At 35.9% G+C, this 288,358-nt stretch overlaps 5 protein-coding genes and 2 long non-coding RNA genes across 18 annotated transcripts; 4 read left to right on the top strand and 3 right to left on the bottom strand.

The window, feature by feature from the left end:
• The first annotated feature begins 8,112 nt into the window (after nucleotides 1-8,112).
• Nucleotides 8,113-85,105, top strand: LOC123548537 (septin-7-like). 6 transcript variants are annotated; one of them, XM_053546214.1, is made up of 13 exons: nucleotides 8,113-8,240; nucleotides 21,555-21,577; nucleotides 56,137-56,434; nucleotides 67,799-67,905; nucleotides 68,900-69,000; nucleotides 69,280-69,414; nucleotides 72,102-72,219; nucleotides 73,090-73,182; nucleotides 76,065-76,213; nucleotides 78,356-78,472; nucleotides 79,310-79,445; nucleotides 79,842-79,984; nucleotides 84,785-85,105. In XM_053546214.1, exons 1-13 carry the CDS (start codon nucleotides 8,237-8,239, stop codon nucleotides 84,816-84,818), a joined length of 1,458 nt encoding a protein of 485 aa, XP_053402189.1. In that variant the 5' UTR covers nucleotides 8,113-8,236; the 3' UTR covers nucleotides 84,819-85,105. The 6 variants fall into 6 exon arrangements, with proteins under 6 accessions (XP_053402189.1, XP_045191798.2, XP_053402187.1 ...); XM_045335863.2 differs by lacking the exons at nucleotides 8,113-8,240; nucleotides 21,555-21,577 and adding an exon at nucleotides 35,123-36,159; XM_053546212.1 differs by lacking the exons at nucleotides 8,113-8,240; nucleotides 21,555-21,577 and adding an exon at nucleotides 47,587-47,706.
• An 814-nt stretch (nucleotides 85,106-85,919) lies between these two features.
• LOC128557822 (uncharacterized) lies at nucleotides 85,920-90,247 on the top strand. The gene is made up of 2 exons (XR_008371422.1): nucleotides 85,920-86,461; nucleotides 86,752-90,247. It is a non-coding gene; the product is annotated as an uncharacterized LOC128557822 (long non-coding RNA).
• Nucleotides 90,248-99,992: 9,745 nt separating this feature from the next.
• Nucleotides 99,993-118,457, top strand: LOC123548538 (coiled-coil domain-containing protein 113-like). 2 transcript variants are annotated; one of them, XM_045335874.2, is made up of 9 exons: nucleotides 99,993-100,134; nucleotides 108,778-109,078; nucleotides 109,681-109,836; nucleotides 110,207-110,287; nucleotides 110,621-110,776; nucleotides 111,630-111,737; nucleotides 112,882-113,037; nucleotides 113,414-113,570; nucleotides 116,967-118,457. In XM_045335874.2, the coding sequence occupies exons 1-9, from the start codon at nucleotides 100,025-100,027 to the stop codon at nucleotides 117,017-117,019; spliced, it is 1,278 nt and encodes a 425-aa protein (XP_045191809.1). In that variant the 5' UTR covers nucleotides 99,993-100,024; the 3' UTR covers nucleotides 117,020-118,457. The 2 variants fall into 2 exon arrangements, with proteins under 2 accessions (XP_045191809.1, XP_045191810.1); XM_045335875.2 differs by lacking the exon at nucleotides 113,414-113,570.
• An 8,801-nt stretch (nucleotides 118,458-127,258) lies between these two features.
• Nucleotides 127,259-179,501, bottom strand: LOC123548539 (sodium- and chloride-dependent transporter XTRP3A-like). Its single transcript, XM_045335877.2, has 10 exons — nucleotides 178,511-179,501; nucleotides 172,247-172,719; nucleotides 159,359-159,469; nucleotides 151,509-151,750; nucleotides 148,169-148,346; nucleotides 145,108-145,318; nucleotides 142,542-142,701; nucleotides 141,532-141,694; nucleotides 133,861-140,176; nucleotides 127,259-133,073 (listed from the first exon to the last, which is right to left on the bottom strand). The coding sequence occupies exons 1-9, from the start codon at nucleotides 178,707-178,709 to the stop codon at nucleotides 139,853-139,855; spliced, it is 2,061 nt and encodes a 686-aa protein (XP_045191812.1). The 5' UTR covers nucleotides 178,710-179,501; the 3' UTR covers nucleotides 127,259-133,073; nucleotides 133,861-139,852.
• A 1,221-nt stretch (nucleotides 179,502-180,722) lies between these two features.
• LOC128558140 (uncharacterized) lies at nucleotides 180,723-182,088 on the bottom strand. The gene is made up of 2 exons (XR_008371541.1): nucleotides 181,383-182,088; nucleotides 180,723-180,776 (listed from the first exon to the last, which is right to left on the bottom strand). It is a non-coding gene; the product is annotated as an uncharacterized LOC128558140 (long non-coding RNA).
• Nucleotides 182,089-189,297: 7,209 nt separating this feature from the next.
• Nucleotides 189,298-257,861, bottom strand: LOC123548541 (cholesterol transporter ABCA5-like). Of its 5 annotated transcripts, XR_008371419.1 has the most exons (33): nucleotides 255,814-255,888; nucleotides 248,608-248,752; nucleotides 246,519-247,291; nucleotides 244,662-244,848; nucleotides 243,479-243,655; nucleotides 239,307-239,451; nucleotides 238,464-238,659; nucleotides 237,599-237,669; nucleotides 236,365-236,498; nucleotides 235,635-235,787; nucleotides 234,241-234,360; nucleotides 232,844-232,982; nucleotides 230,388-230,478; nucleotides 229,216-229,355; nucleotides 227,775-227,876; nucleotides 226,291-226,734; nucleotides 225,315-225,475; nucleotides 224,116-224,239; nucleotides 223,452-223,612; nucleotides 219,838-219,969; nucleotides 218,227-218,379; nucleotides 217,686-217,823; nucleotides 217,001-217,096; nucleotides 214,068-214,277; nucleotides 212,642-212,869; nucleotides 209,077-209,249; nucleotides 204,601-204,676; nucleotides 203,620-203,714; nucleotides 203,065-203,184; nucleotides 202,370-202,617; nucleotides 201,461-201,516; nucleotides 194,181-201,106; nucleotides 189,298-190,911 (listed from the first exon to the last, which is right to left on the bottom strand). XR_008371419.1 is itself a non-coding variant. In XM_053546208.1 (32 exons), exons 2-32 carry the CDS (start codon nucleotides 248,692-248,694, stop codon nucleotides 200,969-200,971), a joined length of 5,268 nt encoding a protein of 1,755 aa, XP_053402183.1. In that variant the 5' UTR covers nucleotides 248,695-248,752; nucleotides 257,473-257,861; the 3' UTR covers nucleotides 189,298-200,968. The 5 variants fall into 5 exon arrangements, 4 of the variants coding, with proteins under 4 accessions (XP_053402183.1, XP_053402184.1, XP_053402182.1 ...); XM_053546208.1 differs by lacking the exon at nucleotides 255,814-255,888 and adding an exon at nucleotides 257,473-257,861 and having other exon boundaries at nucleotides 189,298-201,106; XM_053546209.1 differs by having other exon boundaries at nucleotides 189,298-201,106; nucleotides 255,862-255,908.
• Nucleotides 257,862-260,512: 2,651 nt separating this feature from the next.
• Nucleotides 260,513-286,824, top strand: LOC123548542 (transmembrane protein 180-like). Of its 2 annotated transcripts, none has more exons than XM_045335880.2 (5): nucleotides 260,513-260,546; nucleotides 270,748-271,849; nucleotides 274,418-274,572; nucleotides 283,178-283,261; nucleotides 286,389-286,824. In XM_045335880.2, the coding sequence occupies exons 2-5, from the start codon at nucleotides 270,962-270,964 to the stop codon at nucleotides 286,684-286,686; spliced, it is 1,425 nt and encodes a 474-aa protein (XP_045191815.2). In that variant the 5' UTR covers nucleotides 260,513-260,546; nucleotides 270,748-270,961; the 3' UTR covers nucleotides 286,687-286,824. The 2 variants fall into 2 exon arrangements, with proteins under 2 accessions (XP_045191815.2, XP_053402181.1); XM_053546206.1 differs by lacking the exon at nucleotides 260,513-260,546 and adding an exon at nucleotides 265,124-265,248.
• The last annotated feature ends 1,534 nt before the right edge of the window (nucleotides 286,825-288,358 follow it).

Below are 288,358 nucleotides of genomic sequence, written 5' to 3'. Positions count from 1 at the left end.
CTACATTTGGACATAAACAGAGTTAAAAAGGGTCACTGCGTACTGCCAGCCTTTTTTAATTATCGTATTTACTCAACTGAAAGTGGTAACGGATTTACTTTGTTGTTGGATTTAACAACTTATGTTAGCATAAATACTGCGGAAATAGTGGATTTGACGGGTTTTTAGGCAATGGAAAACAACACAGTTCTTTTTCCAAATTTCAGTGTTTTTTTTTTTTTTGTATTTTGGTGCAGAAATAAACGTCCACTTGGTGCAATATGTAATGACCTCCGGGGGCGCTTAAACTGGGGGAGATGGTAAATCAATCCCTAATTGAGAACCTTTATTTGACTTTGACCTTGTTTGGGTCCTAATTTGGTGAACATCCTTTTAGCAGTTCATTAAAGTTACATGTATATAAGGTTTCTCAATAATTTTCCGCTGACATTGCAAAAAATATGCCACCATTTGTACAAACTTCAGAGATTGATGATGACCAGTAAAAACATTAGAAGTCATTCAAACAAATTTGGGCCAATTGTGGGTAGACCAGATAGTGAGCCCAAGTCATGTAGTTCAGAAGGAGTGATTTAAAGGTTTCTATACATTTAGTTGTAGTGACCCCCTAGGAGTCAAGTCTCCATCTGAACCTACCTAGTATTTGGGAGAGAACCACAAAGTGGTGCTAGAGCTAAAGAGGACATATCCACTTACAGCATCAGTCTGTGGTGACATTATACTAACTACATTGTAATGAAATGCTTTTTTTCCAAAATAGGTATTTACTGCTTATAATTTCCCAATTACTCCAGCTGCTTCTACCTTTCTTTCTGAATGTACTGATATGCACAACTAAGCCATAGTGCTCATTTCCACCACAATAAAATTGATAGTATCTTTTGTGCCTAGCTTGAACGTAAATATTACATATTTTCAGGAACATCCTGCAAATGCTTGTGGTTAGTTGAAGGTTGAATATACAATTTAAATATATATGTTAAACTATTTAAATCACATCCTGATGTCTCCGCACTGTTAAATTTATTCCATGCATCATATGAAAAAATAAACACCTGAAATAAACACATGAATCAGAATGTTGTTAACTTTATGTCATGCTCAAAATGCTGTTACCACCTGAAGAAACAAACGCTGCAGAATTTAAAACATAACAAGAAACACAATATAAAGGAAATCCCGGCTGCACAACTTCCCATGCTAAAAACATTCCTATGAAATTTCACGACTCCAGGTGAAATATTTGACACAAACTTTTCGGCCCCTAATGAATTTTTTTACTAAGCCAAGGGTCATAACTCTTGCAGAGTAAAATCGAAACAAAACCCAATATGATAATGTATATGCAACAAACTTTTTGTTAATACCTAAAAGCTGTTTTTCAATTCAAAATTAAATCATGAATCAAAATTGATGCTATTTGAAAAGACAGTGCTATGCATCTTGGACTAGTTTTCATCATCACTAATTATACATAAAATGTAAACAATCAAGACAAAGCATGCTAAGATACACGCAGATACATACTATATATTTTGTCACCAGTTTACAGTTTTACTAAAGCAAAGTAATTGTTTTAAGTAAAGAAACCCGATTTGATCTGTGCCTTTCTTTAGCTGTTGCTGACACAAAGGGCTTTTCTTCATGCTTTGTCAATGTATTTATTACTAATTATGATCGCTGCCTTTTTTATTTCCTCAGTTCTAAGATATTTCCATTGAAAAAAGACAAACAACTCAGATTTATATTTAATCCGTATTCTCTCTCAACAAATGAATGAGCATTATATCATTCTATGTATTGTAACACCTTTAAAGGGACTAACCTACACATTTTAGGTAAAAAAAATGATTTCTCTGAAAAAATCCATAAAAAGTGAGTAATCTGAAAATGACTAATGGTACAAACTTATTGACATACGATTTGTGCATGATATTCTTACATATAACTCAACATATTGTGGAGAAGGTAGTAAACCATTGCAACGCTTTTGAAATAATGCAGAAAATTTACATTCTTTTTGCATTTTTACCAATATCTAACACTTTATCATTTTTTCACTGTCGAATATACATTCTATGCCAAACTTGATGGAAATGAACATGTTAAAAACCGGCATGGTTGGCTTAGGCGAAGGTGCCATATTCTTGGGGTTCTGGGAGTGTGCGTACACTGCGCTCCGCTGCGGACGAATGTCCGTAAGATCGCACATTTCATACTATCTCACATATTATCTCACGAACTGACTTAATCAAACCCATTCTGTTTTTTATTACTTGTTGCGTTCTGTGCTTTCAAATCTATCTTTATATATTTTACTTAAGTGTCAACAGTTAGTACGAGTTTTGATGAAATATACTTAGTAGCTTGTTTCAGCCTGTGATGGTCATAAAAATGACAAACCAGCCTTTTTTAAAAAATAAGTTAGCCTAAAAATGGAAGTTTTAGAATAATAGTCTTGGTAGATCTATATTAACAACATGTCATTTGGCTCATTAAATAGGAATAACTCTAGTCTTTTTTGAATTTTGTCAGTCTCACATTTAATAAATCTACACGACGTTATTTGTTTTACTTCTCAAATTCATAATCATCACCGAAAGAATGGAAGTTTATATTGACGTTTATAAAACAAATGCTCCTATTTGACATTTGACGTTGTGCTGTGACCTTTCTAAAACCATAAGGAGGCAACTCTCCATCCTCCTCCCCCACTTCCTATGATTTTTTTCCCACTTTTTATAACGAACACTGAACATGACTGCCGAGCATCAACAAAGAATGCCAACATAGGCAATGGCTAGGCCTATATTGGCACACTACAAGATTCATATTCAAATGTTGTTTCTGTCCGTGAAAAATTTTAATTCTAGAGTTTACCTTTTTAACAATGTTATTACTGTATGCATCAGATAAATTATTATCTAATATAGCTCCTAGATAATAAACAGAAGATTTAGAATGTATAGTATGACCATTTCAATGTAACTTTTGATCACTTCCGTTTTGATCCAAATAAAATACATTCGGTTTTACCGAGATGTAAAGGCAATTTATTATCAGCTGTAACCATTCACTACAGCTTTCAAGATCTTTACCCAAAAAACATTACTCAAACGGGAAAACCGAAGAAGAAAATTGCAAGTTTGCTATTATGCACGAACACTGCCACGTCGTAATGTTGCGCTGACATCATCAAATACGCTGACGTAGTGTGACGTTACGTGGGCTAAATGTGTATAATGTTGTTATAACCACTAAAAAAATGAAATGAAAGGAAACTTTGCAGGCTCAGATCCAGAATTTTTTATTAGGGACACATATTGACGGCAAATGTGTAAGCGTAGAGGAGCGTAGCCTTATATGAGCTATGTACGGAGACGGTAACTCCTACTGCAATGGAAGTTAGAGAGTTTCCCCATGAATAGGGTTTTTTTAATATAGGTATGTTGGCTTTTGGTGATCTAGATTCTAAGCAACCAAAATACCACTAATATTAATAATATTTTGCATTATTATTCTCCAATGACACAATTGCATGATTATATGTGCATTTGTATTAAATTTTGAAAGTTGCGACTTTATTCCTAATTTATTTTAACAACAGGAGCTAAAACGTCATGCTTACTGAAAATCAGGGTAGCCAACCCACGTGACATTTTTGTATCGTTCACACGGGGAAATCGCTCTATCTTTTAACACTTTTGCTTATATTTTCCTTATTTCTTGACTGATTTTAATAGTATAAACAGGAAAACGTGTGTTTTCCTTGAAACAAATGCGTTTCTAAAAAAAGTCGCCCAAATGTTTTTTTTTTTTCTTTTTCACGGACCATTAATGTATAAAGAACGACACACTAAGCTAAGCCTTTGGAGAAGGTATTTATAATGTGTTACAGACGCTTTGTGCCGAGGGAAGCACTCTTTTTTTCCAATCTTCGAGGCTGTTTACCCCCATCAAAACTATCAAGTAATTAAAGGAATATTAACAAATATGTTACCTGAATCGTGTTATTCTGAGCGCGTATGCAATACCAAAAGTCACGTGGGTTGGCCACCCTGAAAATATTGGAAACAAAAATTTACAAAATGTATGAAAGAACCAACCTATAGTAGGCCCTACATGACTTGATTTTCACGTTTGATAGGCAGCGCCTAATTTTATATTAATATTTGGGTATTTACAAAAGAATACCATTACCATCTGCATACAAATGAGATTAAATTTTTCACTTACGCTGATGCTCATTTCATTTACGTCAAACAGAAACAGTAGAGGTCTTAACATACTGCCTTGAACATAGATGAAATTATCTCCCAGACTGAAAGGTGCGGAGAGTAGTATTCAAAAAAGTATGGTGTGTATTATTCATCTCCATTATAGCTTTTCCAAACAAGGCTTTTTTACAGCACTACAGGGACTCAGCTGCAAAAAAAATAAAGATTTGCCTTCTCAATAATTTTCATAACAATAACAAAAGACGTGACGCTTACTGACAAAAAATAGGAAGAGACCATTCATGAAGAAAGCATCTCCTTCCGGTGTCCGATACTGCGATAGTATACACAGTTTCACATTTAACAGCTTCGGGATAAGTACAATGAACGTGTTTTACCCGCTATCTGGGTCCAGTATCTCTACAGACTTTTCATTCGTCGAATGTTTTCAGCCCACTACACACAAGTAGTCCCTGAAGCAAGGGCAATGTAAGTTCTACATCTAGACTCTGCCAAGAGTAGACTTCAAAGAAGTGATTATAAACTTTCAAAGAAATTTTATCTTAGAACGTTAAATTGTTGCAGCGTGAAAGAGCATAAACAAGATTTTTTAGCTGTTCTAGACTATATTAAACCAGATATAATATGAGGTAGGTGTTATAAAACAAAGACAAATATCAAACAGGGAATGCCAAGTACCAAAAACGCAGCCTCCCCAAAACGAAACCCACAGCACGCAGACGACATGCACACCACAAACACACACACACACACGCACGCACACACAAAGCCAACACACGAGGACAAAACGAACAAACAAGGGAACACAGTGGGGCACCACCTTGGAACGGTCAGTGGCAAAAATACCACTGGGGAGCTTAAACTGGTGCATGGTGCGCACCCAACCTCACTCTTTCCCCCACAATGTTCCAAAGACATGGGACAGTGTAAATAAAAGTAATCCCCTCCAGGTGAATCTCTAACACACGTAATGTAAACAAAAAAGCATGGCATGTAAAACACAAAAATGCTCGTGTACAAGTATAAAAACGCAAACCTTAAGAACCAAAAACGTATGTACTCAATGCCTTTTCAGAAGACAGAGCAACAAGAGAAACACCATTATGGGCCCGACGAAACAGGCCAAAAGACAGATATCAAAACAGTTCAGTCCTGGTAGGATTTAAAAACTGCTTATCATAGAGTCCTCCCCCTCTTCCGTCAGACACAGTCAAAGAGGGAAGCGTAGTGTCAAACTGTAAACGGGTTGAACACTAAACATGCGGTATGTCTCAAAACAGTTGGGTCGTAACCGCTTTTAATAAAACGTGTTATAATTTTACCAAATACAGTTGGAAAATTACCATGACCCAAGATCTTACGAAGTTAAACCTAGTTAAACCTAAACCTGGGAAAGAACCAAAACGTAGCGCAATCAAAACAAGTGAAATATTTCCTGAAGACTTTACAATATAAAGGAATGAGTGGCCCGAGGCGGTGCCGTGTTTACTTGTGTTAGGAAAACATGGTAGCCGTGAAACACAGATTGTGAAATTGAATGGACTAAGGTCAAAATGAAAACCGAGAAGGACTTATTCTTGTGCTGTTTCTATATGCCCCACAGGAACATTAATGATTTGGTAAATCTGAAAAAGTTAAATGAACAGAAAAGAAGCAAACATGTTCTCATATCTGGAGATTTTAACTGCCCGGACATTAACTGTCAAACCAAATGTTAGCGATAGACAAATCCATCAAAAGTTGATACATATTTCCATTGACTACGGTCTTTCACAAATACACACTGAACCAACTCGTGGAGGGAACATATTAGATCTTGTGTTCACAAACAATCCATCTCTAGTGAAATCATCATGTAGTGTTCCTGGCATTAGTGACCATGTCATGGTTGTAACTGATTCGGATGTTAAGCCCCAAGTGCTACAACATAAAAAACAAGGATTTACATGTATTCTAAAGCTAACTGGAAATCCATCTAGGAAGAGTGTGAGAGATTATCGACCTCAATAGTTAATATGTTCAATGGGAATAAGTTGTATTTTCCAACAGTCGGCAGATACAGGTATGTTGCCAGATGACTGGTTAAACGCAGACGTGTCTTCTGTTTTCAAAAAAGGCGATGTGCACTTAGCTGGAAATTACACTAACTTCTGTGCTACGCAAGTCATTAGAACACATTATCTGCAAGCATCTTCTGAACCATCTGGAACGGAACAAAATACAAATTTGAACCATGGATTTTGCAGTGGTTTTTAATTGTAGTAACTCTTAATAATTTCCTAACATTTAATGATAAAGATCATGAAACAGACATAATAATCATTTTAGACTTTTCTAAAGCCTTTGATACAGTGCCACACAAAGAATTGTTGTGCAGATTAAACAGCTACGGCATAAAAGGACCTGTTCACTCACAGTTAAAGTCATTTGTAACAGAAAGACATATGCAAGTAGTCGTAGAATGTGAAACTTCCTAGAAATGTACAGTTGACTCTAGAGTTCCGCAGTCACGGTCCTTGGACCTTTGCTCTTCTTGCGTCACATAAACGACCTTCTGATATCCGTCGAATCACAGGTATGCTTATTTGCAAGCGATTGCTTGTTATACAGGAAAATAAGTAACCAGAAAGATTACAACATCCTACAGAAGGATTTAATAGAATTAGAAAAATGGGCCAATATCTGGGGCGTGAAATTTATGCTAAGAAATGTTACGTACTGAGTGTTTACAGCAAAAACCCACACGTCTATTCGCTATGTGGACAAATTCTCCATCAAGTTTCAGAAAAACTATACTTGTGAAGATCTACGTTGGTCATGACGTATATAAGTAAAGTTACAAAAAGGTAAACTCTACAATGGCTCTTCTTAGAAGAAATCTGCGTCACTGTCCACTTGAATGTCGGACAATCGCTTACTTTTCACTTGTACGATCAATATTGGACTGTGGATCAATTATCTGGGATCCGTGGGAAAAGTATAATGTAGACAAATTTGAAAGCGTAAGGCGGCTAGATTCATAACTGGCGGCTACAAATCAAGAGATGTGGGCTTAGTAACAAGGATGCTGAGTAGACTGGAACTTTCAACACTACAGCAGCTGTTGATCAGTCAAACCGGTTGGTCTTCTTGTTCAAGGTGGCTGAGATTCTGGTGCCAGCACTACCTCCATCGGAATACCTGCATCCGGTGAAGCAGAGGAGGCACATTTAAATCAGGAAACTCATAGACTGTGAGATGACAAACGTTCTCGAAAATCAAGTGGTTAATAATTCACGTGGTTTATTAGTAAGACATATTAAAACTGAGCAATAAAGAAACTCTTTCTTTGTGAAAACGCCTCAGGATTGGAACCATCTGGAAGATCACATAGTGTGCGCAAAGGCAGTTCTGGGCTTTAAGTCGGCCCTCCAATATTACTAGCGCCTCCCCCGGGGTTCGATACCGTAAATTGTCCTACACCTTACACATACAGATACACAATGGATCAACATTGCCCGTCGAATAGGCAGGGCCTATAATATATTATTTAATTTTTGTTTCACTTTTGGACCAGTCTATAGAAAGGTTTAAAGTGGGGCTTGAAACCATGTATTGGATTTATATTATGTCGAGTTTTCTTCGAACAGTTTCAGCCATTTATGTTTTTAAAATAAAAACAGCTTTTTAACGACAAGATTTATTTGATTTGCGCCTCACTTGCAGTACCTACTTTGATTTCATCCTTTGGGTTCGTTCATTGTAAGTTTTTCTCCTTGAGTACTCTTTCAGATAAAATTTTGTTTTTACTTGTTTGTCCAGGGTGTCATTTTAAAATACTACTTCGATTTAATTCAGTAGTGAATATTGTAGCAATCAATGATTCCAACAATAACATTTACATGTGTTAAAGCAAAATTTCACGCATAACCGGTGTAATTTGGAGATACAAAAAGTGGTACGAATGCTGCGCATGCGTGCTGACTCACTGTGGCGGTGATTTGTAATTTTGGAAAAATATGGGTATGAATATTTTGCACAGGTTTATGCATATTTACAAACCTCCTCGATCAGTTTCCACGAAACGAATTCAAAACTATTTGTTAATGGTTTCAAGTTTTTGGATTAAAATTAATTATCAAAATTATTCATAATCAGCTTGCATTTTTATTATTGATTTACAACACTCGCTCAGTAAAATTATAATTTCCGGGTTTGGTAACCCCTTTCTACTATTTCAGTACGTAACATGTATTTACAGAATGATGCTTCAACTATGACATGGCTACTCAGTAATTTCTGCAAGGCAACTTTTGTGTTTAGTAATAAAAATGATATGAAAGTGTGGCGCCAGACTCTTAGCAGTGATTTTTCCCTATATTTATGCCCTTTTCTCGTTATAATTCCGAGCCCTTTAACCAGAATTTCATTTCTTGTCAGTAACAGTTTTAAGTTTCAAAAGAGTTTTTGCTATTGTTTGATACTCCAACATCTAAACTTAAAAAATCCCCATGAAGAAAAATTATAAGGATTGTTGTCAATGAATAATCCAGGCATTCACATGATGACCCTCACCCTCTGAAACAGCCAGATGCTTTCTCGTTGAACTGAGACTTGTGATCATTTGTACTAGCTCTCAAAAACCAAGGCTGTTTTTGAAAAAGTTATTTTTTAAAATTAAGAACAGATATATAATTGTGTTTGCAGACAAAAAAGTTTTACAATAAGTGGTTTCTGTTCTCTATAAGAAGGTTATATATTACCCCAGTGATTTTAGATAAGCAAATTTTGTGCCAAAATTTTCTGTTGTGTATATTTCTATTTTAATGTGAGTAATACTATTTTCTTTATATTTTTGTTTAACTGTCATATGATTTGTCACAACATACATAAAATTTAGAAACAGGAAATAGCTGCAAGTGCAAATTTTCCAAAGGCTCGGATCAATGAGAAGGCTTGGAATTACGAGAAAGAGGCATATATATAAATTATTATTTTGCTGCTGATTATCGGCTGTTTCTCCTAGCAAAAAAAAACCAAAACACAGGGTTCGAATTTAGCCAGATTTTCTACTTGCATTTTTTCGCAAGTGGTATTTTTTTTAACTTGCTAAATGAAAAAACAACTTGCATTTTCCGCGACTTATCACTTTATTACAACATTAACACAAACATCCACGTGACGAGTCAAGCCAATCGTATCTGCACTATGTAAATAGTAACTTATTATAGATTACCAAAAAACCCACCGGATGCGGTAAACGTCATCAAAATTAGCGCAGGTACTTGTCAGCAGTTGAAAAGACATGCGCACGGGACATGTATCGAGTGTAAACTTCCGTTTACGACGAAAGATGAAAGAGTGCTTCGAAATTCGTTCTGCAAATGACAATGCGCTGCAATGACCGCGAGTTGTTAAAGAAAGAACAGTGAAAGATCGAGACGACCGTTAGAAATGCACATTATTCAGCCAAAATTTTTCACTCGCAAAAAACTGCTGGTGTCTGAAATCTCACCTCGCAGTTTGAAATTTGCACTCGCATTTCACGAGTATGCGAGCTTAAATTCGAACCCTGAAACATTTCCCCCTAAAATCGTTACATTTCACTTAGAACAGGGCTTTTTTCCCTATAAATCTACCTCCGGGTAAAAGGAGGTAATCCCAATGCCAAAAAGTATGGTTTTTTTTTCCCAAAGTTGAGTTTAAAATTCCCAAATGATTATACCTTTTAGGGTTTTTGCTGTTTTAAGATAGTTTTGCTAATTTGTATGTATATTTAGGTAAATTATAATGCTGTTGAACAATTACTGAAATGCAATTCATTAATATTTCACACAAAACCACATTTATGTATATTTTGGTAATTTGCAAATTGTCCCAATTAAGATAAATTCCGAGAGCATTTTCCCAATTTCACCGGTGTCGATGGCATTCCCAAATTGATGAAAAAAGGTCTGTAGAAAAAGGTTGTATTTTCTCTTTTCCCCATGGAAGTTTTTAAAAGAAAATATTCGGTAATATTCAATGCAAATAACTTTACAAAAATCGATGTTTAAATACATCTACATCTTTCACCCAACCGTCGATTTCCGACTATCACTGGCCGGCGCTGTCAGAGGAACAGTTGTTAAAGAAATTATATGTTACAATGTTAAAAGAATAAAAGCTAAAAAAGACAATATGCTACAGTTAAAATGGGACAGAGGCAATAGAATTACATACTGACTACTGCCAGCCTCTATCTAAAGATACTGAGACTGGGGCTAGATTTAACGTAAGTTGGTAGGGAGTTCCAGAGTCGGATGGTCCTTGGGAAGTAGGAGTTAGAAAAGTTCTGAGTGTGAGACATGGGGATTAAGTAATTTAGGTTTCTAGTTGGAATAAGATGAGATTGGTCAACTGCAACTGTCTGGGTCCTTATTTTATAAAAATTTACTAATGAATTGTGTAACCTTCTATATTGGAGTGTATTCCATTCTAAAGTTTTCAGCATTTGTGCAACACTACTGGTGTAACTGAAGTCGTACATGACGTACCTAGCAGCTGACCTTTGGACATTTTCAACTTTGCTAGTGAGGGTTTTTTGCCAAGGATGCCAGACGCTTGAACGGTACTCAAGTTGAGGGCGGACATAGGTGTTATAGGCAGCAATTTTGACCTTTTTATTCAGTTTTGACATTTTGTTGTATGAAGCGAAGAGTGGAAGTTGCTTTGGAAGTGATATTGTCAATGTGTTTGGACCAGTTTAGATCTTTGAAAATGGTTATGCCTAGGTATTTAGCTGCCTCACAAGTTTTTAATTCTATGTTGTGAAGTTTGTAGGGTTAGACCACAGGATTTTTCTTTCTAAAGATTCTAAGGACTTCACACTTGTCGGGATGAAGTCCATGGACCATGTCTTCTCCCAGGGCTAATGAGGTCTTGTTGCAGAGATATACTATCCAACAAAGTTTTAGTCCCAATTACCGACCATGTAAGTTGTTTCGGAAAATATGGCTGGAGTCGGTGGTATTATCGATCGATAATTACGTCGCGCTGTTTATTTCTGAATCTGACAGGTGTCACTGCTATACACAGTCATTTCACGGGTTAATTGATCCTTGTATTCTTTAGCGAGTGGGTAATGTCCATTGTTGATAATCAATGATAAATACGTCACACTGTTTATTCCTAACAGATGTCCCTGCGATACACAGCCGATTAATGCTTTTAATTACAATGAAACATGGAAAACATTATGAGTCAGATTTTAATAAAATTTCCTTTACAGTACTTATAAGGACAGCTAGAACAATTCTAAGATTGTCAACATAATTATGTGAAATTTTATAGAATCATAATGTAATCTCAAAGTAATCTTGATGTCTGATGTTTTTCTGATTTAATCAATTACATGAAAATTACTTGAACAAATGTAATCCATTACATAGGGTTCTCCAAAATGCCAAATTTGGCGTTCACGTCCTGCGCAGACCCAGCCTTTTTAGCTCACCTGAGCACGAAGTGCTCAAAGGTGAGCTTTAGTGATCGTCCTGTGTCCGTCATCGTCCGTCCCTCGTCAACAATTTGACTGTTAACACTCTAGAGGTCACATTTTTGGCCCGATCTTAATGAAACTTGGTCAGAATGTTACCCTCAATAAAATCTTGGACGAGTTCGATATTGGGTCATCTGGGATCAAAAACTAGGACACCAGGTCAAATCAAAGGAAAAGCTTGTTAACACTCTAGAGGTAACATTTTTGGCCCAATCTTAATGAAACTTGGTCAGAATGTTACCCTCAATAAAATCTTGGACGAGTTCGATATTGGGTCATCTGGGATCAAAAACTAGGACACCAGGTCAAATCAAAGGAAAAGCTTGTTAACACTCTAGAGGTAACATTTTTGGCCCAATCTTAATGAAACTTGGTCAGAATGTTACCCTTAATAAAATTTTGGACGAGTTCGATATTGGGTCATCTGGGATCAAAAACTAGGACACCAGGTCAAATCAAAGGAAAAGCTTGTTAACACTCTAGAGGTCACAATTTTGGTCCAATCTTAATGAAACTTGATCTGAATATTATCCTCAATAAAGTCTTGGATAGTTCGATATTGGGTCATCTGGGGTCAAAAACTAGGTCACCAGGTCAAATCAAAGGAAAAGCTTGTTAACACTGTAGAGGCCGCATTTATGACTGTATCTTCATGAAACTTGGTCAGAATGTTAATATTGATGATCTTAAGGTCCGGTTTGAATCTGGGTCATGTAGGATCAAAAACTAGGTCACCCGGTCAAATCAAAGGAATAACTAGTTTACACTGTAGAGGCCACATTTATGACCATATCTTAATGAAACTTGGTCAAAATGTTAATCTTGATGATCTATAGCTAGGGTCAAATCTGGGTTAAGTGGGGTCAAAAACTAGGTCACCAGGTCAAATCAAAGGAAAAGCTTGTTAACACTCTAGAGGCCATATTTATGACTGTATCTTCATGAAACTTAGTCAGAATGTTAAACTTGATGATCTTTAGGACAAGTTCAAATCTGGGTCATGTCGGGTCAAAAACTAGGTCACCAGGTCATGACCATATCTTAATGAAACTTGGTCAGAATGTTAATCTTTATGATCTTTAGGTCAATAGGTCAGGTGAGCGATACAGAGCCTTCATGGCCATCTTGTTTGTTAAAGGGGTCCCGCAGGTACAGGTTGTCAATAAGTTTTTGTTGAACAGGCTGAAATACAAAAGTAGCTGACCAGCTTCATTTCCTGCATTCTTGGGCATTTTAGGAGCATTTAAGAACACCTTTTCCACTGCATATACAATAATATACAATATACACCGAAGGGAGGTATATTCATAATATTGTTATACCCCAGGTGTCTGTCAGTCCGTTAGCAATTTTTTGTTCGCTCTGTAACTCTTGAACGCCTTGAAGGATTTCGAAGAAACTTGACACAAATGTTCACCACATCAAGATGACTTGCAGAGCGCATGTTCTGGATGGCACGCTTCAAGGTCAATGTCACACTTAGGGGTCAAAGGTCATATGACTTTGTTTCGCTCTGTAACTGTTGAACTGCTTTAAGGATTTCAAAGGAACTTGGCACAAATGTTCACCACATCAAGAGGGCATGCAGAGCGCATGTTTCAGATGGCTCGCTTCAAGGTCAAGGTCACACTTAGGGGTCAAAGGTTATATAACTTTGTTTTGTGTGTAGATTGCTCTACATTGCTGCGCTCTTGTTTTTATTTGGCTGACCCCTTTTTTGTTACAATACACTTACAATATATATATTTTTTTAATAACTTACCTTTTATGTTACTATAAATAGCTTATTTTGTAACTTTATTATTATTGGCCGTAGGGAAAAACCAAGACCACTTTTCTGTGGTACAACATGGATGGTACCTCCAATTTTTAGGTGTATTTTGAAATACCTTTACCTGGTAAGGATTATTTTGTGATGTCAAAGGTCATACATGTACCTTCGAGCGTATATTGCTCCGCATTGCGGTGCTTGTGTTTTCACATTTTTATGAGCTCACCTGTTAAATTTGGGAAAAATAATAAAATTAAGTTTTCTTAAAGGAAAAATTCTTTGTTTCTTTGAGATAATTAACATAAATATGAATTATAGTGATGAATGGAGAGAGATTTAGAAGGGCGGAGCGCCCCGACCTTTTTTCTTGCGCCATCCTGCCCGTATTACAGGTGGGCCGGTGGTCTAGTGGTAACACGCTTGACTGCCAATCCAGAGGTCTAGGGTATGAATCCCCGTCCAGGAACTGGAAATTTCTGAGATGCTCTTGAGTGTCTCCCACCTGACTAAGAGGCCTGTACTGGTTCTTCCCAGGAAAGACGGCTTCGCGTGTATCGGTGCTATACACCAAAGTACCAAGTACAACGGAGGCTAGTAGAACATGCTGAACCGTTGATACCGACTTTTCCATATCCAGCAAGTAGTAGCTTGGCTATTTCAATCAAAAAATTAAAACTGCTATGTGCAAAAATCAGTAAAAAATCATACCAGAAACAGTAGGGTATCTCGGACAACACACATTCGGATAAGTCAATACATAGTGTCAGAGAAGGTTGAAAGGTTTAAAAGATGTAAAGATTGTGTAAGGACACTTTAAGGATCAAATTGATTGATACTGTTTCCTCACAAAATGGCATGTTTCAATAAAAACCTAATAAATGCAAGAAAAACTCAAAACAGAGCTGCAGATAAGCTGCGTATTTAGGCAATTAATGTTGCAGAAAACCCAATTGAATTCATACAAATGTGCGTACTGAAAAGCAATTAGAATTCCTAATACCCAACTCATTAAATTTTAAAAATCGCTTGCGTATCGCATTTTCCATATTATAGAACGGGTATGAGACTTTAACACTAGACGACCAAATGGTTATACATTGCAGCAGAACAGGTAGCTATTTATCAGAAAAAGCACAGGACCATTCAGTCTGATAGGTGTTATTTGGATGCTTTGTAAACAAAAAATTACGCAGATAAAATGACCACTTCAAGTACTAAAAGAGGTCACAGAAAAACATTGTTGCAGCACAAACAAACAAAATAGAAGGATATTTTGTTGTTCAACAAAGACAGTTTATCTATTTGTGATAATATTTTGCCAATGATACTGGTTGACAATTTATGGGAGAGCACATGTTGCGGTGAATACATCTTTTGGGATATTATGGATGAATTGATCTCTGACTGCATTTAAAGTGCAAAATATACGCTGGAACGAAAGTATCCCAGAAAACTTTAAACGATTGGAGAAAAAAATATCGTTGGTTAAAGTTACACATAATTAGAACTGTTAATTAAAATACACATATTTACCTTGCTTTCAGGCATGTAGAAAAATAGTCAAACCTGGTTAATGATATATACTATAACAGTAAGCAGGTTTCATCCAGTACACTTTAGCCACACAAAAAAAATATGTTTGATATATTTCATTCACTGTTGTAAAAAACAGAAACTAGGTAAAGAGTTACAAGATACCGTCCAGGAATAAAAAAATATCTCAGTTCAGTTCAGCTGGGAGGGTGCAGAAAAAGAGAGGGGAAAAGAGAAAATGCAGGGAGGATGAGAAATCGGAGACAGAGGGGGAGAGAGAGAGCATTTGAAGTGCAAAAAAAATCAAGTCATAAGTTCCAGACAAGTATTCAGTACTAAGTCTTGTTGATATTGTACCGTGAAGTGTATTGCAGACCCCAGACAAACTCCCTAGACAATAGATTATTGATTCTGCTACTGGTCTGGCAATATGTTTTCTGTCTGTTTCATTGTATTTAATGTATTTTGATGATTAGATGGAATAATTATTCTGCATGTTTGCAAAATTATTATATTTCAAAGTTTAAGCCTGCAATTAAAGCAGCATGCCTCCAGATTTGGCTAAAAAGTAATCTTTCTTTCAAATTGAAGTTTGGTCATATTATGAACATTAGAATATGAATTATTGTTTCTAAAATATTTTAAAAGTTCCAAATCAAGAAATAAAGCTGACCGTGTTGGGAATCGAACCCCGGACCGCCGCGGCAATAAAGACATTTTCTCCTCGTCGTAACCAATAGTGCTATAGCTGAAGTAGTGAGTAATGACTTCAAAATATAGATATTTATAATCAAGACAGTTTACCTGGAATAAACTTGACAAACGCTTTTCGATTTTCATCGTAAAAACAGCAAATTCTAATGTGTGTCCATAACATAAAGTTTGTCAGTAATTAAGTTTTAAAGCCTTCTTAAGAAATATAGCATTTATTTCAAGATATCTAAAAAAATTAATTTTTAGCTCGACTATTCGAAGAATAATTAGAGCTATCCTACTCACCACGGCGTCTGCATCGGTGTCGGCGTCGGCGTCACACCTTGGTTAAGTTTTTCGTACCAGTCCACATTTTGACAAAGTCTTTTGAGATAAAGCTTTGAAACTTTCAACACTTGTTTACCATCATCATGGCCAGTTATAGGCAAGAGCACATAACTCCATCAAGGATTTTGGCTGAATTATGGCCCCTTTCGACTTAGAAATCATGGTTAAGTTTTTCGTACCAGTTCATATTTTGACAAAGTCTTTTAAGATAAAGCTTTGAAACTTCCAACACTTGTTTACCATCACCATGGCCAGTTATAGGCAAGAGTACATAACTCCATCAAGGATTTTGGCTGAATTATGGCCCCTTTTGACTTAGAAATCATGGTTAAGTTTTTCGTACCAGTTCATATTTTGACAAAGTCTTTTAAGATAAAGCTTTGAAACTTTCAACACTTGTTTACCATCATCATGGCCAGTTATAGGCAAGAGCACATAACTCCATCAAGGATTTTGGCTGAATTATGGCCCCTTTCGACTTAGAAATCATGGTTAAGTTTTTCGTACCAGTTCATATTTTGACAAAGTCTTTTAAGATAAAGCTTTGAAACTTTCAACACATGTTAATCATCACCATGGCCAGTTATAGGCAAGAGGACATAACTCCATCAAGGATTTTGGCTGAATTATGGCCCCTTTTGACTTAGAAATCTTGGTTAAGTTTTTCGTACCAGTTCAATTTTTTTGTAAAGTGTTTGACATATGGCTTTGAAACTTTTATCAGTTGTTTAGTATAATAGTCTCTATCTGTAGGAAAGAGAAAATAACTCTGTCATCTATTTTGGCTGAATTATGGCCCTTTTTGGACTTTGAAATTGGTTCTGTTTTCATACAAGCCCATGTTTTGTCAAAACTATTTGACATATAGCTTTTAAACTTTGAACACTTGTTTATCATTATGATTTCCATCTGTAGGCAAGAGTACATAACTATTTTGACTGAATTTAATATGGCCCTTTTTTGACTTTGAAATTGCCTCATATCTTGCTGTTTAGTGCAAGACTTATCGAAATCAAAGTAATATAGGAACATTGTTTGTCTAATCTATTTATTTCTTTTGTCTGAATATCCGTGGAAATATTTTGACCCCATTCTTCAATCAATTCTTCGAATAGTCGAGCGCGCTGTCATCAGACAGCTCTTGTTTTGTTATTGAACGATCTGGAGGCATGCCGCTTTAAAATTATAGCCTGACTCTTTGGTTTCATTTTTAGCTTGACTATTCAAAGAATAAGTAGAGCTATCCTACATGTACTTACCACGGCATTGGTGTCGGCAACACACCTTGGTTAGGTTTTTCTTACCAGTACACATTTTGAGAAAACCTTTTGAAATAAAACTTTGAAACTTTCAGTGCTTGTGTACCATCATCATGTCCAGTTTTAGGCAAGAGTACAAAACTCTACCAAGGATTTTGTCTGAATTATGACCACTTTTAACTTACAAATCTTTGTTAAGTTTTTCATACCGGCTCATATTTTGTGGAAATTGTTTGACATATGGCTTTGAAACTTTTATCCTTTGTTCATTATAACAGTCTTTATCTGTAGGCAAGAGCACATAACTCTGTCAACTATTTTGGCTGAATTATGGCCACATTTGGACTTGGAAATTGGTTCAGTTTTTGTACAAGTTCAAATTTTGTCAAAACTATTTTACATGTGACTTTGACCATTTATTTCCCATCAAAGTCTACATACAAGTCCATGTTCTCCTGTTTTGTCAAAACAATTTGACCTGTGGCTTTGAAACTTAAAACGCTTATTTATCATTATGATCTCCATCTGTAGGCATGAGTACATAACTCTGTCGAGTATTTTGGCTGAATTATGGCCTTTTTTTTTACTTGGAAATCAGTTCACTTTTCATACAAGTCCAAATTTTGTCAAAACTATTTTTTACATGTGGCTTTGAAACTTTGAACATTTATTTCCCATCAAAGTCTACATTATTATGTAGGCAAGACAGGATAAATAACTAGAACAATGACTTTGGCTCAGTTATGGCCCATTTTTTGACATAGAAATTAGTTCAGTTTCACATATCATTCCATAATTTGTCTAAACTGTTGGATATGTGGCTTTGAAAATCATGGTCACACATTGCCATATAGTGCAATACTTATCCAATTCCACAAATACAGGTACATTGTCTTACCTTTTTTATTTCTTTTGTCTGAAAATTTCTGGTAATATTTTGACCTCATAGTTACATCAATAAAATTCAATTCTTCGAATAGTCGAGCCTGCTGTCAACAGACAACTCTTGTAATGTTTACATTCATTTAGTAGCTAAGAATATTCTATTCCATGCTTTTCAGTGATTTACTGAAATTGATTTTATTAGGATGTATTATCTGCTAATAAAATCAGTTGTTTCAAACAGATTTCGTAGAACTGTTTGTTATACATAATAACTTCTTTACAACATGTACATTGTGTCATCAAGAAATAGTATGGCATTGCACATTGCAAGTGGCCTTGTATAAGTATAATTATTATACGCAGTTGGGTTTAAAAACAATTGAAAATACATGTGTGTAAAATAAAAGATGTTTTTATCTTTTACATGTAAAATAGATGTTCCACTAGCATTAGGGGCATGGCACACTTTACCTCTTAGACTGAATTAAACGAAATCTGCTGTTATTTTCTGTGCTACCAAAGTACTTTTTTTATAGATTTTATTATTCATTACAATCTGAGCATTTTCCTTATTAAGCCTCTTAAACAGCTGTGTGTTGTTATTCAAGAGGATGTTTCAGCCTCAATATGGACATGTTACCGGGCACTTTACAACTTGAGAAATATTGAAAGTGGTATTCACTCCTTTCTTTCATATAAGTCAAGTAGCTGTAAAGATGTGATAGAGATGTTAGGTTTCTCATACTATGTCATGGTTGAGAGTTTGATATCCTGTTATACAGTAGACAAACTTTGGTCCGTCCTGGCTCAGATTTTGTCAGAGCAAAATGTCTTTTAAAGTCATTTTCCTTAAACAATACTTTCAATTCAAACCTTAAAAAATGAAAAGAAGTATAAACAATGTTAAATGAAAAAAAATTAAAACAAGAAAACAATGTTTAAATGCAAACCTTGTTCAATTGAGATAACTCTCGAGGCTATTCAAATTTTGTATATAATTATATCCCTTTTCTTGATAATCAGCGCCAAGAAAGATCAAGTCAGAATATATAAGAGATTATTAAAAAAAATTTAAAAAAAATTATTTATGTAGCCGGTAGCCAGACTAATGCAGACCATAAAAAGTTCTAGTTTTTTTTAAGAAAGAAGACAAAAGAATGTGTACTTTATATAAATTTAGGTTTTTTTAATTTGACAGAAATTTAAATACTTCTGTTTAGTATATAATATTATATTATAGAAGACAAAAAGGATTCTCATGCAAAATTTCTGATTTTCAGTGTGGATGTCCACAATACAAAAGTTTTGCATGTATGCAAGTTTGTCAAAAATTATTTGGCAAAATACACTCAAGCTTCACACATGTCTTTGGCATACAGGACAAAATGCATAACTATAGCTTTTACTTTGTAAAAATTGTGTTGCTTTTAACAAAGTATTGCATGTATGCAAGTCTCTCAGAAACTACTAACTGAACCAGGTTCCAGATCAGTGTACAGAATTATACCCCTTTTTCATTGCAACTAAGGTGATTTTGGTAAAGCTTTTGTATATTATTCTTTCGTTCAGGGTCACTTAGAATGAAGTTTTACAATGAATTTTTGAAAGACCCTGTTTTGTTTGAACCACTTTTTACTGTGCAAAGTTTTTCCTTGATTTTGATTTCTCCTTAAAAGTAAATAAAAGTAATTACATTGCGTAGTGAAATGACCTAACATTGGGATTACTTCTGAATTTTGTTAAAAAAACAGTGTTAGCCTAAACCAGATGCTGACACAAAGTCTTGCCATGGGCTAGACTGGAAATAAGTTTTTTTTATCTATTTAGGGGACTTCTGTCGACTGTCTAGTACTCACATAGATATTAAATATTAAGAAATCTTTTTTTAGGAAATACATAAAATACAGTCATGTTCTTGATCAGAAAAGCATGATGATGATGTTCAGCTTAAAGATGGTCAATCACATTTAAACAACATTTAATGACATTTTTTACTTTTTGTATATTCTGGTAGAGAATTATTTAAGGAACAAAAAGACCGATTACATAGAGTTAGATTCCTATTTGAAATGTATATTTTATTAATTTTATAAAATTTTGTAATTACTCCCCTTTAATATGAAAGTATATAAAAAGCTGGGTATTTCTTTTTATTTCGATACAATGTCTAGTTTTACATTTGCATTTGATAGACATATCAACTATTGAACAATCTGAACCAAAATGCAAGTTTTAAAGCTGTGTGAGCTTCTGAATTCATTTATTTCCAATCTATCTTGGTTGCGCAACCAAGATAGGCAAAGGGAGGTAATAATAATTTTTCAAACTTGCGTTTCTAATGAATTCCATCTAAATACATAATTATTAATGCAAATATTTTACAATATGTCTAATATTTATACATTTCCTTAGGCAAAGTATGTTTATCAAATTTATACTTATGATAAAATAACTCTATCTTGGTTGGGCAACCAGGATAGGAAAATGAAATTTTAAAAATACCTCCAGTGAAAATCTAATTTGTATTAAGTGTTAAGTGAACATAAATGAGTGTAAATGATCAGATGCTAAAGTTTCGAACAAATCCGTTACATGGCCAAAATCTGATTATCCACCTTTAAGCTATACAGTTTGAAAACACATAGAGTGCAATTGTAATAGATAGAAAAATTCTATATTGTCTGAGTGCAGGGTCAACAATGTGTCTGTTGTATGAATAAGATCTTGATTACAGTTCAAGTATATACAAAGTATCTTATACAGCCTATATTGATGCAAGAAAGTCAAAAAAGCTTTTGAAATGTTTAACTTCTTTTTAACTCGTTTTCACCTAAATCACACTTAATTTTTTTTTTCTGAACTGCTCAGACATGGAGACTATTTGCAGTGTACTCCAGATGGCTAAACAATTAAGTCTTTTACTTGTATATATCCCTTTCAAAAGCACATCTTGTAAGTGATTTTCCCATCAGTTTAGAAGAACAGAACATGAAAATGAGGCAAAATGTATACAATAGTATCTGTTTTTTGTACACCATGTTCATTGGGTTAAAGAAAGTAAGAAAAAAAATCAAACAAAAGTCTGTGAAAATGAGTTCGAAGAGCAGAGGTAAATGAATATATGAAAATGCTTGTTTGAGAGTATGATCACAAGTTTATAAATTTGAACAAGGGACATCACTCTTTTATTCCTCAGTGCTCTGTAATATAATGTGTTACTGGACATGCGCTATGTTTGACTAGGAATCTGAAACAAATTTACTGAGATGATTAAGCAGAAGTTTATTGATGAATATTCTTTATATTTTCAGCATCACACAATATTGGCGGCTCGGTAAGTGTCTTTATAGAATAATATTTTAGATTAGTTTGAAGCAAATGCATTCTGTATTACCTTTATATATCAGTTATTTTTTTTAAAAAAGTAAATGAAATATTTATCATTTAAATGTTGCTGACAGTGGGGACCACCTTCATTTTGTGGGAACCACTTTATTGTAAAAACTGTCCCGTGTGTCACTAGGAAAAATTTGTGTCTATAGATCACTATAATAGGTTTAGGGTGTAGGATGTGTAGAATAAGTCATTTGTAAGTAATAGATAATTAATCTTGCCACAACATGGACATATTTGTTTTAGATAAGAAAAAGATACTTAATAGATTTTAATGTTTCTTGGAAACCTGTCTACAAATTTTTGCCATTTTGCACAGAAAAACATTTTTCTGGCTGAAGCCGCCAATAGATTCTATACATGTCCTGTCCATACAGGTTCAATATTAAAATGAATATAAGTAATTGAGTGGTCTTGTAATGAATTGAGTGGTCTTGTGAAATTGAGTGGCCTTGTTATGAATGTAGTGGCCTTGTAATGAACACGGAAACTTGGTTGTACAGAAACATGGTGATAAAAACCTGTCTCAAGATGAGTAGGAAATACTTGTTCAGACCCTTGTTGTCAGTCATGTACTTGACACCAGTGCCGGTACTTGACACCAGTGCATGCTATGTTGCTGTTTATTGTTGTTAATTGGATATATTAAAGAAACTTAGGATTGAAATAAAATTGAATTTTTGTTTGTGCAGAAGGAAGGAATGATTATTATATCATATTCTGGTCAATGATCTTCATTTTTAACTGAGATAAATATTTTTACAGTTCATTTAATTGTGGAGGTAAAGGACGTCCCATGTTTGTTGATTTACATACAGTAGGTCACATTAGTTGGTCAGCGTAAGTTTGTGGTTGAATTCTTAGTATGATATGTTTCAGCGTGCTTAAAAATATTTTTTGCAAAGTTTGTTTTAATTGTATGCCTGACTTATGTAGGTACTCCAGGTATGGAAAAGTGGCCGGGGGAGATACAGTTGAGGATTAATTCACAAATCAGTATTTGAAGGTTCCAATGCCCATGTTCAGTTATGAGATCAATGTAAATCCATTGAGTTTTGATTTCAAGGGAGAGGGATCTATTTAACCTTTAGCCTGCTGCTGGCAAGTGTGCCTTTGTGACCAGTGCAGACCAGGATCAGGCTGCACATCATTCTGTTCAGGCTGATCACGGTCTGCACTGTTTGCTGTTCAGTCAGGGTTTTTTTTTATTCTATAGCAGAGGCCGAATATCGGCCTCGTCCCCCAGCCGAGGATTTCCCCCACAGCCAAGTATTTCCCCTACCGCAGTTGAAATTCCCCTACGTCCGAAATTCCCCTCTCCAAAATCGTAAACAAAGCAATGGAGATTACTCCCAGCGATTTTCCCGACCGAATATCGGACCCGTTCACAATTGCAGACGGTCTTCACAATTTTCAATGGGTGTGAAAACCTTTAGAAATAGTATAAAAATGTTAGAAGAGCGTTCAGTGGACCCGAGGTTCCGGTTTTGACCAGCGAAAATCGATAAAAACTCGTATCTCACCCGCACATAATATGCCGTTGGCGTCTGCTTGTCTTGCGGTAATACTCTTTGATGCGTAACAAGTTCGAAAGCTCTGCCCCTTGTCAGTCAAAATCCCAGTAAACTTCATACTGTTTGTCGACACCAGCATAAGTATGACAGTAGGCGGAGCGTCGTATGTTAATTAGCTACTGACAGATGTCAATCACGCCACGCGCCGGCTGACACGTGGTTATCATCAGTATGTAATATAGATGATTGATAAACAATGCAGCGTCAGATTATCGTGTTTGTACCTCTTGTTAATTAGCGGTAACAGCTTATGCTGTATTGTGTAATATGTGTTGTTAATTTAAAGTAATTATTTTATGTGCTTGATTCGATTAAATAAGCCGGTCGGCCGTTACGCAAATTTATTATCTTTGCCGAGAGATTTTGCTAGAGCAAAATAAAATATAAATGTTTTAAGTAATCAGATATTATAAGTATGGAATAGTTCTGGTGAAAAGGTGAAATTTAAAACGGGTATTTTATCAAGAATTTTTAATGTTTGCTTTCGTTTTTTCATATTTGTCACACGTTTTCGCGATCGTGATTTTCGGACTTTTTTATCCTTTCTTACAAGATTTTCTAGTACAATTGAAATAAAAAGCCAACAAAAGTATGCATTTAATAATAATATGATGACTCTTGCAAAAGCAACTCTTATTTTAAAGCATTTTTTGTGAATAAAAGCATGTGACCTTCAAATATTCAATGATTTGAGCATTTCAACTCTCCCCACCCACCTTGTTACAATGATAAGTGAACATGAGTGCAAGTCCATCTATTGCTAAGTGACAGTGTGTATAGTTGCTAAAAGTTGCAAGAATATGTAATAAAAACATAGTTTAAAGTGTTTATTATGCATAATTGTAAATTCCCCCCTGAGTGAAAAAATCCCCCAAAACTGCTCGTTGCGCGCTATTTTCTTCCCCCAATGACAGGCTGGGGCCTCTTCCCCCAGTCGTAAAAAAAAACCCTGTCAGTACATGAATTTTCAGTGAACACCCCTTCGAATAATAAATGGTATAGATTAAATTGAATGATGGACCAGTCCATTTTAGAAGTTAAGAAGGCTAAATACTAAGTGCATGACTAGGTGAAGGTCAGCAAAAATGTAGAGATTAACAGGCAACATTCATGAAGTGTTATTCTTCATTTTTGTTGTGACATGTTAAACAATGATACCTGTTTTTTTTTCATAAGTGCACATTGTGTTTCAGTGGTTAAAGATATGAAAAGATTTTTTTAAACTTTTTTCATGGAGAAGTTGTCATTTAAAAAGGGAATATAGCTATAAATCAAACTTCTTATCAACACATTTTAACAAAATTTAATGTTACCAAAGTCCTTTCAAATGTTCGTTTTTTTTCCAAAAGGAGGGTTGGCCAGGTACTAATCCTCAACACAGGTATATTTCCTGGCCTAAGGATGTGTTCTTATAAACTGTCATTTAAGCGTTGCAGGGTTTTTTTTCGGCCGTTTTTATAGCCGTTATTTGGCTATATTCCCAATGCCAAAAAGTATGTATTTTTCCCAAAATGAGTGCAAAAATTCCCAATCTACATTCTGAAAAAAAAATCACCAGAATTGCACAAATATTGACCAAATTATGGACAATTTTGTAATGGAAGTATGTTAAAAAGTTGTACAATGTGAAACAAGTGTATGAGAAAGACCTTATTATAACACATCCGTACTATATCCTGTGGGGCTAAATATTTCCCAATTTGGAACATTTACGAGTCGAAATTCCCAATTTTGGGGGTATAGGCTATGTTCCCAGATTAGCTAGAAAAAAACCTGCATTGCAACAGAAAGGCGGTTAGTTTCGATGTTAGATGGAAATATCTTTCTCCAAGTGAACACCAAAAATAAATGCAATATTTGTAATGCCTCAAGTAAATACCCGGTAACTACGATATGGTGTTCACAAGTGAAAGATATTTTGGTGAATCAACAAATTCAAACTAAATTTTCTAGCTCGACTATTCGAAAAATAAGTAGAGCTATCCTACCGTACTCACCACAGCGTCGGCTTCGGTGTCAGTGTCGGCGTCACACCTTGGTTAAGTATTTCGTACCAGTCCATATTTTGACGAAGGCTTTTGAGATAAAGCTTTGAATCGTTCATCACTTGTTTACCATCACCATGTCCAGTTTTAGGCAAGAGTACATAACTCCATCTAGGATTTTGGCTGAATTATGGCCCCTTTTAATAAGTTTTAACTTACAAAACTTGGTTAAGGTTTTGTACCAGTTCATATTTTGTGTAAAGTGTTTGACATAAGGCTTTGAAACTTTTATCACTTGTTTATTATAACAGTCTCTGTTTTGGCTGAATTATGGCTCTTTTTGGACATGGAAATTGGTACAATTTTCGTACAAGTCAGCATTTTGTCAAAACTGTTAGACATGTGGCTTTGAAACTTTGAACACTTGTTTATTATAATAGTCTCTATTTGTAGGTGAGTGAGTACAATTAACTCTGTCAACTATTTTGGCTGAATTATGGCCCTTTTTGTACTTTGAAATTGGTTCAGTTTTCGTACAAGTCCGTGTTTTGTCAAAACTATTTGACATGTGGCTTTTAAACTTTGAACACTTGTTTATCATCATGATTTCCATCTGTAGGCAAGAGTACATAACTCTTTCAATTATTTTGACTGAATTATGGCCCTTTTTGGACTTGGAAATTGGTTCAGTTTTCGTATAACTCCATGTTTTGTCAAAACTATTTGACATGTGGCTTTTAAACTTTGAACACTTGTTTATTGTCATGATTTCCATCTGAAAGCAAGAGTGCATAACTCTTTCAACTATTTTGGCTGAATTATGGCCCTTTTTGGACATGGAAATCAGTTAAATTTTTCATACCAGTCCATATTTTGCCTAACCTGTTCGTCAATTTGCTTTATAACTTTGACCACTTGTTTACTGTCATAGCTAGTCTACATATATAGGCAAGACTACATAATTAGGACAAGGAATTGAGCTCAGTTATGGCCCTTTTTGACATAAAAATTAGTTAAGTTTTGCATACCATTCCGTATTTTGTCTTAACTGTTTGATACATGGCTTTGAAACTTTGAACACTTGCTTACCATCATGGTCACACATTGCCATATAGTGCAAGACTTATTCAAATCCACAAATACAGGTACATTGTCTTACAATAATTTTTCTCCTGTCTAAAAATCTCTGGTAATATTCTGACCCCATACTTCCATCAGTTCTTCAAATAGTCAAGGGCGCTGTCACCAGACAGCTCTTGTTATATTTGATACTTTTCCCAGCAAAAATATTAGATATATTTCACTTTCATTCCATTGATGTTGTAGCTATTTTGTTATTTTCAGTGAATATGATATAGAAGGTTCTTTATAACTAAGGTGAGTCTTTTGACTGATTTAAGGTACTTCCGCAAATTGAAATTAGAAATTCATGTGAAAAATCAGAATCCTCGAAACAGCTTTCGAAATGCAAGGACACAAAAAATATGTGATAAAAGTTGAAAAGATATATCTGTAGGTAAACTTGCGAGCATGAAAGCTACGCTGAACACTATCTCCACAATGCTTTGGAAGAAAATGAGTGAACATTTTTGGTGCAAAATTTCGGTATCGTATGCAACCTAAATTGCTATAAAACATTTATTTTCAAATCAAAGAAATGCCAAAATAGTGCACACGAGCGTTACTTTTTTCAAAAAAATGTTGTTAAACATTCTAATGCGCAAAACACGTGCACAGTTTTTCTAAAATATTTCGCCGCCATGTTTATTTCAAGAAATTAAAAATATGATTGTTCTTTTACCTCAGATTTCCTTAATGAAATATATAGGCCTCCTTATTCATGGTTAGAGATATCCATTTAGTATATTTTAGCACTGCACGATCTCCTTAATCTGTTACCGATCCTTCACATTTAAAGAATAAACGCAATGTGTAATGATAGTTTTTCACTTGACACACCACCTTTGGACAAGAAAGCCGTTTCACTTAAAATTTGTAAGCATCCGCTGGCAAAATATTATTGAAAGATCGGAACTTTTTCTAAAATAAAGTTCAATTTCAATCATTTTCGAAAACTGGAAATATTGCACATTGTGTTGAATACATAAATAAAACAAAAAAACCCAAAATAAACCATTTTAGAACTTTTCCGGGAACTATATGTTTCAGCCGAACAACGCATTTCAAGATGACACAAAACTGATTCCTCTTTGTAAACAGTGTCAAAGTTCACCTGAGGGACATTGCTGAAAAAGTAAAAGTGCTTACTTGTTTTAGTTTTACGTCCTGTGGAAAACAATTAACTTTCAATTTTAAATGCATATAATGTTCTAAAATTATTCCAGTATCAAAAACCGTCCGATCTTTTCCGTGAGAAATAAAACGAAGCAAATTTAAGTATTTGTTTACACTTCAACCATGTGAAATTAAAGGCATGTACTATCACGAGACTCCCGTGCATTTTGAACCTCGTGGTGAATAAACTCAATTTACTTTAAAGTATGGTGTCTCAGTTGAGCCAGTTATTTGTTAATTTCAGAGAACATACATTAAAGAAGTGCTTATGAAATTATATATGTGTGCGCATATTTTCTACTTTATATTAACGACGATAGAAAACAAGTGTGCACTTGGCAAATAGCAAAGCTATTATTTTCAGGTGTATAGTGAACGTTTGTACTCGTTATCCTTGGTTTCGTAGACAGTCTTTGTACTGGACCTCTGCTTCCGCTGTCAACACCGCAGTAATGTAAAGTCAGTGTCCATTTCTATGCCGGAATTTCAGTACACATTTGTTATCATTTTAAATCTATGGAAGTGTGAAAAAATATTATTGTTTAACGAAGAACAGTTACTTTTGAGATATTTCTGATTTTAATCATCAGGTTTTCGTGTGAAAAGTTCAACTGATTGCATTTTGTTTGTTTTGTAGTTATCTACAGTTGTATACAAATTGTATTACCTCCTAACATATTTGGCTGTACATTTTTTCTGCGATTTATTCTCACTGCGTTTTTAAAAACATACTGCATAAATTCTCATATTGTATAATAAGTCGATAGATCAAAACTGGTTAGTTTACGACGCATGAAACATCTAATAAGGAATCACTATACACATCGAACTTGTCCCGGACCGGTCCAGTATGTGGAAATACTGTGGACAAATGTTTCAAGATTGTCTAACAATGTTTGCATATATCATATAAAGCAAATATTTCGATTGTTTTTATAATTAATAAATATAAAATCACGTATGTGTGAGAAAGTTACATTAAGTAATTTCGGTAGTTACTGCAGGAAGTTTCGAAAATTCTATTTGCTCCAAATTTCCTGTGAGATATGCAGCGCGTAAGTACATAAATTCCACTGTAATAAATTAAACCTTTCTTATACTTGCACAATCCTTGAAACGAATTTTTGATCGTTGTCAATCTTGTTCACATTAATTCGGAGACTTTTTTTTTACAATTTTAGGCAGTTTGGTACACCATATATAGAAAAATCATTGTCCGCACATTGCAGTACTTTTATGTATGCTGAAAATAGCAGTATGTACAAATATATTTTCATTTTGATACATGAAGTGGTCAGATTTGAAAGGAGATTTTGTAATAAGTTAAGTTCTATTCAGTAAGACAATTCTCCTATGCACTAATTGAAACTTTGAACTAACTTTTGCCATTCATGAATTTTTAATAAAGCATTTTGAAAGAATTTATAAATCTAACCAAAAATTTGGAAAAATACAGGTAAAATACCTGCTTTGTTTATTTCCAAATTTTAGTATCACTTTTTATACAGCTACTTTTAGTTCAGGTCTTGCAAACTGAGCTGTTTCTGTGCCACGGAACAGCTGCATTTGAAAGCTTTGGTTCACTGTATTTTCACACCTGAAATAAAGGTCACTCAAGATGGCGGAAGTACCTTAACTGGACTTAAATTTAATCGTCTTCTCTTGTCTTTCAAATTCATTACATTATTTGATGTTCTCTAACAAATTTATAGCATACTTTACTGGAACAATATAAGCAATATTATGCTATAACATTCAAACTGATTAGAATTTTTTCATGGAGAAACACCAAATTGTCTTCAGAATGAAATAACTACCAATATACTTCTCAAAACATACTGGTTCTTTATTACTCAGACAGAATAATATACGAGGTGTGCATTTTGGAAAAACTTCATATCTTCAGATCCTTATTCCTCGAAATTTGATGAAATGGATTGATACAACTACAAAATTACACAAAAATCAGTCCCTTTCTCCACTACCCTATCCCCACTGATATTTACAATTTCAGAGTATATGTTTGATGTATTAAGTTATGAGAAGTTTGCATCAGTTCATTTCAAAGACATTGCCAAAATCTTTTGCAAAAATATGGTGTTTTATCCCTGTGACAACATTTTAACCTTTACCCTGCTAAATTTCTAAAATGGACTGGTCCATCATTGAATTTGGACAATACCATTTGTTATTTTAAGGGGCGTTTACTGAAAATTTACTGACTGAATAGCGAACAGTGCAGACCATGGATGTGCAGGCTGATCTTGGTCTGCACTGGTCGCAAAGCTGCCAGCAGGCTAAAGGTTAAATAAGATATATCATAATTATGTATCATTAAATTTACAGCACAATATTGCATCCTGCGTTTTGTTATAAATTTAGTATAAATATATTTTAAGTGCAGCATGCATAAACAAAAAACATGTATGAAATTTAGCTCTTATAATTCTCTTGTGTAGGATATGTAACTCTTGTTGGTCTTACTAAGATTTACTATATAAAGTGTTACCTCCCTTATAATGTATTATACTCTCTATTGGAGATGTCAAAATTGAGAAATTAAATAGAACATGTGTAGATTATTATCATTGATTAAATTGATTAGATAATTTTTATAAAATGCTTATAAAATATAATTATATTAGGTTTGGAAACATGTACACGTATTGTTACATAGAAGAACTGAAATTGCAGCCTTCATGATAAATTATAATGAAACAACTTGTGACCCATGAAAATAAAAAGTTGCAGCTGATATTTTTGGTTCTTACTAAAATGACGCAATGTAAAAATGTGGTTAGGAAATATGTGAACGAAACAGTAACAATTAGTGGCTGGTTCTTTTTGATATTGTGTATGGCAGTAAAAACAGTCATTAAAATCTGGAGAGAAGACAAGAAAATAGTTAATGAAGACATAATTTGTATAAGTTAATTATATTTTATGATGCGCTCTTCAGTTATGCTGGAGAAGTGCTCTGATTTTGGCATCTTGTGCATTTTTACATGCCTTTGATATCTGAGGAGTGCGCAGCTGGTGAGGTAAAATATCTGTAGATTCACGGGAAAGCTGATGCTGACATCTTGATTGACATCATACTGTAGCAACATCTGCTAACATGTCTGCGATATGGTCTACAGAATTTTCAGTTTTTAGAAAGAAGTTTTTTCATTACCTTCAGTGTAGCATCTGTTGGTGAAAATGATTTAAATTGTAGTTTTAACTTCCTCATCAATGTCTAAAAACCACATTTATTCCAGTAAAATAGGAAGCTCATGATAAATTAAGAAGAAAGACATAATGATATTTCTAAGCATGTTCAAGCTTTTAAGAGCTCATACAAATTTATTAGTAACCTTAAGTTTGGATTGGCTTCCATTATGAAAAGCTCATTAATTTCCTGTAATATGAAAGGGTTTCAAAAAGAGTATAGGGGAAAACATCAGTGTGTACTCTAGTGTCAACAACTATGATACAGTCTTGTTTTTGTTGCATATGAATGTTGATAAAATCGTTCAAGATAATATTTTATAAGGCTATAAATTTTTAATGGACACCTGCTAAGTGGTTTTTTACTTTCTACCTTACATTTAGGTATGTTAAGGCATAGTTAAGAAAAAAATCACTAACAGCTTGTAACCTTTTTATAACTTTTAGAATAATACATTATGCTGCTGAACTTGCTGGCAGAATCCATCCTGGTAGACTTTTCGAGGTGGGAAAAGGTCATTAGATTTTCACCAGAATGAGTACTGGTTTTCTACTCTGACAAATTTTCTTTGGTAGGTATTGCTTTGGGGTAACTGGGTCCCCTGCAGCCATGGTCACTAACTTTAAAACTCTTGTCCTGGATGTGCAGAATGTCTGTGATTGTGCAGGTACCTGCCTATGCCTGAAATAATGCCAACAGTGCACGTGCAGTCTTAACCTGATAGAAAAATCTTCAAAATTTTAGTTTTTGCACATTGTTTTAAATTGACATGGAAGGCATGTTAAGGATTGCTTCTTAAATTGAGCAGTACTGATTATAAAATAATTTTGACTGCCAGTGTGATTATGTAATGCAATCTAAGTTACATGCCTAATATTAAAGTAAACCCCACATTCCCCACCCCCTCCCACCCACTTAGGTCATTTTGCTCATTTGGAATTGTACTACTCTGTGTTGATGAAACTTTAGAATAAGCAGTCAAATATGCTGTTTTGTGTGTGTGTGTGCGTGTGTGTGTGTGTGTGTGTGTGTGTGTGTTCAAGTTTAACGAGGGTTTTTTTTCGACATTTTTTTCAGTCAATTAAATGACGGTGTCTACTCGTAGCAGTGAGCACGTGCCAAATTTATAGTGCTGCCACACTAGAATATCACGCCGTTGACACATGACATGATACCCCACGCAGTCACATTATACTGACACCAGGGCTGACCAATTCTAGCATTGTCCTTTTAATGCTGGGCGCCAAGCGAGGAAGCAACTAGTACCATTTTTTAACATCTTCGGTATGACGCGGCAAGGAATCGAACCCATGACCTCCCGCACTTAAAGCGAGCACTCTACCACTAGGCTACAGAGGCTGTGTGTGTTAATGCTGCTTTGTGTATGAGTTATATGTTTGTAATATCATTGTTGAGTCCTAATATTAAGGTATATACCCAATATTAAGGTGGATCAGAGGTGGCAGAAGCCCGCCCGCTTAGCTCAGTAGGTAAGAGCGTTGGTCTACGGATCGCGGGGTCGCGAGTTCGATCCTCGGGCGGGGCGTATGTTCTCCGTGACTATTTGATAAACGACATTGTGTCTGAAATCATTAGTCCTCCACCTCTGATAATTCATGTGGGGAAGTTGGCAGTTACTTGCGGAGAACAGGTTTGTACTGGTACAGAACCCAGGAACACTGGTTAGGTTAACTGCCCGCCGTTACATGACTGAAATACTGTTGAAAAACGGCGTTAAACCCAAAACAAACAAACAAAAGAGGTGGCAGATTAAGGTTGAAAAAAAACATATTATTATTCATTTATATTAGAATACTGGTTAACACCATGATTTAGTATAAAGCTTCATACAGGAACCCCCATTCATAAAAGGTTTCTTCTACAGTAGGAAGTTGTTGAAAGATCAGCTGCAGCCATTCATGGAAAGTTCAAGTGCATTATTTATTGCCAAATATGGCTGTGAATGTTTGGCCTATACAAGGATTGGTGGAGAGCGACAAGGATTTCCTTCTCAGTATGGCAGGTTATGATTATTGGACATGTTTTGCTAATACTGTAAACTGGGATATTTTCACAGGGATCATATCTTTGCATGTATTAGTGCACACATATAACATGTTACAGTACACATGTTACAATGTACATTTGTTCCATAGCACATGTTACAGTAAAAAGATATCACATGTTACACTGCAACCATAGCACATGTTACAGTGCACACATGTTACACTGCAGCCATAGAACATGTTACAGTTAGAACATGTTACAGTACAATGATAGCACATGTTACACTGAAACCATAGCACATGTTACAGTTCAACCATAGCACATGTTATAGTGCACATATGGTACAGTACAATGATAGTACATGTTACACTGCAACCATAGCACATGTTACAGTGCACGCATGTTACAGTAAAACCATAGCACATGTTACAGTGCACGCATGTTACAGTAAAACCATAGCACATGTTACAGTACAATGATAGCACATGTTACACTGAAACCATAGCGCATGCTACAGTGCAACCATAGCACATGTTACACTGCAACCATAGCACATGTTACAGTACAATGATAGCACATGTTAACAGTGCAACCATAGTACTTGTTACAGTATAACCCATGCATATGTTACAGTAAAACCATAGCACATGTTTCATATGATACAGTTCAACTATAGCAGATGTTTCACTTCAACCAAAGCATATCATTGCATATGTTACACTGCAACTATAGCACATGTAACAGCACAACCATAGCACATACTACAGCGCAACAATGGCACATCCTACTGTACAACCATAGTACATGTTACAGTATAACCATAGCACATGTTACAGTGCACACATCTTACAGTACAACCATAGTACATGTTACAGTACAACCATAGCATATGACATTACAGCAAAACCATAGCATATGTTACAGTACAACCATAGCACATGTTACTGTGCACACATGTTACAGTACAACCATAACACATAGTACAGTATAACCATAGCATATGTTACAGTACAACCATAGCTTCTGTTACAGTGCAACCTAGCATATATTACAGTACATATAGCACCTGATGCAGTACTCACAGTATTGTGCTATGGTACAGTTTTCACATATAGTATATGTTATAGAACACATATGATATAATAGAGTTATTATTACCTTTGGCCTGGAGGCCGCAGGTATATTGGAATGCAACAAGTAGTGTAGTACATGGAGACTGGGCGATTACACGCGACTTTTTACAGACATATGATTGGCTAATCGCATTTATGGAGCGCCGTTTATGCAATATAAACTTGCATAGATAATTTTTTACGTAAAACTTACTAATAGTAAAAAATCACATTTAGATACTGTTTTATTTAGCATATTTTGTTTATGAACAGCAATAAACTATGTATTTTATTTTTTGATGAAATTAATTTTGATTTCGTCAATCTCCGTAATTTTTCGGAAAGGAAACCTGCGATACCACGAGATTTTTTACAGAAAATCACATTTATGGAACGCCGTTTATGCAATATAACTTGCATAGATAATTTTTTACGTAAAATTATTTAATAATAGTAAAAAAAATCAGGTTTAGATACTATTCCATTTAGTATATTTTGTCTATGAACAGCAATAAATTATGTATTTTATTTTTTGTTGAAATTAATTTGGATTTCGTCAATCTCCGTAATTTTTCGGAAAAGAAGCGTGTCTGATCTTTATAAATTTTGGCCGCAGGAAACTTTTCGACTTGTAACAGTAGCTTGATCTTGGATGCTGTATTCAGCTCGAGTGGATATTGCCAGGTCGGATCATATGAGGCATGTAAGTGCCCTGTGGTGATACGTCCTGGCAAAATCCATGAGAGTCAAATACAAAATCCCAGATCTTGCTCCTTTTATTGTATTCCTCAACCTGTTTGTTGTTTTGTTATCAGACAAAATCTTCACTGCATGTTTATCAGTGTAATAATAGAACTGATTGTAGTTTGTTGTGTGCACTATTTAGAGATGCATATTAAATGACAGGAGTCTGGCAACATACAAATATGGATTTTTTTCTGCCTGTTGGTATTTGCTGCCCTATTTTGACAGTATTTATATAGGTATACATATAATGAAATATTTGAAATATGTTCATGAATGGTTCTGGAATCTGTTTGAAATACATTTTCCCAGTTTTGACATGAGTGAGACAGAATATGTTATATACTGTTCTTAGCACATATTTTTCCTATTCTACAGCATTTATGAATGACCACTTTGGCAAATATTTCTTAATGTAAACATCATAAATGCATAATGTGTTTTTTATTGACATTATCCATGAAAACAGTGAAACTCCTTTATGAGTCATGTAACAGAAAGATTAGTTACATTATCAGTAAAATCTTTGTTCACCATTAGTTATCAGTTTTCTCAGTATTGTTGATATAATGGAAGAAAATTGGGTTTTGTCGTCAAGGCTTGATGGAGTCAGGATAGTTACCATGCCACATCCCATCTGCTGTTAATTAGTGATTCATTGATAATGCTGGAAATAAACTGACAAAAGTGCACATGCAGATAATTCTGTGTTTGGGTTTTTTTGTGTGTAACTGTCTGTGTTTCCCTTCAGAACTCAGGAGTTTGTAATCAAAATTTCTTTGTTGTTAGGGAATAGGATTTACACTGTAGAGACTGACGTTGAAATGGTTAAGTCACAAAATTTGCTTCATGGATTGAAACATGTGATGTTAATAATGGGACTTTATGAGTTAGGGTTTATCTCAGAAATTTGCTGACTGATAACCATCAACCCTCATCAGGAGTATGGAGAAGCTTGGAAAATATGTGTGTAAAAATTGCAGTTAATATAACACACTGAGATATATCTGTTTATAAAATCTCTGCCCAGGAGTAGTAATTGTACAGAGAGCCAGTCCATATGTGCGTGAACTACACGCCAGTGCTGTATACAGTGAATGTTTGTGGTTGACTCACTTTAAACCAAGCAACAGGCTTCCTGTGTGTTGGAAAGTGTTTCGTACTGTATTTCATTACTCATATAGGATCATATTTATGCATTGAACAAAATGGCTGCCACAAATACAAGTGTTACTGGAGTAGCACAGCCGGTTGGTTCACGAGGTCCAGCTCCACCGCTACCGGAGAAACCACCATCAGTGGCGGAAAGAACACGATTGTTACGTTCAAGTTTTCGTAAAGATGAGGTGGAGAAGCCACGTATGGACTTAAACAGATCCAGCCCTCTGTCAGAGGTAACAAGGTCAGCAGGATCATCAGTCTCAAGTTTAAATTCTCACACAAACGGAGATCGTGAAGAATCTCCACCAACTTTTGTTAATGGAGTTTCGCCAAATAATGTGCCTGTTAAACCGACAGTGCCACAAACAGTGTCAGCAACAGTGCCTACCATGGATAATAGAGACGCAGAAAAAGAGGCAGAAAAACAAGCTGCTGTAAGTTGTAACTTCACAGAGTTCTTTATTTCTTGTTGTCGGGATAGATGTGTATAGAGAGCTTGTTTTGCAAAGAAATTTTGTGTGTAATTGTTGTAAAATTTGGCTTATCCAGAAGTCCGAAGGTCAAATGATCTACATTTTGAAACATGTCGAGTCATATGGTAAGGATTAGGGAAATTATGTTCCTTCATTCTGGCAGGCATCGGGACTAGCAGACTTTCAGACTACTGATTTGGCCACAGCATTTGCTTTCTAGACAGAGTTTGGCAGTGGTGGTCACACTTTTTTAGCTTGACTATCCTATTTTAATGTCTGTGTCCACATTTTGATATTTCATAAATTATGCCTGCTTTTTACTTAAAATTTCAAGTTTAATTTTTGATGCACTTTCACTCTTCCTCTATTATTACGAAATGAATTTGATTCAGACTTAAAATAGTTCTTCCTGATCACCACCCACAACATATGACACAAGGGCTTGAATAATAAATAAGTCTTGAAATAGGACTGGTGCCCTTTTTACTTAGAATTTCTGGTTAATTTTGATGCACTCTTTGTAACTGTTATGTCTCCCACCTCCGTCCACATTAAGCTAAAAATGTCTGGCTTTCACATGTCAAACTGCTGGCTGGATTTCAATGAAACTTGACAGGAGTGGTCAGTATCAAGCCTAGTTGTGCATATCGCCGGCTTGTTTTGCTTTGATGCACAATTTGCCGCAAGAGCTAAAAATAGAAAAATCTTGTCTGGCTTTCACAGGTCAAACTGCTGGACAGATTTTGACGAAACTTCACAGGAGTGATCAGTACCAAGTTTTGCATATTGCCGACACATTCCGCTTCGCTGCACTAAATGGCTGCCAGAGCTTAAGGTATATATATGGTGGGGGGGGGAGATGTTTTTGTGACAAAAACACTTTCTAGTTTCTAAATGAATTTGATTCAAACTTAAAAGATATAAAACAGTTCTTCCACCATTTGACATTAGGGCCATAACTCTAGAATTAATATTTCTTGAATTACCCCCCACCCCCACTCCCCACCCTTTTTACTTAAGAGTTTCTTAATAATTTTGAGATTTTGAGGCACTTTTGCTATCTGTTATTTCCAAGCGGATTTGATGCAAACTTGAAATAGTTGTTCATCATCATCACCCACATAATATGTCCTAACTCCTGGTCAGCTATTTGTTAACCATACCCCCTTTTACTTAGAATTTTAGATTTAATTTGTGATGCACTTTCACCTTATCAGTTATGGCTAAATGGATTTGATTCAGACAACTTGAAAAAATAATTGTGTTCCACATCATAATGACACATGGTTCATTACTCTGGCAGAAATGTTCCATGAATTCAGTCACTTTTTGTGATTAGAAATTTAGTTGAGACGTGCCATGAGAAAACCAACATAGTGGCTTTGAGACAAGCCTGCGCATCCAAGTCTATTGCAATTAGAGAAACTGTTAGCGAACAGCATTGATCCTGACCAGACTGCGCAGGCTGGTCTTGATCCTTGCTGGTCACAAAGCCGCTATGTTGGTTTTCTCATGGCACGGCTCAGTTTATTTTTTATACACTTTCACTCTGATATTATATACTCAGATTACTAAAATTTGAGTTGTCCAGCTTCGCACGTGAAATATTAGTCACTCGATCTAGTGATAGCTCCAACTTCCTTAAACATGCCCTTTTTCATTATCTTGCATTGAAATAGTTGAGTTTGCTGTCTCCTGTAGCAGCTCTTATTGTTAATTAATCTCCTAATATAGATAACATTGTGAAATTAAGTGGATTCTGCCAGTGGTTGTGTTTTACTTTAAGCTAGTATTGTTCAAACAGTATTTCAAGGCCAGAGCTTCACTGTTTATTGGGTAGAACTGTGCAGCAATGACATAGCCAGAGCATGGCAGTTTCTATATAGACAGTTCCTTCAATTATAGTTTGGCATGTTAAAGCAAATAGTTTGGCATGTTAAAGCAAAATAAGGAACTTAATATATGTAGATATATTGTATACATGATTCTGTTTCATGTAAATGGAAAGAATGTAACAATGCAGTCTTATTTCCTTTTAATGATTAATTTATTCACCACTTGTCTTTACATGTATTAAATGACAGTATTTTATGCATATCCAATGTTTCTCTGACTCAGCTATTCATCTTTAAATTTCTCTTCTTAAAGGACAGAGTTTGCTCCCCTGCAGAGTAAGCACAGTTTGAGGACTGAGTTTTCTCCCCTGCAGGGCAAGTACATTTAAGAACAAGAGTTTGCTTTCCTTCAGGACAAGTATTCATAAAGGACTCTGAATGACATCATGCTGAAAAACTACTTTATACAGGTCAAATCAACATCAAACAAAAACAGTCAAATTCATTACACCTCTGCCTGACACCCCTCTTACACCTCTCTCACTTGTTTTACACCTCTCGAATTACCTCTCTTATCTCACACCTCTTGTTGACCTTATTTGTACCTGTCTTACACCTATTTTTCCTCTCTTACACCCCCTTTTTCACCTTGGTAGTTGTTTGTTAGTTTTTTAGACTGTACTAACTGGGTAAAATACTGTAGAAAAAAATGACAATGTTCAATGTGAGCTTTCCTGTATTGTTGACCTAATACTTGAGTCTGGGAGCCAGTTTGGGAACCAGAATCTGATTATATCTTGCTAATTTCAGCAATTTAATCAAATCATAAAGAGGTGTGTATCAACAGGGCTGTGACATTTTAGCTCTTGATAAAATAATTTGCAGTCTAGGAATCCGGTTATTATACTATATAGATGCCCGACTTTTTTTTTATTTGAAAAAAAAAATGTGCACTAGGAAAACTGGCGAGTGCTGAGAAGCAGGGTGCCCAGCTGGAGAGCATTGCTGTGATTTAGTGTCATTGAAGTGCAGATTTCTCATATTTATTCCAGAAGTGGAGCTTAACCAATCATTTATAGTAAAAAGGTGACCGCAGTTTGCCATCAAGAGGGGACCTCTAACTCACCCTGTTTCCTTGTTCTTTTAGGAAAAACATTTTATATGGCCTATCTTTCAACATTCTAAAATTTGATGTGAACAGCAGTCAATTAATGTGCAAACAAATACCCTCAGGAACATAGCTCCTGCCAACAGTGTCATACTGTAAACTAAAAAAGCGTACCATTGCAACATTATCAACAGGTACCAGGGGTCAAATTTAACAATAGTTTGTACTAGCTGAAATTAGCTAGTGCCCTTTTTGATCACTAGCTAAAATGAAAAGCTACCAGCTAAAGTTAATAATATTTAATTACTCTATTAATATTTTACTGACCAAAACTGACTGGATCTCTGTTAGTAGCTAGTCACAAACAAAAATGTTTTCCATTAGCTTAAAATAGCTTGTGCCATTTTTGTTGAACAATAAAATATCATAAACATAAATGATAACGTTCCTTTCATGAAGAAAAATTTGTACTTTCAAAACAATTATAAACTTTATTAAAGCTCTGAAGACATTTGCTTGTCATATTATTGACTAGTTGTACAGTTAGCTAGTTAGCTAGTTAGCTAGTACATTTCAAACCCACTAGCTATTTTAAAATTCCACTAGCATTTAGCTTGTATGCTTGTCTAAATTTGAACTCTGGTACGGTACCCGCTTTGATAGGTTAGGTGCCCTTTTTAGCTTGTCTGATCTTTAAAAAAAAATCATTGAGGTATTTTCGAGGTGTTGTCGTCATTTGAGCGTCGGCGTCAGCGTTTGTTCATATTTAGCTCACCTGAGCACGAAGTGCTCAAAGGTGAGCTTTTGTGATCGCCCTGTGTCCGTCATCCGTCCGTCCATCATCGTCGTCAACAATTTGACTGTTAACACTCTAGAGGTCACAATTTTGGCCCAATCTTAATAAAACTTGGTCAGAATGTTACCCTCAATAAAATCTTGGACAAGTTCAATATTGGGTCATCGGGTCAAAATCTAGGTCACCAGGTCAAATCAAAAGAAAAGCTTGTTAACACTCTAGAGGTCACAATTTTGGCCCAATCTTAATGAAAATTGGTCAGAATGTTACCTTCAATAAAATCTTGGACGAGTTCGATATTTGGTCATCTTGGGTCAAAAACCAGGTCACCAGGTCAAATCAAAGGAAAAGCTTGTTAACACTCTAGAGGTCACAATTTGGGCCCAATCTTCATGAAACTTGGTCAGAATGTTACCCTCAATAAAATCTTGGACGAGTTTGATATTGGTTCATCCGGGGTCAAAAACTAGGTCACCAGGTCAAATCGATGGAAAAGCTTGTTAACACTGTATAGGCCACATTTATGACTGTATCTTCATGAATCTTGGTCAGAATGTTAATCTTGATGACCTTAAGGTTCAGTTTGAATCTGGGTCATGTAGGGTCAAAAACTAGGTCACCAGGTCAAATCAAAGGAAAAGCTAGTTAATACTCTAGAGGCCACATTTATGAACATATCTTCATGAAACTTCGTCAGAATGTTAATCTTGATGATGTTAAGATCCAGTTTGAATCTGGGTCATGTAGGGTCAAAAACTAGGTCACCAGGTCAAATCAAAGGAAAAGCTAGTTAACACTCCAGAGGCCACATTTATGACCATATCTTAATGAAACTTGGCCAGAATGTTAAACTTGATGATTTTTAGGTGAGATTAAAATCTGGGTCAGGTGGGTTGAAAAACTAGGTAACTAGGTCAAGTCAAAGGAAAAGCTTATGAACACTCCAGAGGCCACATTTGTAACTGTATCTTCATGAAACTTAGTCAGAACGTTAATCTTGATGATCCTAAGGTCAAGTTCGAATCTGGGTCATGTGGGGTCAAAAACTAGGTCACCGGGCCAAAACAAAGGAAAAGCTAGTTAACACTTTAGAGGCCACATTTATGACCATATCTTAATGAAACTTGGTCAGAATGTTAATCTTTATGATCTTTAGGTCAATAGGTCAGGTGAGCGATACAGGGCCTTCATTGCCCTCTTGTTTTGTTTAGGTTTAGGTCACCTTTTCTCAAAACCTGTAAGAGCTACAGCTTTGAAACTTTGCACACTTGTTTATCATCTTTAGTTGATTATGTTGGCCAAGATCCATAGGTCTCAGTGCCGTTGATAAATAGCATACTGTTGCAGCTTTGCAAACAGGTGCCCTTGATACATAGTAAACTGTTGCAGCTTTACAAACAGGTGCCCTCTGAGGCGCTGTTACATAGCATACTGTTGCAATTTTACAAACAGGTGCCCTTGGTAATAGCATACTGTTGCAGCTTTACAAACAGGTGCCCTTGGTACATAGTATACTGTTGCAGCTTTACAAACATGTGCCGTTGATACATAGCATACTGTTGCAGCTTTACAAACAGGTGCCCTCTGATACATAGCATACTGTGGCAGCTTTACAAACAGGTGCCCTTGATACATAGCATACTGTTGCAGATTTAAAAACAGGTAACCTCTGATATATAGCATACTGTTGCAACTTTACAAACAGGTGTCAACTGATACAAAGCATACTGTTGCAGCTTTACAAACAGGTGCCCTTTGATACAAAGCATACTGTTGCAATGTTACAAATAGGTGCCCTTTGATACATAGCATGCTGTTGCAACATTACAAACAGATGACCTTTGATACATAGCATGCTGTTGCAATGTTACAAACAGGTGCCCTTTGATACATAGCATGCTGTTGCAATGTTACAAACAGGTGCCCTTTGATACATAGCATGCTGTTGCAACGTTACAAACAGATAACCTTTGATACATAGCATGCTGTTGCAATGTTACAAACAGGTGCCCTTTGATACATAGCATGCTGTTGCAACGTTGCAAGCAGGTGATCTTTGATACATAGCATACTGTTACAAACAGGTGCCCATTGATACATAGCATACTGATGCAATGTTACAAACAGGTGACCTTTGATATAGCATACTGTTGCAACGTTACAAACAGATGACCTTTGATACATAGCATACTGTTGCAATGTACAAACAGATGACCTTTAATACATAGCATACTGTTTTAACTTTAAAAACAAACTGGTGTCTTTTACGGATACAAAGCATACTGTTGTAACTTTACAAACAGGTACCCTCTGATACATAGGATAGTGTTGCAACTTTACAAATAGGTGTCAACTGATATGATTACTTTTGCAACTTTACAAACAGGTGCCCTCTGATACATAGCATACAGTTGAACTTTACAAACAGTTGTCAACTGTCACGCAGTATTCTCCCTTGCAACACTAGGGCAGAATGTGCTGTCATAGTATTCTCCCTTGCAACACAAGGGAACAGTATGGTGTCACGTAGTATTTTAAGGGAAGAATGTTGTCATGTAGTATTCTCCTAGGGGAAGATGTGATGTTTTTAAGTATTTTCGGTAAAAGTTTTCTTACTAAATTACATCAAACACATCTGGCTGATACCTGTATCATCTGATTTATGTAGAACATTATTTTTTGCTGCTGAAAACAGCAAAATGTGATCTATTCAGTACAACAAAAGTGAACATTACCTTCATCTGGTGTCTTGTTATGACTTTTAAATGATAAGGTTGACAGCGAAATTTTTAGGCTTATAAAAAGTAAATTGAATATGTTGTGTTTGTAATGAGATAGAAAAACTAGAAAAAAACTTTCGTGACTTGGGCGTGAGTGGTGTTGCACATTTCATTACCTCTCATGAACAGGCTCAATCAAACCAAGTCCTTGGTTGCTTTCTATGCTGCCAAACTTTAAGGATCTCTGATTATTAACTATCACAACAGCAGGGTGATGGCTGTAAAAAAATCCCTGTACTTGGATTTCGTGTTGTAATATTTTCTGGTCCTTTGGGATCATAAACTTCATTCATTTTCACAATAATAGAATTCCATTTAAGCATGTGCTAGGGGGCGTGAGTGGTGTTGCACTTTTCATTACCTCTCATGAACAGGCTCAATCAAACTGAGTCTGCTATTCTGTTGCATGGTTGCATTCTGTGCTTCCAAAATGTTGTTTGTTACTGTTCAGAAGCTAATGTATTCATAGAATATTTTAAAGATGTAATGTAGAGATACATGTGAGAGATGCTGTGCAACTGCAGGATTATTCCAGCAAAAAGAAAGTAGTGCATATTTCTTAATGCAAAGCTAATAATCATTATTAGCTCATCTGATTTTTGAAAAAAATGATGAGTTTATTCATCACTTGAGCGTTGTCGCGTCGGCGTCGGCGTCTGGTCGGCGTTGCCTGGTTAAGTTTTATGTTTAGGTCAGCTTTTCTACTAAACTATCAAAGCTATTGCTTTGAAACTTGGATACTTGTTCACCATCAAAGCTGACCCTGTATAGCAAGAAACATAACTCCATCTTGCTTTTTGCAAGATTTATGGCCCCTTTTGTACTTAGAAAATATCAGATTTTTTGGTTAAGTTTATGTTTAGGTCAATTTTTCTCCTAACTATCAAAGCTATTGCTTTGAAACTTGAATCCCTGTTTCACCATCATAAGCAGACCTGTACATCAAGAAACATAACTCCATCTTGCTTTTTGCAAGAATTATTGCCCCTTTTGGACTTAGAAAATCAGTTTCTTGTTAAGTTTTTGTTTTAGGTCAGCTTTAATCCTAAACTATCAAAGCTATTGCTTTAAAACTTGCAACCTTTGACACCATCATAGGCTGACCCTGTACAGCAAGAAACAATACTCCATCCTGCTTTTTGCAAGATTTATGGCACCCTTTTGGACTTAGAAAATATCAGATTTCTTGGTTAAGTTTTATGTTTAGGTAAACTTTTCTCATTAAACTATCAAAGCTATTGCTTTGAAACTTGTAACACTTGTTGACCATCATAAGCTGACCCGTACAGCAAGCATCATAACTCCACCCTGCTTTTTGCAATAATTATTGCCCTTTTGGACTTAAAAATCATTTTCTTGGTTGAATATTATGTTTAAGTCAACTTTTCTCATAAACTATCAAAGCTATTGCTTTAAAACTTGCAACAGTTTTTCACCATCATAAGTGGACACTGTACATCAAGAAACATAACTCTATCCTGCTTTTTGCAAGAATGATGGCCCTTTTTAGACTTAGAAAATCATGGGTAGGACAATATTTCTATTATACAAAAAAAATCAGATGAGCGTCAGCACCCGCAAGGCGGTGCTCTTGTATTAAGTATTCTACTCATATTATCTTATTTATAAGTGATATATGAGCCGCGCCATGAGAAAACCAACATAGTGGATTTGCGACCAGCATGGATCCGGACCAGCCTGCGCATTCGCGCAGTCTGGTCAGGATCCGTGCTGTTCGCTAACAGTTTCTCTAATTCCAATAGGCTTTGAAAGCGGATGTGCAGGCTGGTCTGGATCCATGCTGGTCGCAAAGCCACTATGTTGGTTTTCTCATGACACGGCACATATATTTTTTCTTTATCCCAGTTAAATTGAAGCTATCAATAAAACATATCTGTAGTTGAACCTTCAGCATATTAAGTTTGATATCTTGGTATATGATTTATAAAGGCTTTAATTACAGTTGCCTGATTCCACACACTGTTTACATTCCGTGAGCTCTGGAATGTCTGCTAGAAAGTGGAGGTTTTCAGTAAAATATTTCATATCTGTGGGAATTTAGGAGATACCTGAATGTTTGTGGAAGAGTGATAGATGGTTAGTTTATGATTCAGCCTAGATATGCATGTATTCAGGTTCCCCTTCTAGGATGGTTGATGCAAAATGTTTAGATAATTCCAAAACAACTGAAACAAAAGATAAGCCTAATGATGGGGTGAAAGTTCCCTGCTATAAACACAGCAAGCCTTCACGGAGTTCATACATACCCAGGTATTGTGTATAGTTGCCTCCCTTGTTTTTTTATCATCTTAGGCCATGCCATATAGATTTTTAGGTCTATGTAAAAATATAATGTAAAGTTATTTAAGATTTACAATTCTGTAAGATTAGTTTTGCTAGTGCAGAATGTAGACAGTATGTGATGAAGTGGTCATTTATAATAACTGACAGCTTGATGAGGTCAGTGCATACCTGATCAGTGTTATCATCTATGTTGACATATATCATATAGATAATGTAATCACTCTATATCCAATATATAGGGAGGACAGTCACACACCCTAGGGTTCATTCAGCATGTTATAGCTTTCATGTTGCCCTGTATGGTGCTCTTTAACTTTTATAGTCTTGGTTTTGTTCAGAGAAGATAACTCTTGAATCTTTTTAAATTTTATAAGATTAATGCCCTTTCCTCAACAAAACATTCACATCAGATGGAAATTTGAGATAGTTCAAGTTAGAAAGTAGAAATAATTAAAAATATATTTTTTAAATGAATATAAAAGATTGATTTATTCGGTAGCCAGTCTACTTGAAATATGCAGTTAGACTAGCCATGCCAACAAACAAAAGCGTTAGTCTAAGAGGCACTCTGGATTTATTACAGTTTTTCAGATTTGGGAAACACTATCGTAAGGTAGTTGCTGGCACCAATATAGGAATTTATCTTGCCTCCTACAAGTTTCTTGCATTTCTATTGGTCAATAGACGTCACGTGGAGACAGGATATATTCCATATCCTGCTAGTACATTTCAGATATGAATTTTGATTTAAAAAAATGGCTGCCGCTTTGTTAATTTACAAACTATTAGATTATAGCGTGTAAGTAAAGGGTAGTCGGCAAGATAAATTCGTTACACAGCTTGTCGGTGACAGGATACGGGATATACGCTGTCTCGAAAATCCATATCAGGCGAGAGCGAAGCTCTCGCCTGATATGGATTTCCTCGACAGTGTATATCCCGTATCATGTCACCAACAAGCAGTGTAACTAATATTATTTAATTTCTCAGGTACAGTTATGAAAAAAGCTAGACTGGCAAATAAATGTAATATTTTTTATCAGTTGTAAATTTGAAGTGGTCTGACTGACAGGCAAGCATTCATGGTTTGATAGAGATTGTGGTCAGCCCAGTCATAGCATTATGGAGAGTGCAGTCAGAGTCCATGCTCTCACTTGGATTTGAACCCAAGCTATCTGAATCAGGAGTCAGATGCTCTGTGCCTGCACCGCTGTGCCTCCCTGACCAGGTGATTGCAGACATGTTTTAGTATTGAGTCTAGCAGTAATATTACTAAATGTTACTGTAAATATATTACTGTTTATTAGAGGAAAAGACTGGTAAGAATAAGATTTTGTCCTGTGGTATGAGCATTTATGTATATATATCTCATAAGACTGATATTATAAGGCAAGTCAGCTGAACAGTGACATTCCTGTTCAAATGACGTATTCTATCTCTCTATCGGCTGTACAATCTTACTATTATATTATATTATAGCTATATTACTAGATATTTATGAAACCTTACATTGTAATAAGAGATTACGATAAAATAGTTTTCTGTCACAATTGGACCATGCATAGTATGCGATTTTATTGTCACTGTTGAGTTTATTAAACCATTACGGGGGTGTCTCAGGTACTTATTGTTACAATTAACCAAAAATAGTGTTTGTGAATGTACAGTGTAGTGTTAGGTTGTAGAAGTTAAGTCTCGGCCTAATCTCTTCCTTTATTTGGAACGAAGTTAAACTCCTGTATTAATGGAATACATAAAGTCCTTTACTGTACATGGATTGAGCTTAATGTAAGTACTCTTTCTAAATTTTAAGAGTAATATTGTAACTTCTTTGTTTTAGGAAATGTTTATAAAGGGAAAGTACTACTTGAAACTATTTCTTGTATAGGTAGTAATTATCTCCCCTAGTATTTAGTGTAAGACAGAAAAATTAGGATGATATTGATTAATAATGCTGATAATGCAGCCCTGGGGTGCATTATATGACACAAGAATAGATAAACTTAAATACTTGTCTGTCATTTCATTGCTTTGGGGTAAAACTGAGTGAGACACCACATTTTGATTGGTCAAGACTAAGTAAATCACCATATGTCACTTAAATGTGCCATATTTGCTGTAAAATATAAAGTAATGGTAATTAATTGTTTGTATTTGTCCTTTATTGTGTGCTTTAAGCTGTTCTGCATACAGTGTACCCTTTGACTGGATTTTAACATACAATTTTGTATAGTTTGCTTCATAAAGATAATGTGGAAGTAAGATAAGATTTGAGAAAACGCCTAGTTGCACATTTTCCCACTTAAATCTTTACATGTTACATGCATAATATTTTTATCACAAAAGTTTGCCTCATTCCCTGACATTGAGATAATATATTTTCTCAAGGATTCTTGAGAATTTCAAATCTTTGATAAATCTATCCAGGTTTTTATACATCTGTTTAGATTTAGCTCCATGAGATAATTTCTGAGATGAATATTTTGGAATGAGTCAGAATATTTGAGTTGAACAGTTGTGCTTCTAAAGTTAGAAGTGTTAGTGTGTAAGAACTCAAAATCTGCCATTATTGTCTTTAAGTTGAGGCAGTTTTTTTGAAAGACATTGTTACAAGTACTACAGAAATAGAAAATGGATATATTGGATAATAGACTTGCGTCATCGCTGGAGGGGTTGAATACAGAGGTAACTAATGTAATCTGTTCCCAATACATATTTAGCATTGATTTTTGTGATAGAAGAATGTTTTGTATTCTCTGTACAGGAAATGCATATAGTTGTTCAAAATTAGAGCGCTGTAAAATTATGCATACATTTTGAACTCAAATATGTAGGATTTATAATCATGATAAAAGGCAAGTTATATTTCTACTGTCATAAAGAATTCGTTCTATTTATTGACAAATATCCATGTTTGTTCAGTTACATCAATGTTGAACAGAAGAAAGTGGGTTATTGATCCACTATTACTTACAGGTTTTACAAAAGATGATACAGGATATCCACACTGGTAGGCAGGTGTCAGCTGTTTTGGCAGTAGTTTACTACATCAGCAGTATACCATCAGCAGTATACCCTATATAGCAATATACTGTCGACAACAATATATTGTGTACAGCAGTGTACTGTCCAGAGCAGTATACTGTCTGCAGCAGTATACTGTCTATAGCAATATACAGTCTGTATCAGTATACTGCAGTATACTGTCTGCAGCAATATACTGTCTACAGCAGTATACTGTCTACAGCAGTATACTGTCTATGGCAAGATACTGTCTACAGCAAATTACTGTCTATGGCAATATACCGTCTACAGCAAGCAATGTACTGTCTTCAGCAATATACATTCTGCAGCAATATATTGTCTACAGTAATATACTGTCTTCAGCAATATACTGTCTATAGCAGTTTACTTTCTAAAGCAGTATACTCTCTGCGGCAATATACTGTCTACATTAATATACTGTCTGCAGCAATATACTGTCTACAGCAATCTACTGTCTACAGCAATATACTGTCTGCAGCAATATATTGTCTTAACATAAACTATTTCGAATTGTATAGGAATTGTTTATTGAGTGTAGTGGATTCTATTGTGTTAAAATTATTTATAAAAAGCAACAAGGTGTCAGCATAATAACATGTAAAACCAAAAAGGTAAGCCATTCCTCTCTAACTTTAATTGAGCAGGTCCCTGCATAAAAATGAAACATTAATTGGACATGGAAATAAAATATCACTGATCAAAGATTTTCTTGATATCTCCTGTGATAGGACCAGCTAATTTGACTACCATCATAGGTAGTAACTTCCAAAAGCCTGCACCCTTCACTTTAGTTCTTGACTAGGCTATATACCTGTCTGGCTATATATACTAGTAGAGCTATATACTAGTTTCTATCTATGTACTAATCTAGCTATTTACTTGTCTAGCTATATACTAGTCTAGCAATATACTTGTTTAGCTATATATACTAGTCTAGCAATATACTTGTTTAGCTATATCATGGTTTGCACAGGCCATGAAAAGTCCTTGAATTTGATGCCTACTCCTTGAAAACTACTTGAATTTTGTAACAGTCAGAAACTACTTGAAAACTACTTGAATTTAGGAAAAAACGTACAAAAGATGGCAAATAGTCCTTAAATTCGTCGGGTGCAAAGTGAAAACGGACAAACATTATAAACGGACCAAAATAAACTAAAAAACGACGGGAAAAAACAACCGTTACCACCAGTAGGGCCTGCCACGGAGTCGGCGATAATACGGTACGGTACTGTACTTTACGGGTTTTATGCTCTTTCAAGTAATTTTCACACTGTGTAATTTATCCGCGATGCGTTGAATGTAAATCTTGTGTTACATTGTTTAATTTTGTCCTAAATTGGATTTAAATTGGTTATTTCATGTCTCAACAACAGTGACACTGCTCCCATTTTAGTCCTTGAAAATGTAGGAAAACTACTTGAAAACTCCTTGAAAACTACTTGAATTTTTTTTGGGAAGGTCTGTATGAACCATGTATATACTAGTCTAGCAATATACTTGTTTAGCTATAAATACTAGTCTAGCAATATACTTGTTTAGCTATATACTAGTCTAGCAATATACTTGTTTAGCTATATATACTAGTCTAGCAATATACTTGTCTAGCTATATACTAGTCTAGCAATATACTTGTTTAGCTATATATACTAGTCTAGCAATATACTTGTTTAGCTATATATACTAGTCTAGCAATATACTTGTCTAGCTATATACTAGTCTAGCATATACTTTAGCTTAACTATTAGCATATACTTGTTTAGCTATATACTAGTCTAGCAATATACTTGTCTAGCTATATACTAGTCTAGCAATATACTTGTTTAGCTATATACTAGTCTAGCAATATACTTGTCTAGCTATATACTAGTCTAGCAATATACTTGTCTAGCTATATACTAGTCTAGCAATATACTTGTTTAGCTATATATACTAGTCTAGCAATATACTTGTTTAGCTATATATACTAGTCTAGCAATATACTTGTTTAGCTATATATACTAGTCTAGCAATATACTTGTTTAGCTATATATACTAGTCTAAGCAATATACTTGTTAGCTATATATATCTACAATATACTTGTTAGCTATATATACTAGTCTAGCAATATACTTGTTTAGCTATATATAGTCTAGCAATATACTTGTCTAGCTATTATACTAGTCTAGCAATATACTTGTTTAGCTATATATACTAGTCTAGCAATATACTTGTCTAGCTATATACTAGTCTAGCAATATACTTGTTTAGCTATATATACTAGTCTAGCAATATACTTGTCTAGCTATATACTAGTCTAGCAATATACTTGTCTAGCTATATATACTAGTCTAGCAATATACTTGTTTAGCTATATATACTAGTCTAGCAATATACTTGTCTAGCTATATACTAGTCTAGCAATATACTTGTCTAGCTATATACTAGTCTAGCAATATACTTGTTTAGCTATATATACTAGTCTAGCAATATACTTGTTTAGCTATATTTACTAGTCTAGCTATGTACTACTAAGCATTGGTCTTTTCACCCAGTCCCTGTATCAATTGTAAGATTCCTTCTTGAACAAAAGTTTGTTGCTCATCTTTCACTGTCTAATGTATATCACTCAAACATTATGAAGATATATGTTAATTTTTATGAAATATACCATAGTTGTTACATGATATTGTGAAGGACATTTATGTCATGTGGAAAAAAAATACAACAACAGTTGATGGAATGTCATGTTTGATTGGTGTTCAAGTTACTGTTCTTTCTTTGATCTTTGTTTCTGTCTGTATATTAATGAGATGAGAGAAGATATATTCAGATATTTAGCAGTAAAAGATGATAGTAAAAGTAGTTGGATGGTGTGTTCAGCTAGTGTGCCTTGTGAGCTGGTGTGTGTTAGACATTAATTGGGGTAATGAGGATTCAGTGAAGGACAGTGAGAGAATATTGTAAGCTAGGTGTAGGTATGGCCGACTCTGGAAGAAAGGTATGCTAATGAATTGTTTTCAGGTATTTTCTGATGTATTTAAATTTCTGAGAATGATTTTTAGTTGAATAGTACAAGTGTTCTTTTGTCTCTAAGCATGTTTTTCCAGTGATTACAGAAAGTGGCACAAAATGTCCATGTAAACTTCAAGATGAACCTTTTAAGCTTGAACCATTAAGCTGGAACTATGATTTTTAAATTCATATTTAATCATTTCACTTGCAGTTAATGTGATATCTTGATTTTAGAATTGATTAAAACGATGTGTAATAAAACTAAATCAATATCAAAGATAATATCAGGATTTCTTTTGTTCTTTATGCAAAGCTCAGTTTTTATTCCAGTGCAGTATTGACTCGGTGAAATTGACTTTTTTTAACTTAGACCAGGGTAGAGGGTTAGAAAAACAAGTTTGGAGACCAGTCTCAGATCTCTAGCTTCTGATTGGTTGATTCTGAGGTTAGACCTGAAGTTGACCAATGACAAGGCAGCATTTTGAGACTGGTCTGCAGTATCAGTTTTATAACCTTGTCCTGTGCAGCTCAGTTTCGGTCAACTGCATACTGAATGAAAGATAATCCAGACAGGTTGAAAAATATCAAATTTCAGTGAAAAATCTAAGATGTATTCAGGATGGTAAAACTCTTATTATTAAAAGAGAGATGTATTTTGATAAATTTTTTGTGAACTTGCTCTTTTGACACACACTGACGATCACTGTCATGGTGCAGTGATACTCCATGACCTCACTGCTTAATTTGATCAAGAAAATCACTGTCAAAATGACTAGTCAACTTGAAAACCTAGATATACATCAGTATTTAAGGACCTAAAAGTTTTATTTTTACATGAAACAGGTTTTTGTAATAAAGTTTTAAGGCATCACTTTGTGCAATTGGAAATTTATGTGTTTGACCGATTTTATACAGATTTTATATGCACGAAACACATTTTATTTCCCTAACTTTAGTAGAAACGTTGCTTATTTCAAAATTTGTGATCTTTCAGTATTAAATAATATTGAGAATAGTTAGGATGTGTGGTTGAAATGAAAATATACGTGAACAGTAATATTTATGAACTGTAAGATTTTGTCTATATGGTTTAAACTGGTCAGAAATATAAGTTAATATTTTATCATCATAAAGACTTGTTCAGTTGTAAAGTATATTGTTTTAGTGGATAATAAAAGTGAAAATCTTGGTTCAAGATGTCATTTAGAGACAGGAATAGGATGGACTTTTACAAGAATTTTGAGGTACATTGCTTTCTATTACATTTTTGTGAAGATGATTAGTGAAGTTGGTCAATGATGAACCATCACCTATAGAGGTGTTAGGGTTCATTTGATCCCAATACCAGTTTTATAACATAATGGGATAAGTGTAAATTGTGTTTATTATTATGTTACAATGTATACAGATGTAATCTGTAAGATGTTACCACCATTTAAAATGGAAAATGATCTGAGCCACCTGTGTTGTATAGTGTTTGGTTCGTCCTTGTATGTCAAATGTTTTTCATAGTAGGATAGGGACATAGCTAGGGACTGTGAGACATACATTCTAACCTGTACTAACGGTCACCTCCATTCAGTGGTCATTTTGTGACTCCCCTGACGGATTTTCCTCCATTACATCACTTTAACCAGCGGCCACTTCCCATCCGTGGTCAGTGGCCTCCAGGATTGCCTCCCGGCCACAGTCATTAACCCCTTTAAGTGGCCATGTTTCTTCCAAAACCAGTTTTTAGGCGAGAATGGCCCAAGATACCAGATTTTTGAGAAACACTTGTTTGCTAAGTTTCCCATGACTTCACCACAAAAACAACAAAATGACATGAGCTTCTCAATTCAAACTGTTAACCAAAGGTGTGATCCTCTTTTTGTTACGATCAAATGGCCAGTAATTATCGGAAATTAGTGTGTCACCTCGTGTCAGTTTTTAGCTCGACTTTTCGAAGAAAATGTAGAGCTATTGCACTCGCCCCGGCGTCGGCATCGCCGTTGGTTTAAGTTTTTGATAAAGTCAAATATCTCTGTTACTATCAAAGCTTTTGACTTGAAACTTAAAATACTTATTTACCATCAAAGTCTACACCAGGAGAAACAATCCCCATAACTCTGATTGAATTTTGACAGAATTATGCTCCTTTTTTACTTAGAATTTTTTGTTAAATTTTTTGATAAAGTCAAATATCTCTGTTACTATTGAAGCTTTTGACTTGAAACTCAAAATAGTTATTTACTATCAAAGTCTACACCAAGAGACGCAATTCCCATAACTCTGGTGTGAATTTGACAGAATTATGCCCCTTTTTAACTTAGAATTTTTTTTAAAATATTTTGATAAAGTCAAATATCTCTGTTACTATTAAAACTTTTGACTTGAAACTCAAAATAGTTATTTTCTATCAAAGTACACCAGGAGACACAATTTCCGTAACTCTGATTTGAATTTTGACAGAATTATGCCCCTTTTTAACTTGGAATTTTTTTTTACTGGCAAAGCTCTAATTCAGAGTCAAGCACTGAGAAAAGTTGAGCGCGCTGTCTAATGGACAGCTGTTATTTTTGTTCACAGTTTGATCTCGGTTAAAGGTAATACTCAATCTTAAATAATTATCATAATATTTGTGATTTTTTTTAAAATATTTCTTTCATCAAAATACTATTATTAACTTTCTATGAAATTAATTATGTTTGAAAAAATATAAACTACTCGATCTTTTACGGAACATAACGGCAATCTTAGATTTTAGTGTAGACAGTAAGCGCGGAGAGTAGCTTCCCTTTACCAAAATGGCGAAAAACGTAAACAAACTTGTTTTGAAGTTGGAAAATCGTCTATGACAATTTTTGTTGTAAAAAAACATGCGCGAGTTGTTGATTGCTAAGAAGACCATTTGTATTGCGAGGCAAATGCAGTCAATGTATCCTGGTAAAATAATAAGAGGAAAACGAAAAAATGAGCCTAAACTGAGGCTAAAGGCTAAAGTCATGATTGAACACTGGTCAGAAGTCTGAAATATATATACATTTTGTATACTGGCTGCCCCTCCAATGAGCGGTCATGTGGTTTAAGTGGCCAAGTTGTCTGTTTCCCCTGGCTGGCCGCTTAAGAATGGTGAGACTGTATACAGATATCTCAATGATGCACATTTTACTGTTATCATCACTCTGGTGTTTCCACTCTCTAGTGTTTCTACTTTCTGGTGTTTCCAGACCCTGATGTCTTCACCCTCTAGTGTTTCCACTCTCTGATGTTTCTACTTCCTGGTGTCTCCACTCTGGTGTTGCCACACTCTAGTATTACCACTCTCTGACTCTCCGCTTACTGATTCCCCAGCCGTCAGATATTTCCACTACCTAGTCTTCACTGTTGGGTATCTCAACTCCCTGGTTTAACTCCACTCCCTGGTTATCTCTACTTCCAGGAATGTCCACTCTCTAGTCTCCAGTCTGTTGGTATCTCCACTCTGCTATTTCCACTCTATGCTATCTGCTTTCAATTATCCATTCTCGGGTATCTCTACTCTCTGGTGTATCTACTGTCAGATATCTCCACTCTGGTGTCTATACCCTCATATCTCCACTATCAGACATATCTTTCTCAGGTATCTCCACTGTTTGGTAACTCTGCTTTGTGGGATCCACTCTCTGATATCTCCACTCTCTGGTGAGTCAGCTATCAGATATCTCCACTATCAGAAATCTCCACTATCAGGTATCTCCACTGTCTGGTGTCTCTGCTGTCAGGTATTTCTACTCTCTGGTATCTCCACTATCAGGTATCTCCACAATTAGATATCTCCACTTCCTGGTACTCTCTCCTGACCCATCTCACTGGTATCCTCACTATCAATTTTTTCCACTCTTTTTTACTCACTGTTGTATCTCCACTCACTTGTATCTCCACTTTCGGTATTTGCTTGTATCACCACTCTCTGTTGGGTGCACACTTAGCTCAGTAGGTTATAATGCACACCACCGTGAATCAAAAGGTTGTTGTATAGGTCCGCAAGCAAGGTGAAAGTCTTCCTCCATAATTTGATACAAGACTGCCTGAACCACCTGTGATTCATATGTGGAAGTTGTCAATAACTTTTGGAGTCAGTAACTTGTGAGGAAAATTTATTTATTAAGTGACCAGTATTCTTTAAGTGACTGAATTACAATACTATGTTGAGACATTATCTATTCTACAGGCAGAATAAAATAGATTTCAATATTAATTTCAGGGCTGTTAAAAGACATCCCATTTCTTGTTTACTTTCAGTTAATGTTTTACAACTATAATTAGCTATCACCTACAAGATTAACTGTTTGGAGTGCCCCTATACATCATGACTTGTCAGTCCCGGGCTACCAGTAGTATCAGTTTCAAATAATTATCTCCTCATTTTCCACTGACTGGATGCAAATTTCGCTAATTTTTTGTAGGTTTTGTAAAACTAGAACTGGAGCACTTTTTTTCACTCATTTTGTCAGCACAATAACGTGAAATAACTCTTAAGTCTGGGATTTGTTTGAAATTCTTGCATGCACAAAGGTCGGAAGATTTGACTTTTCCTTGGCTTTAATTTTGAAATGGTTTCAGTGAAAGGAATTCTCTGTTACTTTCTCATAATTGATTGAGGTTTGTGTATATAATACTCAGATTAAGTTTATGAATTATTCAAATTTTTAGGAGGAACTTTGAGAAAGTGTGTAGAGGAAACAGATCAAATATTGGAAGCGTCTGCTGCTGCACTCACATATGGTAGTAATCTGGAATTTCTTAACTCGCAAAAAAATTGAGTTAACATAAACTTTTGTTGAGTTTCATTTCACAGGAAGTTAAATAAAAAAAAAATCCATCTGCAGTGTGGCGATAATGATGTTCACTTGGAGAGGAGAGCAAGATACTGGTGCTGTGTGGCGGTGATGTTAAAGAAGTGCTGTGTGGTGGCACTGTTGAAAGGCTGTTACAGACGTAATGTTTTAGATGATAGTTGGAGATACACTATCTAGATCTTGATAAAGAAAAAAATCTATTGCTATTTTGTATTTTTGAGGATACTTTGTACAGTTTATCTTCTGTATTTTCAGTTAAGTGCTGCTAAGCGTGAGGCCTTCTTTAAAGGAACAGAGTTACCTGCCCCTACACCAAAATTTGACCCTAATGCGCGTTTCACATCGGATCGTCCAGAACGCAGTGAAAGAAGTAGAGAACCAGTAGCAAGAGAACCAGTCAGAAACATGGAACCGGATAAAGAGAAAGAACGTGACAAAAAATATGGTGACAGTACAAAAGAATTGGATGGTTATGTCGGATTTGCAAACTTACCTAATCAAGTGTACAGAAAGAGTGTAAAACGAGGATTTGATTTCACGCTTATGGTAGTAGGTGAGTACTAGTCTTTGTTTTGTTTCTTTAAGCAGGGCTCTATCCCACAGAGATGAGAGACAAACGCTTTTAAGTCAGCAGCTTTAACCACTCGGCCATGGAAGCCCTTACTTTTCTGTATTAAGTAAAATTTTATGTTGATACATACTGTATGTATAAAGGTTTAGTCCACAGCAATTCATATAGTTTTGTTTCATTCTTGTATAGATGTCTAGTATGTGAAGGCAATATATACCTACATGTACATACATCTGACACAGCATATTGTATATGAAATGAAGAAAATTATTACTACTTCAAAACAAAATTAATTACCATCTCTCTTGAAGTATTTTGTGTTCTCAGTAACCCTATTGAAATGTGTGGTTAAATCATTATGAAATACTTCCATATCATCAAAAATGCTTTGGCTTTCTCAGGCCCATTGGTAGATTAACTCCTAGATTAACTCCTAGACACTGATATATATTTTTTCAGTTGTATTTTTCTTATATATTTCAATTCTAGTGATTAGAGCCAGTCTATATCCTATTTCCAATGTCATGATAAACTTTCAATTGTTTCTCTGATAAATTCTTGCAAATAGACTGGCTTTTGACTGACTCCTATGAAATTTCATTAAAATCAAGTTTGTTCTTTAAATTCTTTTATAAATGTTTTTATTATCAGTCTAGTGACTAATCTAAAGGCTCGACAAAGCATGATCCTTATTTTCTGGGTATGTAAAATGTATACCTTTAAGAAACCTGAAACTAAAGATTTAAATTGATTGTCCAATTTAGTCATTTAGAGGTAGTAAAAAACATTAAGGGAATTCCTGTCTGTAATTATCAAATCAGACCATGTAATCTGACCTATTTCATCAGGAGATTAACCCTCTTTGAAAATAATCTTGTGAGGTTTTAGCACCAATTTACAGCTTCCAAACTAGGTCTGTGCTCACCTCAAATTTAGGACTATGTAAATTTTCAGTTTGGGTAGAGCTACAGACTTATAAAGGGAGAGAATTGGATTAGGTGTCCTTTGTGATGAAAAGCAAAAACTTAAAGGCAGAAGCTTAGGGGTTCTCCATTTCTGTATTACTGTATATTGCCGGACAAGGAGAGGTTGCAGGAGAAACTGTGACTCGGTGGTTAAATTTGCTGACTCTGAATTACTTTGGATCAAGCCCTATACTCAGGTTATCACGTGCAAAGGTCATCCCAGACACTCCTTTGGACACCTGGGGGATCTTCTTCTGCCTTTAAAGGCTCATCAGGCCTTCTCTTATAATGTGACTGCCACATGTTTGACTTTCAGGTAGCAGACCCCTAAGAACAATTTCCATGGGACTATGTATTCTCCCTATGCTTTCTCAGCATCCTTTCGTTATATCAAAATACTTCTTTTTCAACAACCTAAGAGTATGGAAATCACATTAGGTGAAATCATAATTGATTGTCACTAGCATTTAACTTCCCTAAGGCCTCACCAAATTAAAAAGTTGTTCATCGGATTTGCCGCTCGTATATTTTCAGAAACACAAAAAAAATATTTTTTTTTGTTTTTGGCTTGCGCTCGACCCATTGAAAAAAAATCAATCCAAAATGTTTTGGTGCGCTACTTTTTACGGACGTAAAAGTGTATAAATGCTTATACTTCCAGTCCCAGATTGTTCTCAAATGGATTTTAATCAAAATAAATACATACTATGCACACATCGTCTATAATAAATCATAAAACTTATATTTAGTTGCATTAAAGTTATTTCCCCTTTATGCAGTTACGCCATTTTCTTCAAATGTTTACCAAATTACATACTACAAAAATCGATTTATTTCATTGAAAACTGGATGAAGAAAAACATACTAATTTGTTTGATAACATCAATCTACATTATTTTGGTAAGGGTAAATATGAAAGTTGGTGGGGTAAGGAATTTACAGTAATCTACGAGTTGTTTTCAGGACAGTTTTGATTTTCAAATTTTCCAATCATTTAGTAGACTAATGTTAATGCACGTTATTAAATCTCCATTTCAGACTTTAATTGAGACTTTGTTTCAACAAATTTAATATGTTATGGAAGTTTAAAGTTAGAAAAAAGAGCTGTACATAAGACATCATGCTCGACTTTTCTAAATCAGAGCTTTGCCAGTAAAAGGGGCATAATAGTCAGAAGCTATTAAAGTACAGAGCTATTGGTCATTATATAAAACTTAATTAAAAATATTCTATGTTAAAAAGGGGCATAACTCTGTCTAGATTCAGACTTAAGAGTATTGTTTCTCCTGGTGTAGACTTTGACAGTAAATAACTGTTCTAAGTTTCAAATCAGAAGCTTTAATACGATCTAGCAACACTCACATAGATATTTGATGTATCAAAAACTTTGTAAAGTCAGCTAAGAATGCTACATTTTCACAGCAGTAAATATTCGATTCGATATTTGATTACAGTGTACTGTATGACAATGTTATTACCTTTTTTCACGAGTTCGCTTTGTTGTGCGTCTGCGGGTTAGATTTTCTCAATCCCTGGGGACTTACTTTTTAATTTAAAAGGGCTATACATTCTATTTTAAGGTTTTTATTAGTCAGTCGAAAGCCAAATGAAGACAAATGTATTTCTTCGCTCTTCGCTCGCTCCTGATTTTCTCAAAAACCTAAAAAAATATTCAAATTATTTTTTCGCTCGCCGCCTCAAATTTTTCAGAAAAAAATCCGATGAACAACTTATCAATTTGGTGTGGCCTAATATAAAATAAATCTATTTCTTGTTAAATCTTACTTTCGATAATTGTTTCCTCAACAGTTTAATTGAAATAATATAAAATATCATTTAATATATTGTTTAATGTTACCTGCCTTAATGGTTCAAAATTGTATAAGTTCATTTGTAATATTGAAAGTAGTTATTTTCTAACCATATGATTATGTATAACATCTTTTTGGACTGTTTTAGCTTAACATTAAAAACATTATAATGGGGAAAGTATCTTGTTGTGTTGGGTAAATGAGATCCTCTGTTGTCTAGGGTAAATGAGCTCTTCTGCTGCTAGGGGTAAATGAGTACTTTGCCAGGCAAATGAGATCTTCTGCCTGGGTTAAATGAGATCCTCTGCTGTCTGTGGTAAATGAGATCCTCAGCTGCCTGGGGTAAATGAGATCCTCTGCTGTCTGGTAAGTGAGATCCTCTGCTGTCTGTGGTAAATGAGGTCCTGTGCTGTCGGGGGTAACAGAAATCCTACATTGTCGTAGATTCTCTTCGCTTGGGGCAAATGAGATCTTCTACTGTCTGGGGGGGGGGGGGGGGGGGGGGGGCTCCATGGCTGAGTGATTAAGGTCACTGACTTCAAATCACTTGCCCCTGATTGATGTGGGTTTGAGTCTCACTCAGGGCATTGAATTCTTCATGTGAGGAAGCCATCCAGCCATCTACTCAGGGGCCCATTCATGATAAAATAATGCACAGAGGGGCACCTGGGGTCTTCCTCCACCGTCAAAAGCTGGAAAGTCACCATATGACCTGTAATTGTGTTGGTGCCACATTAACCCCAACAAAATAAATAAATAAATCTAGTGTCTCTGGTACCTGGGGCAAATGAGATCCTCTATTGTCTGGGTAAATGTTTCTTTCATTCTACAAAATTGGGTGTTTTTTACTCTCAGATGTTAGAACAATTCTCCAACTATTTCAAGCTGGCATTGAATCTATCGGAGTAATTAAAACGCCACCTGGTGAGCATACTGGTGAGAATATGATTTATATATAGAAATATGAATTGAACAAAGGTGCATTAAATTGCTGAATAAATATTCAGACAATGCCAGGTCTGGTTAAAGAAAAAGCAGAATAGAATTATTGTTTATTGTACTTGATAATCGGTCTTTCATCAGGTCTGGAACCTTGCAGTTTTTTCTTTCTCAAAATTGAGAGCTTAATTGATCTATGCTCCTGGCTGAGAAAGATTTAAATGGGTATTTTGAATGGGCAAAAAGTGTAAAATAAAAACAGGTAGGAATGTAAGATAAGATGGGTGTTAACAAAAAGGAAATGTGTCTCAAATTAAGGCAAGACAAAAACTTGAGTGAATGGAAGTAGATCTGGCATAAAATATTTCAAGTAAACAAAGGAAGTTCAGTTCTGTAAGGCTCCAGTGCTTGAAAATCTCAGCATCTCTGCCAAGTCTTGAGATTATCTCAAATGTATGATTATTTACCCCAAATTTTGGCAGATTATTGTGTTTCACTTCTTTCTTTCTTTCTATATTTAATCCATGTTATACCATATAATGGGTTATTTTTACTGCTGTAAAAGTTTACGGATTTGGGGTAAAAACATATGATATTATTGTCGAGCCCGCTTGCGGAAGCGAAGACATAGTTGTCCAAATGTCTGTTCGGTGTATGTGCGTGCATGCGTCCGTCCGGATTTGTTTGTCCAGACCATAGCTTTGACATGCATGGAGCAATCTTGTTTTTTAGCTCACCTGAGCAATGCTCAGGTGAGTTTTTCTGATCGCTCGATGTCCGGCGTCTGTCGTCTGTCTGTCGTCTGTCGTCTGTCTGTCGTCTGTCTGTCAACATTTAGCTTGTGTATGCGATAGAGGCTGTATTTTTCAACTGATCTTCATGAAACTTGGTCAGAATGATTACCTTGATGAAATCTAGGCCGAGTTCGAAAATGAGTCATCTGGGGTCAAAAACTAGGTCACTAGGTCAAATCAAAGAAAAACCTTGTGTATGCGATAGAGGCTGTATTTTTCAATTGATCTTCATGAATTTTGGTCAGAATGATAACCTTGATAAAATCTAGGCCGAGTTCGAAAATGGGTCATCTCGGGTCAAAAACTAGGTCACTAGGTCAAATCAAAGAAAAACCTTGTGTATGCGATAGAGGCTGTATTTTTCAACTGATCTTCATGAATATTGGTCAGAATGATTGCCTTGATGAAATCTAGGCCGAGTTCGAAAATGGTCATCTCGGGTCAAAAACTAGGTCACTAGGTCAAATCAAAGAAAAACCTTGTGTATGCGATAGAGGCAGTATTTTTCAATTATTCTTCATGAATATTGGTCAGAATGATAATCTTGATGAAATCTAGGCCGAGTTTGAAAATGGGTCATCTCGGTTTAAAAACTAGGTCACTAGGTCAAATCAAAGAAAAACCTTGTGTATGCGATAGAGGCTGTACTTTTCAATTGATCTTCATGAATATTGGTCAGAATGATTGCCTTGATGAAATCTAGGCCGAGTTCGAAAATGGGTCATCTCGGGTCAAAAACTAGGTCACTAGGTCAAATCAAAGAAAAACCTTGTGTATGCGATAGAGGCGGTATTTTTCAATTGATCTTCATGAATTTTGGTCAGAATGATTACCTTGATGAAATCTAGGCCGAGTTCGAAAATGGGTCATCTCGGGTCAAAAACTAGGTCACTAGGTCAAATCAAGGAAAAACCTTGTGTATGCGATAGAGGCTGTATTTTTCAACTGATCTTCATGAAATTTAGCCAGAATGATTACCTTGATAAAATCTAGGCCGAGTTCGAAAATGGGTCATCTTGGGTCAAAAACTAGGTCACTAGGTCAAATCGAAGAAAAACATTGTGTATGCAATAGAGGATGTAGTTTTCAATTGATCTTCATGAAATTTGGTCAGAGTGATTGCGTTGATGAAATCTAGGTCGAATTTGAATATGGGTTATCTGAGGTCAAAAACTAGGTCACTAGGTCAAATTAAAGAAAAATCTTGTGTATGCGATAGAGACTGTTTTTTTTTCAATTGATTTTTATGAAATTTGGTCAGGATGATTGCCTTAATGAAATCTAGGTCGAATTTGAATATGGGTCATCTGAGGTCAAAAACTAGGTCACTTGGTCAAATCAAAGAAAAAACTTGTGTATGTGATAGAGGCTGTATTTTTCAATTGATCTTTATGAATTTTGGTCAGAATGATTGCCTTGATAAAATCTAGGTCGAGGTTGAACATGGGTCATCTAGGGTCAAAAACTAGGTCATATCTAAGAAAATGCTTGTTTTTTATCGCAAGAGACCAATTTTTTGGTCCAATCTTAATGAAAATTGGTCAGAATATTTGTTTCCATGAAATCACTAGGTCAAACATGTTTTACACTGTTATGGTGTGTTTCTTAGGTGAGCGACCTAGGGCCATCTTGGCCCTCTTGTATTTGGTAAGAATGTTAACCTCAGTGAGACGGAGTGTCATGCGCAAACCCCAGGTCCCTAACTCAAAGGTCAAGGTCACACTTACAGGTCAAAGGTCAAATTCAAAAATGACTGTCCGGAGCATTTCTTCTTCATGCATGGAGGGATTTTGATGTAACTTGGCACAATTGTTCACCATCATGAGACGGAGTGTCATACGCAAGAACCAGGTCCCTAGATCTAAGGTCAAGGTCACACTTAGAGGTCAAAGGATACAAGAATGACAACTTTGTCCGGAGCATTTCTTCTTCATGCATGGAGGGATTGTGATGTAACTTGGCACAAATGTTCACCTGTCAAATGTAAGGTCAAGGTCACACTTAGAGGTCAAAAGTCAGATACAAGAATGACTTTGTCTGGAGCATTTCTTTTTGATGCATAGAGGGATTTTGATGTAACTTGGCACAATTGTTCATCATCATGCGACGGAGTGTCATGCGCAAGATCCTAGAATTACTTCCCTTTGTTGTTACTATAAATAGCTTATATTTTTAACTTTTTTATTACTGGTCGTAGGGAAAAATCAAGACCAATTTTCTGTAGTACAACATGCATGTTACATCCAATTTTCAGGTGTATTTTGACCTACCTCTACTGGTGCGGATTTTTGTGTGGACTTAGAAGGTTTTTTTTGTTTTTGTTTTTTTTTTAGTCTCATTTACGTTCCTTTGTTGTTACTTTAAATAACTTATATTGTAACTTTTTGCTATCTCTTTTTTATTTGGCATAAATGTTTGCCTGAATGAGACAAGGAGTGTCATGTACAACTCCCAGTCCTATTGACAGCTGGCGGGCTCGACATATTGCCTGTGGGCATCTAGTTTTATATGATTTTAAAATTTACGAAATCACAAGGTCTTTGACTTTATGTGGGGAATTTATATGAGGCCAATATTTACGAATCTGATATGGTTGTAAAAAATAGTAAAAATTAGCAGCAGGTAAAAAATACCCATTATACGGTATCTGATAGGTATTCATATTATTTTTTTAAATGGCCCATAAAAAACAAACTGTATTTTTTCTATTCCAGTTGGTTGTTCACTATTGACTCATTATACAAATTGCGTGTCCATAATTCGAGCTATTGACTGGTCTGTAGTCTGAAACAGGTTTGCTGGGCTAAGTTTAAAAGTTGACTGAAAAAGTACTTTGAAAATTTATTTCTGATGTCACATAATAAAACACTTACTGAATTTTTTGCCGGACAATTGTAAAAACATCGGCCTTCTGACCTCCAGCAATAGTTTGGCCATTCAGAAGTGCATATTGTGAATTTGTTTGATTTCAATGGAATAAAATTTTATTTTTGTACAAAACATCTATTTCATTGGGAATAAAAAATTTCTGCATTAATTTTCAACTAATGTAGATAAGATTAATTGACAGTTGGATTTAATTTCCTGAATTGGCATATTACTACAGAATGCAAGAAAATCAGTCCCGATGAACAATGAGTTCCTGGACAGGACTGGTGGGGCAGGTTTTGAGGAGAAAAGGGGACTCTAGTATACAAAATTTGAATAAAAACGGGGGGGGGGGGGGGGGGGTTAAAATACAGACTAGTTACTATATTTTATGCTTTACGACAATAACTGGAACTGAAACAAAATAGAAATAACTTTTCTTGCAACTTGATGGATTTTTATATGGCTTGCTACTGGATGCATTTGCTCTAGATGCTCGACTTAGCTGAAGTATTAAACTAGATATGTTCGGCTGCGTTTGCTTCTAGTAGTTTGCAAAGAAACTTCCATGTACTGAATGTATCTCCATGCATATTATGACAAATGAATGTTTTGGCATGAATGAAATGAACAGGCTGAATTAATCACAGGAATTTATAGTGTTGGATGGTTGCCATGTCATGTGTGATAATGAACTTAATAAATACTTCACTATTACTTATGTGTGAAAATTTATTGAAGCTCTTTAAAGCTGACCTCATTTTCTCTGTATTGAGGCCAGTCGGATGGTGTTAGTTTACATGATCTTGGTGACCATTGACTTTGCAAAAATAAGTTGGGATGATGTTATACCCATGAACTACTGTATTGTTTGCATTTGATGCTCCAGAGTATAAGTTAATATAGTAGGTTGATTAAGTAAGTTGCACAAGTGAATTGATAAGTATTTTTTTTTAGTTGCTATGGTATGTTAACAAAATTAATTGCTTAAGTGTGTTAATTAAGTAAGTTGCTTCACTAGTAAGTTGATTTAAGTAAGTGGTTATGGTAAGTTGAATTAGCACCCAGCAATTTTTGGTCTTCGGTTTCCAGTTTTCAAACTGTGTTATTTTGATAAAAAATGTGATGAGGTTGAGATATTGATAACGGATTTGGAGCAAACTGTTTCATTCACAAAGTTCTGGATAATAGTTGTTTTTGCAGTCTCTTTGTTTAAATCTGCCTTGTCGGCAGGGGTTACTGTGTAATATTAAATAAACATAATTTTAGATTTCACAACTTACTTTCCCCAGACCTATGCCAATATGTTTCTTACATTCAAAACTCTATTTAGAAATGAGATCTCTCGTGGATGTGATACTGTGCTCATCATAGTATCACAGAAATACAAAACAAAATGTCCTCAAAATTAGGGGAAAAGTCCTGAAGAGATCCTTAAACAGGCCTTGAATTTTTTTATATTCTGTATGAAATTCTGCATTATGAAAACATGTGTGAGGTCCAAATTTTTCAGATTAATCTAGCAAAAAAAAAAATCAAGCACATGATATGTATCCGCTGAAGTTTTGAAAATTCTGATAAAGATTTATGTTGTAGAAAAAATATAATGTGTTTCATAGATATAATATGGTAACTGAGTAAAAGTGGGGTAGTGAAGGAAACTTAAACTTACTTTGTCCTTATAATTTGGACAGTACACAGCTGGTGCTCAGGGATAAGTGTGCCAGGCCTGTTCTAATGATCTTCTAATTGAAGATTTAAATCTAAATGAAGATTTCTTACCTGATGGGTGTTCCATTCCATAGAACACAATAGAAACGTTTTCTTTTCTTTACAAAAAAGCAAGGCTTTAATTGTTGCTATACATATGAAGAAATAATGGAAGTACTGTAGAATCAGTATGTCTTTCACATATGGCAAGGGGGGGGGGGGTGCCTATTGATTTAGTGCTGTCTGTCAGTCTGTCTGTATATCACAGAATTTGTCCAAGCATCTCCTCCAACACCACCAGACAGATTTACACCAAACTTTACAAAAGTGATCATTGCCAAGTCTAGTTTTAACTGTTTAGTATAATTATCATTGGCATGTTTAGTTCGATGAATTTCAGTGGAGTTACAGCCCCCTGATGTGTCGTAGTTTATCTTGTCAGCACAACTGCTCTGACACCACCTGGAGCCGGTTAATCGAAACTTTTAACAGTTGATTAAGCTAACAGCCGATTAACTTTTAGATTAATATTTTTACGCTTTAGAAAGCTTAGCAAAACAAATGTATGACTTAAGGTTTATAAACACTAAAATGTCTTTACAGTAAAATTAAAACATCATACTAGTGTTTCCCACCAAGACTAGTATTTTGAATCAAAATTTAACAGGCGATTAGTTTAACAGGCTGTTAAAGTTTCGAACAACTGGGCCCAGGTTGATTTACACTTGATTTGTTGTATTTTACAGTGTCGTAAATTCTGTATACCTAGAGTCAGTGTGAAGCATAGGTGTGCATTTCATCAGCTGATTTTCGAGAATTATAACCCTTGATTTTTCAAATTCTGTGATGTTTGTGCTACTTTTCCTATACCACAGGTTGGAATTCTACCAAACTTCACAGGAGTTTTCAGTGCCAAGTCTAGTTGTGTATATTGTTACAATGTTATGGCTCAGTGATTTTTACTGGAGTTATGGCCCTTAATTTGTGTCATTTTACAAGTGATGGGAGACAAATTACGTTTTATCATGAAAAAAATCTAGTTATTATTTACAAGAGGTTTATTTTTGCAGATTTGGTCATGGCCTTTATTCGCCAAATTGAAACGAAACAAACAAGTCTACTAAAGTCTTAACTTAAAATATTTTATTTTCAAAACTTGACATGTCTGAGTAAAAGCCTAACCTAAGCCCAAATTTTTTATAAAGATAATAGTGACCACAGCCCAAAAATTGGATAACTGCATTCATATAGAGAAACTGTTAACCACTTTTTGCACTGAGTCCATAATATGTTCAAATGAAATGTGCAATTTTGCAGATGACAAAATTTTATGCGAAAGAAATTGAATGACTTTACAGTACGGTATCTACATGGTACATAAATTATGTCCTCTAATTAGTTCAGCTGTTTTCTAACAGTGATGGCTAACTGATGATTTCTACATGCTTTTTGCATGTTCCTGTCTGTTCTTACCCTTAGTTTAGCTATTTATGATAAATGGTAAACTCATTTTGTACATGTGCATGTAAAATGCTGTCTGTGTTCTTTGTCAGTCTGCTGTAAAAACACAGCTTGTAGAAAAACAAAGAAGTAGAGAGAAGAATCCTTTATAGCAAACACAGCCAGAGTCAGGCTACCCACAACCCTTACCCAACACAACCAGAATTATACACCCAACAGGCTACCCACAACCCTTACCCAACACAACCAGAATTATACACCCAACAGGCCACCCACAACCCTTACCCAACACAACCAGAATTATACACCCAACAGGCCACCCACAACCCTTACCCAACACAACCAGAATTATACACCCAACAGGCCACCCACAACTCTTACCCAACACAACCAGAATTATACACCCAACAGGCCACCCACAACCCTTACCCAACACAACCAGAATTATACAGCCAACAGGCTACCCACAACCCTTACCCAACACAACCAACCCTTACCCAACACAACCAGAATTATACACCCAACAGGCCACCCACAACCCTTACCCAACACAACCAGAATTATACACCCAACAGGCCACCCACAATCCTTACCCAACACAACCAGAATTATACACCCAACAGGCCACCCACAACCCTAACCCAACACAACCAGAATTATATTCCACAAAACTATCCTCTCCGAATATGACAGTGCAGGGAAATGCATCTTACAACACTACTTTATTACATGCAGTCTATATTATACAAAATTTTCAACTTATACACATTCGATACATTTTACATTTGTATATTTCAGGTGAATCTGGTTTGGGTAAATCTACATTGATTAACTCACTCTTCCTCACAGACCTCTACTCTGGAGAGTATCCAGGACCTTCAAACAGAATACAGAAAACTGTCAAGGTACTTTCTTCTCAAAAATTTCTTTAAGGATCATTTTTACCAACATTGCCCAAATATTTACAAGTACAAAAATAATTTTTTGGTGAAGGACAATGTAGTCAACCTGGGATGCATGCTGTCAAAATCAATAATGATCATCAGTGAGGTTTTATTAGTGTTTCTCAAATAAAAATAAGGGGAAGTGTTTACAGGTATGTCATTATGTTCATGTAACAGACAAGGATGATTGCTTTAAGCAGTATAAACTGTCTTATATGTGGGAGGTGTGGAGGCAAGCTCGGATCATTTGACCATAGTTTTATTGACCAAAGCAGCAGTGGTGTATGTAGGCTGTGCAGTCTGTAAGTGAAGGGTTCAAAACATATCTCATACAAGACCTGTATTAGCTTTTTGCTTGTTTTGGACTCAAGACAGGTTCAACTTTTTACCCATTCCTAGACTTACACAGTCTGTTGAGATTAAACATTTCCCATTTAATTCATTTTTTTTTAAAAATATATATCAAATTTTCTGTAGCTCCCTTTTACTGTGGCTTATCTCAACAGAGGCTAGACATATTGTAAATTTTATGAGAAAGTGGTATCAGAGAGGATTTTATGGCCAAGTGCTTTACAGGTAATGACTCTAACCACTGATGCCAGTCTAACCTATTCCTAGTGGAGAAACAAAATTAAACAGTTAAATCACAAATCAAGTCATGAAATATGTTTTCAAATTAAATGGTACTTGATTATAATGTGGAAAATATAAACATAGTATATTGTGTATTTCACCATCCTTTTATGTTGAAGTAATGTTTAATGATGCAGAGAACACAAAAATGTTGTTTTGTATTTCAAAGGGAAATGGTAATGAGTCACAGTACAGTACACAAAAAGCCTGATTTGTGTGGAATAAAATCATAGAGAATAAACTATATTCGTGTTTTGTCTATATATAATACGGCTTTGTTATGTCTATTTCTAACTGTCATTCTATATCTTGTTCATTTCAGGTTGATAAAACCAATGTGACATTAAAAGAAAATGGTGTTCAATTGAGACTGACTGTTGTAGATACACCAGGGTTTGGTGATGCTGTAGATAATAGTAACTGGTGAGATATTTACATTATGTGGTGGTGGATGGGAGACAACTTCAAATGCTTGCTGTTGATAGATTACCTCCCTTTAAACTGCAAAACCATGATAACAGTACAAATATAGACTTATTCCATTGCACAAGCATGCCGATTAAATCTTACAAGAACATTTTGAGATCTTCTCAAGACAGATTATAATACTGGTGTACAATTGATTAAGGGTCAGCAGGAATCCTAAGCTATGATTGCTTTATCATTCAAGTTGTATGATACAGTTTGTTTCTGTTTTCACAGTTGGCAGCCTGTTATAGACTTTATAGACTGTAAATATGAAGAATATTTAGGAAACGAGTCCAAAGTAGTGAGGACAACAACAGCGGATACGAGAGTACATTGTTGTTTGTATTTCATAGCACCAACGGGTCATGGGTACGTATTTTTATGCCCCCCTTCGAAGAAGGAGGGGTATATTGTTTTGCAGATGTCGGTCGGTCGGTCGGAATGTAGACCAATCCGCTTCCGGATGATAACTCAAGAACCCTTGGGCCTAGGATCATGAAAGTTGATAGGGAGGTTGGTCATCACAAGCAGATGACCCCTATTGATTTTGAGGTCTGTATGTCAAAGGTCAAGGTCACAGTGACCCTGATTAGTAAAACGGTTTCCGGATGATAACTCAAGAACCCTTGGGCCTAGGATCATGAAAGTTGATAGGAAGGTTGGTCATCACCAGCAGATGACCCCTATTGATTTTGAGGTCAGTATGTCAAAGGTCAAGGTCACAGTGACCCTGAACAGTTGAACGGTTTCCGGATGATAACTCAAGAATGCTTAGGCCTAGGGTCATGAAAGTTGATAGGAAGGTTGGTCATGACCAGCAGATGACCCCTATTGATTTTGAGGGAGGGGTATATTGTTTTGCAGATGTCGGTCGGTCGGAATGTAGACCAATCCATTTCCGGATGATAACTCAAGAACCCTTGGGCCTAGGATCATGAAAGTTGATATGGAGGTTGGTCATCACAAGCAGATGACCCCTATTGATTTTGAGGTCTGTATGTCAAAGGTCAAGGTCACAGTGACCCTGATTAGTAAAACGGTTTCCGGATGATAACTCAAGAACCCTTGGGCCTAGGATCATGAAAGTTGATAGGAAGGTTGGTCATCACCAGCAGATGACCCCTATTGATTTTGAGGTCAGTATGTCAAAGGTCAAGGTCACAGTGACCCTGAACAGTTGAACCGTTTCCGGATGATAACTCAAGAATGCTTAGGCCTAGGGTCATGAAAGTTGATAGGAAGGTTAGTCATGACCAGCAGATGACCCCTATTGATTTTGAGGTCAGTATGTCAAAGGTCAAGGTCACATTGACCAGGAACAGTAAAATGGTTTCCGGGTAATAACTCAAGAACGCTTGGGCCTAGTATCAGAAAAAATGATAGTGAGGTTGGTCATGACCAGCAGATGACCTCTATTGATTTTGAGGTCATTAGGTCAGAGGTCAAGGTCACGTTGGCCAGGAACAGTTTAAAATGGTTTCTGATCTTCTTTTCCAAAACCACATGGTCTAGGGCTTTGATATTTGGTATGTAGCAAAATCTAGTGTTCCTCCACCAAGATTGTTCAGATTATTTCCCTGGGGTCAAATATGACCCTTGTCCAAAACCACAGGTCAAAGGGCTTTGATATTTGGTATATGACATCATCTAGTGGTCCTCTACTAAGATTGTCCAAATTATTTCCCTAGGATCAAATATGGCCCCGCCCTGGAGGTCACACGGTTTACATAGACTTATGTAGGGAAAAGCTTTGAAAATCTTCTTGTCCAAACCACAAAGCCTAGGGCTTTGATGTTTGTAATGTAGCATCATCTAGTGGTTCTCTACCAAGTGTGTTCAAATTATCCCTCTAGGCTCAATTGTGGCCTCACCCCGGGGTCACATGGTTAAAATAGACTTATATAGGAAAAAACTTAGAATCTTCATGTCCGTAACCTATATCATTCAAATTTGGACCACATGTATTGTTTTGAGTGGCAAGATGAACCTTGACATGAGTTGACCTTGATTTTGACCTAGTGACCTACTTTCACATTTCTCAAGCTACAGCCTTCAAATTTGGACCACATGCATAGTTTTATGTACCAAATAAACTTTGACCTTGAAATTGATCTAGTGACCTACTTTCACATTTCTGAAGCCACAGCTTTCAAATTTAGACCACATGCACAGTGTTTTGTACTGAATGAAATTTGACCTTGATTTTGACCTTGAGCTAGTCTTGAAATTCGAAATGTTCAAAAATGGCTTAGTGGTGGGTGCCAAGATCACTCTGTTGATCTCTTGTTAGGTTAAAAGTCAAGGTCAAATTGAACCAGAACGTTAGAACTTTTGTTTACAGTGAGCATACAATTTCTGTTCCTTGTGCAATTACTGAATGCATCAAGGGGGGCATTTCGTGTTCAACGAGCTCTTGGTCTTTTACTTTACATTTTATTACATTGCCAGTTATAAAGATCATTGGTCCATAGTTTGAGCTGTATGACCGTCTATATTGAACATGATTGCTTGGCATAGGTAAAAGCTTGAAAGAAAAATATTGCAAAAATTGATTTCTGATGGCATGTAATAAAACAGTTCTTGAATGGCTTGCTGATCAGTAGTGAAAGCTACTTGACTGGACCTTGGACAAACGTTCTATCGACTGACTGGCAAGCCTTTCAATAAATTGTGACCAGTGATAGACAGTGCATAATGAATAGAAACCATTTATAGCATCTATTGTGTAATAGCTACAGATCTGATTAAGTGTTCATTTATACAATTGAAAGGAATTTAAAAGGGTCAAAATATTATTGAAACCTATGCTCATTTGAGACTTAGAGAATTGAAATCAAAGTGAGTACCAGCAAACTGGTTAAGAGTAGGCTTACTTGTCAAATGTTTAAATGAGATAATTTTACTTCATGTATTGTTGCAGTATTCATAAAAATTGGCTGAATTTGAATTTACACTTTCTTAATCAGAAATAGTTCCCCTTACTTTGAAGGAGTCATCATCTTGTTATTTTGGACCTGTAGATTTTGTATATATCAATTAGTACTTTGTTATTGCAGGTTAAAGCCATTAGATGTAGAGTTCATGAGACGATTACATGACAAAGTGAACATTATTCCATTAATAGCTAAAGCTGACACACAAACACCTGATGAATGTAGGGAATTTAAAAAGACTGTAAGTCACACGCATGTAATATTTCACTGAACTGAGTAACAAGTATTAAAAGTGAATGGAATAACTTGTAAATGAATGGTGTAACTTGTAAATGAAAAGAATGATAAGTAAATGAACAGAGTAATTAGTAAATGTACCAAGTAACTAGTAAATATATAGAGGAACTAGTAAATTGAAAATTGATGACCTTCATAGGGTAGTGACTGCCTCAGTAGCCTAGCGGTAGAGCACTCGCTTTGAGTGCGGGAGTGGGTACGATCCCAGACTGCGTCATACCAAAGACGTAAAAAATGGTACTAGTAGCTTCCTCGCTTGGCGCTCAGCATTAAGAGGATAGTACTAGGACTGTAGACTGGCATCAGTCGTTAGAGTCATTGAATGTAAAGCACCTGGCCATAAAATCAATCCTCTCTGATACCACTTTCTAAAAAAAATTACAATATCTCTTGCCGCTGTCTCTGTTGAGATGAGCCTAGAGAGAAAATGTTTTTCTGAGAAAATAATTTAATGTCAGTGTGAAGAAATTAATATTATTACAGACTATTTGATATCAACAGACTTTATAAGTCTACTAGGACTGGTCAGCCCAGTGTCAGTATAGTGTGACTGGGTGGGGTATCGTGTCATGTGTCTACGGCATGATATTCCAGTGAGGCAGCAGTATAAAGTTGGACCTTGTGTTCACTGCTACAAGTAGACACCGTCTTTTATATGACTGAAAAATTGTTGAAAAAGACGTTAAACCCGAACACACACACTGACAGGGTAGTGGTTGGTTGGGGTACGAGAAATATTAAAATTTTAGCTAATATACAGAACTTGCAAATAAAGGAAAAATGTTTTAACCATCACAAAAATTCCTACTTTCAGATTTTAAATGAAATAGCACAACATAAGATAAAGATATATGAATTTCCTGAATGTGATGATGAAGAAGAAAATAAAATACAGAAAAAGTTACGGGTATGTATCGACTTACCATATGTTAATTTGTAACAGCTCCACTTTGTTATAGTGTTGAAGGAAGTTTGTTTCTAACAGTAGATCACTATTTAGCATTTTTGTGTGCAATGATTTATCAGTAGTATCTTTTATTGCTGTAGTGGTGGAACTGGACGACAACCACATTAAAAAGCTATCAGCTTTGTCAGATTGCTTTTCTTTTCAGTTTTACAAATTTAAAGATGACATTGTGTCAAATTTCCTTGCTAAAAATGTGTCAGATATATGTTATATTGCACCAACTGAGATATAAATACCAAAATCTAAAATTTTCATGGGAGGGTGGGCATGCACCCAGATCCCAAAATCCAGGATCTGGCCCTAGAAATGAGCTTGTGTTTTCATTAGATTTGCAAATTCTATACATCTCAGAAAATTTTTCTTTTTAAACGAACGGTCACCCTTTCAACTGTCAAATTTTGCCTCTGCCCATAACTGAAAGAAACCAGTGTTTTCTTGCCTATTATGGTATTAGATGTCTCTTTAGGTAAACAGTAAGCCACCATTTTGCACATTTGTTTATTAAAGGACAGATTCCATTATCAGGACAGACCAATACAGTGTAAGAAGGCTGTATTCAGTGCTAAATTTGATTTAGTTAAAAATAACTTGTTCTATTTTGCAATGGAATCACACCAAACAGTGCCAAACAGCGTGTAAATGTCAAAACAGCCTGAATTTGTGATATTTTTTTTCCTGTTTAATTTGAGAAAATAATGCATTTCTGATTTGGGGCGCCTGTTATAGAATGGTTTTAGAGTCCTGATTTTAGACAGTAAGTGAAGGCTGTTTAAACGGTGTTGTTTCGTGTTTGAAAGATCGTGGAAACGCTCATAAAATCCTGTAAACATGGGAGCCTAAGTTCCAGGTATTTGGAACATTGAATGGAATACTCTGAAAAAGCTTTTAAAATTCTTAAAGCTGTTAATTGTTTTTGTATGGTGTAGAATGATCAAAGCTGTTTAATTCAGCTGTTATTTAATTAAAGTCTTATCCTTAACCCAGGCGCTAACCTTTAACATACACAAAGATATTCTTTAGAAAACTAGTTACTTAACACATGGCATTGCATTGTTTTTTAATTCAGACAGTATTTACAAAGGTAGGTTTTATGATTATAATTAGGTTTTGCAAATGCCTATGCTTCTTTAACTGCCTTCCTAAGTTGACTTTTTGTCTGATTTTAACTTGAGCAGCCACCTGGTTTTATATGCCAGATTTAATTACTCCCTTGGCAACCTGTTAAGTACAGGTATTATTGTATTTGTTATTAACTGTATCATGTATCAGGAAAACTTATAATAAAACATTCATAAGTTGTGCTGCAGGATTTATTAATTGCATTGCAGCATTTATAATTCACGTTGCAACATTTTTAGCTCACCTGTCACAAAGTGACAAGGTGAGCTTTTGTGATCGCGCGTCGTCCGTCGTCCGTCCGTCCGTAAACTTTTGCTTGACCACTCTAGAGGTCACATTTTTCATGGGGTCTTTATGAAAATTGGTCAGAATGTTCACCTTGATGATATCTAGGTCAAGTTCGAAACTGGGTCACGTGCGGTCAAAAACTAGGTCAGTAGGTCTAAAAATAGAAAAACCTTGTGACCTCTCTAGAGGCCATATTTTTCAGAAGATCTTCATGAAAATTGGTCAGAATCTTCAACTTGATGATATCTAGGTCAAGTTTGAAACTGGGTCACGTGCCATCAAAAACTAGGTCAGTAGGTCAAATAATAGAAAAACCTTGTGACCTCTCTAGAGGCCATATTTTTCATGGTATCTGTATGAAAATTGGTCTGGATGTTCATCTTGATGATATCTAGGTCGAGTTTGAAACTGGGTCACGTGCGGTCAAAAACTAGGTCAGTAGGTCTAAAAATAGAAAAACCTTGTGACCTCTCTAGAGACTATACTTTTGAATGGATCTTCATGAAAATTGGTCAGAATGTTAAACTTGATGATATCTAGGTCAGGTTCGAAACTGGGACACGTGCGGTCAATAACTAGGTCAGTAGGTCAAATAATAAAAAAAAACTTGTGACCTCTCTAGAGGCTGTATTTTTCATGGGATCTGTATGAAAATTGGTCTGGATGTTCATCTTGTTGATATCTAGATCAAGTTCGAAACTGGGTCAACTGTGGTCAAAATCTAGGTCAGTAGTTCTAAAAATAGAAAAACCTTGTGACCTCTCTAGAGGCCATTCTTTCAAATGGATCTTCATGAAAATTGGTCAGAATGTTCACCTTGATGATATCTAGGTCAAGTTTGAAATTGGGTCACGTGTGGTCAATAACTAGGTCAGTAGGTCAAATAATAGAAAAAACCTTGTGACCTCTCTAGAGGCCATATTTTTCATGGGATCTGTATGAAAGTTGGTCTGAATGTTTATCTTGATGATATCTAGGTCAAGTTTGAAACTGGGTCAACTGCGTCAAAAACTTGGTCAGTAGTCTAAAAATAAAAATCCTTGTAACCTTCTAGAGCCATACTTTCAAATGGATCTTCATGAAAATTGGTCAGAATGTTCACCTTGATGATATCTAGGTCAAATTCGAAACTGGTTCATGTGCAGTCAATAACTAGGTCAGTAGGTCAAATAATAAAAAAACCTTGTGACCTCTCTAGAGGCCATATTTTTCAATGGATCTTCATGAAAATTGGTCAGAATTTTTATCTTGATGATATCTAGGTCAGGTTCAAAACTGGGTCACATGAGCTCAAAAACTAGGTCACTATGTCAAATAATAAAAAAACAACGTCATACTCAGTTCAAAACTGGGTCATGTGGGAACAGGTGAGCGATTCAGGACCATCATGGTCCTCTTGTTTGTAATTGTTGCAGGATCGAGTCCCTTTCGCAGTTGTAGGTAGTAACACAGTAACGGAGGTTGGTGGTAAACGTGTACGAGGGAGACAGTATCCATGGGGTATCGTAGAAGTAGAAAACCTAGAACATAACGACTTCCTTGCTCTCAGGAATATGCTTATCAGGTAAAGTTTGCCACTTAAAGTAAATAAAACTTGATCAGGTTTCACAGTTTACTGGTAGAAAAAAGATAGGTCTACCATGGTTCCCTAGTTGAACCTCTGGCACTTTTCGCCAATATCTCCCCCGGCAGAACTTGCCTCCCACAAAATCTGGCAATATCTTGCCTGCAGACCTTGGCAATATCTCCCCTGAAGAACTTACTCTTCTGCACAACTCGGCAATATCTCCCCTGTAGAAATCTCCTACCAAAACCCTCTGCAGAACTCAGCAGTATCAGCATTGCCCAACTCTTCAGTATCTCCCCTACATGACCCCATCCCCCTTTGCAGAACTAGATAATACCCCCCTCCTACTGCATATATTAACAATATTTCCCCATAAGAAGCAGAACTCACCCACCCCCCTTCAGAACTTGGCTGTATCTCCCCAGAGGAGCTCTGCCCCTGCAGAACTTTTCAATATCTCCCCTGCAGATATCAGCAATATCTCCCCTGCATAACTCGCAATGTTTCTTGATACAAATTTAATAATTCAAAATAATCATTATTAGGTTGACTATACAAAGTCCACACCTTGGTTAAAGTTTTGATGCACTCTCTATCTCTGTAATTACTTGATGGATTTGTTTCAAACTTGAAATATTATTCCTCACCATCAACCACATCAAAGGGCACAAGGGCTATAAATCTAGCACCAATATTACATAATTACACCCCCCCCCCCCACCTTTTTTTATGCCTATTAAAATCGCACTGTCCGTCCATGCGTCCAGTAAATTCTTGTCCGGACTGTAACTCTTCCATCCATTAAGGGATTTTGAAGTATCTTGGCATAAATGTTCACCATAATGAGACAAGTGTCGTGTGCAAGACCCAGACCCCTAGCTCCAAGGTCAAGGTCACACTTAGAGGTCAAAGGTTAAGAAGATGTGTCACACTTATGACCGAGGCCTCTTAGGTCAAGGTCACAAAATGATATGTGATTTTTTGCGAATACAACTGTGGCATTCTTGGGCCTACTTAGTGGGCATTTGTCACCAGTAGTGACAGCTCTTGTTTACTTAGAATTTCAGATTTAAGTTTTGATACACTTTCTCAGTTATTACTAAATTGATTTGATTCGAACTTAAAATAGTTGTTCAGCATCATCACCCCCATCATATGACACATAGTCCATAACTCTGACAACAATTTTTCATGAATTATGCTCCTTACTTAGAATTTAAGGTTAATTTTTATGCATTTTCGCTATATCTCTGTTATTACAGAAAAGATTTAATTCAAACTTAAAATATTTGTTCCACATCGTCATCACATCATATGACACAAGGACCATAACTCTTGCACCAATATTTCATGAATTATGCCTCCATTTTGCTTAGAATTTCAGTTTAATTCTGATGCGTTTTCACCATGTCTACTGTTTTTAAATGGATTTGGTTTAAAGTTAAATGGTTGTTCCACATCATCACCTACACCTATGACACAAGGTGCACAATGCTGGTACCAATTTGTTATGAGTTACGGCCTCTTTTTACATAGAATTTCAGGTTCAAGTTGTGATGGACTTTTGCTTTATCTCATTTATTACTGAATAGATTTGATTCAAACTTTAAAAAATTATTCCACATTATTAGCCATATGATCTGACACATGGTTCATTACTCTTGCAGAAAGTTTCCATGAATTATGTCCCTTTTATACTTATTTAATGTTTTTATACACTTTATCTTTATCTCTGTTATTACATAATACTTTTGACTATGACACAGACTTAAGCTATATATTCCAATATCTTCATCCACATTGGAGTCATTAAACACTCCAATGACAGCTCTATCTTCCTCAGATTTTCCCAATTTCACTATACAGCATCAAAATAGTCAAGCGCACTGTCTCCTGTGACAGCTCTTGCTGATCCACCTTTCAGCAATGTTTACTACTTTACAGAAAGAACCCTTGCTACAAAATACTTATTTAAAAACAGACAAAACAATTGACAATTACAACAATAATAAATAAATATTCTATACTGTTCATTGCAAGTATTGTTCAGTAAGCCATTATGAACATGTGAGCGGACAAGTTGTAAATGATGAGTGTATGTTACTGTGTATAATACCATGTATATTACCATGGTTACAGGACACACATGCAGGACCTGAAGGATGTTACTAACAATGTACATTACGAGAACTACAGATACAATAAACTGGCACCAGCTAACACTGACGGCAAAATAAAGCCTGGATCTCTCACTAAGTAAGTTCCTCATATTTTTATATATTAGCTTATTTGTTAATGTACACACATGATTGTGAATTAACATTTAGCCTGCTGGCGGCAAGTGATTCTGCCTTTGCGACCAGTGCAGACCAAGATCAGCCTGCATGTCTGTACAGGCTAATCATGGTCTGCTCTGTTTGCTAGTCAGTCAGTAAATTTTCAGTGAACATCCCTTTGAATAATAAATGGTACTGCCCAGATTGAATGATGGACCAGTGCATTGTTGAAATTTAGCAGACTAAAGGTTAAACAGTTTAAGGATATGCTGTGAAATCATTCATACTTCTGGTGGCATAATTTTCAAAGTTGAGTGAAGCCACAGAATTAAATCCGAGCGAACAAGTAAAATTCCTGCTCATTTATTATTCAAATTCCATGAATACATATCCATATGAAATAGCCATTTTGGTGAAAACCACAAAAAGGAATAATTTCACAGTATATAGACAAACTTTGCAATACTGGCTTGCTTATGAGGAGGATAAGCATACCAGCAAGTAATGTAGCTTTAGTTTTAGTGTAAAGATTTAAACTTGAAAACATCAGTTAGACCGCAGTTAGACCGTTCATTTCTCACATGTCAGTTAACCTTTAGCCTGCTGGCGAATATTTCTGCCTTTGCGACCAGTGCAGACCAAGATCAGCCTGCACATCCGTGCAGGCTGATCATGGTCTGCACTGTTCGCTATTCAGTCAGTAATTTTTCAGCAAACACCCCTTCAATAAATAAATGGTATTGCCCATATTGAACAATGGACCAGTCCATTTTAGAAATTTAGCAGGGTAAAGGTTAACAATTGTGTTTTGTTGCAGGGATCCACTGACACAGATGGCTGAGGAGAAACGAGAACATGATACCAAGATGAAGAAAATGGAAGCTGAAATGGAACAGGTGTTTGAGATGAAAGTCAAAGAAAAGAAACAGAAACTCAAGGACTCTGAAGCAGATGTAAACCATTTATGCAGTTATCATTTACAGCTGAAATATTGTAGCATTGATAACATTTATTGCATGTTTGGTTATAGAGTTTATCAGCCTTACGTCACATGTGTTTGAATAAACATGAAGCAGAATAAATATAAAGCATTAAATAAACATGAAGTGGAATAAACATGATGCAAGAGGAAAAATTTGCATTTACTTGTAGGACTCTGTTAAGAAGGCTGAAACTTAAATTTTCTTACATTCTACAAATGCAGCATTTCCATTTACAATAATGACATTCCAGTTTGCTTTCCCTATAATGTACTCATAATTTTGCAATGACACTTCAGTTTGCTTTGCCTATAATGTACTCATAATTTTGCAATGACATTTCAGTTTGTTTTACCTATATATTTGCAGTTACAAAAGAGACAAGAGCAGATGAAGAAAAGCTTAGAGCAGCAACAGAAGGAGATTGATGATAAATGGAAGACATTTGAGAAAGAAAAACAAACGTGGGAGGAGTCAACAGGTTATAGCAACTCACTTGAAAATGTCAAGGAGTAAGTACACAATCATGTACATTCTTAAAGAAGTTGTTATATTTGGTTTGAGTAGATGGTACATATAGAATTCATTTTTAAATTAAGGGCACAGATGTTTAAGAGTTTTAGTCGAGAATATATTTGAAATGAAAATAGGAAGTGACATTTAATGTTCTCTTGTTGCATGTCAAAGAAATACTTTGTTTACAGTAGTTATAATTTTGATTGTCACAATAATAATACAGTGAAATCAGATATTTTCGTGAAGCTAAAAGTTCGCTGTAATTGAGACTTGAATTTGTGGTGGTAAAATATATGTGACGTGATACTTGGCCATCTTTATAAGCATGTAGGACTGTCTGGTGAAATATTCTCGATTTTTATAAGCATGTAGGTTTATTAGTTTCTTAGTAAAATGTTAGTGATACATGGCAAACTTCATTGGCATGTAAGACTATTGTTTTTGTAGGAAAATGTGCATGATATATGGCAAACTTTTTAAGCATGTAGTACTATTTGTAGTATGGTAAAATATTCGTGAAATTTGCAAAACATATAGGACTACCATAATAATTACTGCCTTTTTGGTAGTATTCATTTTCACAGAGTTGTGTTGGAATTTCAGAATTAATGAAAATAAATTTGTCAAGAAAATGTCTGATTTTACAGTAGAACGAAGCAGTAGTAGTAATTTTTGTTTTTCTTATGTCATTTTTATAGCACCAGAGACAAAGGGTAATAATTTAATCCAACTTACTTGTACTTCCTGGCTTCTGCAACTGTACTGTCAGTTTTTCACAACCATGAGTCATCAGTTTTATTTTGCTGAAAGGTTTTATATTCATACACTAACAAAGGGTTCAAAAGGTCTTTTTAATGCTGAAATTTTTATTTTGGGTGTGGTAAAATGATTCTTAGATGCTAGTCAAGGTTGTAGTCTTACTTGTTTTGGAAATCTGGTACACTTTCATGAAATTGATTATTTACCTATTGCTACTGTTTTCAATTTTCAAACAAACTGAAGGAGTTTTTGTTATATTAGCTCACCTGTCACATAGTGACAGGGTGAGCTTTTGTGATCGCCTGTCTGTCGTCCGTCCATCCACAATTTCTTGTGAATGTAATAGAGGCCACATTTTGCAATCAGTTTTAATCAAACTTGCACACAACTGTATTGGCATAATATCTCAGTTCCTATCAGAAACTGGCCAGATCCCATCTTGGGTTCCAGAGTTATGACCCCTTAAAGGGCCAAAATTTGCTATTTTTGGCTTGTGAACACGATAGAGACCACATTTTGCAATCAACTTTAATCAAACTTATGTTTGATACAAACTTGCAAAATATCTTCAGCAACAATAAATCTTGGATTCCATGCTGAATCTGTCAGATCCAATCATAGGTTCCGGAGTTAGGGCCCCAGGTTGGATCTGAAAACTGATTTTCATTGACCTTTAATGTGACCTACTGACCTATTTTCTTGTTTTTTAAGATACAGCTTTGAAATTTGGATGACCTGTTTAGTTTTGCATGCCAATCTTTAAACTGACTTGCAATGACAATGAATGTGACCTACTGACCAACTTTCTTGTTTTTTAAGCGACAGCAAAAAGATTTGGAGCAGTTGTAATATTTTTTTTTTTTACAGATTTAAAAGTAATCTTGCATAATCTTTTCCTTGACCCACTCTCCTAATTTTTGTGTTTTTAAAGCTTTAGCAAAGAAATTTGTTCAAGCAAGCAACTCTACTCAGGTGAGCGATATAGGGCCATCATGGCCCTCTTGTTTCAGTTTCTGTTATACCTTTTGTAACAGTTTGAAGTCAGATTTTCATATGAGAGCCTAATTTTTACCTCCTCATAATCATATAGGGATCTTACTGGTACAGATATTTTAACTTACCTAGACACAAGCTGTCATCTTCTTACCACCAACTTAACTATAAAACTAAACAATCTTAGATATTGCCATAATTATGTCTCCCCCAGGAGACATATTGTTTTTGCCCTGTCCGTCCGTCCGTCTGGCCGTCCATCCGTCCGTATGTCACAATTCATTTTACGAGCAATAACTGGAGAACCATTTGACCTAGAACCTTCAAACTTTATAGGGTTGTAGGGCTGCTGGAGTAGACGACCCCTATTGTTTTTGGGGTCACTCTGTCAAAGGTCAAGGTCACAGGGGCCTGAACATTGAAAACCATTTCCGATCAATACCTAGAGAACCACTTGACCCAGAATATTGAAACTTCATAGGATGATTGGTCATGAAGAGTAGATGACCCCTATTGATTTTGGGGTCACTCCGTCAAAGGTCAAGGTCACAGGGGCCTGAACATTGAAAACCATTTGCGATCAATAACTAGAGAAATACTTGACCCAGAATGTTGAAACTTCATAGGATGATTGCTCATGAAGAGTAGATGACCCCTATTGATTTTTGGGTCACTCTGTCAAAGGTCAAGGTCACAGGGGCCTGAACATTGAAAACCATTTCCGATCATTAACTAGAGAACCAATTCATCCAGAATGTTGAAACTTCATAGGATGATTGGTCATGAAGAGTAAATGACCCCTATTGATTTTGGGGTCACTCCGTCAAAGGTCAAGGTCACAGGGGCCTGAACATTGAAAACCATTTCCGATCAATAACTGGAGAACCACTTGACCCAGAATGTTGAAACTCCATAGGATGATTGGTCATGAAGAGTAGATGACCCCTATTGATTTTGGGGTCACTCCGTCAAAGGTCAAGGTCACAGGGGCCTGAACATTGAAAACCATTTCCGATCAATAACTGGAGAACCACTTGACCCAGAATGTTGAAACTTCATAGGATGATTGGTCATGAAGAGTAGATGACCCCTATCGATTTTGGGGTCACTCCATCAAAAGTCAAGGTCACGGGCCTGAACATGGAAAAACATTTCCGATCAATAACTGGAGAACCACTTCACCCAGAATGTTGAAACTTCATAGGATGATTGTACATGCAAAGTAGATGACCCCTATCGATTTTGGGGTCACTCCATTAAAGGTCAAGGTCACAGGGGCCTGAACATTGAAAACCATTTCCGGTCAGTAACTTGAGAACCACTTGACCCAGAATGTTGAAACTTAATAGGATGATTGGTCATGCAGAGTAGATGACCCCTAACGATTTTGGGGTCACTCTGTTAAAGGTCAAGGCCACAGGGGCCTGAACATGGAAAACCATTTCCGGTCAGTAACTTGAGAACCACTTGACCCAGAATGATGAAACTTCATAGGATGATTGGTCATCCAGAGTAGATGACCCCTAACGATTTTGGGGTCACTCTGTTAAAGGTCAAGGCCACAGGGGCCTGAACATGGAAAACCATTTCCAATCAATAACTTGAGAACCTCTCGACCCAGAATGTTGAAACTTCATAGGATGATTGTTCATACAGAGTAAATGACCACTTGTTTTTGGGGTCACTCTGTTAAAGGTCAAGGTCACAGGGGCCTGAACATTGATAACCAGTTCCGATCAATAACTTGAGAACCACTTGACCCAGAATGTTGAAACTTCATAGGATGATTGAACATGCAGAGTAGATGACCCCTATTGATTTTGGAGTCAGTCAGTTAAAGGTCAAGGTCACAGTGGCCTGTTCATGTAAAATCATTTTTTGGAAATAACTTGAGAACCACTTGACCTACAATGTTGAAACTTAATAGGATGATTGGACATGCAGAGTAGATGACCCCTATTTATTTTGAGGTCACTTGATCAAAGGTCAAGGTCACAGGAGCCTGAACAGTGACTTGAGAACCACTAGGCCAAGAGTGTTGAAATTTAGCGGGATGACTGGACATGCCAAGTAGATGATCCCTATTGCAGCCAACCATCAGTGTCTCTTTGACTTTCGCTCCTGACCCCCATTGACTTCTTGCCTATAGGACTTTGCATTTGGGGAGACATGCGCTTTTTTACAAAAGCATTTTCTAGTTTTATTTGAGTTTTAGTGATGCAATGCACGCTAGTGTGCACTGCAGGTAGTGTACTGATGCAATGCACACAAGTAGTTTACTGATGAAATGCCAGTGTGCACTACAGGTAGTGTACTGGTGCAGTGCACTCCATTGCTACGTGGAGTGTATGTTTGGTTATGCACATCAGTGCATAACAGGTAGTGCACCAATGTAAAGTACACTGGTTGAGTTCATATGCAATGCATGCTAGTGTTCACAGCAGGTAGTGGACGGTGCAGTGCACACCAGTGTTCACAGCAGGTCGTGCATCAATAAAAGGACGCAGTGTGTATGGCAGGTAGTGCACTAATGCAGTGCATGCCAGTGTGCACGGCAGGTAGTTTTTATCTGTGCACAAAAAAGCAGCCTTTATATTTCATTGTTATCAGTAGATTACATTCTAGTAAAGTGTCTTACATGCGCAAAGTAAGACATACAGTCAAGATGCTGTGTCTCCATGACTTACAACACATTTACCTTCCTTAAAATTTCAGGTTTAAAAATACTTCAAAAATGATTTATATGAAGTGCCCCTGTAAAAGAGTGCTAATAACAATGTTTGTTTGAAATACATAAAATACTAAGTACATAAAATAAATAGAAGTATATAAAATATATGTATTTATGACTCTGTTATGTATAATGTAACTGCCTGAAATTGTATTCAACTTTGAAAGTGCTTGCAGTGAAATATTAAAATTATAGAAAAAAAAAAACAAACGCAGAAGTTTACTGCTGTTATTTTCTTGTAATTGAACTTATAGGTATATAAGTATATGAATGTATGCAACTAGGATTTACTGTTATTTCGTTTGTTTTACAGTGCCCACAAGAAACAGAAGAAGGGACTATTTTGAACATCAACTGAATGGTTGCTATGGGAACAAACACAATGCTACAACAGAGTGCTTAAGAACTTCTTTAATTAAAAGCAATATTATTTGTTCAAAGGAAATATACCAATCTGAAAATTGTCAAGAGTCAAGATGTGTGTTGTGGCCTTAGTGCCTTTATGAAGTTTATCGTTCCAAACCTTCTTTAAAATTACCAGAATATAAGACATATCGTTAATAAATGAATTCTTTGAACCTCTCATTAGAAAAAAATTCCTGTTTTGACTCACTTAGTAAGTATATGATAATCTCACCATGTAGCTGGAGATTCAAATATTTATATCTATATTTGGTTATATAAATAAGTACATAATATATGGAGATCAAGAGCATGGCTCTGTTTTGTGACTAGAAATGTTCAAATGAGGACTGTCGAGGACCAATATAATTCAAGTGCCAAAATTCACCAATGGTCACCTTTTTGTATTGTCTTATATTGTGATTAGATGGTATATGTTATTAGGGCATGTGAGGTGATCGAATATCAACCTTAGACTTAAATGTGTACTTGTTTTAAATGTTGTATTGTAGTATTGCACACTTCATTGTAACACTTGGGCTGCGAGTGATCTGACAAGCATAATTAATGTTCCTTGGTCTTATTAATTTAGACTTTATCGCCAAAAACAAAAAGATTTTAAAGTTTTCACACCAGTTGCCTTTTTTCTTCATATAGTTTTAATATGGTTCAAAGATGTTATATGCTTGGCTTGCCATACTTTTTGTTTTATTTTTGCATTTGCTTTTTCAAGGAAGATAATTCTATCTCTTTCTTTAAAAAGTTGTTCATACATGAGAACATGTAGCTTAACTTTCCAGTTATTCTTGGTAAAATAATGTTTAGCACCATTCTGTTGCCTTACGGAAGGTTGGAATGGCTACACAGGTGCCTGCCAACCCTGAAATATTGCCCAGAGGGCACCTGGGATCTCTCTTGATCCGACAGGTACCTGCCATTGCAAAAGTGAACAGGATGTGTTTGTGTACAAGGGATTTTTGACTGTGGTAAATAGAATTATACATGTAGGGATATGAGCAGTGCCTCGTATATTTTATGTTGTAAATGTTTCCTTTTTTAGCTCACCTGTCACAAAGTGACAAGGTGAGCTTTTGTGATCGCGCGGTGTCCGTCGTCCGTCGTCCGTCCGTGCGTCCGTGCGTCCGTGCGTCCGTGCGTCCGTAAACTTTTGCTTGTGACCACTCTAGAGGTCACATTTTTCATGGGATCTTTATGAAAATTGGTCAGAATGTTCATCTTGATGATATCTAGGTCAAGTTCGAAACTGGGTCACGTGCCATCAAAAAACTAGGTCAGTAGGTCTAAAAATAGAAAAACCTTGTGACCTCTCTAGAGGCCATATATTTCACAAGATCTTCATGAAAATTGGTCAGAATGTTCACCTTGATGATATCTAGGTCAAGTTCGAAACTGGGTCACGTGGGGTCAAAAACTAGGTCAGTAGGTCTAAAAATAGAAAAACCTTGTGACTCTCTAGAGGCCATATTTTTCATGAGATCTTCATGAGTATTGGTCAGAATGTTTATCTTGATGATATCTAGGTCAAGTTCGAAACTGGGTCACGTAGGGTCAAAAACTAGGTCATTAGGTCTAAAAATAGAAAAAACCTTGTGACCTCTCTAGAGGCCATATTTCTCAATGCATCTTCATGAAAATTGGTCAGAATGTTCATCTTGATGATATCTAGGTCAGGTTCGAAACTGGGTCACGTGGGGTTAAAAACTAGGTCAGTAGGTCTAAAAATAGGAAAACCTTGTGACCTCTCTAGAGGCCATATTTTTCATGAGATCTTCATGAATATTGGTCAGAATGTTTATCTTGATGATATCTAGGTCAAGTTCGAAACTGGGTCAGTAGGGTCAAAAACTAGGTCATTAGGTCTAAAAATAGAAAAACCTTGTGACCTCTCTAGAGGCCATATTTCTCAATGCATCGTCATGAAAATTGGTCAGAATGTTCATCTTGATGATATCTAGGTCAAGTTCGAAACTGGGTCACGTGGGGTTAAAAACTAGGTCAGTAGATCTAAAAATAGAAAAACCTTGTGACCTCTCTAGAGGCCATATTTTTCATGAGATCTTCATGAATATTGGTCAGAATGTTCACCTTGATGATATCTAGGTCAAGTTCGAAACTGGGTCATGTGGGATCAAAAACTAGGTCAGTAGATCTAAAAATAGAAAAACCTTGTGACCTCTCTAGTGGCCATATTTCTCAATGGATCTTCATGAAAATTGGTCAGAATGTTCACCTTGATGATATCTAGGTCAAGTTCGAAACTGGGTCATGTGCGGTAAAAAACTAGGTCAGTAGGTCTAAAAATAGGAAAACCTTGTGACCTCTCTAGAGGCGATATTTTTCAATGGATCTTCATGAAAATTGGTCAGAATGTTTACCTTGAATATATCTAGGTCAAGTTCGAAACTGGGTCACGTGGGGTTAAAAACTAGGTCAGTAGATCTAAAAAATAGAAAAACCTTGTGACCTCTCTAGAGGCCATATTTTTTCATGAGATCTTCATGAATATTGGTCAGAATGTTCATCTTGATGATATCTAGGTCAGATTCGAAACTGGGTCACGTGGGGTCAAAAACTAGGTCAGTAGGTCTAAAATAGAAAAAACCTTGTGACCTCTCTAGAGGCCATATTTATCAATGGATCTTCATGAAAATTGGTGAGAATGTTCAGCTTGATGATATCTAGGTCAGGTTCATAACTGGGTCATGTGCGGTCAAAAACTAGGTCAGTAGGTCGAAAAATAGAAAAACCTTGTGACCCCTCTAGAGGCCATATTTTTCACGAGATCTTCATGAAAATTGGTGAGAATGTTCACCTTGATGATATCTAGGTCAAGTTTAAAAGTGGGTCACGTGCCTTCAAAAACTAGGTCATTAGGTCAAATAATAGAAGAACCTTGTGACCTCTCTAGAGGCCATATTTTTCAATGGATCTTCATGAAAATTGGTCAGAATTTTTTATCTTGATGATATCTAGGTCACATGTGCTCAAAAACTAGGTCACTATGTCAAATAATAGAAATAACGATGTCATACTCAGTTGAACACTGGGTCATGTGGAGATAGGTGAGCGATTCAGGACCATCATGGTCCTCTTGTATAAACTTTGTGCTTGTGCATTTAGTAAAGAGTGCTACATATAATTGGAGTTTAAGATGTCCTAATTGAGATGAAGAGGAATCTTGTAAAGTTTCATTAATGATAGTTTTTTTTTTTTTTTTTTACATATAATTATATTTATACAGGGTACATGTTAATTTGACCATTAAAGTACATGTTTCGAAATATCATTTTTGCTAAAGAAGGTAAAGCTTTGATTTAAAAATTAATTGAAATTTGATCATTTTTGTGATCCATAAAGAAAACTATTTAAGTTAAAAAAGGAACTAAAAGCTATTGAAACTGGTAACTGTGCATTTCAGGCACTTTCTCGTTTTCTTAGGAGATTGGGGGAAGATAATGAAATAAACTGTAACATAGTATTATCTTATGTATATAAACAAAACCTGGTATTTATATCATTTCATTCATTATAAACATGTATTCATATTTTACCCATTTGTATGTTACTATGAATTCATCGCTAACCATGAGGTCATTGTTGTCTGTATCTATATATAATCTGTATTTTATCTTGAGACAAAAATGCGTGTCCACAGTGTTGAGAGAGGACAAGTTTACTTACTGGTACTAAGATTTTTACCAATTTTATTTCATCTCTCATTTAAGCTATATTCCAGCATAAAACTACTGCTGTTTTCTTTTTTCAAGGGATGTTTTTAACATGAAAGTAAATGTGTGTCAACAAGGCAATCACAGTGGTGTACAATACCTTTTTATGTATGCACCTTCTGTGGTAAAATATTAAAACATATGAAATAAGTTTGAGAGGAAATTAACATTTTTACATGTTTTTTTTTTTTTACAAGAATGGTGTTAAAACGCATGATTGCTTCCACATATTTATAACACACAAAAAAAAACATGCATTATCTGTACATAAACATACCGGATTATGGATGAAGTAACTTTTGTTTTGCATAATAAAGAAAGACGTGCAGGTAACAAGTAATAATTTAATTGTTTTTTAGTGCACAACATTGGAAATGAAAAAGTATTTGTTCTTGGGACTTACTAGATCTAGTGTGAGAAAAAGAAAATATTCCTATAGTTTATCCTGATATTACAAGTTTTTTAGACAATATTTGTCAGTATTTACATTCACCATGTATTTTGTATGGAAAAATAAAAGAATTCATTTTTGTATAAACAACAATGGTGTAATGAATCAAGGATGACTCTTTTCGTGAGATTGCACACACAATCTGACGTCATTCACAAAAGACATCGTACAAAAAATTATTTCAAAATTGGGCACCAAAATTTCAAAAAGAATACTAAATTGTAGCTAAAACTATGGTAAGTTTTTTGATGGTACAAGATCAGAATTGAACCAATTTTTATCTGAAAGTGAATTGCAATGGAACATTGGTGGATCTTTTTGGCTGTTCTGTTTACATGTTGAAAAGATCGATATCCTGATATTTATTTTGATTTTCTGATACTCGTGCAAAGTAAACCATTAGTTTTGTAGCAAGCAACAGTGAAAATGTAAATATAAGAGTTGAACATTGTTTTTGTGTGTTTAAATGGGTATAAACCACAGTGGGACTTTATGCAAATCATCCAAGAATCACTAGTATGATTCATGGACTTGCAAAAGTCCCAGTGTGGTTAATACTCATATAAGCGAACAAAAAAATAGTATTAAATTCATAAACAATAATTTGACCCACCTAACATTAATAGAAACATCTGTCTTCATGCTTCATTCCTAGTTTTGATATTGGACATAGATTTTCATTTCTTACCCAGGTTTACGTTTTGTTTTCCTTAACTAAATTCATAATTTTTTCTTTTTTCGGGCTAGACCCAAGTATTGTATTTGGGAAAGACACTGATGAGCTAAAGTCAGAATATTTTGTACTGTAAAATTGTAAATACACTGACCTAGATTTTTGCAGTGAATCCTCATTTCTTAGACTAAAGCTATGTGCAATATGTATTTAATCACAGTTAATTAATCATACCACTGTAAGCTCATTATACAAGGCTTCCGTACAAACTGATCGTGTAAAAATCTGCTTGATGACATGTCGTATTCTTTTATCGATGTTGTTTTGATATTGTGGTTTTCTGTAAACATGTTATCAGCATAACACTGTCATTTCAAAACCTTACTACATAGATACGCTTGTGTATGGCATTCATTACAGATGCGTTTGTGTATGGCATTCATTCATTCATTCATTTACTGTAAACTTTTTATACATTTAATAAAATTGGAGAATTTGAAATTTTTGGCTTTATTCATTTAGTTTTTGTGTGTTCTGTTCAGAATATTCCAAGAAGTTGATGTAGTAGATAAATGTATGCTGCATTTTAGTTTAGGCTTATTTCCACCTCAAGAACAAGTTCTCACAACAGTCACTATTCTGAATATCAGCTTCGTAGACTAAGGTATTGTGGGAAACTGCAATCAAACTCTTCCCACTGGAATTTGAACTGATGACCTGTGGATCAGGAGTCTATTTTTCACTACAACTGCACCTCTCTAGAAGATATATATACCTAAATGGTTTGGTCAATTTTGACAACATTTGATGTAATTTATCTGTACAGGTTACTCTGATAAACATGAAACGGTGTTAAATATAGCAGAGGAAACACTACTAAATGTCAAGAGGAAACGCTCATTAACATGTTTGATGAAACACCATTAAACATGTCTGAGGAAGCACCATTAAACATGTCAGAGGAAACGCCATTAAACATGTCTGATGAAACACCATTAAACATGTCAGAGGAAACACCATTAAACATGTCAGAGAAAACACCATTTAACATGTCAGAGGAAACACCATTAAACATGTCGGAGGAAATACTTAGACCAGACTTTTGCCATATTAACTGTTTAAAAAATAGACTGGTCAAGATTATAATCTGCAAAATGATATGCCAAAATACTTATATTGGTCAAATTTGTGTCTAAATTTACTTCTGAGGTCACGTTTTCTGTATGGTAATATAATACAGAAGTTAGATGGTGAAGAAAGATGTGCTCCTCCATCCCTGTCCCCGTCTTGAAGGCAATCCTTCTTTAGCACTTGAAAGAGAATATCTCCACATCCTCAGCATGTTCTAGTTTGGTGATTTTCGGTTAAGTTAAGACCCTTTATTCATCCAATTTTATGGTGGTTTGGCCATTTCTCTTATCCTGTTTGGCAGATGTTCACTGAACCTTACAGTAGTGATTAGTGCCTTTGTGTGCATATCATTGTCTTGTTCAGTTCATATTCAGCAGAGTGACGGCCCTTGATTTGTCATATTTGACAGTGTTTACACTACTTGTCATAAACCATTGGGCAAAGTTCACCAAACCTGAATGATCAGTGTGAAGCTTATCCGCATGTTCCTGTTTAAAAAAAAAATTCAGGAGAGTTATGACCTGTGATTTCTCAAATTTTATTATGTCTGTACCACTGGTTGGAATTCTACAAAACTTTACAAGAGTGGTCAGTGCCAAGTAGTTACGTACATCATTGGAATATAATGGGCCAGTGATTTTCACTGAAGTTATGGCCTGTTAATTATCTGTGGTATTTTACAATGTCTGCAAGGTAAGTGATGGTAGTTCCTTTTTTAGCTCACCTGTCACATAGTGACAGGGTGAACTTTTGTGATCGCCTTCGTCCGTCTGTCGTTGTCGTCAGTCCACAATTTCTTGTGAACAAGATAGAGACAACATTTTGCAAGCAATTTTGATCAAACTTGTACAAAACTTGTATTGGCATGATATCTCAGTTCCTTTCAAAAGCTGTCCAGATCCCATCATGGGTTCTAGAATTATTGCCCCTTAAAGGGCCAGAATTTGCTATTTTTGTGCGTCAACAATTTCTTGTCTGCACGATAGTGGTTTCATTTATGATTTTATTTTAACCAATCTTGCACACAACTTGTATCACCATAAGATCTTGGTTCCTTTCTTCAACCGGCCAGATCCCAATATGGGTTCCAGAGTTATGGCCCCTGAAGGGCCAAAATTAGCTATTTTGACCTTGTCTGCACAATAGCAGCTTCATTTATGATTTGATTTTTACAAAACTTGCACACCACTTGTATCACCGTGAGATCTTGGTTCCTTTCTTAAACTGGCCAGATTCCTTCATGGGTTCCAGAGTTATGGCCCCTGAAAGGGCCAGAATTAGCTATTTTGACCTTGTCTGCACAACAGCAGCTTCATTTATGATTTGAATTTAACCAAACATGCACACAACTTGTGTCACCATAAGATCTTGGTTCCTTTCTTGAACTGACCAGATTCCTTTATGTGTTCCAGTGTTATGGCCCCTGAAAGGGCCAAAATTAGCTATTTTGACCTTGTCTGCACAACAGCAGCTTCATTTATGATTTGAATTTAACCAAACATGCACACAACTTGTGTCACCATAAGATCTTGGTTCCTTTCTTGAACTGACCAGATTCCTTTATGTGTTCCAGTGTTATGGCCCCTGAAAGGGCCAAAATTAGCTATTTTGACCTTGTCTGCACAATAGCAGCGTCATTTATGATTTGAATTTAATTAAACTTGCAGAAAACTTGTGTCACCATAAGATCTCAGTTCCTTTCTTGAACCGACCAGATCCCATTATGTGTTCCAGAGTTATGGCCCCTAAAAGGGCCAAAATTAGCTTTTTTTGACATTGTCTGCACCATAGCAGCTTCATTTATGATTTGATTTTAATCAAACTTGCACAAAACTTGTGTCACCATAAGATCTCGGTTCCTTTCTGGAACTGACCAGATCCCGCAACAGGTTCCAGAGTTATGGCCCCTTTCAGGGGCCAAAATAAGCTTTTTTGATCTTGTCTGCACAATAGCAGCTTCATTTATGATTTGATTTTAACCAAACTTGCACACAACTTGTATCGAACCAAGATGTTGGTTCCTTTCTTGAAATGTTTAGATTCCTCTATGGGTTCCGGAGTTATGGTCCCTGATAGGGGCAGAATTAGCTATTTTGACCTTGTTTGCACAATAGCAGCTTCATTTTTGATTTGAATTTAATCAAACTTGCACAGAACTTGTGTCACCATAAGGTCTTGGTTCCTTTCTTGAATCGGCCAGATCCCCTAACGGGTTCCAGAGTTACGGCCCCTGAAAGGGCCAAAATTAGCTATTTTGACCTTTTCGGCTTAATAGCAGCTTTGTTGTTCCTGTCCTTTGGGCTTCATCAGTCAAAATTTTGCTCAGTGTAATCCTTTGGGCATAAAACTACTGGCCTGATTAGAAAATAATTTTATTTGAAGTAACTTTAAGAAAATTTCAACTATATTTTCTCATAATTCTTTTGATTGATCTGGATTATGATTCTTTGATCTTCTTGTCCTTAAGTGCAATGATAACAGGTGAGCGATAAACTGCCATTTTGGCCCTCTTGTTTGTAAAAGAAAGCTCTAGTTTTCCACTTGATATTAATCACTATGTGGAATAATTTCCCAGAAGTGTATCATGTGAGGAGATACCATTAGAACTGGGACGATAACTCTGTTAATTGGATCCGATTCAATTTCTAGGTGAAACCGGTGACAATTTTGCAAAACTGGTAATAGCTCTCAAACAATAGACATCACGAGTCATACTTTATCTTTATACATTTCTTTGACCAGCACATAGATCCACAGTATATTTCCGCTAAAACACATCAACAGAACATAATCAATAGTTTCGCGATTTGCCTGTTGTGATACATTTAAAATAAAATACACCAAAATATGACTTTTTAATCATCACACTGCTTGCAAAAGATAAAGTTGTAAGTTTCTAATGAAGTAAGCTGCTGGAAGTAACTTGATACGGTCGTCCGGAAAGAAAACAGCATTTTCAATATGGCGGCCGATTAACTGGTTTGATTCGATTTCAAACAAATGATTAACAGGTTTCAAAATCGTCCCAGCCCTAGATACCATTGTGGTTTGAGTCCAACACCTGGATTGAGAAGGTGGCACCTCAACCACTACAGTAAACAGTAACCTATTACTGACATCTTGAGCGCAAAGGAACATAATGAATGATAGAGCAATGTATTTTGCAACTGAATTCAATTTCCAAATAAAACAGGAAAATCCATTTTCACCACTCATGATTTGTACATTCACCACTTTGATCACAAATTCACCAAGTGGCGAACGACAGCATGGGCCTCGGGATTTCGATGGTTAATATAACTATGTGCAACTTCATTTTATTTGTACATTGACCAATGAGAGCTATTTTAACAAATCTAGTCTAATTCTTTGAAATTTTCAATTTTGCTTAATATCAACACCCCATATCCTAATACCAACACCTTTTCGATAATATTAATCATGATTTTACTTTTAAGTTCATTATTAGTTGCATTAGTTTTTAGCTCGACTATTTGAAATTTTTCATATTGTACAGCTTTTGTTATCACCCTTTCGTCAGTGTCCACATCACGAAAGTTAGGTTAAAATTTTGCAGGTTAGCAGGTTTCTCAGAAACTACTTGCATGGCTAACTCATTATGCTTTTGAACTTCACATATTTGGCATCATGAGATGACTTACCAGGACAAGTTATATAACTTTTAGTTTTTATCTTTCAAAGGGTCATTATGCCCCATAATTGAATTTTTGCTTTTAAGTTTTGCATATAAGCAGGTTTTAGGCCAAATGCTGTCTATTTTGTTTACGTCACACGTCTTCAGCATCATTAGATGACCTCATTTGGGAAGTTAAATAATTCTTGCTTACATTTTGTCAAAATAATGCCCATTTTTCAACTTACGCTCAAGCTATTGTATGTAAGCTAGAATTAGATGGAAGGGCTTCAAATAGTCGAGCATGCTGTCAATAGACAGCTCTTGTTAAATATAGTATTAAATATGTCTTTTAACAGTTACTTAAGGTTTAGGAGTATGTCTTCAAAACACATAAAAGTTTGATAAAAGAACATCTTTACCAACAATCTACCTCACAGTTACATGTTCTGCTGTACTGTCCCATATGATGGATACTTAAAATATTCACAGTAAGTTGTCCCCCTTTAAAAATACCATTTGTAAAGAAATAAAAATTTATAAACAACTGCTGAAAACTATGTCCACCCTAGTTATGCTTGGACTTTATATTGCAAATGCATCAAAATGAAGATATGTAACAGTTCTTTAAAAATGGTGTTTTTAAAGGCGCTGAACTGTCCGAAAGTGTGGCCCATTTATGCATCCCTTTTCCAGAATTCAATGTATATAACAATAAACTAAAAAGTAATATACAAGTTTTATATGTTGTTTAATTTTCAAATGAAACAGTAACTTTTCCTTTTATATTAAGGCTAATTAAGTCTTAAATTTTGCTTACTACAAGGAACAGGCTTGTTTTTTATATTCATAAATAAGACATTTACACGGTGGGGAAACCAAGAATGCAACGTCATCAAAACCCAGCGCAAATGAGCTGACCACACACAAATTTACGTCGATTCAGGTCAGAAAAGTCTTGTAACTTTTTTATTACCACAGTTTTCGACTTGAGATAAAGAGCACCGTACCCGGCCTGGAGTATACTATTCTGCGGTAGTGTTCCATGTTGTACGTTTAGCTTGGTTATTGCTCGAAAACGCGAACAGTTGGCAAAGAGGGTATGAGCTGTACCACACTTTTGTCTAAGAAAGTGAGTTTTGATCGTATTTTCATAAATTGAGGACAGATTTGACGCTCATTTAATATCAGTGACGAGCATAATAGTCAATCATTGTTTTATTCTGCTATTTTCAAGGATATCTGACAATATTTTATTCAAAACAAACAACATTATTAAAATGAGAACATCCACACTGACGACTTTGTTGGAGAACATCCACACTCTTAATTACAATTATTGCATCTATGCTTCCTAAAAGCTATGTCTTAGGCAGTCAAGCTACGTTGTTCAACAACAAATGTCGTTGGGAAATTAATTTTGGTAAATCATCAACATTTACTTCCAGTCGTTTATTTACCCGGTAAGTCACATACTGTATGCGGAGCTTAAATTTGTTCACAAAATAATTTTGAATACTAAACAGGTAGCCAATAATTAGAAAAATAAATCTTCTCATTTCATTTAAATAATTTTGGCACCAATTACATATGCGAGATAACAAAGTATATGTAAATTTCTTTCGCCAAACCACAAACCTATACTTAAACACTACTATTAATGAACAATACGGCTCAAGCTCTATAAAATAGTTTGAAATTATTAAGATCTGCTAATATCAAAAGGTGTCCGCAACTAGTAAATTTATTAATACAGTTGTAACAGTATTTAATGTTTGAAATTATTTTTTGTCCAATAGCATTGCAGTACATTTCAAATTATGGGAAATTTATTTTAATAAATCAGCATTTGATTGAAGTGCGATATTAGGGGCTAAGCTTCAGCCAGAAAACCTGCTCTGCGGGATCACTTAAGACAGTCACAGCGGAGAGAGAAAACCAAGGATGTGAGGAGTGTGGAAAGGCGTATAAATACTGACGAAAGTTGAAGTCGTCACATGAAAATCTTTCCCGTATGTTGCCTAAGGTAGTTCTACAAGTTCTGATCCATTTGTTTTTCTTCACTGATTTAAAATTCGATTAAACTCCGATTTTTTCCAAATTATAGAATAAACTTGCAACTTTTGGCAAATGTAAATTGATAGCGTCATGTGACTTTTTCTGCTTAACAAAATGTTTTGACCTTAAGTAACATTTTGTAATATGTGCCTATAGGAAATCATCTTTTCAAAAGTAAATTGTCCCCAATGAAGCTTTTAATGAATCTTCTCAGTCGAAAATAAGCTACGGTCTTACGTGTGCCTTTATTTTAGTTTATACAGAATTCATTTTAGGTCGATTGTGAAGGAAGTTCTACAACTTATATTATTCACTCTCGACCCCCTCATTTCTGATAGGATCAATCTCCACGAGGGTATGAGAGAAGAGGCCAGTTTCCCTTTTAATGCTGAGCGCCAAGTAAGGAAGCTACTGATACCATTTTTCACGTCTTTGGTATGACGCGGCCGGGGATCGAACCCACGACCTCGCGCGCTCGAAGCGGACCCTCTACCACTAGGCTATAGACGTTGCCTTTATTTTAAGAGATCAGCGCATTTCAAGCTGATTTAAAGACACTATTTAGAACTATTTAATGTTCGAACAATTTTAATATCACGTTTTATCTTTAGAAATATAATATTGTTGTCATGGGATTACCATTCAATAAATGAATTTCAGTTCCGTATGCAGAACCAAGGCTTTAGTCTACGCAATGATAATACATTGTATGCCTTTCTGCCGGTTTATCAAATGTGCATAATCACCTTAAGTGATAATGCCCTTTTTATGTATAAGGTTGGATTGTATTTGATATTTGAAAGAGACTTCCATTTGCTGAAATTAGATTTAAAATATCTTAGTTATAATATTTAGTTAAAGTACTAACTATCCGTGTTTTATGCACTTTGGGGCGGATATAGTTATAAACAAAATAACAATACAATAACTATTTCAATCCTCTATTTGCTTTGAAACTTTGTTTGCAGGACTTTTATGCAAATTTGTCTTGTTATCTTAAAATATTTTTTTTCCTAAGATGCAACCAATCTGAACACCGTGTCCTTATGCCACACTATACATAGAGATTAATGTTAGCCTAACATGTGCTCAGCCATTGCCATATGATTAGGCAGATCTATTTTAACTGGTCTAGACTCGAGGTAAATGGTTAGAACTGCTGATTGTATGTATAGACGACACTGGTTGTTGAACAACGTAGCTTGACTGCCTAAGACATAGCTTTTAGGAAGAATAACTCATGATAACTGCAATAATGGTAATTAAGAGTGTGGATGTTCTCCAACAAAGTCGTCAGTGTGGATGTTCTCATTTTAATAATGTTGTTTGTTTTGAATAAAATATTGTCAGATATCCTTGTAAATAGCAAAATAAAACAGTGGTTGACTATTATGCTCGTCACTGATATTAAATGAGCGTCAAATCTGTCCTCATTTCACGAAAATACGATCAAAACTCACTTTCTTAGACAAAAGTGTGGTACAGCTCATACCCTCTTTGCCAACTGTTCGCATTTTCGAGCAAAAACCAAGCTATACGTACAACATGGAACACTACCGCAGAATAGTATACTCCAGGCCGGGTACGGTGCTCTTTATCTCGAGTCGAAAGCTGCAGTAATAAAAAAGTTACAAGACTTTTCTTACCTGAATCGACGTAAATTTGTGTGTGGCCAGCTCATTTGCGCTGGGTTTTGATGACGTTGCATTCTTGGTTTCCCCACCGTGATTTATTTAATTTAGTTTTACACTATATTGTCAATACTTTCATATTACATGCAGCTTTTGTAAAGATTAACTCGCCCAAAGTGCGACAAAATCTGGCTAATATATAGGCAACCACTGCAGTATATTTCATTACCATTCAAGTTGGAAAGAATCGTATTTCTCAGCATTGAGTGACCCTCATTAAAAGTACATAATAATGGTGTTTGCATGACTATTAAGGTGTTGTAAGTTAGGTTACTCTGTCTTAGGGTAGAATTTTAAAATATTTTCCCTAAGCCATTAAAGTGCCAATTATTGGCATATTGAGACAAACAATTAAATTGAAGATTTTTGGAAAAAATTACTTAGCTAAATCGTAGATTTCAGAAAAAGGCATCTATTTGGGCATGCATAATTATGATGCCATTATTTGGCAGACAGTTGAAATACAAACGAATCAAATGAAAAAGCAACCCTTGTTTGAAGTGAATTGGCTCAGATATGAAGGCAATATCCAGTAAAACATTCCCGTTTATATACAGAATGAACAAAAATAATAAAGGGAGTTAAAAAAACATGCTGATTTAATACTAACCCTTCTGAACATCATAATAAAGATCAAAGTTTTGAGTTAGATATAATACACTAATACAGACAAAAAAAATTATTTAAAAAATCTTTGTTTTGGGTAACACGCTTAAAAAAATTAAGGTTACTAAGGATGGTCGGAAAAATTTGTGGGGGTGGGGTACGTGGGGGGATTTTTTTTATTATTAAGTGTGACTTAATTGATTTTTAATGATTTGGGCATGTTTAAAGCATAAAAAGAGCAGTTTTGCGACTTTTTGCTAAAAAGTTGAAAAAATATATCCAAGGCCATAAAAACATTTAGGGTCAGGCTTAAAATATAGGGTAGGTCAGGATACCAGAAACAAACATTTTTTTTAATAATAGCCTAATGGAAAATTGTAAATTTTTAAGGGTGGACTGTTGGTATTAAGTGTAAGATTTAGCCAATTTTAATCTACATCAATACAATACACATTTTATTTAATTAAAGCATGTGCATATATTAAAAAATTTTAAAACACTACAGCATGCTAATTAGGCATAAAAAAAATGTTTGTTTCAGGTATCCCAACCTACCCTAAATTTTTGGCCCAACCCTAAATGTTTTTATGGCCTAGCTTGGAGAATAAGTTTTTCAACTTTTTAACAAAAAGTTGAAAAACTGCACTTTTTATGCTTTAAACATGGCCAATGATGTTAGAAATCAACTTACTGATGCTCTAAAGGCATAACCCCCTTATTTGTATTCATTTTTTGACACAAAAATAATTTCTGAAAAGTCTCCCTTTATAAAAAAAAATTGGAAAAACAATTTTTCCAACGTACCTACCCTAATTTTTTTTTAGCATGTTACCGGAAACAAAATTTCTTTTTTAGGCCTTTATACATTGTTACTACATTGTTACTGTTGTAAATGTAGTGGATTCTATTCAAACAAATTTGGTTCTAAAACTTAATCTATAATTAAAATACAAAATATGAGAGAGGATCTAGGAGTTAAAGTAAAAATACTGCTTATGTATTAATTTCAAGTTCTTTAAATGTCAAAAAAATATATAAAAAAAATATTGCAAGGCAGGCTGTTCTGGTGCGAAAAATGACGGTACGATATACAAACAGTGCGAATTTTCGTGACAATTGAGGAACCCGGATGTTGTCAATAGCAACACAACAAGCAAGATGGCGGACACAGAAAGTGTTGATACACACGATACAAGTAATGAGGCTGGGGACGATCCTTTGCAGGATTTAACTGATGAACAGTTGTACCAACTTGTAGAAGATACATTGTAAGATTTGTCCGTATTAAAAATATTCCCGTTAATATGTTACATTTCTTAGTATACTTGCGTGAAATACTGTGCTTAAAAATTATGGTGTAGATAGCTATTATCGTGGGTAAAAGCTAACAATTTTTCCCGCATTATTATTGTTGAAATGACTTGAAATTAGCCTGATAAGCCACACTATTTATTATGCTAATATGCGTGTAGGTATTATTATTAAACAATTTTATGTTATCTAAACAGGGGTGTAAAATTCCACTCGCCCACTCGCATTGGCGAGTGAAAGTCTGAGTAGGACGAGTGGACCTCGCCGTATACTCGACCGATCGGGCGAGTGCTTTTTTACGTCCTTACTTTACCAAAATTCAGAAATTACAACTCCAAAACGTCAATAAGCTTTGAGATGGTTCATTCGCTACCTGGATTTACTGGAATTTACCCGCGAATCGTAAAGATATCAAAACGTCATGCCGGTAATTTTCCATTCCACAAGCACGTGCGACCTATCATCATATCTAATTTACATCGACACGTACACAAAAACCGTGCGTAGTGCATTCATTTTTTAACATTTTCGCTTCAAGTTTTCAACACCTCTTGAGAAATAATACTATTTGAATTCTATAATGATTATAATAAGATATCGACAGAAATGTAGGCAAAATTCTATAAAAACGGTCGAATTTTCATATAATCATTTGTAAAAATTCAAACAGCGCGATCTTAGTTACTTAGTTCTTTCTAAAAGTAAATAAATGATGAATACTCTGGGCATAAAATTCAGACTTTTGACCAGAAAGTACAAAAAACATAATAAAAAATTCTTAAAAAATGAAAAAGCGGCAGCTATTACAATACATCTGGAACAACTGCGTATTAGACCTTCCTGAATACATGGAGTAAAACGATTTTTGGCAAACAGATTTCTGTTAGTGCGGCAGGATAGGTTACGTGACCTCGTGAACGTAAATAGAAATGCGATTTTAAAATAAAGCAATGTGATGTCATTGCGGTTTTTAATAAGTTTTAAATGAATCTTTGTACATGTATTTTTTGACCAACAATTTAGAATTTTTTTTTGTCAAACAATAATGTAAATTCCTTGATGGCAAATAGGTCACATAGGTAGGATATCCACTATAGTAACTATCGTTTGAGACATTTACCTTTTATACGGGATATAGCACATTCGCTTTTGATAATTTAAAGAAGAAACTTTTATTGATTTCTATTTCTCAGCAATTTTAAGAACCGATGCGGTACGATCAGACAGTGATGTGTCACATGGCGCGAAAACATGACGTAATGCCATGACAATCTCGAGCAAAAATACCGCTTTGATCTCCGCTTCAGATGTCAAGATACTGACACACTTCTTTCAGCTCTTTCAGGGGGTGTAAATTGATCATGAAAACAAGGTCAATTACTTAGTTTATCAACTGAATAATTACCGATAATCATTAACGTTTTTTTTCCTCTCTTTCAACACGGGTGGATGGACGATGATTATTTAGACACTTTTCAAAATAAATATTTTTCGGGAAATAATACTATTGTACATAATACTCCTTTCATAAAAGTGACAGTATTAAAAGTGTCAATTATTAGGGCGAGTGGCTGTTCACTAAGGGCGAGTAGATATTACTGGCTACTAGTCCTGCAGGACGAGTGGTGTGAAAAATAATTTTACACCCCTGCTAAACAAAGAAACACTAAAAGATAATGCAAAATGGTCAGGTAGAAATATAACCTCACTTATTTAATGTAACAGGATGATTTATTTTATGATCTGTTATTTTATAGTTGCCACCCCTCTGTGATGGGACAGGAACAGTCATTAGTTATCAAGCTGTCCCAAAACATCCTATTATTTGGACTTGTACGTGCTTTAGGGTATAGCGGATAGCAATTAAACTAATTTTTCCTGCATTCTAATTCAAAGAAACAGAAACTAGTAGTTTAGTTTTTTTCTTCTGTATATCAGACAGAAAACAGCTATACTTTCTAAAACATTCAGCATTTAATAGAAATTCATGTGACTTTTCTCTCCATGCTATTGTTTACATACGTGTCGGTTTAGGTGTACAGGATAGCTTTGGTCAGTGATTCATTTTGCTGTGCGTCCTGCATCAAAGACGCGTATTTTTCATGGGGGACGCGTTAATTTAAAATGTGTGCAGCCGCGGGACGCAAACAAAATTTACCTTATCAACATTCGATTTGTAAAGCATAGGGCTTGAGCTAGGGAGAGACTTGAGCGAAATAGTCGCTTTGTAGCTCCCCACTTCGCTCTAATCTAACAAAGCAAAATTCAAGTCACCCGATTTTTTTTATCCACACTCCACCAGTTTTCCGCTATCAGCCTGTTGACACTTGACTGGAATATATGATGGCATAATTTATGCTCCGCCTACTTCAGATTACCGAGAAGTGCGAAGGTGACACTTGTTTTGTAAACTGACTGTTGATAAATAAAGCAGTAGAGATTTATATTACCGGTACATTAGCTTACACATGCATTTTTGACCTTTAGAAAGTATCTTACCTTGACTGGCTTGAATAATTTCCTTAAATCCACTTATTTTTACTCATATTTTTCAAAACCAAGACTTTAGAAACATAATTTTAATCACTGACACTTTCTGAGATGAAAATAACAACTGAAATTTACCCAAATTTTTGACACTTACATCAAATTTAGAAAATGGTTTAAACATGTTTGACAACTGTTTCTTTTGATGTGAGCCGACACCAGCAGATCAAAGAAGACAGTATTCAAGTGATGTCATAGTGATGTCACTGCTGTTGACATGTATTTAATTCACATACTAAGTCTTGTTATTGAAAGTGACTGACTTTGAGTGCATTAGCACTGGGAGCTTGATTTATTTTCTGCTGATATGGAATTAACATTTTTTTATTAATTGTATTCATATTTAAAGGGTTTTCTTGATTTGGGCAATCATTGAAAGAGTGAAAAAAACTTTAATTTGCAGTTTAATCACATTAGATTGAGTGAGATTCACAAGGTTTACAAAGATAAGAAAACAGAATCACTGACATTTTCAGTGAATTTATTTACTTTAAATTAATAGACTTAAACCACAGGAGTCTGAAATTCTATCAATAAGACCATAGAAGTCTATCTTTACAAAAAATACCCTCTCTATATATAAAATAAACATTTTATATACATAGAGGGTATTTTTTGTAAAGATAGACTTCTATGGTCTTATTGATAGAATTTCAGACTCCTGTGCTTAAACAAAGACAGGAAATAATAAATATGTTACGTTATATTATTATATATTAAGCATATTTAGTTCCTTTTTCAACTTGCATGACTCATTACTCACTGGCTGTGACTCATTGTTTCAAAATATGTGAGTCCCGTGGACTTGTATCTTCAGATTTCAAAATGAATCACTGTTTGGTCATTTTTTTTTCCAATTATTTGTATAAAATCCACATCTAAACAAACTTCCTAAGATTTTTTTTACTATAAATCAGAATAATAATGTATTCTCTTTTCAAAATCATTAAGTTTTTTTAAATTTCTATCAAATACTTTTCATTCATTGATGCTTTTTACATACACACACATTTAGTCAGCAAAGGATAGACTCGATTTTTATTTGATAACATATGAAAAATAAACAACAAGCATCATTTAAAATGACTATAATGTAAATGAAAAAGAGATAACAAAATAGTATGAAGTGATCCACACAAAAAAACAACAAAAATAATATAAATGGAAAATAACAAAATATTATGATGTGAACTACAAGAAGAAATATATATATACACATACATATATTGTGAACTGGAAGTGCCAAATATCATTTCGGGAAAACACATGTCAAAAGGACCTAAGAAACAACATTGTTTATACAGCTCTTAGCTGTACGGTTTCTAGAAATACATGAATGTCAGAATGTCTGTCTGCATGCCAGTAAAAGAATGATATGAAAATTTATACAATAATTCAAGTCTAAATGCAAAATTTATCAACCTATCCCCTATACCCTTAAATCTGCTATTCCCTAAAGCACTGTAGAATAAGTTAGAAGTTTAAGTGCCAAAATTGTAGCATTACAACCTTAATTATAAAAGGTAAAGGTAAATTGAGCCGTGCCATGGGAAAACCAACATAGTGGGTGTGCGACCAGCATGGATCCAGACCAGCCTGCGCATCCGCGCAGTCTGGTCAGGCTCCATGCTGTTCGCTTTTAAAGCCTATTGGAATTGGAGAAACTGTTAGCGAACAGCATGGATCCTGACCAGACTGCGCGGATGCGCAGGCTGGTCTGGATCCATGCTGGTCGCACACCCACTATGTTGGTTTTCCCATGGCACGGCTCAATTTTATTTACTGTTGCCTTGTGAAACAATGAACATTAATTAGCTCTTTTGAACAACTTTATTTTAAGAGTTCCAGTTGCGAATATAGTCCATAGGGAGGGAGGGAATTACTCAAGATGATGATGGTGATGATGAAGAGTTCAAACCAATTAAATGCCTTTCCCATCAATTTTCTGGTTGCCATTTACAACTGGATGGGCAGTTAGATGCAGTCACGTTTAAGTGCCTTGATCAAGAACACACTGTGGAGCACTTGCAAGTTGCATTTTAGTGGTCTCTATAATAAAAGAAGATTAAAAATGCCTTGAAAATTAAAAAAATTAAGGGGTAACTTTATTTTTAGATGAATATGTTAGGAGGAACATCTTTGAGTCACAATTTGGAACTACTAAAACAACTTGCAAGAAAATTACACAGACTTAACTCCTTTTCACACAGAACAGTCAATGTAGAGAATAATCTTCCATAACATATACTTTGAACATGTATTACAGTAGTATTATAAGATTTAATGATCACATATCTTATACAAATGCAGCATTTTTGAATTTGTCTGATAATATCAAAGAATAAACATTTTGTGATGCTTCATTGATTTTCTTAATTACTTTTGTTAAGCTTCCAAGTAATCTGGCTTGTACGGGTACCAGTATTTTAGGAATATTTTTGTGTCAAGGTGTTGCCAATGTATGGTGTTTCAAATTTATTTTTTGACGATATTCTTTAAAGTCTTCACACAAAATGTTCACATTTACATGTATAGAAGAATGTATTCCTTACTTTTAATCTAAATGAGAAAACATTTCAAAGGGGATTACAAAGTTATAGGAAGTTTTAAAAATCATGCCATAATAATTAGAGTAATACTGAAAAATACAAGAAATGATTTCGAAATAAAATGTATCTTTAAAATTGCAAAAGTTGAATAATTGAAATTCTACTTTGTTGAAGCAAATGCAAGATAAGTGTAGGAAATCAGAAAAAGTATTAAAAAGTGTAATGTTGCAGCTGGCGGATGTTTTTTATTAAGAACTAAAGACTACTACCACAGTAGTGGGTTTTCCTTGACAGTAGGTTACCTTACTAAATGCGAAGAATGTGTTTGACTTTAAAATCAAACTACATGTACATAAATACTGGCAACATATTTTGTTATGTAAGAAGTTTACTGATTGTTGTAACACAGACCGGAACAACAACAATTCTTTATCTGCAGAACTTGTAGGGGAGGTAAAAGTCTACAAGAGACAACGGAGTTCCCCAAAAGATCTTTGTAATATCTCTTTCCCCAACTTTACCAGAACGGGTACTATCCACAAAATCTGAAAAAAGAATAATAGTATCATTCATTATCTCATTATTGCATCCTTTTTGTAGCATGAAAACTTAATCTTTACCGTTATATATTTTTGTGTATTTAAATATAGCAGCAAGGATTGGATGTAAATAAATATGACATGTTGTACTTGATATTCTTACCCATTCAGTATTTGAGATAAATAGTGATAAGTTCCCTGGTGCATCAGTCAGAGCCAGTATGATCAACATTTAAGTCAGTAATTTATACTTGGACATTTAAGGTATTGGACCCGTAATAGAGTGTCTCCTTTTTGAAGAGTATTCAATTCCAACCAGAAACCTACTTTGACTGCAATTTTCATGGGGGGCATAGGTTCCAATCCCACTGGGACCAAATTTTTTTCCCCCATGTTTTCCATTTTTTCTAGTAAGTTTTTACTTCTTACAAGACTAATTATGGATGTATTGTACAAAAGTGGAACATTTTTATTTTATAAGCGATTTTTTGCTGTTCAATGTGAATTTACCTCTGAATCAGGAGGGGTAGAGTTAGACATCTTTAAAAATACTGAGTTACGTGCAGTAAAAGTTCTCTATTTTGCCTTCATTCTTTAGATTACATATTATGGAAGAAATGCAGGTAGGTTTTACTATTGCCACATGGTTATTTTTAAATGAAGTGAGCAAAATTCAAAACAGACCCACAGGATTCGACCATAATTTTTCAGTGTTGGAGTTAGAATTCTGTCTTATTAAATCTGTTTACTTGAGGCACCCTAGAAAAAATTTTTTTTACAGTTTTATTTTGTGTTTTATAATTGTTTAACAATAGTTTGATGTTTCTTTTATCAAAATTAATGCTGTAATGAATTCTCTGCAAACATTTAACTTTTAGATAGTGGCCATCACATTGAATTTTTTCTCTTCTTGAGCGTGAGGAAATACCATAAATTATACAAAATTTACAAAAAACGGCACAGTAAAAGTTGTTTAAAATTTTCAACACAGTGTGAAACATGGTCAGCTTTAAGAATATACCAAGCAAATGGCATTGTTTAAACATTACTATTAGGGGTCCAATACCTTAACTGCTAAATTTACTTTTTGCTATATCAATCTAAAGTTCGCACTGAATGAAATGGAACTTTTTTGTTAGCCTTATCTTATTTTTGGTATAAATTTAGTTTAAACAAAGTCAAGGCAGATGTTGATGAATGCTGGCCCTGTTTTATACTGCCAATTCAAACCAACAACTTGTTTTCACATATAACGGTCAAATAGTAGTATGTTATATTTTTCTTTTAAGCTAACTTCAACCAAAGGTTGAGGGTGACCTCTTAGTACACGTGGATGGTATGGCATTCATTGTTGGTTGTCAATAATTATGTAACTACTAGCTGTCTCCCCTGAAACTGCTGATCAGAATTTCACCAACTTGTGTTGTAGTATTCTGGCAAGGTTATCTCTTAAATTTGTTCAAATGGTTCCTTTAACTCCTTTCAGGGGCCTTTAGCGCTAGAAATATAATTCACTTCCTCTCCAGAACTGCTTGCTGGATCTTCACCAGGCTTGGTCAGTAAGCATTGTTGTAAGGTCCTGTCCCAGTATTTTCCCAAATGATCGCACATAGCTCGTTTTAGGGGTCCTCAGAGCTAAAAATAGAAATAACTATAGAAAAAACAACTTTTCATTAATGACTTGACAGATCTTCATGAAAATTAGTCTAGCATCTTACATGTCTTAGTAAGGTCCTTAAATTTGTATAAATGGGGGCACTTGGCCCATTTTAGGGCCTGCTAAAGCTAAAAATAGGAAAAAATTTAAACAACTTCTTCTGATATACCACTTGATGGACCTTCGTCAAACTTGGTCTCTGTAACATTAATATAATTAAGGTTCTTTCTCAGTATTATTCAACTGGAGGCACTTGGCCCTTTTAGGTGCTGCTAAAGCTAAAACCTTTAAACAGTTTTTCATGAGCAGATTGTCTGAACTTCATGGATCTTCAACAAACTTGGTCTGTAGAATCATTGTAAGAATCATTGTCAGGTCCTCTCTCAACTTTCTTCCAGTGGGAGTACTTGGCCCCTTTTATGAGCTGCAAGAGCTAAAGTTAGAAAAAAACCTTTAAATAACTTCAAACTAATTGCATTATGAATGTTCATCATACTTGGTATGTAGCATGATTTTAAGGCTACGTCTCAGATTTGATTTAATTGGGGACACTTGGGCCCTTTTCAGGGCCACTGTAGCTAAAATTAGAATTTCTTTCATTGAAGCACTTGATGTATCTTCATAGCTGTACTAACATGATTTTATAAAGTCTTTTGTCAAACTTAGGCCCCTTGTAGAGGACACTAGACCTAATATTAGAAATGTCTTTAAATGACTTATTTGTTTTGAACTACTCGTCAGAGAATCATTTAACTTGGTGGTAGCATCAAGGTCGTCCCTCATATTTGTTCAAATGAGAACACTCTGCCTGTTTTATTTTTTAATACTAAAACACATTTGTTACCATTCGTACTTAATTGTATTTTAGATTATATGTTCAAGGTCAAATAGTCAGTCAGGTGAGCGACATAGGGCCAAGTTAATTGATATTACCCTCTTGTATGTTTGTCAACCCAAGGATTGAGTTAAACATTGTTTCTACATTTACCCACTAATTATAGTACATATCCTTACAAGTGCTTCCCTTGACACCATTCTTTTTCTGTATTACATAACTATGATATAAGAAAATGAATCCTGTATGTTCATACATTTTTTTTTATTCATAAACATCACAGTTTAAAATATCATAGTGAATATTTTGGAACACTACATAATATTATATGCATTTTACACTGGCTTTTGTGATTCTGATTCCAATTTTGAAGATATAAAATCTGATATATATTTAGTTTCCAGGAAATTTTATTTCAGCAGAATTATTACTCCAGTCTTTCATAAATATAATTGTGTATTTCATACTTGCAGGCGTGCCAATGAAGTGCTTGGGACAGAAACTCAGATGTTTGAGAAGTATCTCAAGCGTGTTGAGCCAAAGGACATGGCTGGCATCGCATCAGGTTCTGGAGCAACCCCTTCACAGTCAAATCAAGACCTGGTTCGCCGGGTCGATAGAAAAAGGTCCAAGTCTCGCAGTAGTAATATTGACAAGTCCCTGCGACTCACTGCAGAACAGAAATGTGACATTGCACAAAGAGAAATCGATGAACTAAGAGAAGAGATTGATAAATTGAAGGAAGAATCAGAAAAAGTTCTTGACTTGTACAAGGTGCATAATTATTTAATCAATTTCTGTTTAATTACTTAACTTACAGTATAACATTTGTTAACAATTACGTCTGAAAAGTTAACAACAGGTACAGACTTTGTTCAGTAAATTAACTTCTACAATTCCTTATAACAACACAGTTTATCCTTCTTAGTAGTGTTTATTCTTAAGAGACTGCACTATATTTTCAAAGTCAGTGTTACTGTGAAATCATTTTTATTTGCATAGGACGAATTTTTCGCGTATTTCGCGCTAGGGCTAATGCGCGAATTTAAGACCGCGCTATTATTACTTTTTGATTTTAGTTTTTCATTTCTAAAATTGAAAGTGCGGGAATTAAAGCCCGCGCGAAACAGTCCTTTTTCATGTTTGCGCAAAATTTCATGCCAGCGATTTAAATGATTTCACAGTGAATTATTAAAAACATTTATATATTTTTTTTAAAAATTGAATATTCTCAGCATGTTAGGATGCTTCAGATTATGTTTAAATGTGAAATGAAATCTTCGCTTTCCTATAATAATATATATAACTCTATTAAACCTATACAGCTCGGTCAGTAACAGCTTAATTATTCACAAAAAACTTTATTATTTTGACAGGCAATAATGGAGGAGGCTGACCTGAGACTGGCAGAAACCAAGAAGGAATCCTATGAGTTTGACAGGGATATCATGAAAGGTTCTGTCAACCAGTCTTCAGGAAAAGTTGTTGCTGAAAAAATAGTCCGATATTTTGATGATAAAATACGTTCAAGGGTAAGCCATTGTCTTAAAGTTGGTTCTTTCCTGTCTTTATGTTACAGTGAAACACTGTTCACTCAGGCATTTATGACTTGAGCACCTTGGACCAAGCGTTGCATTCAGTGTGGTCTCGGTCATTTTCCTTATATTTTGTATTTTTGGGTTGCTCAAAACTCTGGACAACTGGGGCAGTTTGTTCAGCCTCTTGTTACCGCAGTGTTTTACTGTACCATATTTAATATTGTTGAATTTCTAGATGAACGTAAGAATCATTTTGGTTACTTCTACATTTAAGGAACCGGTTATTGCCTACATTTTAATAAGTATCATTCTCCCAATGCTGTTTATAAACTGTCAGAATGTTAAGTGGTTGTTCTTGTTTCAGGACACCTTGATAGAAAAATTACGATTGAAGAACTCCACGCTGAAAGTTCAGAAGAAAAAGTTACATCTTCAGTTAAAACAGGTTTGTTTTCAAATGCTTTTACTTTATTTTCCTGCAATCTAAGATTTTGATATAAATAAATATAAGTTATTTCCCTTATGCCAATTATAATTTAAAGTTTACAGCATAATTGAGAGAACAGGCGGAAAATAATATTTCGAAATAATTATATTCATGAGAAATTTTCATGGATTTTGTTGTTATGTCAATCCATGAAAACTCAACCAAGAAATCAAGTTCCCATATTTGTCTTTTAATGTTAAGCCCACAAATTCTTATCAACATAAAATAGTTGTATATGCCCAAATATTCCCAAGGAGGTAAATGATTCCACACAATTTTACAACATTGCAGAAAGAAGAGATGGGTGAAGTTCTGCATGAAGTTGATTTTAACCAGTTGAGAATTGAGAACCAGCAGTATCTGGAGAAAATTGATGAGAGGAACCAGGACTTGTTGAGGCTGAAACAGATGGCTGGTACCACAATACAAGTCCTGAATTCATATAAGGTAAAAAGTAGGTTAGGAATCAGCAGTATTTGTAGAACCAGGAGCTGGGTTCAAAACCAGAGTTTTGCGACCAGTCTTGGAATACTGCCCTGTCATGGGCCAATTTGTAGTTTAAGCTAAGATTCAACCAGCTAGATACTGAGGATTTGAGCTAGGTTTTCATACACAGTTTTATAACTTCTGGTCCAGATCTTTTACAAGGGTAGGTAGTTTGTTCAGCAGCATTTGAAGACAGATTTTGTTTAGTTATACCAAAACAGTCATGATTATGGTTCTTTAACAACAAAAACATCTATACATAACTATCTTTACATGGTCCAAAATAAAAGTGTATACATCCCATATACTCGGCGGTGTTGAATAATACTTTGAAGTATTTGTTGGACTGTACATCATGAGACTCGTGATATATTCTATTTTCGTCTACAGCAATAATAGCTGCAACTTATAGCCTATAGCTAAAATTAAGAAAAAATAAGTTCCAAATTGTGGTTTATTGTAGAATAACTGTGTTTTGAGTTCTTATGCACAAGAATATATCATGAAGGCCGTAGTCCTAAGTGATATATTGTTTTGATAAGAACAAAAACTCTGGTTATTCTACCATAAATCACACTTGGGAACTTGTTATTTTGATTCTAACACGACATACTAGTATCAACAGTGTTAGAAAAAATGGTAACTACTTTTTATGACTGTGCTATGCACCTGGATCGGATGACCTCATTGCATGCGCATGGGTTATTGCAGAATAACCCAAGATAAATTTTGCTCTACATGTATGTAGGTTATTCGTTGGTCGTGTTAGAATGAAATATGTACCAGCAAAAAAATCAACACAAATCTATTACAGAAAAAATTATCCACATTAACAATGGAGTCAGAGCGACTGAAGTCAGAGATAACGTCGAGAAATGACCTGCTCACAAGGATCGATGCTGAGACTACTGTTGTTGAAGCTGTAAGTAATTCTCAAGTCCTGACACATCTTGCATTGTTTTTAAGTACATAAAACACTTAAAATTCCTGCAAACTTTATTTTGTGAAGTCTGCTCTGATTTGTTTCTTTTGAGCTTGACTTAACGAAATATATGGAGAGCTAAATGAAATGGCTGAGTATTCCCATTCTATCCGGAAATATTTATCCCTACTGGGTCGAGAGTACAAAGCTCATTGATCCAAGAGTATTACTTGTAACATCTTATATTTTTGTGTTATTTGCTGTCTCCGGGTCACAACGCATGATTTCAATGACTTTGATTTGATATCATGCTATTGCAGCACATTTAGTGTGTAGTGTTTAATGCATTGAGACTCTGCATATACACTATGTTGCTTCTTTTTAAAGAGGCATCGGTATATTGGATATGTCTAAGGTTATCCTCATCTTGGGAGACCTTTCCTACACACCTTTCCTAGCCCGCCCACTTAGCTCATTAGGTAGAGCGTTGGTCTAAGATTGCGGGGTTGCGAGTTTGATCCTTGGGCGGGGCATATGTTCTCCGTGACTAGTTGATCAACGACATTGTGTCTGAAATCATTAGTCCTCAACCTCTGATTCATGTTGGGAAGTTGGCAGTTACTTGCGGAGAACAGGTTTGTACTGGTACAGAATCCAGGAACACTGTTTAGGTTAACTGCCCGCCATTACATGACTGAAATACTGTTGAAAAACGGTGTTAAACCCAAAACAAACAAACAAATACTCACCCCTGTATATGCGTCTGTGTCCACACCTTTGTTAAAGATTCACAATTTAACTTTATCCCTATCATTGCTTAATGTATTTGCTTCAAACTTGAAATAGTTATTTCTCTCCTGCATCATATGATACAAGGCTAATAATTCTCGCATCAATATTTTATGAATTGTCATCCCTACTTTTTACATAGAATTTCAGGTTAAAGTACTGTGCACTTTCCCACTATCTCTGTTATTATCAGATGAATTTCATTTAGACTTAAAAAGGTTTTCGACAGGGAATGAAGCAAAATCTCTTCTTTAAAATTCTGGTTTTATTGTAACTTACTTTTTGTTTGCATCTGAGTTTAAGAAGAATTTAAAACATCAACAATACTCATCACTATTCCGATTTTATTTTCCAGGAGCGTTCAAAAGCAGAGAAAAGAAATCGTAACTTACGTCAGCAGCTGGCAGACTATCGTGTACCCGAGGTGATGGAGTATGTATCAGAGAAGGCAGATTTGTATGAAATACAGAAAAAGGTGAAAAGTTGGGAACGAAAAGTAGAAATTGCGGATGTAAGTATGTTTTATAAGTATGTATTATAAGTCTGGTATTATTTTGGACCTTTGTGAGACGCCATTTGGATTTTTTAAGGATTTATTTCTTTCCTAAAACATTGCAGTAAAATGAAAAAACTTTTCTTTTAATGTTTGGTCAAGACAGTGAGAAATAGGGACAAAACAAGTGAACATGGAGAATGTGTTCCAAATATTTTAAAGCAATTGTAATATACTGGTATATAAGCTTGTACTGCTAGCTTTTTAGTTCATTAACTCAGCAGAAGTAAAGAGCTTTTCTCACTGGATTCATGTATAGACAATTTTTTCACATTTAGACATTTAATTGTTTGATTTGAATTGTTTGTGGATAATTGCATGCTTGTGGTTAAAGATTCACCTAAGAAAATCAAGGAAGCAGTGGGCTGGTTTAGGGTTAGATGAATGGGGGAAAATGACATTTTGTCCAGGGAAAGGTAGATGGTATTTTGAGAGGTGGGTGGGTAGAATGAGAGAGGGATTGAACAAAAAAAATACTGCTGGAAACGAAGGTGGGTTTGTTTAATCTATATTTAAAATACAAAACTGAGATCTAACAAGTTGTATAAGTCAGAGTGTTTTTATTAGCTCACCTGAGTCAAAGGCTCATGGTGAGCTTTTGTGACCACTCAGTGTCCATTGTGTGTCGTCCGTCCGTCAACATTTTCTAAAAAAAATCTCCTTGAAAACTACTGGGCAGATTTACACAAAACATCACAAGAATGATGTTTGGATGGCCCCCTTTCAAAATTATACAAAGAATTGAATTCCATGGCAACCAAAAGGAAAAATGTAAAAAAAAATCTTCTTGTCCAAAACCACAGTTCCTAGGGTGTTTTTATTTGGTATGTAGCATCATCTAGTGGTTCTCTACCAAGATTGTTCAAGTTATCCCCCTAGGGTCAAATATGGCCCTGCCCTGGAGGGTCACATGATTTACATAGACATATAGGGAAAGCTTTGAGAATCTTCTTGTCCAAAACCAAAGGTCCTAGGGTTTTGATATGTGGTATGTAGCATCGTCTAGAGGTCCTCTACCAAGACTGATGAAATTATCCTCCTTGGGTCAAGTATGACCCCACCCTGGGGGTCACATGGTTTATATAGACTTCTATACTACGGGAAAAACTTAAAAAATCTTCTAGTCTTAAACCACAGGGCCTAAGGCTTTGATATTTTGTGTGTAGCATCATATAGCGGTCCTCTACCAAGATTGTTCAAATTATCCCTCTAGGGTCAAATATGGCCCCGCCCAGGGGATATAGGAATAAATAGTTAAAATATTATCAGATCATATTTCCTAGACTGTTTAATTATAATTACCTGATGACCCCAAGCCATTGTGGTCACTTGACTGTGACCTTGACCTACTGACCTACTTTCTTTTTTCAGCTCACCTGAGCCAAAGGCTCATGGTGAGCTTTTGTGACTGCTCAATGTCCGTCGTGTGTCTGTCAACAATTCCTAAAAAAAAAAATTCTTGAAAACCACTGGGCAGAATTACATTAAACTTCACAGGAATGATCCTTTAGTGGTCCCCTTTCAAAATTGTTCAAAGAATCGAATTCCAAGCAGCACTCTTGTTGCCACGGCAACCAAAAGGAAAAACTTCAAAAATCTTCTTGTCCAAAACCACAAGGCCTAGGGCTTTGATATTTGGTATGTAGCATCATCTAGGTGGTCTCTACCAAGATTACTCCAGTTATCCCCCTAGGGTCAAATATGGCCCCACCCCGGGGGGCACATGGTTTATATAGATTTATATAGGGAAAAACTTTGAAAATCTTCTGTTCCAAAACCATAAGGCCTAGGACTTTGATATTTAATATGTAGCATCATCTAGTGGGCCTCTACCAAGATTATTCAAATTATCCCGCTAGGGTATAATATGGCCCCGCCCTGGGGATCACATTGTTTCTATAGACTTATATAGGGAAAAACTTTAAAAAATCTTCTTGTCCAAAACAGAAGTTACTAGGGCTTTGATATTTGGTATGTAGCATCATATAGTGGGCCTCTACCAAGATTATTCAGATTATCCCCCTAGGCTTTAATATGGCCCCACCCTGGGGGTCACATTGTTTCTATAGAATTATACTGGGAAAAACTTTGAAAATCTTTTTGTCGAAAACAAAAGGGCCTAGAGCTTTGAGATTTGGTATGTAGCATCATCTAGTGGGCCTCTACCAAGATTGTTCAAATGAACCCCACTAGGATAAAATATAGCCCCGCCAAGGGGGGTCACATGGTTTATATAGACTTGTATAGGAAAAACTTCAAAAATCTTCTTGTCTGAAACCACAAGACCTAGGCTTTTGATATTTGGTATGTAGCATTGCCTTGTGGTTTTCTACCAAGGTTGTTCAAATTATTACCCTGGGGTGAAAAGAGGCCCTGCCACAGGGGTCCCTAGTTTTACATAGACATATATACGAAAAAACTTTAAAAATCTTCTTGTCTAAAATTGCAAGGCATAGGCTTTTGATATTTGGTATGTTGCATTGCCTAGTTGTCCTCTACCAAGATTATTCAAATAAAGACCCCGAGTTGAAAAGAGACCTGCCCTGGGGGTCCAAAGTTTTACATAGGAAAAACTTTAAAAATCTTCTTGTCTTCAAGTTCAAGACCTATGCCTTTGATATTTTGTATGTATCATTGCCTGGTTTATCTCTAACAAGATTGTTTGAATTATGCCCCTGGGGTGAAAACAGGCCCCGCCCCAGGGGTCACTTGATATATGAGTTATATAGGAAAAATACTTCAAAAATTATCAGATCATATTTCCTAGACTGTTTAATTATATTTACCAAATGACCCCAAGTGATAAGGTGTCACCAAACTGTGACCTTGACCTACTGACCTACTTTCTTGTTTTTTAAGATACAGCCTTGAAATTTGGATGATATGTACAGTTTTGCACACCAATCTTAAAACTGACTTTCAGTGACCATGAATATGACCTACTGACCTACTTGCTTGTTTTTGAAGCTTAAGCAAAGAAATTTGTTCAAGCAAGCAATTCAACTCAGGTGAGCAATATAGGGCCATCATGGCCCTCTTGTTTTAGGATACAGCCTTGAAATTTGGATGAAATGTACAGTTTTGCACACCAATCTTAAAACTGACTTTCACTGACCATGAATGTGACCTACCGACCTACTTTCTTATATTTTAGCATCAGTTTGCCATTTTAAACATGTGACTCATATTACTCAGGTGAGCGATTCAAGGTCATCATGACCCTCTTGTTATCACCATTGACTTGGTAAATAGCGTAAGAACTATTACTATTGTTTACATTTTTTTGCAAAATTACGGTCCTTGTACTAAAAAAATTGTTAAGTCTACTTTTCTTGAATACTGTTAAAGAGTTATAGCTTTGAAATTATTTACATGTATTTATTATCATCAAGTGAGTAAGTATGTCAAGAATCATAACTCTGTTTTGCATTTTGTAAGAAATATTACCGTTTGTTGTACTTAGAAGATAGTCATTTATTGGTTAGATATTTGTCCAGGTCAGTTTTTCTTCACTATTGTAGCTATAGAACATTAAGCACTTCTTTATCAACAGTATGTGAGTAAGAAAACCAAGAACAATAACTCTTTCCTTTGCATTTTGCCTTATGTCAAACCCTTAGATAGGAAGTGATCTAAATAAGAACTCACACATACATTTCATTCAGAAATAAAGTTATGGTTGTGTTTTGAAATTTTACTACTTTCTGACTCAGCCACAATACAGTGTTGAAATACTTGTCTGAATACAAAAATTATATTTAGGGATTCAGAAGTATAAATGCCTCGGCTGAATCAGTCAGATTGATTAAATTCCTCAGTATTTGATTTGTAATTTAAGATTCTGTTCAAGAATCAATATTTTACTTTAGTATATGAAATATTTACAGATGGCGCTAAAAACACACAGAAAGACGTGGCAACAGATGAAGATCAGTCATGAAATGGCGAACCAGTTTCACATGATGGAAGCTCATTGATATATTATATATGTTTTTTATCTTATGTACATATATATCATTGTGTCACATTGTTAATTATTTGTTTTGTAAATAATATGTTTTGTTGTTCAAGAAGTACTGTGATCTTTGTGTTATTTTACACTGGCCTTTTGGACTTCCTGTGGTGTGCAAAATATATATATATATCCTGTATTTCTAGAATTGCACAGAATGATTTCAGAGCTGAAATTCATGCCACCAACATGGAACTTATAAGAATTGATAAAGGTGTGCTTGACAAAAAGAAAAGTTTGATAAATACTGTCAAAGCATTTTAAAAGTATGGATAACTATGTGTCTTATTTACTCACAAGTTATTTTTGGAAGTTAAAAGATAATGATCTTTAAGCAGTAAAGTGGAATAAGTTTTTACCAGTGCAATGTTAAAAAAGATCATGAAGTACCATGAAATGTACGTGTCAGGGTCACAGCCAGTGGTCTTGATGTAAAATGTTATACAGGATTTGAACCATAAGTGAACTAACTGGGATATCAAACATATTCCTGCAATGTGACATTTGATATGAATATAACTTTCATGAAAATGCTTTGAAATGTTAAACCTGCAGTTTGAAAAGTTGATAAATGTGCGGAAATAGTGTCCTTGGTTTGACAATGAATTATTTAACTGAGATATGGTGATGTCAGAAATGCACTAGAATTCATTTTAGTTAGAAATTAAGCTAATGCAATTTTAGTGCATTTATCATGTTTGCATTAATTAACGTGAACACATTATTTGCATTCAAGAAAAATAGTCTGTGTTGCCTTATAAGGTGTAACTACAATTAAGTTGATGACTGTTTTTGCAAGTTTCCTGGTGCATGGTTATAAGATATCTGTTGTTGTCACAATTTGATAAATATTTTGTTAATTATGGATAAATGTTACACCTTTAGTTTTTATATTATCTACATACTGCAATCTCTTCAGATTTTGCTACAAAACATTTTGAGCTTCAGTTGAATACTTATAGTAATTACACTTTAGGAAAACACTTGATATCACCTGTACATGTGTAGCAAGTTTTATCCCTAGGGTGGACAAGAGTTGACTGAAGCCTAAAGTTGTCTATCTTCCATCATGTGTAGAAGTTGTCAGCTTATTTTGTAGAACCAATTACAACATTGTACTAATTCCGTTTAGTTAACCGACAATTTAGTAATGGTGTTAAATTGTTTTGAAAAAGGTAAGCTAAAGTAAGCATATTATTTACTTATGTACCGGTAGTTGTTATTTGAATATTTTTATGTCAGCCCTTGGAAGTTTGAGTAAGGAACAACTGCTTTATGTTAGTAAATCTATGTCAGTGATTCATATATTTCTATCATTATATTATGATGTATGTTTGAGAGAATAAATACATTTATTTACATGGAATTCTGGAATTGGAGTGTGTTTTTAGCCAGATTTTATGAAGTTAATGGAGATCTCGAGCTAACCCACTCATACTCAGGTGTCCATGTCAGCACCTTATTAAAGTTTTGATGAATTTCTTTTCATCTGTTATTACATGGTGGATTTGTTTCAGTCTTAAACTAGATATTCCTCATCATTAGCCACATCATAAGACACAATGGCTATTTCTCTGGTACCAATATTTCATGATTTATGCTCCATTTTTAGCTCACCTGTCACAAAGTGACAAGGTGAGCTATTGTGATCGCACAGTGTCCGTCGTCCGTCGTCCGTCCGTCCGTGCGTGCGTGCGTGCGTGCGTCCGTAAACTTTTTGCTTGTGACCACTCTAGAGGTCACATTTTTCATGGGATCTTTATGAAAATTGGTCAGAATGTTCATCTTGATGATATCTAGGTCAAGTTCGAAACTGGGTCACGTGCAGTCAAAAACTAGGTCAGTAGGTCTAAAAATAGAAAAACCTTGTGACCACTCTAGAGGTCACATTTTTCATGGGATCTTTATGAAAATTGGTCAGAATGTTCATCTTGATGATATCTAGGTCAAGTTCGAAACTGGGTTACGTGCGGTCAAAAACTAGGTCAGTAGGTCTAAAAATAGAAAAACCTTGTGACCACTCTAGAGGTCACATTTTTCATGGGATCTTCATGAAAGTTGGTCAGAATGTTCATCTTGATGATATCTAGCTCAAGTTCGAAACTGGGTCACGTGCGGTCAAAAACTAGGTCAGTAGGTCTAAAAATAGAAAAACCTTGTGACCACTCTAGAGGTCACATTTTTCATGGGATCTTTATGAAAGTTGGTCAGAATGTTTATCTTGATGATATCTAGGTCAAGTTTGAAACTGGGTCACGTGCCTTCAAAAACTAGGTCAGTAGGTCTAAAAATAGAAAAACCTTGTGACCTCTCTAGAGGCTATATATTTCAAAAGATCTTCATGAAAATTGGTCAGAACATTCACCTTGATGATATCTAGGCCAAGTTCAAAACTAGGTCATGTGCCGTCAAAAACTAGGTCAGTAGGTCAAATAATAGAAAAACCTTGTGACCTCTCTAAAGGCCATATTTTTCATGGGATCTGTATGAAAGTTGGTCTGAATGTTCATCTTGATGATATCTAGGTCAAGTTTGAAACTCTGTCACGTGCTGTCAAAAACTAGGTCAGTAGGTCTAAAAATAGAAAAACCTTGTGACCTCTCTAGAGGCCATATATTTCATGACATCTTCATGAAAATTGGTCAGAACGTTCACCTTGATGATATCTAGGTCAAGTTCAAAAGTGGGTCACGTGCCATCAAAAACTAGGTCAGTAGGTCAAATAATAGAAAAACCATGTGACCACTCTATAGGCCATATTTTCATGGGATCTGTATGAAAGTTAATCTGAATGTTCATCTTGATGATATCTAGATCAAGTTCGAAAGTGGGTCATGTGCCGTCAAAAACTAGGTCAGTAGGTCAGATAATAGAAAAACCTTGTGACCTCTCTAAAGGCCATATTTCTCATTGGATCTGTATGAAAATTGGTCTGAATGTTCATCTTGATAATATCTAGGTCAAGTTCGAAACAGGGTCATGTGCGGCCAAAAACTAGGTCAGTAGGTCTAAAAATAGAAAAACCTTGTGACCTCTCTAGAGGCCATACTTTTCATGGGATCTTTATGAAAGTTGGTCAGAATGTTTATCTTGATGATATCTAGGTCAAGTTCGAAACTGGGTCACGTGCCTTCAAAAACTAGGTCAGTAGGTCTAAAAATAGAAAAACCTTGTGACCTCTCTAGAGGCTATATATTTCAAAAGATCTTCATGAAAATTGGTCAGAACATTCACCTTGATGATATCTAGGCCAAGTTCAAAACTAGGTCATGTGCCATCAAAAACTAGGTCAGTAGGTCAAATAATAGAAAAACCTTGTGACCTCTCTAAAGGCCATATTTTTCACGGGATCTGTATGAAAATTGGTCTGAATGTTCATCTTGATGATATCTAGGTCAAGTTCGAAACTGGGTCACGTGCTGTCAAAAACTAGGTCAGTAGGTCTAAAAATAGAAAAACCTTGTGACCTCTCTAGAGGCCATATATTTCATGACATCTTCATGAAAATTGGTCAGAACGTTCACCTTGATGATATCTAGGTCAAGTTCAAAAGTGGGTCACGTGCCATCAAAAACTAGGTCAGTAGGTCAAATAATAGAAAAACCATGTGACCACTCTATAGGCCATATTTTTCATGGGATCTGTATGAAAGTTAATCTGAATGTTCATCTTGATGATATCTAGATCAAGTTCGAAAGTGGGTCACGTGCCGTCAAAAACTAGGTCAGTAGGTCAGATAATAGAAAAACCTTGTGACCTCTCTAAAGGCCATACTTTTCATTGGATCTGTATGAAAATTGGTCTGAATGTTCATCTTGATAATATCTAGGTCAAGTTCGAAACAGGGTCATGTGCGGCCAAAAACTAGGTCAGTAGGTCTAAAAATAGAAAAACCTTGTGACCTCTCTAGAGGCCATACTTTTCTTGAGATCTTCATGAAAATTAGTGAGAATGTTCACCTTGATGTTATCTAGTTCAAGTTTGAAACTGGGTCACGTGCCATAAAAAACTAGGTCAGTAGGTCAAATAATAATAAAACCTTGTGACCTCTCTAGAGGCCATACTTTTCATGGGATCTGTATGAAAGTTGGTCTGAATGTTCATCTTGATGATATCTAGCAAGTCAAGTTTGAAACTAAATCAACTGCGGTCAAAAACTAGGTCAGTAGGTCTAAAATTATTAAAATCTTTTGACCTCTCTAGAGGCCATATTTTTCAATGGATCATCATGAAAATTGATCTGAATGTTCACCTTGATGATATCTAGGTCAGTTTCGAAACTGGGTCATGTGCGGTCAAAAACTAGGCCAGTAGGTATAAAAATAGAAAAACCTTGTGACCTCTCTAGAGGCCATATTTTTCATGAGATCTTCATGAAAATTAGTGAGAATGTTCACCTTGATGATATCTAGGTAAAGTTCAAAACAGGGTCACGTACCTTCGAAAACTAGGTCAATAGGTGAAATAATAGAAAAACCTAGAGACCATATTTTTCAATGGATCTTCATGAAAATTGGTCAGAATTATTATCTTGATAATATCTAGGTCAAGCTCAAAACTGGGTCACATGAGCTCAAAAACTAGGTCACTATGTCAAATAATAGAAAAAACGATGTCATACTCAAAACTGGGTCATGTGGGAAGAGGTGAGCGATTCAGGACCATCATGGTCCTCTTGTTATTAGGTTGAGGTTAAAGTTTTGATGCATTTATTCTATCTCTGCTTTTACAAAATGGATTTGATGCAATTTTAAAAAAGTTATTTCTTGTCAACACCCATATCATATGATGCCAGCACCAGTATTTCATGAATTATACCCCCTTCTTTACCTAGAATTTCTGGTGGATTTTGATGCACTTTCACTATACCTCTGTTGCTACTGAATGAATTTGATTAGTTATTATAATAGTTGTTCCACTTCATATGAAAAGGGGCAATAAAACTAGCACAAATATTTCATGAATTATGCCCCCTTTTAAATAAAATAAATAATTGAGAATAATTCCAGTGTTACTATTTTTTTTCTAACATTTGGGTTGAAAAAATGAAAGGTAAGGATAGATTTTCCGGAAGCATACGGCACCCCATAGCTTTCTTCTGAGAAAATAAATTTATGATGATGTCATTTGAATAATGTGACGATATTTGCAATGTGAAATGAGGTTATTAAGTTTAGCGTACTTTTAGTTTGTCAAAGGAATCCATTGTGGATTCAAATTAGCAACAACAACTGCAAAGCAAACTCGATGAATAAAGAAAGCAAAAACTTAAATGACATGCCAAAAATAGACAGAAATATACTATTGTCAAACTTTATTTGCTTGAACTCGGATAATTTGAGCACTGCCATTTGCTTGAACTCATCGTTAGGTCCCGGCGTAATAATGTATATTCTAGCATAAAACTGCTGTTCTAGTCTCTTTTTGAGGGTGTTTTAACAGGAGAGAAACATGTGTTAACAGAGAGATTCTCGCTCTCACATGCTGTGATTATGGCCCTAAAACAGATAATTCAAAACAAAATGACGTCAGCATGAAAAAACAACTCGGATATTCCCATGCATTTATGAAAATTTAATGACATTGAAGGATAATGTATTCATTAATTTTATTTGGGTTTTTTTTCCGCGTTTTATGCTAGAATAGCGTCATTATAACAGGAAAAATCATGCACTATCCCTACATTGTTCAATGGCTCAAACTACTGATAACTCCAACAAATTTTGTTGGTCCCATTGAGTTGGAATGAACAAAGTTTGACTGTATAAGTTGTTGAAAAAAAGGCAATAGCCATTAAAACAGTACTTGGAGTTTATTTCATATGGTAAAACTGTACTGAGTATATGTATCCACATAGTTTAGCTCATTAAGTGGGTCTAACCATTACTGGCTCAATTTTAATGGTGAAACAAATCATTGATGCTCACAGTGATAACTCAAAAACATTAAATTTTGTAAAATAATCTGGAAATTATCTGATGATATTCATTTTATTTGAACATTTCTGATTTGTTTGACTCTTGTATTTAAATGGACACTTTATACAAGTGATCAAATAAATGATGTTAACAGTCAAGACAGACCATCTTCTACCTTTTTAGCTCGACTATACGAAGTATAAGGAGAGCTTTCCTACTCGCCCCAGCGTCGGCGTCGGCATCTTTCCGGGTCCCCACCTTGGTTAAAGTTTTGGTGCACTTTCTCTTTTTTCAACTTATCTCTGTAATTACTTGATGGATTTGATTCAAACTTGAAATACTTATTCCTCATCATTATCCACATCATCTGACCTAAGGGCCATAACTCTGGCACCAATATTTCATGAATTATCCCCCCTTTTCACTTAGATTTTCAGGTTAAAGTTTTGATGCACTTTCACTCTATCTCTGTTATTACTGAATGGATTTGATTCAAATTTTAAATAGTTGTTCAACATCATCACCCACATCATATGACACAAGGTGCATAACTCTGGCACAATTTTTCGTGAATTATTCCCCTTTTTACTTAGAATTTCAGGTTAAAGTTTTATGCACTTTCACTCTATCTCTGTTATTACTGAATGGATCTAATTCAAACTTAAACAATTGTTCAACATCATTACCCTTATCATATGACACAAGGTGCATAACTCTGGGACCAATTTTTCATGAATTATTTCCCTTTTTACTTAGAATTTTAGGTTAAAGTTTTGATGCACTTTCACTCTGTCTCTGTTATTACTGAATGGATTTGATTCAAACATAAAATAGTTGTTCAACATCATCACTCACACCATATGACGCAAGGTGCATAACTCTGGCACCAATTTTTCATTAATTATTCCCCCTTTTTACTTAGAATTTTAGGTTAAAGTTTTGATGCACTTTCACTCTGTCTCTGTTATTACTGAATGGATTTGATTCAAACTTAAAATAGTTGTTCAACATCATCACCCACACTATATGACACAAGCTGCATAACTCTGGCACCAGTATTAAATGAATTATGCCCCTTTTTGCTTAGGATATACTTATATAGTGTTTTGATACATTTTATCTTTACCTCTCTTATTACTTTAAGTTGATATTTTTGACATAGACTCAGGCTATTGTGCAATATCTTCATCCACAATTGGAGTCATTAAACACTCCAGTGACAGCTCTAGTTTCCTCAGATGTGCCCAGTTTCACTATCCAGCATCGAAATAGTCGAGCGCGCTGTCTCCTGTGACAGCTCTTGTTAGCTCACCTGAGCATGAAGTGCTCAAGGTGAGCTTTTGTGATCGCCCTGTGTCAGTCGTCCATTGTCGTCAGTCGTCCGTCGTCAATAATTTGACTGTTAACACTCTAGAGGTCACAATTTTAGCCCAATCTTAATGAAACTTGGTCAGAATGTTACCCTCAATAAAATCTTGGACGAGTTCGATATTGGGTCATCTGGGGTCAAAAACTAGGTCACCAGGTCAAATCAAAGGAAAAGCTTGTTAACACTCTAGAGGTCACAATTTTGGCCCAATCCTAATGAAACTTGGTCAGAATGTTACTCTCAATAAAATCTTGGACAAGTTCGATATTGGGTCATCTGGGGTCAAAAACTAGGTCAAATCAAAGGAAAAACTTGTTAACACTATAGAGGCCACATTTATGACTGTATCTGCATGAAACTTAGTCAGAATCTTAATCTTGATGATCTTTAGGGCAAGTTTGAATCTGGGTCATCTTGGGTCAAAAACTAGGTCACCAGGTCAAATCAAAGGAAGAGTTAGTTAACACTCTAGAGGCCACATTTATGACCATAATTATATTAATGAAACTTTTTCAGAAAATTAATCTTGATGATCTTTAGGTCAAGTTCAAATCTGGGTCAGGTGGGGTCAAAAACTAGGTCACCAGGTCAGATCAAAGGAAAAGCTAGTTAACACTCCAGAGGCCACATTTATGACCATATCTTAATGAAACTTGGTCAGAATGTTAATCTTGATAATCTATAGGAGAAACTCAAATCTGGGTCAGGTGGGTTCAGAAAAACTAAGTCACCAGGTCAAATCAGAGGAAAAGCTTGTTAACACTTTAGAGGCCACATTTATGATCAAATCTGGGTCAAGTTGGGTCAGAAACTAGGTCAACAGGTCAAAAAATCAAAGGAAAAACTTGTTAACACCCTAGAGGCTACATTTATGACTGTATCTTCATGAATCAACCTTGATGATTTTTAGGTCAAATTCGAATCTGGGGCATATGGGGTCAAAAACTAGGTCACTGGGTCAAATCAAAGGAAAAGCTATTTACACTCACGAGGCCCTATTTATGATCATATCTTAATGAAACTTGGTCAGAATGTTAATCTTTAGGTCAAGTTCCAATCTGGGTCAGGTGGGGTCAAAAACTAGGTCATTAGGTCAAATCAAAGGAAAAGCTTATTTATACTTGAAGATAGAGGTCACAATTTTGGCCCAATCTTAATGAAACTTGGTCAGAATGTTACTCTCAATAAAATCTTGGACGAGTTCGATATTTGATCATCTGAGGTCAAAAACTAGGCAACCAGGTCAAATCAAAGGAAAAGCTTATGAACACTCTAGAGTCCACATTCGTGGCTATATCCCTATGAAACTTAATCAGAATGTTTGTCTTGATGACCTCTAGGTCAAGTTCGAATCTGGATCATGACTGTAGGATCAAAAACTAGGTCACCAGGTCAAAAAATCAAAGAAAAAACTTGTTTACGCTCTAGAGGTCACATTTATGACTGTATCTTCCTGAAACTTTGTCAGAATGTTAACCATGATGATCTTTAGGTCAAGTTCGAGTCTGGGTCATGTGGGTCAAATCAAGGGAAAAGCTAGTTACTCTCTAGAAGCCACATTTATGATTGTATCTTCATGAAACTTGGGTCAGAATGTTAATCTTTATGACCTTTAGGTCAAGTTTGAATCTGGGTCATGTGGGATCAAAAACTAGGTCACTAGGTCAAATCAAAGGAAAAGCTAGTTAACACTTTAGAGGCCACATTTATGACCATATCTTTATGAAACTTGGTCAGAATGTTAATCTTGATGATCTGATCTTTAGGTCCATAGGTCAGGTGAGCGATACAGGGCCTTCAGGGCCCTCTTGTTTATTTAGAATTTCTGGCAAATTTTGTTGCACCTATCTTGATTAATACCAAATGGAATTGATAGTTGTTGCTCATCATATGGCACAAGGTACATGACTCGTAGATTTATTCAATGCATTTTGTCCCTTTAAATTTCGTAATTTTAGTTATCTTTTTTATCTCTATAGATTACTGAAATTTGACTCAAACTTGTACTGTTATCCAACATCACCATCCACATATTCAGCATTATTCACTCCAGTGTTAGCTCTAGTTTCATCAGCATCAGAACAGTTAGATTCACTGTCTTCTCTGACAGCTACTATCTCCGGCTCAATTTGACCAATCTGGAGAAAATCCCGTTTTCAATTCATTCCATTTAAAATGGATATTTACCATATTACCAATTGTTTTTCATTTAATATGCTGATATACAAAATGTGGGTGAGTAATTTGTTCATCTAGGTCAAACTGATCAAAGGGGATTTTATCCTGCAGTGATTTTTAGCTCGACTTTTCGAAGAAAAAGTACAGCTATTGCACCCGCCCCAGCGCCGTCGTAGGCGTTGCTCTTGGTTAATGTTTTTGATAAAGTCAAATATCTCTATTACTATCAAAGCTTTTGACATGAAACTTAAACTAGTTATTTACTATCAAAGTCTACACCAGGAGAAACAATTCACATCATTCTGATTTGAATTTTGACAGAGTTATGCCCCTTTTTAACATAGAACTTTTTGGTTAAAGTTTTTAATAAAGTCAAATATCTCTGTTACTATCAAAGCTTTTGACTTGAAACTTAAAATAGTTATTTACTATCAAAGTCTACACCAGGAGAAACAATCTCCATAACTCTTATTTGAATTTTGACAGAGTTATGCCCCTTTTTAATTAAGAATTGTTTGGTTAAAGTTTTATAAAATTTTTACTTGCAAAGCTCTAATTCAGAGTCGAGCACTGTGAAAAGTCGAGTGTGCTGTCTTAAGGACAGCTCTTGTTGATGAAAGAATTTGACACCCTAGGTAAGGCTCAAACACAGGTCTAACTGTGGTAAAAGTATAAAATGGAAATAATAATAAATAAACTGTGCTGGTTAAACAACAATTTTTATTTTTCCTTAAATATTTACAACGAATGACAATCTATAAGCTTTTGTGATAATAATTGTCTGTTTGTCTGCATCACCGGCTAAACTGGAGTGTTGTCTATGATGCAGATATACTGTAAAAGCACATATTTTTGCTGGGTCAGAATTTCGCGAATTTGAAATTTTGAGTATGTTTGTGAGGTTTAATATTTGCAAAATTGTAAAAATGGTATCATACTTGAATTTGAATTACACTAATGGTGAACATTTATGCGAGGATGAATTTTCACGAGTTGTTACTAAGGGCCTCCGGAATATAGCGAAAATTAAACCCTTGCAAAAATTTCTGTTTTTACAATATAGCTACTTGCATTATAAAACAGTGATCAACTTAGCAACTTGTGCTTTATCATGTCAGTAAAGTATGTTGCATTTGAAATTTTCATTTTGGAAATCAACTTCCTTGAAAGCTGTACTTTGTTTCTTAATAGTATAGGTCCAATTTATAAATTATTTTTGTTGAAGACATGTTTTAGTATGTGATGTAAGAATCACAGCAAAATTGGGTAAGAAGGATTATGATAAAGGCCTGCTTAAGCTTTTGTTTCTACTTTTTTTTCAACATTTCTTTATTAGCATAATACAGGTAGATCATAACCACCCAGCAAGCATAATTTACATACTAAGATGAAATCTGATTGATACGATTTTTAGTACAGGTCAAACATTACATTAGTTCTGTAAACCCGACTTCAGCCAAATATTGTTTTAAACAAACCTTGATTAGCTGTTGATCAAAAAAACTGATTTGTTGTTGAATAAAATCACTGAAGTTCAGAGACATATTAAATAATATACATCTGAATGACAAACAATAACTTTATTGAAGAGACCCCCACAAACAACGTTTGTGGAGTGGGGTATATAGGAGTTAGCTTGTCGGTCTGGCTGTCAGTTTTCATGGTTTCCAGACAGTAACTCATCAATGGCTTCACAGATTTAAATAATTTTTGGTACACAGGTGTAACATCACAAAATACAGGTAAAGTTCTACTTTGACTACAAACCACCATTTTTTTATGTAGTTCTGGCCCCTTTCCAGCTTAAAATTTGTCATACTTCTGTGACAAGGCCGTATTGTGGGGGTTTTATTCGTCACTCCTGTGACAGTTCTAGTTTTGATTCTGGTGAGATATCAAAGATTACTATCAATATCTTTGGCAACATTAGACAAATATTTTCTTATTTTGTGTGGTTTTCTTTTTTAGCATGCCACTATCACTTTTGAAATTATGGCTTATTTTGCATAATAGCACAGTTTCTGTCTTCTTTGTTTAATAGAAAAATAAATTAGGTCAAGTCAGAATGTCTGATAACAGCTGACTGCCAAACTTATATTGGCCTGATATACCATGTTTGCTAGGCCAGTAATCCTTAGTTCTGAATGGTAGAATTTTCTATACAATCAGCAATATTATATTCTTTATGATCTTTTAAGAGTAGAAATGTTTTATGGCAGATAACCAATTGTAAGATTTAATACATGGTACCCTATTCTGACAACTACAAACCATTACAGGCAGGGCCAGCTATAAATTTTATACCCAGCACCTAAAAAACAACATGATGGCCAGGAAACTAGATGTAAGTTTTTATACCTAAGGTACCCTATACAGGCTCTCCAGCCGTTCCTAGTTTTTCTAGTTTTTTAAAGGTGCTACTAGTTTTTCTAAAATGCTCCTAGTATTCCTAGTTTTTCACTTGCAGCATTATGTCTGAAAGTTTCAGTTTTGTGTTTTAAATGTGTTTTGAACATTTTCTTGCAGAAAACAATGTAGAGATGTTCAGCTGACTTGCCTGTGCTACCGGCAGTAGTGGTTTGGTGTCACTGGTACACAGTTTGGCCTTCACCCATGGTGATTTAAGGTAAACGATGCCAAACAGAAACTGCAGAAGCAAATTTACAGTCAGCTGAACACTTATATGTATGGTAATTGGATAGAAAAACAGCAGCAAGGTAACACTTTATCTGATAATACCTCCTAGATTTTGTCTCAGTATTTCTAGATTTTCTTAGTTTTTTTCCTAGTTTTCTGCGTGAACAATTCCTAGTTTTCTCCTAGTTTTTTCTGATGTATTGCTGGAGAGCCTGCCTATACTAACTGCTAAACACCATAACAGACAGGAAACCAGATATTATAGCTGGAAATACAAACAAACAGACTTAAGTGAAAAAAACAACTGCAAACATTCATGTAAAAATAGTTATTCTTACTCTTTATGTACACTTGTCAAACTTATAGTAGTCGCAACTTGACCGCGATGGTTGACCTTAGCCTGATTATTCATATTGATTATTTCATTGTAGAAATAAGGGGCCTTAGGGTAGCTGTGTATATTTATATAGACTAAGTTTGTACACAGTGCAGTATCAAAGTATGTATATTTACATTTGATCAGTTAAAACTTTCCAATACACTAATTTATATTCACACATATTTATATTTCCATTTTCGTTTTCAATAATAAGTTGTGCCTCATTACGTATTATATATATAATACAAAGGTCAACCATCGGGGTCAAGTTGCGTCCACTATACTTTTGAATAAGGCTGAGGTCTAGGCCATTATAAACTGCTTGATTATAATCAAATTTTCAGTTAAAAAAAGTTGGAAGGAGCACTTCTTTATTTCTGATAATTGATTGTATTCTTTGTTAGAAACATTTGAAATGATGAGCTATTTTTTTTTCAAAAACTGTGAGTAAGCAATAGAGTAAAACATCAATGGAGTAAACAGTTTCTAAAAATAACAATAGTAATTGGAAGCCAAATATTAACTTCCTAAAGATTACTCAGTAAAAACTAGAAATGTCTTTCAGCAAATAAATTTTGGGAGGCATAAAAGTTAGAGTGGGGAGTGGATGATAATCCAGCAATAAATTTATTATGGCCTAGCAATTTATTATGGCCTAGCAGTATTGGGCCTCAACACTGTAGGGGTATTCAGACTTGTTCATTTTATTAAGCACCACTAAAACCACTGAAAATTTATCTATTCTATCAAACACAATCATGAAACACATTTCTTAAAACAGTTCACTTTACATTTCTTAAAACAGTTCACTTTTAGTGGACAAAATCTTATCTTGAGAAGTGGTTTTTAGTTTACAATTTCTGATACTAGGGTTCAACCTGTACTAACAGTTACACCTTTCTTTCTGTCAATTTTGAAATAAAACCCTTGAACATAACATATAACCTGTTTATACTACAGAATATACTAAGAATAAGTTAAACTAAATTTTCTTAGTAACGTCTTGATAATGTCCCATGCAATCTACACTGTTAAACACTTTGTTAAAAAGATTCTTTACTGGAAGCATTTACTAATTCACATAAAATTCTAATTCTATTATTCAGGCATTTTATTATACGCAAATTAAAGTGGAATGTTTTATATGTACACAAATTATACAGTAATAAATTCTGTCCACTAACTTAACTGTTAAATGCTTTATTATACAGTAGTATATTTATCTTATATTGAAGGATACACTGAGGTAGACAACAATAGTCTAACACAAACCACAACTTCCTCATTCAGAAATTTATAACACGGGAATATGCTGCCTTTCTTCTAATTTTAAAGTTTATGGATGTCCTTTATTGTGAATTGAGCTTTTGTGTAAGTTTCAAGTATGACACTTCAATCAATTTAGATACACCTTCATGATAGACCACTTTTGCTTTCATCCCTCTTTTAGGTAGACCCCTTGCTTTTTCACACCTCTATTAATAAACAAGAGGGCCATGATGACCTAGATTGCTCACCTATGTTTCAGCCCATTTGAATAGATTTGGGGAAGGACCTTACAATAATGTATCTAAAGGTTAATGAACAGAAGTTATTTAAACATATTTCTATTCTTAGCTCTGTTGGCCATTAAGAGGGGCCAAGCCTCCCCATCAGAATAAAATTGGGAGAGGACCTAACAACGCTGCTACATACCATGTTTGATGAAGATCCATCAAGCGGCACATGAGCAAAAGTCATTGAAAGGTATTTCTATGTTTAGCTGTAATGGTCCCTGAAAGTGGTTCATCAGACGAAGCTGTTTAAAGGTATTTCTATTTTTAGCTGTAATGACCCCTGAAAGGGGAAAAGCACCCCCATTTAAACAGTTTAGGAGATGACAATAAACTAATGCTACAGATCAAGTTTGATGAAGATCAATCAAGTAGTTCATGAGACAAAACTGTTAAAGGTATTTCTATTTTTAGCTGTAATGACCACTAAAAGGATCCAAGCACCCAAATTTGAACAAAACTGAGTGTCAGAATGGACCTTGTATTGATGGTACAGACAAAGTTTGATGAAGATCTGAGGGTTTCATAAAAAGTTATTTACAGGTGTTTCTATTTTTAGCTTCAGTTGCCCCTAAACATTTGAACAAACTTTATGAGGATCATGCCAGGATGCCACTGACCAAGTTTGGTGCAATTCTGACCATTAGTTTCCCAGGAGATATATTTCAAAGGAAAGTGTGGACGGACAGAGGACAGACAGTCAGGGACAAGAATAGCTCACCCCAAGCACAGCGTATGGTAAGTGGAAATTGAACTGATGTTCAGCAAAAGTACCAGTACATGTCCACATATAAAAGATATTTTAATCAATTTGTTTCACACCCACTGATCTATTGCTAAAATATTCTGTCATGGTTAATTTAAACAAACATGAGATTCAGCTAAAACACTTCTTAGGTCAAAAATGAATATACAATCTACATCACAGCCTATCCCTACCTGACAAATGCATGGACATATCTTTCCAACATTTGTTGTGGGGTTTTTTTTTACGATCAAATGCTATCCCAGACAAAACATTTTATAAGTTAGATGCTAAAAATTTACCTAACTGCGTGTAATTCATGATTTTTCCAATCAAAGCCTCATAAAATCAAAGACAATGGTTTTATGATTTTTCCAGTTGATTCCTTATTAAAACAAAAACAAAGAACACAATGGATTTGAGCAATGCTTATGTTCAAGACAAAGTGGAAATGGATAATTTAATTGTCCACCTAAACCAAGAGCTATAAAAATAAATTTATACTTCTTTGACCTATACCAAGAATCGGAAAGAGAAAATAAAGATTGTGTCCCCAATAACGTATCTACACATTAAAATAATTATGTGAAGACAGTTAACTGTCAGCTGATTGTACATGTAACTCATTTTTGACCAAAGAATATTATAAAAATGATACATACATTTTGTATATACAAATTTAAACAGAACTATATACATGTCATGGTATGATGAATTCAACTTCAAAAAACACTCTGAAACATATCAAAGATGGTGATATCAATGCTGTAAGTATCAGGTAATGCTTGGCTGTTATTATTACAATAAATATATAAAATATAATAAGTGTTAGTTTTTTAGAAAGGAGAAATAGAAATATTTTAACCTTTAGCCTGCTGGCAGCAAGTGATTTTGCCTTTGCAAACAATGCAGACCAAGATCAGCCTGCATGCAGATGCACTGTTCGCTATTCAGTTAGTAAATTTTCAGTGAACACCCCTACAAGCAATAAATGGTACTGCCCAAATTAAATGACAGAACAGTCCATTTTAGAAATTTAGCAGGGTAAAGGTTAAAAACTAATGCTGCTACTAATACATCAATATTCTGTATCATTTTTATTTTTTGATAAATGCAACAAATATTTTCATTATCCCTGAGAATAAGACAGACTAGTAAATGCTTTATACTTCTTATAGTGACCATTTACTTCCTTAAAATCTGCTTAAGGTTTAGGAGTATATCACCAAAACACAGAAATATTTTATAAACGAATAACATCGTTACCAATATTTTACTTAACCATTACATGTTCTGCCGTACTGTCCCGTACTGAAAATATTCTGAAAAAGTTGTCCCCCTTTGAAAATGAATACCATTTGTAAAGAAATAAAAATTAACAATTGCTGAAAACTGTGTTCCACTTAATTATGTAAAATTTCAACACTCGCATGCGATTGCAAATGAATCAAAACTAACATGTGTAACAGTTCTTTGAAAATGGTGAGTTTTTGAAGGCGTTTGACTGCCCGGAAGTGGGTCCCATTTAGGAAGTCTTTTTTTCGGAATTCAATGTTTATTTTAGTATACTGACACTTGTTTTGTTGTTTTTGTAATGATAGCGTGTATATTACTTATATTACTCTACAAAACAAGTGTAAGTATACTGATATAAGCATGGAATTCCGAAAAAAGAACTGTTTAAACAGGCCCCACTTCCAGACAGTCAAGCGCTTTTAAAAACTCACCATTTTCAAGGAACTGTTACACATGTTTGTTTTGATGCATTTGTAATAGCGTGCGAGTGTTGAAATTTCAAATAACTAGGTGGAACACAGTTTTCAGCGATTGTTTATTTTTATTTCTTTACAAATGGCATTCATTTTCAAAGGGGGACAACTTTTTCAGAATATTTTCAGTACGGCAGAACATGTAATGGTCTGGTAAAATATTGGTAACGGTGTTGTTCGTTCATAAAATATTTCTGTGTTTTGGTGATATACTCCTAAACCTTAAAATTTTACTACACATACAGGTTCAACATTAAACTTATCATCTCTAATATGTACAAGGCAGTATATGATCTTACTGTCATTTTCTGATCTACTGTAACATAAAAAAGATTTACCTGAAACCTTTCACTCTAACAGTGCTATGCAATTTCATTATACACGTCAGCAAAATTTCTGTATAACTAACTGGAAAAAACGCATCTTGTTTTCAAGAATTTGATCTAAATAGTTATGTAAAATGAGTTAAACTTAAATTTAAACAGGTCACAAGGAATGACGTTCTCTAAAGAAAATTTAAAGATAAAAACAATACATTTATCTGTTAAAAGTTTAAAAATACTTTTTACCTTCTTCATAAAAAAAGAGCCAGAATTGCATAGTTTTATCAATTTGCTAATGTTAATTTCTATTGTGATAAATCGTCGGTACATAAAGAGACATGACATATATATATATACAAAACATCTGTCGCTCACATTCACAAAGAGCAGAATGCGAGAGTTATCAAGGTTTTCGAAATAAAAAAATATATGGAAAATGGCCACAGACCATATGACTTGTTAATGTCAGCCCTGGCGTTTGAGTCATCAATGCTCAAGAAAGCAGTGTTACTAAAGTAAGTTCTTTTGAGACAAAGATCTGCAGGGAGTCCTAAGAAAACATGTGACAATAAAAATATTTCTTTCTTGATTACTATCAAATCAAAATCATCACAGACAATTTTAATGCTGAACATTATTAATTATAATAAATTGCAGTCAAATGACCATTATATATGATGTAAAAAATCACTTTGTCCTCCGGCAGATATGATTTTGAATGAGTTATTTACAATATATACATTATAGCAAGTTACTGATGCTGTTTTTATATAAGCTTTGTAACTACCAGTATTTACAACTGAACTATTTTTCTAGGCCTGTTTTTATACCACCAGTATTTACAGAATGCTGATGAACTACTTTAAGCATTTAAAACTGAGCTTCTTTTCTAGGTCTGTAACATATTACACATATTTACAGCTGAACTACTTTTCTAGCTAGGTCTGTTACATATTACACATATTTACAGCTGAACTACTTTTCTAGGTCTGTTACATATTACATATATTTACAGCTGAACTACTTTTCTAGGTCTGTTACATATTACACATATTTACAGCTGAACTACTTTTCTAGGTCTGTTACATATTACACATATTTACAGCTAAACTACTTTTCTAGGTCCATTTACCTACTACAAGTATTTATACACTACAAATTTTTTAAGCTGATCTACTTCGTAAGGCGTAAATACATAAATATACCAAAACCAATGGTGTGCTTTGTCCAGGAGTCTCAGTATGTGATCTTGTCAAGAGTGATTCATTGCAGACCTGGAGCACCTGTATAAATAACAGACTCTAATATATACCGGATTCAAGCAATTTGAACAAAAAGTATCTTAAATGTATAAATTTTGTAACCATGGTGATACTAACCCTAACCTTTCGTCAGTATATCATATACTACATGAGTGCAGACATGCAATAATTTACATTATTTTTGCCATGCATTCCAACTGATAATCACTTCCGGACATGCCCAGAAGATCGCACCAACTCCGCAAGGAGCAACATCGGATGTTGCCACTGGTCAATTTTAAAACTGCTCAGAATCAACCAAGCAGATGCTATAGATGCATAGAGACTGGTTTTCAAACTCAGTTCAGTCACCTTTGACCCTGATCTGAAATCCCTGTAAAAGCAAATCTCCTGATAATCAAATTAGTTCTTGCTTACTGGAGAAGTAGATGCATTTTTTATATGTGTGTAAGGATTTGATTTGTATCTCAGGGAATAATTTGGATGGAAATGTTGATGAATACAGGCCCAGTTCCTTACAACTACAATAAGCACCTACTCTATAACAACATCAGGCACAATGGTATATGTTAGACTACTAATTACACTACATTATATTTTATATAATGTTTTATATGGTATTGTCGACACAAGTTAAAATAATGCTGTTTTATGTAAAAAAAAAATAACAAAAATCTTGAGCTTGTTGCTTTATCAATTACCTACATCTACAAAACTTGCATTATAATTAGCATTTGCAGACCAGTCTGAGTACACTGCCCTGTTATTGGTCAACTCCAAAATTAAGTTCAAAATTAGCCAATCAAATGCCAGAGTTTTGAACCTGGTCTTCAAAATCAGTTTTAGAACCCTAGACCATTTTCCCCAGCATTAATCATATGATAATAATAAAGAATGAATTTCTATAAAAAAAATCAGCTGTTATTATCTTCAGATTTAAAATGACCTTTCAATTCAAGGTATCTACATGTATAAGCTAGTTGCACTATATGCAACATGCAGTAACATGAACAAAGATAATGTCGGAATGCATGAAACATAGTTTTGCAATGTTCATTTTATTTGTATCTGTATGTAAATTAAAACATCTTATTCTCATAGTCTTACAATTTTCACTTGATTTATAGTATCAGGTATATGTTTATGATATGCCAGTGAAATCAAAGTGCATGATTTCCATGAACAATACTGGTTAAATATGACATACAGTCATAACCAATCAAAAATTGTGTATCTGGAATGCTCAGCCTTTGAGGTTGAACATAAGAAAATTGAATGTACTTTTTGCTTCATGGAAGCAAACATATTTAAACTGTAAATAGAAGTAAATGGCATCGCCACTCAACAATTTATATAATACTTTCATGGATAAATGGAATGAAGGCAACGATTAAATCATGCAAGCACTTGCAATCCTTAGGCCACCTCAGTACATCTCCTGACAGCCTATCTAAGCACCTTACATGCCATAGAAAGTCAATGTCTCTAATGTAGGATACCACTATATTAACAAAACTCTCTTGTATATGATTGTATGATACCACTATGAAACAAAACTGCACCATAATCATATTATGATATAAAGATACATGTACAATGCCACTGTGATACAATTTCTCCTGCACCATGATAAAGTTAAAAAATATTCTTGCATCGGTCTGATAACATAGGCACTTACCACTACGAAACAATATTCACTTGCATCATGTGATAAAATGTAATATACCACTATGGAACATTTTTGTATCATTTTAAATTGACAATTACCACTACAAAAACAATACTCTTGTAAACCAGTAATATAATAAGATGTATTATACAAGTAGATCTTGCCTCATATGATAATGTGTACATTACCAATTTTACTACGATACAAATGTACCATTTGATAAATATTCAACACCACTCAGAAACAAAACTGATCTTATATCAAGGAATTAGATATACTATACCACTAAGAAACAAACCCCCTTTGCATTACATAACCATAATGTACACTATGTACAACAGTACATCATGATAATTATGTACAATTCATTGTTTGGAGTTACTGTTTACTTATTTACAGATGGCATGAAAATTTTCAGTAACACACAATTAACTCACTGATTGATATAAAATCTATATGTTAAATAGACAACTAATACAAAAACTGAAAACAAATTTCTAGAATGTTGGTTTTCTAACACTGGATCATTCCATACAGGAATATCTTATAAAAGTTTATAATGACAACAATTTATACAAAAACCCATTTAATATATTCAGCCCTAACCCTAACTTTCATACTAATTTACTTACTTGTATTTCATCCATTTTTTGAGATAATTTTGAATAGAAAGTGAGAGAACTTTAACAGTTACTCCAGCAGATTGTCTTGTGAAAATATAGAACACAAAGTAAAATATCCTGTAATTTTTTTTTTTTTTTTTTTTTTTTTTTTTTTTGGTTCTGTTTTTGTTTTGTTGTTTTTTTAATAAAAAGTCCTGTATAGTTTGTCAATATGCTGGCTTGTTGTTTTTTTTTAATACAGCAGAAAATGGTCATTACACATAAGCCGGTCAAAGACAAACGTGCTGGTCTCTGATATTTTTTGTTTGGAAAAGTTCCATTTCCGAGTTTTCTAATGTATTTTTTTCCATATTTTTTTTTTACTTTCTTTTTTTTTCTTTTTTTTTTCTTTTTATTTTTTTTAACAACATTTAACATGTCAGTGTAATGAGGTAAGTGTGATATTAACATAAATTTTTTGCTTTAATTAATTTTGTCAAAGAAAAATAAACCCTGGACAATCCAGAGGAAAATTCATGTAAAATAGAAGACAATTTATAACAGACATTGTACTGAACCCGTATCAGCTGAAATGAACAATTTTAACATAAACTTTACGATTAATATAGAATTTGGACAAACCTCCTGAAATTTAATATTACATACCGTAAGTTTTGAAGACATTAAAGAGAATAATTAACTTGTTTTTCACTTTTCAAGCATCAAATATTTAAAAGATATACATTGTAATTATGAAATGAATTTTAAACTTTGACAGTTTGTTTAGCATTTTATAGATCATCATTACATTGGTTATGATTTCAAATAGATTGTCTTACCTGGCAAGACTTAATAAACTTTACCCTTGCCTAAGTAAGCTAAGATTTAGTCAAGCTTCGCCCAATTTTCAAAAGTTTATTTAATCAGTACCCAATTAAACTAGAAGATTTAGTCAACCTATGATAAATTTTACTAGATAAGGTTTTGTTTTTGACTATTTTGAGAAACCTGTTTGTCTTCTTATACATTTCATCATGATTTTTGCTAAAAATATCACAAATGTGACACTATAGTTTGCAACAAGAACCAAAAAAACAGCTCTGCAGAGCGGGGCAATATATACACCCAAAGTTTTAGATCAGAGGTGGAAGAAGTAAAATTCAAAAAAAAAAAAAGTCTGATTATGCTGGGCAGGCGCTAGGGGGCTGGGTGGAGTTAAAGTTGTGGGAGTTGACGAGGGGTGGGGGAGAAGAGGTATTTAGGCCCAAGACACTAAATATGATATCTATTTTTACAGTGGGGGAGGGTGTTAACTTCGAGTGGGGGATGAGTAATAAGGATTGTTGCACTCTGTAATCTATCTCATATTCCAAGTTAAAATTAAGTATTTTGAATAGTTTATAAGTTGTGCACCCAACAAGAAATATGACAGACTTATTTAACATTCTGAATTAAATCAGTTTGTGAACAGACAGACACACATGTCATCACATATTATGGCTGTTTTTCCAAAACAGGCTTACAAAAAGTAATGTTTGAAAGTCTAGAACAGAGGCTAAGAAACACTAAATGCTATGCTATACTCTAGGCAGAGCCTGTTCATCCTATTTTTTCACTCTGGAATTCCATGTCCAAAACTATAACTTCATGACTGAAACATGCCAGACTTTAAAGTAATCAGTCCAAGTACTGATTAGAATGATTATATTGTGTGTGTTAAGTACTAGAGTATTTGTTGTTGTTGTTGTTAGATTTTGTAAGTCACAACAACAAATTAAGGTTATTTGGTGACTTTCTGGCTTTAATGGTGGAAGAAACCCCCAGTACTCCTAAAGGCATTACTGTGAAGTCAGCTGGCACCAAACTTCTATAATGCACCTTCCTCACAAAGGTACTCAAGCAGGGCTTGAAATCACACAGGTGTCAGGGGTAAGTGATTTGAAGCATGCAATATTAACAACTTGACCATGGAGACCCTGTACCACTAGAGAGATTCAGAGCTTCAATCTGCTTAAATGTTTACAACTTAATAAGCTTTACTGTCAAACACCACTTCAAATTTTTATGACCATTTATTTCCTTTTTAACAAAGTTATGATAAAACGCTTCTTGGCTTCATTAATCGCATGTGCTGGTACATCCTTTAAAACCTCTAGTTCTGATAATCTGACCCTAAAATAGCGCTTGATACATCATCATCATCAACATTTAACTGAATTTCAGGAAATGGCTCCCTATTACTCTGTCCCCGGATTATTAAAGATGATTAACATTTGAGTGAGACATTACCTATAACAGACAAACACTTCAAATTCTGTACACACTCTGTTCATTAAAAATTTGATGAGCAAAATAGTCTATTGAAGTACTGTAAACTTGACTGCACCATCATCTATTGAAGCTCTAGTACCTTCTTCCTCGATATCTCTGAACGGCGGATTACCATTTGGTAATTCAAGCCCTGAGTCTGTTTCGTCCATACTGCTAACTGATCGTATGAATTTAGCTGTACTCTGTGTATGGCCGTGCATCTCAGCTTGAATCTGTTTAGAATAACTCCAGTTGAGGATTCTGAATTTTCTAAGTAGTGCAATAACTGGTATACAACCAATTGCAGAGAAAACTAGAATTGCAGCAAGCAAAGCTCCAAACCACGGATAACCTTTTTGAACCATTGATGCCTGAAATCAACATAAATATTATGTTCAGTATGTCCTTTTACAAAATTGTGTTTTGTTCAATGAAATTCAGCAGCTGACACTGTATGAGATCAAATAAGTGACATCATCATAGGCATTATACTTACAGAAACATCATCACAGACACAGTGTATGAAATCAAAAGAGTAGACTTCATCACTAGGTACTGTATGGGACAAATAAATGAATCATCATACTTACACTGTATGGGATCAAATATAAGTGACATCTACATAGGATATTAATACTTACAGAAACTATACACACAGTGTATGAAGTCAAAGAGTAAGTACTTACAGTAACTTAACACTGTATGGGGACAAATGAGTGAAGTACTTACAGTAACATCCTTGTAGGCACTGTATGGGGTCAAATGAGTGAAGTACTTACAGTAACATCCTTGTAGGCACTGTATGGGGACAAATGAGTGAAGTACTTACAGTAACTTACACACTGTATGGGATCAAATGAGTGAAGTACTTACAGTAACATCCTTGTAGGCACTGTATGGGGACAAATGAGTGAAGTACTTACAGTAACTTACACACTGTATGAGATCAAATGAGTTAAGTGCTTACAGTAACTTACACACTGTATGAGATCAAATGAGTTAAGTGCTTACAGTAACATCCTCATAGACACTGTATGAGCTCAAATGAGTGAAGTACTTACAGTAACTTACACACTGTATGAGATCAAATGAGTTAAGTGCTTACAGTAACTTACACACTATATGAGATCAAATGAGTTAAGTGCTTACAGTAACTTACACACTGTATGAGGTCAAATGAGTTAAGTGCTTACAGTAACTTACACACTGTATGAGGTCAAATGAGTTAAGTGCTTACAGTAACATCCTTATAGGCACTGTATGAGGTCAAATGAGTTAAGTAAGTAACACCCTCATAGGCACTGCATGAGATAAAATGAGTTAAGTACTTACAGTTACTTCCACACTGTATGAGGCCAAATGAGTTAAGTGTCTACAGTAACACCCTCATAGGCACTGTATGAGATCAAATGAGTTAAGTGCTTACAGTAACACCCTCATAGGCACTGCATGAGATAAAATGAGTTAAGTGCTTACAGTAACATCTTATAAGAACTGTATGAGGTCAAATGACTGTTAAGTACCTACAGCAACATCCTCATAGGCATTGTTTGAGATCAAATGAGTTAAGTGCTTAAAGTAACATCATTTCAGGCACTGCATGAGGTCAAATGAGTGGAGTATTTACACTAACATCCTCATATGCGATGCATAGATCAAATGAGTTAATTTCTTAAAGTAACATGATGACAGGCACTGTATGATATCAAAAACAGGAATAACTTACAGTTTCAGCATCGTAGGCACTGTATGTGATTTCCTTTAGGAAATATTTAACAATCGTTGCCAGTAGCAGACCGAGAACAAGGAATGGTGCAATAAATTTCCATACAATCTTCCAGTATATGTTTGGCCTACTTCCAATCATAAATTCTATATCATCGGAAAACCTGCAAAAGTTAACGTATTAAAGCCAACTTTAAGTAACTGGCTAGTCATTTTTAGAAGCTAGTAAATGTATTTGTTTGTCTTGATGGTAAAGTCAGAAATATACAGCTTAACTTTCTTGTTATAAAGTATTACTATCAAGTAAAATTTTGGAAACAAACCCAATGCAGCCGTCAGATTTTAGGATTTATTATGCAAGATTTTACTATATGTAATAACATTTAATTATATGTACCTACACTGAAACCCTGTGCGATTCTCTTTTGGGTTTTTACAGAAGCCGAGTTGCTTAATAATTTTACAGATACCTAATAATATGGCACAGGAAACTATATAGCAAATAATATATGTTACACCTTAAAGCAAGGTATATCTAACAAAACCTTTCTGTTTTGTTGGGTTAAGAGTTTACGCCCCCTCCCCCACCCACTCAGCGTATTGTTTCAGGCACGAACGGGTACCTGGGTAGAAACACCGACCGTCCGTAAGTCAGTTTGATGGCACGAGACTTCGAATCTACGTCGCTGAGGGGCAAGTGATCCGCAGTCAGCGACCTTAACCAGTCGTCCGCGTATATATAGCTATCTCTCTCCTCCACCGCACCCCTCCTACTCACATCTTAAATTAAGAACCATACATTATATAAATATTCGTAAACACATGCATGCACATTATCTCTCAATGTTTCAACTTTACAACATCAAAAAAGCCAAAGTCCACAAACACATGTACCTAATTTTATAGCTTGGTCACACAAAAGCCACAGTGACTGACTTCCATTAAACGATGAATTTGTTTAATTTCAAGTTGTTCTCTGTTTAGCGGGAACAGGACACACAAAGTTCTTACTTGTTAACTCCATAAACATATCCTATAGTAAAACATTCTGACATGGCCACTGTGATCAGAGGAAACGAGCCAGCAAAACTGTCAAACAACGCCACCCAGTACGATCCACTTCCAAGTACAAATAGCAGGCCGACAAGGCAACTGAATCCACATATCAAAGCTAAAAGAGATAACAATATCCATGCACAAGTGGCAGTCAAAATATCTTTTATCCTGCAAGTTACGAGCATTCGGTGTGAAAAAAAAAATGCCCTTAGCCAAAGAGCTATGAAAATTTTATACTTCTTTGCCTTACCGGACATCCTGATCCGTAACTTACATTATATATATGTTATACCCTTACTTCAGAATAACAATGGACTGGTTCGTCTAAAATGTCATTCTGCTACGCAATTGTCTCCCCTAACAGTAAAGACACCTTTAAAAGGTCTTTAGCATAGAATGCAACTGAGGCTCGGTTTGATTGTCTGTTCATGAGAAGTAACAGAAAGTGCAACATCTCATACCCAAGCGCTGGCTAAAACAGTCGCGATTTTGAATGGATTCTGACCAGAAAATATAGCGTGGAAGCTTTTTGGCACTTATCGATCCTACCGACGAAAATCGGGATCGACCCCTCTACGGTAACACGTGATATACCGAATGAGATATTATATATACTATCGATTTAAAAAATGTGTCCTTCCAGCACGTGCACAGAGCGTCTGATTTCGGATTGTTTGGAAGAATACGCTTTTTCCTTGTGCAGTGAGCAGTGTTATTTTTATTCCAAAATCTACCTTTAAAATGATACGGAACCGATCCCTCTACGGTAACATGCGATATACCGAATGAGATATTTACTATCGAACTAAAAAAATGTGTCCTTCCGTGCTGTCATTAGACTGTTCTTTTCAAATCGTATGGGATGAGTTGAAGTCGGATCGATTCCCGATTGAGGCAGTGCCTTATTTCATATTAGGTTGCAGTTGTGATATGTAATCAAACTTATAAAAAGATCTTTTGGAAGCATAGAATACAACCAAGTAAAATGATAGCGGCCGCGTTATGACAGAGTCTGCTAAATTTGTGCATGGGTGCGTGTTACCAGCATTTTTAAATATTGTCTTTTGAAATCCAGCACAGTTGCGACAATCTGGTATATGGTATCAAAGACCCACTGCCCCAGTTCTGAAACTAGGAATATTCAATTACGCTTACGTAAAAATAAACATTTAGGCACATTACGCATGTACATAGCCGTCCGGTAACCATCGCCTAGAATTTATTCTAGACATCCGGTAACCGAACGCAAAGGGTTTTTACGCGACCAGTGAGCATCTGTAAAGTGAACACTTATATACAAATTTAACATTTTCCTGAATTAAAACGTACAAATGTGTAGACCTACTTTTGTTACGCCCTAAAACTCCAGTGATACACGAAAGTGTGTGTAAAAGTAAAAAAAAAAGCTTTAGTGACGACTAAATGCGCAGATCAATGTACGATCATGCTACTATTCCTATGTATTAGCAACTAGGGCGTAGGAAGGAGTTGGTCACTGGGGCCGGAAAGAGGATGGGTGCGTGAGGAGGTGGCTCCCTCTTGATATTTCATGAAAGGTTTTTTTTTCAATGTATCTGGCAAATGGCGCTCCCTCTTGTGTACATTGGGGGAACATTTTGCCATAAATGTAAGCGCCGACGAGTATCATTTTTTGATAGTCAGCTACAAAATGATTTTATTCGTGCGGCCACCACACTTTTGTAATTTGTTAAAGTTTGGTGATATAGAATCGTGAGCTTCAAACATTTCCGTTCCTGGGTAAAACCAGTGTTACCAGGAGTACGTGAAAAGGTTGTTATCAGATTTTTATTTATTTGCGTGCATTCTGAACGTTTTTAAAACAAACCAAAACAAACAAAAACACAAAAAAAAACCCCGCGAGACCGACATGTTATTGGCTTGATTTACATACCAGATGCACTTATTTTGCACTAAGTTATATGATCAACTTGGATATGAAAATGAAGTACTGTAACCATCATGTTGTACAGCTATTGTATTTTGATCGTATTTTGACATTACTCTGGTTTACAGATATTTGGAATTTTCTCATTAGTAGATACAGGTGCGTGCGGGGATTTTGCTCGTAATTTTCACCGTGTTACTTACATTCGATTTTCGTACATTCAATGACGTAAACTGGATGTCAGCTGCTGTTTTATCAATTAATAAATAAAAACCACACAAACACATTTCTAATACAAACGGCGACTACAAGAATGACTTGACATGTTTATAAATTACACCGATATATAAATTGATGCCGTATGTAGTTGTGCAACTATGCCAACATGTTTAGATACCAGAGTCCTACCATGATTCTACATTTGACTTATATCAGGCTACTGTCGCACAAGAATGTCATGTTGTCAACGGTTGCGATGTTAGTTTTGATGCTTACTCTATAGGCAAGGGTCATTCTTGAAACTATAAATAACCGTTGTTGGGTACAATTAAGGCCGTCTGTTACAGACAGTCCATGTAACACAATTCATTACTAAAGTATTTTCAAAATAAATACCTGAAACTAGCCATTTCTTTCTCGTTATTGCCGGAAATGGCTCCAGATCATATATAGATGCGGTGAACCCCTCGATTGTTCCGAACTCACTACCCATTCCTAAAGACAACAACATCATGAAGAAAATGATGGACCAGAACGGGGCTGAAGGTCCGAACTCAACTATAGCCTGTGTGAAGATGATGAAAGCCAGACCTGTTCCTGACGCTGCCTGTAAATACATGGTTGTAAAAATTTAAGTCGTATTTATATATATGTATATACAAGAGGGTCATGATGACCCTGAATCGCTCACCTGAGTAATATGAGCCACACGTTTAAAATGGCAAACTGATGATAAAATAATAGAAAATAGGTCAGTAGGTCACATTCATGGTCACTGAAAGTCAGTTTTAAGATCGGTGTGCAAAACTGTACATGTCATCCAAATTTCAAGGCTGTATTAAAAAAAACAAGACAGTTGGTCAGTAGGTCAATGTCACAGTTAAGTGACCCCTCATTGCTTGGGGTCATTAGGTAATTTTAATTAAATTGTCAAGGAAATATGATCTGATAATTTTTGAAGTTTTAATATTCCTATATATGTACTTCATGTAACAAATGACCCCTAGGGCGGGGCATCTTTTCACCCCAGAGGCATAGTTTGAACAATCTTGTTAGAGATCCACTAGGCAATGCTTCATACCAAATATAAAAGGCCTAGGCCTTAAACATTCAGACAAGAAGATTTTTTTCCCTATATAAATCTATGTTAAATTTGGGACCCCAGGGCAGGGCCTCTTTTCACCCCAGGGGCATTAGTTGAACAATTTTGGTAGAGGACCACAAGGCAATGCAACATACCAAATATCAAAAGCCTAGGCCTTGCAGTTTCAGGCAAGAAAATTAAAAAAAAAATTCATATATATAAGTCTGTGTAAAACTAAAGACCCCCCACCCCCCAAGGGCAGGTCCTCTTTTCACCCCCAGGTTTATAATTTGAACACTTTTGGTAGAGGACCAAAAAGCAATGCTACAAACCAAATATCAAAGGCTTAGGTCATGTGGTTTTAGACAAGAAGAATTTTAAAGTTTTTCCTATATAAGTCTATGTAAAACTTGTGACCCCCGTGGCCAGGCCTCTTTTCAACACAGGGGCACAATTTGAACAATCTTCATAGAGGGCCATAAGATGATGTCACATGCCAAATATCAAGGCTCTACGCCTTGCGGTATTTGACAAAAAGATTTTTAAAATTTTTCCTTTCGGTTGCCATGTCAACCAGAGTTTTGCATGGAATTCAATTCTTTAAACAATTTTAAAAGGGGGCCACACAAGGACCATTCCTGTGAAGTTTGGTGTAATTCTGCCCAGTGATTTTCAAGAAGAAGATTTTTTTTAGAAAATGTTGACGGACGCACGACTGACGACGGACGACGGACATTGAGCGGTCACAAAAGCTCACCATGAGCCTTTGACTCAGGTGAGCTAAAAAAAGCGCAGCTTTCCATAATCATATTCTTAGGTCATGCATGCGTTTCCTCGTTCTATACTGGATATGGTTTTCCATATGTTCTTATGACGAACATATAAGTTACATATTTTCTTATGTCGGACATGTTTTTTTCACATGTTCTTTTGTCCAATATGATTTTTTCCACATGTTCTTTTGTCGGAAATAGTTTTCGTTATGTTCTTATGCTGGACGTGGTTTTTCGTATGATTTTATGCCGGACATGGTGTCTACGTTCTATGTCGGACACAGGTTTTGGTAATTTCTTATGTCCATACGGTTTTCCTTATGTCTGACATGGTTTTATATTTCTTTATGTTAGACATGGTTTTCGTTATCCTGATTCTTATGTCGGACATGGTTTTCATATCTCCTCATGACAGACATGGGTTTTCATATCTTCTTATGTTAGACATGGTTTTCCTTATATTTTTATGTCGGACATGGTTTTCATATTTCCTCATGACAGACATGGGTTTTCATATCTTCTTATGTTTGACATGGTTTTCCTTATATTTTTATGTCGGACATGGTTTTCATATTTCCTCATGACGGAGGTTTTCATATCTTCTTATGTCGGACGTGGGTTTACATATCTTATTATCTCGGACGTGGGTTTACATATCTTCTTATATCGGGCATGTTTTTGTTTTGTTTTCACATGTACCGATGTCCGACTTTTTTTTCCCAAATGTTCTCATGTCTGACTTTTTATATAATCTTATGCCGGACATGGTTTTCCTTATGTTCTGATGTCGGACATGGGTTTTCTACTGTAATTCATTTTGTCTAAACATTATCAGCAGACATTTTCTGAATATGAATACATGCTGCACTACGAAGGCAAAAATAGTCTTTTAAATAATATAATCTTTGAAAGAAGAAGGAAAAGACATGTAGTTACAGATTTGAGGATCTGACTATCTGTTTCAATCTTTAAACAAGAAATTTCAACCCAGATGCTCGACCTTACTGTACTGGTCCATTTCTGTCTCACGAAAACAGTTTGAGAAGTCAACGTACGCCATCCAAAATGTACTTAAAATCTCACCGAATCTAAACTATTTTAAGAAGTTAAATAGGCTTACTGGAGCATGTTAAAAAAACACAAATGGCCAACTGACAATTCAACCTATTATGATCAAATTACAAAATACAGCCCCAAATTTAACAGATAATCTTGAATAAAATAACCTTGGCTGTTTTGGTAATTTGGTAAGGTGTCAATAAAATGCTACTTAAAAATGGGGAAAAGGCAAATGGAAACGAATATACGTAATTAGTCGTCCTTAGATAAAAAACGTAAATATCAGGCTGCACAAAGAAGTAATACAATTTGTATGTATGATTATAGATAAGTCCGATCAAAGTTCTCTCATGAATATTCGGTACGCATGCACTATGATGGAAGAACATACTTTAGTCGTTTTTACTCCATCAACTAAGAATATGTGCGTAGAGTGTTCGAAGTATTGAAAGAAATACACAGCTGGTTTTTAAGGTCTTTATATAAAACAGACGAACGAAGAAGCCTTAAAAGCTGCTGCAAATTGACGTCACATACTTACATTATTGAGATCATCTTCTAAACTACATGTCCATGTATTATTAGGTGTAACATAGGCTACAGCGTTGGCGGCAACACTTGCAGTGTCATTTCCGGTGACCATATATGTCGTCTGCCACATCTCTTCCGTCAGGTTGATGGCTAACTCGGGATTCGCCAAACCAAACATCTCAAAATTACTGTAAAATATTAATTACACCATTTTAGCCAAGCTCCCTGGGAAACTCACATAATGAGGTATAATTATGAACATGCAAAAAGAAAAAAACATTAAAATTTAGAACAAAACTTTAATGCCGTGATAGGTGACCAGTTTCAACAAAAGAAGACATTATCATCAAAGATGGGTATCTTTTATTTTATTGGCAACCGATATACAACACGTGTGATTTCGACCTACTGAAATAACCTCATCCAAATAAAGTTTTATTTTAATTCTAAAGTTTTTTTAATCGGAACATGTGGATTGAACGGGCTGGGGATGACCCCAAGTTTTAGAATAGGGACCAAAATATGCCCCAACTCCAACTTGTGACCCCAAGTTCATCATTTTCAAAGTAATACGTGCAGTAAATAAAGAAGCATAAAACTGTTAATACGTTTTTGGAAATTAGCATACGTTTAGAGCAACGCGTTGTTAAGGAAGTAAGTAAAATTTTAAAAAAAATCATACGACGCAAAGGTATAATAATATTCATTTTACTTACAGTGTCACTAAATACACAAAGTTATTAAGAATTTTATAAGAAAGCAGAGATGTTCATACTGTATTCTTATTTTGAACGAGAACATTGTTAAATGTCGCACAAATAGACGGGGGCACGGCGACGACATTACTTCATTTCAGGCAACGACCTTATTTCATTTCAGGCAAAGACATTATTTCATTTCAGGCAAAGACGTTATGTCAGTTCAGGCAACAACATAATTTCATTTCAGGCAACGACATTATTTCATTTCAGACAACGACATAATTTCATTTTAGGCAACAACATCATTTCAGGCAACGACATTATTTCATTTTAGGCAACAACATCATTTCAGGCAACGACATTATTTCATTTTAGGCAACAACATCTTTTCATTTCAGGCAAAGACATAATTTCATTTCTGGCAACGACATTATTTCATTTCAAGCAACGACATCATTTCATTTAAGGCAACGACATAATTTCATTTTAGGCAACAACATCATTTCAGGCAACGACATTATTTCATTTTAGGCAACAAAATCTTTTCATTTCAGGCAAAGACATAATTTCTTTTCAGGGAAAGACATTATTTCCTTTTTGGCAACGGCATCATTTCATTTCAGGCAAAGGTATCACTTCATTTCAGGAAACAAAGACATTATTTCACTTCCGGAAAAGACATTATTTCACTTCTGGTAACGACATTATTTCATTTCAGGCAACAATATTTCTTCATTTCATTCGGCCAAAAGTATTTTTCGCAAGTTTGTAACTTAGCATATTTTTGTGACTTTCCAAAAAAAACATTTGAGACGTAAAACTTATATTTGTTTGAAAGAATGTTTTAAATTGTTAAACGTTATTTGCAAAATGCCCGTGAAATAGCAGGTAAGTGTTTTGTTCAGAATATAAAACTGGAAGTAATTTAGACGGTTGACTGAAGTAGTCCGTTGGATGTCCAACAAATTTCGGGAAAATAGAAATAACAACAGAATCACTCATTATGCGTAACTTGAAAGTTAGCTGATTATATCTTGTGATATATATCGTTGATTATCTGAGCCGTGCCATGGGAAAACCAACATAGTGGCTTTGCGACCAGCATGGATCCAGACCTGCCTGCGCATCCGCGCAGTCTGGTCAGGATCCATGCTGTTCGCTAACAGTTTCTCCAATTCCAATAGGCTTTGAAAGCGAACAGCATGGAGCCTGACCAGACTGCGCGGATGCGCAGGCTGGTCTGGATCCATGCTGGTCGCAAAGCCACTATGTTGATTTTCCCATGGCACGGCTCATTTATTGATCACATGAACATAAACATTATATACACGTTTATTTTCATGAAATTTATTCGATTTTCCCCCGACAAAGTGACTGTTTTCTCACATTATATTTCATGCTAAAATATATGTTATGCTATATGCATAGTTCTGGAAATTCAGCTTCGTTCAAGGTCTTTCAAGATTACTAAGTCTACCAGTCTCCCTTGTCATTAGCCAGTTTCAAGAATGCGAATCCACCAGTAAGAGATGGTGCAGAAATCTGCACTTCACACTCAGATTTATAAAATCGAGCTATAATTAACCCGAACTAGATTGATTCTAACTTAATACGAACCCACCGAAACTGCTTTCCCCTAGTAGCGATACTACGGTGCCCGTAAAGTGACATGTGAAACGTTTTTACGAAATACCTTTCGTTTTTACGAAACAACATTTCGTTTTTACGAAATAATAAAATTTCGTAAAAACTAAATAAAAAAAGGTCCGCATGTCACTTTACGGGCACCGTACTAAACTGCGCTTTTGCTTAATGTGATTACTATCCATTTTTTTGTTCAGTTTACTGCCAAAACATTATTATGTGCCTTTGTGTTATGATATAAATACTGGGGGAAAATATATACAAAAGTTCAAACATTTTATAAGCTTTATAAAAATTACTGCATCAGAATTAATCTGGGATTAAACTTTTAACTATTCAACTGTCAACAAAAGTAAACCTCAACAATGTGTACGGTCAATTGCCACTAAAATATGTTCACCAGATTTCAGTTTAATACGTAAATTAAAGCCGAGTCTAAAGTAGGTCTCCTGAAAATATGCCAAAGTCACCAAAGTATGGTAAGTTTTAATCAGATAGAGTAAGGAGTAAGCACAGTCTTACATAATGTCTTGTCCGCACATTACTGAACGCTCCTGAGGTTTTATTAAGAAATCTGTATACATAAGCCTTTGCGCTTATTGAATTGGTACGGTTCGACGGTCAGTATATATTTATTGAATACCGGTCAATAGTATAAAATTATTGGCTGGCAAGTTATTAAATGACATCAGAAACGAATTTGAAAGATTTTTTCCTTAAAGTATGACTTTAGCCAAGCAAACCTGCGTTGAACTATAGACCGGTAAATTCATACAAGGAAACACGTAATAATTTCTTTTAATGAAACAAAAGGTCATTATGCTCCAGAAGCATAACATAAGCTGTGAAATGTACATAATGAAAACACAAACCATTACGAACCACAGGATATTATAATGGTGTAACGCAATGGTACTGACAACTGAACATTTATCATTGTCGTTCTGAAATATGGTCCCCTTTTTATTTGGCAAATTCTCATGTTTTAAGAAGTAAAATACTTACTGTTTTAGACAGTTCTCGTACATCAATGTAGCCTTGAAACCAAGGACAGCAAAAATGACAGTAGAGGCAAAAAGTGCCGTAAACCAGTTACACATGGAGATCATTATAGCGTCTCTCTGACAGTTGTTGTGTATGTTGTTGTAACTTGAAAATGCAATCAGCCCACCAAACCCAAGGCCAAACGAGTAGAATATCTGTGTGGCAGCATCTAACCACACCTGTGGGTCCCCAAGACGGTCAAGCTAAAACAAGAAAAACAAGCAAATTTAGTGAACTTAAATCCACCGCCGAATAAGTTGTTTTGTGAATGAGGGGACTATATTTGAAAGATATCTAATTTCTAGTTATACACAAGTAATACACAAACGGATCGTACAAACCTATTTTATACAAAGTCAAGAGAAAAACTCTGTCCTATAAAGATCTACAAAAGGTTTGTGGTATTTATGAATTTTAAAATAATTAAACCATCTTCCTATAGTGATCTATACTTGTGGTAAATGTCATAAAGATAGATCGATGTATTTCTTTGTTATGTGGGAATTTATGGATTATAAAATAATTAAAAGGAAATAACTCTGGTTAATGATATGATCCTCACGAAGATGCGTCTTGCAGCACCGCCCTATATTGATCTATTAGTGTGTAAAGTTTCATGATTATCCGTTCATAGGTTACTTTCTTAGATACAGTCAAAAATCCCCCTTCTTAGCAAATTAAGGTGAAAAACTATGCTTTTACTGGGTCAGGGGGGAATAATACAACATGTGTGCTAATTAATAATTATGTGAGGTTTGGTGATTCTAGGTTAAACACTTTTTGAATTAGAATCTATAAACATTTTCAATTTCGGACGGACGTGATTTTGTTTGGTCTTTTCCCAAAAGACAATAATTGTAAGATAAGATCTTCTTAGACTAGCTCCTAGACTATGGTATATCTTTTTACAATTTTTATGACTGAATGTAGTGAACTGAGACAGTCTATATTCTATGTCCAATATCATAATTTTAACATCATTCCTCTGTGAAAATCTCTAAAACAGACTGGCTTTTGTCTCTATGGAATTGAATTCGACAAAAAGGGGAACATGTAGAAATATATTTATTACCAGTCTAGTGGCTAGTCTAAGATCTTCTAATCAACAAACTGCCAGAAATAACGAAACGTTTCAAATATTTCACTTTTGCAGTTTGAGCGCTGTGGAATTGGATATTTATTCTTGTTTTTTTAAATGCATTTGTGTACTTACGATGGCATTTACATTTGATTTTATTTTACAGGTATGATTATTTACGGTAGGCAAGCCTACACACTTTATCTACAACATGCATACGGAGCTAGTCAAAATACTCGTGGAATGTAACTTCCTGACAGCGCTGACGTAAGACAACACAGACAACAGACGAAAAAAGTTCCCTGTTCTGCAGCGGTACAACAATTGTGTACTAGTGTTTTAGCGAGCGAAGCTGAAAGGGTAGGACTTAAGTCCATACAAGTTTCAAAATTACAATAAAAACAGTGACCGAGAAGTTTCAATGCAAAGGCACCAGACTCGTGATAAATGAGATTGCTTCCCATTCTAATTATCTCAGTGTGACCTTAACCTGCATGTTGGTAACAGAAACCATAATTTGTTCCGTTGAATATTTTTGCAGAATCTGCACATCCAATCAGCAACTTTACAGCAGTTTTATGCAAGAATTAAGTTCTCCACAAGTATGTTATATCATTTCTATTCTGAAACGTCTTTTATATAAAGCAGTAGTGCTCTTTCTCGGCGCCTGTATGACGCAAAATAAATTATCAACGTTACATCTAACTTCCTTGTCTTAACCGACATTTGCACGATCACTGACACATCATTGATACATTATTGCACGGTCACTGACACATCCTTGATACATTATTACACGATCATTTAAATATCAGTGATACATTATTGCACGATGACTGACACATCAGTGATACATTATTGCACGATCACTGACATATCAGTGATACATTATTGCATGATCATTTAAATATCAGTGATACATTATTGCACGACCATTTAAATATCAGTGATACATTATTGCACGATCATTTAAATATCAGTGATGCATTATTACACGGTCACTGACACATCCTTGATACATTATTGCACGGTCACTGACACATCCTTGATACATTATTACACGATCATTTAAATATCAGTTATACATTATTGCACGATGACTGACACATCAGTGATACATTATTGCACGATCATTTAAATATCAGTGATACATTATTGCACGATCACTGACATATCAGTGATACATTATTGCATGATCATTTAAATATCAGTGATACATTATTGCACGATCATTTAAATATCAGAGATACATTATTGCACGATCATTTAAATATCAGTGATGCATTATTACACGGTCATTTAAATATCAAAGATACATTATTGCACGATGACTGACACATCAGTAATACATTATTGCACGATCATTTAAATATCAGTGATACATTATTGCATGATCATTTAAATATCAGTGATACATTATTGCATGATCATTTAAATATCAGTGATACATTATTACACGATCATTTAAATATCAGTGATACATTATTACATGATAATTTAAATATCAGTGATACATTATTGCACGATCATTTAAATATTAGTGATGCATTATTACACGATCATTTAAATATCAGTGATATTATTGCACGATGACTGACACATCAGTTAAAACATTATTGCACGATCATGACATATCAGTGATACATTATTGCATGATCATTTAAATCAGTGATACATTATTGCACGATCATAAATATCAGTGATGCATTATTCATCGGTCATTGACAATCCTTGATACATTATTGCACGGTCACTGACAATCCTTGATACATTATTACACGATCATTTAAAATCAGTTATACATTATTGCACGATGACTGACACATCAGTGATACATTATGGCACGATCACTGACATATCAGTGATACAATATTGCATGATCATTTAAATATCAGTGATACATTATTGCACGACCATTTAAATATCAGTGATACATTATTGCACGATCATTTAAATATCAGTGATACATTATTACACGATCATTTAAATATCAGTGATACATTATTGCACGATGACTGACACATCAGTAATACATTATTGCACGATCACTGACATATCAGTGATACATTATTGCATGATCATTTAAATATCAGTGATACATTATTACACGATCATTTAAATATCAGTGATACATTATTGCACGATGACTGACACATCAGTAATACATTATTGCACGATCACTGACATATCAGTGATACATTATTGCATGATCATTTAAATATCAGTGATACATTATTACACGATCATTTAAATATCAGTGATACATTTTTGCACGATGACTGTACAATCAGTAATACATATTGCACGATCACTGACAATCAGTGATACATATTGCAGATCATTTAAATATCAGTGATACATTATTGCACGACCATTACAATTCAGTGATACATTATTGCACGATCATTTAAATATCAGTGATGCATTATTACACGGTCACTGACACATCCTTGATACATTATTGCACGATCACTGACCCATCAGTGATACATTATTACACGATCATTTAAATATCAGTGATACATTATTGCACGATGACTGACACATCAGTGATACATTAATTGCACGATCACTGACATATCAGTGATACATTATTGCATGATCATTTAAATATCAGTGATACATATTACTGATCATTTAATATCAGTGATACATTATTACACGATCATTTAAATATCAGTGATACATTATTACACGGTCACTGACACATCCTTGATACATTATTGCACGATCACTGTCCCATCAGTAATACATTACTGCACGATCACTTAAATATCAGTGATAGAGTATTGCACGATCACTGAAACATAAGTGATATATTATTGCACGGTCACTGACACATCCTTGATACATTATTACACGATCATTTCAATATCAGTGATACATTATTGTACGATGACTGACACATCAGTGATACATTATTGCACGTTCACTGACATATCAGTGATACATTATTGCATGATCATTTAAATATCAGTGATACATTATTACACGATCACTGACACATCAGTGATACATTATTGCACATTTATTTAAATATCAGTGATACATTATTATACGATCACTGACACATCAGTGATACATTATTGCACGATCACTTAAATATCAGTGATAGAGTATTGCACGATCACTGAAACATCAGTGATACATTATTGCACGGTCACTGACACATCCTTGATACATTATTGCACGATCACTTAAATATCAGTGATACATTATTGCACGATCACTGATACATCAGTGATACAGAATTGCACGATCAGTGACACATCAGTGATATATTTAAACATCAGTGATACAGTATTGCACGATCACTGACACATCATTGATACATTATTGCACGATCACTGAAACATCAGCGATACATTATAGCACGATCACTGACATATCAGTGATACATTAACCATCATTTTGTTTATATTTTAATCATTTTTTATTTAGGTGTATGATATATTACAACAGGAAAAATCAGTCCTTGATAAGGCGTTCTTACACTTCAGCTTAATAATTAGCTTCATCCGTTAACAGATTGTCACATATGTAGTGTGCGAGAAACATTGTTCTTAAATGTTATATCCTGACGTGTGTGAATTCCAATCCTACTCGGTAGGCAAGATGGGGTGTGGGAATTTAGCTTAGTCTTAAGTGTTTGGCAAGATGGGATGTGGACGTTCGAAATTGTCTTTTATATCAAATCCTGCTAGCAAGATGCGGTAGGAAAGTTCAATATGTCAAATCCAATAGGCAGGCAAGAGTTCAAAGTAGTCTTAAATGTTAAATCCTGTAGGTAGGCAAAAAATATTCAGTCCAGCTAGGTAGGCAAGAATTAAATCGTGTTTTAAATGTTAAATTCTCTAGGTAGGCATTATGCAGTATGGGAGTTAAAAATAGTCTTAAATACTAAATCATTCTAGGTGTGACAGTTCAGTGATAGACAGGAAGATATAACCTAACCGGAGGTGCACGAGTTTCAAAGACAAACAAGGCTTCTCCGAAAGACAAAAATAAATAAAACTCTGCAGTATAAACCCCATGTAAAGTCTGGTTGTTTTCTGTATTTTTAATTATGGAACTGTCTGTTACTTATGAAATGTTCACCAATCGGTACCATTCAATACAATTTATTTGGGATAATGATTGATTTCTACATCATAAAAATGTACCGTCTATTTTTTTCTGTCGTGGGACATGATGGTTAGAAAAGGCGACACAATCTGTGTAGATCCATTCAAAAACAAAATAAAAGTATAATACTAAAGGCCACTTTACCTACTTCTCTATTCATCCACTTTCACCAGAGTGTATACATTTTGTATGCAAACTAGACATGAACACCATTAATTAAACTTCATTACCGTAACATTAACTGTCTCCCTTACTGACATCGCGTAACAGAAGCAAAAATCCATCAAAAATTTATAATTATACAAATGTATTTTTGTCATTATAAGAATTTTGTACATACGGAATATATGACACTTTTAAGCTGGCTGAAACATACACCTATAATATTGTAATAGTAAGTAACTGTGACCCAACCTATCCTATCTATCGTCTATTGAGATTGGAACTAGCCAAAATTAAATTAAATTCAATCATTTCTAATTTGATACTTGTTTATCTTGCAGCTAGAACTTTCAATTGTCTTTAATTTCAACATGTTCTGGCGTAAATAACACTAGTATGAAGGTCATTATAAGAAATCATTAATAATGGTAACTTGTCAATTTTGGCGGTTTCTGACAAATATCATCGTCAATCCCAGTCTCAGTCTCAGAACGGGACCAAGTATACAGTCACAGAATGAGCTCAGTTATACATCTTTCAAAGTTTTGACTCCAGCCCAGCAAACATCAGTTGAACATAGACCGGGGATATAGCACAAACTATGGCCTGGTGATTTATATAAGGACTTATATAAGGACACATGATATTTTTTTCTGCAGATACCTGTTTGGCGCGCAGCAAGGAAGTGGTCATCAACTGCTGGAATACAGATTACTTCCCTTAGAAATGAATCTCAATTATCGTGTGCGTTTTGCAATTGAAAGAGTACGGTTCATTCACATTCACATCACGCACAGTGCAATCCTTGGGACTAAATTCAATACTTCATATAAGATGCATTCACTTTGGGACTGAATTACGTACTTCAGGTTCAATACACTCTCGTTGGGACTGAATTACATCTGCAGATTCGGTGCTTATTTTTTTTTTTTGGACTGCATTACGTACTTCACGTTCGTTGCACTCACTTGGAACTGAATTACGTACTTCATGATCGATTCATTACTTAGGACTGAATTACGTTTGCACGTTCATTGCATTCTCTTTGGGACTGAATAACGTACTTCACGTTCGTTGCATTCTCTTTTAGACTGAACTACGTACTTCGCGTTCGGTGCATTGTCTATCGGACTGAATAACGTACTTCACGTTCGCTGCATTCTCTTTGGGTCTGAATGAGGTACTTCACGGTCGGTGCATTCCGCTTGGGACTGAATTACATACTTCACGTTCGCTGCATTCTCTTTGGGACTGACTTCGGTGACTAATGTGCTGTGCATTCTCCTTGGGATTTAATTACGTACTTAACGTTCGCTGCATTCCCGGTGAGACTTAATTACGTACTTCACGTTCGTTGCATTCCCGTTGAGACTTAATTAATCTTTCGGACTGAATTACGTACTTCACGTTCGCTGCATTCTCTTTGGGTCTGAATGAGGTACTTCACGGTCAGTGCATTCCCCTTGGGACTGAAATACGTACTTCACGTTCGGTGCATTCTCTTTTGGACTGAATTCGGTGACTAATGTGCGCTGCATTCTCCTTGGGATTTAATTACGTACTTAACGTTCGCTGCATTCCCGGTGAGACTTAATTACGTACTTCACGTTCGTTGCATTCCCGTTGAGACTTAATTATGTACTTTCTCTTTCGGACTGGATTACGTACTTCACGTTCGCTGCATTCTCTTTGGGTCTGAATGAGGTACTTCACGGTCAGTGCATTCCCCTTGGGACTGAAATACGTACTTCACGTTCGGTGCATTCTCTTTTGGACTGAATTCGGTGACTAATGTGCGCTGCATTCGCCTTGGGATTGAATTACGTTCTTCATGTTCGGCCCATTTCTTTTTCAGAATGAATTAGGAGCTTACTGTGCGTTGTTTTCTCACTATAATTCAGTTATGTACTTCATGTATGGTGCATTCGGCTGAATTAGTGCTAAATGTGCACCGTTTTCCCCTTTAGACTGCATTATGTATTTCCTGTCCGGTAGTTTCTCCTTTGGGACTGAAATAGGTGCTTAAAGGGCGGTGCATTCTCTTTTAGGCAAAATTATATTCTTCTCATACATGCGTTCACCTTTCTACTGAGTTAGGTGCTTGTAAAATGTGCGGTGTATTCCCATTTTGCTGAATTTCATACTTTATGTATGAATAAAGTGCAGTGCATGTACCTTTGGGTATTTCATTATGTATAATAGAAGATGCATTTTCCTTCGCCTGAATATTCATTCATCATGAGAGAAAAAAAACGTATTTAATGTACGATGCCTTTGCATTTGGGATGAATTAAGCACTTTATGTATATTAACTTTACTTTGGTTTGCAATACGTATTCATATCATTTTATTTACAAGTAACCGCTTGCTTATTCACAAATAGCATTGCATTTTTAGGACATTGCACATCCAGACAACGAGCTCATGAAAATTCAAGCCCACTCACCTTTGGGGTGTACATGTGCAGCAGTCCGTCAACAGCGCCCTTCAGCGTTATTCCACGTACAAAGAATATCAACAACACGATATACGGAAATGTTGCTGTGAAATACACAACCTGGAAAAAGTAAGAAAACATTTATAAAACTATAAAAGAAAAAGACTTTCTGACTTAAATCTAACTAAGAAGATATATTTCATTTACGTTTAAGTGAAATTCCTAGATCAAACCACCGGCCTTCCACATGCCAGTCGGGTAGGATACATCCGGCAAGAACCCACAGGACGAGGAGGAAGTGATCCGAAGTAAGTCACCATGACCACTTGCTCCGTAGAGAATTCGGAGTTTGGGGATTTTTGGGGAAATTACCATCACATATGCCCCTCCCCTCCATACAAAAACAAAAACACGTTCATACCATTGACGAAAGACAATTTATTCTACTTTAGAAAAATAACTTGCAACTACATGTAAAAAGCAGTAAGTAGGAAGTAGGCAGTTTTACCATTTTCTTTGAAACATACAAATTTTGGGACCAAAATATATGGGGAGGGGTCGAGGCAAAGAGAGCATTAATTATGTCACCCCCGCCCTCCGCTGGTCATACATATTAGACAACAACTCTGCTGTGCAGTCTCTTCCAGCGTATATAAGCGGGCTCAAAGACCACTGCTCTCGTACGTCAGTGATAGTCACTGCGCTAAGGATCTCTCGACAGCGTTACCCAAAGATCCCTGTTCCTACTCCAATGATAACCACTCCTCAATGGGGTCTCTCCGCAGCGTATACAGGCGCGACCCTGAGACCCCTGCTCACGCACCAGTGATTACCACTTAGCCATTAAATCTTTCCGCAGCGTATACAAGCGCGACCACAAGACCCTTGCTAATACAATGATAACATCTCAATCACGCAGTCTTTCAGCAGCGTGTACAAGCGCGACCCAAGACCCTTGCTTCTACACCAGTGATAACATCTTAGCCACACAGTCTCTCCGCGGCTTGCATAGGTGCGTCTTTACACCCCATTGCCTCTATGTTAAAGACCCACCCCATTTTTTCTCCCACATGAACTTCGTGGAAATAATTCTGGTAATACTAGTATAATACAGCTATACTGCATTGCGACAGGAGCACAATTTAGACCCTCCCTGGATTAATTTGTTTTCACAATTTCATCTTCGAACTTAATCAGTCAATCTCTTTTCAGTATAGGTTTAAAAACATAGATAAATAACCGTCGATCTTACCCTGTAAAAACAAAGTTTGATCTTACAACAGCTTAATATACCAAATACTGTGCATAACGCTACATTCATTCAATACAATATCAATGACTTGGCCTAATGTATGTCACTGTCGATATGTTAATAGATAATTATATTTCTCATTTTTTCAGTATTGATTTTATACAGTAACAGGTGGAGAGCAGCGTTCAATTTTAAAACTACAGTGAAACCTGTCTTTAAAATGACAAGAAACAATCATACACTTTTCAAAAAGATGTGGCATTTATGTGCATGTTTTATGGTTGTGAACTCTTAGTTGGAGGCGGTATTTAGATTTTAGCACAAGTTTAACTATAGACATTTATTATACTTTCTATGGAAAACCTTATTTTTGCTTTGCAAAATGTGACTGAGTACATATTATGGGACGAATTTGACCGACATGACAACAACTGTGACAAAAATCACTTTTCGGCACTATGTGACAGCAAAATTGTGACAAAACCATGTCAAGCGTCACGAGCACGTATGACAGCAAGATTGTGGCAAAACCAAGCCTAGCGTCACGAGCACGTATGGCAGCAAGATTGCGACTGAACCATGTCTAGCGTAACGAGCACGTATGGCAGCATGATTGTGATAAAACCATGTCTAGCGTCACGAGCACGTTATGACAGCAAGATTGTGATAAAACCATGTCTAGCGTCAGGAGCACGTTATGACAGCAAGATTGTGATAAAACCATGACTAGCGACACGAGCACGTACGGCAGCAAGATTGTGACAAACCATGTCTAGCGTCAGGAGCACGTACGGCAGCATGATTGTGACAAAACCATGTCTAGCGTCACGAGCACGTATGGCAGCAAGATTGTGACAAAACCATGTCTAGCGTCAGGAGCACGTACGGCAGCATGATTGTGACAAAACCATGTCTAGCGTCATGAGCACGTACGGCAGCAAGATTGTGACTGAACAATGTCTAGCGTCACGAGCACGTATGGCAGCAAGATTGTGACAAACCATGTCTAGCGTCAGGAGCACCTACGGCAGCATGATTGTGACAAAACCATGTCTAGCGTCACGAGCACGTATGGCAGCAAGATTGTGACAAAACCATGTCTAGCGTCAGGAGCACGTACGGCAGCATGATTGTGACAAAACCATGTCTAGCGTCACGAGCACGTACGGCACAAAGATTGTGACAAAACCATGTCTAGCGTCACGAGCACGTATGGCAGCATGATTGTGACAAAACCATGTCTAGCGTCACGAGCATGTACGGCAGCATGATTGTGACAAGACCATGTCTATATCGTCACGAGCACGTACGGCAGCATGATTGTGGCAAAACCATGTCTAGCGTCACGAGCACGTATGGCAGCATGATTGTGACAAAACCATGTCTAGCATCACGAGCACGTACGGCAGCATGATTGTGACAAAACCATGTCTAGCGTCACGAGCACGTAAGGCAGCATGATTGTGGCAAAACCATGTCTAGCGTCACGAGCACGTAAGGCAGCATGATTGTGGCAAAACCATGTCTAGCGTCACGAGCACGTAAGGCACCATGATTGTGACAAAACCATGTCTAGCGTCACGAGCACGTAAGGCAGCATGATTGTGACAAAACCATGTCTAGCGTCACGAGCATGTACGGCAGCATGATTGTGACAAGACCATGTCTATATCGTCACGAGCACGTACGGCAGCATGATTGTGGCAAAACCATGTCTAGCGTCACGAGCACGTACGGCAGCATGAGTGTGGCAAAACCATGTCTAGCGTCACGAGCACGTACGGCAGCATGATTGTGACAAGACCATGTCTAGCGTCACGAGCACGTAAGGCAGCATGATTGTGACAAAACCATGTCTAGCGTCACGAGCACGTACGGCAGCATTATTGTGGCAAAACCATGTCTAGCGTCACGAGCACGTACGGCAGCATGATTATGGCAAAACCATGTCTATATCGTCACGAGCACGTACGGCAGCATGATTGTGAAAAAACCATGTCTAGCGTCACGAGCACGTACGGCAGCATGATTCCGAAAAAACCATGTCTAGCGACACGAGCACGTACGGCAGCATGATTGTGGCAAAACCATGTCTATATCGTCACGAGCACGTACGGCAGCATGATTGTGAAAAAACCATGTCTAGCGTCACGAGCACGTACGGCAGCATGATTGTGGCAAAACCATGTCTATATCGTCACGAGCACGTACGGCAGCATGATTGTGAAAAAAACATGTCTAGCGTCACGAGCACGTACGGCAGCATGATTGTGACAAAACCATGTCTAGCGTCACGAGCACGTACGGCAGCATGAGTGTGGCAAAACCATGTCTAGCGACACGAGCACGTATGGCAGCATGATTGTGAAAAAAACCATGTCTAGCGTCACAAGCACGTACGGCAGCATGAGTGTGGCAAAACCATGTCTATATCGTCACGAGCACGTACGGCAGCATGATTGTGAAAAAAACCATGTCTAGCGACACGAGCACGTACGGCAGCATGAGTGTGGCAAAACCATGTCTATATCGTCACGAGCACGTACGGCAGCATGATTATGGCAAAACCATGTCTAGCGGCACGAGCACACAACTTCAAACAAAAGCATATGTGACAGCAACGTACGGTAGAAAAAACATTGAGTTCCGGCAAATAGATAAACTATTTCTAAAATGTCATGACTTTACGAACATACTGCCTATAAATGTTTATGCTGACCTTAAGAACGTGTTTTATATAAATGTTAAGGCTGACCTTAAGAACACATTTTTTACACATATTTAGGCTGACATTAAGAATACCTTGATCGTAAATGTCTAGGCTGACTTTAAAAACATATTAACTCTTAATGTAAAGGCTGACCTTACCAACATGTTAAGTGCAGATGTTAAGCTGACCTTAAGAACATATTGGCCATATTAAGGATGAGAACATATTAACTGTATGTGTTTCGGCTGAACTGAAGAAAATACCAACTATGAATGATTATATTAGGCTTACCTTAAGTACATAAATGAGATCTCGTTAAAGCATGGTCTAGGATTAACCTTAAAGATCAAAACTTTTAGCTGCCTCTGATCTGACCGCGGTTACTAACAAGTTTGGCTTAACTCCATATAAAATACTTAAATAACCCTGTACAGTGTAAACTATCAACAAAACCTTTCTATTTTGCATAGGTGCATTTTAGAAAGCTAATGGCCTATTCAAAATATTATATAACGCACTTAAAATGTTTGACATTTAACTGTTGATGAAATTCCTTTTTTGCAGTTGATTAGTTGATGAATCTCTGCAGGAGACTGGTAATACAAAAAAGTTATCTGACAATACAATAACAGACCAATAAATAAGAGGACCAAAGTGCCCCTAAGTCGCTCACCTGTTCTTGACCATTCCAACTTAAATACATGTATATGTATAGCACACCGAATTTTAAAATGGTGATATCTGTGTTCGGTATAAAAACAGAAAACAGGTCAAGTGCCTCGATTTGAACAAAGACATTACAGGTATGCTACCGAACAAGTTTAATGAAGATCTATCAAACGGTTCGTGAGAAGAACTTGCTTAAAGGTATTTCTGTTTTTTTTTAGCGATAGTGCCCCCATATGGATAAAATTTCGAGAGGACCCTGTAATGATGCTTCAGACCGAGTTTGATGAAGATCCACCGAGCAGTTCATGAGAAGTCGTTAAAATGTTTTCTTTTTTTCTTTACTTCTAGAAGCCTCTGTAAAGGGGTAAACTGAGCCTATTTTAGTTTAAACTAAGACATGAACTTTTAATAATGCTATATATTCTGACGAAGATCCACAAAGTGATTCATGAGGAAATGTCGTTTCGTGGTATTTCTACTTTTAGTTCTAGCGACCCCTAAAAGGGACTAATCACTCCAGTCTGAGTAAATTGTTTTGTCATGTGCATTTTCCAATATATTCGGTACAAATCATAATTTGTTATGTAGATAAAGCATTTTGTTATGTATATTTACTAGTTGGTCCGGTACATATGTTAGTTTGTGCTGTGCATTTAGTAGTTTGTTCTGTACAATTAATAGTTCGTCATGTGCATTTACCAATATATTCGGTGCAAATCATAGTTTGTTATGTAGATATAAAAGTAGTTCGTCTGGTACACTTTTATCTTACTTACAAATTATGGTTTGTACGAATATAATTATGGCAAAATGCATGACGATCATTAATTGTTAAGCACAATCTAGTGAATGCACAGCACAATTTAAGGTAAGTACAGCGCAAACTAGTCTATGTACATAACAAACTGCTTTATCTACATAACAAATTATGACTTGTACCGAATATAGTGGAAAATGCACATGACGAACTATTAATTGTACAGCACAAACTAGTGCATGCACAGCACAAACTAACATATGTACAGGTCAGACTAGCAAATGTACATTACAAACTGCTTTATCTACATAACAAATTATGACTTGTACAGAATATATTGGAAATGGCAAATGACGAACTAATAATTATCACGCAAAGGCAGTTTAGGCGTTCCATATATATTGTTAGAGAATAATCTGTTGCAAGACTCCTGTGGAAATTGCGTTATACTTGGTAGTGAAACAATTCTGCCACTCTGATACGGAGTGATCTCCCGCAATCGATTTACAGCCAACTCGTCCCCCAGTCAACTCACCCCATTTTGGTCATTTCGTATCCCTTGACGATTTCAAATTGGTCATTTCGTCCCCCACGTTTTAGTCTTTAAGGTAGAACGCGACACTTTGCAAACTTTCGAGTAGCGTCTTGAAATTTTGCATATTTAAATTTGACCATATTTCAAACAAGATGCAGTTTATTTTATACTAATAGAGCCAACTGGTTTTTGTACACGAGACGTCAAAGTTGACCCACCAAAGCCCGTGTTTGAAACTGACGTTGCCGCGTATCCTTGGCAACTGTTACGGGTACTGCAACGGAACCAGCCAACAAATTTTCTTAAATTATACATTATTCGACGAGAATTATTTTTTCCTTCATAGTGATGTAAAATCATTGTTTTACACCGACAAATATTTGAAAAATGGAAAGAAAATCGCCGTTATGATGTAAAATATGTGTTCTGTAAAATACGTTGTAAATAAAAACATGAAAGTTTTACTTTAAAAGCTTCATTTTGTTTCGCTTTATAAATACCTGATCGTATGTAAAAGTGCAAAGTGCATGCAATTTCATAGTGTGCATTGACTAATGGAGATACTTCTTCTTGTATCTAATACAGGTATTTAGATACACTGTTCCCAGCTGAGTACACAGTCGCCTTGTTTTCACGTAACTTTTTATACCTTAAATTAAGTTAAATTAACTGGAAATTTAACATTCAAATATCAGGTAATGGATGGCCTTTATCAGTTCTAGGCATGTGTGGTTTTTTTCGGCGACGCCGTCTAAATTCGTTTTCGTTACCTATGCCACGTGACTTCAGTTTGCAAATCAAACTACTTGATAACGCATTATAGATAATTTATCAAAATGGAAGATTTATGCAACACTCTGCCTGATTGGATGAGAGTGTCAATTTCTTTCACTCTGTTGATTGTGCTACGCTGAGTGAAATGTAGACAAAGCGTTTATCCTAAATGACGATGTTCACAGTTTTAAAGCTAAATTTGGCTCAGTATATTTAGCAAGAATATTGATATATCTCAAAATGATAAGTAAGTTTAATAAATATGATAAAAACCTGTTCAAATACAAACATATCAAATTAAAGAAAGAGCTGAATACGGTCTGCGTATCACATGAATAAGGTTGTAATAAGAGTCTTTTATGTAGAGAAGTGCTTTTTAAAAGATTTTCTTGTTAAATTGTGTCAGTATATGAAAAGGTTTCTTGCTTTTGTGACGTATTCAGATTGCACATTAAAATGAGTATTTGTTTGCTTTGATATATTTGTTATAAATTATTTAACTGATTTATAATATATGAATATAGTTTTCTTTAGTATGGTATGCAAATATTGAACTCAGTTGAAATCTGTTTCAATATATATATGCTATATAATGACTGAATCTCATTACACTGAAATGAAGGTACGCCACATACAGTTTATTTATGTGATATGACTACGGTCAAACTTTGCTTATGAAACAGAAATATTGAAATAATTACAAATGTATGTTTTGCTTGACCTTCACTTTTTATAGGTGTGACGTCATTATCCAAAGATTCATGAATAGCGAATATGCATTTGTTAAAGCGGGATCAGTTTGCCTATTTTAGAAATAAATAAAAATAATAAATAAAAAAATCCTTTAATTGATTTTTTCTCATGTATTCTAATCAAACTTGATTTGTAGCATCTTTATTAGGCTCGCGGCCAACTTTGTTCAGCTGGGACATTTGACCCCTTAAAATTTGACATTTTAGGGGCTGCTAGAGCTAAAACTAGAAATGCTTTTATACAGCGTCTCATGAACAGCTTGGTGGACCTTTGTCATACTTGGTCTGGAGCATCATTATAAGGTCCTCTTCCAAATTTATTAGAGCCATGCCATGAGAAAACCAACATAGTGGCTTTGCGACCAGCATGGATCCAGACCAGCCTGCGCATCCGCGCAGTCTGGTCAGGATCCATGTTGTTCGCTTTCAAAGCCTATTGCAATTAGAGAAACAATTAGCGGACAGCATGGATCCTGACCAGACTGGATCCATGCTGGTCGCAAAGCCACTATGTTGGTTTTCCCATGACACGGCTCATTTATATAGGAACTTGGGCCCTATTAGGGACCACTATAGCTAAAAGTAGATATGCCTTTCTTCGCATTAACCACTAAAATGTAATGGATTGGTATCAAACTTGATGTGTAACAATATCGTAAGGTCTCCTGCTTTTTTGTTACAAATGGGGATAGGGACCGATTAAGCTAAAAATGTAAACACGTTTAATGACCTCTTCTCATGAACCGCTTCATGAATCTTCATCAAACTACTGCTGTAATTATTCGTCTAAGGATAAACGAAACAAAATTGCAACCCTACGAAATATTTGCGAAAAATTAAAAGAGAACCATTAAAATTGTTAAAGTTCGGTGTTTAGTTTTGCAATTTGAAAAATGTTACATGAAAGATGAATGTTAGATGAAAAATTCATAAACTTCTTTCCTTATAACAATTCGCCGACTATCATTTTTAAAGATATTTCTTGTTTTACTGTAAGTAAATATTATGATAACCTAAACATCCCTCATTTACTTAGTTTCTGTCCAGACGTTTCCATTTTACTCATGCAAAACCTGGTATGAGTTGTGAATATAACGACATATACCTGTGATGAATTAGGAATATAGGCAAACACCTGTGTTGAATTCAAAATATAGAAAAAACAGGTGTAATGAATCATATAGGCAAACTGTTGTGACGAATTGTGAATACAGAGAAATACCTGATGAATTAGGAATACAGGTAAACACCTGTGATGAGTTATAAATGTTAGTATTTGCAAACCAAGTGATAAATTGTGAAAACTGGCAAGAACAAGTATTGGTAACGAATTACGAATACAGAATCCAAATCATCTACCTGTGAAGAATGGAGAAATTAGGTAAAATTGAGGGACAAGAAGAGGTTAAAGGCGTACGCTAGAATTCCCTGTATATGAGATGGGCGAAAATTTTCCCAATAACAGAATTCCTTTAAACTTTGGATATTGAAGGACAATCATCTAAGAAACAAAAATATGCAATAAAAATCATAGGTCACCGGTATCGAAAAAGAGTTATCTGCCCTTGAAAACGTCATTTTTGGGGAAAATGCCGTTTTCAAGGGCAGATAACTCTTTTTCGATACTGGTGACCTATGATTTTTATTGCATTTTTTTTGTTTCTTTGATGATTGTCCTTCAATATCCAAAGTTTGAAGAAATTCTGGTATTGGGAAAATTTTCGCACCAAATTCTAGCATACGTCCTTAAGATAAGCAATGTGGTGAAATGGTGAAAATAACAATGAAGGTCGAAATAAAGTTTACCTATGCAGGGTGAGAGGCCAGTAAAACAAACAACGAGGCCAAAAAGAAGGTCAATCACTGAAGGGTGTGGAAGCTGGTAGAAATAACATTGGGGAACAACATGAGACCAACCATCGAAAGGTGGAGAAGTGGGGAGAAAAAAAACATTGGGGGAAATCAAGATGATGTCTACAGGGTGGCGAAGTAGAGAGAAACCGAGATGACGTGTACCTGCACAAGGTGAAGAAGTAGGGAGAAATCAAGATGACGTTTACCTACACAAGGTAGAGAAGTAGGGAGAAATCAAGAGGACGTTTACCTACACAAGGTGGAGAAGTAGGGAGAAATCAAGAGGACGTGTACCTACACAAGGTGGAGAAGTAGGGAGAAATCAAGAGGACGTGTACCTACACAAGGTGGAGAAGTAGGGAGAAATCAAGAGGACGTGTACCTACACAAGGTGGAGAAGTAGGGAGAAATAAAGAGGACGTGTACCTACACAAGGTGGAGATGTAGGGAGAAATCAAGAGGACGTGTACCTACACAAGGTGGAGAAGTAGGGAGAAATCAAGAGGACGTGTACCTACACAAGGTAGAGAAGTAGGGAGAAATCAAGAGGACGTGTACCTACACAATGTGGAGAAGTAGGGAGAAATCAAGAGGACGTTTACCTGCACAAGGTGGAGTAGGGAGAAACAACTAGTGGGGAAATCAAGGTGATATCTACCTGAACATGGTTGAGAAGTAAAGAGTAACCAAGATGAAGTCTACCTGCACAAGTTGGAGAAGCAGGAAGAAACAACTGCAAAGCCAAAAAAGATGTCCGTCGTCGACGAAGTGTGGTTAAATGGAAAGAATCATGAACGAGGTCAGTCTGCACAGGGTGGCGATGTAGAGAGAAACAAAAGTGAGGTCAATTTAAGATGTAAATCTACACCGGATGGAGGAGTTGGGGATAAATAAGCACCGAGTCCAGTAAGATAACCGTTAACCATACGCGCAATGTGGAGAAGTGAGCGAGAAATAACCACTGAGGGTCAGGATGGCGTCTATCTGCATAGGATGGAGAAGTGAGGCAAAGATGACGGCAGAGAAGTGGAAAGAATTAACTATGAGATTCAATGCGATGTCAACATTGGCAGGTTGGACAGGTGTAGAGAAATAAAAAAAAAAGTCCCAAGATGACATCTTCCAGAGCAGGGTGAAGAAGAATGAAGAAATAACTATGATGGCTATATATCATTATGACAGTGGAGAAATGGGGAGAAATAACCACATGCAGTACTTCAACAGATCACGGATTGTTCCACAAAATCACTTAGCACATTTTCCAATCGGACGGTCAGTTTGTAATACCGAAAACTACAAACAATTTGGGCATAACTTTTTTCTGACGGTTTATGTGCACCTTAATTTGAGACAAAGTCGATAAATGCACGTAAATAGGAAATTAGTCTTTTCTACGAATCATAAACAATTTCTCTTATCAGTTTTTTGACATTCAGTAAAATTCACTTCCGCATACTTGAAGATCTCATTACAAAATCGCTATTAATTTGAAATTAGTAATTGTAGTGCCCACATTTTCTATAATCGAGTGCCATTAAACCCAAGTTATTTATTTATTTTTTTTTTGCAAAGACAGCTCATACTGGTCATTGAATGAGGCTTTAAGAAAGGTACAGCCATTTCGCCCATTTCCAATGAAATCTTCCCTGGAAAAAAAAAACATTCGATACTTTCCGCGGAATCACATGAGGAACGGATATACTGCATTAACCTTTGACTTGAACACAAAACACATTTATTGTAACGAGCTGGATAGAGAAACCTTACCATAGCCCTGTCGGCCTCACATTTCCCCCCTCTGATTACTTTTATAATTATAGAAATTGAAATAATTAAACTATACCGAAACATTATAAAGTAAATATCATTTTATCAGATCAAATTCTGAGATGACTGTAAAGTAACATGACACCTCTGCAGAGTAACAGCTGTTGACAACATTTAAGTTAACTCGATTTTTTTTTTACAATACTTGAGTCTCCTCCACCACATGGAAAGTCGCCATTTCACCTATAATTTTGTCGTGTGATATTAAACAACAACAACAAAATAATAAAAAAACAAAACAAACAAAAAAAAAAAAAAAACAAGAAAATAATAACCTAAGAAGTTAGCCTTTATGCCACCGTTATGTTTATATAAGTTTTATTTTGACAAAATTCCAAAAGCCTTGATACAAGATTAATTTGTTGTTTTGGAGGTTTCATTGTACAGCTCAAGCCTAGACTGATTTAGTAGCATGTTTATCTTTTTAAAATACAGTCTTTGTATGCTCTATAAAACTATCAGATTACAGTACGAACAATTTAACAAATAAACGTAACACATTAAACAAAGTCTATTCATAAACACCCTTAAAAATTGGATTTGTACACGGCTGAGTTCAAATACAATGTATTATACTAAGAAAATGACGCAATAGTTGCACAACCTTACTCTGTATGTGCGGACTGCTGAATAAAGTAATGAATAATGTAGTGAATAAGATATTGAATAAAGTAATAAAGTAACTGCTGAATAAAGTAGTAAATAAAGTAATGAAGAAATTGCTGAATACTAGTATACTGAACTGAATGATGTAATAAAAAATCAAGAGTACCGCAACGCGGAGCAACAAACGACCGAAGGTATGACCCCTAAGTGTGACCTTGACCTTGTAGCTAGCCATCCAGAACATGCACTCTGCACATCGTCCCGATGTGGTGACCTTTTGTGTCCTCTTTCTTCGAAATCCTTCGAGCAGTTCAAGAGTTACACAACGATGACCTTTGACCCCTAAGTGTGACCTTGACCTTGAAGCAAGACATCCAGCACATGCGCTCTGTACGACATGATGAACATTTGTGTCAAGTTTCTTTGAAATCCTTCAAGGGGTTCAAGAGTTACTGAGCGATGACTTTTGACCCCTAAGTGTGACCTTGACTTGAAGCAATCCACCAGAACATGCGCTCTGTACGTCGTCTTGATGTGGTGAATATTTGTGGCAAGTTTCTTTGAAATCCTTTAAGGGGGCCAAGAGTTACAGAGTGGACACGAAACACGCTCATATGACCTGTGACCTTGATCTTGAAGCAAGCTATCCAGAACATGCATTCTGCACGTCGTCTCGATGTTGTGAACATTTGTTTCGAGTCTCTTTGAAATCCTTCAAGGGGTTCAAGAGTTACAGAGCGGACACGAAATTGCTACGGACGGACAGACGGACCCCGGGGGTATAACATAATACGTCCCTTCGGGCGTATAAAAATGCTGAATAAATTTCTGAATAAAGTAGTGAATAAAGTAATATATATTTTGTCAAAAGAGTGTCATTGTAAAGACAATGGGCAATCTAAGCGATACATTTGCACTCGACACTGTATATTGACGGCGGACTTCTGTGGAGTTTTAATTACTTTCAAATCGTTTTTTTTTCAGTTTTCAGAGAAAATAAGCTTAAATTTTTAATCACTCTTAATCCTACAGAACAATAACTTATTCAATTTAAAAAGTATTTGTAGTACAAATATACACATACTTCAATGCGCATGAATTGATAGTATAATGTGTTGTTAAATAGTTTTAGTTTTTGCATGTAAAAACTATAAATATTACCTTGCCGGAAGACTTAATTCCTTTCCATATACAAGCATACACAATACACCACGCAAAAATCAAGCAAAGTAGCATCTTCCATTTGATTCCGTCCGGCGACGATAAATCCGGGGAAACGTCCAGGGCGTTCCTATACCAGAAATATGACGTAGAGCCGCCTTTAACGCATTCTTCTATTTCTACAGTTTTATTTTCAGCCTCATTGAATTCTGTGGGACAGGTTGCCCATGGCAACGGACTTTGGAATGAATGGAACAGATAAAAGAAACACCACATTATGATGGCGTTGTAATATATAGCTACGTTAAATGACGTCACAGCGCTCGCTAACCCAATGCCCCCAAGAAGTGGGTTTATTTCGTTCCAAACTATAACTGTACCCTTTTGCATTTTTTGTCCAATGGCGAACTCGAGGTATAAAATGGGCATTCCCTCGGCAAACAACATGATGAGGTAGGGTATAAGGAACGCACCTGAAACAAACAAAAAATAATAATAATAATTATGGGCACCTGCAATAACAAAACATCGCGGTACCTAAAATACAAATATCAAGAAGGGTTATAAGATTGTTTCTTTAGTCTTGATCCATTTAGTTGTAACTGAGTCCGAAGTTATAAAACTGAGCCAGGAGACCAGTATTGGAATGCAAATATGCCGTTGGTCAGTTTCAAAATTGGGCTAGGAATAGGCCAATCAAATGAATGGTTTCCAAAGTCATCTATATAATATTGGATCCCGAGTCACTTAAATTCAGTCCTGGGTCAATTCAAACTGTGCGAGTGTGCATTAAAATCATAGCATAGTGTCATATCAAATCATATCATATCATATAAGATAATTCAATCTGTTCTGATTCTGGAGAAATTCTAAAAGAAAATGAACGTCAAACGAAATATTCTGCGGGTAAAAAGACATATCACATTTATTCTTTATTTAAACAAAAATAAAAGGTTTTGTTTTTTAGACAGGGTAAAAACATAAAACTTTGTGTGATACTGACATCGAAGATCAGTGCAAACAAAGATGTTTGTATTTTTGTCAGGCCGTCTTCTTCAAACAGACGCCCTAATCTCTGTAAATATTTAAAAAAAGTTTTATATTGAGAGAGCTTTTTTTTTATTATTTTAACTGATTGTTTAATATGACATGGCTCTTGAAAGCTAAAGGATGCTATGATGTGATTGCTCTGCCAATTAAGGAATATGTGTATAATGTGTATTATAGTCTCCACCGGTTACTCATATGGGGTCTCTTCCAAAATATTAATGTTAGTAGGAGGATAGTGCAAGATACGGAAGACGCTCTTTTTCCAGAAGCTTCCCTGGTTCTTTAACGTAGCTGTGTAAACACCCATACACGGGACTTTTATCTCAATGTTAGTAATAATTAGTAGTTGGAGGAGTGGGGCTCGAACGCACGACCCCTGGTTGCGTGGTCAAACAGTGTTACCACTGGACCGCGTCCGCTCTAAAGAATATGTTTAAAATGGCCATCCATTTAAATTTCTCAAAATGTGTAGGTTTGAAGATCCTTCTGTGTAAGACAATAAATATCTCAATCTGTTTTACATAACTTGTTGATCAGTTTTTAGAAAAAAAAAGAAAACCCAAGGATTAGATCGTGTGCTACGATAAACAATTTGCTTATAAAAAATACATTATTGGTAAGAAATTCAGTTGCACCATGCTTTACTTCATAATTCATATATATTTACAAAGTACGATGAAATAAATACAATCACTGGTCATGTAGAATTGTCTTGTACACGCAAAAACGTCAATTGCCCTGTTCAGTCTATTGTCTTTTTTATAATTCTTTCTTACAACAAACAAAAAAAACATAATTTGCACAGAACAATGCGAAGATTACATCGCTATATATATTAAAACTGGGTATACCAGTTTATTATCAGTTGATTATGGAAGCCCTGGAGGGACAATTGATTTCCGTACTTCCCACTTCTGACTTCTAACTTTTGCACTTCACACTTCCAACTTCTTGATTTCCTACTTCCTACTTCTAACTTTCGCACTTCTGACTTCTAACTTCCACACTTCTGACTTCCAACTTCCTGACGTTCGACTTCTGATTTCCAACTTCCACACTTCTTACATCCGACTTATTGACTTCATACTTCCTTCTTCTAACTTCGCACTTTTGACTTCTAACTTCAGCACTTCTAACTTCCAACTGCCTGACTTTCGACTTCTGATTTCCAACTTCCACACTTTTTACTTCCGACTTTTTGACTTCTCACTTCCCTTTTCTAACTTCCGCACTTCTGACTTCTAACTTCCGCACTTCTGACTTCTAACTTCCTGACTTTTGACTTCTGATTTCCAACTTCCACACTTCTTACTTCTTGACTTCTTACTTCCCTCTTCCAATTTCCGCACTTCTGACTTCCAACTTTCCCTCTTTGGAAGTCGGAAGTAAGAAGTGTGGAAGTCGGAAGTAAGAAGTCAGGAAGTTGACAGTCAGAAGTGCGGAAGGTAGAAGTCAAATGTGCGAAAGTTAGAAGAAGGAAGTAAGAAGTCAAGAAGTCGGAAGTAAGAAGTGTGGAAGTTGGAAATCAGAAGTCGAAAGTAAGGAAGCTGGAAGTCAGAAGTGCGAAAGTTAGAAGTCAGAAGTGTGGAAGTTAGAAATAGGAAGTAGGAAGTCAAGAAGTTAGAAGTGAGAAGTGCAAAAGTTAGAAGTCAGAAGTGGGAAGTACGGAAATCAATTGTCCCTCCAGGTTTTTAGATTTCAACTCATAAATAACACGGCCTTTCGTTATCTAAGGAAATTATAAGAAAACTTTTGCCTGAATTGAGTCTTTGTGGCATGCTATTTTCGACATTCCTTCGCCGTTTTAAGCAGCACATTTAAACACTCTGCTTTCCGTACCAGTGCGGAAAAGACGAAATATGGAACTTTCAAAGATTATTCGACACTGACACTGACCTATAAATATATAAATCATAAAAAAAATGTCTGCTTTTCATGGTCTTTGTATGCCAGCACAGTGCCAGAAGGCATTTTCCTCTTAAAATATCAACATTCCAAAATCCCTGTGAGATACGTGCAGTCAGTTTGCACGTGCAAATTAAAAAATTTGAAGTTCATTCCAACTGTAAAAACAAACAAACAGTTCTATTTCTTTTCAATGAGTTTAGACAACAACACTTGAAATGAACGCAATATTTCAGACAAAAAAAATGACGATAAAGGGTGGAAAAAATACGGGGTGCGGGGAAGTGTCCTACATTCAGTTTATTCACCTATCCTAACTTACATGTCACAGTGAAGGCGGATAACCTTGTATATATAGGGATAAGTATTTAATGCAATTTTATATTGTTACCAAAAATGTGAAAGTGAACCAGACAAGTTTTTGGCCTATTTAAACCTGAGGTTAATGGTACACAAATACAGTGGCAAGTAATCAATCCACTTGTACTTGTCAATGTAACCGGTAACTGAGAGCGATGAGTTTCCTGTTTATTTATATGTAGTAAAGGGGCATCTTCATCTATCAAAACATACCCCGTCTTGTATATATAAGTAAGGGGGCGTCTCCATCTTTTCAAATATTAAGTCATTCTTAGGCACCAACTGTGTATGGTTCTTTATTATAATTATTGTGTCGTTTAAGGAGAAACTATCTTATATGCGGTGATGCTCCAGAGAGGGCCCAGTATATTATTGGAAGAAGAAGATGGAGACGTTTGATTCCATTAGCACTGATAAATTAGAGTTCAATAGAAAACGTGAATGTTGGGAATGAGAATGTACATAAGTACTGGGTATGAAAATGTACATCAATGTTTGACATGAAATTTTATATAGATGCTGGGGTTGAAAATTTTGCTGAAAAAAAAAGTTCACAAAGATTACGCTTTGGTTTTTTAAATTTCTGTACTGTTCAACTTGTGAGTGATTCAAAAAGGAAATTGAAATAGCAATGCCTTGAAAAGTCATATTAAACTCTAGCATGTCTAGAACATTGGACAAAAGTAGACAATGCTGTTAAAGTAACTCTAGCACTGCTCAAGCGGTTAGAAAGCATTTCTATTGTTCTTTATTTTCATATGTTTTCTACCAAATTGTTTCCTGCTGTATGCATAAATGCTGACAGCGTTATATATATTATTAAATTTCTAAAGAGTTACAGACAAATTATGAGCAAAACACATAACCATTTTCTTCTCTTTGGCGAATTCATCCCCAAAAGTAGACAGTGGATTTTAACCAACCCAGTAAAAAGTGTGTGCCTGCATGACAGCACGTCATATATTACAGTAAATATGTAAAGAAATGTAAGAAAAGGAAGTAAGAAAATTTTACACTATCATATTATATAACCAAGCACAACATCCGCTTTTCTAAAACGCTGTCAAAATAAAGCCTTGCCATTGGTCAGTTGGTGCTTAAATATAACCAATCAGATGACTGGTTTCAAAGCTCCTTACGCGGAGTTATTTTGCTCATCCGTAACGGTACTGCTACCTCCTCTAAAATATTAGGGTTTCTATTTGATTGTCAAGACGACGGTTTATGGTCACGACGGTCAAAGGTTGATAGTCAGCGGATATACTGTAGAAAACTGAGACTGAATGGGTTTCATTGCAATTTTACGACTTAATTGTTAGCTTAATTGATGGGGTGAAAATGCCATTGAATATAAAACCCAACATGATCGCTTGTAGAAAATTTAACACCCAAAACGTTAGGTCAGACAGCCCAATGTGTGTGCACATTTTTTTTTCTTTCATAGGGTGACTTTTTTACGTCCAATGGAATTTTACAGGGGCAAATAACTACAACAGTTGAGACCAGCTGAACTTAAACATTGAAGTAATTAAAAGCAGATGTTAAATACCGCTTCAATTAAAACTGTCAATATTATTAGAACCTTTAATACAAGACTGTAATTTCTCATACAGAATTACTATGGTATGGAATTCAGTCATCATGTCATTGGCAAGGTCGGACATGCATGCACGTGTTGAGATAGTGCCAGGAATGTTCAGACCGTGATATATTCTGACTTCCCTCGCAGATAATATTTTCCCAGTGTATGCGTTGTGTAAAGCCATAGTGGCTTATCAGAGTAAAAACGTGTCGACATTCGTTGTTTCCAAATAAATCTGGTAGATAATACATAATTCCAAGAAAAGGGAAAGTCAAGAACACACGAATATACTTCTGTACAACGACATCGCGAGTACACAGAATAGAATTAACTGTGAAGTTTTTCGGTCATCCGCTGTTTGATGAAAGGTTGAAACGTAACACAGCATAGGAGAAAGATAATCTTTAGTGTGGAAATGATGCAAGAAATCGGTTAAAGATGTAAAACTGACCAGTCTAGAGACTTGACTGGCCGCTTACTAGAGTCATTGACCTAGATCTATCTAGGTTTCGTTTTGTTGTTTTTTTTCTCGAGTTTGTTAACCTCTGTTTTTATGACATTTATAAGCAAGGCAGCCTATGATAAATAGAAAACAGTAAAAAACATGAAGTATATAGGTTAAGGCAGGTACAACTTGTGGAATGTACTGAATAATTTCATATACATACGGTAGTAACATCTGATGGAAGGCAATCTCTACAAAAGCTAGTTTTCAAACTTGAAATTAGGCCAAAACTCTACAACGTATAATGAGCTAAATCCGTGTCATTTAATATTGTTAAATTAATAATTCAAATAACTGAAATACAATACATACTGTGCGTATAATATCATTTTAAGCGGCGTAACTTAACATGTTTATTGCATTCACAATTTAGATTTAGGAAAGATTTCAATAGATACATGACCACTATATACATACGCCGTTTTCTCACTTCAAAGTATTAGTACAAACTATTTTAAAAATCGTTACAAAAAGCGGCTCAAAACAGACCACAAACTAGGTATCTCACGGTAATCTGAACGGCATTGTAAACAAAACAATTAAGATTTTGGAATAGTTCAAAACAGCTTGATAACTGTCCATCTTGCCAATGCTTGTATGTGTTTTAGATCTTTTCAGGTACAATTCCGCTATCATACAGTATCCATCGATTTTTATTCTGTGTGCTACATTTCTGTTATTATATTATATAACAACATGGCGGCAAACATTTCATCATCGACCACTGAAAGATTCGGTGTTTTTGACATGAATGAGCTACTGCATTTTGCAGTGGTATCTAAAGTATTAATTGATTTGCGTTTCCAAGGAAACGCATGCCGCTGACAATTATAGATCCCGCAATACGTGAAAATGAACATACCTCCGCCGTGCTGTTGTACTAAATACGGAAACCGCCAGACATTCCCCAATCCGACGGCATAACTGATCACCATAAAGATATATTGCCACTTTGAATCCCATCCTTGGCGTTTCTTCACAGGTTTTTTAGATCCCGTTTCTAGGTTTAGTGGCTCGAGTTGTTCGGCTGTATCCACGTTGTGTAGTTTTTCCTTTGCCATATTGTCTTGTTTATAATCGATATATAACTGCAACTGTCCTTAATATTCTCGATCACTTGAGATCATTTATTGAAGTTGTAACAGATTTTCTCTTCAAATGCTTTATTCAAATGTAGTGTATCCGATTTCAACACAATAAAATTGTTAAAGTTTGTTAAACTCTAAGAGCCCCGAGAGCTTAAGTTATACACGTGGTAGACGTTGCGCTTGGCGAATATAAAATACATTCGTTGGCTATATTACAATAGGCAATACCATTTTATTGTTGATTTGTTGATCCTAACAGCAGTTTAAACCTAAATGTCATTGGCACGTTAATTATGCCAAAACAATAATGGAATGATAAAAAGATTTCCTAGTAAAACTAGCGTTTCATTTTTAGCTTTTCCAACATTTACTTAAATATCAGATGATAAAAATATTCCGGGGCACATTTCCTCAGATCAGTAACGTCTGACTACCGACTAGATAATCTTTTCATTTAAAAAAAAAATTAAAAAAATCTCTTATATATTCTGGCTCTGATTATCTAGTGTTTTGAGAAGAAAAGGGACATAATTATACAAAATTTGAAAAACCTCAGGAGATATCGCCTGTAAAGGTTATAACACACTAAATAGTTGTTGTTCTTTATTCTATATAAAATTGACCTATTTCCAATGGCCGCAGCACACATCAGGACCCATTTTAAATGTCTGTAAACTACATTTTCTTGAAGAATATTGTCAGTGATAAATAAAAATCAAAAGAAAAGTGGGGGTCATGTTTGATGCAAGAAAAATAATTTCAGTCAAACACACAAACTGCAAAATCAGCTTAAAAATGAGACCCCAAATTATACTGGTGGTGTATGATCTACGTTTCCATGAAAAATTTTGTCATGTTGTTATTTCATGATCAAAATGCTATCTACATGTCAAGCATAGATCTGTCATGTGATTTTACCAAAAAAAAAATTGCAAAGAAAATAAGGAAAATAGCTCTACACAGCCAAAAAACCTGAGGACTATTTGTATTCGCCATTATGCGACTACCATTTTTTTTCGCGCCATTTTTCTATTTAGTGTCTGTATGCCTAAACAAAACACAGGGTCTAAATAAATTATGTTAGGTGGGACGTTGCAATATAGAGGCATTCGTTTTGATTTTTAACTGTAACCTACAATTTTCACGATGTTCTCGTACAAGACTGACTTACATTTGAGGGCGAGTGATACTTTCTAAAGAAACAGCCAGGCGAGTCTGCCTCTTTCGACATGACAGAGTTAACATGTTTAAACACATCGAAACAATACGATGAGGTTATACGATTGTGGAATAATTTCACGAGGATGTTGTCCATGTAGCCCGCGCGGCATATAACCGATTCGTATTAGTGAGATATGTTAAAACATAGCTTAATATATATTTTTTCGATTCTAATGTATTTTCTGTAACCAAGTAGATGAAATAGGGACGAACGATTTCGTGGCGCATCTATGGCACCAGTTACACTAGGTCGACGTAACGTCAATTCTTGCACAACAGAATGGTAATTTAAAAATGTACCGGAATTGTAAAGTCATCACATATGAAAACAATACATTTACTCGCCGTGTTATGTTTTTTATGCAAGAATAGCGACAATACACGTTTGTTTTGTGTATTAACGTCTGCAGAAGCCCTTGGGATATGTTTGTGACCTCGACCTTCGGTCACAAACAATCCCGCGGGCTTCTGCAGATGTTAATACACAAAAAACGTGTATTATCCCTACATTCATAACTATAATACGTGCATTTAAAATGGTTTTAATACTAATTCTAACACGATCTGCAGCAATTGCTATATAAACATATAGCGAAATCGCCTATACATGAATCTACGATAAAATATGGTTGGCTGTTACATTTCACCCCCTATGATTGTGGCATAAGAGATTCTACTTCAGTTCCATTACATGCAAATTATTTCAGGGCCAAGCGGTTGAAAACAGCATTTCAAAAACATAAATATGATAAAAAGTCATACTGACTTATGTGTAGGACCGTAAAACACGTTTCGATCTCTACGAGCGAATTCAATTAGCTTAAGGTAGTTCTGTACTTTTGAATCGAAATTTTTTCTACAATGTAGAATTTGATTAAACTCTGATTTTTCAAAACTTCGGAATATACTAAGAAAATTCAGCAAATAAAAAAGATAGGGTCGTGTGCTTGATTTTTTGCTAGACTGATTTGAAAAATTTGGACCTCACGCAATTTTTCATAATGGGAGCCTATGGGAAAATCGCAACTTTCATAACATTTTCGCGAATATTTTTTTTTCTAAAATGTAGATTTTAATGAAACCTCTCACAGTGGTAAATAAACATATGGCCTATAATATGGTGAAATAAAATGTATAGGTCCGTGTGCTTATTTTTGTGATATTTAGCCATGATTAAAGTGAACCGCCTATTTCAAGCGAATTTTAAGACATTATTTTGAATTATTTAACGTGTCACATGTTTTAATAAGATATTTTAACTTTAGAAATATAGTAACTGTGCCATTTTAATAAATTTACGCACATGTTGCCGTTAATTCATAAACTGATTTTCATTTCCGTACGCCGAGTCCAGGCTTTATTCTACGTTTTCCGGACAAGTGACGTTACGCCATCACTTCCGGTTTATCAAACGTGCAGAACTACCTTAATTAAGATTCAGCGGTGACGTCATAAATGTATGACATAAAGTATGACGTCATAATGATGTGACGTCATATAAAGTTAAGCTCGTAACTTGTAACACAGGGTCAACTCGCCTAATTTGATGATTCTCTTCATAATAAGTTTGTGAGCTGTTTAGATTACTAAATTATAAATGCTTCTCAAAATTCTGATAAAAAGAAACAAATATCTATACGTTCCATTGGCTATGCAACTCTTTCTAACCATAGGGGGTAAATTGTAACAGCATATGACCCGAATGACGTATTACGCTGAAAATGTAGTACTGTAAAATGCGAATTATTTGCGTTGTTAGAATCGAAATAATAAATATGTTCCAATAATTTTATCAATTAATAAAACATGGGCAGTCGTTTGGATGCGAATGATTAAATCACTCGTGCTACGCACTCGTGATTTAATTATTACGCATCCAAACTCCTGCCCATATTTTATTAACTGATAAAATATAGGAACAGATTTATTATTTCTTACTAAATCAAAAAAAAAAAAAAAAAAAAAAAAAAAAAAAAACCGCGCGACAGGCACGTTATTGCCGGGCTTCAACATACCAGCTATATACTTATTTTGTACTAAGCTATGATGATAAGACTCGTGATCAACTTGAATATGAAAATGAAGTGATCATGTTGTGCATCTCTTGTATATTGACATTACACTAGTTTTGATATTCAGGCTTTTCTCATTAGTAGATACAGGTGCGTGCGGGGATTTTGTCCGTAATTTTCACTGCAGCATTCTGCCTTACTGAATTACTTACATTCGATTTTCGTACATTTATGACGAATACTGGATGTCAGCTGTTGTTTTATCAATTAATAACTGAAAACCACACAAACGCTTTTCTAATACAAACAGCGACTACAAGAATGGCACGACATGTTTATAAATGACACCAAAATATAAATTGTAGTATGAAGTATGTGTTTTAGCATTGTTAAAACGTCCCGCGGAAAAAACTTAGGAATATGTAGACGTGTAAGGAATAATTTTTTGCGACTGAGACAGAATGCGTGAAATAAGTGAAATATTATTCGATTCTAGAACGTCTTTAATATCATAATAATCAAAATGATATAACAGAGCGGTGTTGCAATTAGCTCACACACTGTATCGATTACTAGTAGCGCAGAATAACTATCGGCGTGAAGTTGGCAGTACAGCAGTAGCAGCAGTAGGAGCAGTTAACTGCTGCTACTACCAGCAGTTACAGCAGTTAACTGCTCCTACTGCCAGCAGTTAAAGCAGTCAACTGCTCCTACTGCCAACAGTTACAGCAGTTAACTGCTCCTACTGCCAGCAGTTACAGCAGTTAATAAGCTGTTACAATAGTTTGATGATGTTGCTGACATCAGGTATTTTGTGTAAAATAAAAACCTTTACCTTCTTTACAGTATACATCACATCAAGTAAATCCCTATATTAGTACATTCAGTTTCCTTTATGTACTGTTATTTCAAGCACAAAATTGGAAAAAGGGATGCGCTGGTAGTTACATGTAGAAAACTGATATACTGGTCTTATACAATGTAATTACATGAATGCTGACAGTAACACACAGAAAAGTCGAAAACTCCTTTCATTGGTCATTTCATTGTTGGTAGTGACAGGTGTCTGGTACTAGTAACCTGCTCTCATACACCTCTTAACTACTGGCAGAAACATAAATGAGACTTGTAAATCATTATTACTGCTGTTTTTACAAAATGTACAGGTGAATTTTAAACTGCTCGTAAACCAGTTAACTGCTAGCAATAACAGATATAAAAACCTAGTAAACTGCTCTCATAAATCATTAACATATATGAAACTGGTAAATTGTTCTTTGTAATATTTAAATTCTGGCAGTTACGTATATAGGAGACTGGTGAACGTTCTCATAAACAATTTAACTGCTGGCAGTAAAATGGTAAGAAAGGTGACGATACTGCTCTTAGTAATATCATTTTATTGCTGGCATCATTTAACATCCTGTAGTAACATATACAGGAAACTGATGAAGCGTATCGTAGAAACATCATGTAACTGTTGACAGTAACATCTATCGGACACTGATACCAAATATCGTCATTTAACTGCTATAGGAAATATAGAAAAAACTCGTATAGAAAACTCCACACACAGAAGTAAGTAACATTTATATGTGCCATTCTCATCATCTAACTGGTAATACAGCTTTATTAATTGTTGTAACTGCTTGCAGTGGTAGCAGTTAACTGGTGTTAGTACACACGATCAATTGCTGTAACTTCTGGTAGATAACTGCGACACGCAATGAACTGCTGTAACTGCTGGCAGTAGGAGCAGTTTACTGTTGTAACAGCTGGCAGTAGGAGCAGTAAACTGCTGTAACTGCTGACAATAGGAGCAGTTAACTTCTGTGACTGCTGGCAGTAGCAGCAGTTAACTGCTCCAACTCCTGCTACTGTTGTACTGCCAACTTCACGCCGATAGAATAACTCACTACACGTACGCACTCAAAGTGAGTCCGCAGGACGTGCTTCTTCCCGTAACACGGTTATGCGTTGACGCCACGTCGCCCTACTACATATGGCGCCATAGATGAGCTATGAAATAGTGCTTCCCTATTTTATCTACTTGCTTACATAAAAGACACATTAGAATGAAAATAATATAAAGCAGAACCATGATACAATATATCGAGCTGATACGAATCGGTTAAACGCCGCGTGTATAATTCACTGGGGCAACGCCCTCGTGAAATTATTCCGCAGGCGTACTGGCTCGATATGATAAACCAAGGTTGTGCTACATATTATTTCTTACTTAAAAATAAAAAATTGTTTATATTGTTGGGTTTAATGTGTCGCACCGACACAATTATAGTCACGTGGCGACATTCCAGCTTTGATGGTAGAGCGAGCGGGCACCTAGGTAGAACCACCGACCTACCGTTAGCGAGTTTGGTGGCTTCCTCGTTTAGAAATAGAAAAAGTCTTACTAAAAGTATTGGATTATTTACTTATATGATACAAACTAGCTGTATTCATGTCATTTTAAGTTTTTTCTACATAGACAAATGTCTCATAATTTTCCCATACCCCTATATGTCGCCTGAATTGCAAAAGAAGTCTGCTTTTTCTTTAGGAATGTCTTTACATGTAGTTTTAAATTTTGTGTTTACTTGGAAAAAAACACTTTTGGAAACCAAAATATTGTTAAAGAGATGCTGATTTCAAGCATCTTAAAATACGAGACACTAACGGTATAATAAGGTAGGGTGTATGTGCGTGGTAATTCTAGCAGGACGTAAGATACTCAACTGACAACATGTTATTTTGCTGCCATCGACGAAGACAGACATCAAATCTGGGACAGTTTCAATTAAGCAGTGAACCTAGAAATTGTAACGGACTGACGTAATGTGATATCGTTTTTTTTTTTTGTTTTTTTTTGTTTTTTTTTTTTTTTGTGAAACCCGTTCTCCAATTGAACTGAATTGAACGCTACTATGTTACATATTGGTTGAAAATAAATACTGTGACTGTATTTTTTAACATTTGTTTTGATTTTTTTTTGTTAATTTCACAGTCCACATATTTGTTATTCCACGGCCCCGTAGATCAGGTAAAAATAAGATTTCTAGAATGATAACAGGATTGTACACTTAGTTTCAGAGTTGGCCTAAATTTTATACAGAAAAACATTCTGACCATAGTCCATATAGTTCAGTTGAAAACATGACCTGTGTTTATCAAGGTTTATATACGATTTAACTGACCTACTGTTTTTAGCCAAGGTGACCCAGTTTCAAACTTGACAGATTTTATAAAGAGAAACATATATAACTGAAATACTGTTGAAGAACGGTGCTAACGGTGCTAACCCCAAAACAAACACACAATCATTATAACTAGGCAAATCTTGTGATCTCTGCAGTGGTGGTAACAGAACAAATGAGCCCCACCATGAGAAAACCAACATAGTACGTTTGCGACCAGCATGGATCCTGACCAGACTGCGCGGATTTGAGAAATTGTTAGCGAACAGCATGGATCCTGACCAAACTGCGCATGGTCTGGATCCATGCTGGTCGCAAACGCACTATGTTGGTTTTCTCGTGGCGCGGCTCAAATATTAACAATGAACGATGGACAATGGACACAACTCAATCACAATAGCTCAAGTTCTGCACTTTGAACTTGGTCGAGTTAAACAAGAGCTCGGGAAAGCAGAGAAATTCTAGATCAGAGGAGGAAGGGGGAATGAAATGGAAAAATAGTGTGTTAGTCGTTGGGATATATAAAGTCGTATGTATAGTGTGTGATCAATTTAGAAGCTGCACCCCAGACACAAAATACAAAGGACAGATTTGTCAGTCAAACTCATTTTTCGACCTTGACCCTTTGACCTTACAACTAAGTTCATGCATTCTTCACACGATCTCATCGCTACCTAACTCTGTACCACCTTGAATGATTATTAAGTTATGCTCTAGAAGACAAATTTGACCATGCAGCAACTTTGATCTTTTACCTATCGACCTTGTTCATGCGCTTGAACAGTAAGGCATAAGAAAGTGTTTTTGGAGAGGGAATGTGTAATGTGTGCAAGTTGTGTATGTGTGTGGGGGTGTGGGGGGGGGGGGGGGGGGGGGGAGGTTAAAGTAATGCTCCAGACATATAAGAGATCACAGAGTGATCTTGGCGCCAACCATTGAGCCATTTTTTAATATTCCTAATTTCAAGACTAGCTCAAGGTCAAAATCAAAGTCAAAGTTCATTTCGGTACACAAAACATGCATGTGGTCCATGCAAGTGGTCCAAATTTGAAAGTTGTATCTTAAGAAATGTGAAAGTAGGTCACTTCAAGGGCAAAGTTCATTTTGGTACACAAAACTATGCACGTGCTTCAAATTTGAAGGATGTAGCTTGAGAAATGTGAAAGCGGTCAAATTTCAAATCAGAACACAAAACTATGAATGTGGTCCAAATTTGAAGGATGTAGCTTGAGAAATGTGAAAGTAGGTCACTAGGTCAAATCAAGGTCAAATTTTATTTCAGAACACACAAAAATAAGCATGTGGTCCAAATTTGAAGCCTACATCTTCAAAAATGTGAAAGTAGGTCACTAGGTCAATGTCAAGGTCAAAGTTTATTTCAGAACACAAACCTATGCATGTGGTTCAAATTTGAAGGCTGTAGCTACAGATATGTGAAAGTAGGTCACTGAGTCAAGATCAAGGTCAAAATTCATGTTGGTACACAAAACTATGCATGTGGTCCAAATTTGAAGGCTGTAGCTTGAGAAATGTGGAAGTAGGTCACAAGGTGTGGTGGTCCAAATGTGAAGCTGTATGTTCAAAAATGTGAAAGTAGGTCTGTGGCTACAGAAATGTGTAAGTAGGTCACTACGTCAAGGTCAAAGTTCATTTCGGTATACAAAACTATGCATGTGGTCCAAATTTGAAGGCTATAACTTGAGCATTGTGAAAGTAGGTAACTAGGTCAAAATCAAGGTCAAATTTCATTTCAGAACACAAAACTTTGCATGTATTCCAAATTTGAAGCCTGTACCTTCAAAAATGTTAAATTAGGTCACTAGGTCAATGACAAGGTCAAAGTTTATTTTGGTACACAAACCTACGCATGTGGTTCAAATTTTGAGGCTGTAGCTACAGAAATGTGAAAGTAGGTCACTAGGTCAAGATCAAGGTCGATTCATGTCAAGGTTCATCTAGCCACTCAAAACTATACATGTTGTCCAAATTTGAATGTTGTAGGTAATGGAAAAGAGGACTTTTAAAGTTTTTCCCTATATAAGTCTATATAAACCATGTGACTGTCGTGGCTTTGCCATATTTGACCCTAGGGGGATATTTTGAACAAACTTAATAGAGAACCACTAAATGATGCCACATTACAAATATCAAAGCCCTAGGCTTTGTGGTTTTAGACAAGATTTTCAAGGTTTTTCCCTATATAAGTCTACGTAAACCATGTGACCCCCAAAGCAGGGCCATATTTGACCCTACGGAGATAATTTGAAAAATCTTAGAGGACCACTAGATGATGCTACATACCAGATATTAAAGCTCTCAACCCTGTGGTTTTGAACAAGCAGATTTTCAAAGCTTTTTTTAATACAAATTATAACAAGAGCACCGCCTTGCGAGTGCTGACGCTCATCTGATTTTTTTTGTATAATAGAAATATTGTCCTACCCATGATTTTCTAAGTCTAAAAAGGGCCATCATTCTTGCAAAAAGCAGGATAGAGTTATGTTTCTTGATGTACAGTGTCCACTTATGATGGTGAAGAACTGTTGCAAGTTTCAAAGCAATAGCTTTGATAGTTTATGAGAAAAGTTGACTTAAACATAATATTCAACCAAGAAAAGGGGCAATTATTATTGCAAAAAGCAGGATGGAGTTATGTTGCTTGCTGTACAGGGTCAGCTTATGATGGTGAACAAGTGTTGCAAGTTTCAAAGCAATAGCTTTGATAGTTTAAGAGAAAAAGTTTACCTAAACATAAAACTTAACCAAGAAATCTGATATTTTCTAAGTCCAAAAGGGGCCATAAATCTTGCAAAAAGCAGGATGGAGTTATGTTTCTTGCTGTACAGGGTCAGCCTATGATGGTGAACAAGTGTTGCAAGTTTTAAAGCAATAGCTTTGATAGTTTAGGATAAAAGCTGACCTAAACATAAAACTTAACCAAGAAAACTGATTTTCTAAGTCCAAAAGGGGCAATAATTCTTGCAAAAAGCAAGATGGAGTTATGTTTCTTGTTGTACAGGGACTGCTTATGATGGTGAACAAATATTCCAAGTTTCAAAGCAATAGCTTTGATAGTTTAGGAGAAAAGTTGACCTAAACATAAAACTTAACCAAGAAATCTGATATTTTCTAAGTACAAAAGGGGCCATAAATCTTGCAAAAAGCAAGATGGAGTTATGTTTCTTGCTATACAGGGTCAGCTTATGATGGTGAACAAGTATTCCAAGTTTCAAAGCAATAGCTTTGATAGTTTAGGAGAAAAGCTGACCTAAACATAAAACTTAACCAGGCAACGCCGACGCAGACGCCGACAACCGCTCAAGTGATGACAATAACTCATTATTTTTTTTTCAAAAAATCAGATGAGCTAAAAATAAACAAAGGGCCATAACTGCCCGCCCCCCCCCCCCCCCCCTCTGAGGAGATGCAACAATAACGAGAAATTGTTAATGGATGGAAGGACAGATGGAAGGATGACAGACACAGTGTGATTTGGGCTAAAAATATGAGGGACCAATTTGACCTTTGAGCTTGATTTGCAACCTTGACCATTGGTCTCGTGGTCTGGTTCACGTGCTCTTCAACTTGTCTCACTGATAGCTACCTACTTGCCAAGTTTATAGTTAATACCTTGAATGGATATTGAAGCTATGTTCCGAACATGAAACATGAAATATGACAGACAGATGAATGAACAGACACCTGGCATATAAAAAAGATTCAAGTTAACAGGTTTATTTCTTGGCAGTTTTCTGGTACTTTCATTCTGGACATAAAAGCTAGGGAAGGCCCATAACTAAAAGTATGAGCCACGCCATGAGAAAACCAACATAGTGGCTTTGTGACCAGCATGAATCCAGACCAGCCTGCGTATCCGCACAGTCTGGTCAGGATCCATGCTGTTTGCTAACGGTTTCTCTATTTGCAATAGGCTTTGAAAACGAACAGCATGGATGCGGATGCGCAGGCTGGTCTGGATCCTTGCTGGTCGCAAAGCCACTATGTTGGTTTTCTCATGGCGTGGCTCATATTACATTCTGTGGATCAAAGGTAACTGAGTAACTTCTCTTTGACATGAATGAACTGCTGTGTTGTATCAGTTGAGTTAGAGATATTTCAAGTAAGTCTTGAACATAACAACATAAAAGCAATTTATTTGTATATATTCTCGTAAAACATTTGGATATGAAGGCAATCTTTGAAAGCTATAATAGATGTACCAGTATGTTATGTATGACATTTTATACACTCTGAAACATATAAACACGTACTGTTTGGACCGTAATGCATGCTAAACATAGTAATCAAAGAGGCTAAGATTTTACTCTCTATGTTTGTACTAACAAAATGTAAATCTTCATCTAAATACTGTCTGAGACAAGGTTTTTTTGTGAATTTCTTCTATATATTTGCAAAATCCAGCGAACTAATGTTACTGGTCTCCAGGGTTGGTAGAATACTGGTAATATCTCAAACAATTCTATATGATTGTACATTTTACAATCATATATACATGTTTGATCATTAACAAGATATTCCAGTGGTAATTATATACTGGTTATTTTCGTTTAACAGAAATAGTTTCAGTAAGTCCCTGAAAACCTGAATTCAAATTTTGATAGAACAGCACCGTTCATGCATAAATAAGAAATCATAGCCACCCCGATCAATAATAAAATCTGTGAAAAGCTCCTTTGGAAGCATAGAAAACAACCAAGCAACATAATAGCAGACTTGGTGTGAATGAGTCTATTCATGATAGAAGACTCGGTGTGAATGAGTCTATTCATGATAGCAGACTCGGTGTGAATGAGTCTATTCATGATAGCAGACTCGGTGTGAATGAGTCTATTCATGATAGAAGACTCGGTGTGAATGAGTCTATTCATGATAGCAGACTCGGTGTGAATGAGTCTATTCATGATAGAAGACTCGGTGTGAATGAGTCTATTCATGATAGCAGACTCGGTGTGAATGAGTCTATTCATGATAGCAGACTCGTAGTGAATGAATCTATTCCTGATAGCAGACTCGTAGTGAATGAATCTATTCCTGATAGCAGACTCGGTGTGAATGAGTCTATTCATGATAGCAGACTCGGTGTGAATGAGTCTATTCATGAGAGGTAATGAAATGTACAACACCTTCATGACCACTGGCTTAAGCAGTATTCTATTATAACGAAAAATGAATGTTCTCCATGATCCCAAAGAACTAGAAAATATAACAACAATAACACCAATAACACAATATTGTAACAATAAAATCTGTAGATTTGTGTTTGTAAACTGATACAGAAGCTGAAGAAAAGTACAAGATGTATAAAATTCTAAATCTGAATAATGTCTATATATCTATATCCAAGTTCCTAAAAATATATTTTACAACCATTTCAGACTGAACACCATGATAAAAAACTGTAAGGTTGGCACATAATGAATTTTATCAAAAGGGAAAGAAAATATCTATGTACACAGAGAGGAGTTTATTCTATTGAGGTTTCATTATTAAAACTTTTACAGTATGTAGTTTACATATGTCAGTAAACCAGTGTACATGTGTCTGTAAACCAGTCTACATATGCCCGTAAACCAGTCTGCATATGCCCATAAACCATATGTTGATACAGTGTAAGTATGTCTATTACCAGTCTACATAAGCCCATAAACCAGTCTACATAAGTCTATAAATCAAGCAATGTGTAAAAATAACACGCTGGAAACTATCAAAGAAATTTCTTACTTTATCCTTAAGGTGGAATAGCACTTTGTAATTTTTTTACAACCCGCATATGATTTTGGTATCATATTAAAGTAGAAGTTATCCCCGGCATGAATGTGAAGCTGTTTTCTTGGTTACTAGTGAAACTTTTTAGCTATGACGTCGCAAACATTACCATGCACGTCTGTTTTGGCGCCACGTTAAAAAGCGATAAAAAAACAGTTTATTCTCTCTCATTTGTTTATCTTTCTATTTACAGCAATGAAACTTACATCTTTATGTGAGTTACACAGAAGTCTACGGCGCTAGACTGTATTTGTCACTTTTATTTTCAAAATTATGAAAAAAATGAAGAAAAACGACATTTCCAATTTTTCAGATTTTTAGAAAAAATGGCACACTTGTCTAATTAACGGAAAAACGGCTCGAAATTTTTTTGCCAATTTTTTATATTTTCAAGATAAACTTATGTTTGATAGTATATTAAAAAATCAAGTACCTTTACCATCCAGTTATTTTTTAATTAATGGTTTATTAAACATATCCCTCAGTAAATTGTGACGTCAAAATATAAACTCTAATTAACGTTGCGTCAATAGAATAATATGGATGAACAGCCACAATACATTTTCAATCACGCTTTGTATGTGCATATAACAGAAATCGCAAAGTATCTAGCTTTAAGTATTTTTGCATTATGTATTGTTATTTATAAAATACTTTATGTTAAATGTATTTGTGCATGTATAACATATTATGTACTCTTCCTGTGTGAAGGTAATAAAAGAATTTTATTCTATTTTCTATTCAGAACATTTTTATAACCGAAAAAAACAATAAACCACTGAACATATATAATAAATCAAAAATGGCTATTGAATGAAAAAAAAAAACGCATTAACTCATTTTCATAACAGTTGGAAAAAATGTACTATTGCATTTTAGTTTAAACATATTTTATCCCCAGTTATACATATACAAATTAAATACATACTTCATAGTTTGAACACGGTAAGTAGGAAAGGGTAAGAATGAAAGACACATAATTTATAGAATTATTGCATTTGATTAAACATTTGATTAGATTGTTCCACGCAATATCGATGCGATCCCAAACTATTACACGTACAATGAGTCCATTATTTTTGACCAGTTAGTTACACTAGCACTTTTCCAACCTTCTCAGTTAATATTGCGCATATTCCCTGCTGACGGTCACGACAATGTGCCATTTTTAGCATTTCATCCTGTCGGAAAAAATTGCAAATAATTTGAATGTTGACATACTTTTAATGTCTTTATTCTTTATAGAAAAAATGCCTGTCTACAAACAAGATCGAACTTTACACTGTTAATATTTTAAGGATACCAGCACTGTATTATGCGACGTTATGTTTAGGAAAAGGGCATTTATTTTAGATTAAAACATCTTATCTCGAGCCCATGACGTCTTATATCGAGCGCATGACATTTTATCTTGTGTCTTTGACATTTTATCTCGTGCGCGCATATAATCTCCTGCGCATGACAATTTATCTCTTCCCTTAAATAATGCACAAACGAAAACATGGGGTCTTCTCAATCATCAAAAACTAGAAAGCCGCTATATGACTAAAATTGTGTCAGTGTGACGTCAGTCTCAACATCCGTCTGTTTAATTTTTGTTGCTCCACATTGGGAAAATGCTACATTGTCTCAGTATGATGATTTTTGTGATTACAACCTTTCTTTAACCACCTCAGTTAAATGTTACATTTATCCTACAGATAGATGTCCTTTTCTTGCTCGCGAGAATCGATCTCACTGAGTAAAGCATAAAGTTTTTTCAAAATATACGACGAAGTTATGATCTGGACAAAAATTAGCCGAACGGACGCACGCACGCACGCACTGCGATATCTCTAATCATCAACAAAATAAAGCACGAGCTTCTACTTATGTTACTAGCAAAGGTAAAAGTACATGTATAAAATCTAAACATCTATGTACCAACACCTATCACTGCAAAGTATTATTTTAAAGGGGAAACAAGTAATTGTCAAACACTACTACATTTTAGAAAAAAATATATGTTACCTGCGGAAAAGTCTTCCTGTAAGACATTGTCTTTATCACTACAATTGATTAAATCTGTTATGTCACATGTTCATTTGATCTCACTGTAGTCATGAGATTCTTCTTTTGTTCGTTTGTCTTGTTTTTTTTTTTCAATAGTATTTCATTTATGCAACGTCGGGCAGTTGAGCAATTCAGCTTCCCTGGATTCTGTACCAGTACAAACATGTTCCCCGCTAAGTAACTGCCAACTTCCCCTCATGAATCAGAGGTGGAGTACGAATGATTTCAGACACTGTTTCTATCATATCATCACGTAGAAAGTACGCCTCGCTCAGGGCTCGAGCTCACGAACCCGCGATCCGCAGATCTGCGCTCTCACTACTAAGCAAAGTGGGCAGGCGGGCTCGAGATCCTTCTTTAAAGTTCTTCAGCTTTTACATTCTTTAGTTATTAAAATTTTCAAACAATTTTCTTTTCGTAAAAAAAGGTATATTTATAAATGACTTTGATTGCCTACATGACAGCACATTTTTGCCAGATTAAACAAGATCTGGAAAAAAAATTGTTATAAAATTCATTCATGAAATATTTTTATTATAAAATAATTAAGAATTGAGAAAAATGAAGTATATTTACAGGGGAATAGTCATGCCTTTTTAAGCAACAGAATATTCTTACGAAACGTTGTATCTAAAAATGCACTTTGACGTCACTTTTTGTTCGTCAGATAGGGGACAAAATCAGTGACTGAAAAGAATACTAGATGGTAAAAGTTCTCAATTTTTTGAAATTTTATCAAACATAATTTCATCTTGAATATATAAAATTATGGCAAAAAAATTTCGAGCCGTTTTCCCGGTAATTTAACGAGTGTGCAATTTTTTCAATAAAACTAAAATTTTGAGAATTTCGTTTTTCTTCATTTTTACCATCGTTTTGAAAACAGAAGTGACAAAAACTATCCAGCGCCGTAGATCTTTGTGTAACTCACATAAAGATGTAAGTTTCAATGCCGTAAATTGAAAAACGAACAAATGATAGAAAATAAACCGACTTTTTATCGCTTGTTAACGTGGCGCAAAAACAGACGTTCATGGTAATGTTTGCGACGTCATAGCTAAAAAGTTTCACTAGTAACCAAGAAAACAGCTACACATTCATGCCGGGGATAACTTCTACTTCGATATGATATCAAAATCATATGCGGGTTGTAAAAAAATTACAAAGTGCTATTCCACCTTAATTGTTCAAACCAAAAAAAGACTGGATAGGTTCTGATTGTCATTGAAGCTTTCAACGCTATATGAAGTAAATATATATATATATATTTTCAATTAAATGGACTGGTTAGATTCAATGCCATTCTACAGCACGTTTTCTCATGTAGAACATTCAGTTAACCCTTATCCCTGGAAATCTGACATATACAAAAATGAGACAGCAGTACTGGACACAGAGCTTCTTTGAAATGGTAGTATACATATTTGCAATGGAACAGATCTGTTTAGAGGTATGTTCAAAAAAATATATGCATGCAATATAATTAACTCTTAGCTTGCTAAATTTCTATAAAGAACTTGTCCACCATTCAATTTGGGCAGTCTCATTTATTATTCGAAGGGGTGTTCACTGAAAATTTACTGACTGAATAGCGATCAGTGCAGACCATGATCAACCTTGGTCTGCAATGGTCGCAAAGGCAGAATAACTTGCCGCCAGCAGGCTAAATGTTAAAGAGTTGTGTCATGAAAAACGTGTTATCTAAATAAAACATATAATTATAAACAATATATAAATTGGATATACATGTATTTGAGAACTTTTAATCAGCCGTTAGACGACGTCATTTCTCAGCATTATAAAAATGACTTCAGCATCCTCTAAAATGCTCAAAAGCTCTACCAATCTACATACTGCTCATCAAATCCAACATGAGCTGCCATATCTAATAATATGTGGAACATTTTCAACAAGAGTAAAATGATAAAAACAATAGCACCTACAGTCACTTGACCAGCCACAAAAGAACAGTCTGAAATCTGGTGAAACAAATGATTTTTGTAACTCATTTGAAACATATAAAAACCACCACAGCACTTAGCAAACTTGTGAAAATAATGCAATTTAGTGAACAATAAGAGGTTATAGTAAAAATATCACAGATAAAGTTGATCATTTAAAGAGTTGTAGATCTATATTGATTTGTAACTTTGTAGTGACTCACAAGCAATATTCATTTTAATCCTTACCCTGTCCATCTTTCAACATGGACAGTACCATTAACTGTTAAAAGGGGTGCTTACCAAAAAGATACCGACTGAGTTGTGAACAGTGCAGATCATGATCAGGCTGATCATGATCTACACTGGTCGCAAAGGCAGAATCAGTCATGTCCAGCATGGTAAGGGTTAAATTTGCCTCAGAAATTATACTTGAGTGTTGTTTAAAGCATGACTTGATTTTATACACATCACTGCCATGAAACAACTTTCTTTGGTTCTTCCTATCCTCGTGTAATTTGGCATCAAGTCCATTAATTCATAATCGCAACATATCACCACAAAAACATAAAAAATTTCGTTTAAAAAAGCAAAACAAAAAAACATGCAACAATTGAAACTAAATATTGAAAATGATAAACCAGTATTTTTTAAATACACACCTGTCTGGGTATCATATGAGGTAATTTTCTTCTAATTCATATCAAATATCAATAGTGTGGCTAGCACTTCTGACAGTTATCTACATATACTAGTGACTAAATGAGTGGTTTAATTTACATGTAAATACTTCGTGAAACATAAACAATCACTTTAAAATATTTTTTAATTAACTTTAGTATCTGTTGATAGAAACTTCAAAATTAAAAAAAAACTGGATATGTACTGAGCTTAAAAGTGTTGGCTAGAATTCCTATATCGAGGGTTCAACGCAATAAGGGCGTATCTACATATGATTATTATATGTAGATACGCCCTTATTGCGTTGAACCCTCGATATATGAGATGGACCAAAGTTTTCTTAATAATTTCTTGAAACTTTGGATACTGAAGGACAAAAATAAACATATGCAATATAAGCTATAGGTCACCGGTATTGAAAAAGAATTATCTGCCCTTGAAAACAGAATTTAAAGATATAAATAAATTGTTGATGAAAGGAGTGCAACTTTCAAAGGTATACTAGATAAAAAAAATTGCCGGTAAAGATAAATAAATTGGAGGTGTACAACTTTAATATATAAATGAAATGTGGACCAAACCTGTACAGCTTCACGATATAAATAAATCTGTTGACAAAATATGCTTACTTTCCTTCTAACAATTAAAGGGCCATAATGCCATTTTCTAAAATGTGGCTGCCACATTTCTTTTCACAATTCAAAATATTTTATTTTCTGCTGAAATCATATTTTCAATAATTGTTTTCTTGCAAGTCTATGATAGGTTTGAATATTTGATAAACGTGTTAGAAATATTATCTAATGCACTGTTTTGATTACCTCCCTTTATGGCTAAAACTGTAAGTTCATGTCTAATAATGAAAGTAGGATTTTACTAAGTCTTGTTATGCATATTCTCTATTTGGATAACTGCTTTATCAGCTTTTTACATAAAACTTACAGCCTTATGGAACTTTAAAATGTTTAACAATTACACTAGTATATATAACACAATGTAAAAGGACATAACAATATTCACGAAATGTCATAAATTACAAAACCAAAATATATGCTTCTGTACCAATAGAGAATAACATTTAGTAACAAGAGGGTCATGATGACCCTGAATCGCTCACCTGAGTAATTTGAGCCACATGTTTAAAATGGCAAACTGATGCTAAAATATTAGAAAGTAGGTCAGTAGGTCACATTCATGGTCACTGAAAGTCAATTTTAAGATCAGTGTGCAAAACTGTACATGTCATCCAAATTTCAAGGCTGTATCTTAAAAAACAAGAAAGTAGGTCAGTAGGTCAAGGTCAGAGTCAAGTGACTCCTAATCACTTGGGGTCATCAGGTAATTATAATTGAGCAGTCTAGGAAATATGATCTGATAATTTTTTAAGTATTTATTCCTAAACAACTCATATAACAAGTGACCCCCAGGGCGGGGCCTCTTTTCACCCCAGGGGCATAATTTGAACAATCTTGTTAGAGGTCCACTACACAATGTTATATACCAAGTATCAAAGGCCTAGGCCTTGAACATTCAGACAAGAAGATTTAAAAAAAAAATCCTATATAAGTCTATATAAAACTTGGGACCCCCAACACAGGGCCTCTTTTCACCCCAGGAGCATAATTTGAACAATTCTGTAGAGAACTACTAGGCAATGCTACATTCCAAATATCAAAAGCCTAGGCCTTGCAGTTTCAGACAAGAAGATTTTTAAAGTGTTTTCCTATATAAGTCTATGTAAAACTTGGGACCTCTGGGGTGGGGCCTCTTTTCATCCCAGGGGTAAAATTTGAACAACTTTCATAGAGGACTAATAGATGATGTCTCATTCTAAATATCAAGGTTCTATGCCTTGTGGTTTGGGACAAGAAGATTTTTAAAGTTTTTCCTTTCAGTTGCCATGGCAACCAGAGTTCTGCATGGAATTCAATTCTTTGAACAATTTTGAAAGGGGGCACTTAAGGATCATTTCTGTGAAGTTTGGTGTAATTCTGCCCAGTGGTTTTCAAGAAGAAGATTTTTTTAGAAATTGTTGACGGACACACGACACACGACGGACATTGAGAGGTCACAAAAGCTCATCATGAGCCTTTGGCTCATGTGAGCTAAAAATTGTGAAGTAAGAATGACACAATTTAAAAAAAAAAACATACGTAAAACATGGACAACATTAAAAAAATATTCATTCATCTTCTTTTTCTTTTATATATATATAAACATGCAGAAAGTTGTTTTTTTTTTTGAAATCTGAATTCCATGGCAGCACCACATGCATCACATACTTTTGTCTGTCATATTGTGTGAAAAAAATCAGTTTGAATCTGCTGCAACATACATAGACACATGGTTATTGAGAAACTTGTCATTATTACAATATTTAAATGTGAACAGTTAAGATTTATGGCAAATCACATTGAAACAAGAGGGTCATGATGACCCTGAATCGCACACCTAAGTAATACGAGCCACATGTTTAAAATGGCAAACTGATGCTAAAATATTAGAAAGTAGGTCAGTAGATCACATTCATGGTCACTGAAAGTCAGTTTTATAATCAATGTGCAAAACTGTACATGCCATCCAATTTTCAAGGCTGTATCTTAAAAAAACAAGAAAGTAGGTCAGTAGGTCAAGGTCACAGTCAAGCGACCCTTAATCGATTGGGGTCATCAGGCAATTGTAATTAAAGTCTATGAAATATGATCTGATAATTTTTGAAGTATATATTCCTATATAACTCATATAACAAGTGACTCCCAGGGCAGGTCCTCTTTCCATCCAAGGGGCATAATTTGAACAATCTTGTTAGAAATCCACTAGGCAATGCTACATACCAAATATCAAAGGTCTAGCCTTTGAACTTCAAGACAAGAAGATTTGTATTTTTTCCCTATATAATTCTATGTTAAATATGGGACCCCCAGGGAAGGGTCTCTATTCATCCCAGTGGCATAATTTGAACAATTTTGGTAGAGGACCACAAGGCAATACCACATACCAAATATCAAAAGCCTAGGCCTTCCAGTTTCAGGCGAGAAGATTTTTAAAGTTTTTCCTACGTAAGTCTATATAAAACTTGAGACCCCCAGGGCAGAGCCTCTTTTCACCCTAGGGTTATAATTTGAAAAAGTTTGGTATAGGACCACAACGCAATGCTACATATCAAAATGCCCACCACCACGATCATGCATCCCCCTCGCACCAACATCATTTTTTTTTTTCATTTTTAATTTTCCATCTATATTTATAATCAACATGTGAAGTTTTGTACCCTCACCCGGTCACCCCAGCACACCCCCCTCCCCCCGTAATATCAAAGGCTAAGTCTTGTGGGTTTAGACAAGAAGATTTTTAAAGTTTTTTCCTATATAAGTCTGTGTAAAACTTGTGACCCCCAGGGTGGGGCTTCTTTTCAACCCAGGGGCACAATTAAAACAATCGTCATAGAGGACCTTTAGATGATGTCACATGCCAGATATCAATGTTCTATGCCTCTCGGTTTTGCACAGGAAGATTTTTGAAGTTTTTCCTTTTGGTTGCCATGGCAACCAGAGTTCTGCATGGAATTCAATTCTTTGAAAAATTTTTGAAGGGGGCCACCCACGAACCATTCCTGTGAAGTTTGGTGTGATTCTGCCTGGTGGTTTTCAAGAAGAAGATTTTTTTAGAAATTGTTGACGGACGCACAACGTACATTGCACGACGGACATTGAGCGGTTACAAAAGCTCACCATGAGCCTTTCGCTCAGGTGAGCTAAAAAGCCATTGCAAAAAGAAAAAAATCACTACTAAAATTAATTAATTATCTTTAGAGTGTGGAATATGGATAAATCCCTGAGACAAATTGCCCCATGCACATATTGGCAAAGGTACAGAGTAACATGCTTGTCTGTCATGGTAGGCAGATAGAAGAGAGGTATTTGTTTGGGGAAGATTTTGTCTGTCATGGTAAAACAGAAGAATGGAATCTGGGGAAGATTTTGTCTGCCATGGTAAAACAGAAGAAAGGAATCTGTTTGGAGAAGATTTTGTCTGCCATGGTAAAACAGAAAAGAGGAATTTGTTTGAGGAAGATTTTATCTGTCATGATTAACAATACTGAGGAAATTATTAAGAGAAGGGTTTGTCTTGCATTCCATTAAATCATATTTTAAGCATTCACTTTTTTCATGAGAGTTACAATAAATTTATCTCCCTAAATTTTGTTTAAATGCCTTTTCAAAATGATGTTGTAAATTCATAAACCAACACAGCATTAGTAAGCGGAGATGTGAAAAATAAATAAATGCTATTCTCTGATAAAAACTGTTAAAAAAATAACAACAACAAGAGCTGTCAATAAGACAGCACTCTCAACTATTCAACAACTTCTAGTCAAACAAGGGCTCTAATCAGCAAATGAGTTAATTTATAGCAATTTATCAGAAAACATTTTATTATGCTAACGTAAGAATTTTTACCATTTTTTTTTTCAAGTCATAATTTGAATTAATATCAACCCAACAGTCTTCTAACTTGGTTATGAGTGAATATTGGATGAGAGGGATGTTGTGTAAAGTTTAAGTCCAATAAATACAATGGTTACTGAGATATGGACTTGAATAAACTACAATCAAGGTGAGGCATAGACGACGATGTCCTGAGTGAGTAGAATAACTCTCAATTTTCTTTGACTAGTCAAGCTAAAAATAGTTACATTAACAATGAAAAATTTGTTCACATGTTTTATTTATACAGTTATGTATTAACTGTCAAAATTCTTGTTTCAACTAACTGGGACTTGAAATTTCATTTCTCCAAAATCAGCGACATACAATGTAAACGTTGTAAGCTAAAAGTTTAAAATGAGTGTCCATAATTAATATGTTTATTTTGTTTAGCGCTCGTTTTCTGAAACATCAAGGTCTGACAGATGAAGTATAATAAGATAGCGAGTTCTGAGACACTAAAGTCTGACAGTCCTTTGTCGTTACAACCTGACAGGCGAAGTATGATGTGACGGCGAAACCTGTGCTGTTACAATCTGACAGGTGAAGTATGATGTGACGGCGAAACCTGTGTTGTTACAGTCTGACAGGCGAAGTATGATGTGACGGCGAAACCTGTGTTGTTACAGTCTGACAGGCGAAGTATGATGTGACGGCGAAACCTGTGTTCTTACAATCTGACAGGTGAAGTATGATGTGACGGCGAAACCTGTGTTGTTACAGTCTGACAGGCGAAGTATGATGTGATGGCGAAACCTGTGTTGTTACAATCTGACAGGTGAAGTATGATGTGATGGCAAGTTCTGTGTTGTTACAGTCTGACAGGCGAAGTATGATGTGACGGTGAAACCTGTGTTGTTACAATCTGACAGGTGAAGTATAATGTGACGGGGAGTCCTGTGACATGGACCTCATCAACGATTTTGTTCGTTCCACCTTATCCTCTTCCTCGGTCTGACCTTCCTCTAACTGCTGCTTCGCAAACTCCAAAAACACCTGGAATATTGTTTTCAAAATTTCTCAACAACATTTACATTTATTATAGTAGTCAGTTCTCTTATCCAAAGAATCAATCATAAAACTGTGAAATAGCTTGTATTTAGATGTTAACGATTTTTAAGTTTTATCCTGTTCCTAAGTACCTGTATATTTATTTTCATGGCGAGGATTCCCCCCAGAAGAGCCAGATTACTCTGCATGTATGCTGGAGACTGACTGACCAACAGACCGACAGACAGACAGATAGGAGTTATAACAATGAAAGAAATCTGGCATCATTAATACAATTCAACTCTTGTGTCATGTTGTAGACAGATATACCCGAGAAAAAAAGATGATAAGTTAACAAACCTGTTCTAATGTTGACTGACTGAAACTGTACTCAGCAATGTCATACTTTGATTTACCTGAAGAAAATAATATAAATATCTAATACTAACATATACTGGCACAAATGTTTAGTTTATACTGATATATTATGCCTATGTTGTGAATAGAGCTTGAATTCTTGGGTCTACTTCCTAAACAAACCAATGCTGGTTGAAAATATTTGTTATTTCTTCATATGCTTTGTTTTCGCAAGTAAATTAGGAACATGATTTTAGTGTACGGTATATTTTCACTAACAAGATGCATTTTTAGGAGTCATACTTCCAGTTGAAAGAAGGGATTATTTTTAGAAGCAACTGATTTTTTGGTCATACGCTGGAATTTCAAGTTGTTACACAACCTTTAACCTCCGATTGGTTGTTTATGAGCATATTTATGAAATCAACCAATGGCATGGCATCTTGAGACTGATCTAAGTTTCAAACCTTGAACCCTGGTTTCAAGAATCAAAACCGAGTCTGGAGACCACTCTCATAATGCCACCTTGTCATTGACCAATATCAAGATTCAGATAAAATCAACCAATCATATGCCTGAGTTTTGAGAAACTGATCTTTGTGCTTTCCTCCAAAACGTATACATACTTCTTGAGAGGAGTGCCCACATTGTGAAATACAAAATGTTTTTGCATTCAGACATAGAACAATCTCATAAAAGCATTACATAAACACAATTATTTGATGCAAGTTACATGTATGCACTTCTGTTAATAATAACGTTCTCTATACTCAAACTGTTTTCAAGGATCCTGGAGCACCTGTTATGGAAAATCTATGGTAGAGCTACAGAAATCTACCTTTACCTTTTATCTTTTGTAATGCACTACTTCGGATATTTCTTTTTTAAAACATTTCAAATACACACTTTTACCTTGCTCAAGAACTGTGAAGGTTCTAGATAATGTTTCAACATTTGACTTTGGTATCTTGTATTGAACACGCTCACTGAACTGCTCCGTTACCACAGCTTCCGGAAATAACTCTCGTATGTAACCATGGAGACGTTCCATTTTTTGACGCATGGTTTCATCATCATCATTTTCGTCTGTATTCAACTTGACCTCCAGGGAGTACCCACTTCCATATTTACTTTTTAAGTGTTGACTTGAACCCAAGCATCTGAAATACAAATGTCGATTAACACTTTAAAAGATGACTTTCTAATAATTATCAAAAGTTATCTCTCATACAGTCACTTTTTTACTTATTATCGTAATCAATCATCAATCAATGCGGGAAGAAGAGAAATGTAATGGCCAGGTAATACAAATTATTGTTAAACACAAATAGACAAGAAGCTCAAAGGACCTGTACCATTTGCCTTATGTAAAAAGGGAGATAATTTTACATGTTATCATGATGTAAGCAGTTTAATACAATTTTAATTATCATGATTTTAGAGGTATAAAAGCTTTATATTTATCATGGTGTTAGATGTAAGAAAGAGAGATAGCCTTATATTTATCACAGTGTTAGAGGCATAAAAAGTAGACACCTTCATATTTGTGACGGGTGTTGAGGTATAAAAGGCAGATGATCTATATAAAGAGAGATGAATTTACTTACTCCATTTTTCCATTCACCATGATTGCTATTCTTGAACAAAGTGCGTCTGCTTCTTCCATGTAATGAGTGGTCAATATAGCACCTCTATCAGAGTGTTCAAAACTGTTCGATATTGTGTCCCTGTAATAGTTTATATAATTATTTTTAAAGAAGTTATAATAAACAAAATCGTAAATGGCCAGTTTTCTGGAAATCATGTATCACCTGATCAAAAAATCAATTGCCTTGCTCTTACTGAGTAAAGATCGGAACAAGTATCTTCATTGATAAATGGGATCTCACATTCTCCTAAATATCAAGATTTCTCTTTTAGAGTTCCAGATTTATTTAATTTTATTACATATTTTCTGTTAATGTAAAATGTAAGTAAAACTAAGCTATTTTCTGGTAATAATCTGTAAATTATTAGTGAATATTACTTCAGCATGCTATTTATGAACTGTTTTTCAACTGACAACTTTCCCACATGAAAGAGTGTTGGAGAACTACTGCATCACTTACTACCCTAGTTTTACAGGCAGCTAACATTTCATGCACTGCATCATTTATACATACCAGAGAAATCTTTTAGATTGTGGATCCATGCCTGTAGATGGTTCATCAAACAAGACAATGCTTGGTTTACCCAGCATACTCATACAGTAACTCAGCTGAAATAAACAGATTTTAAATCATGAAGCCTACATGTGTATAAACCACAGCATACTTTGGCTGTCTAAGTATTGCTATTGTTGTTGTTTTTTGACATAACGATGGTACTCATATGACAGTTTTTTGTGTAATTAGTTGGCCAATGAAAGTCATCCATACAAATTACTGGTTCTCATTCTGCTTTGCAGGCAAAAAGGTAAACAGGTCTGGCAGTGCACTTGGGCAGTGTTAAACGAGTGTAACATAACTCAGACAACCACGCATTTCAAATGCGACATCTGTAAGGCAGCCTAAAAACTTTGTCACAATCCAACTACACCCCAGATATTATTTATTTGTTTAATCACCATTTCTGACAGTATTTAATTTGAATTCAACAGTAAATTAGTAATCAATAACTTTCAAGTCATTTCTACTAAGAAATCTATGTATGAGGCTCAATGGCCAAGTGGTTAGGGTCACTGACAATAAATCTGTTGCCACTGTGGGTTCAAAACCTCAAATGGCCCTTTATGGGTGTAGAATACTTTTATGCGAAGAAGCCGTCCAGCTAGCTTTGCCTGGAATAATATCCAGAGGAGGGGCACATGTACTGGGTATTTCTCCATCTGAAGCTAAGTCGTTGATGTATTGCCAATAACTTTTAAGTTCATCCACCGCACTCACCACTCCTTCCCCAAGCAATGTATAAGTATGTATACATTATAGTCAAAACACATACTCACAACCTCAGTGAATAAGACAACAAACTATACAACCGTGTTCTCATTTCATTTACTTATAAACAGAACAATTTACACTGAGAGGCTACCTAATAAAAAGATTACTGTTTTTTATGTCCTATGGTAGACCTTCATAGCCAGATTTTACTGTACATTAGCTTACCTTTCTTTTAGTTCCTCCAGATAAGTCTTTTGCTTTCTTTGTCTTATGTTCGTCTAACTTCAAGTTATCAATGAAACTGAAAGGCATAAAAAGACAACGTTCTAGTTAACCGTCAGGTATCAACGAAACTGAAAGGCACAAAAAGACAACATTCTAGTTAACTGTCAGGTTTCAATGAAACTGAAAGGCACAAAAAGACAATACTCTAGTTAACTGTCAGGTTTCAATGAAACTGAAAGGCACAAAAAAGACAACATTCTAGTTCACTGTCAGGTTTCAATGAAACTGAAAGGCACAAAAAGACAATATTCTAGTTAACTGTCAGTTTTCAATGAAACTGAAGTACACAGAAACACTACTGTTTGATTTACATAACCCGTAACAGATCTTTTCATGAATTGCTACTACAACGTATTTCAAGATCTAGACATAAACTTTACATCATTCTTGACCTCTTCCAAGGTGGAAGTAGGATCTTTTTAAATTTTAAAATATTGTTCAAAATATCATTTCTATGGCTAACAATGTACTTTTCCCATCTTAAAAAGTAGACAAAATTACACTTTCCAAAAAAAAAAAAAAAAGAAAAAAAAAGAATAAAAAGAAAGAACAAGAGCTGTCTCCATAGGATGACATATGCCCCCGATGGCACTTTGAATGAGTAGTTATGGCCGATGTTAGAGTTTAGGACCTTTGACCTACGGAGCTGGGTCTTGCGCGCGACACGTCGTCTTACTGTGCCACACATTCATGCGTAGTTATTTTAAAATCCATGCATGAATGACAAAGATATGGACCGGACACGCTTATCAATGCACTATCATGAAAAATGACCTTTAACGTCTAAGTGGGACCTTGACCTTTGAGCTACGGACCTGGGTCTTGCGCGCGACACGTCGTCTTACTGTGGTACACATTCATGCCAAGTTATTTGAAAATCCATCCATGGTTGACAAATATATGGACTGGACACGCCCATCAATGCACTATCCTTTAATGTCTAAGTGTGACCTTGACCTTTGAGCTACGGACATGGGTCTTGCGCGCGACATGTCGTCTTACTGTGGTACACATTCATGCCAAGTTATTTGAAAATCCATCCATCGATGACAAAGATATGGACCGGACACGCCCATCAATGCACTATCCTTTAATGTCTAAGTGTGACCTTGACCTTTGAGCTACGGACCTGGGTCTTGCGCGCGACACGTTGTCTTACTGTGGTACACATTCATGCCAAGTTATTTGAAAATCCATCCATCGATGACAAAGATATGGACCGGACACGCCCATCAATGCACTCTCCTTTAATGTCTAAGTGTGACCTTGACCTTTGAGCTACGGACCTGGGTCTTGCGCGCGACACATTGTCTTACTGTGGTACACATTCATGCCAAGTTATTTGAAAATCCATCCATCGATGACAAAGATATGGACCGGACACGCCCATTAATGCACTATCCTTTAATGTCTAAGTGTGACCTTGACCTTTGAGCTACGGACCTGGGTCTTGCGCGCGACACGTCGTCTTACTGTGGTACACATTCATGCCAAGTTATTTGAAAATCCATCCATCGATGACAAAGATATGGACTGGACACGCCCATCAATGCACTCTCCTTTAATGTCTAAGTGTGACCTTGACCTTTGAGCTACGGACCTGGGTCTTGCGCGCGACACGTCATCTTACTGTGGTACACATTCATGCCAAGTTATTTGAAAATCCATCCATCGATGACAAAGATATGGACCGGACACGAAAATTGCGGACAGACTGACAGACTGACAGACCGACAGACTGACAGACCGACAGACGGTTCAAAAACTATATGCCTCCCTTCGGGGGCATAAAAATTAATGCACTGTATCTGGTATCAAAAACTGTTGAAATTTACAATGGAATACTCTGTCAAACTTGTTTTTTTAATCATTAAATCAAACCTAATTAAAATATTTCATTTCTTTAGAATGGTGTATAATATAAATGGTACTGTCTTAAAAAGAAATCAATGAAAAAAACCTTGTTACCAAATGTGGATCAAAATGTACACTACAATATCTACTGACAATTCATCTAATCACTGAATACAATCAAACCTGCCGTGCAGTACCTCCTAACTAAATCTTTGATGATGTGTGTGTGTGTGTTCAGGTTTAACGTCTTTTTCAACAATTTTTCAGTCATATAAACGATGGTGTCTACTTGTAGCAGTGAGCACAATGCCCAACTTTATAGTGCTGCCTCACTGGAATATCACGCCATAGACACGTGGCATGATACCCCATCCAGTCACATTATACTGACACCGGGCTGACCAGTCCTAGCACTATCACCTTAATGCTGAGCGTCAAGCGAGGAAGCTGCTAGTACCATTTTTTACGTCTTTGGTATGACGCGGCCGGGGATCGAACCCACGACCTCCCGCACTCGAAGCGGACGCTCTACCACTAGGCTACCGATACTAGTAAATGAAATATATGATCATATTTCTCATTAAATTAAAACAAAGAAGAAAACTAGATGTGTGTCCATAGGACATAGGTGTCCCCCACTCCTGTCAATGTATATTGTTTTATGGCTCTATGTGAAATATTTTTAAGATGCTTGTGACAAAAGCCTTTACGAACTTTATCTGTAGTTTTCACTAAGTCAAGGACCATAACTCTGGCCTAGCTGAGTGAAATCCCCCAAAACACTAGGTGCACAACTTCACATGCTATAAAACAATCCAAAATGTCTTATAACTCTAGCTCAAGTACACTTTGAGATACATGGGACACAAACTTTTATTTTCTGACTTAGTCAAGGACCATAACTCTGGTCTTGCAAAATGAAATTATAAAAAAACAAACTCACAGGCACAAATTCACCTGCTGATAACATTCCATTTTTGACTAAGTCAAGGGCCATAACTCTGGGCTGGCTGTGTGTTCTACTGGAAACTTTTCAAGAAGTCATAGAAGCAACACTGTGAGATTTCACCGTGGAATCATTTTTTGTGAGAAAAATTTTGTAGTTTCTGACAAAACATCTATTTTGTTGTTTTTTTAAAAAGGAATTAATTGATTAGAAATTTAAGAGACATATAAATTTGAATTTCATGTGTTCATTCTGGGTAAAGCAATCTCTTAGCCTACTCTGTACATGTATTGCATTGCTGTGTTTGGGGTGCTCCGTGCTTTTGGGAAATTTACCCTTACCTTTTATTAATCCCCCGCTGTGGCGGAGGGATTATAGGAATGGTCTGCGTCCGTCCTTCCGTCCGTCCGTCCGTCCGTCCTTCCGTCCGTAACAAATTCGTGTCCGGTCCATATCTCCTAAACCCCTTGAAGGATTTTCATGAAACTTGGGTCAAATGATCACCTCATCAAGACGATGTGCAGAACCCATGAGTCAGCCTTGTCGGTTCAAGGTCAAGGTCACAACTCAAGGTCAAAGGTTTGAGCCTGCCATTTTGTGTCCGCTCTATATCTCCTAAACCCCTTGAAGGAATTTTGTGAAACTTGGGTCAAATGATCACCTCATCAAGACGATGTGCAGAACCCATGAGTCAGCCATGCCGGCTCAAGGTCAAGGTCACAACTCAAGGTCAAAGGTTTGAGCCTTCCATTTTGTGTCCGCTCTATATCTCTTAAACCCCTTGAAGGAATTTTATAAAACTTGGGTCAAATGATCACCTCATCAAGACGATGTGCAGAACCCATGAGTCAGTCATGCCGGCTCAAGGTCAAGGTCACAACTTAGGGTCAAAGGTTTGAACCTTCCATTTTGTGTCCGCTCTATATCTCCTAAACCCCTTGAAGGATTTTCATCAAACTTGGGTCAAACGATCACCTCATCAAGGCGATGTGCAGAACTTATGAGTCAGCCATGTCAGCTCAAGGTCAAGGTCACAACTGAAGGACAAAGGTTTTAGCCTTCCATTTCGTGTCCACTCTATATCTCCTAAACCCCTTGAAGGAATTTTATAAAACCTGGGTCAAATGATTACCTCATCAAGACGATGAGTCAACCATGCCAGCTCAAGGTCAAGGTCACAACTATGGGTCGAAGGTTTGAGCCTTCCATTTGGTGTCCACTCTGTATCTCCTTAACCCCTTGAAGGATTTTCATCAAACTTTGGTCAAATGATCACCTCATCAAGAACTCATGAGACAGCCATGTCAACTCAAAGTCAAGGTCACAACTGAAGGTCAAAGGTTTCAGCTCTGTATCTCCTAAACCCCTTGAAGGATTTTCATGAAACTTTGGTCAAATGATCACCTCATCAAGACGTTGTGCAGAATTCTTGAGTCAGCCGTGTCAGTTCAAGGTCAAGGTCACAGCTAAAATCAAAGGTTTTACCCTTTCACTATCCATAGCAGTGGCGGGGGATTTAGCTGTCTTTCAGACTGCCTTGTTTTTTCATAAAAGGCCACTAAATGTTTTTAATCATTTTACAGTACCACAAGATTTTTTTGTAGATATATACTTACAAATTAGTGACCTCAGGTACAAGGTCAGCTGGGATTCCCCTTGTTAATGCGTAACAATCAAGATGATCCTTCAATGACATCTCTAACCACAATGCATCATGCTGTGGACAATAACCCATAGCCTGGAATGCCTGAGACATGCTGGATCGTATGTCGTATCCTCCAACCATTACCTGAAAGTTACACATACTCTACATATCTATGCTTTAAAGCAAGGTCATCTGGAAATTAAGTGAAATGAGAATTTGAACTGAAGCATCTTCTGCAATATGCATTCTCCTGAATATTATCATCTCCAGTATGCAGTTTCTTGGATATAACTTTCTGCAGAATGCAATTTCTTGAATATAATCTTCTGCAGTATGCAGTATCCTACTATAATCTTCTGCAGTATGCAATATCCTGGATATAATCTTCTGCAGTATGCAATATCCTGGATAGAATCTTCTGCAGTATGCAGTTTCCTACTATAATCTTCTGCAGTATGCAATATCCTGGATATAATCTTCTGCAGTATGCAGTATCGTAGATATATATATCGTAACTGATATACATTCTGCTAGAAGAGTCATTTATATGGGAAACCAGTGGTAGCTGTTGTACATTTTTCACTTTTTCTCCAATATAAATATCAAAATCCAAACAAAATCATTCAATATGAACAACATGATCTTTTTTCAATAAATGATAATAACAATAAACTTTCAATTTATAGTGAAGTAGTAAATAGTGAAGCTTCCTATGAAGTTTCCCTATATTCCAACCAGTGAATGTTGAGAAATACACTGGACAAGAATTGCACTATTATATAGTTTACTACTGTTGAATAACCAAAGGGCAATGACTCTGTGAAAAATCATCCTACCAGAACATGAAGACAATATGTGCATCTCTCTTGATAGTGAAGCTTCCTATCAAGTTTCACTAAATTCCAACCAGTGGTTGCCGAGAAATACTCAGGACATGAATTGTTGGATGGACAGACAGACAAATGAAGACAGATGGAGATGTGACTACATGCTTCTCCTTTGGGGAGTATAGCAAACAAATAAAATTCCCACATTATTTACAACTGATAAACTGATATAATCTGAATAACCACTTCTGCCATAACCACAACATTTCATGCCATAAAATTCAATGATCTCACAGCAGTTTAAATAATTCAAATGTTTGAAGAACTGGTGCAAAATAACATTACCACCTTCTAGATTTGCCACGGTAATAAAGTTATTCACGGGTTGCCATTAATTCAGAAAAAGATTTTCATTTCCGTATGCCGAATCCAGGCTTTATTCTACGTTATCCAGATAAATGACGTTGCGCCATCACTTCCAGTTAATCAAATCTGCAGAACTACCTTAAGGTATCTAATGTAATGAAACTAACCTTTCCTTTATCAGGACTGACATCAGCTGTCATCATGTTTAAGAAGTCTAATGTAATGAAACTAACCTTTTCTTTATCAGGACTAACATCAGCTGTCATCATGTTTAAGAAGTCTAATGTAATGAAACTAACCTTTTCTTTATCAGGACTGACATCTGCTATCATCATGTTTAAGGTGTCTAATGTTGTGAAAATAACCTTTCCTTTATCAGGACTGACATCAGCTGTCATCATGTTTAAGAAGTCTAATGTAATGAAACTAACCTTTTCTTTATCAGGACTAACATCAGCTGTCATCATGTTTAAGAAGTCTAATGTAATGAAACTAACCTTTTCTTTATCAGGACTGACATCTGTTATCATCATGTTTAAGGTGTCTAATGTTGTGAAAATAACCTTTCCTATATCAGGACTGACATCAGCTGTCATCATGTTTAAGAAGTCTAATGTAATGAAACTAACCTTTTCTTTATCAGGACTGACATCTGCTATCATCATGTTTAAGGTGTCTAATGTTGTGAAACTAACCTTTCCTGTATCAGGACTGACATCAGCTATCATCATGTTTAAGAAGTCTAATGTAATGAAACTAACCTTTCCTTTATCAGGACTGACATCAGCTGTCATCATGTTTAAGAAGTCTAATGTAATGAAACTAACCTTTTCTTCATCAGGGCTGACATCTGCTATCATCATGTTTAAGGTGTCTAATGTTGTGAAACTCACCTTTCCTTTATCAGGACTGACATCAGCTGTCATCATGTTTAAGAAGTCTAATGTAATGAAACTAACCTTTTCTTTATCAGGACTGACATCTGCTATCATCATGGTTAAGGTGTCTAATGTTGTGAAACTAACCTTTCCTGTATCAGGACTGACATCAGCTATCATCATGTTTTAGCAGTCTAATGTAATGAAACTAACCTTTCCTTATCAGGACCGACGTCTGCTATCATCATGTTTAAAGTGTATAATCTTGTGAAATAAACTTTTCCTTATCAGGACTGACATCTTCTACCATCATGTTTAAGAAGTCTAATGTAATGAAACTAACCTTTCCTTTATCAGGACTGACATCAGCTGTCATCATGTTTAAGAAGTCTAATGTAGTGAAACTAACCTTTCCTTTATCAGGACTGACATCAGCTGTCATCATGTTTAAGAAGTCTAATGTAGTGAAACTAACCTTTCCTTTATCAGGACTGACATCAGCTGTCATCATGTTTAAGAAGTCTAATGTTGTGAAACTAACCTTTCCTTTATCAGGACTGACATCAGCTGTCATCATGTTTAAGAAGTCTAATGTAATGAAACTAACCTTTCCTTTATCAGGACTGACATCAGCTTTCATCATGTTTAAGAAGTCTAATGTAATGAAACTAACCTTTCCTTTATCAGGACTGACATCAGCTATCATCATGTTTAAGAAGTCTAATGTAATGAAACTAACCTTTCCTTTATCAGGACTGACATCTGCTATCATCATGTTTAAGGTGTCTAATGTTGTGAAACTAACCTTTCCTTTATCAGGACTGACATCAGCTGTCATCATGTTTAAGAAGTCTAATGTAGTGAAACTAACCTTTCCTTTATCAGGACTGACATCAGCTGTCATCATGTTTAAGAAGTCTAATGTAGTGAAACTAACCTTTCCTTTATCAGGACTGACATCAGCTGTCATCATGTTTAAGAAGTCTAATGTAGTGAAACTAACCTTTCCTTTATCAGGACTGACATCAGCTGTCATCATGTTTAAGAAGTCTAATGTAGTGAAACTAACCTTTCCTATATCAGGACTGACATCAGCTGTCATCATGTTTAAGAAGTCTAATGTTGTGAAACTAACCTTTCCTTTATCAGGACTGACATCAGCTGTCATCATGTTTAAGAAGTCTAATGTAATGAAACTAACCTTTCCTTTATCAGGACTGACATCAGCTTTCATCATGTTTAAGAAGTCTAATGTAATGAAACTAACCTTTCCTTTATCAGGACTGACATCAACTATCATCATGTTTAAGAAGTCTAATGTAATGAAACTAACCTTTCCTTTATCAGGACTGACATCTGCTATCATCATGTTTAAGGTGTCTAATGTTGTGAAACTAACCTTTCCTTTATCAGGACTGATATCAGCTATCATCATGTTTAAGAAGTCTAATGTTGTGAAACTAACCTTTCCTTTATCAGGACTGACATCAGCTATCATCATGTTTAAGGTGGTTGTTTTCCCTGCACCGTTTGGTCCCAGCAATCCAAACACTTCTCCAGCTTCCACAGCAAATGTCTGGTTTCTCACAGCAACCTTTACTGATTCCTCCTTCTTTGCCTTCTTGCAACAGTTTGAGTCTCCGCCATCTTTCTTAAATTCTTTCCGAAGATTTTCTGCGATGGCTACAGGAAGCTGTGAAATGTATAAATACTTCCAATTCTCAGGGTATATTTCATAAATTAATCAAGCAACAATTCCAAGACTGCTTATGTTAATAACCTATCAAAAGCGTGAACAATATCAACAGTTTATAGCTAACACCAGTTTCATTAGTGAGTTAGCAAAGCATACAAAAGGACAGCTAAAATTAGGTATAAGAACATTATGTGAGATACAAATTCAGGACAATAAGCACAATAAATTATGACACAAAGAAACATTTTGCACCCTGCATACCTGAGCCTAAGGATTTAAAAGGTGTTTGAGAGAGTCACTTTGTAAAGAATTCTGTTTTTCCGTACACAGGATCTCTATAACTATCTGGTTCTGAACAGATCAAGGACATTTGACTCGGAAAACATGAATGTCAAAAGTAACTAAAGGCTTAGGTTTTCTACGATGGCAGACATGTTCATTTTGTGAAATATCATATAAAATCTCAGACTTGTTTCCACTGTAACATAAAAGCACAAATGATTATGTCTTTACCAAATGATACAAAGAAAAATGCCGACTATGAATCATGAGCTTGCCTTTCTAAGGTACCTGGAAAGGTTCATGCTGCAGGATGCAGCTGTGATAGTGGGTATGTTCTTTTGCTTTTGTTAGTAATATTATCAAGTCATCTGAGTAGCAACAAACATGATCTTGATACAGTTCTTGATCGAGCAAAAACATCAGTTTTTGAGAAATCAAAATATACAGAAAATAGATAAGGAATTTGGCTGTGTGCCATTTGAATTACTCAAGTAAGCCCAAGTGCTACATCCAACTATGCTTGAACACACATGTATTATACTTGCTTTTAAGATTATCTCTATGAATGGCTTAGAATAACAACTTAAAATGTTACTTTATTAGAAATATCACAATTCTGACATTTGCTGAAAATTGCAGATAGGTAGTGTCATATAACCACATAGCTGCCCTGCTGTATGCCTTGGTTAAATCACAAGTAAACATAAAGATGGTTTAACGGCCCCAACATCTTCAAAATGCAAGTGGAATCAGTCATCCAAAAGGAAGCAAAAGCCTAAAAAGTCACAACATCTCGCGTTCAAAAAACTTAAATTTGATGAAAATCCAGACTCTTTACTAAAAACAAATACACAGAAACATGTTAATTTAAGTAGCTGTTACTAGAAACACAGGGTAAAATGTTAAATTGTACCTCATTATGTGGCCGTCTACTCATTTCTCTAACTCGCTCCCGTTCTGCTGTCACATCCTCATCTTCACCATCAACTATATCAAGGTTTGAGGAGGGTATTACTGTTGCCTTGGATTTACCTGGTTTACATGCTTCTTTGACATCTCCACCAGTTTTACGAATATCAAGGACTCTCATCAGAAAGAAGTATGCCACAATGTGGAAAATGGACTGAAATACAAAAACATAATTATACACTTGAACTGGGAAACATAAGTGAAGTGAAGTAAAACAAGAGTGCCAGAATGTCACAATATATGCCAGTCATAGCAAGTTTCTTTACACTAGCACCTGTATTTGCAAATGGAATTTTCATTCTGCGGTTGTGTAGTAACAGTTGAGTATTGTAATTCTTTTGTTTTTCTAAATCCACAAAAAAACTCCTTACCAGGTAGAGATTATCAGATACCTTAAAATACACCTAAAATTTGAAAGTAACATCTTTGTTGTACCACAGAAAAGTGGTCTTGGTTTTTTCCCTATGGTCAATTATAAAACGGTTACAATATAAGTTATTTATAGTAACAACTAAGGGAAGTTAATCTTAAAAGAAAAAAAAATTCTAAGTCCACACAAAAATCCTTACCAAGTAGAGATAGGTCAAAATACACCTCAAAATTGGATGTAACATGCATGTTGTACTACAGAAAAGTAGTCTCAATTTTTCCCTACGACTAGTAATGAAAAAGTTAAATATAAGCTATTTATAGTAACTACAAAGGGAAGTAATTCTAAAGAAGGGACCTGCGCATGACACTCCGTCCCATGATGGATGGTGTACAATTGTGCCAAGTAACATCAAAATCCCTCCATGCATGAAGAAGAAATGCTCTGGACAAAGTCATTTTTTGCATCTGATCTTTGTCCTCTTAAGTGTGACCTTGACCTTATACCTAGGGACCTGGTTCTTGTGCATGACACTCCATCTCATGGTGGTGAACGTTTGTGCCAAGTTATATCAAAATCCCTCTATGCATGAAGAAGAAATGCTCTGGACAAAGTTTACGTTCTTGTATCCTTTGACCTCTATGTGTGACCTTAGACCTAGGGATCTGGTTCTTTCGCATGACACTTCGTCTCATGATGGTGAACAAGTGTGCCAAGTTACATCAAAATCCCTCCATGCATGAAGAAGATATGCTCCGGACAGTCATTCTTGAATTTGACCTTTGACCTTGACCTAAGGACCTGGTTCTTGTGCAAGACACTCTGTCTCATGATGGTGAACACTTGTGCCAAGTTTCATCAAAATCCCTCCATGCATGAAGAAGATATACTCCGGAAAAAGTCTGTGGACGCTGCCTGCCAACCTGGCCGCCCGCCAGGGGCGTTCCCACAATACGTCCCGTTTTTCAAATTGGCGTAAAAAAATTGACAAAACTTGCATCTATAAAGCATGCCTCCAAGGCTGATATGCAAAAAAGTTGTAAATCTGAACAAATTAGGCATGTCATTTGTAAACAAGAGCTGTCACTATAAATGACAAATGCCTCCGAAGCGTGCCCAAGAATGCTTCTGTAACAGTTGTCTGCGCAAAATAAATAAAAATCCTAATAATGACCTTGACCCGAGAGACCTGGATGTGCATGGCACATCATCTCATTATAGGAACATTTATGCCAAGTTATTTTAAAATCCCTTCATCAATGGCAGAGTTATGGACCGGACAAGAAACAGAGCATGTTAATCTATAATCTCTAAGTGTGTCCTTGACCTTAGAGCTAGGATCTTGGGCATAACACATCATCTCATTCTAGGGAACATTTATGCCAAGTAATTTCAAAATCCCTTAATAAATGGGAGTGTTATGAACCGGACAAAAAACAGAAAATGTTAACATTTGACTTCTAAGTGTGACCTTGACCTTGGAGCTCAGGGTCTGGGTCTTGCACATGACACATCATCTCATTATAGGGAACATTTATGCCAAGGAATTTTAAAATCCCTTCACCGATGGCAGAGTTATGGACCAGACAATAAACAGACCGTGTAAACCTTTAACCTCCAAGTGTGACCTTCACCTTAGAGCAAGGGGTCTGAATCTTGCGCATGACACATTGTCTCATTATGGGAAACATTTATGCCAAGTAATTTCAAAATCTCTTGATGAATGGCAGAGTTATGAACCGGACACGAAACAGACCCTGTTAACCTTTGACTTCTAAGTGTGACCTTGACCTTGGAGCTAGGGGTCTGGATCTTTTGCAGGACACATTGTCTCATTATGGTGAACATTTACGCCAAGTTATTTTTAAATCCCTTCATGGATGGCAGAGTTATAGACCGGACACGAAACAGACTCTGTTAACCTTTGACCTCTAAGTTAGACCTTGACCTTGGAGGTAGGAGTCTGGGTCATGTGCAAGACATGTCGCCTCATTATGGTGAACATTTATGCCAAGTTATTCCAAAATCTCTTCATGGATGGCAGAGTTATAGACCGGACACAAATTTACACGGAAGCATTTTTTGTAGTTTTCAATGGGAGTTATAAGATAGAAGAGTAAATGTGTGCTAACAAGGAGCTCATATCTTGTTTTAACACACCTTTTTCTAAATATGCACACTCCACATGTAGGTATAATAGCCCTTTACACATAACCAAAAATAAATCATCACAGTATACAAGTAAGTTTCAATCCTTTCCCATTAGTGACTACTGAGACACCAACTTACACAGACTTAACCAAATTGTGACGCCAACGGCAACAGATGGTGACTGCTCTATTGAACAGTCAAAGCAAAATTGAAAACTTTTTTGCATAAACTTGACAGTGTAAAGTTTACATACTACTTTTTTAAAGGAATATTTAAACATTTGTCTGCTCCTCACAGAAGTCGTATAAGAATGAATTGTATCGAAGTGACAGCTGAATTAATTACTAGGAACTTACTGTCAGATAGCAGATTGGTATATTACTTGACATCTTGAAATAGTCACCAAACGCTATCGAATCTTCTTGATTTATCCAATAAGCCCTCTGGTATACCTACAAAAATATTACATGTTCAATAACAATAAAAGAGGAAGTTCACAGCAGTAAACTATGGACAATATTTTAAATTCTTGAGGAGAAAACTTACAACAAAATCTTAACATCTATAATGCAAAACTGATTACATTATTGTTAAAACCCTTGAGGAAGACAAAAACAGTCAGTTTCAAATACAAGCCTATAATATCCTTGTACTACTTTACAAATATCAACTAGATTGATGGAACATTCAAACGGAAACTGTTTTTGTATATTTACACCAATAATCTATAAAATATGTAACTGAAGCTTTAAAATGAATGTTATTTTCTAAAACTGTCCCTTGAAAGGGTTATGGTTTTCAAACTGACAAAACTTTTTGTTTATGAAACTTACTGAGTAAATTCAGAACTAGTTTTGCCCTCAGTAAAGGACTTACCTTGTCTATGTAGTATAGACCTCCAAATATATTATACGGTGGAATTAGGACTTACCTTGTCTATGTAGTATAGACCTCCAAATATATTATACGGTGGAATTAGGACTTACCTTGTCTATGTAGTATAGACCTCCAAATATATTATACGGTGGAATTAGGACTTACCTTGTCTATGTAGTATAGACCGCCAAATATATTATACGGTGGAATTAGGAAACTGAATATATAATGCATTATTTCTGCTGTGTCTGGATTGACAATCATATCAATAATTGCCACTGGAATGTATGGTAAATATCCTATCTGTAATGCAAAAATATGAGAGGTATATAAAAACATGTGCAGTATATATCCTGTCACATAAAAACATGTGAGGTATATATCCCAACTGTGCAATATTATGGAATGTCTTAAATTTAACATACTGAACTATTAAGGTGGTATACTTTTTGGTGTAAAGAACAAAGTAAGCACAATACTTTGGTATATACTACACAATAATGGTGCAATACTTCGGCATGTCTCACACTTAGCATAAAGAACAATGACTGTGGAATACTTTTGGTATGTACTGAAAAAAGTTTTTGGAAACTTCGATATATCTTAACTTAATATACTATACAATGAAAGTCCAATAGTTGGGAATGTCTCAAACTTTGCATACTGAACAATGTAGGTGCAATACTTGGGCATATTTCACACTTACCATGAGGAATATTGTAGGTGCGACACTTTGACATGTCTCAAACTTGTCAAACAGAAAGGAAACCACGTAGGCAAGTAAAATATTGGATGGTATGTAGAAAATGCACAGAAGTATAAAACTCAATGCAGCTCCACCGTATGTGAAACTGGTAACCTGTACAACAAAGCAAAGTTCTATGAGCCACACCATCAGAAAACCAACATAGTGCATTTGTGACCCAAATGGATCCAGACCAGCCTGCAAATCCGCACAGACTGGTCTGCATCCATGCTGTTCGCAAATGCACTATGTTGGTTATCTCATAGCACTTAGTGTCTGTTCACCATAACAATAAGCAGTTTTGATGTTTAGGATCAACAATGTTATAGCTACATCAGCAAATAATCAAACACTTAACAGAATCTGAGAAAATTTTTGACATTTTGTTTATACATAAACCTATCAAGATCAGAAAACTTACACACACTGACAGACTATAGGTATTCTTCAAAGCTATCTTACAGACATATCATTAGAAATAGACACAAGTCAAAATTAAACATTAGTAACTGATGCACAAGAATATAACTGTAAAAACAATGGATGTTAGAGAGAATCCATGCTATTTGAAAAATGAATAAAGATCAACATTTATATACATGAATTTAAAGATGCTTGTTAAATAAGCTCCAAAATGTAACTTGATAGAATTGACCATATCGACATTATTGATAAATCCCGTTTTCCGGTATTTCCGTACATAGGGTCAGGGGGGTCGGCGAGATTAACCGATATAAAGACCGTGTACACTATGAGCGATTATTTTTGCCAGAAGATAAGAATTTATGAAAGATCTTACTTTCTCACAATGGAAATACTATTCTACGACTTCGGCAACATTGTTTTTTGCAAAAATAATCTGTTTATCTTGAACAATGCAAAAAATTTCACACCTTTGGTATCGAGCCACGGAAGCGGCAGTGTAGAATAAAAGATAAAATTTCAAAAATAAAGTAAACTTTGAGGATATTTTTGCTATATCTTAATTACAACAATGTTTAATGATAATCTGCAATACTTTTTTTATTCATTTTCTTTGTTTAAAACTTTAAAAAAGGATAATCTAAACACTACCGCCATGTAGCGTAATGGCCGATACCCCCCTCACCGTGAAAACGGGAACGGGCGTTTATTAGTGGTTTATACCGGAAAACGGGATTTTATCCATAATGTCGATATCGTGAATATCACTAGAATTTATTTATCTATTTATTTATCTATGGAATATGTAATTTCAGTACATGTAACACGTTGTATGTTGATGTCTAGCTGTTCATGATTTAATTCTCTATATATTATCTGTCAAAATAATTCAGTAATGCTGTTGAGTGACAAAATCTGCCATACTTATTTCTACACATTCAAGACAGTGTACATTATTAAGCTGAATCTATATACAAAATGTATAATCTAACATGAACAAGAGTATTTCTAATGCCTATGTCTAAACTGTGTAATAACTGTGCACTGTTCTGAACTTTGACACCTCCAAAGCTTTCGGAAATAAAGAATATACACATGCGTGTCAGTGTAAGTGCAAAATGGTAACTTGTTGAAGTCCTTGGTACGTACCTGAACAGCAAACACGACAATTATAGAGAGAATCACTGGTATGAAAAACTTGACAACATCCACCGCAAAAAATGTCAACCAGTATAATGTAAATGGCAGTCCTGACACTCGAAGCTGACTTCGAATTTTCAACTGTAATATAAATAGAATAACACAAATGTTTTACAATTCAACTTGTAATGTGTAATATTTTATTCTGAACCATTTAACCTCAATGAGGTAAGAGGAAATATTCAAATGGAGGCTGAAATGAGATAATCTCTAGCACAATATCGATATCAGGAAAAATTACACTCATTTACCTTTAGCCTGCTTGCAGCACGTGATTCTGCCTTTGCGACCAGTGTAGACCAAGATCAGACTGCACATCTGTGCAGTATGATCATGGTCTGCACTGTTCGCTATTCAGTCTGTAAATTTTCAGTAAACACCCCTTCAAATAATAAATGTTATTGCCCAAATTAAATGATGGACCAGTCCATTATAAAAAATTAGCAGGGTAAGGCTTAATTTTACCTATTAATATTGCTAAAGCACACAAAATCTCCTCTCCTTTTTCATTCCATATCTGATTAATTACAATGAAGCTTAATCATAAAGATTTCAAACGATTTTGTTGTGTTTCAGATTAAGGTAGTTTTGCACGTTTGATAAACAGGAAGTGATGGCGTAACGTCATTTATCCGGAAAATGTAGAATAAAGCCTGGATTCAGCATACAGAAATGAAAATCAGTTTATGAATTAATGGCAACCTGTGAGATAATTTATAAAAATTGCATTGTTACTATCTTTCTAAAGTTAAAATATCATATTAAAACATGTGACACAGGGCTTCGGAAATCGCCGGTTTGTCGGTTTTGGACCGATTTTTGACTTTTCAGACCGATTCCTGAAGTGAAAAAACAAAAAAAATCGGTCCCGTAAAAATGGAGAAAAGTATAAATTTCGGTCTGATATCTCAATACACGATCACCTGCCAAGTAGGAAATTGTTGGTCGCACCTTCAGATAATCAATAAACGTGTCAATCGGTCTGATTGTCACTTTGATAATCGGTCCGTAATTAGCGCGTGACGCAATCAGTGCTCGCGCGGCACATCCTTTAATGTTTGCAGACAGCCGACTGCGGTGTATTAAACATTTTTGACTGGTTTCCTAACGTTTCTGACTGGATCCAAATCATTTCGACGGGGATCCACTTCTTTTATTTAGAATCCGACGGATGGTTTATTTCAAAAGGCAATGTTTGATCACGGTAACAAACAAATGGTCACTGCATTTAATCAAAGAGCTATAATTGTACATTATAGGTCTTTTATTAATGAGACATCACACGGAAAACCGATAAAAATAATTTTTATAATTACTTGATTTGAAAAAATTACATGATTCATTTGTTGGGGCTCCAGCTGAAACAAATGCAGAAAATCGTCTTTGCAACCCGACTGTACAAAAAAGAAAAAAATGGACGGGCAACCACGAATGATAAAGAAAACCGGACTGGCACTGTTTATCAAATCGGTCTTTTAAAAAACGTTTCAAAATGAAATTTTGTTTACATCAGAAGAGAACATATAACTTTATAAAATGTAGTTGCTTATTGAAGTACAACGTAAGTGAAATGAAATATCCGTGGCCAACCCGCGTGACGTTTTGGTACTATACATGCGGGAATTCGATCTCAGCGTTCAAATAACGTACACATTCGGTCCGCGCCAGAGTATTCTTTAAATACTGAGGCTGTTTAGCAGAGAACATGTGTCGTGTAACTCACTTTGACGCATTGTATTTTATAGAATTTCGTCAAAAAATGAGGAAACATCACAAAGTATCTGCCGTGTATACGGTATCGAAGTCACGTGCGTTGGCTTTTAGACTAGTTACGCACACGGTGTCAATGCCTCGTATTATCTCGGAAAAACATCGAAATTTAAACAAAGTAACGATCACACATAACACTGAATAACTGTCTTCATTGTATGGTAACGCGCGGTGACTGGTAACTCAGTTTTAATGCATGACATACTTATTTCTTTACCCTATCACGTTTTACAAAATATGTAATATTGGGAATGCGGTGGGTGGGGTAGCGCCGATGTCAGGATTTTCGTGTCGGACCGATTGAGTTTCCAAAATTTCCGGAGCCCTGATGTGACATGTTAAATCATTCAAAATAATGTCTTAAAATAAGCTTGAACTGGGCGATTCACTTTAATCATGGCTAAATATCTCAAAAATAAGCACACAAACCTTTATATTTTATTTCACCATATTATAGGTCATATGTTTATTTACCATTGTGAGAAGTTTCATTAAAATCTACATGTTAGAAAAATATCTATTTGCAAAAACGTTTTGAAAGTTGCGATTTTCCCATAGACTCCCATTATGAAAAATTGTGCGAGGTCCAAATTTTTCAAATCAGTCTAGCAAAAAATCAAGCACACGACTCTATCTTTTTTATTTGCTGAATTTTCTTAGTATATTCCAAAGTTTTGAAAAATCAGAGTTTAATCAAATTCTACTTTGTAGCAAAAATTTCGATCCGAAAAAGCAGAACTACCTTAAACTGATCATTTTCTTTCCTTATAGATGTATTTGTACAAAAGTAAGACTATAATGACAGTTTGGAAGAGGACCTTACAATGATGCTCAGGACATAGTTTGGTGAAGTTCCATCAAGAAATTCATGAGAAGAAGTCATTTGGAGGTATTTCTGTTTAAAGTTCTAATGACCCTTAAAAAAGGGCACAGTGCCTCGATTGGAAAAAATCTGGAGGAGAAATAACAATAATGCTACAGACCAACTTTAATGATAATCCATCAAGCAGCTAATGAGAAGCATTTGTTTAAAGGTATTTCTACTTTTAGCTCTAGAAGCCCTTAAAAGAGCACAGGGCCCCCATTTGGACAGATTTGGGTGTGGACTTCACAATGATACTACAAACCAAGTATACTGACAAACTATCTGGCAATATTTGAGAAGAAGTCATTTAAAGGTTTTTCTATTTTTAGCCCTTAACAACATCCAAGCACTCCTTTTTGAATAAAATTAGGAGAAGACAATAATGCTACTGACCAAGTTTAATGACGAGCTATCAAGCTGTTCATGAGTAGACGTTGTTAAAACATTTTTCCCTATTTAGCTCAGACTAGTGACCCTAAAAGCGACCAATCACCCTAATTTGAATGAAACTTTGGGGAAGTTGTTGTAATGATGCTAAAGATCAACTTTGATGAAGATCCACCTAGCCGTCATGAGTAGTCATTGGAAATTATTTTTTTCTATCTCTTAGCAGCCTGTAAAAGGGGCCAAGCTGAAATATTTGAGCAAACTTGATCGAGGACCATGCCAGGATGCTACTTACCAAGCTTGGTTCAATTTTTGACCAACAGTTTCAGAGGAGAGGTCATCTGAGGAAAAGTGTGGACAGATGAACAACGGATGGTGAGCCATCACAATAAATCTACCCCGAGCACTTTGTGCTAAGGTGAGCTGAAACAACCTTAATAATCAAGGTTCTGGAGGATGTACAAGTAGATGTTCAAATGATCAAGAATATTTAATTTATCATACAATAGGATAAAAAAGAACATCCTAAATCTGTTCTTACCTCACTGTCCTTCACTGGGTCTACACTCATTCCTCCAGGTATATAGGAAAAGCACATTCCAATCAACAATACTGAAGCAAATGCCGCACCATTGTAAACCTTATCATTAACAGAATCTTTCGGCCATGGCCAGCTGCTTACTGCAATGCTCCTGTTGAAATCTGATTGGATAAAAGAATATATGGCATAAAGTTTCATGCGACATAAACCTGACTGAATAAACAAGAGGCCTAACTGGTCTTTCAGACCAAATTTGGTGTAATTCTGAACAATAACTCCAGAGAAGATGTTAAAAGTAAAGATACTGACACATGATGATGAATGCTAGATCATTTGCCTATACTTACAGCTGACTCTGAACATAGATCAGGTGAGCTAAAAACATCTGCCAAAAAAGGTCTACAGCAAGTAGTGTTGTAAATTTGTACATTTTATATCTTCACTTTGCTAGCTCCAATCTATCCTTACTGTTACAAGACAGTTATATTACAGTCTTACTGAACATAAAGCATTTATACACCATTTAGGTCAGTGAATTCTTGAAAGATAAAATTTAATGCTCACATCAGTCAATTGTTTTCATTCCAACATCATACAAACACCATTTATTGGTGGAAAACATAACAGAAATTTAGCTCACAACAATATTTGTTGTGTCAATTACCTGCTGCACCTTGAACAATCATTTCTACACCCATCAACAGGAAGTTGTTTACCAAAGCAATGGTTGCTGGGATAGAATGAACTGCTGAGTCATTATACATCACTTTGTATGTTGCATCAATTGCCTGAAGTATGTAAAGAGACGTTTTTTAATTACAACTATACATGTATTTACATTCAATTTAATGAAAAATGTCACACTGACACATGACTGGATGAAAAGACAGCATTGTTCACCATTGTTTGGAACTCTGAACTGAAACTTCAAAAAACATGTAAACAAGGCACTTAATTTTGATGGATAAAGGCTGTACATGATTGCGATAAATAAAGATTTATTCCTGTACAGGTAATTCCACGTTAAGAGATTAATTAGATTTACATCAAGAAATAATAATATTTGTCATAAATGAACATCCTCCATAATATGGAAGGACGCGGTCACGCTTTTCACAGCCGATTTTGATTGGTTCGCTATGATTTGTCATGAAACAACACTGATTGTTTCAGCTTAATGTAACCAAACCACAAATATCGGCGAAATGTGCCAGAGGTTCATCTGGGGAACCACAGTAGACCTCTGGTATGTGAGAATGAGAAGCAATAGGATAGTTCAGAGAAAATTTGCAAAATAAAATTAAAGTGAAACAAGAAACATGGAAATTCCACAAAACCAGGTTTTTAAACTTTGCATCACAAAACCTATTTTTAGTAACTGTAACATTGACTATGACCCAATGGTATTAAAACAACCTTTTTATCACAATATTAAAACAATTTTTTTTTTTTTTTTATTTCATTGGGATTTGAACCTACACCCTTCCGTTCCATAGCACTAAACAATTTTATTTTAACTTTTTCTATTTTTAGTTACAATGACCTTGACCCTGACCCAAGTGACCCCAAATACATTCCCAACCTTTGTGTTTGGCAACCAGAGTTCTGTCCGGAATTTAATTTCTTTAACAACTTTTAAAGAGGACCATCCAAGGAACATCCCTGAGAAATTTCATTAAAATTGGCCTGGTGGTTTAGGAGGAGATGTTGTTTAAAGGAAAGTGTGGACTGACCCCAGACAGACAGGTGGATGATGGACAGACGGATGCCTGAAGGACAGATGCCAGATGGTCAGCTCACCCTGACCCTTTGGCTCAGGTGAGCTAAAAAACCTATCATAGAAAAGTATGAGTATAATTATACCTGTCCAGTTTGCACCAGGGTTTCAAATTCTGCTCCTATGTAATGTGGAGACACATCCTGGTTGAGAAGTTTAAACATGTCACTGTAGTAAGAGTCATCATACTGGTCCACATCATACACTGTCGACAAACTCCCAATCATTGACTGGGAAAGTGTGGAATCTGGAAACAAACAAATTTCCTCACTGATAATCTGAAGTGATTTCTTCTTCAGCAACATCATAACGGTCCTAATAAACACTTAAATAAAATCAATTCTGATCTTAGAATGAAGTTGTGAAATAAAAGATTGCATAGATAAGCAATCATAAAATCATTATGAAGGAAATAACAGCAAACCAAGGATAAATCTTGCTGTTGTTATGTCAAAGTTTCAATCTTTAACATAGAAAAATACAACCCTGCACTAATGATACTGAAAACACATCCATCTGTTAACATTTTCTATACAGAAATTTGCATTTTGGAATAAAAAGAACATTTACAACAACTTCATATATGATCTCTTTCGGCACAAAATTCGATAAAATAATGATACAATACTTTACAGATTTCTACAAAATCATTAACCCTTAACATACTGGACACAATTGATTCTGCCTTTGCAACCAGTGTAGATCATGATCAGCCTGCACATCCCTGCAGTCCAGTCTGATCATGATTTGCACTGTTTGCCATTCAGTCAATATCTTTTTTGTTAAGCACCCCTTTTTACAGTAAATAGTACTGGCCAAATTGAAAAATGGGCTAATATTCATGTGGAGACTGTTTTTATGAATTTCCAGGTTTACCCAGAAATTAAATCCAGACAAATTACCAAATTTTCCATTAATTTTCTTTTGAAACCCATGAATTAATGTCCCTATCAAACAGTCATTTTTGCAAAATCCACACAATTTTATGACTACAAAATTAAATGATTTGAGTAAATTCTCAAAAATTAATGCTGCTATATATATAGAATGAATATCACTTACTGACTGTGTCCCTGATAAGAAGTCTTGGTACTGTGTCGTATGGGAAATACTGGTTTGATAGTGCCTTCAATTTGGTATACATGGCTGGAGATAAGGTTAGTGGTGATTGCTGGGTCGTAGACTGTGTGTTTGACTGTAGCGTTTTTGATAGTATTAAACCAATAATCAGGAATATGACTGGTAGTATCAGCTGAGTAAACACGTATGGTCCAGTCGCAAGGAATTTTTTGGCCCGTAGCAAGCAGAGTGCCCAAAATCTCTGCATAAATAATTCCTTGCCTTCAACACATTTCACTGTATCTGACGGATTTCCGTCATTGTGAGGTTCATTGTCAGCTCCTGTACCATAGCTGCCTGGTTTGTGGGGCAATGGTAAAAGTTTGGTAGAATCGTTATTTTTGTTTCCATTTCCGACCACATCCAGTTCAATATCAATATCTTCTTCTGTAATATATTCAAAAACATTTATAACTCAATTTTGTATATAACAATCAACTTGCTTGAGACATAATATTTATTAACAGACCCTTTTCAGTTCCTTTTTGTGCGGCTAAAAAACAAATGAGCCATGCCATGAGAGACCAACATAGTGCATTTGCGACCAGCATGGATCCAGACCAGCCTGCGCATCCACACAGTCTGGTCAGGATTCATGCTGTTCGCTAACAGTTTCTCTAACTGCAATAGGCTTTGAAAGCGAACAGCATGGATCCTGACCAGATTGAGCGGAAACCACCTTTTGCCATTCTCTTCTGTGGTCGCTTACTGCAAGTTGTACAAAACAGTAAACTAGCTTGAGAGATCAAGTTTATTGAGACCACTTGCAATAAGAGACCACTTGCAATAAGAGATCACTTGCATTAACAGACCACTTGCAATAAGAGACCACTTGCATTGACAGACCACTTGCAATAAGAGACCACTTGCAATAACAGACCACTTGCAATAAGAGACCACTTACAATAAGAGACCACTTTTACATGTCATTTACGTGTGGTTAAATACTAAAATAAGTTGTATCAACGGGCCATTCATGTTAAAAGACCACTTTTTCAGTTTCCCTTATGTGGTCTATTAATGCAAGTTGTACTGTATATGATCTATGGTATAAATAAACTAATTTCCATTGGTCCATATTGTTACACACCAAATAAATGTCATATTAAATGGTTTTTACCCTGCACTATATAAAGTAAAATTTTCAAGTAATATTCTGGAGTTCACAGATTTCTAAATCATGAATAGCAGTATGTATCCAAATAAAGAACATAAACAGCACAGATATTTATGTCAATTACTCCATGTATTTAACAACATCCATGTCTCTGTGTATTTTATCTCTCCTTGTCTCTATGCATATATTTATGTTCTTTTTCTCCCTGCCTTTCTTTACAACCTTGTCTCAGTGTGTTAATTTATGTCCTTGTCTCTTTGTATTTATTTACAAAACATGAAGTACTGGACATACATATTAATAGCTTTACCAAGTTTAAGGAACACTTCCTCCAATGTTGTCATAGAAACACCAAAGTTTTTTACACCAAGTGACTGTGCTGTAGATGGATTCTCTAAAACTGAAAACAATTCTGAAAAACAGACGGAAAAAATTGATTAAATTCTGTCAAAATGTAAGTACAGTAAAGACTGGCTTAGCGACCCCTTGCTTTCATCGACTTTCTGTCTACAACGACCTTTTAATTTCCTCCCGATACATTTCACAATAAAACTAGCTTGTTTCTAGCGACCCCCTGTTTGATGCATACAGCGACCATGATTTCTTAGCTCCAAACCAAGACTCTGAACCTTTAAGATGACTTTTTGAACCCCCCTTTCAAAGACAGAAAACTTCTCCAATACAAATCATGGAGTGTGGTTCTTGATTTTAATAACTGGGTCACCGCCTTATCAATGAAAATTAACTGAGGCAGACTGAAAGGCCTTTAAAAATATTCCGTGTTTTATGAGAATGTTTGAAGGTCCTTAATAAATGCTAACTAGAATATGTATTATTTGCCTTAAACCAATACCTCTCCTAGTCAGTTTGTGTATATTGACTCCCTGTCTACAATGACCTTTTTGAAATTCTCCGAAGGTCGGTCAGTGTAGACGGTCTTTACTGTAGATGCCATAAAAAATGTTCCAAGGTTTTTTTTTCTTTGTTTTTGTTAGATTGAATGTAATAACATCAAATTTATTGGTCATATGGCAATTTTCTAGCTTCTGACGGAGGAACAGCCAATGTGTTAGTATGGGCATTATTTCAGACATAGATGGGCACCTTGATGGAACTACAGACCTTACGTAAGCCAGCTGTAAGGTTTCGTCACATGAAAGAATTCTACATCCAAAAGGAGACTTTTGAGTTCATTAATTTGTTGTGCCTGAAGTGCACAAACATAATTATAGGTCAAACAATGCCTTTCCAGCATTTCTTGGTGGAAGAAGTTCAAGACTCCAGGTGCCCCTCCAGACATTACCACAGGCATGGCTGGGCCTCTGGGTAGAACCACCAACTTTCTGTAAGCCAGCTGGATGGCTCTCTCATAAGAAAAAACTCCTACACAGTAAGCACCATTCTGCACCTGCAGCATTGAGGAGTTAGTGATTCTAAGTGACCTAAACCACTCAGCTATTCAGGCCTCCATAGGTTATAATATAGAGTTTACTCTCAGAATGCAGTTTAGCTCTTTGTCAATTTCAAATCTGTGTTGATAATGCAACTTATCTATTGGCCAATATCAAATTTTGTTCAGAGCAAAGTAAGAAGTTTTAAGATGGGTTTTTTATAACATTGATCCCTAGGCCCTGGTAGAAAACTTAAAATTATATTGCTGACACACAGTGAGGAAAAGCTTTAATTCAAACCTAGCAAATTTCTGTGATTAAAGACAACCAAATAGCAGTGACAAAAGGAAAAATTCATACCTGAGAATTTGCTGACACCATCATATGGCAGGGTTATGTCAAGTTCTTTCCCATGTATCCTGTTAATTTCTGACCCAGAAACTATACCTGACACCACTGAACTGACCTTCTGCGTGTCACAATCTGGTTCTACTACCATACTATAATACATATACATTACAAAAATTTAGTTGATGCCACTACTGCAACTGAGGCAGACACATATCAGCCTAACAAATGAGGAAGACATATATTAGCCTAACAACTGAGGCAGACATATATCAGCCTAACAACTGAAACAGACATATATCAGCCTAACAACTGACAACAACTGAGGCAGACATATATCAGCCTAACAACTGAGACAGACATATATTAGCCTAACAACTGAGGCAGACATATATCAACCAAACAACTGAGGATGACCTGCATAAGCCTAACAACTACTGACAACATTTATTATCTTAGCAAATTGTATCTCCTCCAAGTGCTGACAGAGCTTGAAAGTAGTTCTAACAATCTGTGAGCTTCTGGCAAACTGGACAGATACTGGCCACATTTTGTGAAATCATTATTAGTGGGGGACCCATTTTCTCAGATTTTGTGATTACATCAGTCCATGACAAACAATTATTTCAACATTTTGTTTTATATTACCTTTAAATTATGAAACCAATGAATGAGTCTCCACAAATAAGCTATTCTGACCGAATAAGCTATTCTGACCGAAACCACAACCAACAACATTTAATTTTTTCACAGTAGACAATAGAAAGAAAACAAATCAATTAAAATATTAAATCTGAAAGCTGATACTTTTAAAGTTTCTGCTGATGCTACCACAAAGGCTGAAGCAAAACAAAAACAAAAGAGATTCAAACCATGCTAAACCAGAATTTGCAGAGAAACTAGTTTACACATGAGTTTTTGCCTGATTTCTGACACTGATGTCAAAACAAACATCAAAGTGCAACAGCCTATTTATCAAAGAGGATTTTAATTTGTATATGTTTTGATCAAATATTTTCACCAAATTCAAAGCAAAATTATATAATAACAACTTTTCTGGAGAAATTAAGTTTAGTTTCTCTGCTGAGGACATGTTTTTTTATGGATATAAGACTGTTATACAGTTAAGTATCAGTATTCAGACTGGAACCTGAAACTTCCTCAAGGGCAAACAGATGACTTACTTTAAATGGTATCCCAGTCCAAAACGATTCTTCAGAAACAGGGATGATCCGCAGCATCTGAGTGAACCTTTGCTAACAATTGCCTTACGGTCTGTAAAACACAAACAACACCTTATTCACAAACTGCTTATATTCTGAAATTCTTGTGAAATGTTTTATAATTGCCTGTACTATCCATAATAATGAAAATCCCTTACTGACTGATCAAAATAAATCTGGTTCATTTCCAACTGTATACAATTTAAACTAGAAAATGCTTCTGTAAAAAAGCGCATGTCTCCCCCAATGCAAAGTCCTATAGGCAAGAAGTCAATAGGGGTCAGGAGCGAAAGTCATCAGAGACACACTGATGGTTGGCTGCAATAGGGATCATCTACTTTGCATGTCCAATCATCCCGCTAAATTTCAACACTCTTGGCCTAGTGGTTCTCAAGTCACTGTTCAGGCTTCTGTGACCTTGACCTTTGATCAAGTGACCTCAAAATAAATAGGGGTCATCTACTCTGCATGTCCAATCATCCTATTAAGTTTCAACATTGTAGGTCAAGTGGTTCTCAAGTTATTTCCAAAAAATGATTTTACATGAACAGGCCACTGTGACCTTGACCTTTAATAGACTGACCCCAAAATCAATAGGGGTCATCTACTCTGCATGTTCAATCATCCTATGAAGTTTCAACATTCTGGGTCAAGTGGTTCTCAAGTTATTGATCGGAACTGGTTATCAATGTTCAGGCCCCTGTGACCTTGACCTTTAACTGAGTGACCCCAAAAACAATAGGGGTCATTTACTCCGCATGAACAATCATCCTATGAAGTTTCAACATTCTGGGTCGAGAGGTTCTCAAGTTATTGACTGGAAATTGTTTTCCATGTTCAGGCCCCTGTGGCCTTGACCTTTAACAGAGTGACCCTAAAATCGTTAGGGGTCATCTACTCTGCATGACCAATCATCCTATGAAGTTTCATCATTCTGGGTCAAGTGGTTCTCAAGTTACTCACCGGAAATGGTTTTCAATGTTCAGGCCCCTGTGACCTTGACCTTTCACAGAGTGACCCCAAAATCGTTAGGGGTCATCTACTTTGCATGTACAATCATCCTATGAAGTTTCAACACTCTGGGTCAAGTGGTTCTCTAGTTACTGATCGGAAATGGTTTTCAATGTTCAGGCCCCTGTGACCTTGACCTTTGACAGAGTGACCCCAAAATCAATAGGGGACATCTACTCTTCATGACCAATCATCCTATGAAGTTTCAACATTCTGGGTCAAGTTGTTCTCAAGTTACTCACCGGAAATGGTTTTCAATGTTCAGGCCCCTGTGACCTTGACCTTTAATGGAGTGACCCCAAAATCGATAGGGGTCATCTACTTTGCATGTACAATCATCCTATGAAGTTTCAACATTCTGGGTCAAGTGGTTCTCTAGTTATTGATCGGAAATGGTTTTCCATGTTCAGGTCCCTGTGACCTTGACCTTTGACAGAGTGACCCCAAAATCAATAGGGGTCATCTACTCTTCATGACCAATCATCCTATGAAGTTTCAACATTCTGGGTCAAGTGGTTCTCAAGTTACTCACCGGAAATGGTTTTCAATGTTCGGGCCCCTGTGACCTTGACCTTTAATGGAGTGACCCCAAAATCTATAGGGGTCATCTACTTTGCATGTACAATCATTCTATGAAGTTTCAACATTCTGGGTCAAGTGGTTCTCTAGTTATTGATCGGAAATGGTTTTCAATGTTCAGGCCCCTGTGACCTTGACCTTTGATGGAGTGACCCCAAAATCAATAGGGGTCATCTACTCTTTATGACCAATCATCCAACGAAGTTTCAACATTCTGGGTCAAGTTGTTCTCTAGTTATTGATCGGAAATGGTTTTCAATGTTCGGGCCCCTGTGACCTTGACCTTTGACGGAGTGACCCCAAAAACAATAGGGGTCGTCTACTCCAGCAGCCCTACAACCCTATGAAGTTTGAAGGTTCTAGGTCAAATGGTTCTCCAGTTATTGCTCGGAAATGAAGTGTGACGTACGGACGGACGGACGGACAGGGCAAAAACAATATGTCTCCTGGGGGAGACATAAATATAGATAATACTGCATCTACTGTAAACAGTTACTGTAGTGGAAATGAAATATTTAAATACTGCATGACTTGTATGTTTAACTTAACAGTTATTACTAAAACTGCAAGTACATGAAAAATTAAAGGAAATGAACTAATTAAAACCGAGTCTAGTACTGTAAAATCAGATATTTTCACGAGGTTTAAAAGTTCACTCATTAACATAATTAGAATTAATTTGCGAGGTAGACAAGTCATGATGTATGTCCACCTTGTATAACATGTAAGGCTATTCATAACAGTTTTGCCAATACAGTCAGTTAGCGAATATAGTGAAAAAATAAATGCATCCTAAACTTTACAGTATTCATTATATTAATTTATACCTGTTAAGATGTCTGCTTCATCCATGAAATGAGTTGTAAGAAGAATTATACGGCCCTTCTTTTTTTCTTTCAGTATAGCCCAAAGATGGCGTCGAGAGTATGGGTCCATACCGGCAGTTGGTTCATCAAGTATGATAATCTGTTATAGAAGATTTTGAAGTTATATACTGAGGTTTGGGTTGAATGACCTATAGCGCATTTCAAAAATCAATGTATTGAGCTGTACCATTAAGGCCATCATGCTTTCACTGTTGCATCAGGTAAAAATGATGTCATGACAGTACAAAAGCATAATGGTGATGACACAACAAAACTTTGCTACTAATACAATACTGGCCTCTGACATTTTACACAAGCCTTTACTATTCTTAATACAGCAAGGCAACAGGCATTTCACATTGCGTTTCCTAGTACAGCAATGGCCATGGGCATTTTACATAAACTTTTGGGATTCCTAGTATAGTAATGGCTACAGACAGTTTACACAAACTTTTGGGTTTCCTAGTACAGCAATGGCTACAGACAGTTTACACAAACTTTTGGGTTTCCTAGTATAGTAATGGCTACAGACAATTTACACAAACTTTTGGGTTTCCTAGTACAGCAATGGCCAAAGACAGATTACACAAACTTTTGGGTTTCCTAGTATAGTAATGGCTACAGACAGTTTACACAAACTTTTGGGTTTCCTAGTACAGTAATGGCTACAGACAGTTTACACAAACTTTTGGGTTTCCTAGTATAGTAATGGCTACAGACAATTTACACAAACTTTTGGGTTTCCTAGTATAGTAATGGCTACAGACAATTTACACAAACTTTTGGGTTTCCTAGTATAGTAATGGCTACAGACAGTTTACACAAACTTTTGGGTTTCCTAGTACAGCAATGGCCACAGGTATTTTACACAAACGTTTGGGTCTCCTAATACAGCAATGGCCACGGGCATTTTACACAAACTTTTGGGTTTCCTAAAACAGCAATGGCTATGGGCATTTTACACAAACTTTTGGGTTTCCTAGTACAGCAATGACTACAGACAGTTTACACAAACTTTTGGGTTTCCTAGTACAGCAATGGCCACAGGTATTTTACACAAACGTTTGGGTCTCCTAATACAGCAATGGCCACGGGCATTTTACACAAACTTTTGGGTTTCCTAAAACAGCAATGGCCATGGGCATTTTACACAAACCTTTGGGTCTCCTAGTACAGCAATGGCTGCAGACAGTTTACACAAATATATGGGTCTCCCCTAATACAGCGATGGCTACAGACAGTTTACACAAACTTTTGGGTTTCCTAGTACAGTAATGGCTACAGACAGTTTACACAAACTTTTGGATTTCCTAGTACAACAATGACCACAGACAATTACACAGACAGTTTTCACAAACCTTTGGGTCTCCTAGTACAGCAATGGCTACAGACAGTTTGCGTTTTTGTCCACCACTCAGTTTTCTTGAAATGGTATTTTTCTGGTCCTTTAAACCTACACTGTCCAAGGCTGCATTGATCTAAAACAGCAAAGAAATAGAATGGACAATAAAGTCATTTCTGTAGCAGATTTCTTTTTATGGATTTGTGGTTGCATCAATCCACGAAATTTAATACCACTTAGCAAATAAAATTCCCATTCATTTTGTCTTCAGAAAATGAAATCCACTAATTCATATCCCCATAAACAGCCATTTCGGACTAAAACCACATAATTTGTGTCCAAGAAACTAACCAAGTTCACTTTCGTAAAGGAAAATTGCAAACTTTACTTCAATACAACATGGTGAATATTTTACATTTAGAAATTTTGGGGAAATGTTGACCATGTGAGTCCAAAATAAACATTGACATCTTTGTTGTTTTAAAATAATAAATGTAAATTTAGTTCAGCAACAAATCTGATGCCGGATGTTTCCAAGATTTGACACGAGACATCTTTAACGCTATCCTACAATCTACATGATTACCAGTGTTAAAGACCATCTATGTACAGAGACCACCTGGCCCTATATACAATACTAACATAGTCTTTACATACATGTTTGACTTCAAAATCAAAATCTACATTCCCAACACCATCATTTACATCAGGGAGTATTTACTGTTTGTTTCAATGAAAGATCAAAATATCTATCCCTGAAAAAAGACATGATGCAATATTTTCACAAAAGGGTTAGCCGAAATCTGTAGGTTATCAGTGACAGATGTTTTGATCTTACATGTAAAACAAAAATACCTTCTTTATATTTGATGTTTCAGTACTTAAGGGTTCAATTGTAGCTCTGTACCAGTGAACACTAGATTTGATATCTTTCACTTGAAAATTACATGGTATATTCATCTGCTATAGAGTATGAATTAAGAGTACAATGCTGTATAAGAAATAAGTCAAGATTTTGCAGTTTACATTTGTACATTTGGGTACAAAATTTATGGGTATGTTTAAGAGTACAAAGGTCACTGACCCAAGGCCTCTTTATATTTTAAACTAGACCATGTATTCTATACCCAAACAGCAACTTATATCTTATATTTACAATTTTGTTTCCTCTTGCTTTCATGTTGTTTTAATTGATATAATGTTGCAATGTATATCATATGATGACCTGAAGTTTGTAGGCAATCATAGTCAATCTAGCATTGAGACATCCGGAATATTCTGTCTTTACAAGATGTCATATTCATACAAGTTTGTTAGAAATTGTTAACACAAAGGTCATAATATGTTAATGGCTGCACATGCAGGAACAATGTAAATATGACATCGTAATAAAAATGATGCGTAGTATACCTCCTTTTCAACTTGATCATCTGCAATGCCCTTTATTCCAGCAAAGATACGTAGATGTTCTAGACATGTGAAATCGTCAAACAAGATATTATGTTGAGGACAGATTCCGGTCATACGTCTCATTGTTTCAACGTCCTGTGCATCAGACACATCCTAAAAATAGTGAAAGAAATTTAATTTAATTAACTTTGATTAAGAAATAATATATCTCATTTTGTGATGAAAAAAAATCTTTGGAGTTCAGATGTGAGGGAATTTTATCAAGAGGGCGCAGCCTGAGTGACACAATAATACGCATCTGATCGACAAACAATGATTTTATTCAAGAGCAAATCACTAAATGAGACATATCATTTCGATTCTAACACATAACAAAGAATTTTTAGGTACATCCTTGATGACATCCATCAAACATTTGCCTGTTTTCTGTTGGTTTATTTTCTATGATAACACATAATTTTCAGCCATCTTTGTTTAATAGGAAAATGAATGAGTTGTGTTAGAATAAATGTTTCCTTAGCTTTCTACCCTTATTTACAGACAGACAGAAGGTCACAAACCTGTGACACACTTGTAGGAAACTAAAAGCATGGCAGACATGTTCGCAGACATCTCACTTATGATTACCCCATAGCCCCTGACTGAACAGATGTAAAAACTTGAAGTGTGGATTTCTATAGCAGTTGGACCATCAAATACTAAATAACAAACATATAGTTGTTGTGCTTACCAGACCAAGAACTCGAGCACTGCCCGATGTTGCCCCGGTCATGCCTGTAAGGATGTTTAGCAGAGTTGTCTTTCCTGCTCCATTATGTCCTAGTATAGCAGTTATCTGATCTTGATATATTGTCAAGGATAAACCTGCAATAAACCAGGAACCACAAGTAAGTCACAAATTTATATAGGGATAATAAAAAAATGAAGTATTGCTGCATTTGGCCTTCTCAGTAGAAATTTTTATAACACTTTCATTTTTTATATACAGGTCATTTTACCATTCAGACACACTCTTCATTGGTATGTGACGTTCCAGACACACTCCTCATTGTTAAGTGACATTCCAATTATCCTTAGTATCACTTTAGAACAATAAATTCAATAAAACATGGAAAATGCAATATCACAGTCCAATCAACATTAATTTTTCTTATCTTTCTCCGCCATTCTGAAGTTAAACGGATGATGCCTCCCTCACAAGTTAAGCTGTAGTTAAACTATTTATGTCGTATCTGTTATATACTGGAAGCTCGATGCCAAAATAATTAAACTAAAGTTACAATAGTAAGTGATTAAGCTAGGTGATAAAATTTCCATTTCTTTAGTTTAGTTTGCAATGAATTTCCTTCTCAGCCATTCTTGTAAAATCTTAAGTATTCTTATAAGACCAAGCAAAAAAGTAGTGCAAACAAAGCCTCTAGAAACAAGATAACATCTGGATTTCTTTAGACTATGCAAGATTTTTCACTATGTTGTCCTGAGGGTTTCAGATCTTGCTTATTTCCTGATCTTTACACAAACAAACAATTCAAGCTCCAATTCATTATATCTTTATAAAACTAGCTTTAACCCTTATCATCCGTGCAGACTGATCACGATCTGCACTGTTCGCCATTCAGTCAGTGTCTTTCTGGTATGTACCCCATTTAACAGTTAATTTTCAAATTGAAAGATGGGCAAGTTTATTATAGAAATTTAGCATGGAAAGGGTTAAAGTCAAGAAATTCATATCCCAAAACATTTCATACCAACAAAATCAAACTATTTCAAAATTCAAAATGTATTGTATGTAATGAATTCTAGAACAGAGAAAGCCATTCTGAAGCCTTGAATTCAACATAACCTTTTACACTTCACAATTTTTTGTAAACTTATTATCAACTTGTAAATAATTTGGTAATGCCAACTTATAAAATTAAACACATGTAAATAACTACTGTCAACTTATAGATTTATACAATTACCATTAACCGCTTTGACAGTCTCCTTCTTTTTCTCCTTTTTAACTTCGAAAGTCTTTGTCAGGTTGTGGATTCTGAAAATAATAAACCATGTATGTGTCACATAAAACATAAAAACTGACTATCTGACAAACACAGCTTTGTCAAGGATAACACCTGAAGTGAGTTTACATTAACATCCACATAAAAATTTTTATGCAGATAAAATGTCACCCATTCCCTAATTTCTAAAAACGTGGACAACTGTGTACCATAAAATTCAATTTGGGCAATACAATTTATCAATTCTAAAGGCGTGTCCATCATAAGGAAATTTACTGACTGAATAGCGAACAATGCAGACCATGATCAGCCGTGCTGGCTGATCTTGGTCTGCACTGGTCGCAAAGGCTGAATCACTTGCAGCTAGCAGGCTAAAGGTTAAATTTCATGATTTTATGCAACCACAAAATCTATGAAAGTAAGTCCCCTGTGAATATCAATGATTTTACAGTATTCTTTTTGTTTCACTTGAAAGGTGCGGCAATTATGATACATTATAATACAACTTTATTCAATTATTCATTACAATACAACCTTGATTGATCCCTGTTTTACTGTAGTATAATATCCCAGAATGTGTGGAGGTCAAATGATCATCATATACATACAGTACTAAAGACCACTTCCAAATGAAGGTCACTACTATAATACCTGCCTATAAAGGCCACTGTTAAACCATAGTGTAAATTGACCTTTGTTAAGAGACCACCTGTTAGCAAAAACTGTTTCTTTCATTTCATAAGGGTGGTGTTTTCAGACATATTTGCCTGTACCACTGAAATACTACTGATAGACATACAAAACCGGGGATAAACTTCTTTCTTACGTGATTGCAACTTTTGACTCCATAGAAGCAGAGACTGGTTCTACCTCTGCACCTTCTTGCACCTCCTCTGTATGACCATCTATCTGTAATATCACCTGGTTCGTATAGGCTGCAGCAGTCTCTATATCTCTGGTTGCCGGGCACCAGAATGCCTTCGTAAAGATAAACCAGGGCTTGTACCGAGGACCATACTCTCCTGTAAAGAAGTGTAAATTGCTGGTTATAATTTCATTGAACATAACACTAGTGTGCAGACTAGTGTTGTATATGTAATGTACTGTAAAATTACTGTCAGGAACGACTAGTTTTGTAGATTTTGTGCATGTATCAAGCCATGGAATTTAACCTTTACCCTGCTAAACTGCTAAAACAGACTGGTCTATCATTCATTGTGGGCAGTACCATTTATTATTCAAAGGGATGTTCACAGAAAATTTACTGACTAAACAGCAAACAGTACAGACCAAAATGACATGCAGGCTCATCTTAGTCTGCACTTTTTGCAAAGGCAGAATCACTTGCCACCAGCAGGCTAAAGGTTAATCCAAATGAACTTTCCATTCATTTTACCTTCAAAAGTTGAAATCAATGCATTCAAATCTTAAATAAATAAATGTGTAGGCCAAAAACACAAAATTTTAAGTACACAAAATTAACTGATTTTACAGTGTGTGTTATATAGCGTTCTGGACTTAAGAGTAAATGCTTTCTCAATGACATCATTTCAAATTGTAAACCTATAATAGTAAGTATGATTAGCCGAAGTCAAACTACTGAGAAAAATATAGTTCCTAAACTTACTAAACCATCCTGTAGTTGAGTAGATTAAGGAATACATTTTACCTGGTATAACATTATCAAAGTACACAGCGAGAGCAAAGTAGAGTAATGCATCAAGTAGAAGCATGAGGATTGGTCCGTACAGCGGGAATTCTCCTTGACTTACAGTTTCAAATGTCAAACCACCTCTTATATCCAGAAAAATTGCCTGAAAATAAAAACAAAAATACCATGCATTAATTCTAATCTGTAACAGGGTCAAAGGCACAAGGAAGTGCTGCCCCATCTCAGAAATCAAGCATCTGCTTGGATGTTTCAGAGTATAAATTTGAAATTGACCAATGGCAGTTTTGCATTCTAACAGTTCAAATTTTGAAACTGACCAATGGCAGCCAGGGTTGCATTTTGTGAGCACAAATTTGAAATTAACCAAATGGCAAGGATGCATCTAAAAACACTGAAAACTATAACTTTTCTCATGAGCGGAGCCTCCATGGCTGAGTGGTTATGGTCACTGACTTCAAATCACCTGCATCTCACCAATGTGGGTTCGAGCCTCACTTGGGGCATTGAATACTTCATGTTAGGAAGTCATCCAACTGGCTTAGGGAAGGTAAGTGGCTCTACCCAGGTGCCCGTCTGTGATGAAATAATTGTGTTCATCTAATTGTTCTTTTGTTCTTTTCAAAACTATTTTCCATGTTTTAATGACTATTTTATCACCTACTTGTTAAAATTACATAACCACAGTGTCTCATGCCTTGGTGTCATTTTTTTTTTTAATGAAACAGAACCATTTGAAAAAATTTCTTACAGGGTCACCTAAGTAACACTTCTGCAAAATTATTTCAAACTCGGGTCTGTTGTTTCTGAGAATATTTTTTTCCCTTTTGGGTTGTCATGGCAAACCAACTTCTGTGTGGATGACCTAGATTTGAAGGAATCTGAAAGGCGACAATCCAAGGATCATTCCTGTGATATTTGGTTTAAATTGGCAAAGTGGTTTAGGAGGAGATATTTTTTAACCTTTAGCCTGCTTGCGGCAAGTAACTCTGCCTTTGCGACAAGTGCTGACCAATATCAGCCTGCACATTCATGCAGGCTGATCATGGTCTGCACTGTTCACTATTCAGTCAGTAAATTTTAAGTGAACACCCCTTCTAATAATAAATGGCACTGCCCAAATTGAATGATGGACCAATCCATTTTAGAAATTTAGCAAGGAAAAGGTTAAAGAAATTGTGGACATCAGACAGGGAGATGTGAGCTAAAAACCAGCATTACTTCAGACCCAGGCTGGTTTCCTGGTAGAACCATTGTTCTTCTGTGAGCCTGCTAGATGGTTTCCTGGTAGAACCATTGTTCCTCTGTGAGCCTGCTAGATGGCTTCCTGGTAGAACCATTGTTCCTCTGAGAGCCTGCTAGATGGCTTCCTGGTAGAACCATTGTTCCTCTGTGAGCCTGCTAGATGGCTTCCTGGTAGAACCATTGTTCCTCTGTGAGCCTGCTAGATGGCTTCCTGGTAGAACCATTGTTCCTCTGAGAGCCTGCTAGATGGCTTCCTGGTAGAACCATTGTTCCTGTGAGCCTGCTAGATGGCTTCCTGGTAGAACCATTGTTCCTCTGTGAGCCTGCTAGATGGTTTCCTGGTAGAACCATTGTTCCTCTGTGAGCCTGCTAGATGGCTTCCTGGTAGAACCGTTGTTCCTCTGTGAGCCTGCTAGATGAGCCTGCTAGATGGCTTCCTGGTAGAACCGTTGTTCCTCTGTGAGCCTGCTAGATGGTTTCCTGGTAGAACCGTTGTTCTTCTGTGAGCCTGCTAGATGGTTTCCTGGTAGAACCGTTGTTCCTCTGTGAGCCTGCTAGATGGCTTCCTGGTAGATCCATTGTTCTTCTGTGAGCCTGCTAGGAGGTTTCCTGGTAGAACCATTGTTCCTCTGTGAGTCTGTTAGATGGTTTCCTGGTAGAACCATTGTTCCTCTGTGAGCCTGCTAGATGGTTTCCTGGTAGAACCGTTGTTCCTCTGTGAGTCTGTTAGATGGTTTCCTGGTAGAACCGTTGTTCCTCTGCGAGCCTGCTAGATGGTTTCCTGGTAGAACCGTTGTTCCTCTGCGAGCCTGCTAGATGGCTTCCTGGTAGAACCGTTGTTCCTCTGCGAGCCTGCTAGATGGCTTCCTGGTAGAACCGTTGTTCCTCTGCGAGCCTGCTAGATGGCTTCCTGGTAGAACCGTTGTTCCTCTGCGAGCCTGCTAGATGGTTTCCTGGTAGAACCGTTGTTCTTCTGCGAGCCTGCTAGATGGTTTCCTGGTAGAACCGTTGTTCCTCTGTGAGCCTGCTAGATGGCTTCCTGGTAGAACCGTTGTTCCTCTGTGAGCCTGCTAGAAGGTTTCCTGGTAGAACCGTTGTTCCTCTGTGAGCCTGCTAGATGGTTTCCTGGTAGAACCGTTGTTCCTCTGTGAGCCTGCTAGATGGTTTCCTGGTAGAACCGTTGTTCCTCTGTGAGCCTGCTAGATGGTTTCCTGGTAGAACCGTTGTTCCTCTGTGAGCCTGCTAGATGGTTTCCTGGTAGAACCGTTGTTCCTCTGTGAGCCTGCTAGATGGTTTCCTGTAGAACCGTTGTTCCTCTGTGAGCCTGCTAGATGGCTTCCTGGTAGAACCGTTGTTCCTCTGTGAGCCTGCTAGATGGTTTCCTGGTAGAACCGTTGTTCCTCTGCGAGCCTGCTAGATGGTTTCCTGGTAGAACCGTTGTTCCTCTGCGAGCCTGCTAGATGGTTTCCTGGTAGAACCGTTGTTCCTCTGTGAGCCTGCTAGATGGTTTCCTGGTAGAACCGTTGTTCCTCTGTGAGCCTGCTAGATGGTTTCCTGGTAGAACCGTTGTTTCCTCTGTGAGCCTGCTAGATGGTTTCCTGGTAGAACCGTTGTTCCTCTGTGAGCCTGCTAGATGGTTTCCTGGTAGAACCGTTTGTTCCTCTGTGAGCCTGCTAGATGGTTTCCTGGTAGAACCGTTGTTCCTCTGCGAGCCTGCTAGATGGTTTCCTGGTAGAACCGTTGTTCCTCTGCGAGCCTGCTAGATGGTTTCCTGGTAGAACCGTTGTTCCTCTGTGAGCCTGCTAGATGGTTTCCTGGTAGAACCGTTGTTCCTCTGTGAGCCTGCTAGATGGTTTCCTGGTAGAACCGTTGTTCCTCTGTGAGCCTGCTAGATGGTTTCCTGGTAGAACCGTTGTTCCTCTGCGAGCCTGCTAGATGGTTTCCTGGTAGAACCATTGTTCCTCTGCGAGCCTGCTAGATGGTTTCCTCACATGACCACCTGAGCAGGATTTGAATCTACAGAGGTAGGGGGTCAAGTGATCTTAACTACTTCATCACTGAGGTTCATATTAGACATATTAGAGTTTAAATAATATTATGCAAAGCAAAATCTGGATAAAGGATACTGACATTGTCTAAAACATTCAGGAGTGAAATTTTATATAAAATTGTCATGATAGGTGCTTCATATCACATAAAATTTACCCCTTATCATGCTGGACACGATTGATTCTGTCTTTGCAACCAATGCAGATCATGATCAGCCTGCACATCTGTGCAGTCTGATCATGATCTACACTAAACATATTCAGACATGACACTATATAACCAGGTCACATTATCAACATGATAAAAACTGGACTTTCACACACACAAATTTTTGATACAAAAACATTGAATTCTTTTTTAGTTTGAACTAGTTTTGTTCGGAGGTCAGGAGTTGCTATCTGATAACATACTTCAGTTAACCTAATTTTGAATACATTTGTGCTATAAATCACAGAGCCATTTTATCAAATATAGTGGAGCACTGCTGCACTGAAACTCCGATAAAACACAACTACTCTACACTGTTAGCTTGTCTTGGTCCAGAACAATTACATTCCTTCCACAATACATGTATTTACCTATCATAATTAATGGATACAGATTATAGTCATCTTTTAGCGTCACGCAGTTAATCCAGGACTTATGAAAATTTGAAAAATGATGTGAAAATGAACACTTGTTTATCAGGATGACTGAAGGAGACCATCATCTACGTTAGGGTTCCAGCAATGTGAGGGTGGTAATTTAGACACTTAGTAGAGTCGTCAGGGAGTTAATAGACATCTGAGAGAGGTTCTTTACAGGGGGTAATTAAAAGCGGTTCTGTACAGACTTCCTTCAGAACAATGATGAAAGAAGACAAATGTTTGAAAATTTACCTGATCAATTCCTAATGCCAGAGCTACTGGTGATAAAAGACAAAGAAGCCACCTTCCGTAAACTGGTACAGTGTATGATACACTTCCAGTACCCTCATCTATCGTACGAGTCAAACTCACAATGAGATACAGGGTGCTTATCAACATCGTACTTAAACTGGCGATTCCACCCGCAGTCTGAAATAAAGAGACTGAATATGTTTTCTCCAGTAATATATACACTGTAGTCAGTGAGTGAGATAAAATACTTTTTGTTTTGTTCAGTTTTAAGTCCAATTACGAAAGGTGACCTAAGTACATAATTTCCAGTTCAGACAGGCAACAGGGTAGAACCATCAACCTTCCAAAAGCTAGCTGGTAGGCTTCTCTTGGAGAAGAAATTTACATTCAACCTTTTACAGTCTAAAAGGTCATTGTCACACTGACCTTTAACCTACTGACTCCCATAAACGCTAGGTGTCAGCTGTGTCATCTACAACATGCAATCATCATGAAATTTGACAGTTCCTGAACAGAGCATCCTTTAGTCACAAATAAGAAATCAATTGTGGTCTCAAGGTCACTTTGACCTTGACTTTTGACCTTAAGAAACAATACTGACCATCTACTGACCACAGGCATTATGATCATATGAAGTTAATCCAAAGAGTTCCAAGATCAGAAACCCATTGTCAGACAGATCCACCAATATAAGCAAAACAATATATACCCTCTTCTTCGAAGGGGCATCATCTTTTACTAATAAAAATGTTTAAGGCACATGATAATATCTTACCTTCATGACAAATGTTTTTTGTTTTCAAATTCTGACCAAAGTATGGTTAGATTATAGCATGATAACTGCTATCTAGTGAATCTTGGACACACAGAATAATGCATGAAAACACTGTTACAGTATGAAATATCTCAATCTTCTGGTATATATTTTAACAATGATATGAGCCACGCCATGAGAAAACCAACATAGTGGCTATGTGACCAGCATGGATCCAGACCAGCTGCGCGTCCGCGCAGTCTGGTCAGGATCCATGCTGTTCGCTAATGGTTTCTATAATAGCAGTGGGAACTGAAAGTGAACAGCCTGGATCTTGACCAGACTGCATGGATGCGCAGGCTGGTCTGGATCCATGCTGGTCGCAAAGCCACTATGTTGATTTTCTCGTGGCAGGGCTCATATACTTACTGTAGTTTTATTGAAGAATGGTGTAAACAGAAATGCCAAAGCGATGATGGACAAGCCGTATAAGAAGAGTAGGATAAAGAAGAAAAACAAGTTGCTGTTCTCGAAAAACTTTGCTGCAAACGCTATGATTGTCACTATACCAGTAACCACAGTGATGATAAGAACGTACACCAAGAAATAAGATATCCTGAAAATACAAGAATATTTCTAGTCACTGATAGTATTATATTTTGCAGGAGAAAGAGAAAATCTATTCTTACATAATATCTGCAAACTTCGCCTAAAACAAAAAGACCTCATGAGTCTGTGACCTTGTTGCACTACAATTCAGCTACTTACAACATACCGGTACCATCTCAATAATGAACAAATTCTCAATGTCTTAACCCTTATCATGATGAATGATTCTACCTTTGCGACCAGTGCAGATCATAAACTGCCAGCACATCTGTACATCTGCAAACTCTCACAAGTATTAAGTTACAATAAACATTATGACATTATGAGTTATGACAAATTGAATATTTGCCATTCTTAAGTCCCTTGGCCTTTGTATACATTGTACATTTAAAATTTTTAGTTATTCATACACATTTTCATCTGTTTTTCATATGTGACACAATCATGCAGAACAAAAAAAAAAGATGGTGTGGAGAAACAACTCTAAATAATAAGTCTTACCAAAATACGGAACACCTAACAACTCGAAATAATAAGTCTTACCAAAATACGGAAGACCTAACAACTCGAAATAATAAGTCTTACCAAAATACGGAAGACCTAACAACTCGAAATAATAAGTCTTACCAAAATACGGAAATCCTAACAACTCGAAATAATAAGTCTTACCAAAATACGGAAGACCTAACAACTCGAAATAATAAGTCTTACCAAATACGGAAGACCTAACAACTCGAAATAATAAGTCTTACCAAAATACGGAAATCCTAACAACTCGAAATAATAAGTCTTACCAAAACACGGAAGACCTAACAACTCGAAATAATAAGTCTTACCAAAATACGGAAGACCTAACAACTCGAAATAATAAGTCTTACCAAAATACGGAAGACCTAACAACTCGAAATAATAAGTCTTACCAAAATACGGAAATCCTAACAACTCGAAATAATAAGTCTTACCAAAATACGGAAGACCTAACAACTCGAAATAATAAGTCTTACCAAATACGGAAGACCTAACAACTCGAAATAATAAGTCTTACCAAAATACGGAAATCCTAACAACTCGAAATAATAAGTCTTACCAAAATACGGAAGACCTAACAACTCGAAATAATAAGTCTTACCAAAATACAGAAGACCTAACAACTCGAAATAATAAGTCTTACCAAAATACGGAAGACCTAACAACTCGAAATAATAAGTCTTACCAAAATACGGAAATCCTAACAACTCGAAATAATAAGTCTTACCAAAATACGGAAGACCTAACAACTCGAAATAATAAGTCTTACCAAAATACGGAAGACCTAACAATTCGAAATAATAAGTCTTACCAAAATACGGAAATCCTAACAACTCGAAATAATAAGTCTTACCAAAATACGGAAGACCTAACAACTCGAAATAATAAGTCTTACCAAAATACGGAAGACCTAACAACTCGAAATAATAAGTCTTACCAAAAAACGGAAGACCTAACAACTCGAAATAATAAGTCTTACCAAAAAATACAGAAATCCTAACAACTCTAAATAATAAGTCTTACCAAAATACGGAAGACCTAACAACTCGAAATAATAAGTCTTACCAAAATACGGAAGACCTAACAATTCGAAATAATAAGTCTTACCAAAATACGGAAGACCTAACAACTCGAAATAATAAGTCTTACCAAAATACGGAAGATCTAAGTCCCATCATTCTCATTCCCTCCTTTATCTTCTTCTCTTTTTCATTCACCAAGGCAACAGTCAACATAGTTATCAATGGTGAATAAGCGATCACAAAATATATTGAAGAAATGATCTGAATGTAACTGGTGTCCTGTAGAAAGGCTGCTTTTGGTAACATCTCTACTAAGATATCTGGTATAGAAAATGATGACACTCCCGTTTCTTCTCGAATTAATACTGTATCGATTGCAGTCTGTAAAATCGAGAATGCCGTGAAAAGATAATTGTTAACAGTACATGTACCATCATTCTGGAGCCCTTCATCATTTTTCTGTTCACCATTTACTTTCCTGCGGCAGCCACCTTGCCCAGTGTAAACTTTACTGTTATCAGTAGATGGCAAATTTCCATCAGTGAAGCGTAATGCATAAGTCAAGTTTGAACCATTATTATAATTGAACACAATTCCTGCCAACACCATGGTTTTGTTATTTTCATAAGCATTCAGAGCTTCTGATGAGTTTGCGAAATACTCCACATCTACTGTCTGGCTGGTCTTGTCGAGAATTAACTGTTTCACGTCCGTCATCAACTTTTGAACTTCAGCTGTATCTGGTGAAACCAGAAGGGTTTTATTTGCCATTTGCATGTAAAATGCACTGTTATATAGCGAATAGTTTGGAAAATTGCCAAACTGACCCAGTGGATCAGATGGTGTTGTTGCCCGAATAATTGCCAAAATCATGATGAAGTATATTGGCAAAAGAAATTCCTGAAATAAATATTCAAAATGTAGTGAATAAAATTCTATCATCATTTTGCAGAACTGAGTAGAAAGACATTATTGCTGTTCAAGTATTTACTGTAAAATCAATTTTTTTGTAGGGAAGTACTTTATACTATACTACCCGCCCGATAAGCTCAGTAGGTAGAGCGTCGGTCTACAGATCGCGGGGTCGCGAGTTCGATCCTCGGGCGGGGCGTATGTTCTCTGTGACTGTTTGATAAACGACATTGTGTCTGAAATCATTAGTCCTCCACCTCTGATTCATGTGGGGAAGTTGGCAGTTACTTGCAGAGAACAGGTTTGTACTGGTACAGAATCCAGGAACACTGGTTAGGTTAACTGCCTGCCGTTACATGACTGAAATACTGTTGAAAAACGGCGTTAAACCCAAAACAAACAAACAAACAAACTTTATACTATACAGATATGCTGGCTGATCTTGGTCTGTACTGGCCACATAGGTAGAATCACTTGCCGTTAGCATGTTAAAGAGTAAATTCAATGAAAAATCACATATTATATTGATAATTCTTTCTTCAGAAAAATGAGTTTTAGCTATGATTCAAGGTTAGTTTTGAAATTGTGTTGGCCCATTTGGAAGATTCTTTTTCAATGACACCTTTTTGAATATGCTTTTTGTGAATGATACAACAATATTGTTCAAGTATATAAAATCTTCCTTATAACATTGAAGCAACATAAAATGCTTTTTTCAAAACAGTGAAATATTTCCCATTTAACTGATTAAATGAAGCAGTTGCTTTAAAAGAGAATTTTTTTCTATACAATTAATGCATTAGAATAGAGATGTAAAATGTGTCATCACAATAGTGAAATATTCTAAATTTTACAGCGGGGTAAACTGACAGGTCAAAACTGTGAAATGTTGTATTCTCTCTTTTAAAGATGCACTGTAATAGCGTCATAAAACATGAGCCACGCCATGAGAAAACCAACATAATGGCTTTGCGACCAGCATGGATCCAGACCAGCCTGCGCATCCGCGCAGTCTGGTCAGGATCCATGCTGTTCGCTAACAGTTTCTCTAATTGCAATAGACTTGGAAAGCGAACAGCATGGATCCTGACCAGACTGCGCAGATGCGCAGGCTGGTCTGGATCCATGCTGGTGGCAAAGCCACTATGTTGGTTTTCCCATGGCACGGCTCATATATAGTCCAAAATTTAAACTGATGTAAAGGAAAAACAGGCAAAAACCAGGGGAATGCTTTCTACTTTACTGAAGATGGTCAAACCAGTGCAATACTCTCTATTTACTGAGAAAAATAAGATTAAACATACCCACAATGTCGTCTTTTTATTTCTGCGTTTCAAGAGCAGAACCTTAAACATCATGGCCTTGAACTGGCCAAACCATGTTGACTGCATTGTGATACCTTTTTGCCCTGTATCTTCCCTAGGGGTCACTCTGTTGGAAAAAGGAATTCTGAAAAAAGATGATAAACTATGAAAAGTACAATGTATATACTGAAAATCCTTTCCTTACTAAATTAGCTCACATGGTGAATTCTGGTACATCTGTATGTAAGGAAATCTCTGTGAATCAAGAGATTAAGGGTTTTGTCCCCCAGACCAGAGGTTGTGAGTTTAACCACCGGGCAAGAGGTTCAGGTTTGATTCCCAGGCCAGAGGTTGTGGGTTTGATCCCAAGGCAAGGCAAATGTATGTTAATTTGACAGTAGAGATATTGGGAAGTTGTAACTTGTGAAGATCAGCTTTGTTCTGGTATAGAATCTATGAAAACTGGTGGGAAAGTTTTCTGTTACTTGTGGAGAGCAGGTAAGTATTGGAGCAGAATCCTTAAAAACAATTTTAGGATTATATATTATCTGTTGCCATGATAGAAATATCTAATGCACTGCCTGCATATTAATTAAAATTCAATAATGGCCAAATTATGCAAATATAAAGTCTTCTGAATTGTTATTTTATCAATTATTTTGAAATCTACCCATCCTCACAATTATGCCAGGAGGAAAACATTATCAATAAACAGTAGTATCCTAAATTGTTTTACTAGCCAAATGAAATGTTGAAAAGAGGTACATTGGCTTTAAGTACATTGAATCATACATTGCTATATTAAGTTAGGTGTGAAAACTGGTAATTATACAAGAAATCCATTTCAATCAAGGTGGACAGAACTACTTGAAGCAACTACTGACCTCCCTACTGACCTCCGGCAAACCTCTCTGTTCAAATAACTTTGTACAGAATTTTATTGCGCAAAAAAGAAATTATAATACAATAAACCTCACTTATAAGGAACTCGGATATAAGGAACACTCGGTTATAAGGAACAGTTTCCAATTCCCCGATCTAATTCCTTCTTTATTCAATGTAAAAATCCTCGGTTATAGGGAACTCTGTTATAAGGAACACTCGGTTATAAGGAACACTTTTTCTAGTCCCAAAGTACGAAATTCAATGGAAAACCCCTCGGTTATAGCGAACAGACATAAGGAATAAAAATTATTGAAAACCAGAAATAAACAGGAGAATCGCTGATGACATCAAAGTAACGGCATTTTCATGCGCTTTAATGCCCATGAATAAACACAACTTATTTCATTTCTATGATATTCACGGATACGATAAAAAGAAAATATATAATATCATTAACATTTACCAAATACAAGACGATAGTAGACTTATATTTACTCAAGATTACGTTCGAGAGCTAAGATCTACATGTATTAGGTATTTCATGTTGACAATAGTGAACGAAAATCAGTAACGGTCACGGTCATACTGTCCTAAATAAATGTGCTAATTACGCGTCATTAACAATGGCAAACAGTCCAGTTTATCAAATTTCCAATTGTAAAAAGTATAGCAGGTGCTAAAATGGACAATTGCAGAACTATAGGTATAATTTACACTTTAATCCGTATGTATGGCGCTGTTGTCTAGTCATAATGCACTATATGTCATAAATACCCTACTTTTAGATTTTAATGGGTCGTCTAATTTAACATTTTTGATTTTTGTAATTAAAATTTGAACATTTTTTGTATTAGTATTGATGCCTATTCTCATAACATGCACTCGAGCAAGGTAAGGGGAGTAACTGCAACATATCTCATAGTCATAATGTAGCCCTCTCTAAAAAAAGAAGATAGAAAAAAACGACAAAAAATAAACACAAATTACGGTCATTCTTACCGACGTACATTTTGGCTTAGTTTAGGTTTATTGCCGTGTTTCAACACTATTTCAGTCATAAACATGCAGGCAGTTTACCTTATCATCTCTCCCGGAAAGGACCGGTACTAGACTCGCAACATTGATTCATGGTCGGCCCGGAGTGTGAACACATAGCCCTTTTCAAACGTCAGTCAAATAGTGTTCGCTATACAAATTGTGTTCGTTATACAAACCTCGGTTACAAGGAACTAGTACGCTATACGGATATAAGGAACTTCGGTTATAAGGAACAATTTTTAGAGGTCCCAAGCTGTTCCTTATAAGCGAGGTTTACTGTATTACTATACAAACACTCCTACAAACCAAACCAAACAATACAATGTACCTGAATAGAGAATACAGGAGTACACCTGTCCTGTAGCTGACAGTTATTTAGAGAATTTATTTATTTATTTATTTGGGTTTTACGGCGCACCAACACAGTATAGGTAATATGGCGCCAAACAGGACTACAAATTTTGGTTCCACATCTCATTTGCATCGAAATAAAAACATGAGGTATGGAAAAACCTTGAGAAATATTTACTTTTCATAAACATTTCAAAATAGTTTCACTTCCATTTAATTTTAGTACGATCAAAATCTAGATCTAAATTCTACTTTTCGTAAAAGTGGCATGCATTCACAGGTCAACGTCAAGGTAGAACATACTAGTTGTCTAGTAAAACTAAAATACCGATCTAGAACATGTGATATCATTTGTCTAGTACAGTAAAGCATTTGTGTGAATTGAAACAGAATGTGATTTAGAAATGTTGATTGGAAATATTTCTATTTAAGCTCTAGTGGCCATGTTTTTTGGACAAATCAGAAAAACTTGAATAATCTTAATGGAGGGTCCTCCAAGGAATATTTCTGTGAAATATTTCAAAGTCAGACCAGAGGTAAAGGAAGAAATGTTGTTTGAAGATTTTCTTATTTTTTTTAGCTCTGGCTGCCATGTTTTTCGATAAATCAGAACAATTAGAAGTCTTTGTTTACAATCAACGAAGGAAATTTGTGTGGAGTTATTTCAATTTTGGGCCAGCAGTTTCTCAAGAAGAGATTAAAAAAAAATAATTCTACTTTAGATATATTGAAAGTGAGAATGCACTCTGGTGTCCATGTTTTTTGATAAATCAAAATAATTTGAACACTCTTGGTACAGGGTTCTTCAAATTACTTTACTGAATCCTGAAAAAGACTCAAAGTCTACCCTTAACTGTCAAACCTCTCTTAAGCAGCCAGCCACCTTTAAAATAAACACAATTTCTCTACAAGACATAATGGCAGAGCATACAGACTTGCCATATGCTTGACAACTGATGTATTGAAATTGCACTAAAGCACTTAGAAATCTCGAAGAGTTCAAGCAATGCGAGATGCATAGACAGATAGATGCATGCACAGATTTAATATATAAAACACTTCTCCGAGTAAACTAGCAACCATATAAATATTCCATCTAAAGTGGTTATTTAAAGCAATTCTGTTGGATGTCACACATTTGTCGCAGCAATCTGAGTCACACATTTGTCACAGTGATAAGAATTTATGTTGTATGTCACACATTTGTCACAGCAATCAGAATTTTTGTTGGATTTCGCACATTTGTCACAGCAAGAAGAGCATGCCTACTAGATAAAACCATCTTTCTAACTGACAGCATTTTTTCACATGATGAAATATACAAAGTTCTGATGTGGAAAGTCTTGACTTTTTAACATTTTATTTTGGCCCAGAGACTTCAAGCCTAAAGAAATAATTTGCATGTTTGCCTTGTTAACTACATATCTATCTAGAATAGTTAGTTCCTACTTTAGTTCCACTGCCTATACTATGTTTGTTGTATTTTTCTTGATTTGTACTATAAGCAATATTTCACATAACACAAACATAAAACTGTCAGTATACAAGCATTCAACTTTGAACATGGCCCTCATGGTCTCTTACACAGTCAACTTTAAACTACATGGGTGTTCACTGGAATTTTTTTAAAGACATACGCAACATAAAGATTTCAGCACTTTAGGTGTATTTTTCATAAAGTCAAAGATCATAACTCTGGTCTGGCTAGCAAACCAGGTGCACAACTTCATATGATATACAACAATCCAATAATGTATTATGACTCTAGGTCATATACTTTTTGAAATACTTTGGATAACAACTTGTACAATGCTCTTTATGCATATTTTTGACTAAATCAGGGGATATATCTCTGGTCTGTAGGTGCGATATCTGGGGACTGTAGGTGCCGTATCTCTTGTCTGTTAAGGTGCCATATCTCTGGTCTGTAGGTGCCATATCTCTTGTCTGTAGGTGCCATATCTCTGGTCTGTTAAGGTGCCATATCTCTTGTCTGTAGGTGCCATATCTCTGGTCTGTAGGGCCATATCTCTTGTCTTTAGATGCAATATCTCTGGTCAGCAGGTGGGATATCTCTTGTCTGTAGGTGTGATATCTCTGGTCTGTAGGTGCGATATCTCTGGTCTGTAGGTGCCATATCTCTGATCTGTAGGTGCCATATCTCTGGTCAGTAGGTGCGATATCTCTTGTCTGTAGGTGCGATATCTCTTGTCTGTAGGTGCCATATCTTTTGTCTTTAGGTGCGATATCTCTGGTCTGTAGGTGCCATATCTCTTGTCTGTAGGTGCCATATCTCTTGTCTTTAGGTGCTATATCTCTGGTCTGTAGGTGCTATATCTCTGGTCCGTAGGTGTGATATCTCTGGTTTGTAGGTGCCATATCTCTTGTCTTTAGGTGCAATATCTCTGGTCTGTAGGTGCCATACCTCTTGTCTTTAGGTGCCATATCTCTGGTCTGTAGGTGCCATATCTCTGGTCTGTAGGTGCCATATCTCTGGTCTGTAGGTGCCATATCTCTTGTCTGTAGGTGTCATATCTCTGGTCTGCAGGTGCCATATCTCTGGTCTGCAGGTGCCATATCTCTTGTCTGTAGGTGTCATATCTCTTGTCTGTAGGTACCATATCTCTGGTCTGACCTACAGAAATCCTAGACAAAACCCCAGGTGCACTTTACATGCTGAATAATTTCCTATTGGATTTCATGACTAGGTCAATTTTTAAGATTTGCTTGACACAAACTTCTATGTCTTTTTATGCATATTTTTGACAAAGTCAAGGGCCATAACTTTGGTCTCATCGGGTAAAATCTCAAGCAAAACCCCAGTTGCACAACTTCACATGCTAAATAATATTCCTATAATGTTTCATAATCCTAGGTCAAATAGGTCCCTTTTATTCATATTTCTAACTAAGTCATGGCCCCAGTTAAAACACCATGACTGTCCACCACTTCTTATGCTAAATGACAATCCTGTGAGCATGACACAACTTCAGACAAATGGATGGACATAAATAATTTTTGACTACCGTTAAGTAAACGTCTTTTACTGTGACCCGCTGTGTGAAATCCTAATTAAAACACCCGGTGCACAACTTAGTGAGGTTCATTCTTAAGATTGGGTTTTAAATTAAAATTCATGATTTTACACATTGAAAGAGTCTATGATAAAGTCTGAATAAAAATGTAACCATTTAACTCAAGTGAATCTGATAACATACATGTTAAAGTTGTGATCAGTTTTCTTTTTTGTTGAAACATTATGACAAAACATTTTCCTTTGAGTGTACAATCTTATAAAATCCTAGATCTTTATTAATGATAATGATTCTCTTAATTATTGAAATACCTTGAAAAAGAATAGAGATAAAATGTTGATAAAAAGATAAAAACTGAAAAAATATTCTTAAATGCACTGACCTCCAGGTTTTGGCTCAATATGATCTTTCTTTAAAATTGAAGTTTGGTCATATTATGAACATCAGAATATGATTTTTTGTTACCAAACTATCTTAAAAATGCCAAATCAAGAAAAAAAACATGCCTGGCCGGGAATTAAACTCAGGCCGCGGTGGCAACAAAATTTTTTCCGCTGTCTAAAATTACCAATACCACTATGAAGGTTTACGTGTTTAATGCGTTAAATATAGATTTATAATAAGTAAGGCAGATTACCGTGTGTTACAAATGCTTTTCGATGTAACTGTAAAAATTAGTAAAAACTCATGTGTTTCCATAATAGTGTGTCAGTAATTAAGCTTCAAAGCATTCTTAAGAAATATAGTATTAATTTCTCGATACCTAAATGTTCTTTTCTTTTTTGTTTTGTTGTCTTATGATCTGAGGGCCAGTGCCTTTAAAATTGTGATCATCACAGTTATCGAGTTTTCTAAATTTAAAGATTGAGCAAAGGAAGGTATGATTAATATTCTGCAGTACATTATCAAGCACGTATACACAGTTTTTGCATGCACTTAAATATTCTCAAAGAACATACTATTTTAAATAATTCAAAACCAAACTAACACTAATATTTCTATTTATATCTATTTGTTAAACAATTGTTTTGGCTCTTAATGCCTTCTTCAGTTTTTTTTTTTTTGGGGGGGGGGGGGGGGGGGGTTAACATCGCACCGACACAATTATGTCATATGGCGACCTTCCAGGTTTGATGGTGGAGAAAGACCCCTGGTGCCCCTCCGTGCATTATTTCACGGGCGGGTACCTTGGTAGAACCACTAACCTTCCGTAAGCACGTTGGATGGCTTCATCACATGAAGAATTCAACACCCTTAGTGAGGCTCAAACCCAAATCGTTGAGGGGCAAATGATTCAAAATCAGCAACCTTAAGCTTAAAAAAAAAAATTGTTTGTTTCCGGTATCTTGGCCTACCCTAAAGTTCTGGCCCGACCCTGAATGTTTTTATGGCCTTGGAGAATATTTTTTTCAACTTTTTAATAAAAAGTTACACAACTGCAATTTTTATGCTTTAAACATGGTCAGTGATGTTAGAAATCAACTTACTGATCCTCTAAAGGCATAACCCTCTTATTTGTATTCATTTTTGGACAAAAAAAAATAATTTCCAAAAAGTCTCTTAAAAAAAAAAAAACATAAAAAAATAAAAAAAATAAAAAAAATTCCGACCTACCTACCCTAATTTTTTTTGAGCATTTTACTGGAAACAAAGATTTTTTTTAGGCCTAACCACTCAGCAACGGAGGCCCTGCCTCCATCATAACAACAGAAATAATAATAATTTAACCAGTAGTTTCAAAGTAGTAGTATACTAATAACTCTTTGATTAAAAGTTAAATCGTGAAAAATATCAAGCTAAAATATTTGGCAAATAGGTTTAATTATACGCTATAAACTGCTGTATGCCAGTCAAGGATGCGAAAAGTTATAATAGCCAGAATCAATCAATGTCTTACCCATTTTTATCCATTCTGAAATAAAATAGGTAACCAAAAATTACATACTTTGTTTTCAATACAAAATATCTCCAAGTGTTTGTCAGCTCAATCCACTTCACAAATTTATGATCCTAATTCAGATAAAATTGTTTCACTTATAAATAGTGTCCTAGTAATTGAACTATAGTCAGTATCAGTTTCTGCAACATATAGTCTGTTTCAGTTTTAAAGCAGAACATTGATTGTCAATAATTTTAGTTCATAAACATTTACTTTGTTTACTTGGTTTAATAGATGGATTCTGGCAGAGTCTCTGACACTATGTCAACTGCTAAGAGGAATAAGCATGAAAAGCTGCCAGACCTGAGAAAAGAATTAATCACTGTTTAAATATAAATGTTTTTTTCTACAAGAGAGTCGCTGCTCACCTGACCTTAACATTTTGACCAAGTCTGGCAAACATCTACCTAGCAGTCTATGCAAAGAAGTGTGTATTTCATTAATGTTGTTTTTTTCTATTTCCAGCTCTGATGGCCCACCCACTAGTATAGTCAAGTGGTATCAGTGGAATAAACTTAAGAAAGGTCCATCAAACAATACTCAGGATCAAGACTGATAAGCATCTATCTGTTGATGAGAAGAAGTTGTTTCAAAGTATTTCTATTTTTAACTCTGGCAGTACTTAACCGCACCAAGATGCTACAAACCAAGTTTGGTATAATAACTTAACTATTAGTTTCAAAGTATATGTAGAAAATGTTTTAGTATAACAACATTGGATAATGGACCATCCAACCACACACATTAAAATCTAGGTCACTCTGAACCCTTGAATCAGGCGAACATGTTGCTATTTTCTTTGGGTTCACATAGGTGCCCATTTGAGATATCTATTTGAGATATGCAGCTGCGTAGTGAAAATCTGGCAAGCAAACACAATTAAAATGGTTTATCTGGAGCATTGTATCTATTTGGTTACAGTAACGAGAGTAAGGAGCCTATATTATTTAACAGAAAATGTTGCATACAACTCATACTTAAAATTGATCTACCGTATGTGTAAATGTTTCAAACCATTTTCATCCAAATATATATGTGTCTTTGTCTTTGTATGTATGCTCATTGCTGGTGTCAAGCATTCTGCTTAGAGATTCTTCAGGACTATGCACCATATGAAGGCATGTCTCTGGGCTGTAATGTCCACCAGCTATAGCTTTGCAGTCATGCAAGCAGGAGCATATTAAATAAGGGTTGTTAAAAAATTAGGAGTTCATACTTAATAACGACAGTAACTCGCTATCAATTAAATTAAAACAAATCAACAGGCTGAAATGAAAAAACATTAATATAATATGTAACAGGACATCACAACAACTCTGCTAATGTAATTCAGAATATTCAAGTGATGTCTACGGAAAGTTATTTCCGAACTACTGAAAATAACTAGGGATATTGTAAACCTATTGTGAAACATAAAACATAAAAACCGTTACTCTGGCAGATTAAATTCACCTTTATACATGTGCATTAGCAATAGTTTTATTATAAATCATTTTGGAGGATAAAAATGAAACAATTAACATAGTTCAACTCCATACAAGTTCTGCTGCAGTGAAATCCAGATCAATTTTTGTATAATGCTAAGTAGAATCTATAAATCAAAAGAAAAACACTTACTTGGAAACACCTGAGGTAAAGTAAATCCACAGAGTTGTTTTAATCAATATCTAGTTTCAGTTTTATATATGTATCACTGTATATATATTATCCATGTGCAATTTTGCAACCAATGTCAATATTTAAATAGACCTTGTGATTACAAAACCAAATGATTCATATAGTTGTGTCCCTATTTTACCTTAAAAGCTAGCTATTCACCTTCCCCGTATCACACATTTCATATGACACTCTTGCGAAACTGTTTTGAACTAGATACTGAACTAGGTAGATCTATAGCTACAACAACCTGGACTGTCATAATTTGCAAACATTGCTACCGGAGTAATACTACAGCTAATCTTGCATATTTCAGTTCTCGTACAGGTATGAATTCACAATTTTAAGGATACTGTAGTCTTGTTACAATCATCTAAGACAGATCACAAATACAAATAATCCATTTCCGATGCAAATGGCGGAGTACATACAAAGGGGAGTAAACTTCTATATTTCTTGCACATGTTATTTACCGATACTGCGGGGAAAACGGTCAGAAAGTGATAAATCAATAAACGTTGGTAAGTTTTTTTACTATTTTTTGTGTGTATTTTATGGTGATATGTTTATCAAAATCGAAGAGTTTCGAAAAGCTTGATCATATGCAATATAGATCTACAATTATGATGGAAATGTGTCTCCTCACTCCTATAATGGCATAATTCTCGCTAAAAGTTGCATGATGGCTCATAAATGTTCAGTAAGGTGGTAGGATTTCAAACATAAAACAACAAATAGAAAATAAGAATAAAAACTGAATCGAGCGATTTTATTATAATTACATCATTCAGTATTGTGTAAGATATCAATAAGATCGGTACGTTTTGTTGTTAGGGAGATATTTATACTTTTTGATGACCTGAAAGTGTACCGTGGATATAGACGAAGCAAATAAATAACTGCACAGGAAATAGCTATTAAATGGACGGAGGATAGTAATAATGTATTTTGACTGTGATAATGATTACGGCTTTTACCTCTACGCAATGTCGTGGGGATATGGTTTCATCGTTGTCCATATCGAGGGATGAGAGCAAAAGTGGTTTTTTATCTGTATGTACTTAAAACAGTTTCACTCTGACCTCTCGGTATGCTCGTCTGTCTTTTCATCCACTTGTCTGACTGTTTGGCCTTGGTCAAATTGAGCAGATATTGCATTCACAGATGCAAAACAAACGACAATAGTGAAATCATTTTGCAATAATCAGGGAGAGAGCAGATCTACGTATCGCAAGGTTATGACTTCGATCCTCGGGTGAGGCGCATGGTCTCCGCTATGATAAAAGACATTGAGACTAAAATCATTTTTCCTCCACCTCTGATCCATGTTGAGAAGTTGGCACATACAGAAAACATGTAACAACGGGTACTGAATACCCGACTTAGTTAACTGCTCACCCAAACTTAACTGAAACACAGTTGAAAACGGCGCGAAACCCAACATCGTGTTTCCTAGCTGCTATTATGTCGATTAAGACCATTTGAAGTCAAATTCCTTGAGGCAAATGTTACATGTGTTTTAACCTCAATATGAATAGCAAATACAAAGTGTCTGTGTTGATTGTATGTTTTTGCAAACATTCCAGCGGGTGATCTGTATGTGTACTTTTTGTCTAGCGTTGGTCGTAAACTGCTAAGGACACTGGCTACAAAGCTGGTTTCTTAATTGTCAAAAAAGGATAAAATAATATAAGAAGGAAACAAGGACATTTTAAAAACAACTGGGATGTAAAAAGGACAATTAGATGCCATATTGTATACGAGCAACTGCATTCCCGTGGCGCAACCCCATTCCCGATTATTTTTTGCCATTTCCCTCCCCCCACCCCCAAGCAAAAGATAGTTTTAAGTGAAAACAAACATTTTCACGTTCTAGATCAAAGCTGTGATATGTAACTTGTCATAACTATTTTCAGTATTATTTATTTTGTTGGGTCTGGTCGACGTCGCACCAACACAAAATTTATGGTTATATAGCGACTTTCCAGCTTTGATGATGGTGGAGGAAGACCCCATGTCACGCTTCCGTACATGCATTTATTTCATCACGAGTGGGCACCAGGGTAGAACCACCGACCTTATCTATCTGCCGTTGACGTCAAACCCCTTGCGGGTACGTAGACGTTTTGCGCATCAAAATCAAAAAGAGAAAGAATATAGTGGTAAAAATTTAGAGTGGAAGAAACTAAAAATAACTTTGGTGATATAAAAAGGTTAAAACTTGAGTTTGCAGGATAACTAGGGCGAGACATGTTCAATGCTGCAAACTGCAGCACTGAACTGCTCTAGAGTAGGGAGGTGGGCGACACTGGGGGGAAGTTGGTTCCAATGGTACACTGCTCTCGGAAAATAAGAAAACTTGTAATAGTCAGTGGTTGCAGTAATTAACCTATAACTTAGGGAATGGCCATAGCGGACACAACGGGTCATTGGGGTCAGGTAATCTACGATTTGGATAGCAATCAGATCATGATGAATCTTATAGAAGAGTGATAACTTAGAATCTCTCTAGACACGCCTTATTGTATTTGTTTGTTTTGTCCTTTTGTGTCTTTGGGGAGGCTGTGTTTTTTGAACGTGGCTTTCCCTGTTGGATATTCTTCCTTGTTTTTTTTAAAATCCAAACCTTGCGTAAGCCAGCTGGATCGCTTCCTCACATGAACACATTCCACACCCCGTCAGTCAGCACTCGACCACGGAGGCTTAGGCCTACAATTATTTTCAATAATTGGAAAATCGGGTGCCTAGTAATATCTCCAGTCAATGGATAACAGGATGCACTTGCTTTAAAGAAAAACATTGTATTTTATACTTCTTTGCTTTAATAATACCATTATCACAACTAAACAACTTACCTATGTATTAAGTCTGATTTGCCATCACTGGCGTCGGTAATACGGTGTGGAGTACACTGATTCATGTTTAGCGGGCGTATAGAACTGAAGAATACAGCATTAAAAGCATGCAAAAGGTATTCGTGCAAGTTACCTCCCTTAATTATGTGCACGCCGTTTGTACTAATTTTGTTCGCTGAGGTAAGTTATCAGCTTTAATCAGTTAATCATGATCACATAGTTTAACTAGACTAAACAACTATTTTCAAGTTTGTACCACGTTTTAGTTTACTATGCAAATAAGGCCTATACCAGGCGAAAAGTTTCAGCCTTCAGGCAAACTCTGACTCGTGAGTGGAATTTGACGCCAGAAGCGGAAACGATTGACTACGTTTTACTTGTTATCACTAAATTTGTTTTTATATGTAGGTGGCTTGTTTTGTCCTGATGTGTTGGCATTGTGTGTGTGTGTGTGTGTTCCTTTGTTTGTTTGTTTGTTTTGTCCTAATGTGTTGGGTGTGTGTGTGTGAGTTTGTAAACGCTGCCAACTGGGTAATTTCGTATGAATACACACCAACGTACTGGGGATACGCCTCGAACCGGGGAATTCCCCAGTTCATTTTAACAATACCACATTATTCCTGACCTTCAAATTAGTCATACCTCGAAATTTGAGCTGATTCTGAGCGATAGAAATTTATTCCCCGGTACGCCGGTTCTGGTCATACACATATCTCACACACAATCAGAATTTTACAACGGTGTGTATCTTTCGCCATTTACTGCAGTTCCCCAGTTTACCTGTATACAACTCGTAGTACATACACACAAAGGTTTAAAAAAATTTCACTAGTTTAACATAATGCTTTCGTCATTATAAGCTTATTAGTGGAAAGATTATGTTGACTAATTCATCAATTACCAATTAAATATCTTTTTACGTTCACAAGACAGTTTTATATATTTATGTTACCGCTATCTTTTCCGGCTTATTGTGTTATGCGCTTTTATTTCTAAGTTAATGACTTGATTTGACAATACTTATGTTAAACTGAGAATATTATAATACACAGGAACACTACTCAAAATATACATTCTATATATATTCATCGCATTAACAAACTTTCAACTTCAGGCGCGGTGCTGAAATATACTAATTCCTTGTGAATTACCGTGCTGCATTTGAAACAAAAATGTAGTATTACCTCCAAAGATGTTCATATATTCAGCTCATAATGCAATTACCTATGTAAATTCAACAGTAATTAATACAGCAAAGCCAGAGAATTTTAATACAGTTTCGTTATTTGTAAAAAACGAACAACAACATTTGTACATTAACTTATTGATATTATTTACTACACATCAAAGAATGCATATGAGGATCTGACTCCAGTACGTTTAAAATACTGATTAAGAACACGTGAAAATATAAAACCTGTATCATACAGTAGCTAACTCATGCAATTATCTTAACACAGGATTTTCATGCTATTTTCGCGCTGATTTGTTCAGCAATCGCAATGTGTTGAAATCTATGATGTAAAAATGTCCCAAAAGTAAAAAAGATACTAATACCTCTCAAAAACCTGTGCTGCATTTGAAACAGCATTTGTTATGTCATTACCTCCTACGATGTTTATACATGTAATATGTATAAGCAGCTGTCAACTTGTTATGCAATTATCTACGTATGTTGAAGAGTAGTGAATACTACAAAGCCGAAATAGTTTAATACAGTTTTATTTTATTATGTATTTGTCAGATTTAGAGACCACATTAATCATAACATTAGTACATTATCTGATTGATTTTATCTACTACACATCAAAGAAAATGACACAAGGATCTGACTCCAATACATTCTTAAAACACTTGGAAATTCTAAAGCCTAGATCATAGCTAACTCGTGCATTTACCTTAACACGGGAATTTCATGCTATTTTTGCGCGATGTTTGTTTAGCGATCGCCAAGTCTAGAAATTCATGATAGAAAAATATTTCAACAAAGCATAGGCTATAAAGTGTGTTGTACATGTCCGAAATAATTGTAGTTTACGACGGTTCAAATAAAATGATAATGTTGCGGCTGCATGGGTTTAGGATCATTTGGTAAAAAATATAGAAACCGTGAGACATCAATTAAACACATGGGAATCACAGCAAAACAATTCTCATGCAAAAAATAAATAAATAAATAAATAAATAAAATAAAATTTGATGTTCACATAACGAACAGATATATCCTACAGAAAATTTGTCCCCAGAGTCTGCAACCTGAAGCACACTATTTTAAAACTTATATCATGAATTTGCTATATTTTAATAAGCGTTTTATCTTTATAAACTGTCGCTTTTAGCATTATAAAAGTTATTAAGTTGTTACACAAAAACCATTGACGTGTAAAGTTTGAAAGCTCAAAGTCTCAGTGCGTTACTGACATACCAAGGGTAATTTTTATAATGCATATATGCTCATTAACCAAAAGGAGTTTTTTCTGTCACTGACATTCCTATCATTCTACAATAAGTATGAATATGACATACAATTATATCTGCGCATGATATTTTCTTCAACTTCAGGTCCGTAGAAGTTCAATTTGATCAAAACAACGTTTTAAGAAATTTTGTTTGTTGGACGGGGTGAGAACGACCTCTCTCATCTGCTTATCAGTTTTGTTCATTCAGTGATATATCACACCGTGCGTTTATTGCGGTAGCATTTTATGTGGTACTTTGGGGAAATAAAGAATGAAAATTATTGATGATTGAACGACAGTGCTGATGAAATAGAAACAATCACAGTAATTCTACAGATGATGTTTCCCGAGGTATTAGAAAATACAATGTGTAACGCAAAGTATGAATTCACAACTTATTATACATGTACTAATCGTTTGATTGAAACCTGAAAACAGAGAAATTTTATTGCGATTAAAGGATTTTATTGAATATAAAGCTTTGAAATACATAACGATATTATCGTGTTACATATATAGTTATTTCATACTTCACTCATGTAACTGACCGACACAAATAAGACATTTCCCTATTCGTGACACATTAACGCAGTATTTATTATGGGTGCAAGTATATTTATCTTTAGTTTTGACAGTGGCATACGTATGATTTACTGGTATTAATAGCATTGAGGGAAACACAAGTATATAATAATCATAAAATACTTACGATATAAATGTTTTGATTAAAACAACAATATCATGAATTTAAAATACCTATGACTGATTTCATTTTAATCTTCCTTGATCAGAACGATTTTTACACGAGCATTCCGTTTCTGCATGTACTTTGTTTTGAAAGAGTACTGATAAACTTTGCGGTAGATTCAGCTGTTGCTTCAGTTTTCATTCTCCTACCTTTGTAATGTTTTACTTTATATACATTTTCGTGATTGGGAGATTATCCAAATAAGTTGTTTGTGTTTTTGTTGTATGCATGATTTCGTTAATCCGAATGGTTTTTAAAGGAACCACACTTATATGTTTGACTGTTAATTCTGTCTTTTGAACGAGTAGAATTGAAGGAAAAATAAATTGACTGCTTAGCACAGATTCAAGGGCGGATCCAGGGATTGGGTCATTTTTTTCTCGCTCGCTACGCTTGCATAGGTAATTCATCATTTGTTCTGAGTGAAAATATAAATATGCATTTTTTCTCGCTCGCTATGCTCGCATAGGCAATTTGTCTTTTGTTTGGGTAAAACAGTGCATTTTTTTCTTCCTCGCTACGCTCGCACAATAAAAGTCCGACAAGTTTGCATGAGCTCCTATAAAGTTTTTTATTTTACGTTAATAAACTTTAGTAACCCCTCGCCATAAAAATCCTCAGAAATCGGGCTTAGAAATTCCATTCCGAGATACTTAAGCAAGAATAAGTCTGACGAGTCATTAAACATGGACTATACGTAGCATGTTATTTGGGTTGATTTTATCATAAAACCTGTCCTTTTTCAATACCAAAAACAGCACCTCAGAACGCCAAGAATGCACCAGATGGATCATTGTTTTCAAATGTTCCGGTGGGGTGGGGTGGGGTGGTGTGGGGAGGGGAGATGGGGACATGCCTACGGACCCTCCTAGTTGTTCTACTACAAATATTTTGCACCCCTTACACCAAATCCTGTATCCGCTCGTAGATTTGTGAATGCCTAATTAAATTTTTTAGTTAAAACATAAAGAAGGAAAAAAACATACAATATTATTTATTCTTGCAAACCAGACGGGGATTTCGGTATCTTTACCGGTGCTGGAAAAGTCCATCTTACACCCGGGGTGAGTGAAAGATGACTCTCGTGCTGTAAATGACGTATAAGAAATACATATATGTAAAAGATTTGTGTAGCAATTTATATTTTATTTAAAAAACGGAATGAAAATTCAATACCTTGACAGTTCCTATTGGTTTCCCGATAGTATATTTTTCGAATCAAATCACGTTTTTTATCAAAAATTCATAACGTTACGCTGCAACTGGTTAAAACAAAACCGAACTAAACATTGTTGTTTGTTTTGAAACGTCATGACGTCTTTCCTGTTTACGGACGTTGGTTCCCGCGCTTTGTTTAAATACACTGCCATAAGAAATAGATCTAGTTCTAAAAAAGAAAGCTGTTCAATTGATTTTATTTTTATATTATTCTTGAAACCGGTATGCAAGAAAAAGATTCTACCAACTGGTTATAGGTGCGGATGGAAATATCCGGCTCTCGGGTAACTGTTAGGCGGTAACTCGGCAGTGAGCCTCCGTTACCGCCTAAACAGTTACCCTCGAGGCCGGATATTCCTATCTGCACCTACAACCAGTGAAAGAATCTTATAATATCGAAGTTCAAAGTTGCTGTAGGCAATGGAAAGTGATTTAAGCACACAACTGATAAAACCAGGTACTGTTTTGTGCTTTATTATGTCTCTGCATCATGAGTATGGTTCGTTCTTCGAATTTTCTATGTCTTGTCATAAACAGTTATTTTAATGTTAACATTTAACATAGACAATTTTTGATTGAATGTCGAATGATTGCTACATGTACCTACATACAGAATATAGAACTTTCTCTATTGTCTGACCGCCTCTGTTTTCGGGTGGTTAGAATCGCTTACTTAAAATCACTCGTAAGTACTCACTGATTAAGGGGCATGGGTTCAATCCTTGCTACCGACCAGGTCTCTTTATGTAAGAAAGATGACTACTTGATCTTTCCAGGAACGATTGTTGAGTAAACTGCCCACCTGACATAACTGAAAAAGTGTTTAAAAGGCGTAAAATCCATCCAATCAAATAAGTCCCTCGGTTTTCTTTTCTCACTATATATGATATGTAACAGGAGCTTCCGCATTCACCATTTTAATAGCTAGTTCCTCGTTTCACCTTTACACACGTACCCGGTTAGTTATACACTTATACCTCATTTAGTCTTTACACTAACTCCCCGTTTTAGTTGAAACACAAAAATTCCACATTTCGTCTATACACAAACACCCGGTTTGTTACACATTCACCTCAGTTGGTTTAAAAACAAAATTCCCCGCTCTGAATGTGAAAAATCTTCTTGCTTAACAATTGAAGATAGCTTTAATCTAAAGCCTTGGATAATTTTAAGATCATAAGAATAAGAGTTGATAGAAATATGATAACTGTAGCTACAGTAATAAAGAAGTTCCCAGTTGGTAGGTTTATAGCTTACATCCCCGATTGGTTGCGTTTACATGTATGTGTGTGTGTGTGTGTGTGTGTGGTGCACGCGTCTGTGTACTGTGGGTTTCGTTTTGAGGAGGCTGCGTTTTTGGTGCGTGGCATTCCCTGTTTGATATTTGTCTTTGTTTTTTTTGAGTCATTTTAGTGTCCTGGAGCCAAAACCATGACAGGCCATAAATAAGTAGAGTGATGAAATAAGTTTGCAGCATAGTGTACACAAATTAATGAGTAGGCACCTAATGAGTATATAGTTATATTCAAACATTTAGATTATGGAAACTGGATCATATCTATAAGAAAGTGGCTATTCCAACGGTCCTGTAAGAATAGCCTCACAGGCTAATTCCTATGGCTCTCCCGTAAGAATAGTGAAATAGCCTGCACGTGGCTATTCCTACGGCTCTAAAGACAGTTTTGTATGTCCATCTTGTATTGCATTGTACTGAATCAATTCAACTGGTATATTTTCCAACAAATTGTTTACTTTTCAGTATCACATCCAGAGGAAGTGAGTTCGAATATAGGATTTTTTTGTGCAGAATGCATCTTTTGGATGTGAATCATTGAATGTAAATACAACATAAAATAGTATTGATACGATACAAACGTAATAAGTGTGCTCTGCCTTTTTTCCAGAATGCGCATCTTTTTATACAAGTGTTAAAACGAAGCAAAGTGAAAGAAAATGCAATAGTTTCTGATCATTCTAAAATATCATCATTAACAACACTTGCGCAGTTTCTTTGTCGAAAATCAGTGTGTATTTACATGTGCCAATGTGAATAATAATGAAATAATATACGATAATATAAAAACAGTTATAAACAATTTCAGCTTGCTTCGCTCTACAGATTACTACATGTCATAGTACATAATTAACTAAATAAGTAAACTTTTACAGGAGTTGAGCATGAAATAAATTAGTCAATAAAGAAAAGTACTTGGAAACATTATGTACACTGTACAATGAAAATATATTATGATCAGCTACCCGACTGGGGATAGGAGTTGATAGGTACCAGCAATATTGATCCAAGAGACAAGACTCATCTGATGATTTCATCTTTTCCCATCAAAACTAAAGATCAAAGGCACTTTCACCTATGTGTGACTTTTAACAAGTAATGCCATACCCAATTGCAGTATGTATATCGTGCTGCTTTCTAGACAAAACCAATGAGTCATGGACATTATGTTATATCAAAGACAAGCTATGTACAATTAATTAGCTCACACCTTGTCTAATATCTATACTTAATTCTGTCCAGACCATAATTAATATGCAGCTGCTGTGCATTCATGATTTGACCCAACAACTACTAATAAAAATTTATCAAATATTAATAATGCATAATATCAAATTCATCAAAAATAATATTCATAGTCATAATTCTGTGACAAATTTATTGATTTGTTGCATATATCTATACATATATATCATTCGATGACAACAATATTACACATAGACATAAATTAGCCTTTCCCTATATTCGAAATAACTTCCTGTTCTCTCGATGTGATACTGAAAAGTAAACAGTGTGTTTGAAAATATACCATTTGAATTAATTCAGTACAATGCAATTCAAGATGGACATACAAAACTGTCTTTAGAGCCGTAGGAATAGCCACCTGCGGGATATTTTACTATTCTTACAGGAGAGCTGTAAGAATAGTCTGTGAGGCTATTCTTACGGGACCGTAGGAATAGCCACTTCCAATCTATAAAGGCTAGACAAGTTTACTGTCGCTGAGTGGCTGCTTTTTAATTTCTGACTTTTGCAGCCACCGCTTTGTTACAGTTTGACCGTCACAATATAAAACAAACTATATACGTTGGATTAGTTCGATTACTATAAAGGCCGTAAGGTACATCAGTACATTAGGGCCGTAAAGTCTGAAATTCTTCGCTACTGAACCCAAGCTCCTGAAATTTAAAGGAACGCCCTCAACAAATGTTTAGGCCTAACTTGGTTAATATGTAACAACCATGGTCAAACAAGCTGTGTCATCCAACTGCTTAATGATCTCAAATTGGCAATCCCTTGAACAACACCGCATTAAAAATTCCCTTATTGTATTTTTTATGCCCCGGCATCTACTGATGTGGGAGGCATATAGTGATTGTCCTGTCCGTCCGTCTGTTCGTTTGTCCGTCCGTACGAGGTTAACTAAATGGGACTGTTTCGTCTAGCATCAATACCCCTTACTAGAATGACTTGATACTAATGCAGATGTAACCTGTGACCATTCCTCATCTTCAGACATCACCTGACCTCAGTTTGACCTTGACCTCATTTTGGACTTAGGTTGCTTTATATGGGCCATCTCTTAGTTAACCAAATGGGACCGTTTCGTCTAGCATCAATACCGCTTACAAGAATGAATTGATACTAATACAGATATGTAACCTGTGACCATTCCTCATCTTCAAACCTGACCTCAGTTTGACCTTGACCTCGTTTTGGACTTAGGTTTTTTTGTATCGACAAGGATGCCACCGGGGGCATCAAGCGTTTATTGAATGCAGCTCCTTGTTTTAAATAAGGTACAGTCTTATTGCAGTTGACCATAACCACCTCACACCTACAAGGAACCTGAACTACTTGATCCCACAATCTCACACGCAGTACCATTCAAACTCCCTTTTTCCAAGAAAAATTCGTTCCTGGAATGGTCTCCCCCTACATATACAGTCCAGCCCCAGTTTGATTCTATTCACAGTCTGGCTGGAAACTGTAACCTTCTAATCTATATCTATGTTTTTATCTTAGTAATTATAGTTCGTTTTAACTTTGCACTTAATGAGCTTGCTCATGTTTTAACAGTCGTTCCTAGACAAAGCGCCTCCCAGTTATAATCAGAATTGATTGTTGGGCAGTACACAGATGTAGATATAATTGATAAATGACAATATGATAATGCAGACTGCCGTTGTCTTAGTTTCAGAAGGTGTTTGTGGTACAATATTAATTTAATTGTTATACTATTAATAGCTAAAGGGAATATTAATATTCAGCAAGTTGTATTGTTGTGTTTTTTTTTTCATTTTTAGCTCACCTGAGCACAAATTGCTCAAGGTGAGCTTTTGTGATCGCCCTGTGTCCGTCGTCCGTCCGTCGTCGTCAACAATTTGACTGTTAACACTCTAGAGGCCACAATTTTGGTCTAATCTTAATGAAACTTGGTCAGAATGTTACCCTCATAAAAATCTTGGACGATTTCGATATTGGGTCATCTGGGATCAAAAAGTAGGTCACCAGGTCAAATCAAAGGAAAAGCTTGTTAACACTCTAGAAGTCACAATTTTGGCCCAATCTTAATGAAACTTGGTCAGAATGTTACCCTCATAAAAATCTTGGACAAACTAGGTCACTGGGTCAAATCAAAGGAAAAACTTGTTAATACTCTAGAGGTCACAATTTTGACCCAATCTTAATGAAACTTGGTCAGAATGTTACCCTTAATAAAATCTTAGATGAGTTCGATATTGGGTCATCTGGGTTAAAAACTAGGTCACCAGGTCAAATCAAAGGAAAAGCTTGTTAACACTGTAGAGGCCACATTTATAACTATTTCTTCATGAAACTTGGTCAGAATGTTGCTCATAATGATCTCAAAGTTCAGGTTGAATCTGGATCATGTAGGGTCAAAAACTAGGTCACCAGGTCAAATCAAAGGAAGCCCGCCCGCTTAGCTCAGTAGGTAAGAGCGTTGGTCTACGGATCGCGGGGTCTTGAGTTCGATCCTCAGGCGGGGCGTATGTTCTCCGTGACTATTTGATAAACGACATTGTCTGAAATCATTAGTCCTCCACCTCTGATTTATGTGGGGAAGTTGGCAGTTACTTGCGGAGAACAGGTTTGTACTGCTACAGAATCCAGGAACACTGGTTAGGTTAACTGCCCGCCGTTACATGACTGAAATACTGTTGAAAAATGGCGTTAAACCCAAAACAAACAAACAAATCAAAGGAAAAACTAGTTAACACTCTAGAGGCCACATTTATGACCATATCTTAATGAAACTTGGTCAGAATGTTTATCTTGATGATCTATAGGTCATTAACAAATCTGGGTCAGATGGGATCAAAAACTAGGTCACTGGGTCAAATCAAAGGAAAAGCTTGTTAACACTCTAGAGGCCACATTTATGACTGTATCTTTATGAAACTAAGTCAGAATGTTAATCTTGATGATCTTTAGATCAAGTTCGAATCTGGGTCATATGGGGTCAAAAACTAGGTCACCGGGTCAAATCAAAGGCAAAGCTTGTTAACCCTGTAGAGGCCACATTTATGACAGTATCTTTATGAATCTTGGTCAGAATGTTAATCTTGATGATCTTTAGGTCAAGTTTGAATCTGGGTCATGTGGGGTCAAAAACTAGGTCACTGGGTCAAATCAAAGGAAAAGCTTGTTAACACTCTAGAGGCCACATTTATGACTGTATCTTCATGAAACTTAGTCAGAATGTTAATCTTGATGATCATTAGGTCAAGTTTGAATCTGGGTCATATGGGATCATCAACTAGGTCACCAGGTCAAATCAAAGGAAACGTTAGTTAACACTTTAGAGGCCACATTTATGACCATATCTTAATGAAACTATCTTGATGATCTTTAGGTCAATAGGTCAGGTGAGCGATACAGGGCCTTCATGGCCCTCTTGTTATTCTGGTATCATTTCAGCAAGGGATTAAAGTCATCTAATGTGATAGTGCATGGAGCGCTGAAGTGCCGTCCTTTTTATAACTACTCAACATTTTTATGGCAATATGAATATATACATGTACTTTTATGCAGAGATGTCTTCATTTACACAGAAATAGAAATATCTTGTGCTGCAAGACCTCTTGACTTGAAAGTCATTCAGACATGAGTAACAATATATCATAGAATCAGAATGGCATCAAGAGAATCTCTACAAAGCAGAATTCTGGCAGTATCTGCTTTGTCTGTAGGATTCAGCCTCGTCAATTCAGCTTTTAGTTTCTACTATGTAAAAGTATTTCTGAACTTCTATCATATAGAGGAAAGCTGGTTTCAACTTTCTCAGACATTGTTTCTTATATGGAACGCCATCAACGACCCTCTGTTTGCTTACTTTCAAGACAGCACGAATTTTCGTTGTTCCAGAACTCGACGTGAAAGTGTTCTTTACGCAGCTCCACTGTTTGCTTTGTCATTTCTAGTGCCATGGTTTCCGTGGGGAGACCCAGAAAGTGTACAACCATGGGTTACAGGAATTCATCTTATTACAGCTTTATGTTTCTGGGACACTATGTTTACATATGTTGGATTGGCATATTGTTGTCTTTTTACTGAAATGACAAAGGATATTTCAGAAAGATACAAGATGGTGAGATACACACAAATAGGTAATTTACTAGGATCGTCAAGTGTATTCATTCTACAATATATGTCAAGTCAGTTAGAAGATTTCCAGGCATTTCAAGCAACGAGTATTGGAGTTGCTGTCATCAGCTGTATATTCATGATGTATTGTGGGAAACATGCACATACGGAAAGAGATCTACAACACGAGAGTGACATGCAATGTGGGAAACCAAGAGTTACTAAATTTCAAGAGTACCCTTACTTTACACTTTCTAAACAGATTCTTTTCAACAGAGATTTTCTTGCCTTTGTGATAATGAACTTTTTCCAGGAATTTCATCGTACATTTATATCAAACTTTTTCGCCATATTTGCTGATCAGCTGATTGCAAAAGGAGCCATTCCAGCTTTTGTGAGAAGCGTATTTTATGGGGCCAGTACTACAGGTGCAAAGGTATAAATAGTATACTGTAAAATCATTTAAATTCGCTGACATGAAATTTCGCGCAAACGTGAAAAAGGTCTGTTTCGCTCGGGCTTTATGTCACGCAATTTCAATTTTAGCAATGAAAAAAATATAATTAAAAATTAATAATAGCGCGATCTTAAATTGGCGCATAGGTCCTAGCGCGAAATACGCGAAAATTCTTCCTACGCGAATAAAAATGATTTCACAGTAAATGAACTTTGCTTCTGAATGACTTTGAATGACTTTTACATGAAGCTGAATACAAATTGCAATTAACTTTTTTTCAAAATTGTAAATAGAAGGTAGGCATTATTTTTTTTTTAGCTCACCTGTCACATAGTGACAAGGTGAGCTTTTGTGATCACGCAGCGTCCGTCGTCCGTCGTCCGTGCGTCCGTCCGTCCGTCCGTAAACTTTTGCTTGTGACCACTCTAGAGGTCACATTTTTCGTAGGATCTTTATGAAAGTTGGTCAGAATGTTCATCTTGATGATATCTAGGTCAAGTTCGAAACTAGGTCACGTGCCATCAAAAACTAGGTCAGTAGGTCTAAAAATAGAAAAACCTTGTGACCTCTCTAGAGGCCATAAATTTCAAAAGATCTTCATGAAAATTGGTCAGAATGTTCACCTTAATGATATCTAGGTCAAGTTCGAAACTGGGTCACGTGCCCTCAAAAACTAGGTCAGTAGGTCTAAAAATAGAAAAACCTTGTGACCTCTATAGAGGCCATATTTTTCATGAGATCTTCATGAATATTGGTCAGAATGTTCACCTTGATGATATCTAGGTCAAGTTCGAAAATGGGTCACGTGGGATTGAAAACTAGGTCAGTAGATCTAAAAATAGAAAAACCTTGTGACCTCTCTAGAGGCCATATTTTACATGAGATCTTCATGAATATTGGTCAGAATGTTCAACTTGATGATATCTAGGTCAAGTTCGAAACTGGGTCATGTGGGGTCAAAAACTAGGTCATTAGGTCTAAAAAAAGAAAAACCTTGTGACCTCTCTAGAGGCCGTATTTCTCAATGGATCTTCATGAAAATTGGTCAGAATGTTCACCTTGATGATTACTAGGTCAGGTTCGAAACTGGGTCATGTGGGGTCAAAAACTAGGTCATTAGGTCTAAAAATAGAAAAACCTTGTGACCTCTCTAGAGGCCATATTTTTCAATGGATCTTCATGAAAATTGGTCAGAATGTTCACCTTGATGATTACTAGGTCAAGTTCGAAACTGGGTCATGTGGGGTCAAAAACTAGGTCATTAGGTCTAAAAATAGAAAAACCTTGTGACCTCTCTGGAGGCCATATTTTTCATGAGATCTTTATGAATATTAGTCAGAATGTTCACCTTGATGATATCTAGGTCAAGTTCGAAACTGGGTCATGTGGGGTCAAAAACTAGGTCATTAGGTCTAAAAATAGAAAAACCTTGTGACCTCTCTAGAGGCCGTATTTCTCAATGGATCTTCATGAAAATTGGTCAGAATATTCACCTTGATGATATCTAGGTCAAGTTCGAAACTGGGTCACGTGCGGTCAAAAACTAGGTCAGTAGGTCTAAAAATAGAAAAACCTTGTGACCTCTCTAGAGGCCATATTTTTCAATGGATCTTCATGAAAATTGGTCAGAATGTTTATCTTGATGATATCTAGGTCAAATTCGAAACTGGGTCACGTGGGGTCAAAAACTAGGTCAGTAGATCTAAAAATAGAAAAACCTTGTGACCTCTCTAGAAGCCATATTTTTCATGAGATCTTTATGAATATTGGTCAGAATGTTCACCTTGATGATATCTAGGTCAAGTTCGAAACTGGGTCACGTGGGATCAAAAACTAGGCCAGTAGGTCTGAAAATAGAAAAACCTTGTGACCTCTCTAGGGGCCATATTTCTCAACTGATCTTCATGAAAATTGGTTAGAATGTTCAGCTTGATGATATCTAGGTCAGGTTCGTAACTGGGTCATGTGCGGTCAAAAACTAGGTCAGTAGGTCGAAAAATAGAAAAACCTTGTGACCTCTCTGGAGGCCATATTTTTCAAGAGATCTTCATGAAAATTGGTGAGAATGTTCACCTTGATGATATCTAGGTCAAGTTTAAAAGTGGGTCACGTGCCTTCAAAAAAAATTGGTCATTAGGTCAAATAATAGAAAAACCTTGTGACCTCTCTAGAGGCCATATTTTTCAATGGATCTTCATAAAAATTGGTCAGAATTTTTTATCTTGATAATATCTGGGTCACATGTGCTCAAAAACTAGGTCACTATGTCAAATAATAGAAATAACGACGTCATACTCAGTTCAACACTGGGTCATGTGGGGATAGGTGAGCGATTCAGGACCATCATGGTCCTCTTGTTTTTACAAATATTATGTTTATTTTATAACATATTGAAATCTGTCTTTTTCATTGAAATAACTTAAATGAAAACACAGTTAAATATAAGCATCATAATAAGTCATAAAAAGGTCTTTCAAAAGAGTCAGTTTCTGAATAGGTCTATGTAACACAACTGAAATGTTTAACGAAGCATATTATATTTTTCAGTTGACAGTGATATTTGCGGCTGGTGTTGTAAGTCGATTAGGTTATTTTAAGGTGATACGTTACAGTCAGATCATTATTATGTTCTGCGGGTTGTTTTATTTCATGATGGGGCCTGTCAACCACTGGTGTTTGATGCTGTTTATGCTATTAGACTGGTATGGTATAATCATGTTCTTAATTTGAAATGTTGTTACCTGTTTTTGAAGTAGTTTGGGGCATTAAGTTGTCTAGTCTTGTTAGTCGAACCCAGGACGTACATTATATTTATCAGGCTAGTGAGCTGAATCCATGTGACTTTGTCCTTCAGCTCGATTTGTGGTCATTTTTGCATTTGTTTGTCCAGTCTGCCTATCCTGCTAGAATACTGCTGTGATTTTGTTGCAGTACATGTTCTTTTTCAACATCTAAAATAAAAGTGGAAAACCACAGGTCGCAAACACATGATAAATTAAAATGTAACAGGCTCGGTTTGATTGATTTTTAGCTCGACTATTCAAAGAATAGGTAGAGTTATTGGACACACCGGCGTCGGCGTCATGATTTGGTTAAGTTTTTGTATGTAAGCTGGTATCTCAGTAACCACTTGTGGGAATGGATTGAAACTTCACACACTTATCCACTGTGATAAACTGACTTACATCGCACAGGTTCCATAACTGTATTTTGCTTTCTTACAAAATTATGCCCCTTTTTCGTCATAGAAAGTTTTAGTTAATGTTTTGTATGTAAACTGGTATTTCAGTACCCACTAATAGGAATGGATTGAAACTTCACACACTTGTTCACTGTCATGATCTGACATGCACTGTGCAGGTCCAATAACTCTACTTTGCATTTTTTATCAAAATTATGCACCTTTTTCGACTTAGTAGTTTTTATGCCTCCGAAGGGAGCCATATTAGTTTTCAACTGTCCGTCCGTTCGTTCGTTAGTTTGTTCGTTTGTCACAATGTTAACTTCTTGCATGAAGGCACTTTACTGGTGAACCACTTCACCCAGGACCTTCAAACTTAACATGCTGATAGTACTTAATGAGTACACTACCCCTACTGACTTTAGGGTCACCAGGTCAAAGATCAAGGTCACAGGGGCCAACGTTAACTTTCTGCATGAAGGCACTTTACTCGCGAACCACTTCACCCAGGACCTTCAATCTTCACATGCTGATAGTACTTACTGAGTACACCACCCCTACTGACTTTGGGATCACCAGGACAAAGGTCACGGTCACAGGGGCCAACGTTAACTTTTTGAATGAAGGCACTTTACTCGCGAACCACTTCACCCAGGACCTTCAAACTTCATATGCTGATAGTACTTAATGAGTACACTACCCCTACTGACTTTGGGGTCACCAAGTCAAAGGTCAAAGTCACAGGGGCCAACGTTAACTTTTTGCATGAAGGCACTTTACTCGCGAACCACTTCACCCAGGACCTTCAAACTTCATAAGCTAATAGTACTTACTGAGTACACTACCCGTACTGACTTCGGGGTCACCAGGTCAAAGGTCAAGGTGCTGCGGGGGCATTTGTCACCATTAGTGACAGCTCTTGTTGGTTTTAAGTTTTTGTATGTAAGCTGGTATCTCAGTATCCACTAATGGGAATGGATTGAAATTCACACACTTGTTCACTGTCATGATCTGACGTGCAGTGTCATGTCCATAACCCTGTTTTGCATTTTTACAAAATTATGCCCTTTTTTCGACTTTAGTGTTCATTCAATTGACAAGGCTCTTGAATAGTCGAGCGTTGCTGTCCTCGGACAGCTCATGTTTGTTTTAGTTGGGTTTAACTTGGAACCAACACAAGTATAGGTCATATGGCGACTTTTAAGCTTCATATGGCGACTTTTAAGCTTTGATGTTGGAGGAAGACCCCAGGTACCCTTACGTGCATTATTTCATCACAGGCAGGCACATGGGTAGAACCACTGACCTTCGGTAAGCTAGCTGGATGGTTTCCTCACATGAGGATTTCAACGCCCCAAGTGAGGCTGGAACCCAGAAGTAAAGTAATAATTATGCTACAGTCTGTTAATCTACCATTATTATGCCCCCTTCGAAGAAGGAGGGGTATATTGTTTTGCAGATGGCAGTTGGTGGGTACGTCGGTCGGTCTGTCTGTCCGTAGGCCAGTCGGTTTCTGGATGATAACTAAAGAACACTTGGGCCTAGGATCATGAAAGTTGATAGGGAGGTTGGTTATGATCAGCAGATGACCCCTATTGATTTTGAGATAAGTAGGTCAGAGGTCAAGGTCTCAGTCACCCAGAACAGTTAAACAGTTTCCGGACGATAACGTGAGAACACTTGGGCCTAGGATCATGAAAGTTGATAGGGAGGTTGGTAATGACCAGCAGATGACCCCTGTACATACTGAGATCAGTAGGTCAAAGGTCAAGGTCACAGTGACCCAGAACAGTTAAACTGCGGTTTCCAGACGATAACTTGAGAACGCTTGGGCCTAGGGTCACGAAACGGTTTCCAGACAATAACTTGAGAAGACTTGAGCATAGGATCTTGAAACTTGATAGGGAGGTTGGTTATGACCAGTAGATGACCTGTATTGATTTTTGGGGTCACTTTTCAAAGGTCAAGATAACAAGGTCCTAGTTGGTTAAATCCATTTCTGATTATTATTTTGAGAACAATTCGCCCTTGAGCCTTCATATTTTATTGAATGTATGTCTCCTGATAATTTCCGGGTCATGAGGTCAAAGGTCAAGGTCAGTTGGGTCAAATCCATTTTAAAGCAATATCTTAAGATCAGTTTAGCCTACATACTTCAAATTTCATAGGTTGATTGGTCTCCTTTAGAAGATGACCTTTTTCAATTTTGGGTCACAGGGTCAAAAGTCAAGGTCACTTAGGGTGAAATCCATTTTAATTCAATACCTTAGGTCTGTTTGACCTACATACTTCAAATTTTATAGGATGGTTGGTCTCCTTTAATAGATGTCCCCTATCACTTAAACCTGGGTCAACGGTCAAGGTAATTCAATATCTAAGGCTATCAGGGGGCATATGTGTTTTTCAAACAGCTCCTGTTTATAGGTTACTTTATATAAAAATACCAACCCTCTAGGTATAAGTACCTTACAATTCATCCATACGAATTAGAGGTTGTAAAAAAATGAGATTGTGTAGATTAGTTTTAGCTGAGTATTCATTGAAAACATTTGCCAAATGAGTTTGCGACCTTGATATTTTTAGATGTTTAGATTTGCAGTGAAAGTTATAAAATGCTTGAAAATGCTTGAAGCTAACTGCTACTTTTTAGCTCAACTAATCAACGAATAAGTAGAGCTATCCTACTCACCATGGCGTCGGCGTCTGCGTCAGCATCATACCTTGGTTAAGTTCTTTCGTACCAGGCCGCATTTTGACAAAATCTTTGAGATAAAGCTTTGAAACATTCAACACTTGTGTATCATCACCATATCCGGTTTTAAGCAAGAGTACATATCTCCATCAAGGATTTTTCTGAATTAGGGCCCCTTTTAACTTGTAAACCTTGGTTAAATTTTGCTTATCAGTTCATATTTTGTGCAAACTGTTTTGACATATGGCTTTGAAACTTTTATCACTTATTTATTATAACAGTCTCTATCTGTAGGCAAGAGTACACAACTCGGTAAACTATTTTGGCTGAATTATGGCCCTTTTTTGACTTGGATATTGGTACAATTTTCATACAGGTCCACGTAATGTCAAAACTATGTGACAGTGGCTTTGAATCTTTGAAAACTTCCTTATCATCATGATCTCCATCTGTAGGCAAGAGTACATAGCTTTGTCAACTATTTTGGCTGAATTATGTCCCTTTTAGCTCATGTGATTGTTTGGAAAAAAAGATGAGTTATTGTCATCACTTGATCGGAGGTTAAGTTTTATGTTTAGGTCAGCTTTTCGCCCTAAACTTTCAAAGCTGTTGCTTTAAAACTTGCAACACATGTTCACCATCAATAGCTGACTCTGTACAGCAAGAAAAAAATATCCATCCTGCTTTTTGCAAGAATTATGACCCCTTTTGGAGTTAGAAAATATCAGATTTCTTGGTTAAGTTTTGCGTTTAGGCCAACATTGCACTTTAACTTTCAAAGCTATTGCTTTAAAACTTGGAGCAGTTATTTGCCATTAAAAGCTTGCTCTGCACAGCAAGTACCATAACTCTACATTGCCGTTTGCAAGAATTATGGCCCCATTTGGACTTAGAAAATATCAGAATTCTTGGTTAAGTTTTGCGTTTAGGCCAACATTTCTCCTTAACAGTCAAAGCTATTGCTTTAAAACTTGGAACAGCTATTTGCCATTAAAAGCTGACTCTGCGCAGCAAGTACCGTAACTCTACACTGCTTTTTAGCTCACCTGTCACAAAGTGACAAGGTGAGCTTTTGTGATGGCGCAGCGTCCGTCGTCCGTCCATGCGTAAACTTTTGCTTGTGACCACTCTAGAGGTCACATTTTTCATGGGATCTTTATGAAAGTTGGTCAGAATGTTCATCTTGATGATATCTAGGCCAAGTTCGAAACTAGGTCACATGCGGTCAAAAACTAGGTCAGTAGGTCTAAAAATAGAAAAACCTTGTGACCTCTCTAGAGGCCATATTTTTCATGAGATCTTCATGAAAATTGGTCAGAATGTTCACCTTGATGATATCTAGGTCAAGTCCGAAACTGGGTCACGTGGGATCAAAAACAAGGTCAGTAGGTCTAAAAATAGAAAAAACCTTGTGACCTCTCTAGAGGCCATATTTCAATGGATCTTCATGAAAGTTGGTCAGAATGTTTACCTTGATGATATCTAGGTCAAGTTTGAAACTGGGTCACGTGCGGTCAAAAACTAGGTCAGTAGGTCTAAAAATAGAAAAACCTTGTGACCTCGCTAGAGGCCATATTTCTCAATGGATCTTCATGAAAATTGGTCAGAATGTTTACCTTGATGATATCTAGGTCAAGTTCGAAACTGGGTCACGTGGGGTTAAAAACTAGGTCAGTAGATCTAAAAATAGAAAAACCTTGTGACCTATCTAGAAGCCATATTTTTCATGAGATCTTTATGAATATTGATCAGAATGTTCACCTTGATGATATCTAGGTCATGTTCGAAACTGGGTCACGTGGGATCAAAAACTAGGCCAGTAGTTCTGAAAATAGAAAAACTTTGTGACCTCTCTAGATGCCATATTTTTTATGGGATCTTTATGAAAATTAGTCAGAATGTTCATCTTGATAATATCTAGGTCAAGTTTGAAACTGGATCACGTGCGGTCCATAACTAGGTCAGTAGATCTAAAAATAGAAAAAACCTTGTGAACTCTCTACAGGCCATATTTTTCAATGGATCTTCACGAAAATTGATCAGAATGTTCATCTTGATGATATCTAGGTCAAGTTCGAAACTGGGTCACGTGCGGTCAAAAACTAGGTCAGTAGGTCTAAAAATAGAAAAACCTTGTGACATCTCTAGAGGCCATATTTCTCAATGGATCTTCATGAAAATTGGTGAGAGTATTCACCTTGATGATATCTAGGTCAAGTTAAAAAACTAGGTCATTAGGTCAGATAATAGAAAAACCTTGTGACCTCTCTAGAGGTCATACTTTTAAATGGATCTTCATGAAAATTGGTCAGAATTTTTTATTTTGATGATATTTAGGTCACATGTGCTCCAAAACTAGGTCACTCTGTCAAATGATAGAAATAACGACGTCATACTCAGTTCAACACTGGGTCATGTGGGGATAGGTGAGCGATTTAGGACCATCATGGTCCTCTTGTTGTAATAATTATAGCCCCTTTTGGACTTAGAAAATCGGATTTCTTGGTTAAGATTTGTGTTTAGGTCTGACAGCTTTTCTCCAAAACTATCAAAGCTATTGCTTTAAAACTTGCAACACTTTTTCACCATCAAAAGCTGACTGTGTACAGCAAGAAACATAACTCCATCCTGCTTTTTGCAAGAATTATGGCCCCTTTTGGACATAGAAAATATCATAAAAACACATGTATAGGACAGTATTTCTATTATACAGAGACAAAACTATCAGACGAGCGTCTACACCCACAGGGCAGTGTTCTTGTTGGACTTGGAAATTGGTTCAGTTTTCGTACAAGTCAACATTTTGTCAACACTATTCGACATGAGGCTGTGAAATTTTGAACACTTATTTATCATCATGATCTCCATCTGTAGGCAAGAGTACATAACTCTGTCAACTATTTTGGCTGAATTATGGCCCTTTTTGGACTTGGAAATCAGTAAAAATTTTCTAACCAGTCCATAGTTTGCCTAGCCTGTTTGTCATGTGGCTTTGAAACTTGTTTACCATCATAGTCTACATAATTATGTAGGTAACACTACATAACTAGGACAAGGACTTTAGCTCAGTTATGGCCCTTTTTTTGTCATAGAAATTAGTTAAGTTTCGCATACCATTTCATATTTTGTCTAAACTGTTTGATATATGGCTTTGAACACTGCTTACCATCATGGTCAAACATTGCTATATAGTGAAAGACTTATCCAAATCCATAAATACAGGTATTTTGTTTGTCGTTTCTATTTTTAGCTCACCTGTCACAAAGTGACAAGGTGAGCTTTTGTGATCGCACGGTGTCCGTCGTCTGTCCGTAAACTTTTGCTTGTGACCACTCTAGACGTCACATTTTTGATGGGATCTTTATGAAAGTTGGTCAGAATGTTCATCTTGATGATATGTAGGTTAAGTTCGAAACTGGGTCACGTGCCTTCAAAAACTAGGTCAGTAGGTCTAAAAATAGAAAAACCTTGTGACCTCTCTAGAGGCCATATATTTCACAAGATCTTCATAAAAATTGGTCAGAATGTTCACCTTGATGATATCTAGGTCAAGTTCGAAACTGGGTCACGTGCCATCAAAAACTAGGTCAGTAGGTCTAAAAATAGAAGAACTTTGTGACCTCTCTAGAGGCCATATATTTCACAAGATCTTAATGAAAACTGGTCAGAACGTTCATCTTGATGATATCTAGGACAAGTTCGAAACTGGGTCACGTGCCCTCAAAAACTAGGTCAGTAGGTCAAATAATAGAAAAACCTTGTGACCTCTCTAAAGGCCACATTTTTCATGGGATCTGTATGAAAGTTGGTCTGAATGTTCATCTTGATGATATCTAGGTCAAGTTTGAAACTGGGTCACGTGCGGTCAAAAACTAGGTCAGTAGGTCTAAAAATAGAAAAACCTTGTGACATCTCTAGAGGCCATATATTTCATGAGATCTTCATGAAAATTGGTCAGAGTGTTCACCTTGATGATATCTAGTTCAAGTTCGAAAGTGGGTCACGTGCCAACAAAAACTAGGTCAATAGGTCAAATAATAGAAAAACCTTGTGACCTCTCTAGAGGCCATATTTTTCATGGGATCTGTATGAAAGTTGGTCTGAATGTTCATCTTGATGATATCTAGGTCAAGTTCGAAAGTGGGTCACGTGCCTTCAAAAACTAGGTCAGTAGGTCAAATAATAGAAAAACCTTGTGACCTCTCTAAAGGCCATATTTTTCATGGGATCTGTACGAAAATTGGTCTGAATGTACATCTTGATGATATCTAAATCAAGTTCGAAACAGGGTCATGTGCGGTCACAAACTAGGTCAGTAGGTCTAAAAATAGATAAACCTTGTGACCTCTCTAGAGGCCATACTTGTGAATTGATCTCCATAAAAATTGGTCAGAATGTTCATCTTGATGATATCTAGGTCAAGTTCGAAACTGGGTCACATGCCTTAAAAAACTAGGTCAGTAGGTCAAATAATAAAAAAACCTTGTGACCTCTCTAGAGGCCATACTTTTCATGGGATCTGTATGAAAGTTGGTCTGAATGTTCATTTTGATAATATCTAGGTCAAGTTTGAAACTGGGTCAACTGCGGTCAAAAACTTGGTCAGTAGGTCTTAAATTATTAAAATCTTTTGACCTCTCTAGAGGCCATATTTTTCAATGGATCTTCATGAAAATTGATCTGAATGTTCACCTTGATGATATCTAGGTCAGTTTCGAAACTGGGTCACGTGCGGTCAAAAACTAGGCCAGAAGGTATAAAAATAGAAAAACCTTGTGACCTCTCTAGAGGCCATATTTTTCATGAGATCTTCATGAAAAGTAGTGAGAATGTTCACCTTGATGATATCTAGGTCAAGTTCAAAAGAGGGTTACGTACCTTCGAAAACTAGGTCAATAGGTCAAATAATAGAAAAACCTTGTGACCTCTCTAGAGACCATATTTTTCAATGGATCTTCATGAAAATTGGTCAGAATTTTTATCTTGATAATATCTAGGTCAAATTCAAAACTTGGTCACATGAGCTCAAAAACTAGGTCACTATGTCAAATAATAGAAAAAACGACGTCATACACAAAACTGGGTCATGTGGGAAGAGGTGAGCGATTCAGGACCATCATGGTCCTCTTGTTCTTCTTTTGTCTGAAAATCTCTGGTAATATTTTGACCGCATACTTCCCTTAATTCTTCGAATAGAGGAGCCCGCTGTCAACAGCCAGCTGTTGTTTATGAAATGCATTGGGTGCATATTTTTTATCATCTGTTTCAAGTTTATGTAATAGTTACCCCAACCAAGATTGAAGAATATTTTGTTTTGGTTTGCAACATTTGGTCACAGAATATTTTTGTGGTACATATTAGGTATTGAAATTTGGATAGATATTTCACTGCACATGTATATTACCAGCTGTACATTTTATGTTCTTTCTTTCAGTTGCCTTGTGGATTCTGTCTATTCGTTGTTTAATCTTGCCCTATCGGATGTTGCGGACAATGACGTCATTCGTTACAACAGAAGGTATTAAATACTAGTTGTTTATAATAAGACATTTGGGTTCTCTGAGGTGGTCAACTCCGAATTACTTGCTCCACACAGGTACGGATTCGAAACCTCATTGGAGTGTAGAATTGTTCCCGTTAGGAAGCCATCCAGATAGCTTACAGAAGGTTGGTGGTTCTACCGTGGTGCCTAGCCATGCACGAATCAGTGCTTGGATGGGCACTTTGAGTCTTCCTCAACTGTCAAATGCTGGAAATGTCGCGATCGTACAAATACTGCGTCTGTGGGAAATACGTTTAAGGGTCCATGTGTTTACAATTGTATGAATATATATTTATGAAATATATATTTATATTATTGTATATGTATAAATATATATTTATATTTGCCCTGCCATACTTTTGCAGTTAATTTCTGTCCTGAAACAAAAATAACACCTGCTATATTTGAATTGAACATGTTTGTCACGAGAAATGCCAGACGGATTTATTTGAAAAAAAAATGTAAATTAAAAACAAACATTTAAGATATTAGGAACTAGTTGACTTAGATCTTAGTACTGAATGATGAGTACTGATTACAGAAAGTTGGATGGCAAATAGTCCATACATCGCCAAGCAAATAAAGGTGCCAGAACGAGAGTGCATATCAAAATACACTCGAGGACTTTAAAAACGGCCCATCTACATTTGGAAAATTTTATCCAAGATAATGTTCGTAATGCATTTATTTATCATTATGAAATATGCATAACCAATAAAATGTTTAAGAAGGTATTTTTTCTGTGCTATACAAAGCTACAGCTGTTGAAGCTCATATTCGGATTATGAAGAGATTGTTTGTAGTTGTCGGAAAAGAATACCTGTTTAACTCTTTACATCGTTAAAACATAAAAGAACTGATCAGTTGTCCATTTATAAAAAGTTAATTAGATGGTGTTGGCGTAATTCAAACAAGGTTAACATGGAAATGAAAAACGTGGAACGCTACAGCCGCAGCCTGTCCTGCACTCTCCCATACCGAAATTAGGCTGTGTTTGATTTTGATGCTTTTAGATTTAGATTACAAAAGAAAGCAACACTTTACTGGATCAGATATTTTTTGAATGATAAGTGAATGTCAAAATATTGGAATACAAGTTTCAGGAATGAAATAATAGCCATGTTTTTAAAGTCCTTGAGTGCAGATCTAAATTGATTTATAACTACTGACCTGCACATATTACTATTATCATAACAACTGAAAAATGCCACCAGTGTTTCCAATGGACCCAAACACTGTCCTCAAGATTATGGTGCGTTGAAAATAAAACAGAAATGCATGTAATAGAGTATTTAGTTTATAAAAGTAAAAGTGTAAGAACTGACCATTGCTTGTGTTTAATATATGTTAGTACATCTGTCCCCAGTCCGGAAAGATAATAGGCATTGTTTGGAGATAAATTCACAGTTGAGGTAGTATAGTTATATGCCTTTCTGTTGATTTTTTTTAGCTCACCTGAGCACGAAGTGCTCAAAGGTGAGCTTTAGTGATCACCCTGTGTCCGTCGTCCGTCGTCGTCCGTCGTCCGTCGTCAACAATTTGACTGTTAACACTCTAGAGGTCACATTTTTGGCCCAATCTTAATGAAACTTAGTCAGAATGTTACCCTCGATAAAATCTTGGATGAGTTCGATATTGGGTCATCTGGGATCAAAAACTGGGTCACCAGGTCAAATCAAAGAAAAAGCTTGTTAACACTCTAGAGGTCACAATTTTGGCCCAATCTTAATGAAACTTTGTCAGAATGTTACCCTCAATAAAATCTTGGACGAGTTTGATATTGGGTCATCTGGGGTGAAAATCTAGGTCACCAGGTCAAATCAAAGGAAAAGCTTGTTAACACGCTAGAGGTCACAATTTTGACCCAATCTTAATGAAACTTGGTCAGAGTGTTATCCTTAATAAAGTCTTGGACGAGTTTGATATTGGGTCATCTGGGATCAAAAACTAGGTCACCAGGTCAAATCAAAGGAAAAGCTTTTTAACACTGTAGAGGCCGCATTTATGACTATATCTTCATGAAACTTGGTCAGAATGTTAATATTGATGATCTTAAGGTCAAGTTCGAATCAGGGTCATGTAGGATAAAAAACTAGGTCACCCGGTCAAATCAGAGGAAAAGTTAATTAACACTGTAGAGGCCACATTTATGACCATATCTTAATGAAACTTGGTCAGAATGTTTATCTTGGTGATCTTTAGGTCAAGTTTAAATCTGGGTCAGCTGAGTTTAAAAACTAGGTCACTAGGTCAAATCAAAGGAAAAGCTTGTTAACACTCTAGAGGCCACATTTATGACTGTATCTTGATGAAACTTAGTCAGAATGTTAAACTTGATGATCTTTAGGTCAAGTTCGAATCTGGGTCATGTTGGATCAAAAAGTAGGTCACCAGGTCAAATCAAAGGAAAAGCTAATTAACACTGTAGAGGCCACATTTATGACCTTATCTTAATGAATCTTGGTCAGAATGTTTATCTTGGTGATGTTTAGGTCAAGTTTAAATCTGAGTCAGCTGGGGTCAGAAACTAGGTCACTAGATCAAATCAAAGGAAAAGCTTGTTAACACTCTAGGGGCCACAATTTATGACTGTATCTTCATGAAACTTAGTCAGAATGTTAAACTTGATGATCTTTAGGTCAAATTCGAATCTGGTTCATGTTGGGTCAAAAACTAGGTCACGGGGTCAAATCAAAGGAAAAGCTTGTTAACTCTCTAGAGGCCACATTTATGACTGTATCTTCATGAAACTTAGTCAGAATGTTAAACTTGATGATCTTTAGGTCAAGTTCGAATCTGGGTCATGTTGGGTCAAAAACTAGGTCACGGGGTCAAATCAAAGGAAAAGCTAGTTAACATTTATGACCATATCTTAATGAAACTTGGTCAGAATGTTAATCTTGATGATCTTTAGGTCAATAGGTCAGGTGAGCGATACAGGGCCTTCGTGGCCCTCTTGTTTAAAAAGTTCCTTGCGGTTATTGAAGTTGTAGTGAAATTCATGCTGTTAAATATAAAATATCTATCAGTCGGCTTTTTATACCCACTGTTGGATCATTTGTTTTTACGCAACGTTTCCCTAAAGTATTAAAAATATTTTCAGACATCCGGCGACGTCAATGGTTTATGGTATGAATGCTCTAGTTGTGAAACCAGCTATATCATTGTCTCCAATGTTAGTGGTCAGTATTCTAAACTCGTATGGGTATGATCGTCTCAAAGATGGAAAACTGGACGCTGTTGAGATAGAAGGATTAAACAGCATTATGTTCAAATTGTTGTGTTTATTTCCATGTATAATCGGATGTGTTCAGTTCTGTTCATGGTCATTTTACACAATCAGGGAAAAGAAAAGTTTTGATATGACTTTATATGTTGGAGTTGGGGAGGATTCGGTGTAGAGAATTTTATTTAAGCTTTTAATTTTAAATTCTTATATAATAATGTATTTTATTTTTTCATCTGGTATTGTGGCTTGACTTGTGAAAGTTTGATAATATATTACTATTTAAAGGAAATAAACTGTTAAGAAAATTTAATGTTCGTTTATTATATCTACACTGTCCTAAAGACTCAACCCTCGAACACTTTGTATCAAAATCAAGGAAAAAGCTGTATATGAACTTGCTTCAGGGAGAAAAACTAGCTTTAGATAAATGGTGCCAACCACAGTTGCATCCAGCAGCAGCTACTTTCTTTAATCAAATTACATGTCCGGATGACAAAACAAACTCTTGCGTGCACACAGGGAAAGGTCGAGTCATTGTTGCCAGGGAAATCCATATTCCACGCAATCCGGTCGCTTGAAGTCCTGATTTCTGACTTTTTCAAATTGGATTTATGTATTGATATAAATAAACTGATGCGATTGAATTCAGTTTTATTTCTGTAATTTTGACATCATATTAACAATGGATTCTTTTAAATGAATGTTGTAAACTTTGAAAGTGTAAGTATTTACGTACTTATTTGAATTATTGGCACAAAAAGAAGGGTACAGCACAGTACAGAGTTCTCGTTGACGTAACATATATATAGTTCTCTTTCTCTCTCAACCATCTATCTAACCGACCTGCCAAGATACACATGTATCCATTTATCCACATGTGTCTGGGCAGCGTATTCCGCAAAACAACGGAGATGACATGTACTTGTCTGGAACTACGTGAATGCATGTGGTCGTGGGTTCTGTCCCTGGCGCCGTAAAATAATGGTACTAATAGCCAAAGAAGTATATTTTATAGGTCTTTGTAATAGCTATATTGCTTGGCGCTCAGCATTAAGAGGATATGCTCGGACTGGTCAGCCCAGTGTCAGTATAATGTGACTAGGGATATCATGTCGGGTGCCTACGGCATGATAGTCCACAAAGTTTGGCATTGTGCTCACTTCTACAAGTAGACACCGTCGTTTATTTGAATGAAAAATTGTTGAAAAAAAGTTAAACCCGAACACACAATTTTTACACGCCCCCCCCCCCCCCCCCCATAATTGTTGCCCTATTCCGTCCGTCCGTCCGAATTCGTGTCGTGCATATTTAAAAAAGTATTTGATCCAGAGTCATCAAACCTCACAGGATTGTTATTCAGCACGGGAAGTTTTGCACCAGTGGTTTTAATTTGGAGTGCATGCAGCCAAACCAGACTTTATGTATTATGAATGAAGTTGTGTAACCGATATTTTGTTAGAGATATGACATAGCCAGACCAGAGTTATGGACCTTGACTTAGTAAAAAATATGCAGACACGGGCATATTAAGGTTTTTGTTGCACATATCTAAGTATTTGACCTAAGGCTATGAAACATAAAAGGACTATTATTAAGCATGTGAAGTTGTGCATCTTGGATTTTGTTCCGAATTTCTATTACCCTTAATTGTCAGAAATGTGCATAAAGTGCATACAAGTTTGTATCGCATGTATCTCAAAAAAAAAGTATTTTACTTAGAGTCATAAAACATATGGGGACTGTTATAAAGAGTATGTGAAGTTGTGCACCTGGTGTTCTATTTGTGATTTCACTCAACGATACCAGAGGAAAGGTTCTTGACTTGAGGAAAAATACACATAAAG

Source organism: Mercenaria mercenaria, chromosome 6 (genome assembly GCF_021730395.1).
Source record: "Mercenaria mercenaria strain notata chromosome 6, MADL_Memer_1, whole genome shotgun sequence".
In the NCBI taxonomy this organism is placed as follows: Eukaryota; Metazoa; Mollusca; class Bivalvia; order Venerida; family Veneridae; genus Mercenaria; species Mercenaria mercenaria.
Note: the sequence above shows the minus strand (reverse complement) of the source record. Positions and strands in the feature narration are given on the sequence as shown.

Coding starts and splice junctions, on each gene's coding strand:
- LOC123548537 (XM_045335863.2), top strand. CDS start 35,773: ATGGCTGCCACAAATACAAGTGTTACTGGAGTAGCACAGCCGGTTGGT. Junction 72,220..73,089: donor GTAGGGAATTTAAAAAGACT/GTAAGTCACACG, acceptor TCCTACTTTCAG/ATTTTAAATGAAATAGCACA. Junction 73,183..76,064: donor AAATACAGAAAAAGTTACGG/GTATGTATCGAC, acceptor TAATTGTTGCAG/GATCGAGTCCCTTTCGCAGT.
- LOC123548538 (XM_045335874.2), top strand. CDS start 100,025: ATGGCGGACACAGAAAGTGTTGATACACACGATACAAGTAATGAGGCT. Junction 110,288..110,620: donor TACATCTTCAGTTAAAACAG/GTTTGTTTTCAA, acceptor ACAACATTGCAG/AAAGAAGAGATGGGTGAAGT. Junction 111,738..112,881: donor AGACTACTGTTGTTGAAGCT/GTAAGTAATTCT, acceptor TTTATTTTCCAG/GAGCGTTCAAAAGCAGAGAA.
- LOC123548539 (XM_045335877.2), bottom strand. CDS start 178,709: ATGGCAAAGGAAAAACTACACAACGTGGATACAGCCGAACAACTCGAG. Junction 159,470..172,246: donor GAATTAAGTCTTCCGGCAAG/GTAATATTTATA, acceptor TACTTTTTCCAG/GTTGTGTATTTCACAGCAAC. Junction 148,347..151,508: donor TACGAGAACTGTCTAAAACA/GTAAGTATTTTA, acceptor AATATTTTACAG/TAATTTTGAGATGTTTGGTT.
- LOC123548541 (XM_053546207.1), bottom strand. Junction 243,656..244,661: donor CATTCTTCAATAAAACTACA/GTAAGTATATGA, acceptor TCTTTATTTCAG/ACTGCGGGTGGAATCGCCAG. Junction 229,356..230,387: donor GGACTGGGATACCATTTAAA/GTAAGTCATCTG, acceptor TATGTATTATAG/TATGGTAGTAGAACCAGATT.
- LOC123548542 (XM_045335880.2), top strand. CDS start 270,962: ATGGCATCAAGAGAATCTCTACAAAGCAGAATTCTGGCAGTATCTGCT. Junction 271,850..274,417: donor CCAGTACTACAGGTGCAAAG/GTATAAATAGTA, acceptor TATATTTTTCAG/TTGACAGTGATATTTGCGGC. Junction 283,262..286,388: donor GTCATTCGTTACAACAGAAG/GTATTAAATACT, acceptor AAATATTTTCAG/ACATCCGGCGACGTCAATGG.